The sequence below is a fragment of the Pristiophorus japonicus genome, chromosome 11 (genome assembly GCF_044704955.1).
Source record: "Pristiophorus japonicus isolate sPriJap1 chromosome 11, sPriJap1.hap1, whole genome shotgun sequence".
NCBI classification, from domain to species: Eukaryota; Metazoa; Chordata; class Chondrichthyes; family Pristiophoridae; genus Pristiophorus; species Pristiophorus japonicus.
This window is the reverse complement of record NC_091987.1, coordinates 62,441,701-62,730,058: the sequence shown is the minus strand read 5'-3', so window position 1 is coordinate 62,730,058 and position 288,358 is coordinate 62,441,701. Positions and strand designations below refer to the sequence as shown.

Sequence of the window (288,358 nt, the reverse complement as noted above, 5' to 3'; positions counted from 1 at the left end):
CCCTTGTCCACTCTACTAGTTACATCCTCAAAAAATTCCAGAAAATTTGTCAAGCATGATTTCCCTTTCATAAATCCATGCTGACTTGGACCAATCCTATCACTGCTTTCCAAATGCGCTGCTATTTCATCCTTAATGATTGATTCCAACATTTTCCCCACTACTGATGTCAGGCTAACCAGTCTATAATTACCCGTTTTCTCTCCCTCCTTTTTTAAAAAGTGGTGTTACATTAGCAACCCTCCAGTCCATAGGAACTGATCCAGAGTCGATAGACTGTTGGAAAATGATCACCAATGCATCCACTATTTCTAGGGCCACTTCCTTAAGTACTTTGGGATGTAGACTATCAGGCCCTGGGGATTTATTGGCCTTCAATCCTGTCAGTTTCCCGAACATAATTTCCACCTAATAAGGATATCCTTCAGTTCCTCCTTCTCACTAGACCCTCGGTCCCCTAGTATATCCGGAAGGTTATTTGTGTCTTCCTTTGTGAAGACAGAACCAAAGTACTTGTTCAATTGGTCTGCCATTTCTTTGTTCCCCATTATAAAGTCACCTGAATCCAACTGCAAGTGACCTACATTTGTCTTCACTAATCTTTTTCTCTTCACATATCTATGGAAGCTTTTGCAGTCAGTTTTTATGTTTCTGGCAAGCTTCCTCTCGTACTCTATTTTCCCCCTCTGAATTAAACCCTTTGTCCTCCTTTGCTCAATTCTAAATTTCTCCCAGTCCTCAGGTTTGCTGCTTTTTCTGGCTAATTTGTATGCCTCTTCCTTGGATTTAACACTATCCTTAATTTCCCGGTTGAGCCACCTTCCCTGTTTTATTTTTACTCCAGACAGGGATGTACAATTGTTGAAGTTCGTCCATATGATCTTTAAGGTTTGCCATTGCCTATCCACCGTCAATCCTTTAAATATAATTTGCCAGTCTAATCTAGCCAATTCGCGCCTCATACCGTCAAAGTTACCTTTCCTTAAGTTCAGGACCCTAGTTTCTGAATTAACTTTGTCACTCTCCGTCTTAATAAAGAATTCTGCCATATTATGGTCACTCTTCCCCAAGGGGCCTCGCACAACAAGTCCCTTCTCATTATACATCACCCAGTCTAGGATGGCCAGCTCTCTGGTTGGTTCCTCGACATATTGGTCGAGAAAACCATCCCTAATACACTCCAGGAAATCCTCCTCCACCGCATTGCTACCAGTTAGGTTAGCCCAATCAATATGTAGATTAAAGTCGCCCATGATTACTGCTGTACCCCTTATTTCTTGTTTGATGCTATCCCCAACCTCACTACTACTATTTGGTGGCCTGTACACAACCCCCACTAGCGTTTTCGGCCCTTTGGTATTCCGTAGCTTCATCCATACCGATTCCACATCATCCAAGCTAATGTCTTTCCTTATAATTGCATTAATTTCCTCTTTAACCAGCAACGCCAGCCTGCCTCCTTTTCCTTTCTGTCTACCCTTCCTAAATGCTGAATACCCTTGGATGTTGAGTTCCCAGCCTTGGTCACCCTGGAGCCATGTCTGCGTGATGCCAATCACATCGTATCCGTTAACTGCTATCTGCGCAGTTAATTCGTTCACCTTATTCTGAATACTCCTCGCATTGAGGCACAGAGCCTTCAGGCTTGTCTTTTTAACACACTTTGACCCTTTAGAATTTTGCTGTAAAGTGGCCCTTTTTGTTTTTTGCCTTGGGTTTCTCTGCCCTCCACTTTTACTGTTCTCCTTTCTATCTTTTGCTTCTGTCTCCATTTTGTTTCCCTCTGTCTCCCTGCATAGGTTCCCATCCTCCTGCCATATTAGTTTAACTCCTCCCAAACAGCACTAGCAAACACTCCCCCGAGGACATTGGTTCCGGTCCTGCCCAGGTGCAGACCGTCCAGTTTGTACTGGTCCCACCTCCCCCAGAACCGGTTCCAATGCCCCAGGAATTTGAATCCCTCCCTTCTGCACCACTGCTCAAGCCATGTATCCTGCGATTCCTACTCTGACTAGCACGTGGCACTGGTAGCAATCCTGAGATTACTACTTTTGAGGTCCTACCTTTTAATGAGCAGAAATTTTCTCCAATTATACATTGGGAAGACCAAAGTCATTATCTTTGGTCCCCGCCACAAACTGCGTTCCCTAAGCACTGATTCCATCCCTCTCCCTAGCATCAATCTGAGGGTGAACAAGACTGTTCACAACCTAGGTGTCATATTTGACCCTGAAATGAGTTTCCAGCCACATAGCCGCGACATAACTTAAAACCGCTTTTTTCCACCTCCGTAACATTTGCCCACGTCCACCCCTGCCTCAGCTCTTCTGCTGCTGAAACCCTCATTCATGCCTTTGTTACCTCTAGACTTGACTTACAACTGACTCCTGACTGGCCTCCCACATTCTACACTACGTAGACTTGAGTTCATCCAAAACTCAGCAGCCCGCGTCCCAACTCTCACCAAGCCATGATCACCCATCACTCCTGTGATTTCAGACCTACCTTGGGTCTCGGTTAAACAACGCCTCGATTTCAAAATTCTCATCCTTGTTTATAAATCATTCCATAGCCTTGCCCCTCCCTATTTCTGTAATCTTTTTCAGCCTCACAACCCCACAAGATGTCTGCGCTCCTCAAATTCTGCCCTCTTGAACATCCCTCATTATAACTGCTCAACCATCGGTGGCCGTGCCTTCAGCTGTTTGAGTCCTAAGCTCTGGAACTCCCTGTCTAAACCTCTCTTTCCTCCTTTAAGACGCTCCTTAAAACCTACCTCTTTAACCAAACTTTTGGTAATCTGCCTTGATTTCTTCTTTTGTGGCTCGGTGTCAAATTTATCTGTTTTGTCTTGCAACACTGCTGTGAAGCGCCTTGGGACGTTTTACTATGTTAAAGGTGCTATATAAATAAAAGTTATTATTAAAAGTACTTCATTGGCTGTGATATGCTTTGGGATATCCTGAGGATATCAAAAGCACTTTATATATGCAAGTCCTTAACTTTTTGGTAATATCTAGGTGACTTGGAATACCTCACTGGCAAATGTCCACTGACAGAGCAGGACTTATGGAATACATGGAAATGGCATAAACCATGATTTTTTTGAATGCTGTAAGGTAAATGATATAATATGTATGCTGTGGTTTTTAATTTTGTAATACATTTACTAAAGCAGACATGTGTTTATGTGTTCCAGAGACACAGAAAACGGTCTATATTTGCCTCTTTTTATCTTTTCCCCCTTCGTGCTACGCAACCCTGCTCTTCCCATCAACATCACATCTCATTTATATAGCGCCTTTAATGTAGTAAAACACCCAATGGAACTTCATAAGAGCATTATCAGACACGATTTGACACAGTTTGGGCACAAAATGGTTGGCGGCGCAAGGCGCTAGAGGACCAAGGATCGTCAGAAACTGAGCCTCGGACCTCATCAACAAAATTCCGGTGAGCTGCAAACAGCAATCGGGTATCCCAATGCAGCTTGCCATGATGATAATGACCAGATAATCTGTTTCAGCGATGTTGACTGAGGGATAAATATTGGCTCATCATCATAGGCAGTCCCTCGAAATCGAGGGAGATTTGCTTCCACTCTAAAAGTGAGTTCTCAGGTGACTGAACAGTCCAATACGGGGGTCACAGGTGGGACAGACAGTCGTTGGAGGAAAGGGTGGGCGGGGCGTCTGGTTTGCCACACACTCCTTCCGCTGCCTGCGCTTGTTTTCTGCATGCTCTTGGTGACGAGACTCGAGATGCTCAGTGCCCCCCCCCCCCACCCCCACCCCCACCCCCCCTTGGCTAGGACACCAGGGATAACTCCCCTGCTCTTTGAAATAATGCCATATGATCTTTTACATCCACCTGACAGAGCAGACGGGGCCTTAGTTTAATGTCTCACCCGAAAGATGGCACCTCCGACACTGCAGCGCTCCCTCAGTAGCGCACTAGAGTGTCAGCCTTGAATTTTATACTCAGGTCACTGGAGTGGAACTTCTGACTCAGACAAAGTGAGCCACGGCTGACCCTTACATTTGTTCTGGAGCCAGGAGGAGCAGTGGAACTCAGACCCCCCACCCCGCAAATTCCACTCCCCATTCTGTGCACGAAAAAAGGGCACAGCAGAGTCCAATATCACCTCCTCGGTCTTGACTCCCTACCTGCAATGCTACAGGAAATCAACTAATAATATTGTTAAATTCAGTACATAAATTTTTTTGTTTATGATTATGCTTTATTCTAGGTTTTCCTTTGCACATTGCTGGCTCTTGTTATCTATCAGCCTATTCTAGGCCAGTGTTGTTCCTTGCTTCCCTGGGCCTCAGCCCCTTCTCCACCACTTCTGTGTTGTGGCCTGCCTCCAAGTCCAATTCCATCCCCCCCCGCCCCCAAGCTCCTCAAGTGTGGTGCTGGCCCATTGTTAGTTGGCATTGCTCCCTGCTCCCATCAATCATTCTCTCTTGTCCACCTTACTCTGTCTAATAGTCAGTCTGACAATCAGGCTGCTTATGAAGCCTGCCTGCCTGTTCCTAAAGTGCACCGTTGACCCAGACTTCTATTCTCTACTGCTAACCGTCTTTTTAAACCCCTCTCCTCCACCCCCACTTCCGACAAATGTGAGGAGCTTTTGGACTTATTTGTCTTATTTCCCACCTGAAAGAAGAAAGAAAGAAAGACTTGCATTTATATCAAAATATTTATATGGCCTAGCCCTGAACCCGCATCTTTCTCCAGTTTCTCTCGGATCTCCCCCTCATGACCTCTCTGCTCATCTTGTCCATCAGACCCACTTCCAGCTCCCTCAACCCTATTCCCACCAAACTGCTAACCACCCACCTTCCTTTTCTGGCTCTCATGTTAGCTGACATTGTTAACGGTTATCAGTCCTCAGATACTATCCTCCTCTCCCTCAGATCTACCATCATCACCCATCTCCTCAAATAACCAACCTTTGATCCTACCGTACTGGAAATCTACCGCCCCATTCCAACCTGCCTTTCCTCTGCAAAATCCTTGACTGTGTTATCACTTCCCAAATCTGTGCCCATCTTTTGCAGAATTCCATGTTGGAATACCTCCAATCAGGTTTCTGCCCTGCCACAGTACCGAAGCAGCTCTCATCAGAGTCACAAATTACATCTTTTGTGACTGTGACAAAGATAAATTACCCCTCCTCGTCCTTCTTGGGGGGAGGGTTCAAGTAAGCGAAAATTTAAAAAGTCAAAGAGCAAGGAGAAGGTAATAGAGCAGGGTAGCACTGGGGGAAATAATAACGTGACAAGAAAGGACGAATGTATAAACATGAGTATCAGAAAGTGGGGTCAAAGCAGGGAAAAATGGTAAAAAAAAACAAAATTAAAAGCTCTTTATCTGAATTCAAGCAGCATTCATAACAAAATAGATGAGTTGACGGCACAAATAGATATAAATGGGTAAGATCTGATAGCCATCACAGAGACATGGTTGTAAGTTGACCAAGGCTGGGAACTGAATATTCAGGGGTAGACAGAAAGGAAAAGGAGGTGGGATAGCAATGTTAATAAAGGATGAGATCAATGCAGTAGTGAGAAATGATATTGGCTCAGAAAATCAAGATGTAGAATCAGTTTGGGTGGAGATAAGAAATAATAAGGGGCAGAAGTCACTGAGGGGCGTAGTCTTTAGGTCCCCTAACAGTGGCTACACTGTTGGACGGAGTATAAATCAAGAAATAATGGAAGCTTGTAAAAAAGGAACGGCAATAATCATGGGCAATTTTAAGCTTCATATTGATTGGACAAATCAAATTGGCCAAGGTAGCCTTGAGGAAGAGTTCATAGAGTGTATCCGGGATAGTTTCCTTGAACGATCTGTTGCGGAACCAACCAGGAAGCAGGATATCTTAGATCTGGTACTGTGTGATGAGACAGGATTAATAAATTATCTAGTAAAGGATCCTCTCGGAAAGAATGAAAATAGCATGGTTTAATTTCAAATTCAGTTGGAGGGTGAGAAAGTTGGATCTCAAACCAGTGTCCCAAGCTTAAATAAAGGAGACTACAAAGGTATGAGGGCAGAGTTGGCTAAAGTGGACTGGGAAAATAGATTAAAGTGTAAGACAGTTGATGAGCAGTGGCGCACATTTAAGGGGATATTTCATAACTCTCAACAAAAATATATTCCAGTGAGAAGACTTTAAGAGAAGGGAGAACCATCCGTGGCTAACTAAGGAAATAAAGGATGGTATCAAACTGAAAACAATAGCATACAAATATGGTCAAGATTAGTGGGAGGCCAGAGCATTGGGAAACTTAAAAAAAACAGTAAAGGACGACTAAAAAAATAATAGAGCGGGAAGATAGATTATGAAAGTAAACTAGCAAAAAATATAAAAACAGATAGTAAGAGTTTTTACAGATATATAAAAAGGAAGAGAGTGGCTAAAGTAAATGTTGGTCCCTTAGAGGATGAAACTGGGGAATTAAAACAGGGAAATGGCAGCAACTTTGAACAACTACTTTATATCGGTCTTCACAGGAGAAGACACTAAAAACATCCCAATAATGGATAATCAAGGGGCTATAGGGAGGGAGGAACTTGAAACAATCACTATCACTAAAGAAAAAGTACTCAGTAAAATAATGGGATTAAAGATGGACAAGTCTCCTGGACCTGATGGTCACATCCTAGGGTCTTAAAAGAAGTGGCTGCAGAGATAGTGGATGCATTGGTTGTAATCTACCAAAATTCCTGAGATTCTGGGGAAGTCTTAGCAGATTGGAAAACCGTAAATGTAACGCCCCTATTTTAAAAAAGGAGGCAGACAGAAAGCAGGAAACTATAGCCAAACATGGGCAGCGGAAACACTACAAGGACACACTCAAAGCCTCCCTGATAAAGTGCGACATCCCCACTGACACCTGGGAGTTCCTGGCCCAAGACCGCTCTAAGTGGAGGAAGTGCATCCGTGAGGGCGCTGAGCACCTCAAGTCTCAACGCCGAGAGCATGCAGAAATCAAGCGCAGGCAGTGGAAAGAGCGTGCGGAAAACCAATCCCACCCACCCCTTCCCTCAACGACTATCTGTCTCACCTGTGACAGAGTCTGTGGCTCTCGTATTGGACTGTTCAGCCATCAAAGAACTCACTTCAAGAGTGGAAGCAAGTCTTCCTCGATTCCGAGGGACTGCCTATGATGATGATGATGTTGTCTTACAATACTTCTGTGAAGCGCTTTGAGACGTTTTACTATTTAAAGATACTATATAAATACAAGTTGTTGTTTGGTGGTCCACTCTGAGCTAAGGCTTCCCAATTTTCATTGTCCAGAGCAGGAAAAAAAAACAGTACAATCAGTGCTCATACTCGGTAATCTATCTGTATATATTTTTAATTGATGTCCTATCAACATTGCTTATGGACTTTTTAATGTTAATTGTGTTCCCATCCCAGTTACATTTGTAATTGCCTGTGATGCCTGTAGGTAGCACACTACTTTTTCGAGAATAATACATAATTTAATAAAGTAAATCATGAAATGCAGTGTGAAAGTTGTATTTGGGTGTCGAGGGGATTGAAAACTACCAGAAATAGGCCTTGTGTGTACTCAGCACCAGGGTTTCACAGATGATCTTTTCGGGATCAATCTGCACTGCTGTCATTGGTGACTCTCAATAACAGCACAGCACACGCTCATTAGAGGTTCTAAAATTATGTTGATAATGGTGGAGCTTCCCTAATCTTTATTTTGTGTGGTTTGGACCAGAGAAGCAATGTCTTCGCTCTTGGCAAATAAGAACCTAACAGATTTGGAACCTCACTTTCTGGTCTTCAAGAGTGAGTGTTCTTAAAAGAATATTGTATTGTTTTGGCCTTTTAGGGTTTTTTTGTTACATTTAGGTTTTGCATCATTTTGTTTTTAAATTTTTTTGTTGCATCTTTGATTTTTGTTCCTTGTTTCATTTTTTACCTACCATTACAGTGAACTTAACTCTCTAAGCATTCATCTTCTCCTCGGGGAGCTTGAGGAAGAGTTGTAGAAGAATAATCAGAGGGCATATGAGGTGTTTTTCACAAACCTGTCCTTACCCAAGATTGTGAATTCATAGTCCCTGCCAGAGCTGCTTAGCATGGCAGAGATATGCCTTCACTATTCAATTGCAGATTGAGAGGTATGGTAATTTTTTAGCAATAAAGTCTGCATTCTGTAGATGGTTCCTGATATAAATTGCCAGGAAACATTAAAACGAATATGCAACAACTGGAGAGTAAGACTAATTCAGGCTCCTTTCTTCGACAATGAACTGCCTTCTTAACATCGCTCATGGAGATGGAAGATTCTGTTTAAATTCCAAGCAAAAGGATTCTACTCAATTGGCATAGTGCCTCTCTGTGTATTAGCATTATATAATGTTTTTGAGGATAACATTAAGTTCTCATTCTGGTCTTACTTGGCTATGGTCCTTTTTAGCCAACAGCCAGTATGAGACCTGCTCCCAAACCTCTGCTAATGTCACTTTTGAACCAAGAGCAGTCAAGCCATAACTATCCTGATTTTCCATCTCACCCCAATCTTTTGCTTGGGAGCTTTCCCACAAGATCATGGCTGAGATTAATTAATAAAATCGTATCTCCCATTACTGCGATGTCACTTATTGGTACTCCAAAATGCTGCACTACTATGGCTAAGCCAGACTAGATGGATTTAAAAGTATACTTAAAAGGTGTGCTAATCCAGATCTATGCTGGATTTCACTAATTTTGTTAAAATCTAAAATAGAATGAAAGACTTGCATTTATGCACCACCTTTCATGACCTCAAGATGTCACAAGGCACTTTACAACCAATGAAGTACTTCTGAAGTGTATTCACAGTTGTAATATAGGAAACATGGTAGCCAATTTGCACATAGCAAGCGCCCACAAACAGTAATGAAATAAAGATCAGATCATCTATTTTTTAGGTGTTGGTTGAAGGATAAATGTTGGCCAAGACACCGGAAGACCACCTCTGCTTTTAGGATCTTTTATGTCCATCTGAATGGGCAAACGGGACCTCGGTTTAATGCCTCATCCGAAAGGTGGCACCTCCAACAGTGCAGCACTCCCTCAGCACTGCACTGAATTGTCAGTTTAAATTATGTAGTCAAGTCTCTGGACTGGGATTCAGAGTGAGAGCGCTCAGAGATATATTATCTGAATTACAGCCACCTAACCTCTTAAATTTCCTTTAATCCATGTGTGAATTGGACTTTAAATTATTAAAACAGAAAATGCTAGGGACACTCAACAGGTTAGGCAGCAACTGTGGAGAGAAAAACAGGTCAGTGACCTTTCCATCACAATTGTAAAAGCGCTCTACTCAGAACTCCTACAAAGCAAGCGAGTCCCAGGTGGACAGAGGAAACATTTCAAGGACACCCTCAAAGCCTCCTTGATAAAGTGCAACATCTCCACCGGAACCTGGGAATCCCTGGCCCAGGACTGCCCAAAGTGGAGGAAGAGCATTCGGGGGGGGGGGGGGGGGGGGGGCGGGTGCTGAGCACCTCGAGTCTCGTCACCAAGAGCTTGCAGAAATCAAGCGCAGAAAGCGGAAGGAGCTTGCGGCAAGCCAGGCTCCCTATCTACCCTTTCTTTCAACCACTGTCTGCCCCACCTGTGATAGAGACTGTAATTCCCGCATTGGTCTGTACAACCACCTAAGAACTCACTTTGAATGGAAGCAAGTCTTCCTCGATTTCGAGGAACTGCCTATGTTGATGATAACAATTGTTATTAACAGCTAATTAATTAAAGGTATCCTTGGATCTGCAGGCACTGTAGTGTTAAACTAATTTAAACTCTAAACTATGAGTTTATCTTTTTCTTAGACATGATATTGTAATCTAATCTTAAAACAATTGAGCATCTGTGCCCATTGTTGTTGCTTTGATCACAACTGATTGCAGCCCTATTTTCAAAGAATTTAAGGGCTTAAAACCAGAAAATCTTTTGATGTTCTTCCATTGTATTCAATCAGGGTCAATTGTTAGAACATAAGAATTAGGAACAGGAGTAGGCCATCTAGCCTTTCGAGCCCGCTCCGCCATTCAACAAGATCATGGCTGATCTGGCCGTGGACTCAGCTCCACTTACCTGCCCGCTCCCCGTAACCCTTAATTCCCTTATTGGTTAAAAATCTATCTATCTGTGATTTGAATACATTCAATGAGCTAGCCTCAACTGCTTCCTTGGGCAGAGAATTCCACAGATTCACAACCCTCTGGGAGAAGAAATTCCTTCTCAACTCTGTTTTAAATTGGCTCCCCCGTATTTTGAGGCTGTGCCCCCTAGTTCTAGTCTCCCCGACCAGTGGAAACAACCTCTCTGCCTCTATCTTGTCTATCCCTTTCATTATTTTAAATGTTTCTATAAGATCACCCCTCATCCTTCTGAACTCCAACGAGTAAAGACCCAGTCTACTCAATCTATCATCATAAGGTAACCCCCTCATCTCCGAAATCAGCCTAGTGAATCGTCTCTATACCCCCTCCAAGGCTAGTATAACCTTCCTTAAGTAAGGTGACCAAAACTGCACGCAGTACTCCAGGTGCGGCCTCACCAGTACCCTGTACAGTTGCAGCAGGACCTCCATGCTTTTGTATTCCATCCCTCTTGCAATGAAGGCCAACATTCCATTCGCCTTCCTGATTACCTGCTGCACGTGCAAACTAACGTTTTGGGATTCATGCACAAGGATCCCCAGGTCCCTCTGCACCGCAGCATGTTGTAATTTCTCTCCATTCAAATAATATTCCCTTTTACTGTTTTTTTTTCCAAGGTGGATGACTTCACATTTTCCGACATTGATTAATTCTGTAAGGAAGAAAGCAAAAAATGCAGATTTCATTTCATAAGGCATGCAGACTGTCAACAGAAATTATCAATCCATTCGAGTGAGAAAACAGTTTTTGAAAAGACCAAATTAAAACAGCCAACTGGAATTTCCATGAAAGTTCGCTCAATCTCCCACCATAATTTAGGTGGAAGATTGTAGAGAAAGGAAAAAAAAACGTAAAAATTGAGTACTTGTTCTTAGAACAGGAGTTAAAACATTAACTGGAAAATTATGATTTTCAAAAATATATTTTTGAAGAGCATCTGTGGCAAAGATCGTTCCTTATGCAGCAAATGTGTGATCTTATTCATAAAAGTCTTTGGTGGCCCCCGCATATTGGTGTATCAATTGGCAATGTTATTAAGTAGTAGCAGAGAGTAAAAACTGCAGTGACGAAACATTTAATGTGCAAAATGCTCCCAAGCTGCTAGCAGCAGTGCTTAGAAGTTTCATGCCTCATTCCAGGAGACTCCCGGCCAATCTGGAAGGTTTGGCAACCCTATATATACACTAGAGTTAATGACTGAAGCCGAGATCACGTGAACATTTAAGAATACAATAGGTATTTCTTTTTGAGAATGAAGAAATGTGTCTCATTTCAGATGAATCAGGTTTTTTAAGTTCATCCATTTCTTGTCAACTTGTCCACGATTCCTGAGCAACTGCAGTTGCTGTTCTGCTGACAAGAAGGGCAAGACGCACCTCCCCGCCTGGGTACATAAGCTTCAGGGAAGGTCGTTATTCCTTTACATATAACAACTTGTATTTAAATAGCACCTTTAATGTAGTAAAACATCCCAAGGTGCTTCACAGGAGCATTAACAAGCAATATTTGACACCGAGCAACGCAAGGAGGTATTCGGATAGATGACCAAAAGCTTGGTCTCCGAAGGTAGGTTTAAGGGGCGTCTTCAAGGAGAAGAGAGGGGTTTGGGTTGGAAATTCTAGAGCTTAGGGCCTAGGCAGCTGAAGGCCCGGCTGCCAATGGTTGAGTGATTAACATCAGTGATTCACAAGAGGCCAGAATTGGATGAGTGCATAGATATCAAGGTAAAGGGCACTTGAAAAATGTTTGGAGTGCCCCCTTTAATGAGGGGGCACTTGATTTAATTGGTTAATTTGTTTGCAACCAAAAGAGTTGTAGGGCTGGATGAGGTAACCGAGACAGACCATGGAGGGATTTTTAAATTAAGGCTGTGCCGGACCGGGAACCAACGGCGTGCTATGGATGAACGGGTGGCAGAGTTTTAGATGAGCTTAAGTTTAAGTAGGGTGGGACTCCACCTGGCGTATCACATAAACTCTCCAGCACCAGGCCTAAAAGTAGCTCCATTGAAAACACGGAGTTCAATAATCACAATTTATAGGGATATTCCAGCAGAAATGTACATTTTTCACATTTCCGAGCAAACGCACCAGTGGCGCCTTGCCTGTACAGCACGTCTCAGGCCTCATCACCATGGCGCCCGGCCTGTCATTCTGACCCCACACAGGATGTGTTTCCGGGTTAAGAGCTGGCGATATTTATCAACGCTAAGACCAGCTGCAGTATGGCGGAGCGTGGAGGTAAGGTGACATGGAAGCGGCGAGCTGCTCAATTCGGTTTAATGATCTCTATTTATGCGTAAAGGTGCTTGTGCGGAGTCGCTGGGTACGGTCCGATTGAGTGTGGAGAAGGTGCGGAATCGCAACTGTATCCTACCGGACTCGTTTGTTGTGATGATTGGAGGAACATGTCTGCTTTCTATCTGATCCTTGCCATTAAAGTAGCTGCGTATTTTAATTTTAGTAACGCATTAAACATGCTTTTCAGTGCTTTCTAAAGACATTTCCATTGAGCTTATGGTACATCTCGGGTCCCTCACTCACATAATTGCCATGAAAAGAAGTTTAAAAACAAGTCATATCACTACTGGTAGACAAGGTGTCAAAACTACATCAGGTAGTTTCTGATGTAAAACAGGATTTAAGATGTATTACAGAAATGAGCAGCAATTTATTGATGTGCAATCTTCACAATTGAAGGTGTCCCAGTATAAAATCTCCAGTGGTTTGAGTCTCGCGATTGGATAGGTGGAGAATACTGCACAGAAAGTTGTCGATTGAATGTGGTGTTTGGAAAGGGAAGGAAGGAGGCCACATGATCAGCTTGTGTTCCCACTTGCCATCCCACTTGTTCTTTCTCCTCTTGGGGCTCAATTTTCCCGGGTCATTTGCACCGTTTTTTTGGCGTGTGCCGTTTTTTCTGGTGTATTTATTTTTTTCAAAGTTTCCCCCTGCAATCTGTGCCGGTGCATCTGAATTAGTTACGATTTTTCGAGGTGAGGTTGTTTTGACGTATGACTGCGCCGGTTTTCATAATTTTTCGCAGTTTGGCCAAAAATCTTTCCTCCTAGGCCACCCCCGAAAAACCTTCTGGTGAGTTAGCAGAAAGCAGCGCACATTGATAAATCGGCGCTGCAAGACGCCATTGTTTTTAATCGAAGATTTTGGAGGGAGTCAAGAACACACTTAAAAATCAATAATAAAGTTCAACTTTTTTTAACCTGTCAACGTAGTTAATGGAAGTTTTTTGGATTTTAGAAGTTTTCATTGTTTTTCTTACTCACACGCCACCACCGAATATTTTCAAGCAGGGCTGGAGGGTCGTAGCTCTAGCTGGCAGAATCGGCCCAGACACGGGCTTGGGGCTCGGCTGGAAAACAATCCCGGGGGAGGGAGAGAGGGAGGTGCCGACTGATCGGAAGACTTATGCACACTGAGCCCGGGGAGCAAGGTGCCGATCGGAAGGGTGGGGTGGGGGGAGAGAAGTCACGACTGCAATTAGTTGAGGGGGTGGGGGGGAGGAGAAGTTTTAATAATTGAACAAATAATGGAAATGATTCAGTTTTAATGTAAAATATATTTTATTCAAAAGTTTAACAAACAGTTTGTACTTGTTAACTTTAATAAAATTATTCTTGTACCAAACTTTAAAGTTTTCAGTTATGATTACTTACAAACTTTAAGATCGCTTACTAATAAATGTGGAAATTTACATAACTTACAAAAATTTTTTTATTTGAGAACAACAGTTACAACAGTAATAATAACAGCAGCAGCAAAGAAAGGCTGTATCTGTCTCTCCTCCAGCTCATTCTAAGACTGCTTGCCGCGCTTGGTCTTGGTGACTCCACCACCCCTGCCCGCAGGCGGTGGTGCAGTGTTTCTGGGGTTGGTACCAACCTTATTCTTTCTAAGATCTCGGGTGGTGCGCACCTGTGCGGGGGGGAGGAGGGGGCTGCAGGCGGCAATTTGGAGGGCCCAGCTTGGGGCTCTTCAGAGGCTGATGTGGGGATTGGAGTGGGAGTGGCAGTTGATTCTGTCAATGGGCGGGGGGGGGGTCTGGGCGTATTCCCTTATTGCAGCAACTAATTCCAACATGCTGTCCCTCATGTACCCTGACAGTATCTCAGCGACCTGCAACATTCCCTCCCTGATGTTCAGTGATAGTATTTGCACCATCTGACATTCCCTCCCTGGGTTCACTGACAGCGCATCACCTACCTGTGACATTCCCTCCCTCATGGTCACTGACATCATTCCCATTTCTCGTGATATTGCTGTTTCTTCTTCACTACCTCGTCACCCACCCCACTGATGGTGTCCAGGAGTGATCGCGTAAGGTCAGTGCTCTCTGCACTCATTGCCATCATCTGAAGCACATCTGTTAGATCCTGCACCTCAGGAAAGCATGCTCCAGCTCTCCTTCCCTTCCTGCCCACGGGTGTGGCTCGCACCCCACCACTGGGACACTCAGCCAGGGACGGTGGGGCCCTGGGTGTGCCTCGCTGCACCACACCACTGGGACCCACAACCTCAGAAGGTGGGGCCCTGGGTATGCCTCGTTGCACCCCCCCCCCCTACTGGGACTCGCAGCCTCAGAAGGTGGGGCCCTGGGTGTGCCCTGCTGCACCCTGCCACTGGAACCCGCAGCTTCAGACATTCAGAAACCATGGAATGTCCCACCACCACTCAAACCACTAGTCATAGAAAACATAGAAAATAGGTGAAGGAGTAGGCCATTCGGCTCCTCGAACCTGCACCACCATTCAATAAGATCATGGCTGATCATTCCTTCAGTACACCTTTCTTGCTTTCTCTCCCTTGATCCCTTTGGCCGTAAGGGCCGTATCAAACTCCCTTTTGAATATATCCAATGAACTGGCATCAACAACTCTCTGCGATAGGGAATTCCACAGATTAACAACTCTCTGAGTGAAGAAGTTTCTCCCTATCTCAGTCCTAAATGGCCTACCCCTTATTCTAAGACTGTGTCCCCTGGTTCTGGATTTCCCCATCATCGGGAACATTCTTCCCGCATCTAATCTGTCCAGTCCCGTCAGAATCTTGTAAGTTTCTATGAGATCCCCTCTCATCCTTCTAAACTCCAATGTATAAAGGCCCAGTTGATCCAGTATCTCCTCATATGTCAGTCCCGCCATCCCGGGAATCAGTCTGGTGAACCTTCGCTGCACTCCCTCAATAGCAAGAACATCCTTCCTCAGATTAGGAGATCAAAACTGAACAAAATATTCCAGGTGAGGCCTCACCAAGACCTTGTACAACTGCAGTAAGATCTCCCTGCTCCTATACTCAAAATCCCCTAGCTATGAAGGCCAACATGCTATTTGTCTTCTTCACCGCCTCCTGTATCTGCATGCCAACTTTCAATGACTGATGAAACCCAGGTCTTGTTGCACCTCCCCCTTTCCTAATCTGCCGCCATTCAGATAATATTCTGCCTTCGTGTTTTTACCCCCAAAGTGGATAACTTTGCATTTATCCATATTATATTGCATCTGCCATGCATTTGCCCACTCACCTAACCTGTCATGGAAGGGGCTGTCACTGCAATGAGTGGCACCTCCTCCAAAGTTAGCTGGTCCTCGTCTGAATTTTCTTATACATCGTTGAAGTCGGCCTCAAGTTCTGCAAAATATAACAGAACACGGATAAATCATTAGCAGCAGAGGAGGGGGCAGGGTGGGTGGCATGAGTAGGCTCACACAGCACAGGCCAGGCAGCAGGCTGATTTGAAGAACCACGATGAACGATTGCACATTGCATCAACCAAAGCGTAGCTGATGAAGACATCCCCAGGAACCGAAGCATAGCTAGCCCGCACAGTGCTTAACATTTAACAAAGCCAGACTATGGAATTTGCAGGACTTACCCTCTCCCTCGAGTGTGGGCCCAGCTTGTGCCGTGGTGATTGCTTTTCGCCAGGCAGGACCCGTCAAAGCAGCGACCCTCTCTTCCAAGGGTGTCAGTGGGTGCAGATTTGCCAGGCCTCCTCCTGTTCTGGTTCTTTCTCGTTTGTTGTGTGCCACTTTCCTCTGCAAAGATGAAAACATAACTTTTTAGAGACGGTGTCTTTCAGCTGGGTGGGACATATACAGCTGGTCACATTTACAATTGCAATTGCATTGAATAAATGAAAATATTACTTACACTAACTACTTGACCAAGGTCCTGCCACTTTTTACAATGGCCTTCAGGTTTCGTGGTGGTCACCATTGCGCAGTAATCTTCTGCAACTTGGTTCCAGTGTTTCTTCATTTCTTTGGGTGGTACTTTTATGTGACCTCTGCTGGTGTCCAGCTCCTGCCATCTGTTCTCAATCAGTAACTAGTGCCTCCACTTCATCCTGCAAGAAATGTTTGGTCCTTGCACCGCGTTGCATCTTGTACTACTGCAGCTCCGATTTTTCCAATGCCCTCACACAGCACTCCTCACACACACAACTGGCTCTTTAAAAATGGCCAATTGTCAACTTGGAGCTGTACTGCGCATGCGCGTCCATTGCAACGACGTCAAAAATGTAACTTTTTTTTGTTGCGCTTGCGCATAAGATGCAGCATTGCTTTTTAGGCGCAGACAACAGGCTCCACCCCCCAAGGCGACTGGACACGCTGCGCGACGCTAAATTTGAATTATACGGCAGGAAAATTTTGGCAATATATTTCCAGCCTAGAAAAACAGGTGTAACTCTGGCAATAGGCCAGAAAATAGGCTTGGACAAAATTGAGCTTTTTTCCGCGTTGAAATGAAGTCAATCCCACAGTCCCCTAAATTAATGCTCGCAATTTGCAGTCAGCGGCGAAGCGACGCCGATCGCCATTGACCTCAAAGAAAGCTGCCACAAAGATCTCCACGATCTCTGATGAAAACTTGCGCTTTCTCGACCTTAATTTGATTGTAGCGAATCTCCGGCATCCAGCAGCAGTGATGTCATCAACCTGTCTAAGCAGCCACAGCCAGCAAACCAGGAAATAGAAAGCACCTTTTATCATTCACTTAAAAAAAAATTTCGAGAGCAAAATAAAGATTGGGACATACACAAGGGGCTAAGGTAGAAGCTGAAATATGAACAGACTTTAAAAAAAGATAAAAATATTTTATTATTTTAAAATCTAGTAATTTTGATCAAACTGGAGCAATTTGACATTTCAGAAATATAAAATTAGTTTTTCATGGCCAGAACGGTTGTTCAGCAGACAATACGCTGCTAAAATTACAGTTACACCTCTTTCAACAGGTTTAACTTTTTATGAGATATTTAACTGCGATATTAGAGCAGAAAAGGGAAAGCTTTCGTCAGTTCAAGTGATTTCACTGATTGCTGGCTATCAGGAGTTCCACTGCGGAGCAGGGAATGACTGTCTGCAATTTCAGGATTTTTGCATTTATCTGCACGTGCGCTAACTCCTGAAGGTACGGCAGTTTCAGAGGGGTAATGACGGTGAACACTGACAGTTTTGCCGTCATTACCACTGCAAAATATGGGCCATTGTTTTTCCAAAACCTCAAAATATGGATCTCCTTAACTCACTTAGATGTTTCTTCTTTCCACAATATTCAGGTTTTTAAGCCCAAGCCTATTTACTACCTAATATATCTTGTCGTCTTTTCCTTTGTTTTGCATTATAGCTGTTCATCTTGGGTTGTCAAATTAAAAACAAAAGTTATATAGGTCTACCTGGTGTGGAACAAATGGCATATTCAGCAACTTTAGAAAGAGCAAGAAAACAAGTGACATGGTTTACAAATGCACTTAAACATTATAGAAGTGTATTTTAAGGCAGGTATGTATAGGTCACATTTTTAAGCCAAAATTTGAGATTGTTACCCAAATATGACAACAACTTACATTTAGATAGTGCCATCAGTGTAGTAAAATATCACAGCACAATAAAACAAAAATTGATGCTAAGTTGGTCATCTGTCCTAATATCCCCTTATGTGGCTTGGTGTCACATTGTGTTTGATAACGCTCCTGTGAAGTGCCTTCAGATGTTTTACTGCATTAAAGGTGCTATATAAATGCAAGTTGTTAAAATTCAAAGACCATCCTAATTTTTCAAGTCTTCCAACATAAATGACACAATTTGGGGCACTGAACCACAGACATGGTAGTTTCACACCAACAAAAGTCGTAACTAAAATTGCACTACAGAGTTTGTACTTGAGTATATGGAAGCATGGGGCAATGTTCTGTATCATTACATTCACCTGAATATGCAGATGGGGTCTTAATTTAATGTCTCATTTGAAAGACAACACCTCCAACAATACAGCACTCCCTCACTATTTCAGTGAAGTGTCCACCTAGTGGGGCTTGTACACACAACTTTAAGACTTAAGAGGCAGAGTGCTACCATTGAGTTAAGCTGAAACTGGAAAGAAAAATGGTTTGTTCAGTGCTTTCTCCTTCAAAATATTTAGAAATCTTGATTATTTTTGGATTGTAATAGTGACCTTCATCTTTACACAACAGGTGACATTCAAAGTACTTTCTGATCCTACTGTGCAGTATGCCATTTTGGGGAGAGGAAAAAAATAGCTCAAAGTTTGTTTGCTGTATTTCTCAGTTCATAATCACATATTGTAAACTATGATGCCACTATGATTTCTATTCGAAAGGAAAAGGTTTAATCTTTCTTATCTGACTGATTAAATTCACAAAACTTTAGGGACCTAAACCAGTAACATTTTTAAATGCTCTCGCCAATTCTTACCCCACCCTTTCAGATATAATTGACTCCATGGTACATTTGCCTGGGCCTTGGTAACCACTGGCACCTTGCCCACATGACCATTATTTATGTATTAGCCCTTTGATGGGGAATATCAGCAGGTTTTTTGACTATAGGGAACATTGCAGTTGAGCTCACTCCTCTTTTCATTAATCCTGTCTTTTTAACTTATTTTTATTAATAAAAAAATATTTTTAAGGAATCAAGAGATATGGAGATTGGGCAAGAAAGTGAAGTTGAAGTCGAAGATCAGCCATGACTTCATTGAATGACAGAGCAGGTTCAAGGGGCCGTATGGCCTACTCATGCTCCTAATTCTTATGTTCTTAATATATTTTCTACCTTCTCTTCTGAAGACGCCAACTCTTTGCTGGAGTATAGTCTCACAACTGCAGAGGGCATGACCATGCCTGATTCTGTGCTTGATCCAATTCCATGTGCACACATCAAGCAGTAGTTGTGGATAACTTTAGGAGCAGAAACCCTGGATAGGTTGTCCCTTCCCCAATCAAGGGCACTGAGACTAGCTGTAGAACTCCTATTGTTGCACTGGCTGAGATCAGTTACTGCAGTTAGGGGATCAAACAGGTAGTAAACTCACAAAGTCATCAGGGACCCGCAGAACGCAGAAAAAAAAGCTGATCCTTGACCCCAATAGTGGAGTGGATAAATGAAATGACACCGTATAGTGCATACCTGATATTAGCCAGAACAGTTAGTGTTATCTTTGTTCTCTGTTATTACAGTACCAGCATTGGGGATGAAACCTAGACTGATTTTCTCTTCTTAAACTTCTAACTGAAGCCAATACTGTATTCCTTCAGCTCTTTGTCGTACCTCCTGTTTCTCATAACAGCTTGTCTGTTGTGCAGTAGAAAAATAAGCCATTGTTTGTACTGTTCACTTTCTTTAGGTCAAAACAGTGATGACGAGTCCTATGAGGTAGTAGATCTGACAGAGTATTCAGGACGACGTGAGTGGTTGGGCCGTATTTTTGGACAGAATTCCGGACCAGTTTCAGAGAAATATTCTGTAACTACTCAATTAATGATGGGTGGTGTAACTGGCTGGTGAGTGTGTAGTCTATTGTATGTTGTCAAAGTTAACACTATTTAAACTACTCTTACAATTCTCTTTCCCTCCCCCAACGCACATGGACATTTAGAAGCAGCTGATAACAAAAACTTTGGAATACATAAATTGTTTGAGTCAAAATTAGTTTGAGAGTTTTTTAAAAAATGGTTAAAAACGACATGGGTTTTAAAATGGCATGCCCAGTACCACTGTGCTAATGTTTTATAAAAGAAAAGTTATATTTGAATGAAAGCATCCTGGGCTGCAAAGTGGATCAATGGCCTGTCCTTTCAGTTTTGTCATCTCAGTTTGAATTTAGTCCAGACTGATGGGATGAAAGTCTGCTGGCTCTTAGGTCCTACTTGAAATGAATTTGGTAGTCTGAACGCAATTCGTGGATACATAGCACAAAACTGTCACTAATTTGGCATCAATTTGCACTGAAGTGTCCCCTCAAATGAGATTATTATAGAATGTTGGTGTGAAAAACTAACAGTAGTGCATTAGGGGTGCTTTTTATTTTATATAGACTGTATCATGTAATTGTTCTGTAAAGTTTATACAGTAATTTCATTAATGTTAACAGGAGTGGTTACTTTTTTTAAAAAATTGTTCTAGTTCCTCTAGAAGATACTGGCTCTAGCTGGAGTACAGTTCCAAGGGTGTTGGCCCTGGTACCTTCTGATCTGTATGCTTTACTGCTAAAACAGATACTGCATATTTCCATTAGCCCGTTGCGGAATGCATACTATATTCTGACTTATGAATGAATAGTGCCAGATTTGTTCCATTGGTTTAGTTATGCATGCCACGCAGGTTACCTACTTTTAAACACAGAGCTTAGTATTAACTACTGTATAAATAAGTAGAATAAGGGTCTAATGGTCTAGGAGAACTTGACCTGTTTATTTTTTCACGAAACGTTCAAAATTTCCAAGATGTCAATACTGATGAATGAAATTTCTTCCTGTTTTTTTTGCACTGGCTATTAGTATCATACTCTCCCAGGTCTGGTATGCAGATTAAAGCTGCCTCTACATTGCACCAGAAATGTACCCCAACTCCAACCTCCTAAGAGAAAACCATACTGTGACATTTCTGATTACCATAACTGTCAATGAGCAAGACTACTAATTTAGTGCCATAATATAAACAGTTTTGTACTGTAAACTCATACCTACACAGTTTCCATACAGCTAACAAAGAGAGGAGATTCTCATTCCACCAGTCTGGCTAGTTTTGAATTGAAGTCCAAAAAAGAAAGGAAAATGCACCAACCAATTCTTTATAGTTTATCCTTCTGTACGTTTCTGAAGTGACTTAAGATAAATGCATAAAGTTTATACTTTTCCTGAACTAGTGGTTCATTGTTGGTGTTTTAAGCAGAATTTTGACAAAAAGTGTGCAGTCCTCAATAAGAATGCATTTAAAAAGGTGTGTGATTCCAATTTCAGCTGGCAATCTGGCCTAGCCACTGAATGGGTGTGTGGTGCTTCCTCTTGGCTAAGGAAAATTAGAATGGAAATCAACATTTAGCACAGCTGGCATTTAGCACAAAGCAGTATGGGCAGGATATGGAACAGATAGAATCATAGAATGGTTGCAACACAGAAGGAGGCCATTTGGCCTGTCGATCCTGTGCTAGCTCTCTGCAAGAGCACTTCAGCTAGTCCCACTCTCCCGCCCTTTCCCCGTAGCCCTGCATTTTTTTCCCTTCAGGTACTTATCTAATTCCCTTTTGAATCCTGGTTAGGATCTGGAATGCACTGCCTCCACCACCCCCTCAGGCAGTGCATTCCAGATCCTAACCACTCGCTCCGTTAAAAAGTTTTTCCTCATGTCGCATTTGGTTCTTCTGCTAATCACCTTAAATCTGTGTCCACTGGTTCACAACCCTTCCGCCAATGGGATCAGTTTATCTCTATCTACTCTGTCTAAACCCCTCATGATTTTGAAGACCTCTATCAAATTTCCTCTCAACCTTATCTGCTCTAAGCAGAACAACCCCAGCCTCTCCAGGTTATCCACGTAACTGAAGTCTCTCATCCCTGGAATCATTCTTGTAAATCTTTTCTACATCCTCTCTAAAGCCTTCATATTCTTCCTAAAGTGCAGTGCCCATAATTGGACACAATACTCCAGTTGAGGCTGGACCAGTGTTTTATAAAGGTTCATCATAACTTCTTTGCTTTTGTACTCTATGCCTCTATTTATGAAGCCCAGGACCTGTATGCTTTTTTAACCGCTTTCTCAACCTGCCCTGTCACCTTCAACGATTTGTGCACATATACCCCCAGGGCTCTCTGTTCATAATCTAACTTAACTCTTGGTTTGAGGATGTGAAAAGGGACCAGGAAACCCTAACCATAGGGAGAAAATAAACTTACAAACATTGAGATGTAATTACTTATCCAATTAAAGTGTTTTAGAAGAAGATCTTAAACTAAAATTAATATTTAGTGCTGTTGTATCTCCTAACTTTCAGGTGTGCAGGCTTTGTATTTCAGAAGATTGGCAAACTGGCAGCTACAGCTATTGGTGGTGGGTTCCTTTTGATGCAGGTAAATAACGGTTAATTTGAATAATTTCTGCAGTATTCAACATTTTAATTTTCATAAATGTTGGCAGACAGGTTTCACGGTAATAGGATGCGATGTTATTTAAATTAAGTCAACTGTGGGATAGCCTTAAAGGCAGTCGTACAGGGGTCCATTGCTCAAGAATACCACAGCAGCAAAACCAGAGTAGCTTATAAAGTAGTCAATATCCAGGATTTTGTTATAGTTTTAACATTCACCCAGGCAGCAGTTCTTTGCAGTAGGGGCAGTCATCCATTTACTGAGTTGCTATACAAGTTGGGTATTCAGTTGCTCCTAAGCTTTATTCCTGTTAGATAGGGATACGTGGTAGGTGGAGGGAAAGTGGCACCCAGAAAAAAGAGAATGTCAACTAGCATTAGTAAGATTGAAATTCTAAGTCTGATGCTAGTCTGCATTAGCAGAAATCTTTGAATCAGCAGGAGCCCTATCCTGATGTGAATTTAGTTCATGCCAGTGGTGAGTCAAACATTGTAGTTAACATTAATTATTGGGACAGATGGAGATTGAACTTCGAAATCAGCTTGGAAATATGCAGGATTGAAGTAAGGTTTATGGTACTTATAAGAACCTTATCAGAAGGCGGAACTTTAAAAAAAAATTGTTGGGTACATCACCACCATCCTATGAGATTATGCACCTCTCTCTATTTCTCTAGGTCCCATTGCAGTCTCCTGCACTACTCTTACTCAATTCAATCAGAAGCATAGACCTTCTATGGTCAGATTCTGTATTCATCTAACAGGACTCCTACTTAATGGCCTAGAAGTCCCAATCGGCTGCTTCCTGCGGGCGATCAGGTAAAAAAGTTAAAAAAGATACGCACTTACCTGAACCTGCTGCGCCCACCCGAGATCCCGGTCCTGAGGCCTCCACTGAATGTGCGTCGGAGCGCGTGTATGTCTGGACGTCCGCAGGGCTGGAGCTTCAGTCACATGGCTCTGGACAGCCAATCCGGGTAAAGTATATACTCATTCATAATGATGGGAACTCCGTAAGTTGGAGTTTCCACTATTGTGATTGAGAAACCCTCCCAAACACCCAAAGCACTAATAAAAAATACATCACATATTTTTATTAATTTAAATTATATTTATGTATAATAAAATATATTTTCCCGATATTTAAAAAAAGTTTTTAAAATTTTGGTTTAAAATTAGTAGTGGGGAGGGTTTTTAATAATAAAATTTGTTTTTAAAATTTAATTATGTTTTTGTGTATTTTAAAACTCTTCTGCCTGTAAAAGTAGGCTATGCACCTGCTTTTATCAGGCGCAAGAGTTTTCAGGATATCTGCTGGACAAGATATAGGTAAGTACAGCATTCTTTCCCATGCGAATGTCCTGGCTGTGGAGATACGGAAGATCTGTCAAGCTCCAGCCTGATCGGAAAAGCTGAAAAACGGCTTTTGCGATGCCTTCCCGGGTACATATACCCTCCGTACGGAACCGGGAGGCCGGAATTTCTGGGCCATTATTGGGTTTCTTCCATACTTGTATAGGTCAATATTATGTACTCACAAATTCCTGTTAAAATCAAATCACTTGAATCTTGAAGAACAAACTAATTCACTGTTTTAATAAGCGGTTTCCTGGATTTTTCATGTACTAAATCCTTTCTTACACAGAAGACTAAGGGGGAAAAATTGCCCCTTTTTTTTATAGCTGGAAAACAGTTTTCGCCCGGGGGAGGGGGCACTACTACCTCCCGGGAAATTGCCGAGGAGATTGCGGAGGCGCTGTCATGACAGCGCCGCGGTTAGCGCCCCAGGATGCCGCGCAACCGCCGATGACGTCATCGCCCTGCGCGCCAACCCCTTAATATCACATGGGGGAAATTGTCCCGCAGGCCGCGAGGCTGGCGTGGGCAGATGTCAACGCCAGCTTTGCAGGTCGCGAAGCTGGTGGACATTCGCTTTCGGGGCGGTGATTAAAGAGGAGGGCGCCGGCGCCCCAGGCCTCCATCTATTTTAGTCGGTCGGCTCGACGATGGCTCCCCTAGCTTGGTCTGGGCCGCCATCGTGCAACCCGGCACTACGTCTTAGATGCCGTGCTGCTAGCCCGGTCACACACTGCCCTGGTGGCCCAGTGGGGGGCATCATAGGCTGTGCAGAGTGCGCAGCGGCTCTCCCCTTTAATCAAAGGGAAGGTTGTTGGAGCGCGTCAGCTCCGCATAGCATACCGCATAGTTCACCCCAGTAGCGCCCCGAGACTCGCCCCCCAAAGGAAGTGGAGCGCCGGAGATTGCGCTCCGCTTCTTTTAAGGGGCAGTAAACCCTATTCAGCGGCGGGGGTGGTACTTCCGTGCCGTGCTCTAAAAGTCCCTGCCCCGGAAAGTTACCGCCCCCAATCGCGGCGTGGGGCAATTTCGCCCCCTAAGATTCTAGCTCATAGTCACAAATTGGTAAACAGTTATTTTAATACAAAAAATGAGGTAAAAATTCTCCAATACAAAATGTGACATTTTCACATAGTAAAAAATTATAGGTCATTTTCCATGTGTAGGTTTAAGTATAAAGTAGTTTTATTGTCCTGAAGGGAAGGTGATCACTTTTTGAGAATATACATTTTCTTTTTGTCCTAAATGCAAAAATGTAGTTGGTTCAGTCCCATTAATGAACAAGTGTGAAGGTAAATTGCAGGCTCACACCCACAATTCCTTGCACGTTGAGTTCCTGATTTCATTAGGTAGATGCCAAGAATGGGCCATAGGCGGAGGGCAAGTTACTTGGGCCACTTTTGTATCTCCTAGCAGAAACTTAAGCATTGATAGGATCTTAAAATAAGGAAAGACATTTTGACAGGAGTAGAATTAATTCTGCACCCTGTAACAGTATTGTGAAACCTGTTGGCTCTTACATTTATTTAAATGTTTTCAAATGCTACCGTTGACTTCAAAAGGAGCAAATAACTTAGTAGGTTTCTTTTATTCATATGATTTTCTTAAGCTAATGTATCAATTAAATGTTCAAGGAAGGTATTTTTAATAAACTGGTGGCGCTCTACAATATAAATGAGTTCAAGAGATAATTGGATGTCCTTTAGGTGAGAGAAGGGATTGAGGGATATGAGGAGCCATGATCTGATGCTCCCAGTGGGGATCGACTCATCACAGGAAACAAATCTTTAGAAATAACAGACCCGTGACTTTACTTCGATTTAAATTAAATTGCCCATATGGTGAGGAGATGGCTATTGGAGTTGAGTTGTATCAGAAAGAAACACACCTTTTAGACCTAAAGGCCGTTTCCTAATCCTACAGTTTTACATTCCTAAAAAATCTCATGTTTTTGCTCAATGCCTTGATAATGGTAACAATTGCTAAAATGTGGTAATAAAAGCATAATAAAAAAATGAAAAATGTATTTTCTAACAAAAACTTGAGAACCAAAACTTTAGATGTTCTTCATGTTTATTTGGATTAAAAGCTGTTTGTTGCATATTTACAATGTGCCATGATCCAGTACAATTTGAGTTGTAACAGCAAACAAAAAATATATTTTTTGGAATCCTATAAATAGAAACAAAATTGCATGATTCTATACACAATTCTTTAGATGCATTTGTTTTTAAAATCAGTCATAACTTGGGCAACTGTAAATTTGCAAATAGATCGATAAAAGCCATGGTAAATATTTGCCACCAGTGGAAAATCTGCAAGAATTTAATGTTCATATTTCAACTTATAAATCACATTTAATTTGAAGAAGGCACAAAATAAGTTCTGCATTTGGAATTTTTATTGAAGTAATTAAATTGACTTTTTTTTTTAATAGTGAATCACCCTGGGTCCATCTGTGATAATTTGAATCATGGAATTGTTGGACACCTAGATTTAACTATGGCATCCATGGAGACTGTAGTACAAATGGAACAACAAGGATGATTTTAGCAGATGTCAAAATGTTACCCTCAACTTTTGATTTTTGTTTACAAACTAAATGACAATTTTGAGTGCTGCAATAGTCATTTAATTGATATGTTTCTGTAAGTGGGGCCGATGGTCACGGGTTGGTGGCTGTTTTAAATTTGCAATTTTTTATCAATAAATCTTAAATTTAAAATCTACAATTGAATATGGCATTCAAATATTAAAAGTCTCATGATTCTGACGATTCTGATTTGAATTGAGAGTGTAATAATAAAAACAACAAATCCCAGCGATTTCCCCCAGATTCATCCCGGGGAAAACCCAGCAGCAGAAACAGATGATCGGGTAGGTGATGCTTAGTGTTTTGTGATCAGGTGATTGATTGGTGGATGGGACAATAGCCTCTGGTTCTGCAAACTACAGCACCACATCAGAGACACGTGACTTTTGATGCTATAGATACACGTTTCACAAATTCAATTTTTTTTGCTTTATTATTTAGAACTTGATTAGATTTCTAGAGAAGCATTTATGGACAAGTAAGATTAACTGAGTTATGCAAATGCAGCTGCAGCCATCTCATAATTCAAAGTTGCTTAATTCAAATTATCCATTGAAATTGTGCAAAAGAAATCTCCAATTTTCTACACTTGTCTCATGAAGCATGATTGGCCGCTTTAGTATCGCACTAGTTCTAGAGGAAATGTGAATGCCGATATCTGAATGGATCTGAATGCTGACTTACTGAAGCAAGCCAGTTGTAAAACCTATAGAACTTATTTAGAAATATATTAGGTACTCAAGGACTATCTCATACCTTTACTCATTAATACATATTTTTCCTCAGGTTGCAAATCACAGTGGCTATATTAAAGTGGATTGGAATAGAGTTGAAAAAGATGTAAATAAAGCCAAACGACAGTTGAGAAAGAAAGCAAATAAAGCTGCTCCAGAAATCAACACCTTTATTGAAGAGGTCAGAGAAGTGCATCTGAAATAATCTCTATTTCAAGTACAGTATTTTCCATACAGCTTTGGCAGTATTTTCCCCTAACATTTTCTTCCATTCTTCCCATAAGTTCCAGACTTATGCAGGATACAGTTCCACAGGTGTTGGCAGACCTCTAGTACCTCAACCAACTGTTCATTCTGCATGCATGGGACTAGTTAATAAATGTTGGTGGACTATTGAACTGGTATGGGAAAGATCACGGCTGGGTCCAAATCTAAATTCATCTGATGTTCGCACGTACACACTAATGGGCAGAAGCAGCAGCCCTGGCTGATGTATTTGTTCCTCCACCCACCTGCCCATATCATTGTCTCAAATGAGATTAGTCAACTTGCAAAGACCAGGGGGTGAACCCATAGCCTTCCTCCATTTGTAGTTCCCACACCACTTCCCCAACTGAAACCAGCAAACTCGGCACAGACCAAGAATCAAACCTGGTACTTCCTTGATCAGTAAGGTTGAGTACCACACCACAAAACCATTCAGAAGGAGGTCCTTAGTAATCATTTTTACAAGAAGTACTCCTAAAAGAAATTCTTGTTCAAAATTAAATCAACAATCAGAACAAAAAGTTAGTACAATTATGTATTAGAAATGTTCTATCCAAATATTGTAAATCCACTCTTAAAGGTATATGCTGTCACTCTCACACACCAAAGGACTTTGTCTCTCGTAGTTATGAACTGAGCTCCCCTTGGTTGAGGATGGTAATATTCATGGAACCTACTTCTAGTAATTGCCTTGTTGTCCACCACCATTCTTGACTGGAAGTGGTGGGTCTAGATTTCTTTGTTCTGATCATTGTTTGTGGGACCCCTTAGTTCTGTCTATAGCCTGTTGCTTTTGGTATTTAGCGTGCAATACCTTTATCATTTGGTACCTCATTCTATCTATGGTATGCCTGGTGTGCTCCTGGCTTGATAATGATTCAAGAGTGAGACATGAAGGGTCTTGAGGTTATAGATTGTGGATGCGCACAATTCTATTACTACTGATAACCCAAAGCACCTCATGGATGGTCAGTTTTGGACTGCTAGATCAGTTCTTTAGTCTGTCTCATTTAGCATGGTGGTGGTATCAACTACACAATGGAGAATGTCCTCACTTTGGAAAATTAGACTTTGTCTTCAAGCACAGGGGTGATTTAATAGAGGTGTTGAAAATTATGAAGTGATGATAGAAATGCACTGTTTCCAATGGTCAGGATCTAGAATGAGGGGATCATAGAAACATAGAAAATAGGTGCAGGAGCAGTCCATTCGAGCCTGCACCACCATTCAATAAGATCATGGCTGATCATTCACCTCAGTACCCCTTTCCTGCTTTCTCTCCATACCCCTTTAGCCGTAAGAGCCATATCTAACTCCCTTTTGAATATATCCAATGAACTGGCATCAACAACTCTCTGCGGTAGGGAATTCCACAGGTTAACAACTCTCTGAGTGAAGAAGTTTCTCCTCATCTCAGTCCTAAATGGCTTACCCCTTATCCTTAGACTGTGTCCCCTGGTTCTGGACTTCCCCAACATCAGGAACATTCTTCTAACCTGTCCAGTCCCATCAGAATCTTATATGTTTCTATGAGATCCCCTCTCATCCTTCTAAACTCCAGTGAATACAGGCCCAGTCGATCCAGTCTCTCCTCATATGTCAGTCCTGCCATCCCCGAGTGAACCTTCGCTGCACTCCCTCAATAGCAAGAACATCCTTCCTCAGATAAAGAGACCAAAACTGAACACAATATTCCAGGTGAAGCCTCACCAAGGCCCTGTACAACTGCAGTAAGACCTCCCTGCGTCTATACTCAAATCCCCTAGCTATGAAGGCCAACATACCATTTGCCTTATTCACCGCCTGCTGTACCTGCATGCCACCCTTTAATGACTGATGAACCATGACACCCAGGTCCCATTGAACCTCCCCTTTTCCTAATCTGACGCCATTCAGATAATATTCTGCCATCATGTTTTTGCCACCAAAGTGGATAACCTCACATTTATCCACATTATACTGCATCCGCCATGCATTTGCCCACTCACCTAACCTGTCTAAGTCACCCTGCAGCCTCTTAGCATCCTCCTCACAGCTCACACCGCCACCCAGCTTAGTGCCATCTGAAAACTTGGAGATATTACACTCAATTCCTTCATCTAAATCATGAATGTATATTGTAAATAGTTGGGGTCCCAGCACTGAGCCCTGTGGCACCCCACTAGTCACTGCCTGCCATTCTGAAAAGGACCCGTTTATCCCGACTCTGCTTCCTGTCTGCCAACCAGTACATTACCCCCAATACCATATGCTTTAATTTTGCACACCAATCTTTTGTGTGAGACCTTGTCCAAATACACCACATCCACTGGTTCTCCCTTGTCCACTCTACTAGTTACATTGTGAAAAAATTCTTGAAGATTTGTCAAGCATGATTTCCCTTTCATAAATCCATGCTGACTTGGACCGATCCTGTCACTGCTTTCCAAATGTGCTGCTATTTCATCTTTAATAATCTTTAATAATCATAGATAAAAGATCAAATGGGAAGATATTTAGGACAGAGAGCAGGAAATTATTTTTTAGTGAGCTGTAAGACTGGAATTAGTGATTGAGTCAGGGACCATGTCATCATTTAACAATACATTAGTTAGGTGGTTGAAGGAAAGAGGGGATTAAAGGGATATGGGAACAAGACGGGTACATGGGATTAGCATTACTACTCGTGGAGACTGGTTGTGCAAAACAGCTTGTTTCTGTGCTGTAATTTCTATGTAATATGTAATTCTATGTAGTATGTAATAAGTCTAACCAAACCAACTACTGCCTGTCAGCCTCGTCGCAAATAGTAAAGTGAAGGAAGGAGTATTTAATAGTGCCATTGAGTGCCACCTTCTCAGCAATAACCTTATGGACAGAGGCAGAGTACTCTGATGAGTGGTTTGTCTTTTTATAGCTATGTCCCTTCATCATCTACAAACTTAATTCAGAGGGTGATGGGACCCGCTGCAACAGCACTCAAGATGCCTCATAATATCCAAGACAGCTTGATGGCCTCTGCCACTGGACTAAATATTAATTCCAACATCATCAGTGCACTGTGGCTGCAGTATGTACAGGATGAATTGCAGCAACTCTTCAAGGTTACTTCAATAGCACCTCTCCTGCGACCTCTACCACTGAGAATGAGAAAAGCAATAATATAATGGGAGCACTATCATTTCCAAGTCACAGACCATCCTGATTTGGATGTACATTGCCATTCTTTCATTGTCACTGGGTCAATATCCTGTAATTCCTTGTCTAATACCATTGTGGAAGCAATATCAGCACAAGGATTGCAGCATTTCTTCAGTGTTACTTCATTGATGAGCTTTTATACAATCAAACTGTTTTCTATCAAGCAGTTTGCAAGTCATTTAACCCACCCTCTTTCTGTGTTTGTTGCCTTCCCCTCTCCTCCTTTTCTCCATTTTTCCAACCATACAAATATGCCTGCCTATCTTTTTAGTCTTCAGTTCTGATGAAGGGTAGGCAGCTAAAACACTTGTGTTTTCCCTTTACAGATGCTGACTGATTTATTGTGTATAAAGCATTTTCTGTTTTTATTTCAGATTTCCAGCATTTGTAGTGTTTCCTTTTTAATTTACAACCCTTGGTTTTACTTTGTTTTTTAAGTCTCCTGGCTTTTAATTCTTTTACTGTATATCCTTCTAAACTAAAGTGGAGATGGGGCAAGAAGGCCTCTCCCAATACTGCTCTTTAAATAACTGCTCGGAGATGGTTAAGAGAATTCTCAGTTGACTCATCTTGTGTTTTTTCCTCCCTCTCAGGAAAAGTTGTTATCCTCTGTTAGTGCCTCCTAATGTTGATTTCTGAGATCATGAATTCAGCGTATAGTTAATGACCTCCATACATACTTATTTCATTGTTCCATGGCATACCTGATTGGTAACATATGTGCTCTTGGCAGTTGCATGACTAGTTTTCTATAGGAATATAAAAAGGAAGAGATTAATGAAAGTAAATGTGGGCCCATTGGAGGCAGAGACAGGAGAAATTATAATGAGCAATAAGGAAATGGCAGAAATATTAAACAAAGAGATTGCTGTGCAAAATTAAAGCACATGGTATTGGGGGTAATGTATTGACGTGGATAGAGAACTGGTTGGCAGATAGGAAGCAAAGAGTAGGAATAAATGGGTCCTTTTCAGAATGGCAGGCAGTGACTAATGGGGTATCGCAAGGTTCAATGCTGGGCCCCCAGCTATTTACAATATACATTAATGATTTGGACGAAGGAATTGAATGTAATATCAAAGTTTGCAGATGACACTAAGCTGGGTGGCAGTGTGAGTTGTGAGGAGAATGCTAAGAGGCTGCAAGGTGACTTGGACAGGTTAGGTGAGTGGGCAAATGCATGGCAAATGCAGTATGCTGTGGATAAATGTGAGGTTATCCACTTTGGTGGCAAAAACAGGGAGGCAGAATATTATCTGAATGGTGACAGATTAGGAAAAGGAGAGGTGCAACGAGACCTGGGTGTCATGGTACATCAGTCATTGAAAGTTGGCATGCAGGTACAGCAGGTGGTGAAGAAGGCAAATGGCATGTTGGCCTTCATAGTGAGAGGATTTGAGTATAGGAGCAGGGAGGTCTTGCTGCAGTTGTACAGGGCCTTGGTAAGGCCACAACTTGAATATTGTGTACAGTTTTGGTCTCCTAATCTGAGGAAGGACATTCCTGCTATTGAGGGAGTGCAGCGAAGGTTCACCAGACTGATTCCTGGGATGGCAGGACTGACATATGAAGAAAGACTGGATCGATTTAGCTTATATTCACTGGAATTTAGAAGAATGCGAGGGGATCTCATAGAAACATATAAAATTCTGACGGGATTGGACAGGTTAGATGCAGGAAAAATGTTCCCGATGTTGGGGAAGACCAGAACTAGGGGTCACAGTCTAAGGATAAGGAGTAAGCCATTTAGGACCGAGATGAGGAGAAACTTGTTCACTCAGAGTTATGAACCTGTGGAATTCTCTACCACAGAAAATTGTTGAGGCCAGTTCATTAGATATATTCAAATGGGAGTTAGATGTGGCCCTTACGGCTAAAGGGATCAAGGGGTATGGAGAGAAAGCAGGAATGAGGTACTGAAGTTGTATGATCAGCCATGATCAAATTGAATGGCGGTGCAGGCTCGAAGGGCCGAATGGCCTACTTCTGCATCTATTTTCTATGTTTCTAAATACTTTGTATCTGTCTTCACGATAGAAGATACAAAAAACATTCCGGAAATAATGGGGAATCAAGGGTCTATAGAGAAAGAAGAACTTAAAGAAATCAGTATAAGTAAAGACATGTGGCTGGAAATTCCTTTATGGGTCATAGCGGTTATTTGCCGTCAAAAAAACCGCTATGACTCCGCTATGATTTAGAGGCTGTAAATTCAGGGGAAAATGGAAAAAAATCTTCCCGGCGGGAAAAATCGGCATTGCACAAAGATTTGCGGTGTAAATTGCGAATTTTCTGCAACTTTTCTCTGAGGCTGATAACGCTGCGAGTTAGGCCTAGGGAGGGGGGAAAAAACACAATATTTTCCCCAAAAAAAGGAGAAAAAAAAAATCGCAAAGCATTCACAAGACCCTTTTCTAGCGAATCGCTGCAAAAGAATGAAAAAAATAAACTTTAACTTACCTTTTTTGCAGGTTTTCATATCTACCACCGTTTCCAAGGGCTGCGCCGACAGGTTTTTCCTTGGCGATTTTTTTGACCCTATCTATGGGTGACCGCTGTTGCCAAAATCGGGCGAAAACGCTTTTTCCAGTCTTGCAGGCGGCGGTCCGCTCCTCAGCGGTATTTCAAAACCGCCAGAGGAAGACTTCAGGAAATTTCCCACTGCACCGTTTTCCGCCCAAAACAGCAAAATACCGCTGAAAAATGAGGAGGATGTTTGAGGAATTTCCAGCCCATAGTATTGGAGAAATTAATGGGACTAAGTGGTGAAAAATCCCCTGGACCCGACGACCTGCACCCTAGAGTTTTAGAAGAGGTAGCTGCAGAGATAGTGGGACCGTTGAGGTGGTCTCTTGATTGGTTTTTGGCACTTAGTAATTTTTTTAACGGACTGGAAGTCGGTCATAGTGGGGGCGGAAGTGTGGCGGTAATTCAGGATGAGGGGCGGAAGCTGGGACGTCAATCAGCGGCGGAGCGGTGGTGACGTCACAGCACGTGTGCGTCAGCCTGCTCTCTCCCCTCCGTTAAAGGGGAGAGACTCGTTGAGTATATTCAAGGCTGAGATTCTAGAGGAATCAAGGGACAGTGGAGTTGAGATCGAAGATCGACAATGATCTTATTAAATGGCAGAGCAGGCACGAGGGGCAATATGGCCTACTCCTAATTCTTATGTTCTAATTTGATTCAAATGTTGCAAAGTTTTGTTGTCACCAAGGTCACAGCTCAGAGGGAAAAGTCAAGCCATATTCAACCATCACATACTGTGTTATTTTCTCTTATTTTTATTCGATCCTGGGATATATGTGTCATTGGCAAGGCCAGCATTTATTGCCCATTCCTAATTGCCCTTGAGAAAGTGGCAGCGAGCCGCCTTCTTGAACCGCTGCAGTCCGTATGGTGAAGTTACTCCCACAGTGCTGTTAGGGAGGGAGTTCCAGGATTTTGACCCTGTGATGATGAAGGAACGGTGATATACTTCCAAGTCAGGATGATGTTCCCATGTGCCTGCTGCTCTTGTCCTTCTCGGTAGTGGAGGTCACAGGTTTTGGAGATGCTGTCGAAGAAGCCTTGGCAAGTTACTGCAGTGCATCTTATAGATGGTACACACTGCAGCCGCAGTGCGCCCATAGTGAAGGGAGTAAATGTTTAAGGTGGTGGTAATCAAGCTGGCTGCTTTGTCCTGGATGCTTTTGAGCTTCACGAGTGTTGTTGGAGCTGCACTCATCCAGGCAAGTGGATAATATTCCATCACACACCAGACCTGTGACATGTAGATGATGGAAAGGCTTTGGGGAGTCAAGAGGTGAGACACCGCAAAATACCCAGCCTCTGACCTATTCTTGTGGCCACATTATTTATGTGGTTGGTCCAGTTAAGTTTCTGGTCAATGCTGATCCCCGCCCCCCGGGATGTTGATGGTGAGTGATTCGGGATGGTAATGCCGTTGAATGTCAAGGAGCGGTGGTTAAACTCTCGCTTATTTGGACATAGTCATTGCCTGGCACTTGTGTGGTGTAAATTTTACTTGCCGCTTATCAGCCCAAGTCTGAATGTTATCCAGGACTTGCTACATGTGGGTGCAGACTGCTTCATTTTCTGAGGAGTTGTGAATGGAACTGGTTATGTATGCAACCCTATGTAACCAGTATTCTACCGCCACCAGAGGGCGTATCTGTTGGAGTCCCAATGGATCCCAGCATCCCTTGGGAACACTGTATATAATCAGGCCTCCCATGCTGTACCAGCACTCTGGAGTTAGAATAAAGAAACTACTAAGGTCACACTTACTCACGTCTACAGTACTCAGTTGCATTGCTTCATTCGAGACATAACAACTGGCGATGAGATAACGAACCACCACGCGAAAATGCAGCAAACTGTTGGCATCCTGTTGAAATTCTCAGAAGGGGACGATTGAGAGGCCTTCGTGGAGCGACTCGACCAATACTTTGTGGCCAACGAGCTGGAAGGGAGTGCGAACGCTGCCAAACGAAGGGCGATCCTCCTCACCGTCTGCAGGGCAACAACCTATGGCCTCATGAAGAACCTTCTTGCTCCGGTGAAACCAACAACCAAATCATATGAAGAACTGTGTACGCTGGTCCGGGAGCACCTGAATCCAAAGGTATCGATTTTACACATGTCAACGGTCTGAAGGCCAGGAAGTGGCGAGCTACGTCGCCGAACTAAGACGCCTTGCAGGACATTGCGAATTCGATGGATTCCTGGAGCAAATGCTAAGAGACTTTTTTGTGCTTGGCATTGGCCATGGGGTTATCCTTCGCAAACTATTGACTGTTGAAACACCGAACCTGAGCAAAGCTATAACGATAGCCCAGGCATTTACGTCCACCAGCGATAACACCAAACAAATTTCGCAGCATAATGGGGTTTCAGCAAGTACTGTACACAAAGTAACGCTGTTTTCAGGCAGGAATGCATATGGCAGAACATACACACCCTGCAGCTGCATGATCTCAGATGACCCAGAGTCCGCCATCAAGCGTGAAAGTGAGACAATTAACACCTTGTTGGCGCTGCGGAGGTGATCATCGAGTCCATCAATGCCGCTTCAAACACTGCGTGCAAAGGCTGTGGAACAACGGGACACCTCCAGCGAACGTGCAGATGAGCTGCAAACCCTGCAAACCACCACGTTGCAGAGGAAGACCGATCCATGGCGGATCAAACTGAACTAGAGACTCGAACCGAGGAGGCAGAAGCGTATGGGGTACACACCTTCACCACGAAATGTCCACCGATCATGTTAAAAGTCGAACTGAATGGAATTCCACTATCCAGGTGCGAGTCAGTCTATCATGAGCAAAAAGGCCTTCGACAAGCAGTGGTGCAACAAGGCGTTCAGGCCCAAGCTGAGAACTTACACTAAAGAGCTGATCCCTGTAATTGACAGCGCAACAGTATAAGTCTCCTATGATGGAGCAGTGCACGAACTCCCACTATGGATAGTACCAGGAGATGGCCCCACACTGATCGGCAGAAGCTGGCTGGGAAAAATCCACTGGAACTGGGACAACATCCGAGCGCTTTCGTCCGTCGACGATGCCTCGTGCCCAGGTTTTGAGCAAGTTTCTGTCGTTGTTTGAGCCAGGCATTGGAAGTTTCTCGGGGATGAAGGTGCAGATCCACTTGGTTCCCGGCACACGACCCATCCACCACAAGGCACGAGCGGTGCCATACATGATGCGAGAGAAAGTGGAGATCAAGCTGGACAGGCTGCAATAAGAGGGCATCCCGCGCTGGTGGAGTTCAACGAGTGGGCCAGTCCGATTGTTCAGGTTCTCAAGGGCGATGGCACGGTCAGACTTTGTGGGGACTATAAAGTAACGATTAACCGTTTTTCGCTGCAGGACCAGTACCCGCTCTCCATGGCAGACGACCTATTTGCGACCCTGGCAGGAGGAAAGACGTTCACCAAGCTGGACCTGACCTCGGCCTGCATGACACAGGAGCTGGCTGAATCTTCGAAAGGCCTCACCTGCATTAACACGCACAAAAGTCTGTTCATCTACAATAGATGCCCGTTTGGGATTTGATCGGCCGCGGCTATTTTTCATAGGAACATGGAGAGTCTGCTAAAGTCGGTTCCGCACACCGTGGTTTTCCAGGACGACATACTGATCACAAGTCAGGACACCATCGAATACTTGCAGAACCTGGAAGAGGTTCTAAGTCAGCTAGATCGTGTGGGACTCAGGTTGAAACGTTCGAAGTGTGTTTTCCTGACGCCAAAAGTCGAGTTCTTAGGGCGAAGAATCGCGGCAGACAGCATCAGACCCACAGACACCAAGACGGAGGCCATCAAGAACACGCCGAGACCACAAATCATGACGGAGCTGCGGTTGTTCCTGGGACTCCTCAGTTATTTTGGTAATTTCCTACCCAGGTTAAGCACCTTGCTAGAACCTCTACATGTGTTGCTACGCAAGGGAGATGACTGGGTATGGGGGAAATCACAAGAGGCTGCTTTTTAAAAAACAAAAAAACTGCTTGTTCTGTATGACCCATGTAAACGTTTAGTGTTAGCTTGCGATGCGTCTTTGTACGGGGTCGGGTGTGTGTTACAACAAGCAAACTAATCAGGAACATTGCAACCAGTCGCTTATGCGTCCAGGAGTTTGTCCAAGGCCGAAAGGGCCTACAGCATGATTGAAAGAGAAGCTCTGGCATGCGTTTACGGGGTAAAAAAATGCACCAGTATCGGTTTGGGCTTAAGTTCGAGTTAGAAACTGACCATAAGCCACTCGTATCGCTATTCTCAGAGAGCAAAGGTATTAATACCAATGCCTCTGCTCGCATCCAAAGATGGGCGCTCACGCTGTCTGCATATAACTATGTAATTTGCCACAAACCAGGCACAGAGAACTGCGCTGATGCTCTCAGTCAGCTACCATTGCCCACCACCGGGGTGGAAATGGCACAGCCTGCAGACTTGCTCTTGGTGATGGATGCATTTGAAAATGAAAAGTCACCCATTACGGCCCGCCAGATCAGGACCTGGACCAGCCAGGATCCTTTACTGTCCCTTGTAAAAAAAACTGTGTCCTCCATGAGAGCTGGTCCAGCGTCCCAGCGGAGATGCATGAAGAGATCAAGCCGTTTCAGCGACGCAAAGACGAAATGTGCATACAGGCAGATTGTCTTTTGTGGGGTAATCGTGTGGTTTTGCCGAATAAAGGCAGGGAAACGTTCAGACGTGACCTACACAGTACCCGCCCAGGCATAGTAATGATGAAAGCTATAGCCAGATCCCATGTGTGGTGGCCCGGCATTGACTCAGATTTGGAGTCTTGCGTGCGCCAATGCAACACTTGCTTTCAACTGAGCAATGCACCCAGAGAGGCACCGCTAAGTTTGTGGTCATGGCCCTCCAAACCATGGTCTAGGATCCACGTTGACTTTGCTGGCCCGTTTCTAGGCAAAATGTTTTTGGTTGTTGTGGATGCTTATTCAAAATGGATTGAGTGTGTAATAGTGTCTGTAAGCACATCCACGGCCACCATCGAAAACCTATGAGCCATGTTTGCCACGCAGGGCCTGTCTGATGTCCTTGTCAGCGACAATGGGCCGTGCTTCACCAGCGCTGAATTCAAGGAATTCATGACCCGCAATGGGATCAAGCACTTCACATCTGCCCCGTTCAAACCCGCATCCGACGAACGAGCAGTCCAAACCATCAAGCAAAGCTTGAAACGTGTGTCGGAAGGCTCCCTGCAGAGCCCTGTCCCGAGTCCTGCTCAGCTACCGCACCAGACCCCACTCGCTCACCGGGATTCCCCCAGCCGAGCTGCTCATGAAAAGGGCACTCAAAACAAGGCTCTCTCTCGTCCACCCTGATCTCCATGATCACGTCGAGGGCAGGCGGCATCAACAAAACATGTACCATGATCTCGCAAATTTGTCACGCAAGATTGAAGTCAATGACCCTGTATTTGTACTCAACTATGGACATGGTCCCAAATGGCTTGCTGGCATTGTCATAGCCAAAGAAGGGAGTAGGGTCAAACTCGCAAATGGACTAACTTGCAGAAAGCATTTGGACCAAACCAAACTGCGATTCACAGACTGCCATGAGCAACCTGAAGAGGACACCACCAACTTCGACCCTCCGACACACACACAAGTGGCAACCGACAACACAGTTGACCACGAAGCTGAACTCATCATCCCCAGCAGCCCAGCAAGGCCAGCTGTGCAGCAGCCCAGAGAAGAACCAACCAACTCACCTGCACCTGCATTTGTACCGAGACGATCGACTTAGGAGCGAAAGGCCCAGATCGTCTCATCCTGTAAATAAGTGTACTATTGACTTTGGGAGGGAGTGATGTTATGTATGCAACCCTATGTAACCAGTATTCTACCGCCACCAGAGGGTGTATCTGTTGGAGTCCCAAGGGATTCCAGCATCCCTTGGGAGCATTGTATATAAGCAGGCCTCTCATGCTGTACCAGCACTCTGGAGTTAGAATAAAGAGACTAAGGTCACACTTACTCACGTCTACAGTACTCAGTTGCATTGCTTCATTCGAGACATAACAGAACTGAACACTCCACTTCTGATCTTGTGATGGAGGGAAGGTCATTGATGAAGCAGCTGAAGATGGTTGGGCCTAGGACACTGCCCTGAGGAACTCCTGCAGCGATGTCCTGGGGCTGAGATGATTGACCACCAACAATCACAACCATCTTCCTTTGATTCCAACCAGTTTTACTAGGGCTCCTTGATGTCAGACTCGGTCAAATGCTGCCTTGACATCACAGGCAGTCACTCTCCCCTCACCTCTCGAATTGAACTCTTTTGTTCCTGTTTGGACCAAGGCTGTAATGAGGTCTGGAGTCGAGTGGTCCTGGTGGAACCCAAACTGGGCATCGGTGAGCAGGTTATTGGTGAGTACGTGCCACTTGTTAGCACTTTCGACGACACTTGCCATCACTTTGCTAATGATTGAGAATAGACTGGTGGGGCGGTAATTGATCGGATTAGATATGTCCTGCTTTTTATGGATAGGACATACCTGGGCAGTTTTCTACATTGTCAGGTAGATGCCAGTGTTGTAATTGTACTAGAACTTCTGGAGCACAAATCTTCAGCATGACAGCCGGGATGTTGTCTGGGCCTATAGCCTATGCTGTATCAAGTGCGGTCAGCCACTTCTTTGATATCACATGGAGTGAATCGAATTGGCAGAAGACTGGCTTCTGTGGGGATCTCAGGAGGAGGCCGATATGGATCATCTAATCGGCACTTCTGGCTGAAGATGGTTGCAAATGCTTCAGCCTGTCTTTTGCACTCGCAAGCTGGGCTCCGCCATCATTGAGGATGGGGATATTCATGGAGCCTCCTCCTTCTGTCAATTATTGAATTACTCACCACCATTCACAACTGGATGTAGCAGGACTGCAGAGCTTTGATCTGACCGTTGATTGTGGGATCGCGTAACTCTGTCAGTGGCATGGTATTTCTGCTATTTAGCATGCATGTAGTCCTGTGTTGTAGCTTCCCCAGGTTGGCACCTCATTTTTAGGTATACCTGGTGCTGCTCCTGGCATGCTCTTCGGCACTCCTCAGTGAACCAGGGGTGATCCCCTGGCTTGATGGTAAAGGATATGCTGGGCCATGAGGTTGCAGATTGTGGTGGAATACAATTCTGCTGCTGTTGATGGCCCACAGTGCCTCATGGATGCCCAGTTTTGAGCTGCTAGATCTGTTCTGAATTTGTTCCATTTAGCACGGTGGTAGTGCCACACAAGGGATGGATATTGGCTGAACGGTATGATTCTCTGAGTATGATTATGTCAGGCTGTTGCATGACTAATCTGTGGGACAGCTCTCCCAATTTTGGGACAAGTGCCCAGATGTTCATGAGAAGGACTTTGCAGGATTGGCTAACTAACAGAAAACAGAGAGTTGGGATAAATGGGTCATTTTCTGGTTGGCAAACGGTAACTAGTAGGGTGCCACAGGGATCGGAGCTGGGACCTCAACTATTTACAATCTATATTAATGACTTAGATGAAGGGACGGAGTGTAATGTAGCCAAGTTTGTTGTTGATACAAAGATGGATGGGAAAGCAAGTTTGTGACACAAATAATCTGCAAAGGGATACAGACAGGCTAAGTGAGTGGGTAAACATTTGGCAGATGGAGTATAATGTGGGAAAGTGTGAGGCTATCCACTTTGGCAGGAAAAATAAAAAAGCAAATTATTATTTAAATGGAGAGAGATTACAAAATGCTGCAGTACAGAGGGACCTGGGGTTCTTTAGTATGAAATACAAAAAGTTAGTATGCAGGTCCAGCAAGTAATCAGGAAGGCAAATGGAATGTTGGCCTTTATTGCAAGGGGGATGGAGTATAAAAGCAGGGAAGTCCTGCTACAACTGTACAGGATATTGGTGAGGCCACACCTAGAGTACTGCATACAGTTTGGGTCCAGAGGTTCCTGGAGAGCTGTGGAGGCTAGGTCATTGAATATATTTAAGGTGGAAATAGACAATTTTTTGAATGATAAAGGTGTGAAGGGTTATGGGGAGCGGGCAGGGAAATGGATCTGAGCCCAAGATCAGATCAGCCATGATATTAAATGGCGGAGCAGGTTCGAAGGGCCAAATGGCCTATTCCTGCTCCTATTTCTTATGTTCTTATGTAAAAGTCTCTGCCATTTCCCTGTTTCCCATTATTAATTCCCCAACCTCATCCTCTGAGCAACCAACTTTAGCTACTCTCTTCCTTTTTATGCACCTGTAGAAGCTCTTACTGTCTGTTTGTATATTTTTTGCTAATTTACTCTCATAATATATCTTCTCTCTCTTTATTATTTTTTTTAGTTCTTTACTGGTTTCTAAAAATGTCCCAATCCTCTGGCCTACCACTAATCTTTGCAACATTGTTTGCCTTTATTTTCAATTTGATACCATCCTTAACTTCCTTAGCCACAAATGATTCATCCTTCTCTTCGAGTCTTTCTTTCTCACTGTAATATATCTTTGCTGAAAGTTATGAAATACCTCCTTAAATGTCTGCCACTGCTTATCTACCGTCTTGCCCTTTAATCTATTTTCCCAGTCCACTTTAGCCAACTCTGTCTTCATTCCTTTGTAATTGCCTTTATTTAAGTTCAGGACACTAGAGTGAAACCCAAGTTTTTTGCCCTCAAACTGAATTTGAAATTCTAACATGCTATGATCGATCACTCTTCCCTAGAGGATTCTGTACTATGAGATCATTAATTAATCCTATCTCATTACACATTATCAGATCTAAAATAGCTTGTTCCCTGGTTGGTTCCACAATGTATCGTTCTAAGAAACCATCCCGAATACACTATGAACTCGTCCTCAACGCTACCTTTGCCAATTTGATTTGTCCAATCTATGTGAAGATTAAAATTGCCCATGATTATTGCAGTACCTTTCTTACAAGCCTCCATTATTTCTTGCTTTATACTCTGTCCTACAGTGTAGCTACTGTTAGGGGGCCTATTGACTATTCCACCAGTGACTTCTTTCCCTTATTTCTTATCTCCACCCAAACTGATTCTACATCTTGATCTTCTGAGCCAATATCATTTCTCACTGATCTCATCCTTTATTAACAGAGCTACCCCATCTCCTTTCCTTTCTGCTATGCTTCCAAAATGTCAAATACTCCTGAATATTCAGTTCCTAGCCTTGGTCACCTTGCAACCATGTCTCTGTAATGGCTATCAGATTATACCCATTTAGAAATAGAAAGATGGCAGGTTCAATGACTGATTTATGCTGAATTAGATGATTTCAATTATGGCAGTAGTAAGAGTGGTAAAACTGGCTTTACGTTTAGGGCTTTCTCCCTATAAATTCTATTTGTGTTTAACACAAAACCTACCTTCCACGGGAAAGCAGGTGTTTGAAGTAGCCGGGATAACAGACCTCTGGGTGCACAATTAATCCATTACTATTGTGATGTGTACTGAAAATAGTACAAGGCACCACCTTATATTCCTGATCTCTTTGATAGAAAACACCATGCTGGCAGGTCACTAGCTCAGACCCAAACCACTAATTTATGTCCATTAAGAGTGAGATTAAGCAAGAGCAGATCATTCAGTAGCTTACAGTATTTCACTTAACGTTTCACTCTTTGTTCCAATAGCATAAAAATTCAATTCTTTGTGGTCATCTTCAGTAACTTTGACCTATGCATCTATGATGAAAAGGTAAATTACGTGTCAGCTGAACCCAGGGAGTCCCTCATTTGCTGTCAGCTTTAATAGCAGAACAGCAAAACAGAAAAACTGGAGAACATGATACCTAATTAGACAGATCTCTCTTGCTTTTGGTGTCCAAACTTACATAAAGGAAGATTAAAAAGGCGATTTCACAATTAATTAAAACTGTCAATGAAGTAGATTTTAGAGACACATGAGCGGCCTTTCAAGCAATTTGTACCTTTCGGACAAGGTAAAGCTGCACACTGGGTCTTGCTCACAGGATCCCTGCTAGGAAGGCCATTACAGAGGCTTATCATTGCAAATGAAGTAAACTAAATACAAACAATTGATGGCTTTTGTTCTTTTAACATTTGTTAAAGAATCAGCATAAGCAGAGGTGGTGTAATCCTACTTTGAAGCAGACATTTACATACGATGCAAAGTTGTTTATTTTCTCCTAGAAAGCGGTCACAGAAGACATTGTAATGTTTGTACAATGCTGCTAGTAGCTACATAAACATATTCCTATATATAATCTAAAAACTCTTGTCACCTAAAACAGAATTGATCCTCTAGGTCTGTCACACCTGATTTAGAGAGGAAAACAGTGAGTTATGGTTCCCATTTCTGATCAGCAGTCAACAACCCTCTGGAAATTGTGTGTGGATGTACAGTGCGCACAGGATCAAGCTTGGCTATGATTTTCCCTAGGGTTGAATAGCCCACTATCAGTTAAAATGAGCCTAAACAATAGTATTCCTGTTGCCAAGAAAGAACATGGTCTGCTTAGCTGTAGCAGGCCTGGCTAATCCCACCTTCCCCACTGAGCTGCTCCAGTTTTCCATTTTTCCAAAGTAAATCTAACTTATGCTTGTCTCCCTCATTCCTAGTAGGTTTGAATTCCAGACAGGTCTCTCCCTTTTGAGTTTTCATTCAGCACCACTTACACTTCTACAGCACTCCTCACTTATCACTCCCAAACTTCACTTTTCTAATGCTCTCTCAGCTGGCCTCCTCCCTCCACAGATTCAAACAGTTGCACAAATCCCTGCACTTCCATCAGCAGTACAACATGGCATGGCCAGACAACAGAAGTGTAGGACATTATGCAAATGATCACATTTTTAAAATTATTCATTCTCAGGATATAACTGTCACTGACAAGGCCAGGATTTATTGCCCATCCTTGGTTGCCCTTAAAGTTGGTGGTGGTGGTGGTCGGGCCTTCTTGAATCACTGCAGTCGGCGTGGTGAAGGTACTCCCACAATGCTGTTAGGTGGGGAGTTCCAGGATTTTGACCCAGTGACAATTAACGAACAGCGATATATGTCCAAGTCAGCATGGTGTGTGACTTGGAGGGGAACTCCGAGGTGATGGTGTGCTTACTGCCCTTGTACGTCTAAGTAGTGGGGGGTCACTGGATTGAGGGGGTTGCTGTCGAAAATTCCTTGGCAACTTACAGCAGTGCATCCTGCAGATAGTACACACTGCAGCCAAGGTCCACTCATGTTGGAGGGAGTGGGTGTGCTTCACATGTGGCTGGAGGATATTACTCAGGTAGGGTGAGATGAGACTGAATTGATTTGAAAGTGAGGGCAAGAATCTTGAAATTAATTCACTTGGGCTCAATAGAGCTCAGCAAGAACAGGATAGAAATGTAGTGTAGTGTGCAGTTGAGCACATCAGCTGTGATGTTCTGAATGAGTTGTAATTTGTGGAGGATATGGGGCCAGATGGGCGAGCATCATAAAATTCAAGTCTGGGGTGATAAACACATGGATTAGAGTTTTGGCAATAGAAAATGGAGAGAAGGGCATTGTTAAGGAGGTGCCAACCAAGGACATTGATGGAGTCCAGGCCAGAATAATCACAGTAACAACAAATAAGCTTTTGCTGGGAGACACAGCTTTAACATACTTTCTTTGTAAATGTTATTCCCCAGCGATAGCTCATCTATTGTTACTATGATTTTACATTTTAAAATACAATCATATATTTATTAAAACAGAAAATGTTTGAAATGCAGGTCAGGCAGCATCTGTGTAGAGAGAAACAGAGTTAATCCCCTCCCCCTCCCCTCCCCTCAACTCCAATGAAGATAAATGAGGACAAAAGCTGGTCAAAGTCATGAAAGGTAGGGGTTCTGGGTACCCCTTCACTAGGTTTAAGGCTAATTAATGCCTCTTTTGAAGCGTTGCCACTCACTGTCCAGCCCTCATTTCCATAGGGCATGTGCTCATTGGTACTGTAACAGACTATGCCACTTAAATCATTTTTACATGTCTGAGAAATTTGATTAAGGCAATCATCATTGCTCTCCTATCTGGCTCCACATCCTCCACAAATTACAACTCATTCAGAACATCACAGCTGATGTCCTCAATGCATGTTACACTACATTTCTATCCTGTTCTATCCAGTTCTTGCTGAGCTCTATTGAACTCCAGTAAATTAATTTCAAGATTCTTGTCCTTGCTTTCAAATGAATCCACAGCCTCATCTCACCCTGCCCGAGTAATATCCTCCAACCACATGTGAGACACATCCACTCCCTCCATGATGAGTATACCTTGGCTGCAGTGAGTACTATCTCAGGATGCAATGCTGCAAGTTGCCAAAGACATTTGGGCGAGGTGCTGGAGAGGGACCAGCACCCATAGAACTGAAGCCAGCAAAGAGTCAATGGCAGGGAAGAAAAGCAGCACCGAGAAGGAAATTTCCCGGCCGCTAGACAGTTGATTCAAAAACAGAGTTGCCAATTATGGCAACCGCTATGTAATTTCCATGGGGCATGTGTTCGTTGGTGCTGTAACAAACTATGCCACTTAAATCATTTTTGTGTGTGGAGGAACTTTGATTAAAACAATCATCATTGGGGTAAGAAATTTCTCTTTTTGCCATACACAAATATTTTAGTAGTTAAAAACATATTCTGTAAAATTTTATTGTTTGGCTTGACCAGCTTTGCTTTCAATTTCTGACCAGTCATACCTTGGAAGATCACAATAGGGGAAATTTCTTGCAGTGTCTTTTAAAATACAAATCTACACTTCCTCTGAACTCTAAATATGATTTTATTTTTAATTAATACACTAATTGGTAGTATTTGTGTTTTACTTGTGCAAAACTCTCCCCACCCAACTCTTTCAGAACCAATGCGTATTTCAGAGCTTTATAGGAATTTTTCAACAAAGTATATGAACAGGTTATTTTAAAAAGAGTGTACTCTTTAGACCAGTAAGATTGGAACCTGTGAACATAATGTTTCTTTAAATCCCAAGCTCTGGATTGGCTACTTGAATTTACATTAACAAAACATGTAACAACTTTGGTTATCTTTGAATGCTAGATAATCAGTGTATGCTTTCTGTGAAAATTATTAATAATGCAACCATTACAAAAAACTGAAAAGTCACTATTTTCCTTTAACAAATAATCTTATGGTGTCATGAAATTATTTGTGTTAATGTTGCAATATTATGTATTTATAAGCAAATTTCCAGGTTTGAATTATATCACTTGACTGTTGAATATTTTTCCCCACAGTCAGCTGAATTTGTAAAGAAAAATATCGTGCTGGCCAGTGGTTTTGTTGGAGGCTTTTTATTGGGACTGGCTTCCTAAGAATTTCTGGCACTGTACAGACACAATGACAACAAAGAAGACAAAGCTACAGTTTGGTCCTGAAAATCCAAAGTGCTGTATGAGCAAAACTATCACACCAGTGTCAACAGCCCACAAAGAGACACAATTAGTTCAAGTGATCAGAGTTAAATATTAAAAGGACACAAGAAAAACATATTTATCCTGTACTTGTAATTTTAATTCATTGAATTGATTCATGATATAATTTATATTGTCAAGGAAGACTTAATTTTCTCAGTTGAGTTTAAAAAAGAGTTTTGTATAGTTTCTCCTCTTATATCGTACTTCTTATGCTGTAAACCAACTCTAGAACAAGCCAAGTAAATGCTGTATATTCTGTTGTATAGGCTTAATAAACATACTATTTAAAATTTATTGGAAACATGGATCTGATTAACATATAAAGAGCTTACTATCGTCTACAACAACAAAAACTTGTATTTATATAGCGCTTTTAACGTAGTAAAACGTCCCAAGCCGTTTCACTGGTGTGCTATAAGACAAAACAAATACATTTGACACCGAGCCACATAAGAAGATATTACGGCAGATGATCAAACTCTTGGTTAAAGAGGTAGATTTTAAGGAGCCTCTTAAAGGAGGAAAGAGAGGTGGAGAGATTTAGGGAGGAAGTTCCAGAGCTTGGGGCTTAGGCAGCTAAAAGCACAGCCATCAATGGTTGAGCAGTTATAATCAGAAATGCTCAAGGAGGCAGAATTCGAGGAGAGCAGACATCTCAGGGGGTGGTGAGGGGATTACAGAGATAGGGAGGGGCGAGGCCATAGAGGGATTTTCAAACAAGGATGAGAATTTTGAAATCGAGGCATTGCTTAACCAGGAGCTAATGTAGGTCAGCAAACACAGGGATGATGGGTGAGCGGGACTTGGTGCAAGTTAGGACATGGGCTCCCGAATTTTGGGTGACCCCAAGTTTACTTAGGGTCATAATCATCATAAGCAGTCTCTCGGAATCGAGGAGGACTTGCTTTCACTCCCAAAGTGAGTTCTTTGATGGCTGAATAGTCCGATACTAGAGCCACAGACCCTGTTACAGGTGGGACAGACATTCGTCGAGGGAAGGGATTGATGGGGCTGGTTTGCCGCATGCTCCTTCCGCTACCTGCGCTTGGCCTCTTCATGCTCTTTGCGTTGAGACTCTCAGAGCTCAATGCCCTCCCGGATGGACTTTCTCCACCTCGGGCAGTCTGCGGCCAGGGTCTCCCAGGTGTCAGTGGTGATGTCGCACTTTACCAGGGAGGCTTTAAGGATATCCTTATAACGTTTCCACTGTCCTCCTTTGGCTCGTTTACCGTGAAGGAGCTCCACATAAAGCATTTGCTTAGGGAGTCTTGTATCTGGCATGCGTACTATGTGGCCTGCCCAGCGAAGCTGATCGAGTGTGGTCAGTGCTTCAATACTGGGGATGTTAGCCTGGTCGAGGACACTGATGTTGGTGCACCTGTCCTCCCAGGGGATTTGCAGGATCTTGCGGAGACATCGTTGGTGATATATCTCCAGCGACTTGAGGTGCCTCTGTACATCGCCCATGCCTCAGACCCATTCAGGAGAGTGGGTAATACCACAGCCCTGTAGACCACGAGTTTGGTGGTAAATTTGAGGGCCTGGTCTTCAAACACTCTTTTCCGCAGGCAGCCAAAGGCTGCGCTGGCGCACTGGAGGCGATGCTGAATCTCCGCATCAATATCTGCCTTTGTTGATAAGGGGGTCCCGAGATATGGGAAATGGTCCACGTTGTCCATGGCCACGCCGTGGATCTTCATGATTGGAGGGCAGTGCTATGCGACGATGACAGGCTAGTGAAGGACGTTTGTCTTATGGATGTTAAGCGTAAGGCCCATTCTTTCATATGCCTCAGTGAATACATTGACTATATCCTGGAGTTCAGCCTCTGAATGTGCACAGACGCAGGCATCATCCGCATACTGCAGCTCAATGACAGAGGTTGGGGTGATCTTCGACCTGGCCTGGAGGCGGCGTAGGTTAAACAGCTTCCCACTGGTTCTGTAGTTTAATTCCACTCCAGCGGGGAGCTTGTTGATTGTGAGGTGGAGCATGGCAGCGAGGAAAATTGAGAAGACGGTTGGAGCGATAATGCAGCCCTTTTTGACCCCTGTCCGGACGTGGATTGGGTCTGTAATGGATCCGTTGTTAAGGATCACGGCCTGCATGTCATTGTGAAGGAGGCGAAGGATGTTGACAAACTTTTGAGGGCATCCGAAACGGAGGAGGATGCTCCATCGACCCTCACGGTTGACAGTGTCAAAGGCCTTTGTAAGATCGAAAAAGACCATGTATAAGGGCTGGCACTGCTCCCTGCATTTTTCCTGCAACTGGCATGCTGCAAAGATCATGTCTGTTGTGCCCCATAGGGGACGAAATCCGCATTGTGATTCCGGGTGGAGCTCCTCGGCCACAGGGAGATGACGATTGAGGAGAACTCGAGCAACAACTTTCCCAATAGCTGATAGCAGGGAGATTCCCCTGTAGTTGCTGCAGTCGGACTTGTCCTCCTTTTTAAAAATGGTCACAATCACTGCATCTCTGAGATCTCCCGGCATGCTCTCCTCCCTCCAGATGAGGTCATGTATCTGTGCCAACAGTGTCTCTCTGCCATATTTTAATGCCTCAGCAGGGATTCCATCTGCACCATAGCCTTGTTATTCTTAAGCTGTTTTATGGCTTTGCCTACCTCGTGCAACGTTGGAGTTTCACTGAGTTGGTGGCGGGTCGCATGCTGCGGGATGGAATCGAGAACACTCGAGTCAAAGGCAGAGTCTTGATTGAGGAGATCTTCAAAGTGCTCCTTCCATCGGGCCCTGACAGCCTCGGTGTCCTTGATGAGTGTTTCCTCGTTCTTGGCCAGGAGTGGGGTGGGGCCTTGGGAGTTTGGAATGAAGGTGGCCTTGACTGCAATGAAGAATCCTCGCATATCGTGGCTGTCGGCCAGTTGTTGTATCTCCTGTGCTTTCTCCATCCACCACCTATTCTTTAGGTCCCGAGTTTTTTGTTGGACCTGAGCCTTGAGCCGTCTGTAATGTTGTTTTGCAGCTCCCGACTTGAGCTGTTGCTTGATGCTCATGAATGTTTTGCGCTTGCGATCTATTAGTTCTTCGATCTGCTGATCATTTTCAATCACACCAGTCCTGATGTTTTCTGGTTGAGTGACCAAGTGTCTCTACACAGGCACTGGTTATAGAGGCCTGGAGGGCAGACCAAGCACTATGGGGATTCAGCATCTCAGGGTCATCAAGGCACACCAGTTTGGCTGTGAGGCGCTGGCTGTATAGGGCTCTCTTAGCTGGGTCTCTAAGTGCCCCGGCATTAACTTTTTTGCGGAACTGCTTCTGCTGTCCACTCTGCTTTGGGGCAATGTTAATGTTGATGATGGATCGGATTAGGCGGTGGTCTGTCCAGCAGTCGTCAGCTCCTGTCATAGCGCGTGTGATGCGCACATCCTTGCGATCCCTGGCTCGGACGATGACATAGTCAAGCCGGTGCCAGTGTTTGGAACGAGAGTGTTGCCACGATGCCTTGTATTTGTCCCTCTGGCGGAACAGAGTGTTGGTAATGAGGAATTCATGTTCTAGACATTTTGTCAGGAGTAGGGTACCGCTGGAATTGGCTTTCCCTATCCCCTCTCTGCCAATCACACCTCCCCAGAGGGCTGTGTCTTTGCCAACCCTGGCGTTAAAATCACCCAGGAGGATCAATTTGTCGACCGTGGGGACACGAGACAAGGATGTCTCGAGGTTGGAATAAAAACCTTCTTTAGCCTCATCCATTGCATCGAATGTGGGGACGTGCGCAATGATGACTGTGACACATTGGTTCCGAGATAGGGTGATACAGAGAGTCATGAGGCGTTCGTTGACCCCACAGGGGGAGTCTTTGAGGCGGTCGACCAGCTCATTCTTGACGGCAAAGCCGACTCCATGAAGGTGGCATTCTGTCTCTGGTTTCCCTTTCCAGAAGAAGGTGTAACCTCCACCATGTTCCTTCAACTGACCTTCCCCTGCCCGCCGGGTCTCGCTTAGGGTGGCGATGCCAATGTCAAAATGTCTGAATCCCGGGCAACTATGGCGGTGCGGCGTTCCGGCCTGCTGCTGTTGGGATTGTCCATGAAGGTCCTGACGTTCCAGGTCCCGAACTTCATACTGACTGAGTAGAAGATGCCTGTGACTGAGTTCTTTTAACGTGGGTTGGCCGCTGCACAGCGGCAACCACACGGGCTTAGCTGAACAAGTTCTTGGTCCAGTGGCAAGGGGGTCCAAGACAACTGGAGACCAGGCACAGCTCAATAAGCCGAATTGCCTACGGCAAAGTGTTGGCTGCAAGCTCGGCGCCGGGTAGCGCCATTGATGGTAGATGGCCTGAGGCTTGGTTGGGGGGCTAGGAAGGTGCCTTCCAAAGTTATTTTAAAATATTACATCTTTGACTTTTAACAACTTTTAGAAACTTTTTAAACTGGGGAAACGTTTATAATCTATTATTGATTTATATCTTAGATTTTTAACAACTCTTAGAAACTTCTTGAAAGGTTTTAACAACTCTTAGAAACTTTTGAAATAAATTGGGAACCTTTATCAAAGATGAAAATGAGAATGTTTACTAGAGGGTCCATCTGCTCTTGTGGCACACACAGATAGCCACCAAAGCATTTATACCATATTGTCTGAATGTAATACAGTCCTCTGTTTAATGGCCTTGGAAGTTGCACATGGTTCATCAGGAGGACATCGAAATGGGGAGCCATCTTATGAGATCTCAGAAAGCAATCTTAATAATGTGTAAAGATCATTCATGGCAAATAGGGTGCCAAACTAAACCTACATGCATTTTAGGAGGCAACCCATAGAGTGCTGAGAGTCAGCAACAGCATGAGAACACCCACAGACTGCTGACAGGCACCAAAAGCATATGGACAAATAATGTGTCAGATTTATAATTGAAGTAATGAAGGAGTGCATGAATAAAAATTGTACTCGCTCTAACAACTCTCGAAAGATCATTGAACTTTTTTCAGCACTGTTTGCCACTCCTGACCACTGTGTCTGTGGCAGAGACCTCCTCAGCCATTTCCCTCCATATGCGATTAAAAATGGATGGCACGGGTCTAGATCCACCCCTTCGATGTAACTCCTGCCATCGTCTCTCCACAGCTCCCACGAGAGCTTCGTTAGTCTCTTGGCTAAATTGCCTGGCATGCTGTCTTGACTCCTCGTCCTCCACGACAAAATCCAATTTTAAAATGGCTGATTCAGCCCCAGATGTACTGCGCATGTGCATGGCTGCGCCCTGCATTTGAGTTTGTGATCGGACAGCAGACCACAAGCGCAGGAAGAAAAAATAAACTGCGCATGCACAGAACGGCCAATTTTTTTAGCGCCAAAATATTCGATCTGGTGCATAAATTATGTGTTTCAACGCACGAACACTACTTATGAACATTCATTTGGCGAACGTTGCGCGCTCTAGCGCGAATCCTAACCCACGCTAAAGTTTTGATTTTGCCACGATTTGCACCCGGAAATGGGTGAAAACGCAAAAATCCAGCCCAGTGGCTTCGGTCTTCCCAACATTTAATTGGAGATAATTTCTGCTCATCCAGTACTGGATGTCGGATAAGCATTCTGACAATTTAGAGAGCATGGAGGGGTTGAGAGGAGTGAGATAAAGCTGGGTGTCATCAGCGTACATGTGGAAACTGACGCCGTGTTTTCGGATGATGTCGCGAAGGGGCAGCATATACATGAGAAATAGGAGAAGGCCAAGGATAGATCCTTGGGGGACACCAGAGGTAACCAAGGATGTACTTTGTGACTTTAATGTGAGCCGTTTCGGTACTGTGGCGGGGGCGGAAACCAGATTAAAAGGATTCAAACATGGAGTTCCGGGAAAGATGGGCACGGATTTGGAAGACCATAAGTATGTATGCAGTAACTGTTAGACTGAGTACTGTTTAACTCCAAGAGGTATGACCGTGGCTCTGCTTTATTAAGGACCAAAGTGACTAATATACAAAATGGCTGGCCTTTTATACTCGGGCTGCACACACGTGCATGCAGTCCAATGGCCTCCAACAGTGACGCCATCTAGTGGCTAGTGATCCCAAAAGTACATACATGACAATACCCCCCCTCTGAGATATTAACACAGTCTTTTACCAATTGAGACGGTCCGGTGTTTTACGCTCCCAGGTTGACCATCTCAGTTCAACTCCAACCTTGGGTGAGTGTTCAGAGTCTGTTGTGGCTGGTGGCTGGTTGGCTAACCTGGTGGGAGTGGCAATGGCCATGTCAGGGATTGAAAGTCCATTTTCATTGAACATGTCAATGATTGAAATTCCCGATTCACTGCTGACCACTGAGTCCTCTGATGACTGGGGGTAGGTTGGTTGGTCGTCGATTGTCTCTTCCTCCGACTGTTCCGTTTCGTCTGTGTGCTGCAACTTTGTCTGATCCATATGTTTCCTGTATGTTTGCCCATTTTTGAGCTTGACGATAAATACTCTGTTGCCCTCCTTGGCCATGACAGTACCAGCGATTTACTTGGGACCCTGACCATAATTCAGAACATACGCAGGATCATTTACAGAAATATCGCGTGACACAGCTGCGCGATCGTGATACCCTTGCTGACTTTGTCTTCTATATTCAACATGATTATTCAAGTCAGGGTGTACAAGAGACAGCTTGGTCTTAAGACCTCTCTTCATCATTAGTTCAACAGGCGAGACCCCGGTAAGCATGTGGGGTCTTGTCCTGTAACTCAGCAGTATGCATGACAGGCGGGTCTGCAGTGACCCTTGGGTTACTCGCTTCATACTTGCTTTATGGTTTGGACAGCACATTCTGCTTGCCCATTGGATGCAGGTTTGAACGGTGCTGACCTTACATGTTTGATACCATTGAGTTTCATGAAGTCTTGATACTCCTGACTGGTGAAGCACGATCTGTTGTCGCTAACAACGATGTCAGGCAGGCCATGTGTCGCGAACATGACACTGAGATTCTCAATGGTGGCTGTGGATGTGCTGGATGACATGATTATACACTCTATCCACTTTGAATATGCATCCACCACAACTAAAAACATCTTCCCCAGGAAGGGACCTGCAAAGTCTATGTGGATCCTGGACCATGGTTTGGATGGCCACGACCACAGACTCAGCGGCGATTCCGCTGGTGCTTTGCTGAGCTGCATGCAAGTGTTGCACTGATGCACACATGATTCCAGCTCAGAGTTAATTCCCGGACACCATACATGAGACCTGGCGATGGTTTTCATCATTACAATGCTGGGATGTATGCTATGTAGCTCACGTACAAATTTCTCTCTCCCTTTCTTGGGCATAACAACATGATTGCCCCACAGTATACAATCTGACTGAATAGTCAGTTCATCTTTGCGACGAATGTAAGGTTTGGTCTCCTCGCACGTTTGCTTGGGTATGGCAGAACAATCACCTTTGAGGATGCAACTCTTCACCACCAATAAAATCGGGTCCTGGCTGGTCCAGGTCTTAACTTGTTGAGCCATGACAGGGGTTCCTTTACTCTCAAAAGCATCCATAACTAACAATAGGTCCGCCGGTTGTGGCGTTTCCACCTCCGGTGTGGGCAACAGCAGACGGCTCAAAGCATCGGCACAATTCTCGGTGCCAGGTCTATGGCGAATGACAATCATAAGCGGATAATGTCAGCGCCCACCTCTGGATGCGGGATGAAGCATTGGCATTGATACCTTTGTTTTCAGAGAACAGTGAAATGAGCGGCTTGTGATCTGTCTTCAGTTCAAACCGAAGACCAAACAGGTACTGATGCAACTTTTTAACCCCATACACACAGGATAGTGGTTCTTTTTCTACCATGCTGTAGGCTCTTTCCGTTTTAGACAGACTTTTTGAAGCATACGCGACTGGTTGAAGTTTACCCGACTCATTAGCTTGTTGGAGTACGCAACCAATTCCATTTGACGAAGCATCACAGGCCAATACTAAACGTTTACATGGGTCATAATATACCAGCAGCTTGTTAGAGCAAAGCAGATTAGTGGCTTTCTCAAAAGCTCTGTCTTGAGATGCACCTCACATCCAGTTGTCGCCTTTTCTTAGCAGCATGCGCAGTGGTTCTAATAAGGTGCTCAATTTAGGTAGGAAGTTACCGAAGTAGTTGAGTAGACCCAGGAACGAACGCAGCTCTGTCACATTCTGCAGCTTGGGTGCATTCTTGATGGCCTTGTTTTTTGTATCCGTGGGCCTGATGCCGTCAGCAACAATTTTCCTCCCCAGGAATTCGACCTCTGGTGCCATGAAGATGCACTTCGAGCGTTTCAGTCTGAGTCCACTTTGTCCAGATGATGTAGAACCTCTCTAGGTTGTTCAGATGTTCCTCGGAGTCACGATGTCATCTTGGAACACGACGGTTCTGGGAACGGACTTAAGTAGACTCTCCATGTTCCTCTGAAATATTGCTGCAGCCGAGTGAATTCCAAAAGGGCACCTGTGATAAATAAACAGTCCTTTATGCGTGTTAATTATCGTAAGTCTCTTCGACGTCTTGACCAGCTCCTGTGTTATGTAGGCCGACGTCAAGTGCAGTTTGGTGAACGACTTCCCCCGGCTAGCATTGCAAACAAGTCATCAGTCTTCGATAACGGCTACATATCCTGTTTCGAAACCCTGTTGATCATAGCTTTGTAGTCTCCACAGATTCTGACTGTGCCATCACTTTTCAGCACAGGAACAATGGGGCTGGCCCATTCATTAAATTCAATCGGTGATATGATCCCTTCACACTGGAGTCTGTCCAGTTCGATTTCGACTTTCTCCTTCATCATATACGGAACTGCCTGAGCTTTATGGTGGATGGGTCTTGCATCTGAGTCCACATGGATCTGCACCTTGGCTCCCGTGAAGTTGCCAATGCCTGGTTCGAACAGCAAGGGGAACTTGCTCAGGACTTGGGTACATGTATCTTTCTCCGATGACAACACCTTGATGTCGTTCCAATCACATCTGATTTTTACAAGCCAGTTCCTGCCGAACAGCATTGGGCCATTGCCTGGAACAATCCATAGCGGTAACTCGTGAACCGCACCGTCATACGATACTTTAATTGTGGCACTGCCAATCACTGTTGTGTGTTCTTTGGTGTACGTGCACAACTTGGCATTGACTGGACTCAGCCTGGGCCTCACAGCCTTAGTATCCCACAGCTTGTCAAATGCCCTCTGGCTCATTATCGATTGACTCGCTCCCGTGTCCAGTTCCATCGATATCAGTATCCCGTTAAACTTCACATTAATCAAAATTGGTTTACTCTTGGTTATGAAGGAGTACAGTCCATACACTTCCTTGCACATCCGGATCCACGCTAGTCTGTCTCTCATCCTCCACGTGGTGCGTCGCAGCTCGCTTGATCATCTGCAGACACTTGCGCTGGAGATGCCCCACTCTCAGACAGCCGTTGCAACTATATTGCTTAAATCGGCACTGCTGCAGCCGGTGATTTCCCCCACAACGCCAACACAGAGAAATCGGATGCATTCCTGCTGGCGGACTTTGGGCAGTCACAGGTTTCACGTGTGCAGTCAGGTAGGCCCTGCCATGTGCCACTCTGCTGGGGTCCCAGCACTGAACCTTGCGGTACCCCACTAGTCACTGCCTGCCATTCCTAAAAGGACCCGTTTATTCCTACTCTTTTCTTCCTGTCTGCCAACCAGTTCTCTATCCACGTCAATACATTACCCCCAACACCATGTGCTTTAATTTTGCACATCAATCTCTTGTTTGGGACCTTGTCAAAAGCCTTTTGAAAGTCCAAATACACCACATCCACTGGTTCTCCCTTGTCCACTCTACTAGTTACATCCTCAAAAAATTCTAGAAGATTTGTCAAGCATGATTTCCCTTTCATAAATCCATGCTGACTTGGACCGATCCTGTCGCTGCTTTCCAATTGCGCTGCTATTACATCTTTAATAATTGACTCCAACATTTTCCCCACTACCGATGTCAGGCTAACTGGTCTATAATACCCTGTTTTCTCTCTCCCTCCTTTTTTTAAAATTGGGGTTACATTAGCTACCCTCCAATCCATAGGAACTGATCCAGAGTCTATAGAATGTTGGAAAATGACCACCAATGCATCCACTATTTCTAGGGCCACTTCCTTAAGTACTCTGGTATGCAGACTATCAGTCTCTGGGGATTTATCGGCCTTCAATCCCATCAATTTCCTGACTATAAGGATTTCCTTCAGTTCCTCCTTCTCACTAGACCCTCGGTCCCCTCGTATTTCCGGAAGGTTATTTGTGTCTTCCTTCGTGAAGACAGAACCAAAGTATTTGTTCAGTTGGTCTGCCATTTCCTTGTTCCCCATTATAAATTCACCTGATTCTGACTGCAAGGGACCTAGATTTGTCTTCACTAATTTTTTTCTCTTCACATATCTATAGAAGCTTTTGCAGTCAGTTTTTATGTTCCCTGCAAGCTTACTCTCATACTCTATTTTCCCCCTTCTAATTAAACCCTTTGTCCTCCTCTGCTGAATTCTAAATTTCTCCCAGTCCTCAGGTTTGCTTCTTTTTCTGGCAAATTTATATGCCTATTCCTTGGATTTAACACTATCCCTAATTTCCCTTGTTAGCCACGGTTGAGCCACCTTCCCTATTTTATTTTTACACAAGACAGGGATGTATAATTGTTGAAGTTCATCCATGTGATCTTTAAATGTCTGCCTTTGCCTATCCACCGTCAACCCTTTAAGTATCATTCGCCAGTCTATCCTAATCAATTCACGCCTCATACCATCGAAGTTACCTTTCTTTAAGTTCAGGATCCGAATCTCTGAATTAACTGTGTCACTCTCCATCTTAATCAAGTATGTGAAACCAGGAAGTAACATTATACCCAACAAGAAAACCGCTTGTGTTACAACAATAGCAACTCATCTATATCTTGATCCCAACCAGTTCTGTGGCTGAAAAGAGAAAACAATGCAATTTGTTCTGAAGATTATAATGGTAGGTACACAATAACAAGACATCAAATTTGTATAGTTATTTGCATTTGACTGAAGAAGGTTGTCCTTAGGGCTGCCAGTGACAGAAGCATGTAAACAGTAGCCCATCTGAGGGATGAGTGAAACTTGGTTGTGCTATTACGTCAGCAGGAAGGGATTTGTGTATGGAAAACGCACCACTTTTGCTACACTTAAAAAAACTCTGTTCAATGCTGCAGCACCACTAGAATTCATGGGTGTTAATATCATACCCTAGAAATCACGGGTGTTAATATCATAAACTAGAACACACAGGTGTTAATATCATAAACTAGAACACACGGGTGTTAATATATACTTGAAATCATGGATATTAGTATCATAGACTTAAATTTATGGTGTTAATATCATATACTAGAACTCACAGGTATTAATATATACTTGAATTCATGGATGTTAATATCATATACTAGAACTCAGGTGTTAATATAAACTCGAACTCACAGATGTTAATATATACTTTAATTCATGGGTGTTAATATCAAACTAGAACTCACAGGTGTTAATATCATAAACTAGAAGTCATAGATGTTAATATCATATACTAGAACTCACGGGTGTTAATATATACAAGAACTCTCAGGTGTAAATATCATATACTCCCTCTGACTGCAACCCACTTCCTGGCCAGCCTCTGAGGTTGAACCGCACCATTCATAGCTAGGAGATTTGAGTATAGGAGCAGGGAGGTCTTACTGCAGTTGTACGGAGCCTTAGTGAGGCCTCACCTGGAATACTGTGTTCAGTTTTGGTCTCCTAATCTGAGGAAGGACGTTCTTGTTATTGAGAGAGTGCAGCGAAGGTTCACCAGACTGATTCCCGGGATGGCAGAACTGACATATGAGGAGAGACTGGATCGACTGGGCCTGTATTCACTGGAGTTTAAAAGGATGAGAGGGGATCTCATAGAAACATATAAAATTCTGACGGGACGGGACTGGACAGGTTAGATGCAGGAAGAATGTTCCCGATGTTGGGAAGTCCAGAACCAGGGGACATAGTCTAAGGATAAGGGGTAAGCCATTTAGGACTGAGATGAGGAGAAACGTCTTCACTCAGAGTTGTTAACCTGTGGAATTCCCTACCGCAGAGAGTTGTTGATGCCAGTTCATTGGATATATTCAGGGGGGGGGGAGTTAGATATGGCCCTTAAGGCTAAAGGGATCAAGGGGTATGGAGAGAAAGCAGGAAGGGGGTACTGAGGTGAATGATCAGCCATTTTCTTATTGAATGGTGGTGCAGGCTCAAAGGGCTGAATGGCCTACTCCTGCACCTATTTTCTGTGTTCCTATATATAGATTAAAGTCACCCATGACAACTGCTGTACCTTTATTGCACGCATCCCTAATTTCCTGTTTGATGCCATCCCCAACCTCACTACTAATGTTTGGTAGTCTGTACACAACTCCCACGAGCGTTTTCTGCCCTTTGGTGTTCCGCAGCTTTACCCATACATTAATTGGGGATGTGTACTAATATATTGTGTATGTATGTATGTGTGCTCAGTATTAGTAGCTGTCAAATTAAGTTCACACATATTTTTTGTCAGCTTTGCAGAAAAAACTAGCCGGCAATAGGGCGGAGTTATGCAAAACGGGTGGTGGTCCGCCCAAGACTATTCCTCTCATGGACCTTGAGGAACATGCTGCAGCCTTGACAGGGGTGTATAATCGCACCGCCACATGTGTTGGTGCCGAACCAGTTGTCCCTGCATACATTACAGTTGTGACACCTGCTACAGTTGAATAGCCCCATGACCACACTGTCAAACCACATGAGGAATGGTTACTTGGATGTACATTTAGTGAGTGACTCCCTTCTCACAGCCCCCCACCTCAGGTCTCCTTGTACACCCAGTAACTGATTCTCTTCTCTCCACCTCCCCCTCAGGTCGTTATGTACACACAGTGACTTGGATGAGGCCCCATTGTGTGGACACACCCCTCCCCCTCTGTGTAAGACAGTGAGCCCCTTTCTCTCTGTAATCCTGTACTGGGAGTTAATTCAGTGCCAGGTGTGTGTCTGAGACAATGAGCCTCTTTGAATATGAGAACTTTTTTATTACAAAAATCAAATAATTTGCAAGACTTTTGGAGGTCACAATCCTTCATAGACTTCCTGATACAATGTTTGCACCTTGGTGAGGTGATGTTCCAGTCCACCACAGAGTCGAAGTGTCAATCAGCTAAAACAGAACCAAATTATAGCAGAATATCAGCATACATGCCAGCCCAAAGCCTACTGAACAAAAGGTTTTCCCAATCACATTCAAATGATACAAAAGTTCATTTTCTACACAGAATTCTTACTGTACGCTGGAGAAATATCACCATCAATGTCTTCGCAAGATGCTGCAAATCCCTTGGGAGGATAGATGCACCAACGTCAGTGATCTCGATCAGGCCAACATCCCCAGCATCGAAGCTGTTATGTCTGTAATGTATTTATGAATGACTCCACGAGGCAATGTGTTGTACTCAAACTGTAGTGACCTTGGTCCTTTATTCCAAACTCCAGAGTGAGGCACAAGCATGGTGTGCAGCTTTTTATACTGGGCCCTGCCACCAGGGCAGAAAACCCCGGTCTCCACCAGTTGCACCCTCTAGTGGTGCCAGCATGTATATACACAGTGTAAACCTTATTGGTAGTACATCAGGTAAACAAGTCTCCATCTTATGCAACCACACAGTGACTACACAAAGAGTACATCCATAGTCTACATATACAACAGAAGCACTGACCACACTTGACCAGCTCCGTTGAGCAGGCCACATTGTCCGCATGCCTGACACAAGACTCCCAAAGCAAGTGCTCTACTCGGAAGTCCTACATGGCAAGCGAGCCCCAGGTGGGCAGAGGAAATGTTTCAAGGACACCCTCAAAGACTCCTTGATAAAGTGCAATATCCCCACCGACAGCTGGGAATCCCTGGCCAAAGACCGCCCTAATTGGAGGAAGAGCGTCCGGGAGGGCGCTGAGCACCTCGAGTCTCATCGATGAGAGCATGCCGAAATCAAGTGCAGGCAGCGGAAGGAATGTGCGGCAAACAAGACTCCCCACCCACCCTTTCCTTCAATGACTGTATGTCCCACCTGTGACAGAGACTGTAATTCCCATATTGGACTGTACAGTCACCTAAGGACTCACTTTTTGAGAGGAAGCAAATTTCCTCGATTTCAAGGGACTGCCTATGATGACGATAGTAGTGATGGTCATGTTGTCGAAACCTCACGTATTTGTTAACATGTACAGCACATATAAGTTTTGTATCAAAAATTGCTTTTCTTGATTATCCACGATCTTCTGGGCCACTGTGAAGCTGCAAGCAAAATGGAGGGAGTCATAAGGCTGGGCCCAAGTCAGGTGAGTACTCCAGAAATGGGCGGTATCTAGCACAGTGTTAACGGGCGGTAGCGGGCCTTAAAAAAACAGATTTTAATAGAATTTAGTGCTGGGAGTGAAGTTTCCGACTTTTTTGGATCTCCAAAGTGGGCAGACGATTTGCAGCAACGCCGGTGGTAATGGTAGGCCCAAAACACCGCCGGCGCTAATCGGGAGCGGAAATGGACGGCAACGTGCAGTAATTTACATTTTTTATGAAAATGGGCGGTAACTAGGCGGTAACTGGGCGATTTGAGAGGAAATTCTAGCCCATTAATATTACCCCCAACCCCGTGAACTTTTATCTTGTGCAATAACCTTTTATGTGGCACCTTATCGAATGTCTTCTGGAAATCCAAATACACCACGTCCACTGGCTCCCCCTTATCCAAGCTGCTCGTTACATCCTCAAAGAACTCCAGCGAATTTGTCAAACATGATTTCCCTTTCATAAAATCATGCTGACTCTGCTTGATTGAATTATGCTTTTCCAAATGTCCCGCTGCTGCTTCCTTAATAATGGACCCCAGCATTTTCCCAACGACAGATGTTAGGCTAACTGGTCTATAGTTTCCTGCTTTTTGTCTGCCTCCTTTTTTAAATAGTGGCGTTACATTTGCGATTTTCCAATCCGTTGGGTCCTCCCCAGAATTCAGGGAATGTTGGTAGATTACAACCCATGCATCCACTATTTCTACAACCACCTCTCTCAAGACCCTAGGGTGTAAGCCATCATATTGGTGTCGATAAAAGCATACCGGTGATAATTCTCATAGTAGAATTCAGCTATTCAGCTGGACATCAACGGATTTGACAAGCGGACTTGATAGCCATGCCGAAGAGGAGTACTCCACTGCAGAGTACACCGGGGCAAGTACTGTCGTACAGAGGGCTTGGGTGTCTGCTCCCCATGGTGGATCCGGCGGGTTTTGGATCAAGTTGACTGCTACTCTTTAGTTTCTTCCCAAGGTTCTGGAGATGTTGTCTATATGACAGATCAAGCGTGACTCCTAACTAGGAGGATTTTTTTGGCATGGCTTACCATGGTTTTAAAGGAGACTTTGAAAGCTTGGTTTGCTTGATGGGTGTTGAGGTAGAATGTCAAGGTAACAGTCTTTTGCGGGTTTGGCCGAAGTCTGTAAATCATTGGTCAGGGTCTCTTCGGTGATGGACAGATTCATATTTTGCCTGGCCAAGGCAATGTCATCAATGTATATGAACTTGCGGGACTCTGTTTTGGGAAGGTCACTTGTGTGAACTTTGAATAACATGGGTGCTAAGACAGAACCCTGTGGGAGTCCGTTGTTAAATGTCCTATATCTGCTCTTCTGGGTGCCAGAGTACACACGGAAAGGTCAGTTGCTAAGCATGGAGTTGAGAAGATGGTTTGTTATTCTGCAGGGTAAAATGGTGGAGAACTTGAAAAGCAATCCGTGCTTCCATACTGTGTCATACGCCACTGACACAATATGAAAGCATGGACTGCTTTTTTTAACCTGCATTACACAAAGCTTAGTAAAAACAGAAAAATATGATGAAAGCAAACAGTCGGTTGGCAACATTGGTTCTCCAGTGCAATATAGCACAGAGTGAGGTTAGTTCAAAGTTTTAATTCCATACATTGAGCTCTTGATCTCGGCCTTGAAGACAAAGAAAGGAAAGAATAGAGGAAAATCAGGAGATGAGTTCCCTCAGGCTGCTGACATGTGATTTCAATGGATAGCTTTTGAACAGCACAGATATAGCCCTGTGAATAGGGAAATGGTGAGAAGCCTAGTACAGATTCCACTGTCAAGGCAGAAAATGGCCAGCACTCATGCGCACCCATGATGGGTGAGTGGAAGGCCAACTCTGTCAGATTCTTCGAGGCAGCTAATTTTTGTAGTTTCAATAATCCCTTCCTGTGCCGAGGGAACATTATTTCACCTGTGGGAGTGTGGACAAAGAAGTGCAGCACCCTTAAAGAGTTGGTGTACTCTTAAAAGGTGGGGTGGGCGGATGGTCGGGCAGAAGTTTGCTGGAGATTGTTAATAGACAAAATGCCTCATGGAAATCCCAAAACTGCTCCTTCAGTGAAGTTAAGTTTTATCGGAGGAGTTGGCCTTGAAGAAAGTATCAACTTTTACGATAGATGGAAATCCTCCAAATAGCAAGCATGGCAGGAGGTGGTCAATTATGTGAACCCTGTCTCCTCAGTGCATCGTTCCTGGGATCAAAAAAGAGATTGCAAAGGTAATTGCAATTGCAATGAGTGTCCTTTAAAAGCAAGGGGAGCCCTTTAGTATACATGCACCAAGCACTAGGCAGATAGAATGCTCCACTTCCTACTTCTTAAACTTCAACAACAACAAGTTGCATTTCTGTAGCGCCTTTAACGTAGTAAAACATCCCAAGGCACTTCACAGGAGTGTTATAAGATGAAAAAAATTTGACACCAAGCCAAATAAGGAGAAATTACGGCAGGTGAACAAAAGCTTAGTCAAAGAGATAGGTTTTAAGGAGCATCTAAAAGGAGGAGAGGGAGGTAGATAGACAGAAAGGTTTAGGGAGGGAATACCAGAGCTTAGGGCCGAGGCAACAGAAGGCACGGCCACAATGGTTGAGTGATTATACTCAGGGATGCTCAAGAGGGCAGAATTAGAGGAGCGTAGATATCTCGGGGGGTAGTGGGGCTGGAGGAGATTACAGAGATAGGGAGGACTGAGGCCATGGAGGGATTTGAAAAAAGGATGAGAATTTTGAAATCGAGGTGTTGCTTAACAGGAGCCAATGTAGATCAGTGCACACAGGGGTGATGGATGATTGGGACTTGGTCCGAGTTAGGACACGGGCAGGCGAGTTTTGGATCACCTGAACTTTATGTAGGGTAGAATGTGCGAGGCCAGCCAGAGGTGCGTTAGAATAGTCAAGTCTAGAGGTAACAAAGCCATGGATGAGGGTTTCAGCACCAGATGAGCTGAGGCAAGGACGGAGATGGGCGATATTACGGAGCTGGAAATAGGCGGTCTTAGATATGCAGCAGATTTGTGGCCGGAAGCTCATTTCAGGGTCATATATGACACCAAGGTTGTGAAGTGTGGTTCAGCCTCAGTCAGGTGTTAGTGAGAGGAATGGAGTCAGTGACTAGGGAACGGAGTTTGTGGCAGGGACCAAAAACAATGGTTTCTGTCAATATCTAATTGGAGAAAGTTTCTGCTCATCCAGAACTGGAAGACGGACAAGATGTCTCACAATTTAGAGACTGCGGAGGGGTCAAGAGAATAGGTGGTGAGGCAGAGCTGGGTATCATCAGCGTATACTGACTCTGTGTTTTCAGATGATGTCACCAAGGGGCAGCATGTAGATGAGAAATAGGATTGGGCCAAGGATAAATCCTTGGGGGACACCAGAGGTAATGATGCAGGAGTGGGAAGAGAAGCCATTGGAGATTATTTTCTGGCTACAATTAGATAGATAAGAATGGAACCAGGCGAGTGCAGTCCCACCCAGCTGGACGATGTGGAGTGGTGTTGGAGCAGGATAGAGTGGTCTACTGTGTCAAAGGCTGCAGACAAATCAAGAAGGATGAGGAGGGACAGTTTAACTTTGTCACAGTCATAAAATATGTCATTTGTGACTTTGATGAGAGCTATTTCAGTACTGTGATAGGTACATAAATCTGATTGGAAGGATTCAAACATGGAGTTCCATGAAAGATGGACATGGATTTTGGAGACATTCAAGGACTTTAGAGAAGAATGGGAGGTTGGAGAAGGGGCAGTAGTTTGCAAGGACGTAGGGGTCAATATTTTTTTTTTTGAGAGGGGTGATGACGGCAGATTTGAGGGAGAGGGGGCCAGTACCTGAGGAGAGAGAACAGTTAACAATGTCAGTTAACATGGGAGCCAGAAAAGAAAGTTGGGTGGTCAGCAGTTTGGTGGGAATAGGATTGAGGAAGCAGGAAGTGGGTCTCATGGACAAGATGAGCATGGAGAGATCATGAGGGGAGATCGGAGAAAAATTGGAGAAAAATGTGAGTTCAAGGCTAGGGCACAGGGCAACCTTAGAGGAAATTTGGCCTGGAGGGCTAGGGGAACATAACAACATAAAAAATAGGAGCAGGAGTAGGCCATTTAGCCCCTCGTGTCTGCTCCACCATTCAATAAGACCATGGCTGATCTGATCATGAGCTCAGCTCCACTTCCCTGCCCACTCCCCATAACCCTTTACTCCCTTATTGCTCAAAAATCTGTCTAACTCCACCTTAAATATATTCAATGACTCAGCCTCCACAGCTCTCTGGGGCAGAGAATTCCACAGATTTACAACCCTCTGAGAGAAGAAATTCCTCCTCATCTCAGTTTTAAATGGGCGACTCCTTATTCTAAAACTGTGCCCCCTAGTTCTATATTCCCCCATGAGTGGAAACATCCTCTCTGCATCTACCTTGTTGAGCCCCATCATTATCTTATATTCTCAATGAGATCACATCTCATTCTTCTGAACTCCAATGAGTACAGGCCCAACCTTCTCAGTCTTCCGTCATAAGTCAACCCCTTCATCTCAGGAATCAACCGAGTGAACCTTCTCTGAACTGCCTCCAATGCACTTATATCCCTCCTTAGATAAGGAGACCAAAATTGTACGCAGTACTCTAGGTGTGGCCTCACCAACACCCTGTACAGTTGTAGCAGGACTTCTCTGCTTTTATATTCCATCCCCCTTGCAATAAAGGCCAACATTCCATTTGCCTTCCTGATTACTTGCTGTACCTGCATACTAACTTTTTGTGTTTCATGCACAAGGACTCCCAGATAACTCTGTACTGGAGCACTTTGCAATTTGTCTGCATTTAAATAATAATTAATTTTTTTTATTTTTCTGCCAAAGTGGATAACCTCACATTTTGCCACATTATACTCCATCTGCCAAATTTTTGCCTACTCACTTAGCCTGTCTATATCCCTTTGTAGATTTTTTTTGTCCTCCTCACAACTTGCTTTCCCACCCATCTTTGTATCATCAGCAAACTTGGCTCCACTACACTTCTGCTGTTTAATATGCAGCTCAGTGTGCAGGCACTGTTAGGTACAATTCCATGGGTCCCACACCATCTTCTCATCTGACTCTAACCCTCCCTTCCTCCTGTTGCTCCCTTTCATTCATATTCAGTACTTCACCCGGTGTTCCATCCTGGCTCTTTCTATCTAATTACCATGAATGGGTATATCTGGGCTAGTGCTTGCAGTACTAGATAGGTCCTCATGAGATTGTGTTGCTTCCCGCATCTTCTTGGTGCCAGCTTTATCTTGGGAGACCCGTACACGAGGAGAAAGGAAATATGTTTTAGTATAGCATCATCATCATAGGCGGTCCCTCGAACGAGGGTGACTTGCTTCCACAAGAGTTCACAGATGTTTCAATAACAGTTCCAGTCCTGAACTCCAATTGAAGGGGTCGGAGATGCCTGTGCGTGGATTTTTTTAACGTGTGGTGACCGTTGCACATCAGCCACCACACGGGCTTGACAGAGCTAGGCCTTTATCCAGTGGTAAGGGTTGAACCAGGATGACTACAGACCTGCTCTGCTGCATGGACCTAGTGCGCACACATATCGCAGTGTGGGCTGGCCCATGCTGCCCCTGGGCCCTCGGTTCTTCTGGGCCCCGTACCTTCATTCAACGCACCTTCGCCCACAATGTATAGCATATGAAGTGAATGACTGTGCACACAGTAGCAAGGCTACGATGGTACTATGCATCAGAGTTGTAGATGTGACTGTTTTTTCGTCGCTGATTGACTCATAGGAACTAGCAAGAAGAGGAATTTGAAGTGATCCATTACTTTGTTGGGTTGGCATAAACCCGCTAAGCATGTGCCAGCCTAACTGTAAGGGTGCACTTCATATTTTGAGTAGGTGAGAAAACATGTTAGAATTGTGTAATTGAAAGAAATCTAAGCCTTTGACAGCATGAGTTGGAAGTGCAGTTTCAAATATTTTGGAACTGAGCCATTCATTTCCTTTTCCACTTTTTCTCCCCCTTTTCTTTTTCTCTCTATCCCTCCATGACCACGCTCTCCTGTCTTCATGCCTCCTTTCATCTTTCCTCTCTCAGATGCTCTGCCCTCCAAAATCCCTATCTCAATCCTTCATTAATCTTTGACCTTCCTACTCTCCTGCTGCTATCCCGGGCTTGACTCCCTCTTAGATAAGCTTGTAACTTCCCTCTGTATCTCTCTTGGCATACTATGAAGGGCCCATTAATGTCCATTCACTTGCGAACAAGGCCCTTGCCATCCATGAGCTTATCGTGGATAATTGCATTGACATCATGGCCCTGACAGAAATTTGGCTGAGGGGTGATGACACCTTACCCTTAAATGAAGCCTCCCCACCTGACTATATGGCTCTCATCACCAAATCACACTTTGATGTTCCCCTACTCCTCCGGCACTTTCTCCTCCTTTGAGCAACTCACCTTATTCCACCCGTTTCACCTCTTATTTAAAATTCTCGTTCTCGACCGCCCACCCAAGTACCACAAAATGTTATTACCAAGATATCTTCACTGCTTTCCTCCCTCAGCCTTTGCACCTAACAACTTCTTGTCCTCGGTGATTTTAACCTCCATCTCAATTCATCATGCTCTCTCTCCTCTGAGTTCTCTCCTCTGAGTTTACTATTCTGCTATCCTCACTTTATCTCTCACTGCATGTAAACTCCCCAACCCATATTAATGACCACTGCCTTGACCTTGCCATCTCTCGTGGCCTCGCTATTCCCATCATGTCAATCGCAGATAAGGCCATCTCTGAGCACTTCCTCGTATCACCCTCCACCCAGATCCCCCTTCCAGCACCCCCCACCCCCTCCCTCCCAACCCTACTTCCTTCGGTGTCAGCCCCTGGAAAAATATCTCTCCCAACTCTCTTACAACTGCACTATCCCAACTGTCCAGCCTTTGGCTCTCCATTCATCACGACATTTCTGCAGCCACCGATCTGCTCAACCACACCCTCACCACCACCTTTGAAGCCCTAGTCCCTATTAAAACAATCACTCTCTCTCACCCTGGCTGTTACCCCTGGTACGGCCCTCATCTTCGCTCCAAGGGACACAGACTTGAACGGATATGGTGGACAACTGGTTTAGCCATTCAACGCCAGATCTGGCTGGGCCACATAAAGCATTATTGGGTCCTGCTCTCATCTGCCAAAATTGCTCACTACTCCAAAATCATTCTTGAATACAAAGATAAACCCCGGCTTCTTTTCTCCACTGCTAACCATCTTCTTAAACCCTGCTCCCCTGACTCCTCCACCGTCACCTCCGCCAATAAGTGTGAGCAGCTCATGAATATCTTTGTCTCGAAGATTGAGACCGTCCATTCAGCTGCCTCTGCCACTTCCCTCTCTTCCCATTACAGAGACGTGGTTGCAAGGTGACCAAGGCTGGGAACTAAATATTCAGGGGCATTTGACAATTTGGAAGGATAGACAGAAAGGAAAAGGAGGTGGGGTAGATCTGTTAATAAATAATAAGATCAGTGCAGTAGTGAGAAATGATATTGGCTCAGAAGATCACTGGTGGGCATAGTCTATAGGCCCCCTAACAGTAGCTACACTGTTGGACGGAGTATAATTCAAGATATAATGGAAGGTTATAAATGAACAAGAGGGCGGGTATTTCTACAGCCCTGTGGACCATGAGCTTGGTGGTAGATTTGCGGGCCTGGTCTTCAAACACTCTTTTCCTCAGACGGCCGAAGGCTGCACTGGCGCATCGGAGGCGATGTTGAATCTCCGCATCAATGTCTGCCTTTGTTGATAAAAGATTTCCGAGATATGGGAAATGGTCCATGTTGTCGAGGGCCGCACCGTGAATCTTGATGATTGGTGGGTAGTGCTGTGCGGCGAGGACAGGCTGCTGGAGGACCTTTGTCTTACGGATGTTAAGCATAAGGCCCATGCTTTCATATGCCTCAGTGAATACACTGACTATATCCTGGAGTTCAGCCTCAGAATGTGCGCGGACGCAGGCATCGTCCGCATACTGCAGCTCAACGACAGAGGTTGGGGTGATCTTGGACCTGGCCTGGAGGCGGTGTAGGTTAAACAGCTTCCCACTGGTTCTGTAGTTTTTAGAAACCAGCAAAGGACGACTAAAAAAAAATAAAGAGAAGGAAATAGATTATGAGAGTAAACTAGCAAGAAATATAAAAACAGAGAGTAAGAGCTTCTACAGATATATAAAAAGGAAGAGAGTAGCTAAAGTAAACGTTGGTCCCTTAGAGGATGAGACTGGGGAATTAATAATGGGAAACAGGGAAATGACAGAGACTTTGAACAAATATTTTGTATCAGTCTTCACGGTAGGAGACACTAAAAGCATCCCAATAATAATGGATAATCAAGGGGCTCTATGGAGGGTGGCGAGTGAATTAAAACAATCATTATCATTAGAAAGTACTAGGCAAACTAATGGAACTAAAGGTGGAGAAGTTTCCTGGACCTGATGGCCTGCATACTAAGGTCTTAAAAGAAGTGGCTGCAGAGGTAGTGGATGCATGGGTTGTAATCTACCTGGATTCTGCAAAGGTCCCAGCGATTGGAAAACCGCAAATGTAATGCCCTTATTCAAGAAAGGAGTGAGACAGAAAGCAGGAAACTATAGACCAGTTAGCCTAACATCTGTCGTTGGGAAAATGATAGTGTCCATTATTAAGGAAATAGCAGCAGGACATTTAGCCAATGCTAATACAGCCAAGCAGAGTCAGCATGGTTTTATGAAAGGGAAATCATGTTCGACAAATTTGCTAGAGTTCTTTGAGGATGTAATGAGCAGGATAAAGGGGAACCAGTAGATGTAGTATATTTGGATTTCCAGAAGGCATTCGATAAGGTGCCACATAAAAGGTTACTGCACAAGATAAGAGCTCACGGAGTTGGGGGTAATATATTAGCATGAATAACTAACAGGAAACAGAGAGTTGGGATAAATGGATCATTTTCAGCTTGGTAAATTGTAACTTGTGTGGTGCCACAGGGATCAGTGCTGGGCCCTCAACTATTTACAATCTATATTAATGACTTGGATGAAGGGACCGAGTGTAAGGTAACCAAATTTGCTGATGATATAAAGATAGGTGGAAAAGCAAGTTGTGAAGAGGACACAAAGAATTTGCAAAGGGATCTAGATAGGTATGAGGTGGAAAAATGTGAAGTTATACACTTTGGTAGGAAAAATAAAAAATAAAAAAGCAAATTATTATTTAAATGGAGACTACAAAATGCTGTGGTATAGAGGGATCTGGCGGGTCCCTGTACATGAAATGCAAAAAGTTAGCTTGCAGGTACAGCAAGTAATTAGGAAGGCAAATGGAATGTTGGCCTTTATTGCAAGGGGGATGGAGTATAAAAGTAGGGAAGTCTTGCTACAACTGTACAGGATATTGGTGAGACCACACCTGGAGTACTGTGTACAGTTTTGATCTCCTTATTGAAGGAGGGATATACTTGCATTGGAGGCAGTTCAGAGAAGGTTCATCAGATTAATTCCTGAGATGAAGAGATTGTCTTCTGAAGAAAGGTTGAGTAGGGTGGGCACATACTCCTTAGAGTTTAGAAGAATGAGAGGTAATCTTAATGAAATGTGTAAGATTCAAGGCAGATGCAGAGAGGATGTTTCCCCTCGTGGGGGAATCTATAACTAGGGGGCATAGTTTCAGAATACGGGGTCGCCCATTTAAAACGGAGATGTGGAGCAATTGCTTCTCTCAGAGGGTTGTGAATCTTTGTAATTCTCTACCCCAGAGAGCTGTGGATGCTGGGTCATTGAATATATTTAATGTGGAGATAGGCAGATTTTTGAACAATATGGGAGCCAAGGGTTATGGGGAGCGGGTAGGGAAGTGAAGCTGAGTCCATGATCAGATCAGCTATGATCTTATTGAATGGTGGAGCAGGCTCGATGGCCAAATGGCCTACTCCTGCTCTTATGTTCTTATGTTCTTATATTCATATGTTAATGCCAGCCGAGAATCTGTCCTCACAGATGGATAAGGACTTAACCTCTCAAAGTGAGGAATCATTCACCCATCACAATCCGCTCCTGCTGGTTGTGCATGGACTTTCAGAAAGCCTTTGACAAAGTACCACACAGCAGATATTGTGTAGGATTAAGGAGTATGGAATTAGAGGGAGAGTAGCAAATTGGATTAAAAACTGATTAGAAGGGAGGAAACAGAGAGTAACAATTAAGGGCAGTTTCTCAGAGCAGTTGGAAATGGGAACTGGTGTCCCATAGTGTTCTGTTCTGTGCACATCAATGATTTGGATATTGGGCTAGAGGGAGCAGTATCCAAATATGCAGACAATGATAACATAGGAGGCATAGTAAATAATTCTGAGTTCCAAAAGAAGCTGCAATGGGAATATTGACAAGGTAGAGGAATGGAAAAAAAAGTGCTAACCCTGTGTTTCTGTTGCTCATGCCCGGAACAAAAACTTATTGATTCTTCATAATTTTAAAATGTCCCATAATGTATTAAGCATTATCTCTTCTGTGCATGTATGATATTTCAGCGCAGAACAGAAAGTACACAAGGCATTACTGGGCATGTTCATTGTTCCTGGATCCCTCGGGTCTCTGAATTGGTGCTATGCACATGGCACCCATCAGCTTGAAGTGTTTTAGAAAATATCCCTTAATATGGCCATTATAGGAACTTTGACAAGGGTATTGCAGCTCAGTTCAATGGTACATCATTCATTACCACATATAGTTCAGGGAGGGCAGACAAAAGATTTGTTCTTGAGTAATGGATGGCCTGCAATATAGCAGTGTGAGGAAAGCAGTGCTCAAGCTTTCAGGAGCCAACCAGGGAGGGAGTGAATTACTTAAAAGCTCTGATCATTACTTGTTTCTTTCTTTGTTTTCTTGTTGCACCTTTGTGTCCCATATGCTTAATTATGTGCTACTCACCTAGTTAGATGATTGTTAGGATGTTTACAACCTGGAAAAAGAAAACTGACAATTTATGGCAGATAGGGAAAAAGGGAGACAAAATAATGGACCTGAAATCGCGGCCTCTTTGGGTGAGTACGATGTGGGCACACGCCCCAAGAGGTCGTGGAAGTTCCGGGTTTAGGTGCGCAAAGCGCATGCTCCTAAACCCAGCACTTGCGATCTGACAGAATTAATTTTTGTCCAACTCCTGCCCAGTGAATGTCATTAAAACTCTTAGGCTTGCTTTTACCAGCGTAGGAGTTTTAAAAGATAGAAAAATAGAATTTTTATCAATAATTTTTATATTAAAAACCCTGTTCATTAAAGTAAGTTAATTTTTATCCCAATTAAAACATTTTTTTTAATTCAAAAAAATAAATTTTTGTCTAAAACATTTCAGATAGATAGATTTTTAACCAATAAGGGAATTAAAGGTTACGGGGAGAGGGCGGGTAAGTGGAGCTGAGTCCACGGCCAGATCAGCCATGATCTTGTTGAATGGCGGAGCAGGCTCGAGGGGCTAGATGGCCTACTCCTGTTCCTAATTCTTATGTTCTTATGTTCTTATTTAATTAAATTCAATTTCAATTAATTTTAAATACATGAAGTGTTTTTCTTATTTATTTAAAATGTGTGTGTTTTGGGGGGGTATCCCCATTCATAGAAATAGTGATCTCCGTACAAACGGAACTCACCATTACTGTGAATGGGGATACGGCATTTTCATTGGTTGGTCTGGCCCACATGATTCCAGGCTGCACATACGCTCCTGGAACAGGTGGGCTTCTGTGCTGGGCTGCGTATCAAGGCCTCGGAGCAGAAGTCTTCGTTCATCCGGGACCACCAGTTAAATTCGTAAATATTTTTGTGGTCGCAATTTCAAGGCCAATATGTCCTGGACATAAAGGCCCCAAGTTTCCACACGCGGCGAAAAAGGCGCACCTCAGAGCTGGGCGCCTGTTTTTCGCGCCGAAAACGGCGCCGGGAAAAAAGTGCGGTATTCTCGAGCTCCTTGGAGCTCGATGTCTGCTTGGCGCGGTGCACAGGGGGCGGAGCCTACCACTCGCGCCGATTTTGTAAGTAGGAGGGGGTGGGTACAATTGAAATGAGGCTTGTTGGTGCCGGCAACCCTGCGCGTGTGCATTGGAGCGTTCGCGCATGCGCAGTCTGAAGTAAACATTGGCACTCGGCCATTTTTAAAAGTACTGCAGAAAAAGTGAAGATTTGTTTCTTGGACCCCTGCAAAGGCTTGTATTTTAATTTTCTTGATGTTTCTGTGTGTGAGGGAGTGCTTTTAGCAGCACTGCTGAATAAATCACCTGCTGAAATCAGTGAGTTCAGCTTTTCACTGCTAAACTTGCAGAACCGGTGCCTGCAAATTAAGGACTGTTTGTTTGGAGAAATAAAAGTGCCAATTCAACTTTGCAATGGATTAACGTCCACCAAGAACAAGGAATTTCTTGCATGAGGAAGCAAACCATTGCATAATATGTGGTGTTGACAATGCAGCACCCATTCTGCAAATTTAAATATAAAGATGTCGATGTGGCTGCCTCTCCCTGTCCAAATGGCCTCAGTCAGTCCCCCTCACAGCTCGAAGGCTGCTGCTGTTCTTTCTTCGGCTCCCGGCCAGCCACTGACGCCGCTGCAATCCCATGGCCGAATGGCCTCAAGTCCGTCCGGGTGCTGCATCTTCGCGGGGAATGAAGGCCTGCCTCAAGCACCGCAGCTCAGCTTGAAGGCTGCTTGCTGCCGCTGCCGTCGACACACTGCCTGAAAGGCCTGCCTGAAGCACTTTCACACAGGTAGGAACATGGTTTATTTAATCTTTTCTTTGCTTATAAATTTTTATTCAGGTTGGATTTATTTGTATAATATTTGTATAAGTATAACTAAGGATTGATTGTAGAATTTAATGACTTCCCTTCACCGCCCCCCCCACCCCACCTCGTTCCCTACGCCTAATTTGTAACCTGCGCCTGATTTTTTAAAGTGTAGACAAGGTTTTTTCAAGCGTACAAAAATCTTCACTTACTCCATTCTAAGTTAGTTTGGAGTACGTTTTCACTGTGGAAACTTTGAAATCAGGCGTCAGTGGCCGGACACGCCCCCTTTTAAAAAAAATTTCTGTTCCAAAGTGAAACTGTTCTACCTGACTAGAACTGGAGGAAACTAAATGTGGAGAATTCCGATTTCTAAGATACTCCGTTCTACACCAGTTGCTCCTAAAAATCAGGAGCAAATCATGTGGAAACTTGGGGCCTATGAAACAAAACTCCAAGCACTGAGAATTTAAAAAAAAATTGTAATTTGTATTTTTCGGGAGCAGAGCTGTTTTGCGGTTCCCATTGTTTGGATAGATTTCAAAGAAACTGCTGTCACACTGGTACAAAAGCAAAAGCAGTGGATGCTCAAAATCTGAAATAAAAACAGAAAATGCTGGAAATACTCAGCATGTCAGGCAGCATCTGTGGAGAGAGAAACAGAGTTGACCTTTCATCCGAGCTGAAAAAAGTTAAAAATATAACAGGTTTTAAGCAAGTCCAAAGGCAGGGAAGGGGATGGAGTGAAGAACAAAAGTGAAAATTTGTGATAGGATGGAAGGCTGGAGATAGTAAAAGACAAAAGAGATGATGGTACGATGCAAATCGAAATGTTAATGGGACAAGTCACACTGATATGTTGCCTTCATGTTGGCCCTTGTAAGCAGCTGAGAATGTGCAGGAAAATATTGTTTCTATTATCATCTGCTTCTTTATTAATAAAGTTTACAGCAAAAATATTTCTTTTATATGCAATCTGATGTGATGCCTATAAACCTTGAACATGAAATTTTCCATCAGAAAAAAAAGTGTCAGAAATCCAAATTTCCTAGCGGTGAGGCTTGTCCCAAAACCCCCTTAGGAAATAAATGTTTCACTACCAGAACTCATTTCCCCTTTCAAATATTTCTAAATCAACCACTGCAAAAATGACACTTTTGTGAACTTTAGGTTGTTTTTACTCTATTAATACAATTAATTAAATATTGGGTTTAGCTCCAGCCTAAGTTATGACAAGGTCATGTTTCGGATGAGACATTAAACCAAGATCCCATCTGCACTCTCAAGGTGGATGGATAGCACTATTTCGAAGATGAGCAAGGGAGATAACCCTGGTGTCCTGGCCACTATTTATCCCTCATTCAACATCATTAAAACAGATTACCTGGTCATTATCATTGTGCTGTTTATGGGAGCTTGCTGTGTGCAAATTGGCTGCCGCATTTCCTACATTATAACAGTGACTTCAATTCAAAAGGACTTCATTGGCTGTAAAGCATTTTGGGACGTCCTGAGGTCGTGAAAGGTGCTATATAAATGCAAGTCTTTCTTTCTTGCAATATCATTGTAAGTACATGTAATTATTTTCATATATCATAGGTGAGCCATTGGGTTTCAGTTTTCACAGGTAAAATAAATGAAATGAGGGATGTGATCCCCAACACCAATAATAATCTTGAAATCCAATGTAATAAAAAAGAATTTAGCTTATTCAGTGGCCTTGGTCAGAGATCTTTATTCAGGTTGTTTTTCAGTTTTTGAGTTATCAGCCTTTGAAGGTGTTTTGTCAGTTACTCTTAATTTTGTAGATTGGCATTTGTGATTTTGTATCTTGTACACAGGTAGTAATTATTGTGTTCCTAACACAGATGAGACTGCACACAGGGAGGTTAAAGTAACAATGACCTCAGTCTTTATTAAGACACTCCAGAGTGAGGAACAGGCCTTAGGGGCCGGCTTATATACAGTGCTCCCAAGGGATGCTGGGATCCCTTGGGACTTCAAGGGATGCGCGCCCTGGTGGCGGAACATGGAAGTGCATGCTTTACAGATACACATCACTCCCCCGCAAAATCAAAGTGAAAACTATTTTCAAGGTGAGGCGGTCGGGAGCCTTTCTTTCCCTGGTGGACCACCTCGGTACAAATGTCAGTTCGGGTGTGTTGGCTGTGCCCTCACTGGGCTGGCGTGTTGTTGGCCCTGCAGGGCTGCTGGGTGAGCCTGGCCTTGCTGGGCTGTTGGCATGATGGGTTCGATTTCCTGGACCGGGGTGGTGTCGTTGATCCTTTGGGTGTGTGTTGTGGGCTCGAAAAAGGTGGTGTCTGCTGTGGGTTGTTCAGGGCAGTCTGTGAACCGCAGCCTCGTTTGGTTCAGGTGCTTTCTGCAAATTTGTCCATTGTCTAGTTTGCCTACAAACACCCAACTCCCTTCTTTAGCTATCACCATGCCCGCGATCCACTTGGGACCATGTCCATAGCTTAGTACATACACAGGGTAATTTAGATCAATTTCCCGTGACACAGTGGCGTGACCATCGTTTACATTTTGTTGCTGCTGCCTGCTCTCTACCTGATCATGCAGGTTGGGGTGAACCAGTGAGAGTCTGATTTTAAGTGTCCTTTTCGTGAGTAACTCAGCCAGGGGGCACCCCTGTCAGCGAGTGGGGTCTCGTGCGGTAGCTGAGCAGTACTCGGGACAGGCGGGTTTGGAGTGAGCCTTCTGTGACTCGTTTGAGGTTCTGTTTTATTGTTTGTACTGCCCACTCTGCCTGTCCATTGGAGGCTGGTTTAAACGGGGCCAAGGTGACATGTTTGATCCCATTGGGGGTCATGAATTCTTTAAATTCGGCACTGGTAAAACATGGCCCGTTGTCACTGACCAGTATGCCAGGCAGGCCGTGGGTGGCAAACATGACCCTCAGGCTTTCAATGCTGGTGATGGCGGTGCTTCCCGACATTATTTCACATTCAATCCATTTTGAAAAAGCATCCACCACCACCAGGAACATTTTACCGAGGAACGGGCCCGCATAGTCGACATGGATCCTCGACCATGGTCTAGAGGGCCAGGACCACAAACTTAGTGGTGCCTCTCTGGGCGCGTTGCTCAACTGAACACACACGCTGCATTGCCGTACACAGGACTCTAAATCAGAATCGATACCGGGCCACCACATGTGGGATCTGGCTATTGCTTTCATCATTACCATACCCGGGTGTGTGCTGTGGAGATCCGAGATGAACGTCTCCCTGCCCTTTTTGGGTAGCACTACGCGATTACCCCACAACAGGCAGTCTGCCTGAATGGACAGCTCGTCCTTTCGCCGCTGGAATGGCTTGATTTGCTCTTGCATTTCAATGGGGATGCTGGCCCAGCTCCCATGCAGTACACAGTTTTTTTTACTAGGGACAGCAAAGGATCTTGGCGGGTCCAAGTCCTAATCTATTGGGCCGTGACAGGTGATTTATCATTTTCAAATGCTTCCATGACCATCAACAAGTCTGCGGGCTGCACGACCATCAACAAGTTTGCAGACTGCGCCATTTCCACCCCCGTGGTGGGCAATGGTAGCCGACCGAGTGCATCCGCACAGTTCTTGGTGCCTGGCCTGTGGCGGACAGTATAGTTATATGCTGATAGCGCGAGTGCCCACCTTTGTGTGCGGGCTGAGGCATAAGTATTTATCCCCTTGTTTTCAGCGAACAGGGATATGAGGGGCTTGTGATCGGTTTCCAGCTCAAATTTGAGGCCAAACAGGTACTGATGCATTTTCTTTACCCCGAACACACACGCTAATGCCTCTTTCTCAATCATGCTGTAGGCCCTCTTGGCCTTAGACAAGCTCCTGGAGGCATAGGCGACAGGTTGCAACTTCCCCGCAACGTTAGCTTGTTCTTATACACACATGACTCCGTACGACGACGCATCACATGCCAGCACAAGTCTTTTACACGGGTTATACAATACAAGCAGCTTGTTGGAGCATAAAATGTTTCTGGCTTTCTCAAAAGCAATTATTTGGTTTTTTTTCCATACTCTGTTCTCACCTGAGTAGTAATCTCAGGATTGCTACCAGTGCCACGTGCTAGTCAGAGTAGGAATCGCAGGATAGCTCAGATGAATACGTGGCTTGAGCAGTGGTGCAGCAGGGAGGGATTCAAATTCCTGGGGCATTGGAACCGGTTCTGGGGAAGGTGGAACCAGTACAAACTGGACGGTCTGCACCTGGGCAGGACTGGAACCAATGTCCAAGGTGGAGTGTTTGCTAGTGCTGTTGGGGAGGAGTTAAACTAATATGGCAGGGGGATGGGAACCAATGCAGGGAGACAGAGGGAAACAAAAAGGAGACAAAAGCAAAAGACAGAAAGGAGATGAGTAAAAGTGGAGGGCAGAGAAACCCAAGACAAAAAACAAAAAGGGCCACTGAATATAAAGGGGCTGCAGGAGGGGTCAAAAGTAAAACTCATGGTTTAAAAACTAGTATTAAAACACTCTACCTAAACGCACGCAGCATTCGAAATAAAGTAAATGAGTTGACGGCACAAATCATTACAAATGGGTATGCTTTGGTGGCCGTTACAGAAACGTGGTTGCAGGGTGGCCAAGACTGGGAATTAAACATACAGGGGTATCTGACAATTTGGAAAGATAGACAAGAAGGGAAAGGAGGTGGGGTAGCTCTGTTAATAAAGGATGATATCAGGGCAGTTGTGAGAGACGATATTGGCTCTAATGAACAACATGTTGAATCATTGTGGGTGGAGATTAGAGATAGTAAGGGGAAAAAGTCACTGGTGGGAGTAGTTTATAGGCCCCCAAATAATAACTTCACGGTGGGGCGGACAATAATCAAGGGAATAATGGAGGCATGTGAAAAAGGAACGGCAGTAATCATGGGGGATTTTAACCTACATATGGATCGGTCAAATCAAATCGCACGGGATAGCCTGGAGGTGGAATTCATAGAATGCATACGGGATTGTTTCTTAGAACAGTATGTTACAGAACCTACAAGGGAGCAAGCTATCTTAGATCTGGTCCTGTGTAATGAGACAGGAATAATAAACGATCTCCAAGTAAAAGATCCTCTCGGAATGAGTGATCACAGTATGGTTGAATTTGTAATACAGATTGAGGGTGAGGAAGTAGTGTCTCAAACGAGTGTACTATGCTTAAACAAAGGGGACTACAGTGGGATGAGGGCAGAGTTGGCTAAAGTAGACTGGAAACACAGACTAAACGGTGGCACAATTGAGGAACAGTGGAGGACTTTTAAGGAGCTCTTTCATAGTGCTCAACAAAAATATATTCCAGTGAAAAAGAAGGACGGTAAGAAAAGGGATAACCAGCCGTGGATAACCAAGGAAATAACGGAGAGTATCAAATTAAAAACCAATGCGTATAAGGTGGCCAAGGTTAGTGGGAAAATAGAAGATTGGGAAAATTTTAAATGACAGCAAAGAATGACTAAGAAAGCAATAAAGAAAGGAAAGATAGATTACGAAGGTAAACTTGTGCAAAACATAAAAACGGATAGTAAAAGCTTTTACAGATATATAAAATGGAAAAGAGTGACTAAAGTAAATGTTGGTCCCTTAGAAGATGAAAAGGGGGATTTAATAATGGGAAATGTGGAAATGGCTGAGACCTTAAACAATTATTTTGCTTCAGTCTTCACAGTGGAAGACATAAAAACCATGCCAAAAATGGCTGGTCACAGGAATGTGGGAAGGGAGGACCTTGAGACAATCACTATCACTAGGGAGGTAGTGCTGGACAGGCTAATGGGACTCAAGGTAGACAACTCCCCTGGTCCTGATGAAATGCATCCCAGGGTATTAAAAGAGATGGCGGAAGTTATAGCAGATGCATTCGTTATAATCTACCAAAATTCTCTGGACTCTGGGGAGGTACCAGCGGATTGGAAAGCAGCTAATGTAACGCCTCTGTTTAAAAAAGGGGGCAGACAAAAGGCAGGTAACTATAGGCCAGTTAGTTTAACATCTGTAGTGGGGAAAATGCTTGAAACTATCATTAAGGAAGAAATAGCGGGAAATCTAGACAGGAATAATGCAATCAAGCAGACGCAGCATGGATTCATGAAGGGGAAATCATGTTTAACTAATTTACTGGAATTCTTTGAGGATATAATGAGCATGGTGGATAGAGCTGTACCGATGGATGTGGTGTATTTAGATTTCTAAAAGGCATTCGATAAGATGCCACACAAAAGGTTACTGCAGAAGATAAAGGTACGTGAAGTCAGAGGAAATGTATTAGCATGGATAGAGAATTGGCTGGCTAACAGAAAGTAGAGAGTCGGGATAAATGGGTCCTTTTCGGGTTGGAAATCGGTGGTTAGTGTTGTGCCACAGGGATCGGTGCTGGGACCACAACTGTTTACAATATACATAGATGACCTGGAAGAGGGGACAGAGTGTAGTGTAACAAAATTTGCAGATGACACAAAGATTAGTGGGAAAGCAGGTTGTGTAGAGGACACAGAGAGGCTGCAAAGAGATTTAGATAGGTTAAGCGAATGGGCTAAGGTTGGGCAGATGGAATACAATGTCGGAAAGTGTGAGGTCATCCACCTTGGGAAAAAAACAGTAAAAGGGAATATTATTTGAATGGGGAGAAATTACAACATGCTGCGGTGCAGAGGGACCTGGGGGTCCTTGTGCATGAGTCCCAAAAAGTTAGTTTGCAGGTGCAGCAGGTAATCAGGAAGGCGAATGGAATGTTGGCCTTCATTGTGAGAGGGATGGAGTACAAAAGCAGGGAGGTCCTTCTGCAACTGTATAGGGTATTGGTGAGGCCGCACCTGGAGTACTGCGTGCAGTTTTGGTCACCTTACTTAAGGAAGGATATACTAGCTTTGGAGGGGGTACAGAGACGATTCACTAGGCTGATTCCGGAGATGAGGGGGTTGCCTTATGATAATAGATTGAGTAGACTGGGTCTTTACTCGTTGGAGTTCAGAAGGATGAGGGGTGATCTTATCGAAACATTTAAAATAATGAAAGGGATAGACAAGATAGAGGCAGAGAGGTTGTTTCCACTGGTCGGGGAGACTAGAACTAGGGGGCACAGCCTCAAAATACGGGGGAGCCAATTTAAAACCGAGTTGAGAAGGAATTTCTTTTCCCAGAGGGTTGTGAATCTGTGGAATTCTCTGCCCAAGGAAGCAGTTGAGGCTAGCTCATTGAATGTATTCAAGTCACAGATAGATACATTTTTAACGAATAAGGGAATTAAGGGTTATGGGGAGCAGGCGGGTAAGTGGAGCTGAGTCCATGGCCAGATCAGCCATGATCTTGTTGAATGGCGGAGCAGGCTCGAAGGGCTAGATGGCCTACTCCTGTTCCTAATTCTTATGTTCTTATGTTCTTATGCTTACGCAATAACACATTTAGGGGCGCTAAGAGGGTGCTTAACCCCGGTAGGAACTTACCAAAATAGTTGAAGAGTCCCTGGAACGACCGCAGCTCCATGATGTTCTGTGGCCTGGGCGCGTTCCTGATAGCCTCCGTCTTGGTGTCTGTGGGCCGAATGCCATCCGCCGCAATCTTTCTCCCCAAAAACTCCACTTCTGTTGCCATGAAGACGCATTTTGACCTCTTCAGCCGCAGCCCTACGCGATCCAGTCGCTGGAGGACCTCCTCCAGGTTTTGTAGGTTCTCAACGCTGTACCGACCCGTGACCAATATGTCGTCCTGAAAAATCACCATACGTGGTACCAACTTGAGTAGGCTTTCCATGTTTCTCTGGAAGATCGCTGCAGCTGACCGAATTCCAATGGGCATCTGTTGTAGATGAACAGTCCCTTGTGCGTATTGATGCAGTTGAGGCCCTTCGAATACTCCTCCAGCTCCTGCGTTATGTAGGCCGAATTCAGGTCGAGCTTGGTGAACGTCATGCCTCCTGCCAGCGTCGCAAATAGGTCGTCTGCCTTAGGTAGCGGGTATTGGTCCTGTAGCGAGAAATGATTAATAGTTACTTTTTAATCGCCGCAAATCCTGACCGTGCCATCAGTTTTGAATACTGGAACAATCGGGCTGGGCCACTCGCTGAGTTCCACTGGGGAGATGATGCCCTCGCGTTGCAGCCTGTCCAGCTCGATTTCCACTCTCTCCCTCATCATGTGACGTACCGCTCGCGCCTTGTCGTGGATGGGTCGTGCCTCTGGGACCAAGTGGATCTGCACCTTCGCCCCGGAAAAATTTCCAATGCCTGGCTCAAAAAGGGAAGGAAATTTGTTAAGAACCTGGGTACATGAGGCCTCATCGACATGTGATAGCACTCGGATGTCATCCCAGTTCCAGCGGATTTTGCCCAGCCAGCTCCTTCCAAGCAGTGTGGGGCCATCGCCCGGGACAATCCAGAGTGGCAGTTCGTGCACCGTGCCCTCGTAGGTAATCTTGACCATGGCGCTGCCCAGGACAATGATAAGCTCTTTGGTGTATGTTCTTAGTTTCGTGTGGATGGAGCTCAGGGCTGGTCTGAGTGCCTTGTTGCACCACAGTCTCTCAAACATCTTGGATTGGCTAGCACCAGTTCCATGGCTACGGGTAAGCCATTCAATTTTGCATTTAGCATTATAGGTGGACATTTTATCGAAAATGTGTGCACCCGTATAGTTCAGCATCTGCCTCCTTTCTCTGAATCTCGAAATTGCTTTGATCCACCATGAACCGATCTTCCTCTGCCACGTGGTGGTTAGCAGGTTTTGCAGAGCTTGCAGCTCGTCTGCAAGCTCGTTGGAGGTGCCCCATTGTTCCACAGCTCTTGCAAACATACCCTTTGAGGCGGCATGAATAGACTGAATGGAAGCCTCCACAACGCCAACAAGGTGTGAATTGCCTTGCATTCATCCTTTGTTACGGACTCTGAGTCATCTGGGTCACCTGAGGCCTGCTGGCAGTTGCAGACTTGTGGTTTCTGCCCATTACATTTCTGCTCGCAAACACAGTTCCAGTTAATTTATGAACATTGCTCGCACTTGTGTGCTGAGAGATTTGTTTGGTGTTATCACTGATGGACATAAACGCCTGTGCTATCGCAATGGCCTTGCTGAGGGTCGGTGTCTCTACAGTCAAAAGTTTTCGTAGGATGGTCTCGTGGCCAGTGCCCAGTACAAAAAGGTCTCTGAGCATTTGCTCCAGGTAGCCATCAAACTCACATTGTCCTGCAAGTCGCCTTAGCTCGGCGACGTAGCTCGCCACTTCCTGTCCTTCAGATCACTGGCACGTGTAGAACCGATACTTCGCCATCAGCACGCTCTCCCTCTGGTTAAGATGCTCCCGAACCCGTGACAAAGCTCCTCATACAACTTATCTGTGGGTTTCACCGGAGCCAGAAGATTCTTCATGAGGCTGTAGGTTGGTGCCCCGCAGACCGTGAGTAGGACCGCTCTCCTTTATGCAGCGCTTCCTTCACCGTCCAGCTCATTGGCTACAAAGTACTGGTCTAGCCGTTCAACATAGGCTTCCCAGTCCTCACCCTCTGAGAACTTCTCCAGGATGCCCACAGCTTGCTGCATTTTGCGTTGGATTCGTATACTTGTCGCCAGTTATTGTGTTCCTAACACAGATGAGACTGCACACAGGGAGGTTAAAGTGACAGTGACCTCTGTCTTTAATAAGACACTCCAGAGTGAGGAACAGGCCTTAGGGGCCGGCTTATATACAGTGCTCCAAAGGGATGCTGGGATCCCTTGGGACTGCAGGGGATGCGCTCCCTGGTGGCGAAACATGGGAGTGCATGCTTTACAGAAACACAACAGTAACAATACATTACATTTGAAAATTGCTGCAACAAATGGATAGAGTTTTGTAAGGTAAGGGTAGGTAAGGGTATCAAAGGATATGGGGAAAAGGCAGGTAAATGGAGTTGAAGTACACATCAGCCATGATCTATCAGAAAGATGGAACAGGCTCGAGGAGCTCAATAGCCTACTATTCCTAAGTTATTAACCATCAGTTAAACATTGAAACTGTTGTCTTTGGCCCCCGCTAAAAATCCAAGGTAAATTACAAGCGCACTTGGCTGAACTGTCAGAGTCCAGATGGCCGCGCCTATGGGAATAATAGGCTGCTTGGGTGAGTTCCATTGTGACCATGAGACTTTTGGAGCGTATGTGGAGTGGCTAGATATATTTTTCACTGCAAATAGTATTATCAAAGTCCCCAATAATGAAAACCATAACCGGGTGGTGTTGTAAAGAAAATAGACTATTTTCTTGACTGAAGCAGGCCCTGAGGTGTATGAAACCCTGCAAAATGTGCTTCTTCCTGTCGAGCCAAAGGACATGTCACTGAAGGAGACAGCACTACAGTCCTGAGCCCCTTGAAATTGCTGAAAGTTATCGTTTTTGAACATAAAATCAGTTGAATGATGAATGTATCAATGAGTACAATGTAGCTTTAAAAAAGCTATCCATTCACTGTCATTTTGGAAACTTTGAGGACCGAGCATTGCGTGACCACTTCATTTGTGGGATGAAAAATGAAGGAATCAGAAGAAAATTGTTGACAACCCCTAACTTGACTTTTGATTTAGCTTGTCAGACTACTATGTCGATGGATATGACCGATCAATACTCCTGAGAATTTAGTGCCATTTCCAGCCATCAGACAACCAAGGTGAATCACCTACAGGTTAAAAGTAAAAGGCAGTTGGGCCCCAAGGCCTCATCAACTGGCCAAGGGAACAGCGCATTGAAGTCGTGCTGTCAGTGTCTTGGACAACACATTGCTCAAAGCTGTTCATATGTGAAGGCAGAGTGTTTCTTCTGCAAGAAAACTGGGCATCTTGCGAAGGCATGCTGACTGAAGAATAAACCGATATTCAATGACAGAAGTAGCAATCGTCAGAGACTACATAGCATTGAAGAGAAGCAACAGGACAAGGAGGTTTTGGAGATACATGTCATCAGGAGCACAAGGGTACCTAACAGCGATTCACAAAGTACTGTCATCCAAGTAGACTTTGCAGGACCAAGGATACCCATGGAATCAACACGGGTGCATCCGTGAGCGTAGTACCAGAATCACTATGTCTCAACAAGTTGAGTGATTTTTAGATGGAGAAGTTGAAGATAGGCTATTCAGCAGAACAAATCCCTGTGGTAGGGCTTATCACCGTACCGTTGAAATATAAAGATCAGTTTCAGAGCTTGCCTCTCTTAGTAGTGTGAGGAGACAAGCCGACCTTCATAGGTACAAATTGGCTGGGATCACTGAAGCTGGATTGGAATTAGATTTTTTGCGTTGAAACAAAATTTACATCAAAAGACGACATAGAAAATAGGTGCAGGAGTAGGCCATTTGGCCCTTCGAGCCTGCACCGCCATTCAACAAGATCATGGCTGATCATTCCTTCAGTACCCCTTTCCTGCTTTTTCTCCATATCCCTTGATCCCCTTAGCCGTAAGGGCCATATCTATCTCCCTCTTTAATATATCCAATGAACTGGCATCAAAAACTCTCTGCGGCAGGGAATTCCACAGGTTAGCAACTCTCTGAGTGAAGAAGTTTCTCCTCATCTCAGTTCTAAATGGCCTACCCCTTATCCTAAGACTGTGTCCCCTGGTTCTGGACTTCCCCAACATCGGGAACATTCTTCCAGCATCTAACTTATCAAGTCCCGTCAGAATCTTATACGTTTCTATGAGATCCCCTCTCATCCTTCTAAACTCCAGTGAATAAAGGCCCAGTTGATCCAGTCTCTCCTCATACGACAGTCCAGCCATCCCTGGAATCAGTCTGGTGAACATTCGCTGCACTCCCTCAATAGCAAGAACATCCTTCCTCAGATTAGGAGACCAAAACTGAACGCAATATTCCAAGTGAGGCCTCACTAATACCCTGTACAACTGCAGTAAGACCTCCCTGCTCCTATATTCAAATCCCCTAGCTATGAAGGCCAACATACCATTTGGCTTCTTCACTGCCTGCTGTACCTGCATGCCCACTTTCAGTGAGTGATGAACCATGACACCCAGGTCTCGTTGCACCTCCCCTATTCCTAATCTGCCGCCATTCAGATAAAAATCTGCCTTTGTGTTTTTGCCCCCAAAATGGATAACCTCACATTTATCCACATTATACTGCATCTGCCATGCATTTGCCCACTCACCTAACCTATCCAAGTCACCCTGCAGCCTCCGAGCATCCTCTTCACAGCCCACACTGCCAGCAAGTTTAGTGTCATCCGCAAACTTGGAGATATTACACTCAATTCCTTTATCTAAATCATTAATGTACATTGTAAAGAGCTGGGGTCCCAGCACTGAGCCCTGCGGCACTCCACTTGTCACTGCCTGCCATTCTGAAAAGGACCCGTTTATCCCGATTCTCTGCTTCCTCTCTGCCAACCAGTTCTTCATCCACGTCAGTACATTACCCCAATACCATGCGCTCTGATCTTGCACACCAATCTCTTGTGCGGGACCTTGTCATAAGCCTTTTGAAAGTCCAAATACACCACATCCACTGGTTCTCTCTTGTCCGCTCTGCTAGTTACATCCTCAAAAAATTCCAGAAGATTCGTCAAGCATGATTTCCTTTTCATAAATCCATGCTGACTTGGTCCGATCCTGTCATTGCTTTCCAAATGCGTTGCTATTTCATCCTTAATGATTGATTCCAACATTTTCCCCACCACTGATGTCAGGCTAACCGGTCTATAATTACCCGTTTTCTCTCTCCCTCGTTTTTTAAAAGTGGTGTTACATTAGCTACCCTCCAGTCCATAGGAACTGATCCAGAGCGGATAGACTGTTGGAAAATGATCACCAATGCATCCACTATTTCTAGGGCCACTTTCTTAAGTACTCTGGGATGCAGACTATCAGGCCCTGGGGATTTTTCGGTCTTCAATCCCATCAATTTCCCTAACACAATTTCCTGCCTAATACGGATATTCTTCAGTTCCTCCTTCTCACTAGACCCACTGTCCCCTAGTACATTCGGAAGGTTATTTGTGTCTTCCTTCGTGAAGACAGAACCAAAGTATTGGTTCAATTGGTCTGGCATTTCTTTGTTCCCCATTATAAATTCACTTGAACCCGACAGCAAGGGACCTACATTTGTCTTCACTAATCTTTTTCTCTTCACATAGAAACATAGAAAATAGGTGCAGGAGTAGGCCATTCGGCCCTTCGAGCCTGCACCGCCATTCAATGAGTTCATGGCTGAACATGCAACCTCAGTACCCCATTCCTGCTTTCTCGCCATACCCCTTGATCCCCCTAGTAGTAAGGACTACATCTAACTCCTTTTTGAATATATTTAGTGAATTGGCCTCAACAACTTTCTGTGGTAGAGAATTCCACAGGTTCACCACTCTCTGGGTGAAGAAGTTTCTCCTCATCTCGGTCCTAAATGGCTTACCCCTTATCCTTAGACTGTGACCTCTGGTTCTGAACTTCCCCAACATTGGGAACATTCTTCCTGCATCGAACCTGTCTAAACCCGTCAGAATTTTAAACGTTTCTATGAGATCCCCTCTCATTCTTCTGAACTCCAGTGACTACAAGCCCAGTTGATCCAGTCTTTCTTGATAGGTCAGTCCCGCCATCCCAGGAATCAGTCTGGTGAACCTTCGCTGCACTCCCTCAATAGCAAGAATGTCCTTCCTCAAGTTAGGAGACCAAAACTGTACACAATACTCCAGGTGTGGCCTCACCAAGGCCCTGTACAACTGTAGTAACACCTCCCTGTCCCTGTACTCAAATCCCCTCGCTATGAAGGCCAACATGCCATTGGCTTTCTTAACCGCCTACTGTACCTGCATGCCAACCTTCAATGACTGATGTACCATGACACCCAGGTCTCGTTGCACCTCCCCTTTTCCTAATCTATCACCATTCAGATAATAGTCTGTCTCTCTGTTTTTACCACCAAAGTGGATAACCTCACATTTATCCACATTATATTTCATCTGCCATGCATCTGCCCACTCACCTAACCTATCCAAGTCACTCTGCAGCCTAATAGCATCCTCCTCGCAGCTCACACTGCCACCCAACTTAGTGTCATCCGCAAATTTGGAGATACTACATTTAATCCCCTTGGCCAAATCATTAATGTACAATGTACATATTTATAGAAGCTTTTGCAGTCAGTTTTTATGTTCGCTGCTAGCTTCCTCCCGTACTCTATTTTCCCCTTCTTAATTAAACCCTTAGTCCTCCTGTATTAAATTCTAAATTTCTCCCAGTCCTCAGGTTTGTTGCTTTTTTTAGCCAATTTATATGCCTCTTCCTTGGCTTTAACACTATCCTTAATTTCCCTTGTTAGCCATGGCTGAGCCACCTTCCCCGTTTTATTTTTACTCCAGACAGGGATGTACAATTGCTGAAGTTCATCCACGTGATCTTTAAATGTTTGCCATTGCTTATCCACCGTCAACCCTTTAAGTATTCTTTGCCAGTCTATTCTAGCCAATTCACACCTCATACCGTCGAAGTTACCTTTCCTTAAGTTCAGGAACCTAGTTTCCAAATTAACTTTGTCACTCTCCATCTTAATGAATAATTCTACCATATTATGGTCACTCTTCTCCAAGGGGCCTCGCACAACAAGATTGCTAATTAGTCCCTTCTCATTGCAGATCACCCAGTCTAGGATGGCCAGCTCTCTGGTTGGTTCCTCGACATATTGGTCTTGAAATCCATCCCTAATACACTCCAGGAAATCCTCCTCCACCGCATTGCTACCAGTTAGGTTAGTCCAATCAATATGTAGATTAAAGTTGTCCATGATTACTGCTGTACCTTTATTGCACGCATCTCTTATTTCTTCTTTGATGCGGTCCCCAACCTCACTACTACTATTTGGTGGCCTGTACACAACTCCCACTAGCGTTTTCTACCCTTTGGTATTCCGTAGCTTCACCCACACCGATTCCACATCATCCAAGCTAATGTCCTTCCTTACAATTGCATTAATTTCCTCTTTAACCATCCCACTTCCTTTTCCTTTCTGTCTATCCTTCCTAAATGCTGAATACTCCTGGATGTTGAGTTCCCAGCCTTAGTTACCCTGGAGCCATGTCTCCGTGATGCCAATCACATCGTATCCGTTAACTGCTATCTGCGCAGTTGATTCATCCACCTTATTCCGAATACTCCTCGCATTGAGGCACAGAGCCTTCAGGCTTGTCTTTTTAACACACTTTTCCCCGTTAGAATTTTGCTGTAATGTGGCCCTTTTTGTTTTTTGCCTTAGGTTTCTCTGCCCACCACTTTTACTATTCTCCTTTCTATCTTTTGCTTCTGACTCCATTTATTTCCCTCTGTCTCCCTGCATAGGTTCCCATCCCCCTGATATATTAATTTAACTCCTCCCCAACAGCACTAGCAAACACCCCCGCTAGGACATTGTTTCCAGTCCTGCCCAGGTGCAGACCGTCCGGCTTGTACTGGTCCCACCTCCCCCAGAACCGGTTCCAATGCCCCAGGAATTTGAATCCCTCCCTTCTGCACCACTGCTCAAGCCACGTATTCATCTGAGCTATCCTGCGATTGCTACTCTGACTAGCACGTTGCACTGGTAGCAATCCTGAGATTACTACTTTTGAGGTCCTACTTTTTAATTTAACTCCTAGCTCCCTAAATTCGTCTCGTCGGACCTCATCCCATTTCTGACCTATATCGTTGGTACCTAAATGTACCACGACAACTGGCTGTTCACCCTCCCTTTTCAGATTGCGCTGCACCCGCTCCGAGACATCCTTGAACCTTGCACCAGGGAGGCAACATATCATCCTGGAGTCTCGGTTGCGGCTGCAGAAACACCTATCTATTCACCTTACAATTGAATCCCCTATCACTATCACTCTTTTTCCTGCCCTCCTGTGCAGCAGGGCCACCCACAGTGCCGTGAACTTGGCTGCTGCTGCTCTCCCCTGATGAGTCATCCCCCGCAACAGTACCCAAAGCGGTGTATCTGTTTTGCAGGGGGTTGACCACAGGGGACCCCTGCACTACCTTCCTTGCACTGCTCTTCCTGTTGGTTTTCCATTCACTATCTGGCTGTGTACCCTTTGCCTGCGGTAAGACCAACTTGCTAAACATGGTATTCACGTCATTCACAGCATCATGGATGCTCCAGAGTGAATCCACCCGCAGCTCCAGTGCCGCAATGCGGTCCATCAGGAGCTGCAGGTGGATACACTTCTCGCACACGTAGTCGTCAGGGACACCGGAAGCGTCCCTGACTTCCCACATAATACAGGAGGAGCATAACACGTGTCCGAGCTCTCCTGCCATGACTTATCCTTAGATTAACCTAATTGGGCAACAACAATGCTAAAGGTTACTTACTGATAAAGAAAAGCAAAAGAAAAACTACTTACCAATCAGCAGCCAATCACTTACCCCCTTGGCTGTGACATCACCTTTCGACTTCTCTCTACTTCTTTTTTGCCTTTCTGCTGCAGCTGCACAAGCTCGCCTCTCCTACGCTGCTGGTGGGCCTTTTGTAGGCCGCTCGCCTGGCGCTCCGCCTCCGACGTCATCAAGCAGTATCTGGAAGTGTTCCGCGAAACAGGCAGCCTGATCCAAGGCTTTAAGGCGAGTATCAGAGTACAGAAGGACACTAGACCAGTTTACTACAAGCCACAATTCGTAGCATACGCACTCAAGGAGAAAGTTGAGGAAGAACTCAAAAGACTAGAAACTGAGAACATTATCTCTAAGGTAGATCTAAGTAATGTTGATGAAAGTAATGCTGATGCTATGTCTGGGTTGCCATCCCCATCACAAGTTACACCCAATTGAGCAGTTTCATACATTGATGAACTGCCAGTCACAGCTGAAGAGATTGGTAGAGCAACCAAATGTGACCCAGTTATGTCGAAGATGTATGATTACATAGAAAATGGCTGGCCAAACCAGGTATCAGAGAAAGATATACATCCATACTTTGTTCGTAGGAATGAATTGTCTGTGGATAAAGATTGTATCATGTGGGGTGCAAGAGTAGTTATTCCAAATAAGTTCAGGTCCAAATTTTTACGAGATTTTCATGACCAGCACCTGGGAATGTGCTTGACCAAGAGTTTTGCACACATTTACTTATGGTGGCCAGGTTTAGATAAAGATAAGAGAACATTGTTAGTCAATGTACAACATGTCAATCGGTAAGCAAGAAACCACCATCAGTACCATTACAGCCATGAAAATGGCCTCCCAGGGTATGGTAAAGATTATGTGTCGATTTTACTGAGCTAGAAGGACAACAATTGTTCATTGTGATTGGTAGCCATTCGAAATGGGTAGAGGTGTTTCCAATGTGGAAAATAACCAGTAAAACACTAGACAATTTGCGAAGATTGTATTCTTCATATGGCCTCCCAAAAGAAATTGTGTCTGATAATGGGACACAATTTTGTTCAGAAATGGTGAAATGGTGTGAAACATACCAAAGTTCTACTGTACCACCCTGCTTCAAATGGTGCAGCAGAGCGCACTGTACAAATTATAAAACGTGCCCTCATCAAACAAATGTTGCATCCAAATCCAAAGAAACAACAGTTGTTATTGGACCATAAATTGCCAAATTTTCTAATTGCTTATCGTAATACTCCTCATACAACTACTGGTAGAACACTAGCTGAGCTGTTTCTTAAACAACAGTCATGAACCAGTTCTCATTGTTAAAGCCAAACCTGGCACAGTCAATAGAGGAGAAACAATTAAGACAGAAAGAGAATCATGATAGAGGTAAAGAGAGAGAAGTGTGAAATTGAATCAGAAGGTTAGAGTGAATAACCATCACCATAAATGGTTAAAGTGGTTACCAGGAAGAGTAGTGAAGATATGTGGTTCTCGCACATATTTGGTCAAGATGTTTGCTCATGGACAGGTTAGGTTTGTTCACATTATCATATTTTATCTACAGATGTGGAAGGAGTTGAAAGTTGGATGGTGTGATTATTTCTGATGAGTCAGATCGTCTTGTTACAAGTAGAGTACCAGTAGCAAATCCTACATCAGATGTACTAGAAACAAGTCCAAGAGAAAGTCAGAATTTAAGTCTGAGTCCGAGTCAGGCAGACAAACAGTCTGAAGTTGTAGAGTCCAAATGTAAATCAAGGGTTGCCCTTGGAGAAAGATTCTTCTCAAGATCAGCCTAGAATGAGTCAAAGTTTGACATCAAGTTTGGAAATTTCTGTTCAAGACTGAAGGTATCCTCTTCAAAACAGAAAACCAGTGGTTATGTTTGATTTGTAAATATGGCAAAATAAGTCCATATCTTTTGTTGTGCATAACCATGCAAGTTATGTATGATGATTATTTTGTTATGATTACTTCTTCATTAAGAGGGAGAAGTGTAATATAGAGCTCCACCTCATGGACTACTGTGGTAATGCAACTGCAACTGCAAATACAATAAAAGGGTTGACAAGTTCCTGTAGAACTATCTTGTAGCGTGTGTGTTTGTGATGTCGTAAAGAATATATCACACTCGCCATAAACTACGTTCTCTAGCCACCGACTCCATCCTTCTCTTTAACATCTGGGAACCACACTATTCACAATCTTAGTGTTATATTTGACCCCAAGGTGAGTTTCCAACCACAAATCCATGCCGTAACTAAGACCGCCTATTTCCACCTCCGTAACCTCGCCTGACCCGCCACTGCTGCTGGAATCATCATCCATGCCTTTGTTCCCTCTAGACTTGACTATTCCAATGCACTCCTGGGTGGCCTCCCATGTTCTACCCTCTGTAAACTTGAGGTCATCCAAAACTCAGCTGTGTCCTAATTTGCAGCAAGTCTCATTAACCCATCACCCCTGTGCTCACTGACCTACATTGGCTCCTCGATAAGCAATGCCTCGATTTTAAAATTTTCATCTTTGTTTTCAAATCCCTCCATGGCCTCGGTCTTCTCTATCTCTGTAATCTCCTCTAGCCCTGCAATCCTCCGTGATATCTGCACCCCTCCAATTCTGGCCTCTTGAGCATCCGCGCTTTAATCGCTCCACTAATGGCGGCAATGCCTTCAGTTGCCAAGACCTCAAGCCCTGGAATTCCCTCCCTAAACCTCTCTTTCCTCCTTAAAACCTACCTCTTTGACTAATGCCCTAATATCTCCTTATGTGGCTCGGTGTCAAATTTTGTTTTATAAGCTCCTGTGAAGCGTTGTGGGATGTCTTACTACGTTAAGGCCGCTATGTAAATACAAGTTGTTGTTGTCTAACTTTCCTTAAACACCACCTTTCACCTCTCCTATTATTCCCTTCACTGGCTCGCACGACATTTTGTCTGATCAGGCCGCGGGACATTTTTCTGACTTAAAGAAGCTATATAAATGCAGGTTGTTGCTCCAAACGTCTAATGCACTGGAGGGACGGGAGTAAAGAGACTGGCCCCATGGCACCGAATACCCTGACCTTCTCAAGATACAAAAACAAAATACTGCGGATGCTGGAATCTGAAATAAAAACAGAAAATGCTGGAACCACTCAGCAGGTCAGGCAGCATTTGTGGAGAGAAAACAGAGTTATCGTTTCAGGTCTGTGACCCCTTCGTCAAGATGGCGTGCATATCCAAGCGCCTTTTTTTGAACGAAACACATTCAAATAAATACTACAACAACAGATTGCGATTTAAACACGAGATTCGCGAAATTTCAAGCAAGAAGCTGAAACTGGGGTGGAGGGTACAAGAGTTTGAGAAAATGATTTTGCTAAAAGCCCTTTTTTCAATGGCGGAATGTTTGTTTGCCAGCGGCACGAACGTCCAGCGCTGGCGCTCTGGTGACGTCCCGTAACCCAGGCAACGGCGGAGCTAAACAAAGCTTTGTCCACATCCACAGCAGCTCCTGAGCGGCAGCATGACTTTACCACTCTTACCTGGAAACACATTCAACAGGAACGTGAGTAACAATCCCACCTCTTGAAATGCTGAGAATCCAGATATTTTAGAAATGATTTTCTCCTTTAAAATAGATTTTCAAACTGGGCTTCCCCAACCCGAACCCTCGAGGGGATCGCAGGAGTCCCCAAGGCCATTAGGCTTCTGTCAGTCTGGTAATTAGCTTTCTTATTTTTTCTGTATTGTTGACATCCTCGAGCATTGTTTCTGTGCATGTTTTCTGCAAGTATTGTTTGAAGTTATGATAGGCTGGTCACAGGAGTGTGTTAATATTTGTAGAGAACCACTGCACAGAAAGCGTTTAAAAGTATTGCTGTAAAAGGGCCTTGAATTTCCTCAGGGCCAGTGCTGAACCTGTGGTGGTTTCTCCGCCAGATGATAATAAAGCCTGGTCTCCGCCCCGAGGAGAAGTGTGTGGGAATTTCCTGTGGGGACAGGGGCGGCCAGACGTCCCGTTTGCCCCCTGGAAACCTGACGTTCAAAAGGTAGGCCGGTCCAGTGGGATGGTATCATCCACTAGAGTTCACACTGCTCCTGTCCGGTCTGCCCTGAACGCACTGCTTGCTGGAAAGATACCGATGGCCAGTGGATAGCAGTGTTTACGTGAGACACAGTGATATTTCACACTGGGGTGATGGCTGCCTCATAGCACTCTTATAATGGGGGTGATTTCCAATTTGGCAAGAACGCACTCTGTACTGGGCATCCAGGATAGAAACATAGAAAATAGGTGCAGGAGTAGGCCATTCAGCCCTTCGAGCCTGCGCCACCATTCAATATGATCATGGCTGATCATGCAATTTCAGTACCCCACTCCTGCTTTCTCTCCATACTCTTTGATCCCTTTAGCCATCAGGGCCACTTATAACTCCCTTCTGAATATATCTAACGAACTGGCCTCAACAACTTTCTGTGGTAGATAATTGCACAGGTTCACAATTCTCTGAGTGAAGAAGTTTCTCCTCATCTCGGTCCTAAATGGCTTACCCCTTATCCTTAGACTGTGACCCCTGGTTCTGTACTTCCCCAATAACGGGAATATTCTTCCTGCATCTAACCTGTCCAATCCCGTCAGAATTTTATATGTTTCTGTGAGATCCCCTCTCATCTTCTAAATTCCAGTGAATATAAGCCTAGTCGATCCAGTCTTTCTACATATGTCAGTCCTGCCATCCCGGGAATCAGTCTGGTGAACCTTTGCTGCAATCCCTCAACAGCAAAAATGTCCTTCCTCAGATTAGGAGACCAAAACTGCACACAGTACTCAAGGTGTGGCTTCACCAAGGCCCTGTACAACTGCAGCAAAACCTCCCTGCTCCTATACTCAAATCCTCTCGCTATGAAGGCCAACATGCCATTTGCCTTCTTCATTGCCTGCTGTACCTGCAGTACTTTCAAAAGTACTTGTACTTTCAATGACTGATGTACCATAACACCCAGGTCTCGTTGCACCTCTCCTTTTCCTAATCTGTCACCATTCAGATAATATTCTGCTTTCCTGTTTTTGCCACCAAAGTGGATAACCTCACATTTATCTACATTATACTGCATCTGCCATGCATTTGCCCACTCACCTAACCTGTCCAAGTCACCCTGCAGCCTCTTAGCATCCTTCTCACAGCTCACCCTGCCACCCAGCTTAGTGTCATCTGCAAACTTGGAGATATTACATTCAATCCGTTTGTCTAAACCATTAATCTATATTGTAAGTAGCTGGGATCCCAGCACTGAACATTGCGGTACCCCACTAGTCATTGCCTGCCATTCCTAAAAGGACCCATTTATTCCTACTCTTTGCTTCCTGTCTGCCAACCAGTTCTCTATCCACGTCAATACATTACCCCCAATACCATGTGCTTTAATTTTGCACATCAATCTCTTGTGTGGGACCTTGTCAAAAGCGTTTTGAAAGTCCAAATACACCACATCCACTGGTTCTCCCTTGTCCACTCTGCTAGTTACATTCTCAAAAAATCCTCTCTGCACCTACCTTGTCAAGCCCCCTCATAATCTTATACGTTTCGATAAGATCACCTCTCATTCTTCTGAATTCCAATGAGTAGAGGCCCAACCTACTCAACCTTTCCTCATAAATCAACCCCCTCATCCACGGAATCAATCTAGTGAACCTTCTCTGAGGTGCCTCCAAAGCAAGTATATCCTTTCGTAAATATGGAAACCAAAACTGCACGCAGTATTCCAGGTGTGGCCTCACCAATACCTTATATAGCTGTAGCAAGACTTCCCTTCTTTTATACTCCATCCTCTTTGCAATAATGGCCTTGCTGATCACTTGCTGTACCTGCATACTATCCTTTTGTGTTTCATGCACAAGTACCCCCAGGTCCCGCTGCACTGTGGCACTTTGCAATCTTTCTCCATTGAAATAATAACTTGCTCTTTGATTTTTTTTATGCCATAGTGCATGACCTCACACTTTCCAACATTACACTCCATCTGCCAAATTTTTGCTCATTCACTTAGCCTGTCTAAGTCTTTTTGCAGATTTTTTGTGTCCTTTAGATTTTAGATTTTGCAGATTTTAGTTAGCCATGGATGGCTATCTTTTCTCTTATACCCTTTTCTCCTCACTGGAATATATTTTTCTTGAGAGTTGTGAAATATCTCCTTAAATGTACACCACTGTTCATCAACCGTCCTACACTTTAATCTATTTTCCCAGTCCACTTTAGCCAACTCTGCCCTCATACCTTCATAGTCTCCTTTATTTAAGAGTACGGCTGGTTAGAGATCCAACTTTCTCACCCTCCATCTGAATTTGAAATTCAATCATGCTATGATCACTCATTCCAAGAAGATCCTTTACTAGGAGATTATTTATTAATCCTGTCTCATTACACCGAACCTATTCAATCATTGGTTAGGCCACAGTTAGAATACCATGTCCATTATTTTAGGAAGCATTTCAGGGCTATGGAGAGGATGCAGAAGAAATTCACTAAGATAATACCAGGCATGAGTGGCTTTAGTTATGAAAAGAGATTAGAAAAACTGAGTTAAAAACAGAATATGCTGGAAATACTCAGCAGGTCAGGCAGCATCTGTGGCAAGAGAAACAGAGTGAACGCTTCAGTGCGATGACCTTTCATCAGGTTCTGAGAATCTGGCTGGCTGTCGGGTGGGTAGCTCTTCAACACGAGGATGCAATCGGGGGCGGAAAAGAGGGAAGGAAGGATCTGATTGGTCGGTGGTGGAGGAGATCGGAGGCCTCGGGGGTAGAGGGCAGAGATCGGAAGCCTCAGGAGGTGGAGTGAGCCAGTACATGCGCGATAGGCTGAATGATTCTTCTGTGTTGTAAAGTTGTATCTGATTCAATAAATGTAAAAGTAATCATCATAGGCAGTCCATCGAAATCGAGGAAGACTTGCTTCCACTCTAAAAGTGAGTTCTCAGGTGACTGAGCAGTCCAATACGAGAATTACAGTCTCTGTCGCAGGTGGGGCAGACAGTCGTTGGAGGAAAGGGTGGGTGGGGAGTCTGGTTTGCCGCACGCTGTTATCGCTGCCTGCGCTTGTTTTCTGCATGCTCTCGGTGACGCGACTCGAGGTGCTCAGTGTTACGTATGTAACTGTGTAATACCTGCCACCAGAGGGCGTGACTGTTGGAGTCCTAATGGTCACCTGCAACCTCGTGCAGCGCCGGTATAAAAGGTTGGCCGCCATGTTGTTTAGGCACTCTGGAGTTGTAATAAAGAAGACTAAGGTCACGCTAGTTTTAGCTCACAGTACACAGCCTCGTGGAGTTCTTCTATACATAATAACTGGCGACGAGTAACAGAATACGAACCTTCATGCAACCATGGCTGCTGTCGGAATATTAGAGAGATTCGTAGAGGGTGAAGATTGGGAAGCCTTCGTCGAGCGTCTCGACCGGTACTTCGTGGCCAGCGAGCTGGACGGAGTCATTAACGCAGCCAAGCGCAGGACGATCCTCCTCACTGTTTGTGGATCTAAAATATACGGCCTCATCAAGAAACTGCTCGCACCGACAAAACCAACGGAGAAGGAATACACAGAGTTGTGTACGCTGGTCAGCATTATGTATGTAACTGTGTAATACTTGCCACCAGAGGGTGATCCGAAGGAGAGTATCTTCTTGGCCAGGTATCGTTTCTATACGCACCATCGCTCAGAGGGCCAGGACGTGGCAGACTATGTCGCCGACTTGAGACGTCTCGCTGGACCTTGCGATTTCAGAGCTGCATTGGGGGAAATGCTGCGGGACGTTTTTGTGCTTGGCATCAGCCACGAGGTCATTCTTCGAAAGCTGCTGGCTGCTGAAACCCTAGATCTGAGCAGGGCCATCACAATCACTCAGGCATGCATGTCCACGGACGATAACACCAAACAGATATCTTCTCAGCATAGAAGGTCAATGGCAAGTACTGTGCATAAAATAACGTCGCTAGCAGGCAGAACTGCATATGGCAGGGCCTATACATCTGCGACTGCAAGACCTGTGATGACTCAAAGTTCGCCATCGGGGGGTGAATGTGAATCCATTAGCACCTTGTTGGCGCTGCGGGGGTAATCATCGGGCCTATCAATGACGATTCAAGCACTACGTGTGCAAAGGCTGCGCAACGATAGGGCACCTCCAGCGAATGTGCAGACGTGCTGCAATACACCACGTGGCAGAGGATGATCGATCTGGCGCGGATCACGCAACACAGGCTAATCAACCCGAGGAAGAAGTGTATGGGGTACAAATCTTCACCACCAAAAGCCCTCCTATAATGCTGAAAGTCAAATTAAATGGAGTTCCAGTACCCATGGAGTTGGACACGAGTGCGAGTCAGTCAATAATGAGCCAGAAGGCTTTTGAGAAACTGTGGGGCAATAAGGCACAAAGGCCCAAACTGAGCCTGATTAATACAAAGCTGCGTACCTACACCAAAGAGCTCATATCAGTCATTGGAAGTACGGCAGTTAAGGTATCATATAATGGAGCTGTGCATGACTTATCATTGTGGATTGTTCCAGGCAATGGCCCAACCCTATTCGGCAGAAGCTGGCTAGAAAAGATTAGATGGAACTGGAACGACATCAGAGCACTATCTTCAGTGGTTGACGCCACGTTCAAGTGCTGAGCAAGTTTCTCTCGCTATTCGAACCAGGCATTGGCACCTGTGAAGTTGTCAAAGTGCAGATCCATCTAGGCCCTGATGCACAGCCCGTCCATCACAAGGCTCGGGTGGTTCTGCACACGATGAGGGAGAAAGTCGAAATCGAACTGGACAGACTCCAACGTGAGGGAATCATATCGCCAGTTGAGTTCAACGAATGGGCCAGTCCAATTGTTCCGGTTTTGAAAAGCGATGGCACGGTCAGAATCTGCGGAGACGATCAACGGAGTCTCGTTATAGGACCAGTACCCGCCACCCAAGGCAGATGACCTGTTCGCAATGCTAGTGGGGGGGGAAGTCGTTCACCAAGTTGGACCTAACCTCCACCTACATGACACAGGAGCTGGCTGAATCTTCGAAAAGACTGACGCGCATAAACACGCACATATACCACAGATGCCCTTTTGGGATTCGCTCGGTTGCAGCCATTTTCCACAGAAACATGGAGAATTTGTTAAAATCTGTTCCGCACACCATCGTGTTTCAAAATGACATCCTGATCACCGGTCGTGACACCATCGAACACCTGCACAACCTGGAAGAGGTTCTAAGTCGCTAGACAGAGTGGGACTCAGGCTGAAACATTCCAAGTGCGTTTTCCTGGCGCCAGAAGTCAAATTTTTGGGGAGAAAGATTGCAGCAGACAGCATAAGGCCTACGGACTCAAAGACAGAGGCCATCAAGAATGCGCCCAGACCCCAGAATGTGATGGAGCTGCACTTGTTCCTGGGACTCCTCGACTATTTCGGTAACTTTTTACCCAGGTTGAGCACTTTGCTAGAGCTTTTGCACATGTTGCTACGCAAGGATGATGACTGGGTTTGGGGAAAATCTCAAGACACAGCATTTGAGAAGGCCAGGAACCTACTTTGTTCAAATAAGTTGCTTGTACACTATGACCCATGTAAACGTTTAGTGCTAGCTTGTGACGCCTCAAAATATGGGGTCGGCAATGTGTTACAGCAAGCCAATGTATCGGGCAAACTCCATCTAGATATGCATCTAGAAGTCTGTCTAAGGCTGAAAGAGCCTATAGGTATGTTCGAGAAAGAGGCATTAGCATGTGTATATGGGATTAAGAAAATGCACCAATATCTATTTGGACTGCAGTTTGAGCTTGAAACTGACCACAAGCCGCTCATTTCACTGCTTTCAGAGAGGATGCTTCGTCCCACATCCAAAGATGGGCACTAACATTATCCTCTTATGACTATGTTATCCGCCACAGACCAGGCACTGAAAACTGTGCCGATGCTCTCAGCCGGCTATCATTACCCACTACCGGGGTTGAAATGGTGCAGCCCGCAGATTTGCTACTGGTCATGGATGCTTTTGAGAGCGAGGGGTCACCTGTCACGGCTCGCCAGATCAGGACCTGGACCAGCCAGGATCCTGGGCTATCACTCGCAAAATATTGAACTGGTCGGCCATTCCCAGGGAAGTGCAAGATGAAATTAGACTGTTTCACTGACGCAAAGATGAAATGTCCATCCAGTCAGATTGTCTCTTGTAGGGTAATTGCGTGGTTTTGCCAAAAAAAGGCAGGGAAACGTTTATACACGACCTACACAGAACCCATCCAGGCATCGTCATGATGAAGGCAATTGCCAGGTCGCATGTTTGGTGACCCGGCATTGACTCGGACTTGGAGTCATTGGTGCAGCAGTCCAACACTTGCTCGCAACTGAGCAATGCACCAAGGGAGGCTCCACTGAGTCTGTGGTCATGGCCCTCCAAACCGTGGTCCAGGATCCACGTAGACTTTGCCGGCCCCTTTCTCGGAAAGATGTTTTTTGCAGTAGTGGACGCTTATTCCAAATGGATTGCATGCGTAATCATGTCATCCAGCACATCCACAGTCACCATTGAAAGCCTCCGGGCCATGTTCGCCACCCATGGCCTGCCTGACGTCCTTGTCAGTGACAATGGACCGTGTTTCACCAGCTCGGAATTCAACGAATTTATGACCCACAATGGCATCAAGCATGTCAGGTCTGCTCCATTCAAGCCCGCGTCCAACGGTCAAGCGAAGCGGGCAGTCCAAACAATCAAGCAGAGCCTGAAACGAGCGATGGACGGCTCCCTGCAGACCCGCTTGTCTCGCATTCTGTTCAGTTACCGGACATGACCTCACTCGCTCACCGGGGTTCCCCCGGCAGAATTGTTGAAGAGAGCCCTCAAAACCTGGCTCTCCCTAGTCCACCTGGATCTAAATGATCATGTGGAAACCCTGCAACACCGGCAGAACATGTACCACGATCGCACGGTGGTATCACATGACATTGATAACGACCCTGTGTTTATCCTGAATTACAGTCATGGTCCTAAGTGGGTTGCTGGCACTGTTTTGGCCAAGGAGGGGAATAGGGTGTTTATAGTCAAACTGTTAAATGGCCAGAAGTGTAGAAAGCATATAGATCAGACTAAATTGTGATTTACTGACAACCAGGAACAATTTGAAGAGGACATCACCATCGACGATCCACCAGCACACACCCAACCAGCAATCGACCTCGCTGTCAATCACGAGGATGAACCCACCATTCCTGATAGTCCTGTCGGACCAGCCACGCTGCAGTGCAGCAACGGTCCGACCAACTCACCCATGCCAGGGTTTGAACTTAGACGATCAACCAGGGAGCGAAGGGCCCTGGATTGCCTCAACTTGTAAATAACTTGTACCGAAGACCTTGGGGGGGAAGTGATGTTATGTATGTAACTGTGTAATACTTGCCATCAGAGGGCGCGACTGTTGGAGTCCTAATGGTCACCTTCACCCTCATGCAGGGCTGATATAAAAAGTTGGCTGCCCTGTTGTTTAGGCACTTTGGAGTTGTAATAAAGAAGACTGAGGTCACACTAGTTTTAGCTCACAGTACACAGCCTCGTGGAATTCTTCTATAAATAATACTCAGCGCCCTCCCGGATGCTCTTCATCCACTTAGGGCAGTCTTTGGCCAGGGATTCCCAGATGTCGGTGGGGATGTTGCACTTTTATCAAGGAGGCTCTGAGGGTGTCCTTGAAACGTTTCCCCTGCCCACCTGGGGCTCGCTTGCCGTGTAGGAGTTCAGAGTAGAGCGCTTGCTTTGGGAGTCTTGTGTCCATCATGCAGACAATGTGGCATGACCAACAGAGCTGGTCAGTGCTTCGATGTTGGGGATGTTGGCCTGATCGAGAACACTGACATTGGCATGTCTATCCTCCCAGATTTGCAGGATCTTGCAGAGGCATCGTTGGTGTATTTCTCCAGCGATTTAAGGTGTCTACTGTATATGGTCCACGTCTCTGTAGTGATACCCGCCCTCCATACAGGAGGGCGGGTATCACTACAGCCCTGTAGACCATAAGCTTGGTGCCAGATTTGAGGGCCTGATCTTTGAACACTGTCTTCCTCAGGCAGCCGAAGGCTGCGCTGGCGCAATGGAGGCGGTGTTGAACCTCATCGTCGATGTCTGCCCTTGCTGATAATAGGATCCTGAGGTATGGAAAGTGGTCCATGCCTAATACATGTTTTACAGTTCATTGTGCAGGGGGTGGCACTGTAAAGCTTGAAAATAGCTAATACATTCAAGCCTTTAAGAATTCTGGGAATTAGCAAGACCCCTAGGGTTGGATTTTCCTTGATGAAACTGCCAGTTTTCAGCAGTATGGAGGTGGTCTGGCTGAGGCCTTCTGTCAAAACTCTGACCCCCATGAATTTCCTCTGCTGAAACCCTGGATCCTGTTTGAACCCTGATCCGTCTCCTCAGAGTTCATCCCAGTGCAAGCGGGATTTAATAGCCTTCAGGATTTCCTTGTCTTTCTGTCCATTTACCGCTCCAGAAAACACCACCACAATAATGGTAGTGTTGGGTCCAGTGCAGTGTCCTAGGTGCGCCTGTGCTATACAGGCATACTTTCCCTTGGCTACAAGTAAGGCAGAATGGGACTTGGTCCGATGCCAGCAAGTTTTCCTCTTGCTGTGGGTGGATAGAAATCGCATCCTGTCATTCCTCCGATGGGCCCAGGAAAATCCAGGCTTTAACAAATTTATTGATTTTCTTTGAAGATAATTTTTTAATGTTGTTTTAAATTTAAATCAGTGTTTGAAGCAAAATCCCTCTCAAGAAACTTCTGGTTAAAGTGAAAGCTTGCAGGAGAAAGAATTACATTGTAAATCAGGTAATAAATTGGCAGGAAACCGGATAGTTTTAAAAGTAGTAATTTTAATTGGACAATGTTGAAATTGCAAACAACCCAATGGCTGGTTTTAACATCCTGTTGATTATATGTAATCTTTATGTATGATCTTGAAGTGGAGCACTGCAAATAGTGATGTAACGTTGTAGATGATATAAAGTTTTATGAGGAAACAGGCAGTCCTGAGGAAAGTGATAAACTCATAGGTGCTGAACTTGGTGGACTCACCGCCCGCTGCCGCACCAGTGGGCGGTCCCCGCCGGCGGTCTTCCCTCCGAGTGAGTTTGGTGGAGGCCTCCCGCCGGCGGGGACCGCCCACTGGTGCGCAACTCAAGTAAGTGTTTTCCCGCCTGCTGAGCTGCCAGTTTGGTCCGGGCTGCAGCAGGGAAAAGGACCGCCACGTGGAGACAGGTCTAACCTCAACGGTAAGTATGAAGACCTGCAAAAAAAGGTTAGTAAATTTATTTTCTTTCCAGTGATTCAGGTGGATGGGGCCCCTGAAGGTTTTCCAGTGTTTTTTTTAAAAAAAGATTTGGGGCATTTTTATCTGTTTCCCCACCCCAGGCCTGACTCAATCCTTGGTGGTACTTTGCCGAGGATTGCATATGCCATCGAGATTGGGAGCTCCTGCCCGCTGCCGCCCAGATTCATGGCGTAAGTCCTTTTTTTGCTGCCGGACAGTCTTTCCAGGACTTTTCCATGGAAGTTCCACCCAAAATATCGTCAGGATCTCAGTGGTCCTTTGGGGCGGCACTTGGGCAGAACTTAGCTTCCACCAAGTTCGGGGCCAAGGAGATTTACAGAGACTTAGGGAATAGGTAGGTCAATGGTAAGTAATATTGAATCCTAACCTCTCTGTCCTGACATCACTCAGAGATGGAACTGCTGAGATGATGTCTCCCACCAGAAATTCCACCTGAAAAAGGATAAGCTTGGAAATTATAGACTAGTTACTAGTTTTACCTCTGTTATAGGTATATTTCTAAAAGTGATTTTCCTCCCCATCCAGACAGGTGCAGCATGCCAGAAATTCACTGCAACTATCAAGGCTTTCTGTACCTGATTTTGCTGTCCCTGGTCATTAGCATGGCCCAAGCACACCCTTGCAGGTCCTCTCACCAGGAATTGGGGATGGCAACAGGAAGACAACATGATTGGTCTGCAGCTGCAGTCTTGACTGCCAATTTCACGAGAGCACAAGCCACAGGACCCAATGATCCGGTTGGGGGAAGTAGAAAAGTAACTTACTCAGTGTGGTGCTCCTTGTTCTCAGCTCCCTTTGATCTGAGGAGGGTCCTGGAACAAGCCCCATCACCAGCTTTTTTGGCATCCCTTTATTTGGGCAGTAGGGCTGGGAATGCTGCCTCCTGCCTCATTAATCTAGCAGTGCTAGGCCTGTGCCTATTTTAAGCGCAGGCCCAGATGCACCAATTCAGAAACGACCAAAAAAGCCTAGAGCAATATGGAGGAAGTCCGTGACGCAGCAGGCCCTTTGCTTTTTCATAGCGCCAGGGATCTAAGTGTTTCCCAGGTGCTGCAGAAAGGAAAATCAGCCCTCTGGAGTCCCTAACACAGGATGGAATTAATGAACATGGATTAATCAGAGATAATCAACTCTATTTGTCAAGGCCAAGTTGTGCTTTCCTAATTGAATTGAAATGAATAGAATTTTTACAGGAAAGCACAGAACATGTGATAAAGGTAATGCAATGGATGTAGCATATATGAACTTTCAGAAGGCATTTGATCAGGTGTCATAAATTAAACTGGTTATAAAAATTAAGCCACATGGTATTAAAAGGAATGTAGCTGCATTGTTAGAGAGATTGGGAGAGAAAGCAAACAGGAGCAGTAAATGGATGATTTTCATTTTGGTGGGATGTGGAAGTAGTTTGTCCTAGAGATCTGTGATGGGACTTCTTTTGTTGCCATTTACATAATTTATTTGGTCTTTGCGGGGGGGTGGGGGTGGGGGCGGAGAGGAATGATACTGAAGTTTGCTGATGATACCAAATTTGGTAAATTGCAAATGAAATTCCTGTGAGGGAGCATACAGGAGAACATGGTAGAGTGAGCAGACAGGTGACAGATATAGTTCAATGTAGGGAAATGTGAAGTCATACATTTGGGGGGGGGGGGGGATTAGTGAAGGGAAGTTACCTTGAATGGTAACATTCCTAACTGAGTGGAGCAACAGAGGGATCTAGGAGTGCAGATCCATAGATATTTAAAAGGTGGGAGTGCAGGTACAAAAAGGCATTGAACAGAAAAGCAAGGAAGTCATGTTGAATGAGTACAAGGTATTGGTTAGGCTGCAGTTGGAATATTGCTTGTAGAACATTAGAAAGGTTGCAACAAAGATTCACCAGAATTATGTTGGCAGTAATAGGTTACAATTATGAAGAAAAGTTTAAAAAAATGAGCCTTATCTCATTGAAATAGAGAAAATTGAAGGAGATCTAATAAAAGTTTTCAAAATTATGTATTTTCATGAGGATAAGGAGTGAAAGATTGTTTCTGCTAGTTGGTGAATCAATAACAAGAGGCGTGGACATAGGATTAACACCAGAAGAATGAAGGGGGGAATTATATTGCTCATGAAACAAAATCTTGGTGATCTTAATGCTGGACAGATGAGGTGCAGATTAAAATAAATTCACTCTGAGGATCTGGGTGTTACTGGCAAGGTTGGCATTTTTTGCCCATCCTTAGTTGCCCTGAGAATGCTGCAGGTGGCAGTTTGATACAATTAAGTGGTTTGCTAGGCCACTTCAGAGACCGGTTAAGAGTCAGCCACATTGGTATGGGACTGGAGTCACGTATAGGGCATAGGTAAGGAAGCGGTGTTTCCTTCCCTAAAGGACCTTAATGAACCAGTTGAGTTTTTACGATAATCAAACTGATTCATGGTCACTTTTATTGGTACCTTGTACCAGTTTTTCTTTCCAGATTTTTAAAACTGAATTCAAATTCTCAAACTGCATGGTGGGATTTGAAATCACATTCTACGGTTCTGGATTACTTAGACCAGTAACATAACCACTATGGTGTGCTGTACCATTTTAGCACTTGAGTGGGGTGGGGGCGAGCATTTTATTGGGTCAACATACAGCAGCAGTTAAAATACACAAGCTTTGAGGATCACATACTTCTCTTCATCAGATAAGAACACAGAAGCATCAGGGATTAAAATTATATTTACAACAAAATCATTGCATGTAATAACTTTTCAAAATATACAATTTATTTTATATTAAAAATTATCAGAAAGTGAGTCTTATTATTGAATTGTTTACATTACTAATAGTTGTTTGTTTCCTTATTATAGTTAGGAAAGGAGAAATTTCATAAATCTCATCACTTTGACTTCCCAAATGAAATCCCTACGATGGTTGGAGAGGAAAAACCTGGCATTGGTGGCGAACCATTGCCTGGTCAGAAGCTGAAACCTAAGTACAGTGTATTCCCAAAGGGACAAGGCAGTGATGCACCAGCATGGGTTGTCTTTGACAAGCAGGTATGCTTTAGTCCATGTTTGTTCCACTTGAAACAACTATAACAAAGTGATGCTTGCTGGAAGTATGCAAGCATGGATGTTTGATAAGGATCAAACACAGCTCAATCTCGGAAATCTTTTCTGGTCTCTAATTTTCTCCAGCCCTATTTAACAGCATTCACCCTCTGTTCTTACTATAGTTGACGTTCGTTCTCACTTCACTCTGCTGCAGCATCAGTGGCAGAGCCTTCAGCTATTACACCACTACCATTTTACTCCCTAAACCTTATCAACTTGCTGTTTCGCTTCTCACCTTCAAAAACTTCTTTAAACCTTTTTGACCATGCCTTAAATTAATTCCCTTGATTTCCCTATTTCTTACTCCGTATCCACCATGCCTTTGATAGTAAGTTATGGGACTAGATTTTAAACTTTTGTGCAGATCGCCCAAAAATGGGTGTTATTTCCGGTGTGGGTGGTAAATATGGGTTTTCAGATCGCCGGCTTGACACCCACTTTCAAATCCTAGTTTCCATTTTATAAAATGGACATTACCGCGAGCGATCTGAAATGGGCGTTAGCATTAAATCTCTCTGACCTTCTGCCACAAAGTGTCGCCTTCCTTAGCAACGGCATGGCAATGCTCGATTCCCGCGATTCAGGAGGTCAAGGGTCATCATTACATGCGCATAAGAGGAAACAGAGAGGGAGCTGATAGGGAGTGAAGGCATGTGTGGCTGCTTTGGGAGGAAGGAGGGAGAGTTTTGAGCTTTATAGCAAATTGTGCCAAAAAACTTAGCTGTTACCAGCCAGATATTTTCCCGAATTTGGTGCCTATAATGCAGGGAGTGGAGGAGGCAACACAGCATGCTGTGGAGACTGACGCTGGCGAGAGCAGTGAGGTGGGAGAAGAGCACATTGGAGAACGCAAAAGAGCGAGGGAGGTTCTCGGACGATGCTGGAGGTCGAGTCACGCTGGGGTGATTTGACACGGAGGGCATGGGAAGCCCACCCCAAAGGCCTACCAGAGGTTATGGGCCAAGATAACAGAGGTGGTCTCCTCGGCGACCAACGAGGTGCGTGAGGGCAACCAATGCCGAAAGTGATGGAACGACCTTGTTGGATCCGTAAGAGTAAGTATTACATTTATTTACATGTACTTATGTATTTATATAATTTGATTTTAAGAGTCATGAGTGACTATCAGCAGATGTGAGGTCTTTCACTTTTACTGGGAATGTTTTACTCAAAGCCTGCGGTCACGGTGCATGTCTTTAGGTAAAGAATGATAATTATCATAACCGATAGATGTAATCATGATTGTTATGTGTTGTATCAGTCTTTGTGACAGTACCTAGCAATGATATCACACAATGATCTCATGCCATGTCGTCCTGCTACCTTTTACAGAAGAAGCTATCGACGATGAGGACCGAGCAGAGGCGAACAGGTGGGGGGCCACCAGTCATCAGCGACATCACTGACGTGGAGGATTGGGTGCTCGCACTCATGGGGCAGAACACCCGGACAGCCACACAGGCAGATCCTGAAGTGATGCCACGTGAGTAAAGTATACAACATTGTGTGATGTAAAGTCAATAGATGTTGCACCCACTCATATCCGAACAATAATATGATAGATGATTTCTAAAACTGTCCTATATATAATACTGGCTTCATAAGAATCATTGCAATGCAGAACGTGTTGATGGTCATGAAATGTGATGATTTTGATAGCGGTGGTGCTTTTGTCAAGCATATGCTGTGTGTAGCGCTGGACTCACCTTGTGACCCTAGCACCCCCTTCTCTAATAACCTCATTTGTGATTTGCAGCTCAGCCAGCAGCGGGTCCCAAGGCAAGACCACAGAGGCCGGAAGGTGGAGGCGCGGGGCCGGACTCGGCAGACGATCCTACATCTGGTGCTGAGGATCTCCGATTCTTGCCAGTCAATCCGCTGGGTCTGTTCTCCACGGATGAGAGCACCGACTTTGAGGAACCTGCATCGCCAGGCTCCAGAAGGCATTCCACCCAAAGGCCATCTGGTGGCCATTCCCACCTCCACTCTGGAGCTACTGGGCCCAAGCACCTCGCCACAGGGCACCCCAGGTGTCCCCAGGACGGTGCCGACCCCGCAGAGGTTTCGTGGACGCGGCAGGTCTGCTCCACGAGTGCCATATGAGAGCGGAGAGATGGTACAGTTGTACACAAGGAATGTTGACATATGTGACCAGATCATAGAGGCATTGGGAGGCATATCCCGACAGCTGGCCACCATCTCTGGAACTACGACCGAGTACGTACCATGGATGGTAGAGGCCCTGGAGGCGATAGCCAGGAACACTGGTGGCACAGGCCTCCCAGTGGTTCTGGAGTTCAGCACTCCACCCCTAGGCTCCGCACCCCCAGTGCCAATGACACGAGAGGCAGGAGTAAGATAATGTTGACACCTCGGTACCCCCCGCTCCCGGATCCGTGCGACCACCGGCTCTCCCTTCATTTCCCCCCCCGCCCCCCAATGAGGCACCGCCTGAGGAGCCCCTTAGTCAGGCGGCATGGATCGAGGAGGGGACAGGGTAGAGGTGAGGAGAAGAAGGGGAGGGGGGAAGGAAAGTGAGGTGCATGTCCGCAGGTGATGGCTTTGTTATATCTCCATTTCGGTGAATGCAATTTGTTGTAAGGTATGGGGGGGGGGGGGAGGCGGGAAAGGGGCCACCCTGTTGGTTTGCATTTGTGTTCTGTGTTGCTGGACATGTTGATCATTTGATTGATGTCAATGTTCGAAAAAGTGGGGTGGCGGTGGGGTGTTTTTGCCCATGATACTTATGATTTCAGATCAATGGTCGTATTAAATGTTTTTTATTCAACATAATCTTGTTGCGCATTCTCTCAGATAGCTGGACCGTTACACACTGGTGATTCTTAACATGAAAGATGAGGTTCAGATTACTTGAATCAAATTAAACTTTAACTGGCACCAAGGTGAGGCCCACCATTGATGTCTGAGCTGCACATACAGCAGTGTGTCAGCGTTGTCAATAACAGCAATGTTCTTTCAGGCAAATCGCTCATTTATGAGTTGCTGACGTAAGAGTCTTGCAGCTATGTAGCCATCACGGGCCCTTTCCTGCGGTCTCGAGGGGGGCGTAGGAACAGGAGTAGGCCATACGGCCCCTCGAGCCTGCTCAGCCATTCAATAAGATCATGGCTGATCTGATCATGGACTCAGCTCCACTTCCCGCCCGCTCCCCATAACCTCTTATCCCCTTATCGTTTAAGAAACTGTCTATTTCTGTCTTAAATTCATTCAATGTCCCAGCTTCCACAGCTCTGAGGCAGCGAATTCCACAGATTTACAACCCTGAGAGCAGAAATTTCTCCTCATCTCTGTTTTAAATGGCGACCCCTTATTCTAAGATCGTGCCCTCTCATTCTAGTTTCCCCCATCAGTGGAAACATCATCTCTGCATTGATCTTGTCAAGGCCCCTCATAATCTTATAAGTTTCGATAAGATCACCTCTCATTCTTCTGAATTCCAATGAGTAGAGGCCCAACCTACTCAACCTTTCCTCAGAAGTCAACCCCTTCATCCCTGGAATCAACCTAGTGAACCTTCACTGAACTGCCTCCAAAGCAAGTAGATCCTTTTGTAAATATGGAAACCAAAACTGCACGCAGTATTCCAGGTGTCCAGACATAGGGGAAAAGTCGACCGTGGAGGTCTGAAAGGAACCGGACGCGTAGAACGACAGTGCCGCAGTGACCTTGACCTCGACAGACAGTGATGTCCTGAAGGTGCTGGCAGGCTGCAGATCTGCCCTGATGAGCTGGCATATCTCACTGATAACCATTTTGTGGAAGTGCAGTCTCCAAAGGTAGGTGTTCTCGGATAAGTCGAGGGAAGACCAATTCTCCCTGTAAGTGCGGGGGGTGTATGGTCTGGACCTCCTCATCAGTCTGGCACGTCTTAGATTGGGCACATAATGCTGTGGATTAGACGTGCCATTTGCACTCTGCAGCATCTGCGTTGTAATCGATGCAGACTGAGAAATAGCTGGCCCCATTCCAATAAAAGTCGAATGCCGATTGTTCACAAGCAATAAATTTCCCCACTAAGACACCTACAGTAAAACCCAATCGTCCACAGTATGAAAAGATGTCTGTTCAGATGGTCACATCACCTGAGCAGAACTCCAAAGTAAATCCAAACTCCCCCGAAGTAGCCTTTTCAATGAATCAACCTGCGATTTACAAAATGGTGTCCATACCGCTGTGATTAGTTCAGAACAGTTCAACTTTTTCGGAGCGGTATTTGGTATTTTTGGCGAGCGATATTGTGGGCGAGGTGCTGGAAGTGACGCTGGCCGATATACTGGCCATTAGTTTTGGCAAATGTGATCTTTACGACAAAAAAAAGTGGGCGGGCGGTATTATTGAATCTCAGCGTTAATTACGTGCCGAAAGTAATGCTGGCCGATATTATGGCCATTGGGTTCACCCATTCTGATGATTCCGCCCTAAAATAGTGGGCGGGCGGTATTGTTTTTTTCTCGGCGTTACGTACATGGCGAAAGTAACGCTCGGCGATAATTGTCCGAGCAATGGGCGTCAGTTTCCATTTTGTTGCTAAATGGGCGATATCTGGGCGTTACACCTCATTTCAGAATTAAAATGGACGTTAAGTGGGCGTTATGCAGGCAAAAATAATGGAAAATCTAGCCCATGGAGTCTAACATTTCCGATCCCAGCTTATAATGAAGAATGACCATTCAGCGAGATACTGGTGGGTTTCCAGCATCAACTTTCCCACTACCCAACATGAGTCCTGTTTGAATCCCTTCAATCAGGTTTCTGCCCCTCCAATGGATTGAAATGGTCCTAACCAAAGTCATGAGGTGCATTTCCCTCCTTGTTTTCTTTGACTGCATTGAAAGCTGCAGGGAGGTGAAACATTTGCTCCCCTCCATTGTCCATCTGTATGGGACTGCACTCGCCTCATTCCACTCTTACCTAACCAATTGTAGCCAGAGCATCTCTAGCAATGGCTTCTCTTCCCATCCCCACACTGTCACCCAAGGATCCATCCTTGCCTCGCTTTTCTTCCTCATCTACCTGCAACCCCTTGGTGACATAATATAAAGTCACATGTATCCTGATAACACCCAGTTCTGCCCCTTCACACCTCTCTCAACCTCTCTGTTGCCCCTGAGTTGTTAGACTGCTTATCCAAAAGCCTGTTTTGGATCAGCCATAACTTCTTCCAAATAAACATTGGGAAGACTAAAGCCATTATCGTCAGTCCTTGACAGAAATTCCAATTATCCCTGTTCTCAGCCACTAGCTCAGGCTGGACGAGACTCTTTGTAACCATGCCGTTTGCATAAGATTTCAACCCCATATACTGTCCATCCACTAAGACGACCTACATCCATCTTAGAAACATAGAAAATAGATGCAGGAGTAGGCCATTCGGCCCCTCGAGCCTGCACCACCATTCAATAAGATCATGGCTGATCATTCCCTCAGTACCCCTTTCCTGCTTTCTCTCCATACCCCTTGATCCCTTTAGCCATAAGGGATATCTAACTCCCTCTTGAATATCTCCAATGAACTGGCATCAACAACTCTCTGCGGCAGGGAATTCCACAGGTTAACTACTCTCTGAGTGAAGAAGTTTCTTCTCAACTCAATCCTAAATGGCCTAACCCTTATCCTAAGACTGTGTCCCTGGTTATGGACTTCCCCATCATCGGGAACATTCTTCCCGCATCTAACCTGTCCAGTCCCGTCAGAATCTTAGATGTTTCTATGAGATCCCCTCTCCAGTGTATAAAGGCCCAGTTGATCCAGTCTCTGATATGTCAGTCCCGCTATCCCGGGAATCAGTCTGGTGAGCCTTCGCTGCACTCCCTCAATAGCAAGAACATCCTTCCTCAGATTAGGAGACCAAAACTAAAACACAATATTCCAGGTGAGGCCTCACCAAGGCTCTGTACAACCTCCCAGTAAGACCTCCCTGCTCCTATACTCAAATCCCCTAGCTATGAAGGCCAACATACCATTTGCCTTCTTCATCACCTGCTGTACCTGCATGCCAACTTTCATTGACTGATGAACCATGACACCCAGGTCTCGTTGCACTTCCTTTCCTAATCTGCCGCCATTTAGATAATATTCTGCCTTTGTGTTTTTGCTCCCAAAATGGATAACCTCACATTTATCCACATTATAGTGCATCTGCCATGCATTTGCCCACTCACCTAACCTGTCCAAGTCACCCTGCAGCCTTTTAGCGTCCTCCTCACAACTCATATCATCATCCACCTGTCTCTACCTCAGCTCATCTGCTGCTGAAACTCTCATTCATGCTTTTGACACCTCCAGACTTGATTACTCCAGTGCTGTCCTGGCGGTCCTCCCATCCTTTAACCTTTGTGAACTTTAGCTCAGATAAAATTCTGTTGCCCTTATCCTAACTCATACCAAGTTATGCTCGCCCATCACACCCATCTTTGCTGACCTGCATTTTCCCCTGGCCCTCAGTGTCAAATTCTCATCTTTGAATTTAAATTCCTCTATGGCCTCTGCTCTCCCCATGTCTGTAACCTCCTCCTGCTTTACAACACTTGCCATATTCTCTGTTCCTCCAACTCTAGCCTCTTATGCATTCCCTTTGTCCTACCATTGGCAGGTGTGCTTTTAGTCGCCTGTGTCTTGCACTCAGGAATTCTCTCCTTAAGTGAGCTTGCCTCTCCACCTCCCTCTCATTTTAAGATGCATCTTAAAACCCACCTATTTGAGCAACATAAGAGTAGACCATTCAGCCCTTCGATCCTGTTCCTCCATTTACATAGATCATGGCTGATTTGTACCTCAACTCCATTTACCAGCCTTTGAACTATATCCCTCAATTCCCTAACCTAATAAAAATCTGTCGATCTTAGTCTTGAAAATTTCAATTGACAGCATCCACAGCCTTTTGGGAGAGAGAGTTCCACATTTCCACTACCCTCTGGGTAACAACTTGCTTTCCTGATTTCAATCATGAATGGCCTAGCTCTAATTTTAAGATTGTGCCCCCTGCTTTTGGAATACCCCACCAGAGGAAATAGCTCCTCCATATCTATTCTATTGAATCCTTTTATCATTTTAAACACTTCAATTGTATCACCTCTCAACCTTCTAACTCACCCTGTCCTCATAATTAAAACTGGTTAGCCTTCCTGAGGTGTGGTGCTCCAAACTAAACTCAGTACTCCAGATAGGGTCTGACCAAGACACTGTACAACTAAAGTATAACTTCCTCCCCTTTGTATTCCAACCCTCTTGAGATAAAGGCCAACATATCATTGGCCGTTTTGATTACTTTTTGTACTTATGCACTAGCTTTTAGTGATTTATGTACCTCGACATCCAAATCCTATGGCTCCTCCACAATAGAAAAATATTCCATTATCTACCACTGATTTTCCTCATTTTGATGAACACCATCCCCTGCCCACCCATATAAAGTAAAACAGAATTTGGAGGCTTTAGATTCAGAAGAGTTCAGTAACCATATGCATTGTTTAACAGGTGCTTTGCTTTAAAGCCTATTTTCAAGAAAGTGTGCGTGAAAGAAGAGAAGAACAGTATCGAATACGAAAGTGCAAGATTTACTTTTACCTGGAAGATGACACAATACAGGTTGTTGAACCAGAAGTAAAAAACAGTGGCATCACTCAAGGTACTATAACATCTTTTAAGGAACAAATGAACTCAGTGGTTAAATCATTCCTTTCATTATGTACTTACCATTCTAATTATTCTCAGTCTCTTGTTTCATGCCCTATGTTAGCAAAACTAACATATTTTATTAGTGCAGAGATTATCGGACCGATTATATGTTTGCATTCTCCTGATGTGGAGTCATGGAATTGGGAAAGTACAAACAGAAAATCAACCCTTATGTATGTAATGTATTCCAATTGCCATAAATCTCCAATAGTGCTGCAGCAGACCCATTACTTGTGTTCAAAAGTGATACTTCTAGTGCTCAATCTACGGACGATTAATGCGCAGTCTCCTGTAACTTCTCTTTTGTAGCCGGGGCTCTTAGACTGATTGAAGCACTTGCTAATGTCCTGCACTTTAATCTACTCTCTGCTCTTTACTCCAGCATAGAACCTTCTGGAGACTTCCCTGAAACCGCAGTAATAAAGAAATAAAGGGGCCAAAATTGCCTCTTTCGTTAAGGCCTCAGTAGCCACATGGCGGCGGGGAATGGCTGCCGAGTTTCTGCGACATGGCCGTCATTCACGCAATTGCCCTCATGCGTTTTTCAGGCAGTGAGCATAACCGCCCCGCTCCCCCCCACTTCTGCCGTGCTGTAGGTGGTTTCAAATCAGCCCAGCCTATGGTTTTAGACATGGGAATTATTTGGGGAAACAGAAAACTGATCCAGAGACAGGTCTTTTGGCCTCAACCATACAATACTTTATTCGGTTCCACACACACACACCAGTAAAAGTAACACCTGGTGGCGTAAACAAAACAGTACAACAGTGCAAAAACCGTCCCGTCCTAACAGGCCCTTGTCGCGAATTAAGACGATTAAGAAAACAACACACTATGGTAATGCACAGGGTATAACTGGATTCATCCAACAAATCCCACCTTACACACACTATAATCACACGCAGCACCCCCACTAAACCCCCAAGGCTTGGTTTGGGACACACGACACCCCCTCGCACGCGATTCGGTGGTCTTAACAGTGCTTGGGCTTGGATAATGCTTACCCAGATTATCCGTTGGCTTACTCGCTGCTTATTCCTTGGGGAAAGCTTTCTCTTCTGATTCCATGCCGCTGTTGCAACATTCAGGTCCTGGTCTCGAGGATCCTTCCGCAGGTAGAGTAGCGAGGCTCTTGGTCCCTTGTTGGTGGGTTTCCTCTCCGTATCAGATGGAGTGCACAGTTCTTGGAAGCGAAGAGAGAAATGGCAGCAAACTGCCTTCTCTTATACGTTACAGTCCATGCTTCTTCCTGCAAAGATAGAATATTTCCTTTGTCTGGGGTGATTGTCTGAATGGCCCATCATCCCAGATCTTACGTTCGTGTATTCTGTTGATGGCTCCTGATGGCTTCTGCTTCCACTGGGGTCTGGGACTTAATGCCAGTTCTTTGTTCGGTTTCCCGCCTTTCAGGGTTATCTCATCCAGGTAATGGCGTAAATGGCCGTTGATGGGTTTCTATTTCGCACCCGATCTTGGGCTAAGTGGTTTCCCATTACTGAACAATCCTGCCAATCGCTTGGGATGAGTTTTCTCTCCTGGCCATTGTTGTCCAGAGACCTCGATCTGCTCCAGACATTAATACAAACAGGCTGTTGTCTTCTTTTCAGTAAGCAATGAAACACAATATGTCCAAAACTTCCAATCTTTGGGAAACAGTACAGTGTCCAGCATGTTCTTTAATAAAAACCTTCTGGCGTAAGCACTTTGTCCAATATCCTTTAATATCTTCCTGGGGCCTGCACCGATGCTTACAGTGCTGCTGCCGAAGCCTCCTTAAGTGCATCATCAGAGCTCACACCGCTGAAGACCTGCCCCAGAAGCGAAATTCAGCTGAAAAAGTCGTGACCGCTTGACGGTGCCTACGTTAGGTTTTTGTGTCATAGAAACATAGAAAATAGGTGCAGGAGCAGGCCATTCGGCCCTTCGAGCCTGCACCACCATTCAATATGATCATGGCTGATCATGCAATGTCAGTACCCCACTCCTGCCTTCTCTCCATATCCCCTGACCCCCTTAGCTGTAAGGGCCACATCTAACTCCCTTTTGAATATATCCAACGAACTGGATTCAACAACTTTCTGTGCTAGATAATTCCATAGGTTCACAATTCTCTGGGTGAAAAGGTTTCTCCTCATCTCGGTCCTATATGGCTTACCCCTTATCCTTAGACTGTGACCCCTGGTTCTGGACTTCCCCAACATCAGGAACATTCTTCCTGCATCTAACCTGTCCAATCCCATCAGAATTTTATATGCTTCTACGAGATCCCCTCTCATACTTCTAAATTCCAGTACATATAAGCCTAGTCAGTCTTTCTTCATATGTCAGTCCTGCCATCCCAGGAATCAGTCTGGTGAACCTTTGCTGCACTCCCTCAAAAGCAAGAATGTCCTTCCTCAGATTAGGAGTCCAAAACTGCACACAATATTCAAAGTATGGTCATCCAAGGCCCTGTACAACTACAGCAAGACCTCCCTGCTTCTATACTCAAATCCTCTCGCTATGAAGACCAACATGCCATTTGCTTTCTGTACTGCCTGCTGTACCTGCATGCCTACTTTCAATGACTGATGTACCATGACACCCAGGTCTCATTACACCTCCCCTTTTACTAACCTGTCACCATTCAGATAATAATCTGCCGCCTTGTTTTTGCCCCAAAGTGGATAACCTCACATTTATCTACATAATACTGCATCTGCCATGCATTTGCCCACTCACCTAACCTGTCCAAGTCACCCTGCAGCCTCTTAGCATCGTCCTCACAGCTCACCCTGCCACCCAGCTTAGTGTCATCTGCAAACTTGGAGATATTACATTCAATTCCTTTGTCTAAACCATTAATCTATATTGTAAATAGCTGGGGTCCCAGCACTGAACCTTGCGGTACCCCACTAGAAATGGCAGACCAACGCCTCCTGCACAGAAAGCGCCGCCGGGTCCAATGAGTGTCGAGGCAGCGAACAAGGGCCGCAGCAATCATGGCTGACCAGTATGCAGAGGCCAGGGAGATGGCGAGAGAGGTCAGCCCAGAGAGCTGCAACAGGAAGGGCCTCAGCAAGGGCATGCCGTCAGGAAGAGGGTGAGGCACGTGGATACCCCGCACCAGATACTAGGCCAGGAGGCAGTCTGCAAAGGAGGCAGATGCGGGCCAGCAGCAGCCTGCAGAGGCTGAGGACCAACCATACCAGGAGGTAGAAGGTAATGACTCAGCTGAGAGAGGAAGACGTCTGCACAGACGTGGTGGCAGAAGGCACTATTGGCAACGGTCTACCGCCAGCAATTATCGTACAGGAACCTAACTGATGACCAGTATCTCCGTAGACTGTGATTCTGCAAGGACGTCGTCACAGAGCTCTGCAGTCTCCTGCAGCCAGACTTGCAGCCACAAACAAGATTGAGGACAGCCTTGACCGTCACATCCAAGGTGACCATCGCTCTCAACTTTTATGCCACTGGATCATTTCAAGCTGCAACAGCAGAAATCTCGCAGTTTGCTGTGCAGACATCCATACGCGAGTACATAGATGCTCTCTATAAGAGGAGGAGCAACTACATCTCCTTCCCTATGAGCAGGGAGAAGCAGTTGGAGCGGCAGACTGTATTCCTGCGCATTGCGGGCTTCCCCAGGGTTCAGGGGGCCATTAACTGCACCCACGTCTCATTGAGGGCACCCCAAAACGCTCCCGAGAGGTTGCGAAACTGCAAGGGATACCACTCCCTCAATGTGTGACCACAGCCGCAAAATCATGGCTGTTGATGCCCAGTATGCCATGATTCTTTCATACTGTGGTAGACATTTTTACTGGGCCTAATCAAGATTGCGGCTGGCTCCTTGGATCAAGGGCTACCTACTGTGCACCTTACTGATGACTCCCCCTCGCAACCCCAGGACTGCTGTAGCATGTGTACAATGACAGTTATTCAGCCACCAGGGCCATCATAGAAACATAGAAACATAGAAAATAGGTGCAGGAGCAGGCCATTCAGCCCTTCTAGCCTGCACCGCCATTCAATGAGTTCATGGCTGAACATGAAACTTCAGTACCCCCTTCCTGCTTTCTCGCCATAACCCTTGATCCCCCGAGTAGTAAGGACTTCATCTAACTCCCTTTTGAATATATTTAGTGAATTGGCCTCAACTACTTTCTGTGGTAGAGAATTCCACAGGTTCACCACTCTCTGGGTGAAGAAGTTTCTCCTCATCTCGGTCCTAAATGGCTTACCCCTTATCCTCAGACTGTGACCCCTGGTTCTGGACTTCCCCAACATTGGGAACATTCTTTCTGCATCTAACCTGTCTAAACCCGTCAGAATTTTAAACGTTTCTATGAGGTCCCCTCTCATTCTTCTGAACTCCAGTGAATACAAGCCCAATTGATCCAATCTTTCTTGATAGGTCAGTCCCGCCATCCCGGGAATCAGTCTGGTGAACCTTCGCTGCACTCCCTCAATAGCAAGAATGTCCTTCCTCAAGTTAGGAGACCAAAACTGTACACAATACTCCAGGTGTGGCCTCACCAAGGCCCTGTACAACTGTAGCAACACCTCCCTGCCCCTGTATTCAAATCCCCTCGCTATGAAGGCCAACATGCCATTTGCTTTCTTAACCGCCTGCTGTACCTGCATGCCAACCTTCAATGACTGATGTACCATGACACCCAGGTCTCGTTGCACCTTCCCTTTTCCTAATCTGTCACCATTCAGATAATAGTCTGTCTCTCTGTTTTTACCACCAAAGTGGATAACCTCACATTTATCCACATTATACTTCATCTGCCATGCATTTGCCCACTCACCTAACCTATCCAAGTCACTCTGCAGCCTAATAGCATCCTCCTCGCAGCTCACACTGCCACCCAACTTAGTATCATCCGCAAATTTGGAGATACTGCATTTAATCCCCTCGTCTAAATCATTAATGTACAATGTACAATCATCGAACACACCATTGGAATCCTGAAAAAGGTTCCGTTACCTGGACCGCTTAGGAGGTGTGCTGCAGTATTCGCCTGAGCGGGTCTCCATATTCATGGTCATGTGCTGCATGCTTCACAACGTGGCAATCATGAGGGCACAACCATTGGAGGATGAGGCAGCAGTGATACCGGAGAAGGAGGAGGAGGACCAGGAACAGGTGGCGCAGGAGCACAAAGCGCACGAGGAGCAGCAGGAAGAGACACAGGAGGAGGACCAAGATGTGGGTTGCCAGTCACGCAGGAGGCGGTATCGCCATGTTGACCCTGCACGGTAAGCACAAAGCCATCTCATTGCTGTGCGTTTCCGATAAGCTAATGCACACTTGAGCCTTCAACTGTGCATCTCCATGGGCAAACCTATGAGCCCTTTCACACAGCACTCCCCACAGTTAAATGAGACCTATACAGAGATCGAAAACCAAAATAAAGATTTATTAGACCCCAAACAACGGATCTACAAAACATACACATTGTCAATTATCACTCTTGTGCATTTCCTTATAACCCCTCTTAGGCATACCTATTCTTACATTAGGCCACAATGTCTCCCCTTATGCTGGATCATGGCTCTGCGAAGGCTGATTTGTGTCAGGAGAGGAAGCTATAGACCAGATCTGGCCCTGGAAGGGCTGGCTGCAGTCTGGACCGCATCCTCCTCTGTGTATTCAGTCGGATTTGGCTGGGGCGATTCCATGCTTGGCAGCAATGGCGGAGTGGCAGGCCTCAGCTCAGAACTGCGGTGATCATGAGATATCACATCAGGATCCTGGTCTGAGGAGCCAGTGCCACTCCCCAGGGGCAGCACCTCATTATTCCCACCAATCTGCTGGAGTGGCACCGGAAGGCCCCCGGTGGACCCAGCCACGATGGCACCAGTCAGAACTCACATGGCATCCAGCTGAGACAGCATGAGAGCAGACACAGTTTCGATGCCACCAGAGACGACAGCACTAAGACGCTCCATGGCCTCGTGCCCAGAGTGCACGAGCACATTCTGAGCTTCCTGGCCTGCGGCCATCCTCTCCAAAGCAGCACTCAGACGCTTGTTCCTTTGCACCTGTGCTGCATGGCAGCTGTCGCCTCACCCACAACACACATCACCACAACTGGATCCGCACGGTCACTCGGGGAGTCCACCATTGTCTGCACACTGGCAATGATGGGCTCCATGGTGTGTGCAGAGCTGTCCACAATGCAGGAGGCAGACTCCTCCACGCTCCTGACCACTTGCGCCAGCCTCTCGGGCACTCTTTCCATTGCCACCAAGAGCTGGGATTGAATGGCCTCCACCCTTTTTTCATAAACCCCACCATTGATGGGCTCATCCGAGTCCTCTGCAGCAGAACCTACGTGCAAAATCACGCCCCGGAGAGATGGCACCGGAGGGTCTCTTGGCCCTTGACTATGCTGCAGCCCGCTAGGACCCGGTGGATCACCCAGTGCAAACCCCTCTCCTAAATCTACCTGACCCGACTGCACACTCCCATTATCTGAGCTGGCGCGTGCGAATGTAGGAAGCAGTGACGCAGTGTTGCCAGTATTGTCTCCCTCTTCCTTGGCCTCATCGGACATGCCGGCAATATCTGCCATGGCCTGAAAGGTATCCTCCTGACCTTGGCTGCCAGTCACCTTAAGGGTGTCTGTCTCACTGTGGCTCACATTTGGGGTCTCATCTGCAATCATAAATGGGACAAGAGGTGTCGTCAGGGTATGGTGGTGCATTGCACCATGCAGCAAGCAACTTGCACATGAGCATAAGCAATTGCCAGGTAGGCGATTGCATTTTCAGTGAGTGATCGCTTTGGACGAAGGCCTTTACGTACCCATGCTGCCCCCAGAGGGATCGTCGTGACCAGCGGTCACAGGGAAGCCAACATGGGTGCCCACTAGCCACTGCACCCTCTCCTCTAGATCAGTCAGCTGTTGTGTTTCGACCTCTTCCCCACCAGTCCTCAGTTGCTGGGAACAGTTGTGCACGACCTTGCCCTGCAAAGCAAAGAAGGATTGCTGAGTAGCTATGTCATGAGGCCTCGGCAGTTAATGCAAGTGTGGGTTCATACATGCAGCTATCAATCTCACATGAACGGGAGCCTCCATTGTGAGTATGCACACATAGATATAGATGCCTCAGCAATCAAATGGTGCTTCAGTGACTATATAGTGTTGGCGAGAAAGAAGAGAAGGTGAAGGCGAGTATCGCAGATGGAAGGTGAGGAGTTGGGGGAACATGTACTCACTTTCATCACACGAATTAGGTTGTTGAGCCTTTTCTGGCATTGGGTGGCGGTGTGTTGATGAATGGAGGCTCCCGATACCTCCTCAGCAATTTCTCTCCAGGCATTTGTAAATATGCTTTGAGTGGGTCGGTGAATATCAGGGTAGAGAATGGAACTCCTTCCCTCCACAGCTTCCAGCAGGGTTTCGAGCTCCACATCACTAAAGCGGCTGGACCTCCTCAAAGGTCTTGTATCAGCCGTCTCCTCTCAAACAACAGAAACCAAACTCAGTGCTCAGGGCCTAGCTGCAAAATCTGCTCTTTAAGAAGGCCAGGGAGCAACTGCCTCGTTGTGAGCAATTGGTCAGCAGCTGAATTTCATGGTCCAAAGGCCAATCCACACCCACACTGCTGCAAACAGCCCATTTCCACCTGCAATACTGCTCTGCTCCTTTTACCAATTTTGTTCTAATCACCACTGCATCTATTGCAGCGGAAATGAACGGCAGAAAGTGGTAGGTGCGCCCCGTTTCGGGCGGAGGGCAATTTCGGCCCCAAAAGCTCCAATCAGATTTACCAAGTTTCTCCATGAACAGTTTAAATTATTGGTAGTAAATGAGCAATTAGTGGGGGTATTTTTAACATGGGTGAGCGCGTGGGATTGGGTGCGGGTGGGGCGTTAAATCGTGAAAAATTCCGAGTGCATCAGGAAGCTGGCTCCAACTCGCCGACTTCCTCATTTCACTGCACAACGATAGGCTACTTACACACAACCCCCTTGAGAAAGGCGGGTTGTCGATTGAGATATTTTAATCGCTCAATTAGAGTGATATTGACATAGGTTTTACACTTTAATTTTGGGTCTATGGCTTTCCCGGGCTTCCTGGAACTCGCAAGTGAAAGCAAGGCGGGAACACAGTGGCAATTGAGGGGGCTGAAGCCATGACACGGAAATATGCCAATAAGGACTCCCTACTCACAGCTGCTTTCTTACCTGCTTGTGTAAAGGGGTTGTTCACAGTACTTGCGCTGAGAGGTTACTTTACACACTTTGGAGGCGTCATCTACACTTTGGAGGTTTGATCTGTACTTTGGAGATCTGATCTATCAGATTAGCATAGGTGTCGCTTACGCTGTGTTACCTTGGACCTCAGATGAGGACCAAGATGACCAGCGGAGCAGCAGCAGCACCAGCAGCAGGAGCAGCAACAGCAGAACCAGCAACAGCCTGCTGCTCAGATACCAGAAGCTCTACAGGAGAGAGGGGATCAGCAGAGAGGTGCAGCTTGCAGGAGGCCATACCGGGCGCACAGGTCTAGAGGCAATGGATAAGCTTCCTCGACATGTATCTGAAGAGGCTCAAGGTGTCATGTCAGGTAGTGGAAGGCATTTTCAGCCTGCTGTTACAAGATCTGCTGTAAACTGGACCTGGTGGCCATGCTTTACCGGTCGGTGGCTGTCAAAATCACCACCACCCTCAACTGTTTTGCTTCTGGATCCATTTGCAGGATCTCGCAGTCGGCAGCACACAATGCATAAGACAGGTAACTGATTGTTTCTTTGCCAGGGCTGGAAATTGTGTCAACATTTCCTGTGATAGCGCTGGTCAGAATGACAGGGTGCCGGGGGTTGCGGCTCTGGCTGGCTTCCCACAGGGTCAGGGCGTCATCACTGCACACGTGGCAATTAAGGAACCCATTGAACATTCAGGTGTGTTTGTCAACTGCAAGGGCTTCCAGTCCATCAATATAATTGCTGTGCAACCACAAAAAGATCTTTATGCAGGTGTGCGCTCGATTCCCGTGCAGAGTTCATAATGGATTCATCCTGCGGCAGTCCAACCTCACTGAGGTCTTCACACCTTAAGGCAGTGTTGCCGGCTGGCTGCTTGGAGACAAGGGCTACCACTTAAAATGTGGCTGATGACACCTCTCAGAAACCCAAGGAATGAGGCCCAGGAGCGATATAATGAATGCCATATCACTACCAGGTGTGAAATAGAATAAGCCATTGGCATGCTGAAGATGCACTTCAGGTTCCTGGACAGTTCTGGAAGTGCCCTTCAGTACGCACCAGCTAGGGTCTCTAGAATAGTCGTGGAGTGCTGCGCTTTGTACAATATTGCGCAGCAGCAAGGTTTGAACCTGCAGGAGGAACAAGATGCAGAGCACAGAGCCTGTTTGGACGATTCCAATGAGGAGGAGGAGGAGAGGAGGAGGAGGAGGAGGTGGAAGGTTTGGGCAATGCACCACCAGCGGCACACATTGCTGCCCTGGATGCCCTCATTATTGCGAGGTTCACTTAGGTTCCACCAGTGCACCCATCTGACAACCACATGCAAAAGCCACTTCCCCACCCCCCTGCGCCCCCCACCCCCAATGTCACTAACACAAAGCAATCCTGCAAACAACCATTCCCCCATTGCTTGGCATCAATTCATATCTTCCCATTCATCATCACACAACTGAAAAGGCCACTTACTAGCCAGCAACCAAGAATGGACACTCGAGAAAGTGATGCAAAAGAATAATATTTATGTGGCTCAAATGATAAAACAGAAACTTAACAATCTAACAATGTGTAACACAGCCATGTGCATAACCTTGTGCAACTACAAATCTTTACTTTCTTTTCCAGCACCTCTACGTGGTGCAACCCCTGTGGCATCAACAGATGCAGAGGTAGGCTATCCAGATCCCTGCTGTGACTGCTGAGATGCACTTGGGTGACATCCTCTGGGTTTTAGAATCCGAGAGGCGCTGCCAAAGACTACTCCATCTGCACCTGTGCAGGAACAGATTCAGCCATCGCGACACGAGGCAGCATGTCGGGCACTGACTGAGGGTAGGGGCAATGAGTGAGAAGTGGAAGCGCTTTGAGTCGAGTCCCCACTTCCATGTCCCCTTTCACTATTATCCCTCTCATGGCCCAACTGCATTTCCTTGGTGGCAATGAGCTGGAGAACACTTTGCTGCAGATTAGTGGGGCAATGAAAGGCCACGGTTCGGGTATCATTCATCCTATTTAAGGTGACATACATAGTGTGTAAACTATTGGTGAAGGTCTGCATGCACTCATGTTATTGCCAGGTTTGATGCTCCATGCAGGTGACCACTCTTTCCCTGGAAAAATATATCATTGCCAAGGCCTGTGACATCATGCTGCTTATGCTCGAGATTGACACCTCCAATCTCTCTGCAGTCGTGCACAGTGCAGCTGGAACACCTGCCAGTACAGCAGACATTGTCTACTGCTGCTCAAGAAGTATCCTGTTTGTCAACGACTCCCGAGGTACAGCATCTGCATCCAGCTAAGCAGAGCTTGGAGATTCCTGTGCTCTCCGGCACGGACTCTCCACTGCTGTGCCTGACGCCACCATTTGTTCTTGTCCATTTGTGAAGTGCAAGGTATCAGGTGAAAACCCAAACATCTCTCTTAAGTTCTCCCACCAAAGTGCGAGTATCTGAGCTGGTGCATGGTTTGCATAAGTCTTGTGACGGTGCACCTTAGAGGCAGCAAGCTCGTCATAGGTGACCTGGTCTACCTCCTGCTGGACGTGTGAAGGCCCTGTGGGAGATAAAAGACATGAATGAGTACTGTGAAGGTAAGAATGTTTGAAGTTATCATTATGCACATGATCATATTTCAGTGGCTGTTGACATCAAATCAACATGAGTGCATCTTGTATGCCATGTGGTTGGCTAATATTTAATTCTGTCACCAGGTAGCTGGCAGGACCCTATCTCCCCATCTCCGACGGCCAAGCACACTGTGACTCCGCTGATCTCCAGCGCATTCTCCTCTGCAGATGTCAGTTGAGATGGCTCGTGGGCCACCTCTGGTTGTTTGCCTCTCCATGGTGTTTTCTCTTCTCTTGCAAGGAGAGAAAGAAGAGACTTATGAGTGAGAGTAATAGCATATGTTTATCGAATGGATGGAGAGCATTTGTTGAAGGTGACTATGAGGGATAGTCATGACATTGCATAAGAATGACGGTGAGTGTTGTGGATGGACAGATGAGGATGTGAAGACGGGATGGGTATACCTGCAAGGTAAGTTGGTGTGAGGAGTGGTGTACTGGAGTAGGCTTGAGGAAGCAGAGTGCGGGGATTAGGGTGATACGCACATTAGGATGTAGGTGAATTTGGCACTGTACTCACCTTTCCTACCCTGTTAGGTCATTAAACTGCTTTCTGCATTGGATCTAGGAGCATGGCACCACGCTCCTGCCGATGACCTCCTGGCCAACCTTCAACCACACATTCTTTGTGTCATAGGAACATAGAACAGGAAGAGGACATTTAGCCCCTCGAGCCTGTTCCGCCATTCAGTGAGATCATGGCTGATCTACGACTTAACTCCATATCCCTTAATGCCTTTGGTTAATAAAACCTATCAATCTCAGATTTAAAATTAACATTGATCTAGCATCAATTGCCATTTGCAGAAGAACGTTCCTAACTTCTATCACTCTTTGCATGTAGAAATGTTTCCTAATTTCACTTCTGAAATGATTGTCTCTAATTTTTAGAATATGTCCCCTAGTCCTAGACTCCCCAACCAGTGGAGATAGTTTCTCTCTATCTACCCTATCTATTCCCTTTAATATCTTGAAAACTTTGATCAAATTACCCTTTAACCATCCAAATTCCAGGGAATACAACCACCTTCAGGCTTCTTCCTCCTGTCACTAAGGAAGAGTATCTCTCTCCCGGCACTTACAGCCCCCAACAGTGCATCCAGGTAGGCATTGTTGAAACGGGCTGCAACCTTTGTCTGTCTCAAGTCTCGACTCCATACCAATAGGTCTGTGACTCTCTGCCAACTCCAAACTCCTTCAACTTGCAAGTTTGGAGAGTTCCTCCAAATATTGGAATTGAAATCGTCATCATGCCTGCTGACACTAATTGACGAAACCCGGAAGTAAAATGCTAATGAGGAGGCTCAGTTTAAAAAGGCACTGACAGACACGCAGCGCTTACTTCTGGGTTTCCCTCGCGCTATCGCCCCCAGTGGCTCTCAGTGCAACTGTGCTTTAAAATCCAGCCAAGTGTTTCTGAGGTGGATACATAAGCTTACCACAGTCTGAACCTTGGTATATGGTGAAGTAGAGCTCTAAGCTGCACTTATTTGAGCAGTGCTGTTTTTGAAGTATTTAAACAGAGCAGATCCTGCTGAGAATCTTTCAGCTGAAAATTAAAAAGGGTCTTCAGAAGCACTTTAAAAAAAACTAAAAGCAAGTTAAGAATTCAGCTGGAGTTGCACTGTGTTGAGAAAAGAAATAAAGTTGGGCTCAGCATGCTTCAACTTCAGCAGAATCATCAACTTTATTTTTTGAAGGGGGTCTGGAATCACAATTTTTGATTTTCTGAAGGGGACATGGGTTTCCTCCCTCAGGTTCCTGCAATTTCTAAGTGTCTCAATGTCAATCATCACTGATGTATATAAGGGAAAGAAAACCCTTATAAAAGCATTCAGTATTCTGCCTTTACATTGTTGGGGGCAGGAGGTGGAGATGGAGACCAAGACAAGGTCCATATGGAAGAATGTAATTTTTTAAAAACATATTTTTTTCCTCAGAGTCACCACATCTTCTACCTCACATCCTGAGGCCCTTACTCTGTTATTCCTCACAAGACAGATCTCAGCCCCATTCACTCCTCTAACCAGAATTCTTCTGCATCTGAGATCAGACCTCTCCCAACAACAGCAGCTCCTGTAGAGCTTATGCTCATCTGTCATGGACCCCAGCCTCACTGTGCCAGATGCAGGTACCAATCTTAAACTTGGTGCAGTTTGTCTGTAATATTGTTGTGGGCCTGGCATTTAAAAAGATACATTCTGCTGAGGTTTTACTGGGCTCTGCTGTAACTTCAGTGGGAGACTAGCAGAGCCCCAAAGGAAACAGGAGAGATATGCTTTTGTTGGGTCTTTGTCAGTTTCTGATTTGACTTGTAAGGGTGGAGCTTCTGTCCACTCCTCGCAAGGCAAATGAAGCACTAGGAGGCTGGGTGAGATCCTATTCCTGGCCCTGGATGGAGACTCAGCATATCAGTGGTGGCTAATATGCTTGGATTGATGAGGCATACTAGTCTTCACAAGGGAACATACGGGTGAAACTGGTGGAGTCCAAGCCTGGCAAGTGGACTTGACCAAAAAGGACAAATTATTATTTTTAAAATTTTCATATATGATCCAAATCATCTGTGTAAGTGATCAGAGGCAGGAAGGGGGGCTAATATTCCTTCCCTCCCTAGCCCTATGACACTGAGTCAAATCTTACAGCACCAACCTTGCCCTGGCTCAGATCAGCTAACTCAACAAAGACCAGAGATGGAACTTGGGTCCTTCATATCGTATATGATTCATGCAGTGTATTTACTTAGTGACCTGTTGGAAGCATACAGTACCAATGACATTGTCATCCTAATCAAGTAACTTGCATTTATTTTACTAGATTTGTAAAATGAGAAAGATGAAATGAATGATTAGTGATGCATGTAATTGTACCATCAGCTGTATTTACAATGTATAATATCTACTTCATGTTAAATAAAGTTTATTTAACATCTAAAGTAAACTGAACCAATAAGATATGAGGTTAAAGAGGTATGCTGGAATTATCCTTGATTTACCTTTTGGAGAATAGTAAGAACCTTTACAGAACTTTCCTAGGGCTTTTAGGTTGAGTATAATCCACTCATAGTGTAGATCGTAGGTGGCTTATGGAAGGATGAAGCTTGAGGGCTCTTGATGGTCCTTTCTCATTTTACAAAAATGTGAAAAATGCATTACAACTGTCATGGATGTAACCTTCATGTAACAACACTGCAATACTGTATATACTTGAGAAATGCACACTTTGACCACAGGGGGTGAACTTGTGGGAGACACTCCTCACCTGGTCATCCAGGTATATAAAGGGAGGTCCCACGCAGGGTCATCACTTCTTGGTCCTGTGAATAAAGGTACAGGTCACAGAGTGACCTTGTCCATAGAATGTGCCTCATGTGGATTTGTGGTATTGTGTAAGGACTTTATAGTGGCGACGAGAAACGGGAATCAGCGACCCACGAGAATGGCCACCGGTAGCACAGAGGAACGGTACTGTGTTGATGAGGACTGGGACGATTTCATTGAGAGGCTTCAGCAGAGCTTTGTCACAAAGGACTGGCTGGGAGATGCAGCGACCGACAAGCGAAGGGCTCATCTACTGACCAGTTGTGGATCTAAGACTTACGCGCTCATGGAAGACCTGCTAGCACCTGAAAAGCCGGTGGACAAAACCTTTGAAGAGCTCAGCAAGCTAATCAGTGAGCACCTCAAACCGGCGAGCAGCATACACATGGCCCGACACAGATTTTATACACTCCGACGTCGGGAAGGACAGAGCATACCGGACTTCGTTGCGGACCTCTGGCGCTTGGCCAGCCTCTGTAAGTTCACAGACGCCTGCAGGGGGGAGATGCAAATGGATTTCTTTATTGAGGACATCGGTCATGCCGGGATTTTCAGAAAGTTAATCGAGACCAAGGACTTGACCTTGGAAGCGGCGGCGTTGCTGGCTCAGACTTTTATGGCGGGGAGGAGGAAACCAAGATAATATACGCGCGCAACTCTGACTCCAACGTGGTGATGGAGCAGGGGGTCAATATCATAAACACGACTCAGAGCCCAGCAGGCAGGCAAGGGCAGTTCGACACACCCAGGCAGCAATAGACCCCAGAACAGGTTTTCAACACAGACAATGGCAGGCTGAACGGACATTTATGCCATCCCAGTGGACAATGTGTTCTGGGATGGGGCCATTGACACTCACTAACAGGTGCTCAAGAGCAGTCAAAGGGACAATCGGCGAGGAATGCCTGGTAACAGCTCTTTTGTTCACAACAATGGGAATCTCAGTTCACGTTGGAGGTGTGGGGGCAGACATGCTGCTAGGACTTGCAGGTTTCAACAGTTCGCCTGCAGAAATTGTAATCTCACTGGCCATTTAGCCAGAATGTGCAGGAAGCCTGCGACCAGGCTAATTTACGAGGTGGATGGACCAGAAGAGGGGTCTGCGAGGCAGGGTGACGCGTGGGTCAAATCAATGGATGCTGAAGTTCAGCGGGTTCATGTGGCAAACATTCACAGCTCATATACCAAAACGCCACCCATGATGATGAAGGTCCTATTAAACGGCATCCCGGTACACATGGAGCTGGACACGGGGGCCAGCCAGTCACTCATGAGCGTTCAACAATTCGAAAAGCTATGGCCACTCAAAGCCAGCAGACCCAAACTAGAACGCATTGAGACTCAATTACAGACGTACACCAAATAAATCATTCCAGTGCTAGGCAGTGCAATGTTGGCTGTCACACACAATGGATCAGTGAATCGGCTGCTACTCTGGATTGTCCCGGGCAATAGTCCCACACTGTTGGGGAGGAGCTGGCTAGCTGAGATGAACTGGAAATGGGGGGGATGTGCACGCAGTGTCACCTGTGGAGCAAAGTTCATGCTCACAGATCCTACAGCAATTTGAGTCGCTATTCCAACCTGGCGTCGGGACGTTCAAAGGTACCAAAGTAGTGATTTGCATCACCCCGGACGCCAGACCAGTGCACCACAAAGCTAGAGCTGTGCCGTATGTGATGCGGGAGAAAATTGAAAGCGAATTGGACCGTTTGCTGAGAGAGGGCATCATCTCGCCCATTGAATTCAGCGACTGGACGAGCCGCATTGTTCCCGTCCGAAAAGCGGATGGCTTGGTCAGGATCTGTGGCGACTACAAGGCCACTATCAACCGGGTGTCACTACAAGACCAATATCCGCTTCCGAGAGCGGAGGATATTTTTGCCACACTGGCAGGCGGCAAGCTGTTCACCAAGTTGGACCTCACTTCAGCCTACATGACCCAGGAACTGGCCGACGAATCCAAACTACTGACCACAATCACCACGCACAAGGGGCTGTTTGTTTACAACAGGTGCCTGTTTGGCATTCGATCAGCGGCTGTGATATTTCAAAGAAACATGGAAAGCCTGCTCAAATCCATCCTGGAACGATTGTATTCCAGGACGATATCCTCATCATAGGTCAGGACACCGAGAAACACCTCCACAACCGGGTAGACCTGCGACTCAAGAAGCCTAAGTGTGTGTTTTTGGCTCCCGAAGTCGAGTTTCTGGGCAGGAGGGTTGCTACAGACGGGATTCGGCCCACCGAATCCAAAACAGAGGCGATTCGACAAGCGCCCAGGCCCGGCAACACATCGGAGTTGCGTTCATTTCTGGGACTCTTGAACTATTTCGAGAACTTTCTGCTGAACTTAAGCACATTGTTGGAGCCGCTACATGTGTTCCTGCGTAAGGGTTGCGATTGGTTTTGGGAGGACTGTCAAGAACGGGCTTTCAATCGGGCGTGTAACCTACTCTGTTCAAATAAGTTGTTGACCCTCTACGACCCCTGTAAGAAATTGGTTCTGATATGTGATGTATCGTCCTATGGGGTTGGGTGCGTTTTGCAGCAGTGCAATGCTGAGGGGCAACTCCAACCTGTGGCTTATGCCTCCAGGTCGCTCTCTTAAGCTGAACAGAGATATAGGATGGTTGAGAAGGAAGCACTCGCATGTGTCTATGGGGTGAAAAAGATGCACCAGTATCTTATTGGCAGGAGGTTCGAATTAGAAACGGACCGCAAGCCGTTAACATCCCTGTTGTCAGACAGCAAGGCTGTCAATGCCAATGCTTCAGCTCACATACAGCGATGGGCTCCCACGCTGGCTACGTATGATTACACCATCCAGCACCGGCCTGGCACTGAAAATTGCGCTAACGCGCTCAGCAGGCTTCCACTGGCCACCACTGAGGGGGCAGCGGAGCAAAGCGCTGAGATGGTCATGGCCGTTGATGCCTTTTGACAGCGCAGGCTCCCCCATCACAGCCCGCCAGATCAAAATCTGATCCAACAGAGATCCCCTCCTATCTTTGATTAAGAAATGTGTCCTGACTGGGGATTGGGCGCCCGCACACGGAGCATGCCCTGAGGAGGTCAGACCGTTTCACAGGCGGATGGATGAGCTCTCCATCCAAGCCGACTGCCTATTATGGGGCAGACGGGTAGTCATGCCCCAGAGGGGCAGGGAAGCTTTCATCGGGGAACTCCACAGCGAGCAGCCAGGCATCGTGCTGATGAAGGTCATTGCCTGGTCACATGTTTGGTGGCCGGGAATTGATTCAGACCTGGAACACTGTGTTCGCAGGTGCACGATGTGTGCCCAGCTGGGAAATGCCCCCAGGGAGGCCCCGCTCAGCCCGTGGCCCTGGCCCACTAGGCCATGGTCACGCATTCACGTAGACTATGTAGGCCCGTTCATGGGGAAAATGTTTCTCATTGTGGTTGATGCATACTCGAAATGGATCGAGTGCATCATTTTGAATTCGTGCACGACACCCACCACTGTGGAGAGTCTACGTGTTGTTTTTGTGACCCACGGTTTGCCAAACATCCTTGTTGGCGATAATAGGCCATGTTTCACTAGCTACGAATTCCAGGAGTTCATGTCGGGTAATGGCATTAACCATTTCAGGACAGCACTGTTCAAGCCGGCCTCCAATGGCCAGGCGGAATGTGCGGTCCAAATCATAAAACAAGGCATGCTCCCTTCAATGCTGCCTATCGCGCCTCCTACTAGCCTATAGGTCCCGACCGCACTCGCTCACGGGGGTCCCGCCTACGGAGCTCCTTATGAAACATACACTCAAAACTTGGCTGTCCCTCATTCATCCAGTCTTGTCCGACATTGTTGAAGGCAGGCGCCAGTCCCAAAATGAGTACCATGACCGTAATTCAAGGGAGAGATGAATAGAAATGGGTGACCCCGTATTTGTTCTCAACCACGCTTTGGGGCCCAAATGCCTTGAAGATACTGTAATAGACAAAGAGGGGAATAGGGTCATCGTAGATAAATTTAACAATGGGCAGATATGCCACAAGCATCTGGACCAAGTAAAAAAAAAGGTTCAGCATGGACTCTGAGGCATCTGAGGAAGATCATGAGATGGTATTCACACCACCGCCAGTGAACGAGCATCAAGAACAATCAGCAGCATGCACAGTCCCTGCGGTCAGCCCGGACAGGCCAGAATCACCACAGGGGACAGACATGCAGGCCAAGGCTCAACAGCCAGAGCCCCAACTGCGGCGCTCCACGAGGGAGTGCAAACCACCCGAAAGACTTAACCTGTGATCCCAATAAGACGTTGGAGGGGGAGGTGATGTCATGTATGTAACCTTCATGTAACAACACTGCAATACTGTATATACTTGAGAAATGCACACATTGACCACAGGGGTTGAACTTGTGGGAGACACTCCTCACCTGGACATCCAGGTATATAAAGGGAGGTCCCACGCAGGGTCATCACTTCTTGGTCCTGTGAACAAAGGTGCAGGTCACAGAGTGACCTTGTCCATAGAATGTGCCTCGTGTGGATTTGTGGTATTGTGTTAGGACTTTACAACAACATTTTTACTGACTAGATAACAGCAACCGGCGCTTTCTGAACTTAGCCAGGCGTTCAAGATAGTTGCACTGAAGCAGATTTTTCAGAGCACCATATTCCAAGGATTCGTCCTGCCCAAATATGCCCTACGTCACAGCTATTTTCCTCTAAGTCTGTTTAAAATAAAAACATGGGGCCAGAATTACTGTAGCTGGCGAATGAATGGCGCCTGCTGTTCATTAGACTTGACCTTGCCCGTTTAATTTCCAGATGACTTTGCACTGCTGTAAATCCGAGATTGAAATGGCGTGGCGCTCTCTACAGGGCATCTGGGAACTGTGTGAACAGGGAAAACAACTCTGTATCTCCTTAACCAATCAGATTGAAGAATTGAGTATTGACCAGCACAGAGTTTGAACCAGGAAGTCTCAATTAGAATAGTGAATTCAGTGTCAACTCAGGTACAGGAAAAATACCAAAGAGAGGGAAAGAAATATTCAATTAAGTGAAAACAAGAGACAAAAAGAAAAAGTAAAAAAAAGTAACAAATAAAAAAAAATCTCCAACAATAATTAAAAACTAAAGGAATGAAACTCCAGTTAATTTTCAGTCCCAGAGAGGTGGCTTAGCAATAATTAAGACTTATCACGCCATTTAAAAGGATACTTTGACTAAAATAGACCGGGTCGGGCATCAGGAGGGGGTCAGACATCGGGAGGGTGTTGGGCATCGGGAAAGGAGCGGACATCGTGAGAGGAGAGGACAATGAGAGGGAAGCGGACATCGGGGAGGTGGGGGGTGGGGGGGTCACGCATTGTGAGGAGGTCAGACATCAGGAGGGGGTCGGTCAACGGGAGGGGGTCGGTATTGAGAGGAGTGGACATAGGGAGGGGGTCGGGCATCAGAAGAGGACTGGACATCGAGAGGGAAGCAGGTATCGGGAGGGTGCTCGGACATCGCAAAGGGAGTGGACATCGGGAGGGGAGCAGGCATCAGGAGGGGGGTCGGACATAGGGAGTGGGATAGGCCTCATTCTTTGTCGTCGTTTTAATATGATTGACTGGCTGGCCACCCAATCACATTGGGAAATGGGCAGTCTGACCATTACATAGATTACATAGAATTTACAGTAAAGAAACAGGCCATTCAGTGCAACTGGTCTATGATGGTGTTTATGCTCCAGACGAGCCTCCTCCCACCCTACTTTATTTAACCCAATCAGCATATCCTTCTATTCCTTTCTCCCACGTACTTATCTAGTTTCTATGATATTTGCCGCAACTACTCCATGTGTAGTGTGTTCTTTATCCACAGATTGGTTAGAATGTAGAAGTTCCTCCTGAATTCCTTATTGAATTTTTTGATGACTGTCTTATATTAATAGCTCCTAGTTTTGGACTCCCACACAACTGGAAACATTTTCTCTACGTCTACCCTATCAAGCCCCTTCATAAATTTAAAGACCACAATTAGATCATCCCTCAGCCTTCTCTTTTCTAGAGAAAAAAGCTCCAGCCTGTTCAGTCTTTTCCTGATAGTTATAACCTCTCAGTACTGATATCATCCTTGTAAATCTTTTTTGCATCTTCTCCAGTGCCTTTGAGAAAAGAAGTGTGCACAGTATGGTAAGTGTGGTCCAGCCAAGGTTCTATGTAGGTTTAACATAACCTCTCTGCTTTTCAATTCTATTCCTCTAGAAATGAATCCAGTGCTTTGTTTGCATGTTATGGCCTTGTTAACCTGCATTGCTACTTCTAATAATTTGTGAATCCGTACCCTTTGCTCCTCTATCCCATTTAGACTCTTAAGCTGGAATTTTCCAGGTGGTCAGTAGGCGGGATCGGTGGTGGGTTGGGTGGGAAAATGTTTTTTTTTGCACAGCGGGTTGGGACCTTTCCCAATGTAGGGTCTGTCAGCGCTGAGCAGTCCCGACACGCAGTGGCGGGGGACCCAATTAAGCTGATTATTGATGGATCATTAATAATACATTTAACCTTACCCTTTCTCGTTAACTGCTCACCCACAGGGTCAACGCTGCTCGAAGATCACGTCTGTTAAGCTGAGGCGGGAGTTGAATGGCCATTGAATGAACTGAAATGTGCTATAAAAGCTCCCACCTTATAGCTGTTCACTTTCCAAGCTCAGAAGTTGTTGCTTACTCCATTTGGAACACAGATTGAGGTTGCAAGTGTTTCGAGCAAACTCTCTATCCAGTGTCACTTCATTGGAACAGCCTCTCTCACCATTGACAGGGCCCTCGAAGTTACGAGGAGTTAGATCTTGCCTAGGAGTGTGATCTAAGATATCAGATCTGAAATATTGTAAACTAAGCAGATAGAAAAGAGCCAAAACATAACATGGAAAACGAGATAGATGGAACAGAACAAAGCACATTTAAATCTAAGTCTTCTATTGTTGTTTTAGGAACCATAATCCATCGTCATCGTATTCCACTTCCGCCTCCAAATGATGATCAGTTTTACACAGTGGATCATTTCAATATCTGTCAAGAAATTGTTTTCTACTCAAAGACATTTATGATTGTAGACTGTGACCAGTTCACCAAAAATTTTCTGCGGAAAATGGGTGTCAAACTGAACCCACCTGGCTGCATCCCTGACGATCCTTATATTTCAAAACGCGAAGAAGTAAGACCAACTTTTTATACAATAGCAGAAAAGAAAATCTAGCAGATAAGTCAATGAAATTATGTCTTAATATGAACAATATGAATCAGAATGGAAATTGCCACTGGCTGCTATAATATGATATTTCAGATGTTGTATGTGTTTTGAGGTGATGAAGGTATCAGAAATTTTAGCATAAAAGCTGTGATTTATAAATAGTTTTTTATTTTAGATTTCCAGCATTTACATATTTATTTGCTTTTAATAAATTAAAAACAGTTTTGCCAACTGTGACAGCACAAATATTTCGCACAACTTGCTGCCACCAGGGTAATGCAACTTCAGGGTATTTTAATGAGCCTTTCCCTCACAGCACTATTTTCCTTTTCCTTCTAAGTGGATCTCATGTCTCCTACATACCAGAAACTGCATAGAAACATAGAAAATAGGTGCAGGAGTAGTCCATTCGGCCCTTTGAGCCTGCACTGCCATTCAATATGATCATGACTGATTATTCCCTCAGTACCCCACCCCTGCCTTCGCTCCATACCCCCTGATCCCTTTAGCCGTAAGGGCCACATCTAACTCCCTTTTGAATATGTCCAACGAACTGAACTCAACAACTTTCTGTGGCAGAGAATTCCACAGGTTCACAACTCTCTGGGTGAAAAAGTTTTTCCTCATCTTGGTCCTATATGGCTTACCCCTTATCTATAGACTGTGACCCCTGGTTCTGAACTTCCCCAACATTGGGAACATTCTTCTTGCATCTAACATGTCCAGTCCCGTCAGAATTTTATAAGTTTCTATGAGATCCCCTCTCATTCTTCTAAATTCCAGTGAGTATAAGCTTAGCCGATCCAGTCTTTCCTCATGTCAGTCCTGCCATCCCGGTAATCAGTCTGGTGAACCTTTGCTGCACTCCCTCAATAGCAAGCACGCCCTTCCTCAGATTAGACCAAAACTGCACACAATACTCAAGGTGTGGTCTCACCAAGGCCCTGTACAACTGCAGTAGGACCTCCCTGCTCCTATATTCAAATCCCCTCGGTATGAAGGCCAGCATGCCATTTGCTTTCTTTACTGCCTGCTGTACCTGCATGCCTACCTTCAATGACTGATGTACCTGCAACCCTGCGGTTTTCTGCTCTTGCAGAGACCTTTGTACTCTAGGACTCACTCACTCAATCCGAGATTGCTGGTTCCTCAGTGCATTTCATTTCATCCCAAGCCCCTTAAAAAATGGCGACGTTTTTAGTGGTATTTTTGCCGTAAAATAAATGGGGAAAAACCCCGATATTGCCAAAAACTGCATTTCTAGCCATAAATTAATAAAATAATAATGGTGAAAACTAATTATTCAGAGTGCTATGAAATTTGATGATGCCTAATGTAGACAAATTGATGCTACTGTACGATGCATTGTTAGTCTTCCTTGAATAGTTCAACACGTTATTTAATTATTCTAATTTCTTTTATATAGCATGAAAGAAAATCTTTAATAAAACGTATTTTTGTTCACCTAAATCAAAAACAGATGAAATATATTTGTGTGCAATTTTCATAGTATCATAGAATCATACGAGGTTTACAGCATGGAAGGAGGTCATTTCGGCCCATTGTGTCTGTGTCGGCCAACAATAGGCTTGCCAGCCTAATCCCACTTTCCAGCTGTAGGTCCATAACTCTGCAGGTTACAGAACTTCAAGTGCACATCCAAGTACTTTTTAAATGTGGTGAGGGTTTCTGCCTCTACCACCCTTTCAGGCAGTGAGTTCCAGAACCCCACAACCCTCTGCGTGAAGAAATTTCCCCTCAAATCCCCTCTAAATCTTCTACCAATTACTTAAAATTTATGCCCCCCTGGTTGTTGACCCCTCTGCTAAGGCAAATAGGCCCCTTCTAGCCACTGTATCCAGGCCCCTCATAATTTTATACATCTCAGCCTCCTCTGTTCCAAGGAAAACAAATCCAGCCTATCCAATCTTTCCTCATAGCTATGATTCTCCACTCCTGACAACATCCTCATAAATCTCTTCTGTACCCTCTCCAGTGCAATCACATCCTTCCTTCCTGTAATGCGGTAACCAGAACTGCACGCCGTACTCCAGCTGTGGCCTAACCAGTGTTTTATACAGTTCAAGCATAACGCCCCCCTGCTCTTGCCTTTATTAGCTGAGGCATAGAATACAAGCATTCCGTATAACTTCTTAACCACCTTATCTACCTGGCCTGCTACCTTCAGGGATCTGATGCTGAGAATGACGTGAATAGCACGTTTAGTGAGTTGGTCTTATCGCAGGTAAAGGGTACTCAGCCAGATAGGGAATGGATGACCAACAGGAAGAGCAGTGCAAGGAAGGTAGTGCAGGGGTCCCCTGCGGTCATCCCCCTGCAAAACAGATGCACCGCTTTGGGTACTGTTGAGGGGGATGACTCATCAGGGGAGGGCAGCAGCAGCCAAGTTTTTGGCACCGTGGGTGGCTCTGCTGCATAGGAAGGCAGGAAAAAGAGTGGGAGAGCTATAGTGATAGGGGATTAAATTGTAAGGGGAATAGATAGATATTTCTGTGGCCATAACCGAGACTCCAGGATGGTATGTTGCCTCCCTGGTGCAAGGGTCAAGGATGTCTCGGAGCGGGTGCAGGACATTCTGAAGAGGGAGTGTGAACAGCCAGTTGTCGTGGTGCATATAGTACCAATGATATAGGTAAAAAAACGGGATGAGGTCCTACAAGACGAATTTAGGGAGCTAGGAGCTAAATTAAAAAGTAGGACCTCAAAAGTAGTAATCTCAGGATTGCTACCAGTGCCACGTGCGAGTCAGAGTAGGAATCGCAGGATAGCTCAGATGAATACGTGGCTTGAGGAGTGGTGCAGAAGGGAGGGATTCAAATTCCTGGGACATTGGAACCGGTTCTGGGGGAGGTGGGACCAGTACAAAACGGACGGTCTGCACCTGGGCAGGACCGGAACCAATGTCCTAGGGGGAATGTTTGCTAGTGCTGTTGGGGAGGAGTTAAACTAATATGGCAGGGGGATGGGAACCTATGCAGGGAGCCAGAGGGAAGTAGAATAGGGGTAGAAGCAAAAGATAGAAAGAAGAAAAGTAAAAGTGGAGGGCAGAGAAACCTAAGGCAAAAATCAAAAAGGGCCACATTACAGCAAAATTCTAAAGGGGCTAAGTGTGTTAGAAAGACAAGCCTGAAGGCACTGTGCCTCAATGCGAGGAGTATTCGGAATAAGGTGGACGAATTAACTGCGCAGTTAGCAGTTAACGGGTATGATGTAATTGGCATCACGCAGACATGGCTCCAGGGTGACCAAGACTGGGAACTTAACATCCAGGTGTATTCAACATTTAAGAAGGATAGACAGAAAGGAAAAGGAGGCGGGGTGGCATTGCTGGTTAAAGTGGAAATTAATGCAATCGTAAGAAAGTACATTAGCTTGGATGATGTGGAATCGGTATGAGTGGAGCCATGGAATACTAAGGGGCAGAAAACGCTAATGGGAGTTGTGTACAGACCACCAAACAGTAGTAATAAGGTTGGGGACAGCATCAAACAAGAAATTAGGGATGCATGCAATAAAGGTACAGCAGTTACCATGGGTGACTTTAGTCTACATATAGATTGGGCTAACCAAACTGGTAGCAATGTGGTGGAGGAGGATTTCCTGGAGTGTATTAGGGATGGTTTTCCAGACCAATATGTCGAGGAACCAACTAGGGACCTGGCCATCCTAGACTGGGTGATGTGTAATGAGAAAGGACTAATTAGCAATCTTGTTGTGCGAGGCCCCTTGGGGAAGAGTGACCATAACATGGTAGAATTCTTTATTAAGATGGAGAGTGACACAGTTAATTCAGAAGCTAGGGTCCTGAACTTAAGGAAAGGTAACTTCGATGGTTTGAGGCATGAATTGGCTAGAATAGACTAGCAAATGATACTTTAGGGTTGACAGTGGATAGGCAATGGCAAACATTTAAAGATCACATGGATGAACTTCAGCAATTGTACATCCCTGTCTGGAGTAAAAATAAAACGGGGAAGATGGCTCAACCGTGGCTAACAAGGGAAATTAAAGATAGTGTTAAATCCAAGGAAGAGGCATATAAATTGGCCAGAAAAAGCAACACACCTGAGGACTGGGAGAAGTTTAGAATTCAGCAGAGGAGGACAAAGGGTTTAATTAAGAGGGGGAAAATAGAGTACGAGAAGAAGCTTGCAGGGAACATAAAAACTGACTGCAAAAGCTTCTATAGATATGTGAAGAGAAAAAGATTAGAGAAGACATACGTAGGTCCCTTGCAATCGGATTCAGGTGAATTTATAATGGGGAACAAAGAAATGGCAGACCAATTGCACAAATACTTTGGTCTGTCTTCACGAAGGAAGACACAAATAACCTTCCGGAAGTACTAGGGGACCGAGGGTCTAGTGAGAAGGAGGAACTGAAGGATATCCTTATTAGGTGGGAAATTGTGTTAGGGAAATTGATGGGATTGAAAGCCAATAAATCCCCGGGGCCTGATAGTCTGCATCCCAGAGTACTTAAGGAAGTGGCCCTAGAAATAGTGGATGCATTGGTGATCATTTTCCAACAGTCTATCGACTCTGGATCAGTTCCTATGGACTGGAGGGTAGCTAATGTAACACCACTTTTTAAAAGGGGAGGGAGAGAGAAAGCGGGTAATTATAGGCCAGTTAGCCTGACATTAGTAGTGGGGAAAATGTTGGAATCAATTATTAAGGATGAAATAGCAGCGCATTTGGAAAGCAGTGACAGGATCGGTCCAAGTCAGCATGGATTTATGAAGGGGAAATCATGCTTGACAAATCTTCTGGAATTTTTTGAGGATGTAACTAGTAGAGTGGACAAGGGAGAACCAGTGGATGTGGTGTATTTGGACTTTCAAAAGGCTTTTGACAAGGTCCCACACAAGAGATTGGTGTGCAAAATCAAAGCACATGGTATTGGGGGTAATATACTGACGTGGATAGAGAACTGGTTGGCAGACAGGAAGCAGAGAATCGCGATAAACGGATCCTTTTCCGAATGGCAGGCAGTGACTAGTGGAGTGCCGCAGGGCTCAGTGCTGGGAGCTCTTTCGAATATACATCAATGATTTGGATGAAGGAATTGAGTGTAATATCTCCAAGTTTGCAGATGACACTAAACTGGGTGGCGGTGTGAGCTATGAGGGGACGCTAGGAGGCTGCAGGGTGACTTGGACAGGTTAGGTGAGGTTATCCACTTTGGGGGCAAAAACGCGAAGACAGAATATTATCTGAATGGCGGCAGATTAGGAAAAGGGGAGGTGCAACGAGACCTGGGTGTCGTGGTTCATCAGTCCTTGAAAGTTGGCCTACAGGTACAGCAGGCGGTGAAGAAGGCAAATGGTATGTTGGCCTTCATAGCGAGGGGATTTGAGTATAGGAGCAGGGAGGTCTTACTGCAGTTGTACAGGGCCTTGGTGAGGCCTCACCTGGAATATTGTGTTCAGTTTTGGTCTCCTTATCTGAGGAAGGACATTCTTGCTATTGAGGGAGTCCAGCGAAGGTTCACCAGACTGATTCCCGGGATGGCAGGACTGACATATGAGGAGAGACTGGATCAACTGGGCCTTTATACATTGGAATTTAGAAGGATGAGAGGGGATCTCATCGAAACATATAAGTTTTTGACGGGACTGGACAGGTTAGATGCAGGTAGAATGTTCCCGATGTTGGGAAGTTCAGAACCAGGGGACACAGTCTTAGGATAAGGGGTAGGCCATTTAGGACTGAGATGAGGAGAAATTTCTTCACTCAGAGAGTTGTTAACCTGTGGAATTCCCTGCCGCAGTGAGTTGTTGATGCCAGTTCATTGGATATATTCAAGAGGGAGTTAGATATGGCCCTTACGGATAAGGGGATCAAGGGGTATGGAGAGAAAGCAGGAAAGGGGTACTGGAGGAATGATCAGCCATGATCTTATTGAATTGTGGTGCAGGCTTGAAGGGCCTAATGGCCTACTCTTGCACCTATTTTCGATGTTTCTATGATTCTATCTGTGGACATGCACTCCAAGGTCCCTTTGTTCCTCTACACATCTCAGTGTCCTACCATTTAACAAAAGAACATAAGAACATAAGAATTAGGAACAGGAGTAGGCCATCTAGCCCCTCGAGCCTGCTCCGCCATTCAACAAGATCATGGCTGATCTGGCTGTGGACTCAGCTCCACTTACCTGCGCGCTCCCCATAACCCTTAATTCCCTTATTGGTTAAAAATTTATCTATCTGTGATTTGAATACATTCAATGAGCTAGCCTCAACTACTTCCTTGGGCAGAGAATTCCACAGATTCACAACCCTCTGGGAGAAGAAATTCCTTCTCAACTCGGTTTTAAATTGGCTCTCCCGTATTTTGAGGCTGTGCCCCCTAGTTCTAGTCTCTCCGACCAGTGGAAACAACCTTTCTGCCTCTATCTTGTCTATCCCTTTCATTATTTTAAATGTTTCGATAAGATCACCACATATCCTTCTGAACTCCAACGAGTAAAGACCCAGTCTACTCAATCTATTATCATAAGGCAACCCCCTCATCTCCGGAATCAGCCTAGTGAATCGTCTCTGTACCCCCTCCAAAGCTAGTATATCCTTCCTTAAGTAAGGTGACCAAAACTGCATGCAGTACTCCAGGTGCGGCCTCACCAATACCCTGTACAGTTGCAGCAGGACCTCCCTGCTTTTGTACTCCATCCCTCTCGCAATGAAGGCCAACATTCCATTCGCCTTCCTGATTACCTGCTGCACCTGCAAACTAACTTTTTGGGATTCATGCACAAGGACCCCCAGGTCCCTCTGCACCGCAGCATGTTGTAATTTCTCCCCATTCAAATAATATTCCCTCTTACTGCTTTTTTTTCCAAGGTGGATGACCTCACATTTTCCGGCATTGTATTCCATCTGCCAAACCTTAGCCCATTTGCTTAACCTATCTAAATCTCTTTGCAGCCTCTCTGTGTCCTCTACACAACCCGCTTTCCCACTAATCTTTGTGTCATCTGCAAATTTTGTTACACTACACTCTGTCTCCTCTTCCAGGTCGTCTATGTATATTGTAAACAGTTGTGGTCCCAGCACTGATCTCTGTGGCACACCACTAACCAGCGATTTCCAACCCGAAAAGGACCCATTTATCCCGACTCTCTGCTTTCTGTTAGCCAGCCAATTCTCGATCCATTCTAATACATTTCCTCTGACTCCGCGTACCTTTATCTTCTGCAGTAACCTTTTGTGTGGCACCTTATCGAATGCTTTTGGAAATCTAAATACACCACATCCATCAGTACACCTCTATCCACCGTGCTCGTTATATCCTCAAAGAATTCCAGTAAATTAGTTAAACATGATTTCCCCTTCATGAATCCATGTTGCATCTGCTTGATTGCACTATTCCTATCTAGATGTCCTGCTATTTCTTCCTTAATGATAGTTTCAAGCATTTTCCCCACTACAGATGTTAAACTAACCGGCCTATAGTTACCTGCCTTTTGTCTGCCCCCTTTTTTAAACAGAGGCATTACATTAGCTGCTTTCCAATCAGCTGGTACCTCCCCAGAGTCCAGAGAATTTTGGTAGATTATAACGAATGCATCTGCTATAACTTCCGCCATCTCTTTTAATACCCTGGGATGCATTTCATCAGGACCAGGGGACTTGTCTACCTTGAGATCCATTAGCCTGTCCAGGATTGTACACCCATGAGGGAGCCCCCTCAAAATTCCATCCATTAATTTAAATGCGCAAAAAATTGGGTAGGTGCCACTACCAACATGCTATCTTCCCCAACTGATTCTCCTCTGTGTGCTGCACCCAGATGATCCAATACATCTAAGCACAGTACCTGTACAGGAAAATATGAGCCAGTTTTTGTATAACACAGTTTGGAATATATACAGCTAATATTTATGTGTTCTGCACAATGATCTTAAACTGTTTATCTACAATGACTACATTAGCATGGTTATCAAACTATTGCTTAATAGGATTGAATTTGAGGCAAGCTTATACTGTGCCCTTGTTTAGTTGGATTGATACTGCCCAATATCTATTTTACATAAAACCATTCTCAAGTCTTCCCACATAGCTTATACAGTGTAATTGAGCCATGCAGATAGAATCATAGAATGGTTACAGCACAGAAGAAAGCCATTCTGTCCGTTGAGCCCGTGCCAACTCTCAGCTACCCTTTCCCCATCGCCCTGCAATTCCTTTTCCTTCAGATATTATCCAACTCCCTTTTGAAAGATAAAATTTAGCCTGCCTCCACCACCCTTTCAGGCAGTGCATTCCAGATTTTAACCACTTGCTGTATAAATTTTTTTTTTCTTACGTCACTTTTGGTTCTTTTGCCAATCACCTTACATGTGTGTTCTTTGGTTCTCGCCCTTTCTGCCAATGGGAACAGTTTCTCTCTATCTACTCTGTCCAGACCCCCTCATGATTTTGAGCACCTCTATCAAATCGCCTCTCAATCATCTCTGCTCCAAGGAGAACAACACCAGCGTCTCCAGTCTATCAACATAACTGAAGTTCCTCATTCCTGGAATCATTCTCATAAATCTTTTCTGTACCTTCTCTAATGCCTTCACATCCTTCCTAAAGTGTGGTGCCCAGAATTGTACACAGTACTCCAGTTGGGGCCAAACCAGTGTTTCCACACTTTTATGCTCTATACCTCTATTTATGAAGTGTTTTTAATTGCTTTTTCAATCTGCCCTGCCATCTTCAACTATTTATGCACACACACACGCCCAGGTCTCTCTGTTCGTGCATCCCCTTTAGGATTGTACCTTTTAGTTTGTATGTCCTCTCCTCATTCTTTCCACCAAAATGCATCACTTCACACTTTTCTGCATTAAATTTCATCTGCTATGTGTCTGTCCATTTCACCAGCCTGTCTTTGTCTTCCTGAAGTCTATCACTCTCCTTCTCACTGTTCACTATACTTCCAAGTTTTGTGTCATCTGCAAATTTTGCAATTGTGCCCTGTACACCCAAGTCCAAGTCATTAATATATATCAAGAAAAGCAGTGGTCGTAGAACTGATCCCTGGAACACCACTGTATACTTTCCTCCAGTCCGAAAAACAACCGTTCACCACTGTTCTGTTTCCTGTCACTTAGCCAATTTCGTATCCATGTTACCCTTTTATTCCATGGGCTTCAATTTTGCTGGCAAGCCTATTATGTGGCACTTTGTCGATAGCCTTTTGGAAATCTATGTACACTACATCAACCGCAATACCCTCATCAACCCTCTCTGTTACCTCATCGTAGCGCAATCAAGTTGGTTAAACCCGATTTGCCTTTAACAAATCCATGCTGGATTTCCTTAATTAATCCATACCTATCCAAGTGACTGTTAATTTTGTCCCTGCTTACTATTTCTAAAAGCTTCCCCACTACCGAGGTTAAACTGACTGGCCTGTAGTTGCTGGGTTTATCTTTATATCCTTTTTTGAACAATGGTGTAACATTTGCAATTCTCCAGTCCTCTGGCACTACCCCCATATCTATGGAGGATTGGAATATTATGGCCAGTATCGCCGCGATTTCTGCCCTCAATTCCCTCAGCATCCTAGGATGCATCCCATCCGCTCCGGATGATTTATCTACTTTAAATACAGCCAGCCTTTCTAACACCTATTCTTTATCAAAGTTTATCCTATCAAGTGTCTCCACTACCTCCTCCTTCACTATGTCTATGGCAGGATCCTCTTCCTTGGTGAAGACAGATGCAAAGTACTCATCAGCAATCCCCTCTGCCTCCTTGCATAGGTCTCCTATTTGGTCCCTAATCGACCCCACCCTTCCTCGTACTACCCTTTGACTATTTATAGAAGACTTTTGGATTACCTTTTATGTTGGCTGCCATTCTATTCTCATACCCTCTCTTTGCCCCTCTTATTTTCTGTAAAGAAGATCCAAAGTTTAAACTACATTTTGTTTTGACGTAGATGGGCTCAGCTGGAATGGTGACACGGGTGCGACAGCTTGCCTCAGTGTCAGGGTTAAAAAGGGGAAAATTGGTCAAGGTACCTGTTCCTGTTCATGATTCCTATCCAGCAACTCGTGCGTGTGTAAGGAGTGGACACAACTGTAATGTCTCCTGCCGTTATATAGCCTGCTGTGACTTACTGTCGAGGCTCATGTTTGAATATATTATATCAAGATACCAAAAGATGTTCAACACCTTGCAACCATTTGGCTAGCACGTATCCCAGTAATAAGTCAATGCTTTTAGGAGAGGAAAATACCTTTCCCAGCTAAAATAGAAGTGTTCAGTAAATGAACAGCAATGCAGGTTGATATTTGATTTACTGAACAACTTATACCACAACAGTAATGTATTTAATTCTCAGTGCACTGTAAAAAAAAAGTTATGTAATAATGGTGTGGATTGAACACACCTTGAACAGTGAAGGATGTTTATTTGGAAGAATCTTCAGTACTGTGCTCCAGGTGCATTTTTCTTGTGGCTATTATTCCTTGTGCACCTTCTGTGTTTCTTATAGATGGACAAAAACATGCAGCCTCTCCGTCCGTATGAGAAGACTGACACACTTAAGCAGTTCCTGGACCATGACACGCATGTGCTGCGATTTTACTGTTACTGGGATGACTCAGACACTAAGTTTGGAGACTACAGGGTACTCATCTTGCACTATTACCTGGCAGATGACACTGTCGAGATCAGGGAGGTCCTACCCCCAAATTCAGGCAGAGATGCTGTTGGTGTATTTCTCCACCGAGGCAAACTACCAAAGGTATGAACATAAAATATTCTTCAATTCTTTCCAAACATAAAAGTGATTCCTTTTCTTGAGCATTCTGCTAGATTAATATTAAATATATTTCCACAGGAAGTAAGCGGAGCAGGAGATTGATCTTGAGGTTTTAATGGGCAGGTCACTAAAACCACCAGCACAATGTTCCCAACCTGTTAAAAAAGCAAATAGAATATTGGGATGCATGACAAGGTATATAACATATATATCCAGGAAGCAGAGAAAGTGATGTCTCTGACATCTTTATATGTAGGAATTTGTCAGCAGGCCTGTCAACCCAACTGACTATTCCTGTCCCGGGAGTACATCCTCCACGGGCACCTCATGCCGTACCCATATGAATAGAATCATCCTCATTATAATGGGAGTGAATATTTGCTGAACCACCTCAAACGAGATGATTAATTGCTTAATGTCCCTAGTCATCTTGTCTAATGGGCCTGGCTAAGACAGTAGCTCCTTGTTATATCAGTTTGAAATAGGCTGTTAGTTTACAATCCCCAAACAGATATGTTTGCCTTTAATCCATAGAATCATAGAAAAATTACGACACAGAAGGAGGCCATTCGGCTCGTCGTGCCTGTGCCGGTCAAAAAAGAGCTAACCAGCCTAATCCCACCTTCCAGCACTAGGTCCGTAGCCCTTTAGATTACGGCTTTTTAAGTGCACATCCAAGTACTTTTTAAATGTGATGAGGGTTTCTTCCTCTACCACCCTTTCAGGCAGTGCGTTCCAGACCCCCACCATCTGCTGGGTGAAGACATTTTTCTTCATCTCCCCTCTAATCCTTCTACCAACTACTTTAAATCTATGCCTCCTGGTTATTGACCCCTCTGCTAAGGGAAATAGGCCCTTCCTATCCAATATATCCAGATCCCTCATAATTTTATACACCTCAATAAGGTCTCCCCTTAGCCTCCTCTGTTCCAAGAAAACAACCCCAGCCTATCCAATCTTTCCTCATAGCTAAATTCAGAGACCATGGTCCAGAACTTAAAGAAGGGTAACTTTGAAGGTATGAGGTGTGAATTGGCTAGGATAGATTGGCGAATGATACTGAAGGGGTTGACTGTGGATGGGCAATGGCAGACATTTAGAGACCGCATGGATGAACTACAACAATTGTACATTCCTGTCTGTCGTAAAAATAAAAAAGGGAAGGTGGCTCAACCGTGGCTATCAAGGGAAACCAGGGATAGCATTAAAGCCAAGGAAGTGGCATACAAATTGGCCAGAAATAGCAGCGAACCCGGGGACTGGGAGAAATTTAGAACTCAGCAGAGGAGGACAAAGGGTTTGATTAGGGCAGGGAAAATGGAGTACGAGAAGAAGCTTGCAGGGAACATTAAGACGGATTGCAAAAGTTTCTATAGATATGTAAAGAGAAAAAGGTTAGTAAAGACAAACGTAGGTCCCCTGCAGTCAGAATCAGGGGAAGTCATAACGGGGAACAAAGAAATGGCGGACCAGTTGAACAAGTACTTTGGTTCGGTATTCACTGAGGAGGACACAAACAACCTTCCGGATATAAAAGGGGTCGGAGGGTCTAGTAAGGAGGAGGAACTGAGGGAAATCCTTATTAGTCGGGAAATTGTGTTGGGGAAATTGATGGGATTGAAGGCCGATAAATCCCCAGGGCCTGATGGACTGCATCCCAGAGTACTTAAGGAGGTGGCCTTGGAAATAGTGGATGCATTGACAGTCATTTTCCAACATTCCATTGACTCTGGATCAGTTCCTATGGAGTGGAGGGTAGCCAATGTAACCCCACTTTTAAAAAAAGGAGGGAGAGAGAAAACACGGAATTACAGACCGGTCAGCCTGACATCGGTAGTGGGTAAAATGATGGAATCAATTATTAAGGATGTCATAGCAGTGCATTTGGAAAGAGGTAATATGATAGGTCCAAGTCAGCATGGATTTGTGAAAGGGAAATCATGCTTGACAAATCTTCTGGAATTTTTTGAGGATGTTTCCAGTAGAGTGGACAAGGGAGAACCAGTTGATGTGGTATATTTGGACTTTCAGAAGGCTTTCGACAAGGTCCCACACAAGAGATTAATGTGCAAAGTTAAAGCACATGGGATTGGGGGTAGTGTGCTGACATGGATTGAGAACTGGTTGTCAGACAGGAAGCAAAGAGTAGGAGTAAATGGGGACTTTTCAGAATGGCAGGCAGTGACTAGTGGGGTACCGCCAGGTTCTGTGCTGGGGCCCCAGCTGTTTACACTGTACATTAATGATTTAGACGAGGGGATTAAATGTAGTATCTCCAAATTTGCGGATGACACTAAGTTGGGTGGCAGTATGAGCTGCAAGGAGGATTCTATGAGGCTGCAGAGCGACTTGGATCGGTTAGGTGAGTGGGCAAATGCATGGCAGATGAAGTATAATGTGGATAAATGTGAGGTTATCCACTTTGGTGGTAAAAACAGAGAGACAGACTATTATCTGAATGGTGACAGATTAGGAAAAGGGGAGGTGCAAAGAGACCTGGGTGTCATGGTACATCAGTCATTGAAGGTTGGCATGCAGGTACAGCAGGCGGTTAAGAAAGCAAATGGCATGTTGGCCTTCATAGCGAGGGGATTTGAGTACAAGGGCAGGGAGGTGTTGCTACAATTGTACAGGGCCTTGGTGAGGCCACACCTGGAGTATTGTGTACAGTTTTGGTCTCCTAACCTGAGGAAGGACATTCTTGCTATTGAGGGAGTGCAGCGAAGGTTCACCAGACTGATTCCCGGGATGGCGGGACTGACCTATCAAGAAAGACTGGATCAACTGGGCTTGTATTCACTGGAGTTCAGAAGAATGAGAGGGGACCTCATAGAAACGTTTAAAATTATGACGGGGTTAGACAGGTTAGATGCAGGAAGAATGTTCCCAATGTTGGGGAAGTCCAGAACCAGGGGACACAGTCTAAGGATAAGGGGGAAGCCATTTAGGACCGAGATGAGGAGGAATTTCTTCACCCAGAGAGTGGTGAACCTGTGGAATTCTCTACCACAGAAAGTTGTTGAGGCCAATTCACTAAATATATTCAAAAAGGAGTTAGATGAAGTCCTTACTACTAGGGGAATCAAGGGGTATGGTGAGAAAGCAGGAATGGGGTACAGAAGTTGCATGTTCAGCCATGAACTCATTGAATGGCGGTGCAGGCTAGAAGGGCCGAATGGCCTACTCCTGCACCTATTTTCTATGTTTCTATGTTTCTATGTTTCTATGTTTCCAATTCTGGCAACATCTTTGTAAATCTCCTCTGCACCCTTTCTAGTGCATTTACATCCTTCTTGTAATGTAGTGACCAGAAATGCACGCGGTACTCAAGCTGTAGCCTACCTAGTGTTGTATACAGATCTAGCATAACTTCCTTGCTTTTGCATTCTATACCTCGGCTCATAAAGTAAAGCATTCCATATGCCTTTTTAACGACCTTATCTACCTGGCCTGCTACCTTTAAGGATCTGTGGACATGTTCACCAAGGTCCCTCTGTTCCTCCGCACCTCTCAGTATCCTCCCATTTATTGTGTATTCTCTTGCCTTGTTGTCCCTCCTCAAATGCATTACCTCACACTTTTCCAGATTGAATTCCATTTGCCACTTTTCTGCCCAACTGACCAGTTCATCGATACCTTCCTGCAGTCTCGAGCTTTCCTCCTCACTGTCAACCCACGGTCAATTTTTGTATCAACTGCAAATTTCATTATCATGCCCCCTACATTTAAGTCTAAATCATGAATATATACTACAAAACCTAAGGGACTGAGTACTGAGCCCTGTGGAACCTCACTGGAAACAGCCTTACAGTCGCAAAAACTGCCCTCAACTATTATCCTTTGCTTCCTGCCACTGAGCCAATTTTGGATCCAATTTACCACTCTCCCTTGGATCCCATGGGCTTTTCCTTTTTTGATCAGCCTGCAGTGGGACCTTGTCAAAAGCCTTGCTAAAATCCATGTAAACTACATCTACAACGGCATCTCTCATCGACCCTCCTTGCTACCTCCTCAAAAAACTCAAATCAGGTTTGTCAGACATGACCTTCCCTTAACAAATCCATGTTGACTGTCCTTGATTAATCTGTGTCTTTCTAAATGAAGGTTTATACTGTCCCTCAGAATTGATTCCAGTAATTTGTTCACCACCGAGGTTAAAGTAACTGGCATGTAATTGCTTGGTTTATCCCTTCCTCCCTTTTTAAACAATGGTACAACGTTAGCAGTTCTCCAATCCTCTGGCACTCCTGTACCAGGGAGATTTGGAAAATGATGGTCAGAGCCGCCGCAATTTCCAACTTTGCTTCTTTTAATAGCCTCGGATATATCGCTCCTGGCGATGTATCTACTTTCAAGGATGCTAAATCCCTTAATACATGCTCTCTTGCTATGTTTATCTCGTCCAAAACTTCAACGTCGACATCGTCCCCCACTTTTGTGAAGTCAGCCGCAAAGTATTTATTAAGTACCTTACCCACGTCCTCTGCTCAACACATAGATCACCATTTTGGTCCCTGATAGGCCCTACGCTTTCCTTAGTTATCTTCTTGCTCTTTATGTAATTGTAAAACATCTTTGGGTTTTCTTTGATTCTACTTGCCATTATTTTTTTCATGCCCTCTTTTTTTGCATTCCTAATTTCATTCTTAATTTCACCCCTGCACTTTCTATACTTTTCTAGGCTTTCTACAGTATTGAGCTCACAATATCTGATACAGGCTTCCCTTTCTTGCCTTATCTTGGGGACTCCAAATTTGACAGTTCTACCCTTTTTCTTAATGGAAACATATTTACCCTGAATCCCCTCTTGAATGCCTCCCATTGCTCTGGCACTGATTTATCTTCAAGTAACTGTTTCCAGTCAACTTTTGCTAAACCACTTCTCAGCCAAGTAAAATTGGCCTTCCCCCAATTTAAAACCCTTACTCCTGTTTTTTCTTTGTCCTTATCCATAATTATGCTAAAACTAACTGAATTATGATCACGATCACAAAATGCTCTCCCACTGATATTCTTTTCACCTGCCCAGCTTCATTCCCGAACACTAAATCTAGAACTGCCCCCTCCCTTGTTGGGCTTGCTATGTATTGGCTAAATACACATTCTTCACCTGCAACCTGTGGCCTATTTAAACCTATGTGAATTCATTTTACTTTAAAACAAAACCTTTAAACATAAGTCAATTTCAAAATCCTTTCTGTGAAGGAAAAAATGATTAAAAATCCCCAAATGTGACAAGCAGGTTGATGAAGGCAGCAGTATCACAATGGATGGAGAGACAGAGGACAGGGAATTGGGAGATAGATAGTGTGTTGGTGAAGGAGTTGAGGCGACATTTTTTTTCAGGAGCAGAGAGTTATGATAGTGGTGTTGCAAGTGGGTAGGTAGATTGCATGGAGAGAGATGAAGATATTGTCAGAGATGGCCTTGTCACTGATCAAGACCTAGGAGCTGGTGAGGCCTCATGATAGTAAGGTCAAGGGGCTGGCCATGGATGTGGAAGGGAGAGTTTACAGCAGGATGAGGTTAAGTAGGGAAGATGAGGGGAATTTAAATGAAGGTTGAAGTTACAGAGAATGAGATATCACTCACTGCAAAGGTAAAGGCAGATGTCACCAAAATAATCATCGAGGAGCCTGGGAGCGCAGTAAGTAACCCAGGGGCTGAAATTGCTTGTGTTAAAATTGCAAGTCAGAGAGGTAGCCCAAGGGGAAACAGATTCACAGATGCCTAAATTGAGATGCTGCTGAAAGCTGTGGAGGGAAGAAGGCACCTCCTATTTCCAGAGACTGGCAGGCCCTCTTGGCAGGTCTTCTGAGATGCTTGGGCAGAGGTGGCTGCAGAGGTGTCAGCAATCTCTACTGGACCGGATGGCCATTCAGTGCCGGAAGAGGCTCAATGACATCACTTGAGTGGTGAAAGTGAGTACATGCTCTATTACTATTGACCTTCGGCGTCTGAGCCTCTCCTTCCCCAACTCTTATTTTCCTGCTTCTGTTTCTAGTCAGTAAAGCAGCATTTCGATGGTGCGTCATCCATATCTCATGTGTGCATACTCAGTTGAGGGCCCCTTTCATTTGTGCCTTACAGTTGCATCTTTTGAAGCTGTACATCCATTATTTCCAGATGCCTAACTGGACTGCTACTCACCAACCCTCCTTTGCTTTGTAGGCCAAGATAACACATAACTGTAGGGAGCAGCAGAGGACTGGAGGTGGAGAGGCCGAACTGCAGCAGCTGACCGATGTGGAGGAAAGGTTACTGCGGCTAATAGGGCCACATATTGCCTGCCCAGTGGCCACAGGCACCGTCGATCCCGCTGGGGGCAGCAGTGGTAAGTCAAGGCCTTCCTATAATGCCATCTGTCCGTAACTGCACAAATGCCTATCAGTCATGTAGTCAGCAAGGTGTGCACCTTGGTTGCTGCATAGTCCACCCCCTCCCTCACGCCACTTTTATCCCATTTATGCTTGCAGATGATGACCCGGAGGCAGACCAGCCTGAGTCTGAGCCCCATGTGTCAAGTGAGGACAGCGACCAAATGTGGGAAGAGGTGAATGCCGAGGAAGAGACAGCTCCAAGCACCACGTCATTGCTTCTTATGCTCCCATGCACCAGCTCAGATACTGGGAGTACGCATTCTTTGCAGTTTAGCTTAGGAGAATGGTCTGCACTGGGTGATGCACCGGGGCCTAGCAGGCTGCAGCATGGTCAAGGCCAAATGGAAGCTCGGGAGCCTACTCTCTGTAAGGCAACTTTGCACTTAGGTTCTGCTGGACAGGACTCAGATAAGCACCTCGATGTGGAAGCGTTCAAACAAAAGGTGCTGCCATGCACTCGGAGATGGTAGGGGCAATGGCAAGGGTGCCCGAGAGCCTGTCGCAAGTGGTCAGAAGCGTGGAGGAGTCTGACTCCCGCATTGCAGACAGCTCTGCACACATCATGGAGCCCATCATTGCAAATGTACAAACGATGTTGGACTCCCAGATCTCATGACGCGTGTCATAGGCGATGTGGCAGCTACCATTACAGCATAGGTGGAAGTAACCCAATGTCTTAGTGCTGTAATGGAGAGGATGGCTGCTGATGTGGAAGCTCAGAATGCTCTCACGCAGTCTCAGCAAGAGGCCACGCATCATCTTAGTGCTGTTATGCAGTCAATGTCTGGTGGAATCGAGTCTGTGTCTGCTCTCACGCAGTCTCAGTTCGATGCCACGCGAGCTCTGACTGATGCCATCGCTGCTGGGTCACTGCAGATCAGTGAGGCGATGAACGGCCAAGGCTAGGATTTCATTCATCCTATTTAAGCTGGCATTCATAGTGTGCAAGCCATTGGTGAAGACATGCATGCACTTGTGTGATTGCCGGGTTTGATGTTCCATGCAGCTGTCCGGTCTTTCCATGGATGAAGACATCATTGCAAAGGTCTGCGACATCATGATACGGACTCCTCCAATCTCTCTGTTCACGTGCACAGTGCAGCTGGTACACCTGCTGATACATCACACATTCCTTGCTGCTGCTCAAGAAGTATCTTGTTCGTTGACGGCCCCCAAGGTACAGCACCTATATCCAGCTGAGGAGAGCTTGTAGACCTCTGTGCTCTCCGACGTGGACTCTTCACTAATTCCACCATCTGCTCTTGCTCGCTTGTGATGTGTGAGCCACCAGGTGAAAACCCAACTATCTGCCTTACTTGTCCCACAGAAGTGTGAGTATCTGAACTGGTGAATAGTCTGCATGAGTCCTGTGACAGTGTGCTCTCAAAGGAACCTTCTCTGAGGAGTCTTTGTTGTCGTCGGCGACCTCGGCCACCTCTTGCTGGATGTGTGAATGCCCTGTGGAAGATAAAAGACATGAATGAGTACTGTGAAGATAAGAATGTTTGAAGTTATCATTATGCACATGATCATATTTCACTCGCCGTTGACATCAAGTAAACATGAGTGAGTGTTGTATGCCATGTAGCTTTCTGATATTTAATTCTGTCACTAGGTAGCTGGGAGGCCCCAGTCTCATCATCTCTGATGGCTGGGCACACCGAGACGCCAGTGATTTCCAGTGCCTGCTCCTCTCCACTTGTTAGCTGTGAGATGCTGGAGGGCCACCTCCAGTTCTCTGCCTCTCCCTCGTATTCTATGTTCTCTTCTCCTGCAAGAAGGTAAAAAAGAGACCTACAAGTGTGAGTAATGGCATGTGTTGAACAGATGGATGGAGAGCATTTGTGTAAGCCTTTTCTTTTAGCTTTATACTGTATCTTACCTCATTTGTTAACTGTGGTTGCCTAACTACACAAGTAGAGTTTTTGTCTTTTAGGAATATGTACCGGCATTGAATACTGTTTGTCTGTAGGTCTGTAGGTTTGCCCGCTAACATTGCAGCGCAGTTTACTGTGGTCAGTTTATGGGGCCGGAATTGGCCCTTTTGTAAATGGTTACTTCCCGAGGTTTACGAGGCCGCGCCGTAGGGTCCAAATACGAAAGGGTTTTTACTTGGCAGTGACCGGTGCCAAATCGACCCTGCCTTGCTTGCTGTGCTACGAGTTCGTTTTCCGCAGAGACCGGTGCCAATAGGTCTCTTGCAGTTATCCAATCTGCTGTTTATGATTTAACACCCGCTTATAGCAAGCACACTAACCCTGTCCTTGCGTTCGGGTGAAAAGAGTTATAACGGATTGTCTTATAGTGAGACACGGACCAACGTTTCGAGTTCAAAATCACACAAGGTTTATTACAACAGATCAACACCTCCACTCCACTCGCCAGATGCTTGTGAAGTAGAACTACACCGTGCAGTAATATCCAGTAAAACAGTGCACTTCCCTTATTAGCCTTACAACAGACCAACCCTTCCCGTGGGCTAATCCCTCCCGGGACCCACCTAACTCTAAATCCCCCTCTGGTTTGGTTAGGGCACACTGACATCCCCTCATGCACTTTCGTGAATTGGTTGGTGAGCGTGCAACTATTGAGTTCTTGACCTTCCTTGCGCGCTGGTCCTTCCTCAGCGATTCGACTCCATGGCCCCGTGCTTGGCTGAAGCATACGAGATCTAGGTTGAAGTTGAAGTCTATCAGGTTGGAGAAGCGAGGCTTCGCTCTCGGTCCTTATCCTCGAGGGGTGGGCAAACGTGCCTTCACGTAGGATGCTATAGAACGAAGATCGAGCTTCCAAAACGCTCGACAGTTATACTCCTGTAATCCACAATTCTGGCTGGGTTAGGATGGTTCTATTGCCTCCGGGGAACCTTTCTGGTTTCTTCAGGTCTTATTTTGCGCTAAGTGAGATGTGCTGGGATCTGAACAAAGCCAGCCGATCGATGTCTGAAGGCTTCCCGAGTGAGTGTTAAATGGGCCATCAGTCCTGATTGCTGGACCGTTATGGTTGAGGACAGCTCTGACAGTCGCATCAAAGGTTACCATCGCCCTCAATTTCTATGCAACTGGATCTTTTCAAGCTGCAACCGCAGATATTTTGAACATTTCACAGTTTGCCGCGCATAACTCCACCCGTCGGGTGACAGATGCTCTGTATAAGAGGAGGGAGCAGGGCGAAGCAGTTGGAGCGGCAGACCGGATTCGTCAGGATTGCAGGCTTCCCCAGGATTCAGGGCACCATAGACTGCAGCCACGTTGCATTGCGGGCACCACAGAACAATCCCGAGATTTCCATAACCGCAAGGGATTCCACTCCCTCACTGTCCAGCTGGTGTACGACCACAACCGCAAAATCATGGCAGTTGATGCTCGATATCTTGGCAGCAGCCACGATGCTTTTATCCTGCGGCAGACTAGGCAAATTTGCTGGCCCAAAACAAGATTGTGGCTGGCTCCTTGGAGACAAGTGCTACCCACTCTGCACTTGGCTGCTGACTCCCCTTCGTCATCCCAGGACTGCTGTGCAGCATGCGTACAATGACTCTCATTCAGCCACCAGGTGCATCATTGAGCAGACCATTGGAATCCTTAAACAGAGTTCTGATGCCTGGATCGCTCAGGAGGAGTGCTGCAGTACTCGCCTGAGTGGGTGTCCCTATTCGTCATCGTCTGCTGCATGCTTCACAACCTGGCAATCTTGAGGGCACAACAGTTGGAGGATGAGGCAGCAGTACCACCTGAGGAGGAGGACAAGGAGGGGAGGAGGTGCAGGAGCACGAGGAGGAAGAGGCACAGGAGGAGGAGCAGGATGCGGGCAGTGGCCACGCAGGAGATGGTGCCGCTACCTGGACCCCCAAGGGAAATCTAAACCGTCTCATAGCCTTCATTTGTGCATCTCCATGGCCAAACCAATGAGCCCTTTCACACATCATTCCCCACAGTGAAATGAGAAATGAGATCAGCACAGATATTCAAACCCAAAATAAAGATTTATTACACAAGAAATAATGGTGCAAAAAAAACTTACACATTATCAATTCTCACCCTTGTGCATTTCCTTATAACCCCTCTTATGCATACCTATTCTGGAACTATAAGCCGCAGTGTCTCCTGTGGCTGCATCATGGTTCTAGGAAGACTGCTGTGTTTCAGGTGTAGAAGCTATCAACGTCCTTCTAGGATTCCCTCGACCAGCTCTGGCCCTGGAAGGGCCAGCTACAGACTGGGCCGCATCCTTCTCGGCGCTATCAGTTTGAATTATCTGGGGCGATGCCATGTTTGGCAGCAATGGTAGAGTGGGACGTCTCAGCTCAGGACTGCTGTGATCCTGAGAGACCACATCAGGATTCTGGGCCGATGAGCCTGCGCTACACCCCCGGGGCAGTACCTCACCATCACCACCAATCTGCGAGTGCGACACCGGAAGGCCGCCGGTGGACCGTGGTGGACCTAGACGCGATGGCAGCAGTCAGAGCTCGCATGGCATCCAGCTGAGACAGCATGAGAGCAGACACAGTCTCGATGCCACCAGATACGACAGCAGTAAGACGCTCTGTGGCCTGTTGCTCAGAGTGCATGAGATCATTCTGAGCTTCCAGGCTGGTGGCCATCCTTTCCAATACAGCACTGGTTCCCTTTCGTCTGTACTGTAATGGCAGCTGCCATATCGCCCATGACATACCTCATCACATCTGGATCATCACGGTCACTCTGGGAGTCCACCATCGTCTGCAGACTGACAATGATGGGCTCCATGGTGTGCGCAGAACTGTCCACAATGCGGGAGGCAGACTCCTCCACACTCCTGACCACTTGCGACAGACTCCTGAGCACCCTTGCCATTGCTCCCAACATCTGCGCATACATAGTCTGCACCCTTGTTTCAAATGCTGCCACATTGAGGGGCTTATCTGAGTCCTCTGCGGCAGAACTCATGTGTGAACTCCGCCTCCCCCCCCGCCCCACTCCGGAGAGATGGCATCTGAGGTTCCCTTTGCCCTTCACCATGCTGCAGCCCGCTAGGCCCCAGTGCAGACCGTTCTCCTAAATCTAACTGCAACGACCATGTACTCCCAGTATCTGAGCTGGCGCGTGAGAGTGTAGGGAGCAGCGACATGGTGCTGGCAGCAGTGTCCCCCTCTTCATTGCCCTCATCGGACATGCCGCCAATGTCTGCATTCAGCTCTGGCTCACATTCGCCTCAAAGGTGTCGGACTGACTCTGGCTCACACTCGGCTCAAGGATCTCGTTGTCGCTCTGGCTCACACTCTGGGTATCAACTGCAATCATAAATGGCACAAGGGTTCCGTGATGGCGAGGTAGGGCATTACACCATCCAGCAAGCAACTTGCACACAATGATAACCAATTTACTGGTAGGCATTTGGACTTTCAGGGAGAGATGGCATTAAAGGAAGGCCATATTTACCGATGCTGCCCCCAGCGGGTGGCCACAGGGAAGGCAACATGTGGGCCTACTAGCCGCTGCACCATCTCTTCTATGTCACGGAGCTGCTGGATATCGGCCTAGCCCCCACCAGTCCTCTGTTGCTCCAAACGGTTGTGGGAGACCTTAGCCTGCAAAGCAAAGAAGGGTTGCTGAGTAGCAGTGTCATGAGGCCTCAGCAATTAATGCAAGTGTGGGTCCATTACATGCAGGTGTAACTCTCACATGAAAGGGATCCTCCATTGTGAGTATGCACACATAGATATAGATGCCTCAGCAATTAAATGGTGCTTCAGTGACTATATAGTGAAGGTGGGAAATAAGAATAGGTGAAAGAGAGGCTCAGAGATGGACGGTCAGGAGTTGGGGGAACATGTACTCACTTTCATCAGTCGAACGATGTCGTTCAGCCTTTTGCGGCATTGGCTGGCGGTGAGGTCATGAATGGAGGTCCCTGATACCTCCAAAGCTATCTCTCTCTCTGCATTCACAACGACGGCGCGACTGGGTCTTCCTGTGACCGGCTACAGTACTCGCCTCCTTCCCTCCACAGCTTGGACGAGGGTCTCCAGTTCAACATCCGAGAAGCGGCTGGCCCTCCTGAAAGCTCTTGCATTAGCCATTCCTTCAGAAGCACCAGAAACAAACTCAATGCTCAGGGCCTAGCTGCTAAACCTGCCCTTTATGAAGGCCAGGGAGCTGTTGTCTCGTCATCAGTCAATTGGCATCAGCTGCATTTCTCGGCATAATTGAACAGTCCGCCCCCACACTGTTGCAAAGAGCCCATTCCCACCATCAACACTGCTCCTTATTTTCCCACCAAATTGCTAAATTTTGCTCTAATGGCCGCCCCATCCATTGCGGTGGTAATGCACGCCAAAAAGCCATAGGTGCGCCCTATTTCAGGCAGAGGGAAATTTCGGCCCTATGTCACATTACTTCAAAATCAGCCTTACTACAGTTTAAAACCTTGGTTTGTGACTCTGCCTCCTCTCTCTCAAACTTAACATCAAATTCAATTATGTTACGGTTAATATTCCCCGTAATTTTTTGGGGTTGTGCAGCTTCTTTAACAGGCTGTGTGGTCCATTCAAAAGCCCGCTCTTGTGCGTTTTTTTCAATTTAAAAGCTGTTTCATCGGCTGCACGGGACCCCTGGAGTGCTGTGTGCCCGCGCAGCCTAAAGGGAACATTGGCTACAGTCACTGTTCGCAAGATATTCCCTTACTGTCAGATTATTCATTATTCATTACTAAATCTAGTATGGCCTGCTTTAATAAAAACAGAAAATGCTGGACATCTCAGCAGGTCAGGCAGCATCTGTGGAGAGAAAAACAGAGTTAACATTTCAGGTCGATGACCTTTCGTTAGAATTGGCGAATGTTCGAAAAGAACAGAGTCTTAAGGAGAACTGAAAGGGAGAGGGGAGGAAAGAACAAAAGGGAAGGTCTATGAAAGGGTAGAAGGCAGGAGAGATTAGAGAGACAAAAGAGATGATGAGCTGAATTGAAATGTTAATGGCAGAAGTTAGAAAAAGATTAGTCTAGATAGGGTGTGAATGACAGAATAATGACCAGTATGGCCACCTCCCTTGTCAGAACTGTGCCTGTGACTTTGAAGACAAGACTGTCTCCTTGATATCATTCTGAATATTCTATTTTTGTTGAAAGCATGTTCCAGATCGATTATATCATCCTGGTGAGATTACAGACCATACGCTACTGAACACTTTTGGACCAATGGGACGTGAAAGCCGCTTTATGCTGGATAGCCTTAATGTAGGTAACCAAAGTCAACACTTAAAGATTTTCCCACTATAATGTGTTTAAAAAGGCCCATCAAATTATTGATATACTCTTTACACAATTATAATTGTAATATTCTAGACTGGAAATGTGACTCAGGAGATCTACAAGGACTGCGACCTGATGATTGGGACAGTGATAAATGCATGGGGACGGAAGATTGTCCTCTGTGATTGTGATGAATTCACAAAAGAATATTACCGGAACAAATATGGCATTGGTAAGCCAATATATATATATTTTTTATGTTTGTTTTTGTTTGTCCTTTCTATTATTTGTATCTTGCATTACTTCCACTAAGAAGGCACTGGGCAGGCAACTTATGTTAAAATTATTTTTATTTTCTCAATCATAAGAACATAATAACATAAGAATTGGAGCAGGAGTAGGCCATACGGCCCCTCGAGCGTGCTCCGTCATTCAATAAGATCATGGCTGATTATCGACCTCAAATCCACTTTCCCGCCCGATCTCCATAATCCCTTGATTTCCCCATGACTCCAAAAATATATCTTTCTCACTCTTGAATATATTCAGAGACTCAGCATCCACAGCCCTCTGGGGCAGAGAAATCCAAAGATTCGCAACCCTCTGAGTGAAGAAATTCTTCCTCATCTCTGTCTTAAATAGCCAATCCTTTATCCTGAGACTGTGCCCCCTAGTTCTAGACACTCCAGCCAGCGGAAACAAACTCTCAGCATCTACCTTGTCAATCCCCTTCAGAATCTTGTATGTTTCAATGAGATCTCCTCTCATTCTTCTAAATTCCAGAAAGTATAGGCCCATTCTACACAATCTCTCATCATAAGGCAGCCCTCTCATCCCAGGAATCAATCTTATGAACCGCCTCCAAGGCAAGTATATCCTTCCTTAGATAAGGAACTATGCACAATACTCCAAGTGTGGTCTAACCAAGACCCTGTACAATTGTAGCAAGACTTCCTTACTCTTATACTCCAACCCCTTTGCAATAAAGTCCAATATACCAGTTGCCTTCCTTATTGCTTCCTGAAACTGCATGCTAGCTTTCTGTGTTTCTTGCACAAGAACATAAGAACATAAGAATTAGGAACAGGAGTAGTCCATCTAGCCCCTCGAGCCTGCTCTGCCATTCAACAAGATCATGGCTGATCTGGTCGTGGACTCAGCTCCACTTACCCGCCCGCTCCCCATAACCCTTAATTCCCTTATTGGTTAAAAATCTATCTATCTGTGATTTGAATACATTCAATGAGCTAGCCTCAACTGCTTCCTTGGAGCAGAGAATTCCACAGATTCACAACCCTCTGGGAGAAGAAATTCCTTCTCAACTCGGTTTTAAATTGGCTCCCCCGTATTTTGAGACTGTGCCCCCTAGTTCTAGTCTCCCTGACCAGTGGAACAACCTCTCTGCCTCTATCTTGTCTATCCCTTTCATTATTTTAAATGTTTCTATAAGATCACCCCTCATCCTTCTGAACTCCAACGAGTAAAGACCCAGTCTACTTGATCTATTATCATAAGGTAACCCCCTCATCTCCGGAATCAGCCTAGTGAATGGTCTCTGTACCCCCTCCAAAGCTAGTATATCCTTCCTTAAGTAAGGTGACCAAAACTGCACGCAGTACTCCAGGTGCGACCTCACCAATACCCTGTACAGTTGCAGCAGGACCTCCCTGCTTTTGTACTCCATCCCTCTCGCAATGAAGGCCAACATTCCAAGGACACCCAAATTTCTCTGAACACCAACATTAAAACATTTTTCACCATTTAAAAACTATTTTGTTTTTCTATTCTTCCTACCAAAGTGAATAACCTCACCTTTCCCTACATTATACTCCACCTGCCACCTTACTGCCCACTCACTTAGTCTATCTATATCCCTTTGCAGACTCTTTGTGTTCTCCTCACAGCTTACTGTCCCACCTAGCTTTGTATCGTCAGCAAATTTGGATACATTATACTCGGTCCCTTCATCTCGGTCATTAATATAGATTGTAAATAGCTGAGGCTCCAGCACTGATATTTGCGGCACCCCACTAGTTACAACCTGCCAACCTGAAAATGACCTGTTTGTCCCTACTCTCTGTTTTCTTTCTGTTAACGAATCCTCTATCCATGCTAATAAATTACCTCCCATTCCATGATCCCTTATCTTGAGTAATAACCTTTTATGTGGCACCTTATCGAATGCCTTTTGGAAATCCAAATATATTACATCCACTGGTTCTCCTTTATCTACCCTGCTAGTTACATCCTCAAAAAACTCTAATAAATTTGACAAACATGATTTCCCTTTCATAAAACCATGTTGACTCTGCCTAATCATGTTATGATTTTCTAAGTGCCCTGATACCACTTCCTAAGCAATGGATTGCAGTATTTTCCCGCTCCCCGTAACCCCTTATTCCCTTATTGGTTAAGAAACTGTCTATCTTTGTCTTAAATTTATTCAATGACCCAGCTTCCACAGCTCTCTGAGGCAGCGAATTCCACAGATTTACAACCCTCTGAAAGAAGAAATTCCTCCTCATCTCAGTTTTAAATGGGCGGCCCCTTATTCTAAGATTCTGTCCCCTAGTTCTAGTCTCCTCTATCAGTGGAAACATCCTCTCTGCATCCACCTTGTCAAGCCCTGTCATGTCAGGCTAACTGTTCCAAAGTTCCCTGTTTTCTATGTCAGGCTAACTGGTCTATAGTTCCCTGTTTTCTCTCTGCTTCCTTTCTTGAATAGCGGTGTTACATTTGCTACCTTCCAATCCACTAGGACTGTTCTAGAATCTAGGGAATTTTGAAAGATCAAAACCAATGCATCTACGATCTCTGCAGCCACCTCTTTTAGAACCCTAGGATGTAGGCCATAGGGTCCAGGAGATTTGTCAGCTTTTAGTCCCATTAGTGCTCTCGTACTTTTTCTCTACTTTTTAAAAATTAAATTAAGTTCCTCACTCTCATTAGATCATTTGTTCCACATGATTTTAGATATGCTTTTTGCATCTTCTACAGTGAAGACAGATACAAAATATTTGTTTAACATTTCTGCCATTTCCTTATTCCCCATAATAATTTCTCTTGCCTCATCTTCAAAGGGACCAATGTTTACTTTTGCTACTCTTTTCCTTTTTACATACTTGTCGAACTGTGATAATTATATAATTGACATATTTAACAAAAGTGTGCGCAACTACCTCAGAATATAGATAGATACATTACAGCTAAAGAAAAATGTGTTTAAATATGAAATTGCTTGTCTTATTGGGGGTTTAGTTTATCATGAAATGAACACCAGAAAATTGCTGCAGGATATGGCTTATCCTAAAGCAGCTTTCGCTCATATATGCTCTTTTATATAGATGTTTCAAGAGTTTTCTGACATTCAGATCTATATTTTATGAAGCCACTGTACATTTTGATTTCACAGTGCTTGAAGACAGACTCTATTGATACATTTAGAACATAAGAACATAAGAAATAGGAGCAGGAGTAGGCCATAAGGCCCCTCGAGCCTGCTCCATCATTTAATACGATCATGGCTGATCCGATCATGGACTCAGGTCCACCTCCCTGCCCGCTCCCCATAACCCCTTATTCCCTTATTGATTAAGAAACTGTCTATCTCTGTCTTAAATTTATTCAATGACCCAGCTTCCACAGCTCTCTAAGGCAGTGAATTCCACAGATTTACAACCCTCTGAGAGAAGAAATTCCTCCTCATCTCAGTTTTAAATGGGCGGCCCCTTATTTTAAGCTTCTGCCCCCTAGTCCTAGTCTCCCCTATCAGTGGAAACATCTTCTCTGCATCCACCTTGTCAAGCCCCCTCATAATCTTATACATTTCGATAAGATCACCTCTCATCCTTCTGAATTCCAATGAGTAGAGGCCCAACCTACTCGACCTTTCCAGATAAGTCACCCCTCATCTCCGGAATCAACCTAGTGAACCTTCTCTGAACTGCCTCCAAAGCAAGTATATCCTTTCTTAAATATGGAAACCAAAACTGTATGCAATATTCTAGGTGTGGCCTCACCAATACCCTGTATAACTGTAGCAAGGCTTCCCTGCTTTTGTACTCCATCCCTTTTGCAATAAAGGCCAAGATTCCATTGGCCTTCCTGATCACTTGCTGTACCTGCATACTATCCTTTTGTGTTTCATGCACCAGGACTCCCAAGTCCCGCTGTACAGCAGCACTTGCAATTTTTTTCCATTTAAATAATAACTTGCTCTTCGATTTTTTTTCTGCCAAAGTGCATAACCTCACACTTTCCAACATTATACTCCATCTGCCAAATTTTTGCCCATTCACCGAGCCTGTCTATGTCCTTTTGCAGGTTTTTTGTGTCCTCCTCACACATTGCTTTTCATCTCATCTTTGTATTGTCAGCAAACTTGGCTACATTACACTCGGTCCCTTCATCCAAGTTGTTAATATAGATTGTAAATAGTTGGGGTCCCAGCATTGATCCCTGCGGCATCCCACTAGTTACTGATTGCCAACCAGAGGATGAACCATTTATCCTGACTCTCTGTTTTCTGTTAGTTAGCCAATCCTTTATCCATGCTAATATATTACCCCAACCCCGTGAACTTTTATCTCGTGCAGTAACCTTTTATGTGGCACCTTGTCAAATGCCTTCTGGAAGTCCAAATACACCACATCCACTGGTTCCCCTTTATCTACCCTGTTCATTCCAGCAAATTTGTCAAACATGACTTCCCCTTCATAAATCCATGCTGACTGTGCCTGTTTCTCCAAATGTCCTGCTACTGCTTCTTTTATAATGGACTCCAACATTTTCCCAACCACAGATGTTAGGCTAATTGGTCTATCGTTTCCTGCTTTTTGTCTGCCTCCTTTTTTAAATAGGGGCGTTATATTTGCAGTTTTCCAATCTGCTGGAACCTCCTCAGAATCCAGGGAATTTTGGTAAATTACAACCAATGCATCCCACTATCCCTGTCGCTACTTCGCTTAAGATCCTAGGATGCAAGCCATCAGGTCCAGGGGATGTATTCGCCTTATTCCCATTATCTTACTGAGTACCATCTTATTAGTGATTGTGATTGTGTTAAATTCCTCCCCCTCCCCCCCTCCCCCCCGCCCATAGTCCCTTGACTATCCACTGTGGAATATTTTTAGTGTCCTCTACCGTAAAGATTGATACAAAATATTGGTAGAGTTTCTGCCATCCCCATTACTAATTCCCCGGTCTCGTCCTCTAAGGGACCAACATTTACTTTCGCCACTCTTTCTTTTTATATACGTGTAGAAACTTTGCTATCTGTTTTTATATTTCGTGCTAGTTTATTTTCATAGTGTTGCATATGCAATAACTGTTAGACTGAGTATTGTTTAACTCCAAGAGGTATGACCTTGACTCTGCTTTATTAAGGCCCAATGTGACTAATATACAAAATGGCTGGCCTTTTATACTTGGGTTGCACGCACATGTGTGCAACCCAATGGCCTCCAATAGTACCGCCATCCAGAGGCTAGTGATCCCAAAAGTACATACATGACAATACCCCCCTCTGAGATATTAACAGTCTTTTACAAATTAAGACGGTCCGGTGTTTTGCGCTCCCGGGTTGACCATCTCAGTTCAACTCCAGCCTTGGGTGAGTGTTCAGAGTCTGTTGTGACTGGTGGCTGGGTGGCTGACCTGGTGGGAGTGGCAATGGCCATGTCAGGGATTGAAAGTCCATTTTCATTGAACATGTCAGTGATTGAAAGTCTCGATTCACTGCTGACCACTGAGTCCTCTGATGACTGGGTGTAGGTTGGTTGGTTGTCCGTCGATTGTCTCTTCCTCCGACTGTTCTGGTTCGTCTGTGTGCTGCAACTTTGTCTGATCCATATGTTTTCTGCATGTTTGCCCATTTTTGAGCTTGACAATAAATACTCAGTTACCCTCCTTGGCCATGACAGTACCAGCGATCCACTTGGGACCCTGACCATAATTCAGAACATATACAGGATCATTTACAGAAATATTGCGTGACACAGCTGCGCGATCGTGATATCCTTGCTGACTTTGTCTTCTATATTCAACATGATTATTCAAGTCAGGGTGTACAAGAGATAGTTTGGTCTTAAGACCTCTCTTCATCATTAGTTCAGCAGACGAGACCCCGGTAAGCGTGTGTGGTCTTGCCCTGCAACTAAGTAGTATGCATGACAGGCGGGTCTGCAGTGACCCTGGGGTTACTCGCTTCATCCTCTGCTTTATGATTTGATCAGCACGTTCTGCTTGCCCATTGGATGCAGGTTTGAACGGTGCTGACCTTACATGTTTGATACCATTGAGTTTCATGAACTCTTGAAACTCCTGACTGGTGAAGCACGATCCGTTGTCGCTAACAACGATGTCAGGCAGGCCATGTGTCGCGAACATGACACTGAGATTCTCAATGGTAGCTGTGGATGTGCTGGATGACATGATTATACACTCTATCCACTTCGAATATGCATCCACCACAACTAAAAACATCTTCCCCAGGAAGGGACCTGCAAAGTCTATGTGGATCCTGGACCATGGTTTGGACGGCCACGACCACAGACTCAGCAGCGATTCCGCTGGTGCTTTACTGAGCTGCATGCAAGTGTTGCACTGATGCACACATGATTCCAGCTCAGAGTCAATTCCCGGCCACCATACATGAGACCTGGCGATAGCTTTCATCATTAGAATGCCGGGATGTGTGCTATGTAGCTCACGTACAAATTTCTCTCTCCCTTAACAACACGATTGCCCCACAGTATACAATTTGACTGAATAGACAGTTCGTCTTTGCGACGAATGTAAGGTTTGGTCTCCTCACACGTTTGCTTGGGTATGGCAGACCAATCACCTTTGAGGATGCAACTCTTCACCACCAATAAAATCGGGTCCTGGCTGGTCCAGGTCTTAACTTGTTGAGCTGTGACAGGGGTTCCTTTACTCTCAAAAGCATCCATAACTAACAATAGGTCCGCCGGTTGTGGCGTTTCCACCTCTGGTGTGGGCAACGGCAGACGGCTCAAAACATCGGCACAATTCTCAGTGTCAGGTCTATGGCGAATGAGATAATCATAAGCGGATAATGTCAGCGCCCACCTCTGGATGCGGGATGAAGCATTGGTATTGATACCTTTGTTTTCAGAGAACAGTGAAATGAGCGGCTTGTGATCTGTCTCCAGTTCAAACCGAAGACCAAACAGGTACTGATGCATCTTTTTAACCCCATACACACAGGATAGTGGTTCTTTTTCTACCATGCTGTAGGCTCTTTCCGTTTTAGACAAACTTTTTGAAGCATACGCGACTGGTTGAAGTTTACCCGACTCATTAGCTTGTTAGAGTACGCAACCAATTCCATTTGACGAAGCATCACAGGCCAATACTAAATGTTTATATGGGTCATAATATACCAGCAGCTTGTTAGAGCAAAGCAGATTAGTGGCTTTCTCAAAAGCTCTGTCTTGAGATGCACCCCAGTTGTCATCTTTTCTTAGCAGCATGTGCAGTGATTCTAATCAGGTGATCAATTTAGGTAGGAAGTTACCGAAGTAGTTGAGTAGACCCAGGAATGAACGCAACTCCATCACATTCTGCGGCTTGGGTGCATTCTTGATGGCCTTGGTTTTCGCGTCTGTGGACCTGATGCTGTCAGCAGTAATTTTCTTCCCCAGGAATTCGACCTCTGGTGCCATGAAGACGCACTTCGAGCGTTTCAGTCTGAGTCGCACTTTGCCCAGATGTTGTAGAACCTCTTCCAGGTTGTTCAGATGTTCCTCGGAGTCACGACCTGTGATCAGGATGTCATCTTGGAACACGATGGTTCTGGGAACGGACTTCAGTAGACTCTCCATGTTCTTCTGAAATATTGCTGCAGCCGAGTGAATTCCAAAATGGCACCTGTGATAAATAAACAGTCCTTTATGCGTGTTAATGCACGTAAGTCTCTTCGACGTCTTGACCAGCTCCTGTGTCATGTAGGCCGACATCAAGTCCAGTTTGATGAACGACTTCCCCCTGGCTAGCGTTGCAAACAACTCATCAGCCTTCAGTAATGGGTACTGATTCTGTTTCGAAACCCTGTTGATCGTAGCCTTGTAGTTTCCACAGATTTTGATTGTGCCATCACCTTTGAGCACAGGGACAATGGGGCTGGCCCATGCATTAAATTCAACCGGTGATATGATCCCTTCACGCTGAGTCTGTCCAGTTCGATTTCGACCTTCTCCCTCATCATATACGGAATTGCCCGAGCTTTATGATGGACGGGGCTTGCATCCGAGTCCACATGGATCTGCACCTTGGCTCCCGTGAAGTTGCCGATGCCTGATTTGAACAGCGAGGGGAACTTGCTCAGTACTTGGACACATGTATCTTTCACCGACGACAACCCCTTGATGTCATTCCAATCGCATCTGATTTTTTTTCAAGCCAGTTCCTGCCGAACAGCGTTGGGCTATTGCTTGAGACAATCCATGGCGGTAACTCGTGAACCGCACCATCATACGACACTTTAATTGTGGCACTGCCAATCACCGTTATGAGTTCTTTGGTGTACGTGCGCAACTTGGCATTGACTGGACTCAGCCTGGGCCTCACAGCCTTAGTATCCCAGACCTTGTCGAATGCCCTCTGGCTCATTATCGATTGACTCGCCCCCGTGTCCAGTTCCATCGATACCGGCACCCCATTAAATTTCACGTTGATCATTATCGGTTTGCTTTTAGTTAGGATTGAGTACAGTGCATACATTTCCTCTGATATCTCGGATTGTGTATCCGAATCCGTGCTAGTCTGACCATCATCCTCCACATGGTGTGTCGCAGTATGCTTGCTCATGTGTAGACACTTGCGCTGGAGATGCCCCACTCTCAGACAGCCTTTGCAACTATATTGCTTAAATCGGCACTGCTGGTGCCGGTGACTTCCCCCACGCCAACACAGAGAAATCGGATGCATTCTCGCTGGCGGACTTTGGGCAGCCACAGGTTTCGCGTACGCAGTCGGGTAGGCTCTGCCATGTGCCGCTCTGCCGAACCCCGAATCAATCATATTTACAATACTTGCTGAGTTTCGATTTTTCGCTGATATCTGCTTTAGATTTCTATCCGTCGTCATGCATGACTGAGCGATCGTGATTGCCTTGTTCAAATCCAACATCTCCACTGCCAGTAGTTTTTGCAAGATCACCTCGTGGTCGATGCTGATTACAAAGAAGTCCTGCAGCATGTCTGCCAACACAGCCCCGATCTTACACGTTCCCGCTAGACGTTTCAGGTCAGCAACGAATTCCGCCGCATTCTGGCCCTCTGAGTGAACGTGCATGTAAAATCTGTATCCCGAGATGATGATGCCTTCGTCTGGCTTAAGTTGGTCCTGTGCCAGTGTACACAATTCTTCATACGTCTTCTCTGTTGGACTCACAGGCAGGAGTAGATTCTTTATCAGAACATAAATTTTTGGACCGCAAACCGTGAGGAACACCGCCCGGCGCCGATCTGCGTCGTCAACTTCCTACATTTTGTTGGCCACGAAGAACCGGCTCAAACGGCTCACAAAATCTGCCCAATCTTCTCCTTCCACAAATCGCTCCAACAATCCAATTGTGCTCATTTTTGCATGCAAAGGTTCTTGTTGCCTCATCACCAAATGTTGCGTATGCAATAACTGTTAGACTGAGTAACTCGAAGAGTTATGACCTTGGCTCTGCTTTATTAAGGCCCAAAGTGCTTTATATACAAAATGGCTGGCCTTTTATACTTGGGCTGCACACACATGCCTCCAACAATGATGCCATCTAGTGGCTAGTGATCCCCAAAGTACATGACGCATAGTCTATCTTCCCTTTCTTAATCATTTTTTTAGTCATTCTTTGCTGGCTTTTAAAAGCTTCCCAACCTTCTGTCCTCCCACTAGTTTTGGCCACTTTGTATGCCCTTGTTTTTAATTGGCTACCATCCTTTATTTCTTTAGTTAGCCATGGATTCTTTTACACCCTTTCCTCCTCATTGGAATATATTTTTCTTGAGAGTTATGAAATATCTCCTTAAATGTATGCCACTGTTAATCAACCGTCCTACACTTTAATTTATTTTCTCAGTCCACTTTAGCCAACTCTTCCATCATACCTTTGTATTCTCCTTTATTTAAGCTCAGTACGTTGGTTTGAGATCCAACTTTCTCGCCCTCCATCTGAATTTGAAGTGCAACCATGCTATGGTCACTCATTCTAAGGGGATCCTTTACTAGAAGATTGTTTATTAATCCTGTCTCATTACACAGGCCCAGATCTAAGATAGCCTGCCCCCTGGTTGGTTCCTTTACATATTGCTCAAGGAACCCATCCCTTATGCACTCGATGAACTCTTCCTCAAGACTACCCTGACCAATTTGATTTGTCCAATCAATATGGAGGTTAAAATCACCATGATTATTGCTGTTCCCTTTTTACAAGTCCCCACTATTTCTTGGTTTATACTCCGACCAACAGAGTTGCTACGGTTAGGGGGCCTATAGACTACGCCCATCAGTGACGTTTTCCCTTTATTATTCCTTATCTCCACCTAAATTGTTTCAACATCCTGATCATTTGAGCCAATATGGTTTCTCACTATTGCAGTGATTCCATCCTTTAACAAAAGTGATACCACACCTCCTTTTCCTTTCTGTCTGTCCTTCCGAATTGTCAAGTACCCCTGAATGTTTAGTTCCCAGTCTTGGTCGCCTTGCAACCACGACTCTGTTATGGCTACCAGATCATACTCATTTGTAACCAATTGTGCCGATAGCTCATCTAATTTGTTACAAATGCTGCATGCATTCAAGATAAGGAGCTTTTAAATGTGTTTTCTTGCCATTTTCTCCTGCTATGGCCCCAGTTTCTGAAACACTCTTATGATTCTGTCCCTTCCTGTCATTCTCTGGTTTTCGTTTCCCCCAATGCTATCCTGCTATACTGCCTTCGCCTTGTTCTTTGAGCTTTTAGGTTTCTGCTCATCTGAACTCTCGCCCCCACTAATTAGCTCTCTCTGCAGCCCTAGTTATTCGGTTTGCCAGGACTCTAGCCCCAGCACGTTCCAAGTGGAGTCCGTCCTGATGGAACAGCTCCCTCTTAGTCCAGTACTGATGCCTTTGCCCCAGGAACCAAAAGCCATTTCTCCCACACCAGTTTTTGAGCCATGAGTTTAGCTCTCTGACCTACGTAAATTTGCTCGTGGCTCGGGTTGTAATCCAGAGCTTATTACCTTTGCGGTTCTGCTTTTTAATTTGGCTCATAGCTACTCATAATCCCTTAGCAGAAGCTTCTTGTCTGTCCTACCTATGTCGTTGGTAACCACGTGGACCACGGCAATTGGATCTACCCCCTCCCACTCCAAATTCCTCTCCAGATTTTTCAGCATCATTGTTGAAGCAATTTTTTTGTTCTTTGTGTCTGAGGTTCAATTTGTGTGGGATACAGGAATGTCCTGTCTGCTGGTGGTACTCTGTCGTCGAGCTACACGCTAGCGGACGACACTTGCGTCTGCGCACATTCAGAGGCTGAACACCAAGTCATAGTCAACATCTTCACTGAGGCATACGAAAGCATGCGCCTTACACTAAACAATCATAAGATAAAGGTCCTCCATCAACCTGACCGCACCACACAGCACTGCCCCCCTGTCATCCAGATCCATGGTGCAGTCCTGGACAACATGGACCACTTCCCATACCTGGGTAGCCTAATATCAGCAAGGACAGACATCGACGGCGAATTTCAACACTGCCTCCAGTGCGCCAGCGCAGTCTTCGGCCGCCTGAAGAAGAGAGTGTTCGAAGATCAGACCCTCAAATCTGGCACCAAGCTTATGGTCTATAGGTCTGTAGTGATACCCGGCCTCCTGTATGGCTGCGACGTAGACGTGGATGTGGTGTATGAAATGATACTGTGAGCCAGTGACTAGGTGTAACCTCGTCAGTCTTTAATGGCTTCCAGAAGTGAAGATACAAAGGTGAAGTTCAGGTTATATACCGGGCCCAGCACGAGTGTACCTATGACCCTAGGACCTCTGACTGTAGTGCCCCTGTTGGTGGGCAGACCTTATGTAAGCACATTACATCATCCCCTCCCCCAGTTCTTGACACAAGTCCATATTACAAGTTCAGACGGTCCGGAGCCCTTCGCTCCCTGGTTGACCGTCTCAGTACAATCCCAGTGCTTTCTGAGTTTCTCACGACTTGGGGATTGGCATTGACCACAGTGGGTTCTTCTGATGGCTGGATGTGAGTTGGATGGTCGTCTAAGCTCGCGGTGTCTTCTTCCAACTGTTCCGGTTCGTCAATGTGTCTTAGCTTGATTTGATCAATGTGTTTCCTGCACATCTGCCCATTCTTAAGCTTAACCATATACACCCGGTTACCCTCCTTATCGATAACATTGCCCGAGAGCCACTTGGGCCTTTGACCATGGTTAAGTACATACACTGGATCATTTACAGATATGTCGCATGACACTGTGGCACGGTCGTGATACCACTGCTGGTGTTGACGTTGGGTTTCGACATGATCATTAATGTCAGGATGGACTAGAGAGAGCCTGGTTTTGAGGCCTCTCTTGATCAATAGGTCCGCAGGTGGGACCCCGGTGAGCGTGTGCGATGGTGATGACCTTGCTGAGGTCCGGCGTCTCCACAGCCAGCAGCTTACTTAAGATCGCTTCGTGGTTGATTCCGATCACGAAAATGTCACGCAGCATGTCTTCCAACTTGGCCCAAATTTTCAAGGCCCTGCAAGACGTCTCAGGTTGGCAACAAATGCCGCAACGTCCAGGCCTTCTGGACGAACGTGCATATAGAAGTGATATCTGGATATGAGGATTCCTTCCGTAGGTTTAAGGTGTTCCCAAATTAGAGCACACAGTACTTTGTAATCCTTTTCTGTAGGAAGAGTGGGTATGAGCAGATTCTTGATGAATGCATAGATTGTGGGGCCACAGATGGTGAGAAGAACTGTCCTGCGCTTCTCTGCGTCCTTGTCTTTGTTTAGGTCGTTTGCCACGAAACACTGGTCAAGACGATCTGTGAAATCTCCCCAATCCTCTCCCTCATTGAATCTCTCGAGAATTTCAACAGTACTCGGTCGTGCTGTGCTCACCCTACTTTTGCATGGGTTCGTATTTGCCTCGTCGCCAGTTGTGGTGTATGAAATGATACAATGAACTGCGTACTGTGAGCCAGTGACTAGGTGTAACCTGGTCAGTCTTTAATGGCTTCCAGAAGTGAAGATATAAAGGTGAAGTTCAGGTTATATACCGGGCCCAGCATGAGTGTACCTATGACCCGAGGACCTCTGATGGTAGTGCCCCCTGTTGGTGGGCAGACCTTATGTACATACATTACAGTAGACATCTCAAATCACTGGAGAAATACCATCAGCATTGTCTCCGCAAGATCCTGCAAATCCCCTGGGAGGACAAACGCACCAACATTAGTGTGCTTGTTCAGGCCAACATCCCCAGCATCGAAGCACTGACCACACTCGACCAGCTCCGTTGGGCGGGCCACATTGTTCGCATTCGTGACACAAGATTCCCAAAGCCAGCGCTCTACTCGGAACTCCTACACGGCAAGTGAGCCCCAGGTGGGCTGAGGAAATGTTTCAAAGGCATCCTCAAAGCCTCCTTGATAAAGTGCAACATCCCCACCGACACCTGGGAGTCCCTGGCCAAAGACCACCCTAGTAGAGGAAGAGCATCTGGGAGGGCACCGAGCACCTCAAGTCTCGTTGCGGAGAGCATGCAGAAAACAAGCGCAGGCAGCGGAAGGAGTTTGCGGCAAACCAGACTCCCCACCCATCCTTTCCTTCAACGACTGTCTGTCCCACCTGTGACAGATACTGTAATTCCCGTATTGGACTGATCAGTCACCGAAGAACTCACTTTTAGAGTGGAAGCAAGTCTTCCTCGATTTCGAGGAACTGCCTATGATGATGATGAGGTTGTCATTCTTGATTTTGTCTGTTTGTGAGTGTGTCTCTGATTTGGCTCTTCTGATTCAGGTTTTGGTTGTGGATGAGGTCAGGTAGGGTCCAATTAACCTGAGAAGTATCCCAGTTTACGTTGTAATCCTGGTAACTAATGACTAATATTTATTGTGACTATTATATGAAGTATGTCATGAGCATTGCATGGTGACACTGCAATGTTTTTCAGACGGGGAGGTGGTTTGCAGTGGTATTCCCCAAGGATCAGTTTTCGATCCATTACTATTTTCAATTTTTATAAACAACTTGGATGAGAACAGTATTATAAAGTTTACAGATGATATGAAACTTGGCAATGTAGTAGATAGTGATGAGGTTAGTTGTAGACTTCAGGGGACTCAATTTTCCCCAATTATCTGTGCTGTTTTTTTGGCATGCACCGTTTTTTTTTTGAGTAAATTAAAATCTCCCAGTTTCCCCAAAGTTTCTGCGCTAGCGTAATTCACCTAGGTAGGATTTTTTTAGGCTACGATTTTTTTACCTCATTGGGGGCGTAACCTGCCACTCGCGCCAAATCTGGCCATTTAAGCAAGTTTGGCAAGCTCCGATTTACTCCAATTATTCTTAGGACAGCGTATGTGATCACTCTGGAAAAACCTTCTGGGCAGTTAACAAAATCGGCGCAGATAGGAGAATCAGCGCAGCAGATGCAGTTCCACGGCCCGGACAGCAGCAGCAGAGGGAGAGAGGGGGGTTGTGGGGGCGGTGGGGCGGGGGGAGAGAAGATAGGAGGGGAGGAGTGAAGAGAGGTGGGGGGAGAGAAAAGAGAGGGGGAGAGAAGAGAGGGGGCAAGGGTTAGGAGCGGCACCTGGCACCGGGAGGGGAAGAGAGAGAGAGAGAGAGAGAAGAGAGGGGAGAAAGAAGAGAGGGGGCCAGGGTTAGGAGCGGCCAGGGTTAGGAGCGGCACCTGGCACTGGGAGGGGAGGCAGACCTTTCAGCCAGAGTTAGGAGTGGCACCCGGCACCGGCAAGGGAGGTAAGCCTTTTGGCCTGGGCTAGCAGCGGCACCGGGCACCGGGAGGGGACGGAAGCCTTTCTACCGTGGTTAGGAGCGGCACACAGCACCGGGAGGGGAGTGAAGCCTTTCGACCAAGGGTAGGAGTGGCAACCGGCACTGGGAGAAGAGAGGCCTTTTGGCCAGGGCTTGCAGCAGCAACCGGCACCGGGAGGCCTTTCGGCTAGGGTTGGGAGTGGCATCGGGCACCGGGGGCGGGGTGGGGGTGGTTGGGGGGTAAGAGAGGGGGATAGACTTTTGGCATAAACTCTTTTTAATAATTTATGCTGGTAAGCTGCTGCAATGTGCAAGGTACTTGTGCAGGTTGCTGTGAGCTGGCCAGAAAGTGTTTCACTTTCCAGCCTCAGCTTGTAGTCTGTCCCTCGTTACCCTGGCAACCCGATCTTTTTGGCGCAGATCTTAGGCTGCTCCCCCAAAGCTACGTGGCGCCAAAATCAACAATTCAAACAGGAAAAGTTGGATGATTGTTTTTGGTGTAGTTGGGCCCCCCAAAAAAATGGGCGTAGCTTTTCAAGTATGCCAAAAAATGGCATTGGGAAAAATTGAGCCCAGGGTGATGATATGGGCAGAAGCATTGCAGATGGAGTTCAATGCTGAGAAGTGTAACGTGATACACTTTGGGGGGACTAATAGGGACAGGCAGTATATGATAAATGGCACGATTTTGAAAAGTGTAGAAGAGCAAAGAGATGTTGGTGTCCATATAACAAATCCTTAAAGGTGACAGGGCAAGTTGATAAGGTGTTTAGAAATGCATATGGGTTACTTGAGTTTATAAATAGAAGCATAGAATATCAAAGAGATCATGCTAGGACTTTAAAAATCACTGTTCGTCCTCAGCTGCAATATTGTGGACAATTCTAGGCACCACATTTCAGGAAAGGTCTTAGAACGGGTCCAGAGAAGGTTTACCAGGATATTACCAGGGATGAGGGACTTCAGTTATGAGGAGAGGTTGAAAAAGTTAGGACTGTTCACCTTGGAACAAAAAAGGTTAAGATGTGACCTAATTGAGGTTTTCAAGATGATGAAAGGTTTTGATATAGAGTAGGTAGAGAAAAACTATTCCCTCTGGCAGAGGTCATATAGACTTAAAATCATTGGCAAAAGATGAGGAGAATTTTTTTCAGAGAGTTGTCGGGACCTGGAACGCTCTACCTGAAAAGATGGTGGCAGCTGATTACATAAATAATTTTAAAAGGGAGTTGGATAGGTTCTGGAGGATGAGGAACTTGCAGGTTTACGGACTATACTTGGGGATATGGGACGAAGCACGATCGCTCTTTCAAAGAGCCAGCACAGGCATGGCAGGCTAAATGGCCTCCTTCTGTGCTGTAAGTTTCTATGATTCAAGGTGGTCCAGGATGCATGCTTGTAACCACTATTACCCCATACACTAGATTATTTAGCCTAGATTTGAACTTAACCTGCCCAGCAAGAATGGGACAGGCTCAGATTGGACACTTGTTTTATACCCCGTCCGATTTTCCTCTCCGTTAACTTCAATGGAGCATAAAATCGAGCGGGGTGTAGAGCGGGGTGTAAAACAGGTGCCTGAACCAAACAAAGGCTCCAAGGGGAGTTGTGGATATGAAGCCCAGCATTACGCCACAAGCAGGGAGAAAAAAATTATTAAGACTGCTTGCCATACCTCCGAGTAGCTGGAGCAAGGGTGGTACTGATAATCTAGGTGCAGGAAATCTACAGCTTCCAAGTGAGTAGTGCTTGGCATAAAGGAAATGGGAAGTAGTGGAATAAAAAGTATATTTTAGAAAAAAATAGTAACTGTAATCTCAGTAGCATAGCAGTAATGATGCTCCTTTCATATCCCTATGGTAATTTCTCTGACAAATGTGTCTGCAGATGTAATGGGCTTGGTGAGTTCAGTGGAACACCCCAAGGAAAGGAAATGAAATGTCTGTATGTATGTGTTTGCGTTTGCTTGCGTTTGGTGGTAAAAACAGAGAGACAGACTATTATCTGAATGGTGACAGATTAGGAAAAGGGGAGGTGCAAAGAGACCTGGGTGTCATGGTACATCAGTCATTGAAGGTTGGCATGCAGGTACAGCAGTCGGTTAAGAAAGCAAATGGCATGTTGGCCTTCATAGCGAGGGGATTTGAGTACAAGGGCAGGGAGGTGTTGCTACAATTGTACAGGGCCTTGGTGAGGCCACACCTGGAGTATTGTGTACAGTTTTGGTCTCCTAACCTGAGGAAGGACATTCTTGCTATTGAGGGAGTGCAGCGAAGGTTCACCAGACTGATTCCCGGGATGGCGGGACTGACCTATCAAGAAAGACTGGATCAACTGGGCTTGTATTCACTGGAGTTCAGAAGAATGAGAGGGGACCTCATAGAAACGTTTAAAATTCTGACGGGGTTAGACAGGTTAGATGCAGGAAGAATGTTCCCAATGTTGGGGAAGTCCAGAACCAGGGGACACAGTCTAAGGATAAGGGGGAAGCCATTTAGGACCGAGATGAGGAGGAATTTCTTCACCCAGAGAGTGGTGAACCTGTGGAATTCTCTACCACAGAAAGTTGTTGAGGCCAATTCACTAAATATATTCAAAAAGGAGTTAGATGAAGTCCTTACTACTAGGGGAATCAAGGGGTATGGTGAGAAAGCAGGAATGGGGTACTGAAGTTGCATGTTCAGCCATGAACTCATTGAATGGCGGTGCAGGCTAGAAGGGCCGAATGGACTACTCCTGCACCTATTTTCTATGTTTCTATGTTTCTAAGAGTAGCATAGCTTGACAATACATTACTTCCACATCAATACTGAATAGCAAGAATTTCCTTTACAGGTCATTTACATCAAGCAAAGGTTGTTTATAAAAAACAAAGTTACTACAAAAAAGATTTAAAAAAAGATTTGTTTAAATTTTAAAAAGCAGGATCTCCCTACCTCATTAGTTGATCTCCTGTGGTGTTACGCAAGTTAATTCGCAGATAATGTCTCTCTCTTACCTCTGTGTTATTGTTTCTCTCTCTATCCTCTTCTGCTTACAAGCTTCTAAATCTTCCCACTCCTTCTGCTTTTCTCTCTTCTTCTGCTTCCTTTCTTTGCTCTTCTGCTTTTGGTTTGCATTTCTCCCTGTCTTTTCTGATGGCAGGTGATGGGGACAACAGTTTCTGTGGTGGGGAGAGGAGGCACCACAGTAGTTGTAGGGGTGAGGCTGGTTGGCTGCTTGTCTATTTACAGACCTGCTTGTAAATTGCAACAGGCCTTGGACATCAAAGGAGTGCCGAGGTACGCCCGCCCCCTTGGATTTTCAATTGCATGCCGCCCATTTTTCAAACGAGAAATAGGCAGCTGGCAGTAGAAAATCGCTCTCATTATGTGCTCAATTTTGCCCAAAGCCCTTTTCTGGCACGTTGCTAGAGTTATGCCTGTTTTTCTAGGCCAGGACTACTCCAAAAATAAATGTGCCAAGTTTCCCCGCTCTGTTTTTCAGATTTGGCGCCGCGCAGCCTGTCCAGTCGCCTCGGGAGAGGGGTGGAGGGGTGGGGGGGCGGGGGGGGGGGGGGTGGGTGGAGTCTACTGACTGCGCCAAAAAAACGATGCTGCCCCTTCTGCGCGTGCGTGATAAAAAAGGACATTTTTGACATGATTCCTATGGGCGCACATGCGCAGTACAACCCCTGGTCTGCAATCGGCCATTTTTAAAGAGCCAATTGTGTGTGTGAGAGCGTTGAGTGCTGTGTGAGAACTATAGTTATCATTGGAAAAATCAGAGCTGCAATACAAGATGCAACACCGCCCCCCAACTCCCCGGGCTAAATTTGATGCCACAGCCCCTCCACCCCCCCGCCCCCCCGCCAACCCCCCCCCCGGGCTACATTTGAAGGATAGTGCAGGTTTTGATGCCTTCCGATCGCCTTCCACAGTGTCCCCCCAATCCACCCCCTCCCCAACTCCCTGGGCTACATTTGATGGATAGTGCAGGCTTCTGATGTCTTCCGATCGCCTTCCACAGCCCCCCCCCGCCATGCCCCCCCCTCCCCCGGGCTTCTTTTGCAACTGAGCCCTGAGCCCCTGTGTCCGGTCGCGGGACCGATTCTGTCGGCCGACGCTCCGACGCTCCAGCCCTGTTTGCAGACATTCGGTGGTGGCGTATCAGTTGAAAGAATATGAGAAGTTACAGAATTACATCAAATTTCCATTTACTGCATTATAAGGTAGAAAAAAATAATCTTTATTATGTATATTTAAGTCTAATTGACTCCCTCCAAAACTTTGCTGAAAAACAATGGCGTCTTTCTGCGCCGATTTTTCATAACTCACCAGAAGGTTTTTCAGGAGGGGCCAAATACGCCGACCTAGGAGAAATTTTGGGGGGCAAACTTCCATAATTAACAAAAACTGGCGCAGACATCAGGTTACGCCCCCATGACGAAAAAAAACGAACCTAAAAAAATTGTAACTAACTCAGTTACGCTGGTGCAGGTTCCTTGGGGAAACTTTAATTAAAAAACTTACACCAAAAAAAGCGGCACGAGCCAAAAAAACGGCGCAAATCACCGGGGAAAATTGAGCCCTATGTTCGTGCTGAATATGTTTTAACAGTAGCTGGAGAATTTTTTTGTTACAAGAGTGGACCAGAGGCAGGTATTGTGGGAGCGGGGTCAAAGTCAGGAATGGTTCTGAGTTGGGAACAGTGCCAAGAGAGTGGATGAGCCAGAGGTCGGCAGAATCTGGAGTGGGGCTAGAAGGCAAATTATTTTTTTTAGGCTGTAAACAGATCAGAGGTTGAGCCTCAAATTTTTTTTAATAGTGTTTTAATTTTTTTTATAGTGCCAGAAGGAGGCAGAGCCGGGAGTGGGTAATTCAGAGGCAAGCATAGTCAGGAAAGGGCCAGGATTGGCAATGGGGTCAGGAGAGTAGGTGAGCTGGAGGCAAGAAGAATTAGGAGCAAGGTTAGAGTCTGAACCTTTATTATTTAATAAAGTTTCTTGCAAAATTATTGAGGACAGGGGATGGGACACGAAACGGTGGGTGGGACTGGGAGCAGGGCTAGAGTCAAGAGCAGTCAGGCCCAAGGTAGGCAGATTTGAGACTGAAGCCAAAAGTTGAGTTTCTAGTATTTTATAAATGATCTAATAAAACTTGAATAGGACTGTAGAGGGGGCGGAGCCATTTGAGGATGGTTCTGAGACAATCCAAGCCAGGAGAGGGGCCAAGTTGGGAGTTGACCCAGAGACATAACTTATTTTTTATATTTAAATTCACGACCATTCTTTTCTAATTTTTTTTCAACAATAATATGTTTAGCAGTTGGCTATTTACATTTTTGGGCCTGAGTTAGACAGCAGAGCAGAAGCACAAAGCACTCTTGAGTTGTGTGGCTAGTCGGGACTGAGCAAGTGAAGGACAGGTAGGGCAAACACATCATTGCCACCTAGTGTTGACAAGCCTGCAATTATAGTGTGACAGACAAATGTTGACATAGGCCTTTCCCATGATAAATGTAGCATAGAAAGCTGAACTCAAAAAGTTGTGACATAGAAAGTAAGGGTGAATGCCATATCCAATATTTTTAATATATTATAGATACCTATATAGTGTCAGTTTAGAGCCAGCTGATTGATTCGCAAGCTCATTGGTTGAATTTCTGCTCCCATTTCCAGTTGTATGGCCTTGACAATGGTTGGGCTTGTGTCGAGTGCATTCTGTCTGACGTATGCCCAGGTGGGTGAGAAAAATCATTTGATTTCCTGTATCTATCTTTATAGTACCATTCCTGGGGTTCACTTTGTTGGGCCAGATTTGACTGAACGCAGGGACAACACACCTGTCTTTCACATAAAAATGAAGAACAAATGTGTCAGTATATTTGAAATCAGTTTTTCTCCTTGAGCAAAACTACAGGAGATCAACTATGTTGTAAAACGATTATAGATTTGGACCTTGTTATTTACGGGGCCTTATGCTTCATTGAAAGAGTAGATGCATGAGCACTTAAACAGACACTGGTGGTATTTACATTATGTTTGGAAATTGCTTTGTGAACCTAAAGGTCTTTTTCCAATTGGCTGGAACTAATAATAATTGATATAATATAAATATTACAGCGCCTTTAACAGGATCAGTTTTGAAAAGTTCCAGGGTTATTTTTGCTGTCAAGTTAATAGATGATTGTAGAGTATCAACAGTCAAGTGGACTAACACCTCCAATCAGTGCAGAGGTGCTACTGCTGATGAACTGCACTGTAGTGAAGAAAGGTTTCGAAAATCTAAGTCAAACTATATTGGATTTAGTACAAGATCAATAAATCAACCCAATTTCATTGAATAGAAGTGTTGTAAAATCCAGCACAAACCTACCATTACAGTAATTGCTTTGTGTAAAAATATTGGAAAAGTTTGCTAGTCCGTAATATTGGACTGCTGTCTTATTGATCCCAACCTTTCTGAGACTATAGTATGTGACTAAATTGTTGGAAAGGTGACTAAAGCCCTTAAGATTTAGTCTAAGGCATTAATCAGCTCAAAGCCTGCTGCTCAGTCATCCACTGAAGCTATTCGGAGATAGCTGGGATTAAATCATTTTTATAGCATTTATAGATACGTCAGACAGAATGCACTAGAAAATACCCCTTGACCCGATTGGGGACGATAACCTTCTGAGGTTGGGACGTCGCGGAATTGGGCCATACACCCCTCAAAGGAAGTGGAGTGCTGTCTCCGGCACTCCGCTTCCTTTGAGGGACGTATGGCCCAATTCCGCATCGAGGGCGGTAGCGTAGCGCTGAGTCCAGTGCCGCACAGAGCAGGCTGATGAGCTACAATGCCCCTCCTCTTGCATTAAAGAAGAGGGCCGCTACGCCCTTTTGTGGCCGCCACTGGGCCACCAGGGACGCGATCGACCGGGCCAGCAGACCGGCATCCAAAACAGAGTGCCGGGCTGCACGATGGTGGCCTGGTCAATGTGAGGACCGCCATTGTAGGGCCGACCCAAGAGTCGGCCGGCAAATAAAGATAGCAATCCGGGGCGCTAATGGCCTCCCCTTTGAGGGGCGCCCCGGCAGCGGATGTCAGCCAGCTTCGTGACCCGCAAAGCTGGCATTGACATCAGCCTGCGTCAACCTCGTGCCCGTGGGGCAATTTCCCCTGCAGGGCAGAAATGGATTGGCACAGGATGGTGAGGGGTCGGTGCGTAGGGCGATGACATCATTGTCGGTTGTGCGCTAGCCCGTGGTGCTAAGCAGTGCCCCTCAAACCTTTGTGGCAATTTCCCAGAAGGCGGTAGCGCCCCCCCCTTCCCGCTGGGCAAAAATGCCATTGCACCCCATTAGCGCCTCCAGGGGCACTAATGGGGCTATAAAATGGGGCAATTCTGCCCCCATATTCTGTTCTGCTTTCTTCCCATTGAACATACCAATTCCTAAAGTTAATTGGAGACTTAATGGCGTGGACTTTGCTTAGATAATAAAAGTGAGGCTAACAGCGTTCACTGTTATAACGGAGTAAATTGGACAGCAACTTCTGTCATCCGCACATGTGTAGTTAAACACAGAAATCCGGAAGTTGCTGTCAGAGACACCCTGCTGCTCCAAATGGTGCGCTATAACAGTACTCACTGATAGACTCGGCATTAAATGTAATGGTGTGATCTTGGGGTCCTTGCTCACTAGTTCCCCACTAAAGATGCCAAAAAAAAGTTAGGGTGCCTTCAGGAATACGTGAATTTTTAATGGTGTAAAGAGTGCTGATTACTACTAAACAACCTCTCTGGCACTGAAAATTAAATTTTACAAGTGTGGAGTCTCATACTTTAAGAAGTTAAGTAGTATAGGAGATTTAAAAATACTAAAAGTAGAATTTTTAAAATTATTTTATTTGTCTCTTTTATCTCTCTTTCTTAATCCCATTGGTCTTTCCCAATCTTTATTTGGATTTCTGTATATGATTTAAATCTAATTTATACTTCTTGCTTTGTCAGGATAGTGAGCTTCTCCATGGTACAAGGCGCCATTGGCTACATGCACGTGACTTTGCGGGCGCCGCATCAAAATGCTGACATATACCGCAACCGCAAAGGTTACCACTCGCTGAATGTGCAGTTGGTATGCAACCAAGCTCAGCACATCATGATTGTGAATGCCTGGTACCCTGGCAGCAGTCATTCTGCACCAGTCCGCAGTTTCCTCAGTCTTTGAGCCTGTACGACAAACCAGAGGGTGACTTTGACCATCTGGCTCATAACTCCGCTCCGCAACCCAACCCAACCACACATAGGCAGCATGTATACCATTGAAAGCCATGCTGCCACATGGAATCTGATCGCAAAGACCATTAGCTTAAACAACACTTCCGCAGCCTGGACCGCTCTGGAGGAGTCCTGCAGTATTCACCAGAGCGCGTCTCAAGATTTGTCATGGTCGGTTGCATGCTCCATAACCTTGTCACTAGGCAAACGCGATCAGTTGAGGAGGAAGAGGTAGAGGTGGAGGAACTAGAAGAAGAGGAGGAGGAAGCTGAATGGAGGAGGCAACAGGATTTTGAACCAGCGACGATGAAGGAACTGCGATATACTTCCAAATCAGGATGGTGTGTGACTTGGAGGGGTTCCCATGCAACTGCTGACCTTGCCCTTCTAGATGGTAGAGGTTGCGGGTTTGGGAGATGCTGCCGTAGAAGCCTTGGCGAGTTGCTGAAACGCATCTTGTACATGGGACACATTGCAGCCATGATACGCTGGTGATGGGGGGAGTGAATGTTTAAGGTGGTGGATGGGGTGCCAATCAAGCGGGCTGCTTTGTCCTGGATGTTGTCAAGCTTCTTAAGTGTTGTTGGAGCTGCACTCATCCAGGCAAGTGGAGAGTATGCCATCACACTCCTAACTTGCACATGTGGGGAGGTAGGAGGTGAGACACCCATGTCAGAATACCCAGCCTCTGACCTGTTCTTGTTGCCACAGTATTTATGTGGCTGGTCCAGTTAAGTTTCTGGTTAATGGTGACCCCCCAGGATGTTGATGTTGGGGGATTCAGCGATGGTAATGCCGTTGAATGTCAAGGGGAGGTGGTTAGCCTCTCGCTTGTTGGAGATAGTCATTGCCTGGCACTTGTGTGGTGCGAATGTTTCTTGCCACTTATCAGCCCAAGCCTGAATGTCATCCAGGTCTTGCTGCATGTGGGCATGGACTGCTTCATTATCTGAGGAGTTGTGAATGGAACTGAACACTGCAATCATCAGCAAACATCCCCACTTCTGACCTTATGATGGACTGATGGTCATTGATGAAGCAGCTGAAGATGGTTGGGCCGAGGACACTGCACTGAGGAATTCCTGCAGTGATGTCCTGGGGCTGTGATGATTGACCTCCTACCACCACAACCATTTTCTTCTGTACTAGGTATGACTCCAGCCAGTGGAGAGTTTCCCCCCTGATTCCCATTTACTAGGGTCCCTTGATGCCACACTTGGTCAAGTGCTGCCTTGATGGCCAGGTCAGTCACTTTCACGTCACATCTGGAATTCAGCTCTTTTGCCCATGTTTGGATCAAGGGTGTAATGAGTTCTGGAACCGAATGGTCCTGGTGGAACCCAGAGTGGGCAACGGTGAGCACGTTAATGGTGTGTAAGAGCCACTTGTAAGAGCCAGTGTGTAAGAGCACTGTTGACGACACCTCTCATCAATTTGCTGATGATTGAGATTGATGGGGCGGTAATTGGCTGTATTGGATTTGTCATGCTTTTTGTGGACAGGACATACCTGGGCAGTTTTCCACATTGTCGGATAATGCCAATGTTATAGCTGTACTGGAACAACTTGGCTAGAGGTGTGGCTAGTTCTGGAGTACAAGTCCTTCAGCACGACAGCCGAGATGTTGTCGGGGCCCATAGTCTTTGCTGTATCCAGTGCGCTCAGCTATTTCTTGATATCATGTGGAGTAAATCGAATTGGCTGAAGACTGGCTTCTGTGATGGTGGGAACCTCAGGATCAGGCCGATATGAATCGTCCACTCGGCACTTCTGGCTGAAGATAGTTGCAAATGCTTCAGCCTTGTCTTTTGCACTCACGTTCTGGGCTCTGCCATCATTGAGGATGGGGATATTCATGGAGCCTCCTCCTCCTGTTAGTTGTTTAATAGTCCACCACCATTCATGACTGGATGTGGCAGGACTGCAGAGCTTTGATCTGTTCCGTTGATTGTAGGATCGTTTAACCCTGTTTATAGCATGTTGCTTCCGCTTTTTAGCATATATGTAGTCCTGTGTTGCAGCTTCCTCAGTTTGACGCCTGATTTTTAGGTACGCCTGGTGCTGCTCTTGGCATGCTGTTCTACACTTCTCATTGAACCAGGGTTGGCTCCCTGTCTTGATGGTAATGGTAGAGTGAGGGGTATGCCGGGTCATGAGGTTATAGATTGTAGTGGAATATAATTTTGTTGCTGCTGATGGCCCACAATGCCTCATAGATGCTCAATTTTGAGCTGCTAGATCTGTCCTGAATCTATCCAATTGAGCATAGTGGTAGATCCACACAACACGATGCAGGATGTCTCCAGTGTGAAGACGGGACTTCGTCTCCACAATGACTGTGCAGTGGTCACTGATACTAATGCTGTCATGGACAGATGTATTTGCAGCAGGTAGATTGATGAGAATGAGGTCAAGTAGGGTTTTGCCTTGTGTTGGTTCTCTCACCATCTGTCACCAGTCCAGTCTGACAGCTGTGTCCTTCAGGACTCGGCCAGCTCGGTTAGTAGTCGTGCTACCAATCCACTCTTGGTAATGGACATTGAAGTCCCCCACCAAGAGTGCATTCTGTGCCCTTGCTACTCTCACTGCTTCTTCTAAGTGGTGTTCAACATGGAGGAGTACTGATTCATCAGCTGAGGGAGGCTGGTAACATAAGAACATAAGAACATAAGAAATGGGAGTAGGAGTAGGCCCTACAGCCCCTTGAGCCTGCTTCTCCATTTAATATAATCATGGCTGATCCGATCATGTACTCAGGTCCACTTCCCTGCCCGCTCCCCGTACTCCTTATTCCCTTATCAGTTAAGAAACTGTCTATCTCTGTCTTAGATGGTAATCTGCAGGAGGTTTCTGTTTTGTATGGAGAAAGAGTCAGACCGAACACTGTGAGCTCAAAGTGTGACCTTAATCTTTTATTGCAGGTCTCCAGAGTGCCTCTCCAACCTGTGAAGCCTCCTTAAATACCTGTGCTCCCAAGGGATTAGGAAATCCCTTGAGACTCCAGGGGATGAGCCCTCTGGTGGCTGTAGGGAGTAAATACAAGTTTACATATATAACAACACTCCCCCCAAAGTCAATAGTGTAACTATTTACAATGTGAGTCGATCTGGGGCTCTTCTTGCCCTGGTTGATCATCTTGGTGTGAAAGCTGATGTTGTTGAATCATTTGTTGGGCCCTCACTGGGCTACTGTGCAGCTGGCCTTGATGGGCTGCCTGGTGTGTTGGGCTCTGCTGGGCTGCTGTGGATGATAGGTTTTGCTTCGTGGTCAACCGTGGTGCCGGTTGCCGCTGGTGTGTATGTTGGGGGATCAAAAAAGGTAGGGTCCAAGGTGGGTTGCTCAGGATAGTCCGTGAATCTGAGTTTGATTTGGTCCAAGTGTTTCCGGTGAATGAGTCCATTTGAAAGTTTGACCCGAAACACCCTGCTCCCCTCTTTGGCCACGACAGTGCTGGGAAGCCACTTGGGACCTTGTCCATAATTTAATACAAATACAGGATCATTGATTTCAATCTCGTGCGACACATTTGCGCTATCATAGTATGCACTTTGTTGAAGCCGCCTGCTCTCTACCTGTTCATGTAGATCAGGGTGAATTGATGAGAGCCTTGTCTTAAATGCTCTTTTCATGAGCAGTTCAGCAGGTGGGATCCCAGTGAGTGAGTGGGATCTCGTGCAGTAGCTAAGCAGGACTCGGGACAGGCGAGTCTGCAGTGAGCCTTCAGTTACCCTTTTCAAGCCTTACTTGATGGTTTGCACTGCTCTCTCTGCCTGACCATTGGATGCTGGTTTAAAGGGGGCAGATGTGACATGTTTGATCCCGTTATGGGTCATGAACTCTTTGAACTCAGCACTGGTAAAACATGGCCCTTTGTCGCTCACCAGGACATCGGGTAGGCCGTGTGTGGCGAACATGGCCCGCAGACTTTCAGTAGTGGCAGCGGACATGCTAGTCGACATTATTTCACATTCAATCCACTTGGAGTACGCGTCTACAACCACGAGGAACATTTTACCCAAGAACGGGCCTGCAAAGTCGACATATACCCTAGACCACGGTTTGGAGGGCCAAGACCATAAACTTAGCGGCGCCTCCCTGGGTACATTGCTTAACTGCGAGCATATATTACATCTGTGAACGCAGGACTCGAAGTCCGCATCGATACTGGGCCACCACACATGGGATCTGGCTATCGCTTTCATCATTACGATGCCGGGGGGGATACTGTGGAGGTCATTGATGAAGGTGTCTCTGCCCTTCTTGGGGACCACTACATGATTGCCCCACAGAAGGCAGTCTGCCTGTATAGACATTTTATCTTTGCGCCGCTGGAAAGGCTTTATCTCTTCCTGTATTTCCACTGGGACACTGGATCAGCTCCCGTGAAGCACACAGCTTTTGACTAAAGATAATAAGGGGTCTTGGCTTGTCCAGGTTTTGATCTGCCAGGCAGTGACGGGTGATTGCTCACTCTCAAATGCTTCCATAGCCATGGCTAGATCTGCGGGCTGCGCCATTTCCATCCCCGTGGTGGGCAGTGGCAGCCTACTGAGAGCATCGGCGCAGTTTTCTGTGCCTGGCCTGTGGCGGATGGCGTAGTTGTATGTGGACAACGTGAGCGCCCATCTCTGGATGCGGGCCGATGCGTTGGTATTTATCCTTTTGCACTCGGAGAACAGGGATATAAGTGGCTTATGGTCAGTTTCCAATTTGAATTTTAGCCCAAACAGGTATTGATGCATTTTCTTTGCCCCATAGACACATGCTAACGCTTCTTTCTCAATCAAGCTGTAGGCTCTCTCAGCCTTAGACAGACTCCTGGGTGCATAAGCAACCAGTTGCAGTTTCCCAAAATCATTAGCTTGTTGCACTACACACCCGACACCATTTGACGACACATCACATGCTAGTACCAAACGCTTACATGGATCATACAACACAAGCAGTTTGTTTGAGCATAACAATTTTCTCGCTTTTACAAAGGCATTTTCTTGGCTTTTGCCCCAAACCCATTTGTCCCCTTTTCGTAGTAAGACATGCAGTGGTTCTAACAGTGTGCTGAGACCCGGTAAGAAGTTACAAAGTAGTTCAGGAGTCCCAGAAACGACCGCAGCTCCTTCACGTTCTGTGGTCTCGGTGCGTTCTCGTTTGCCTCCGTTTTCGCGTTGGTGGACCTGCTGCCGTCCTCTGCAATCCTCCTTCCCAGAAACTCCACTTCAGGTGCCAGGAAAACGAACTTTGAGCATTTTAACCTGAGCCCCACGCGGTTGAGTCGACTAAGAACCTCCTCCAGGTTTTGCAGATGCTCGACTGTGTTCCGACCTGTGACCAAGATGTCGTCCTGGAAGATCACGGTGTGCGGGACCGACTTCAGTAAGCTTTCCATGTTTCTCTGGAATATCGCCATCGCCGATTGGATTCCAAACGGGCATCTGTTATAAACAAAAAGACCTTTATGCGTATTGATGCTGGTGAGGGCCTTCGATGATTCCTCCAGTTCCTGCATCATGTAGGCTGAAGTCAGATCCAGCTTCATGAACGTCCTTCCTCCCACCATCATTGCAAAGAGGTCGTCGGCCTTTGATAGTGGGTATTGGTCCTGCAGAGAGAAACGATTGATAGTTACTTTGTAATCGCCACAGATTCTGACGGTGCCGTCTCCCTTGAGGACTGGGACGATAGGACTGGCCCACTCGTTGAACTCGATTGGGGTAATGATGCCCTCTCTTTGCAGATGTCCTAGCTCGATCCCTACCCTTTCTCTCATCATGTAAGGTACTGCTCTCGCCTTGTGATGGATGGGTCGCACCCCCAGAATTAGGTGGATCTGCACTTTTTCTCCTTGAAATTTCCCGATGCCTGGTTCGAACAGCGAAGGAAATTTGTTTAAGACCTGGGCACACGAAGTGTCGTCAGCGGGCGATAGCGCTCGGACGTCGTCCCAGTTCCAGCATATCTTTCACAGCCAGCTCTTGCCGAGCAGCGTGGGACCATCACCCGGTACCACCCAGAGTGGTAGCTTGTGCACCATTCCATCGTAGGAGATCTTTACGGTAGCACTGCTGATTACAGGAATCAGTTCTTTCGTGTAAGTTTTTAGTTTCATGCGAACTGGAGTTAAGACTGGCCTTGAGGCCTTGTTGCACCACAACCTTTCGAAAGTCTTTTTGCCCATGATGGACTGGCTTGCGCCCATGTTCAGCTCCATTGACACCGGGAGTCCATTTAGTTCAACATTCAGCATTATCGGGGGACAATTCATGGTGAATGTGTGCACCTCATGTACCTCTGCCTCCTCAATCTGAGACTCTGGTTCATCGTGATCCTCCGTGGATCTGTCCTCCTCTGCAATATGGTGGTTTGCAGATTTAACAGGCTTTGCAGCTCGCCTGCGCACTTGGAGATGTCCCATTGTTCCACAGCCCTTGCAAACGTATCCTTTGAATCGGCATGAATGGAAACGATGATCATCCCCGCAGCGCCAACAAGGTGTTAATGGCCTTGCATTCATCACCCTTGATGGTGGAATCTGAGACATCTGTGGACGTGTAGCTGCAGGTATGTGTGACCTGCCCTGTACGTTACGATTCAAAAACAACATCATTTTGTTCACAGTACTTGTAGCAGCACTTGTGTGCTGGGAGATTTGCTTCGTATTGTCACTGGTGGCAATGAATGCCTGGGCTATCGCTATGGACTTACTCAAGGTTGGGGACAGTCAAAAATTTGCGAAATATGGTTTTGTGGCCAATGCCAAGTACGAAAAAGTCTCTGAGCATGTGCTCTAAATCTCCTTCAAATTCGCAATGTCCTGCAAGGCGTCTTAGCTCGGCGACATAACTCATCACTTCCTGGCCTTCAGACCTTTTGTAGGTGTAGAACTGGTACCTCGCCATCAGAATGCTTTCCTTCGGGTTCAAATGCTCTCGGACCAGTGTGCACAAATCGTTGTACGATTTCTCCGTGGGTTTCGCTGGAGTGAGCAGATTCTTCATGAGGCCATATGTTGGTGCCCCACAGACGGTGAGGAAGATCGCCCTTCGTTTGGCAGCATTCTCTTCCCCATCTAGCTTATTGGCCACGAAGTATTGGTCGAGCCGCTCCACAAAAGTTTCCCAATCATTTCCCTCCGAGAATTTCTTCAGGATGTCCACTGTTCTCTGCATCTTTGGGTTCTCTATCTGTATCTCGTTGCCAGTTGCTGTGTATGGAAAAAGAGTCAGACTGAACACTGTGAGCTCAAAGTAAAGTGGGACAGTCTTTTATTGCAGGTCTCCAGAGTACCTCTCCAACCTGTGAAGCCTTCTTAAATACCTGTGCTCCCAAGGGTTTATGGGAATCCTTGGGATTCCAGGGGCTGAGTCCTCTGGTGGCTGTACAGAGTAAATACAAGTATACATATATCACAGTTTTGTTGCCCATGCTTGACCTGAAGTCATGATGGGGTCTGGAGTCAATGTTGAGGACTCCTGGTGCCACTCCCTCCAGACTGTATACCAGCTCTCTCAATTTTGGCACAAGTCCCCAGATGTAGGTGAGGAGGCCTTTGGAGGTTCGACTGGTCTGGGTGTGCTGTTGTCGTGTCAGTAGCTTGTGCCGAGGTTGATGCTGGGTGGTCCGTCGTTTTTAAAATTCTTATTATTGTTTTTCGTAGCAGATTTTTACAATTGAGTGGCTTGCTAGGCCATTTCAGAAGGCAGTTAAGAGTCAACCACGTTGTTGTAGGTCTGGTGTCTCATATAGGCCAGACCAAGAAAGGTTGGCAGATTTTCTTCCCTTGTGAACTAGATGGGTTTTTATAACAATCCGATAGTTTCATCGTCGACATTGCTGATATTAGCTTTTATTTCCAGATTCAATTAATTAACTGAACTTAAATTGCGTGGTGGGATTTGAACTCACTTCGCTGGATCATTAGTCCATACCTCTGGATTACTTGTTCAGTAACATAACCATGAGCATGATCAAAAAATGCTAAATATTCTGCCCCCCCCAGTCCGAAACATGACTTATGTTTATATTTTACAAAGAGGATTGTATGAGTCTGAGTTGATTTCAAGAAAACATGATTAACTTATAGAACAGTTATACTGTAGCCAAATGGTGTTAGGTTGGGTTGTAGACCACCTGGAGAGTGTCAGTTAATACTATTGAATTTTACACTGCCTACAGTTTAACTGCAAGTTTTTAAATTTAAATATTAGAAGTTCCGAGGTAGCCTTCAGGATAATCTGCTGTTTACTAATAATAACATTTTGCCAGCATTCTGATGCTGGTGAATGGAGATCTGCACATACATTAAAGTGCTGTACATTTTCCTAGTTTCCAGCAATGTGGAGCAAACTATATAACTGTGCTGTTTGCTCGCATCATTCTCAAACTAGTGTATTCCAATGCCGTGTAACAGCAGCAGTCATTCCTACTGGAAGCTGAATGAGATACTAATGCCCCAGTGGAAAAATAAACAAAATTTGCTGGGCCTGGAACAGCTAACGGTGGAGTGGCATTGACTTACATAGTGAGAGGGTGGATGGAATGTAAGCCAGATTTGTTTTTCTTTGGGGTTAATTCCCATTGTTCACTATTTCTAGGACCTATGAACACATTTTCACAAATTCCTATTTGCATTACTTCTCTTAAAAGAAATGGGTTAACATCTGCTTTAAAAAACCCAAAGACTATGCAAATGAATAATGGGTATTGTAAAATAGCATTGAGACAAAATTAAACCCATTTGTGCAATTTTATTTTTTTACTTCTTCCAGTTCATGTAGTCACTTGGTGGCGCTGTTGATCTTGGAGGGATTCTTCATAAACAGGAAAAAGACAAACCAACGTAATTAACTCTTGAATGACCTTTTCAGCTTTCAGAATAGATTGCAAATATTGAGGGAAAATTGCGGTCGGAGGCTTCCTGCGGTTGAATGCCTCCGACTGAAATTTTTTTAACAAAAATGCCTGGTGGTCTCCGAGGAACGTAGGATTGTGCTCTGAGGCTCAGATTTGCAGTCCAGTGTACGTGAACATGTCTTCCAGGATCGTAAGCATTATCCTGGGATCACGTGGGCCTGGACCATCCATCACAATGTAGTATTCTCATTCATCCGAGCTCCCATTACTATCAATATCCCTAAAATCAAATAAAACTCAAACATAAATAAAAAAACACTTCACTTTCTTTAAATTAATAGAAATTGCATTAAATTAAATGTTTTAGAGAAAAATTTATTTTTTTGAAATTTAAAAGAAAATATTTTTATAGTGTTAAAAATAAACTTACCTTCATAGACAGGGTTTGTAATATAAAAAATATGTAGTAACATTTAATTTTTCTATGTCTTAAAACAAGAGTTAGAAAGCAGTCACCAAGGAGGTGTGGCTGTACTAAATGGTATATACTTCAATGCAAGGAGTATAACGAATAAGGCAGATGAGCTGAGAGCACAGGCAGACACTTGGGAGTATGATATTATAGCTATTACAGAGACATAGCTAAAAGAGGGGCTGGTCTGGCGGCTCAACATTCCTGGTTACAGGATTTTCAGATGGGATAGAGAAGGGAGTAAAAAGGGAATCGCAGTACTGATTAAATAAATGATTACAGCTGTGAGGAGGGATGATATGTTAGAGGGATCATCAAACGAAGCCATATGGATCGAACTGAAAAACAAAAATGGAGCGATCACACTGCTGGGTGTGTACTATAGACCCCCAAATAGTGAGAGGGAGATAGAAAAGCAAATATGTAGGCAAATTTCTGAGAAGTGCAAAAACTATATGGCAATAATAGTAGGGGATTTCAATTATCCTAATATTAACCGGGATAAAATTAATGTGAAGGGTAAAGAGGGTGCGGAATTCCTAAAATGCATTCAAGAGAACTTTTTTAGCCGGTATGTAGCAAGCCCAACACGGGAGGGGGCGGTTCTGGATTTAGTTTTAGGGCATGAAGCTGGGCAGGTGGAAGGGGTATAGTGGGTGAGCATTTAGGTGCTAGTGACCATAATTCAGTTAGATTTAAGGTTGTTATGGAAAAGGACAAGGATAGACCAGGAATAAAAGTTCTAAATTGAGGAAAAGCCAACTTTGCTAAGCTGAGAGGTGATTTAGCCACAGTGGACTGGAAACAGCGACTTGAAGGTAAATCAGTGTCGGAGCAGTGGGAGGCATTCAAGGAGGAGATCCAGAAGGTTCAGGCTAAATATATTCCCTTAAAGAAAAAGGCTAGGACTAACAAATCTAGAGTCCCCTGGATGTCTCGGGACATACATGGTAGGATAAAGAAAAAAGGGAAACATGATAGATACCGAGGGCTAAATACTGCAGAATCTCCAGAGGAGTATAGAAGGTCCAGGGGTGAAATTAAAAAGGATATTAGGAAAGCAAAGAGAGAGCATGAAAAATTGTTGCCAAGTAAAATGAAGGAAAACCCAAAGATGTTTTATAAATATATTAAGAGCAAGAATTAAGAAAGGGTAGAGCTTATTAGAGACCGAGTATAATCTGTGTGTGGAGATGGAAGATGTGGGTATGGTTCTTAATGAATACTTTGCATTTGTTTTCACAAAAGAGAGGGACGATGCAGACACTGCTATCGAACAGAAGGAGTGTGACATATTAGATGAAATAAACATAGTGAGAGAGGAGGTATTAAGGAGTTTAGCAGCTTTGAAAGTGGATAAGTCCCCAGGCACGGATGAAATGTATCCCAGGCTGTTAAGCGAAGAAAAAGGGGAACTAGCAGAGGCTTTGACCATCATTTTCCAGTCCTCTCTGGCTTCAGGTGTGGTGCCAGAGGACTGCAGGACTGCTAATGTGGTACCTTTATTTAAAAAGGGAGAAAGGGATAGACCGAGTAATTACAGCCCAGTCAACCTAACCTCAGTGGTGGGAAAATTATTGGAAAAAAATCCTGAAGGACAGGATAAATTTTCATTCAGAAAGACACGGATTAATCAAGGACAGTCAGCACAGATTTGTTAAGGGAAGGTCGTGTCTAACTAAGTTGATTGACTTTTTCGAGGAGGTAACCAGGGAGGGTCGATGAGGGCAGTGTATATGATGTAGTGTATATGGATTTTAGCAAAGCTTTTGACAAGGTCCCACATGGCTGATTGGTCATGAAAGTAAAAGCCCATGGGATCCAGGGCAAAGTGGCAAGTTAGATCCAAAATTGTCTTAGAGGCAGGAAGCAAAGGGTAATGGTTGATGGATGTTTTTGTGACTGGGAGGATGTTTCCAGTGGGGTTCCGCAAGGCTCAGTATTAGGTCTCTTGCTTTTTGTAGTATACATCAATGATTTAGACTTAAATATAGGGGGTATAGAAACATAGAAAATAGGTGCAGGAGCAGGCCATTCGGCTCTTCGAGCCTGCACCACCATTCAATATGATCATGGCTGATCATGCAACTTCAATACCCCGCTCCTGCCTTCTCTCCATACCCCCTGATCCCTTTAGTCTTAAGGGCCACATCTAACTCCATTTTGAATATATCCAACGAACTGGACTCAACAACTTTCTGTGGTAGCGAATTTCATAGGTTCACAATTCTTTGGGTGAAAAAGTTTCTCCTCATCTCGGTCCTAGATGGCTTACTCCTTATCCTTAGGCTGTGACCCCTGGTTCTGGACTTCCCCAACATCGGGAACATTCTTCCTGCATCTAACCAGTCCAATCCCGTCAGAATTTTATAAGTTTCTATGAGATCCCCTCTCATTCTTCTCAATTCCAATGAATATAAGCCTAGTCGATCCAGTCTTTCTTCATATGTCAGTCCTGCCATCCCGGGAATCAGTCTGGTGAACCTTCGCTGCACTCCCTCATTAGCAAGAATGTCCTTCCTCAGATTAGGAGACCAAAACTGCACACAATACTCAAGGTGTTGATCTTACCAAAGCCCTGTACAACTGCAGCAAGACCTCCCTGTTCCTATACTCAAATCCTCTCGCTATGAAGGCCAACATGCCATTTTCTTTCTTAACTGCCTGCTGTACCTGCATGCCTACTTTCAATGACTGATGTACCATGACACCCAGATCTCGTTGCACCTCCCCTTTTACTAATCTGTCACCATTTGCATTCCTGTTTTTGCCACCAAAGTGGATAACCTCACACTTATCTACATTAAACTTAATCTGCAATGCATTTGCCCACTCACCTAACCTGTCCAAGTCACCCTGTAGCCTCTTAGCATCCTCCTCACAGCTCACACTGCCACCCAGCTTAGTGTCATCTACAAACTTGGAGATATTACATTCAATTCCTTCGTCTAAATCATTAATATATATTGTAAATAGCTGGAGTCCCAGCACTGAACCTTGCGGTACCCCACTAGTCACTGCCTGCCATTCTGAAAAGGACCTGTTTGCTTCCTGACTGCCAACCAGTTCTCTATCGATGTCAATACATTACCCCCAATCTCATGTGCATTAATTTTGCACACTAATCTTTTGTGTAGGGCCTTGTCAAAGGCCTTTTGAAAATCCAAATGCATCACATCCACTGGTTCTCCCTTATCCACTCTACTAGTTACAGCCTCAAAAAATTCTAGAAGATTTGACAAGCATGATTTCCCTTTCATAAATCCATGCTGACTTGGACTGATCCTGTTACTGCTTTCCAAATGCGCCACTATTACATCTTTAATAATTGATTCCAACATTTTCCCCACTACCGATATCAGGCTAACCGGTCTATAATTCCATTTTCTCTCTCCCTCCTTTTTAAAAAAAGTGATGTTACATTAGCTACCCTCCAATCCATAGGAACTGATCCAGAGTCCATGAAATGTTGCAAAATGACCACCAATGCATCTCCTATTTCTAGGGCCACTTCCTTAAGTACTCTGGGATGCAGACTATCAGGCCCTGGGGATTTATCAGCCTTCGATGCCATCAATTTCCCTAACACCATTTCCTGACTAATAAGGATTTCCCTCAGTTCCCTCAGTTCCTCCTTCTCGCTAGACCCTCGGTCCCCTAACATTTTCGGGAGGTTATTTGTGTTTTCCTTAGTGAAGACAGAACCAAAGTATTTGTTCAATTGGTCTGCCATTTCCTTGTTCTCCATTATGAATTCACCTGATTCTGACTGCAAGGGACTTACATTAGTCTTGACTAATCTTTTTCTCTTCACATATCTATAGAAGCTTTTGCAGTCAGTTTTTATGTTCCCTGCAAGCTTACTCTCATACTCTATTTTCCCCCTCCTAATTAAATCCTTAGTCCTCCTCTGCTGAATACTAAATTTCTCCCAGTCCTCAGGTTTGCTGCTTTTTCTGGCCAATTTATATGCCTCTTGGATTTAACATTATCCCTAATTTCTCTTGTTAGCCACGGTTGAGCTACCTTCCCCGTTTTAATTTTACGCCAGACAGTGATGTGCTGTTAAGAAGTTTGCAGATGATACTAAAATCGGCTGTGTGGTTGATAATGAAGAAGAAAGCTGCAGACTGCAGGAAAATATCAATCAACTGGTCAGGTGGGCAGGACAGTGGCAAATGGAATTTAATCTGGAGAAGTGTGAGGTAATGCATTTGTGGAGGGCTAACAAGGAAAGGGACTACACATTAAATGGTAGGACACTGAGAAGTATGGAGAAACAATGGGACCTTGGAATGCATGTCCACAGATCCCTGAAGGTAGCAGGCTAGATGGAGAAGGTGGTTAAGCAGGCATACGGAATGCTTGCCTTTATAAGCCGATGCATAGAATATAAGAGCTATAACTATAAAAATAATTATCTGTATATTAAATAACCACTGCACCATTTTTGTAGAATGCTAACAATTTTTTTTATATACAGAATACCTCTGCATTTTTTTTGCATTTCTTGCTTCTATTTCCAACTATTGATAATGCAAGAGCAACTGAACACGTTATGCTTGAACTATATAAAACACTAGTTCGGCCACAGCTAGAGTACTGCGTCATTACAGGAAGGATGTGATTGCACTGGAGCGGGTACAGAGGAGATTTACAAGGATGTTGCTGGGAGTGGAGAATCTTAGCTATGAGGACAAATTGGATAGGCTGGCTTTGTTTTCTTTGGAACAGAGGAGGCTGAGGGGTGACCTCATTGAGAAGTATAAAATTCTGAGGGGCCTAGATATAGTGGTTAGAAAGGGCCTATTTTCCTTAGCAGAGAGGTCGACAACCAGGAGGCATAAATTTAAAGTAATTGGTAGAAGGTTTAGAGGATCCTGCAAATCCCCTGGGAGGACAGATGCACCAACGTTAGCGTCCTCAGCCAGGCCAAAAACCCCAGCATTGAAGCACTGACCACACTCGATCAGCTCCACTGGGCAGGCCATATTGATCGCATGCCTGACACGAGACTCCCAAAGCAAGTGCTCTACTCGGAACTCCTTCACGGCAAACGAGCCAAAGGTGGGCAGAGGAAACGTTTCAAGGACACCCTCAAAGCCTCCCTGATAAGGTGCAACATCCACACCGACACCTGGGAGTCACTGCCGAAAGACCGCCCTAAGTGGAGGAAGTGCATCCTGGAGGGCGCTGAGCACCTCAAGTCTCGTCGCCGAGAGCATGCAGAAATCAAGCGCAGGCAGCGGAAAGAGCATGTGGCAAACCAGTCCCACCAACCCTTTCCCTCAATGACTATCTGTCCTACCTGTGACAGGGACTGTGGTTCTTGTATTGGACTGTTCCGTCATTTAAGAACTCATTTTTAGAGTGGAAGCAAGTCTTCTTCGATTCTAAGGGATTGCCTATGATGATGATGTGGGGGTCTGGAACTCACTACCTGAAAGGATGGTTGAGGCAGAAACACTCACCATATTTAAAAAGTACTTGGATGTGCACTTGAAGTGTCGGAACCTGCAGGGTTGGAGCTAGAAAGTGGATAGCCTCTTGTTGGCCAGCATGGACATGATGGGCCGAAATGGCCTCCTTCCGTGCTGTAAACTTCTATGATTCTATTCTATGATTATGCTGGTAAAAGTAGGCTATACACCTGTTTTTACCTGGCGAAAGAGTTTGAAGGACATTCCCTGGGCAAGAGTTGGGCAAATAGCCCAAATCTCTGCCCGCGAATATTCTTCTCTTAGGGATGCATGCGATCTGTCAAAAGAAATGTTCACAGATCGCAAAAGCTGGTTCTCGGTGCACCAAGAACCGGCTTTTGCGAGGCCTTTTCGGGGTGCATGCGTACATTGGAGAGGCCGTAATTTGCGGGCCATAATTTTCTGTACTAATGTGTAATGCCGGATGCAGTAAGGGAAAAGTGAAGAAATTCCACTGTATAAGTCATTTCATCACACACTTTAGCGAGCAGGGCATGAATGTCAATTTTTACCGTATATTTGTTGCCTCTTTTTTCTGCTCCTGTTAGATTGCTCTGCATCATGTATTTTTCTTTGACTGAGATTGCAACCAGACAGCCGATCTGCTCTCAGGGATCAGCCACCAGTGACCTAACCACTAGGTTTTCACACTTTCCCTTTAGAGGAAGTGCCCGAAAACCAATACCTCCCCCTGATTCGCATGATATCACAATCTAGTCACATAGAATATAGTAAGCCCAGACGCACATCCTGTCATTCTTGGTGACATCAGGCTGCTCCAGCATGGAATGTACCTTAATTTATCGTATTTTTTGAATAAATACTACAATAAATAGCATTGTATTTATTGAACAAAATAAATAAATAAAATAAACACCAAGATCACTTAAAATACCTGAGGAAAAACTTTTTGAGCCTTCAAATTCTTATGCTAATTATATCAACTCAGTTGGTTCAACAAAAGGCGATATACGATATACAGGGTATTATACTTATTTATTCAAAGCATGCAGCAAATTGATACATTCCAATGCATCAGATGTGTCCAAACCTTTGGGCCTAGTGAACATACTTAGTTGTATATTAAGAAGCTCCATGTGCCACCTTACATACAGAACATCCATTGGCAATTTAGCATTACTTTGGCGATTACAAAACCATTGCTACAGACTATATCCGATCAACTAATAACTCATTTTGCATACATGTTAGCCACTTTTCAGCTTTTTCAGCCCCCTTTAGTGCTGTATGATGCAAAACAGCTGATTTTGGGCTCCACAAAGTCACCCATAAGCCACCACAAGTCAATTTTCTGTGTCTGTTTGATATTTCAATGCACCCGCAGAAGAAGTGAGCCACAGTGACTTGGTGGGGGGGGGGAGGGAGGGGTGGGGTGGGGTGAGGGGGGTGATTTCAGGGAGCCTAAATCCAGTGCCAAACGGACAGTAATTAGTAATCGGGGTAGAAAAAAGAACAAGGAGCATATTTAGTTAAATCACTGTTCCTGAACCAATATGTTGAAACACATTTTCAGCCTATTAACCCAGCACCTCACTCTGGTATCTAGATAAGGCCATTACTATAGATCATCTGGCAAAATGGCTCAAGTTGATTCTTTACCTGACAGCACTGTAATAATAGAATCTATTGGCAATTATCAGTTAACCCTGATTGGGTTGAGGAAATCATTATTTACTGTGCAAATAGATCACAAAATTGTTTCACTTTATGTATCTCTTATGCAGTAAGACAAGATGGCTTGTTTGTGGTTTAAAAAAATCTTCAAAATCAATTGTGTGTGTGTGGTTCACCATGTCAAAAGCTGCAGAGAGGTCAAGAAGGATAAGAAGAGATAATGCACCAGGTTTACAGTCACATAGGATGTCATTTATAACTTTGATTAAGGCCATTTCAACGTTGTGACAGGGACGGAAACCTGATTGGAAAGATTGAAACGGGAAGTTGCAGAAAAGATGGGCACGGATTTGGGAAGCAATAACTTGTTCAAGGACTTTGGGGAGGAAATGGAGATTGAAAATGGGGCACTCGATTGCAAGGTCAGAGGGATCAAGAGTAGATTTTTTGAGGAGGGGATTGGGTTTGAAAGAGAGGGGGACAGTTGCGGATTAACGCAAGGACCTACAGGGCCTGTTCTCGGGCCCCAACGAAATATGGGACTTCGCCAAAATTCAACATAATGCAGAAAATCTACATACAACTGCTGGACCAAAATATTCTTGCATTTAAAGAACCTGTCAGAGGCGGTTGAGTTCTAGTTCTTCTTCAGAATAGAAGAAGTTGTAGCCTGAAACATTGACTTACCTGTACTCTTCACAAATGCTGACTGTGTTCTTCCAGTAGTTTCTGTTTTTGTTTCCAATTTTCAACATTGGCAGATTTTTTCCTTTTTATTTACCATACATCCATTAGGTCGAGATCATGATTTCAATCAGGCTTCTGTAGACCCCGGGAGCCAACAGATATCATGAGGCCCATGACACTATAAGAAGCGTGATAGAGAAGACAATAACCATTTTGAAGTCTTGTTTTAGATGCAAGTACAAGCGCTCACCTTTATGGTGATGGGAATCCATTTTGAACAAAAGCAGCAGTGTAGGGGCAAGCTGCAGCAGTCGGGTTGACAGGCAGGATTAATCCTACAGCTAGTGCTTTTGTTGACACCACAGCGAGCTCCTTAAATATTTTGGGTGACCAGATGCAGTACGAGAAAAAGATATACCAACAGTTACTGTGATTGCAGATCCTACTGACTGGTATGGAGTGCTAGTTGAAGAGGCTGAGGGAAGTTTTCCAAGGCATAGGAACCTTTATGTCATCTCCAAAATGCATTTGGTTGAGGTGGCAAGGTGGGGAGTGGTGTGCTTGGAAGTCACTACTTGGGTATTTAGATATTTACATGCTTCTTGGTGTTTTTAAAAATTCGTTCCTGGGATGTGAGTGTCACTGGCAAGGCCAGCATTTACTGCCCATCCCTAAGTGCCCTTGAGAAGGTGGTGGTGAGCTGCCTTTTTGAATTGCTGCAGTCCTTGTGGTGAAGGTACACCCACAGTGCTATTAGGGAGAGAGTTCCAGGATTTCCCCCAGTGATGATGAAGGAACAACAATATATTTCCAAGCCAGGATGGTGTATAACTTGGAGGGGAATATGGAGGTGATGGTATGTCCTTCTAGATGGTAGAGGTTGCGGCTTTGGCAGGTGTTCCGAAGAAGCCTTGGCGAGTTGCTGCAGTGCATCTTGTAGATGGTACACACTGCAGCCACGGTGCACTGGTGATGGAAGAAGTGAATGTTTAAGGTGGTGGATGGAGTACCAATCACGCAGGCTGCTTTGTCCTGGATGCTGTCAAGCCTCTTGAGTGTTGTTGAAGCTGCACTCATCCAGGCACTTGGAGAGTATTCCATCACACTCCTGACTTGTGCCTTGTAAATGGTGGAAAGGCTTTGGGGAGTCAGGAGCTGAGACACTCGACACAGAATACCCAGCCTCTGACCTACGCTTGTAGCCACAGTATTAATGTGGCTGGTCCAGTTAAGTTTCTGGTCAATGGTGACCTCCAGCATGTTGATGGTGGGGGATTCGGCTGTTGAATGTCAAGGGGCGGTGGGTAGACTCTTGCTTGTCGGAGATAGTCATTGCCTGGCACTTGTGTGGCATCCAGATTTTGCTGCATTCGGGCATGGACTGCTTCATTATCTGAGGAGTTGCGAACGGAACTGAACACTGTGCAATCATCAGCAAACATTCCCATTTCTGACTTTATGATGGAGGGAAGGTCATTGATGAAACAGCTGAAAATGGTTGCGTCTAGGACACTGCACTGAGGAACTCCTGTAGCGATGTCCTGGAGTTTTTGAAATGATTGACCTCCAACAAATACAACCATCTTCCTTTGTGCTAGGTATGACTCTAGCCAGTGGAGAGTTTCCCCCCTGATTCCCATTGACTTCAGTTTTACTAGGGTTCCTTGGTGCCACACTTGGTCAAATGCTGCCTTGATGTCAAGGGCAGTCACTCTCCCCTCACCTCTGGAATTCAGCTCTTTTGTCCATGTTTGGATCAAGGTAATGAGGTCTGGAGCCGAGTGGTCCTGGCGGAACCCAAACTGGGCATTAGTGAGCAGGTTATTGGTGAGCAAGTGCCACTTGATGACACTGTCGACGACATCTTCCATCACTTTGCTGATGATTGAGAGTAGACTGATGGGGTGGTAATTGGCCAGATTGGATTTGTCCTGCTTTTTGTGGATAGGACGTACCTGGGCAGTTTTCCACATTGTTGGATAGATGCCAGTGTTGTAGCTGTACTGGAACAGCTTGGCTAGAGGTGCAGCTAGTTCTGGAGCATAAGTCCTCAGCACAACAACCGGGAAGTTGTCGGGGCCCATTGCCTTTGCTGTATCCAGTGTGCTCAGCCATTTCTTGATATCACGTGGAGTGAGTCGAATTGGCTGAAGACTAGCTTCTGTGATGGTGGGAACCTCAGGAGGAGGCCGATAGGGATCATCCACTCGGCACTTCTGGCTGAATATGGTTGCAAATGCTTCAGCCTTGTCTTTGTACTCACGTTCTGGGCTCTGCCATCATTGAGGATGGGGATATTCATGGAGCCTCCTTCTCCTTTTAGTTGTTTAATGATCCACCACCATTCATGACTGGATGTGGCAGGACTGCAGAGCTTTGATCTGATCCGTTGATTGTGGGATTGCTTAGCCCTGTCTATAGCATGCTGCTTCCGCTTTTTAGCATGCATGTAGGTTAGCACCTCATTTTTAGCTATGCCTGGCGCTGCTCCAGGCATACTCTTCTACACTCCTCATTGAAGCAGGGTTGGTCCCCTGGCTTGATGGTAATGGGAGAGTGAGATATATGCCGGGCCATGAGGTTACAGATTGTGGTGGAATCCTGTTATGGCCACATTACAGCAAAAATTCCAAAGGGGCAACGTGTGTTAAAAAGACAAGCCTGAAGGCTCTGTGCCTCAATGTGAGAAGTATTCAGAATAAGGTGGATGAATTAATTCCACAGGCAGCTAGTAACAAATATGATATAATTGGCATCACTGAGACATGGCTCCAGGGTAACCAAGGCTGGGAACTCAACATCCAGGGGTATTCAACATTCAGGAAGGATAGACAGAAAGGAAAAGGAGGTGGGGTAACGTTGCTAGTTAAAGAGGAAATAAGGAAGAACATTAGCTTGGATGATGTGGAATCTGTATGGGTAGAGCTGCGGAATACCAAAGGGCAGAAAACGTTAGTGGGAGTTGTGTACAGACCACCAAACAGTGGTAGTGAGGTTGGGGACAGCATCAAACAAGAAATTATGGATGCATGCAATAAGGGTACAGCAGTTATCATGGGCGACTTTAATCTACAGAAAGATTGGGCTAACCAAACTGGTAGCAATACGGTGGAGGAGGATTTCCTGGAGTGTATTAGGGATGGTTTTCTAGACCAATATGTCGAGTAACCAACTAGAGAGCTGGCCATCCTAGACTGGGTCATGTGTAATGAGAAAGGACTAATTAGCAATCTTGTTGTGCGAGGCCCCTTGAGGAAGAGTGACCATAATATGGTAGAATTCTTTATTAAGATGGAGAGCGACACAGTTAATTCAGAGACTAGGGTCCTGAACTTAGGGAAAGGTAACTTCGATGGTATTAGATGTGAATTGGCTAGAATAGACTGGCGAATGATACTTAAAGAGTTGACGGTGGATAGGCAATGGCAAACATTTAAAGATCACGTGGATGAACTTCAACAATTGTACATCCCGGTCTGGAGTACAAATAAAACGGGGAAGGTGGCTCAATCGTGACGAACAAGGGAAATTAAGGATAGTGTTAAATCCAAGGAAGAGGCATATAAATTTGCCAGAAAAAGTAGCAAACCTGAGGACTGGGAGAATTTTATAATTCAGCAGAGGAGGACAAAGAGTTTAATTAGGAGGGGGAAAATAGAGTATGAGAGAAAGCTTGCTGGGAACATAAAAACTGACTGCAAAAGCTTCTATAGATATGTGAAGAGAAAAAGCTTAGTGAAGACAAATGTAGGTCCCTTGCAGACAGAATCAGGTGAATTTATAATGGGGAACAAAGAAATGGCAGACCAATTGAACAAATACTTTGGTTCTGTCTTCACGAAGGAAGACACAAATAACCTTCTGGAAATACTAGGGGGCCGAGGGTCTAGTGAGAAGGAGGAACTGAAGGAAATCCTTATTAGTCAGGAAATAGTATTAGGGAAATTGATGGAATTGAAGGCCGATAAATCCACAGGGCCTGATCGTCTGCACCCCAGAGTACTTAAGGAAGTGGCCCTGGAAATAGTGGATGCACATTGGTGATCATATTCCAGCAGTCTATCGACTCTGGATCAGTTCCTATGGACTGGAGGGTAGCTAATGTAACACCACTTTTTAAGAAAGGAGGGAGAGAGAAAACGGGGAATTATAGACTGGTTAGCCTGACATCAGTAGTGGGGAAAATGTTGTAATAAATTATTAAAGATGAAATAGCAGCACATTTGGAAAGCAGTGACAGGATCGGTCAAAGTCAGCATGGATTTATGAAAGGGAAATCATGCTTGACAAATCTTCTAGAATTTTTTGAGGATGTAACTAGTAGAGTGGATAAGGGAGAACCAGTGGATGTGGTGTATTTGGACTTTCAGAAGGCTTTTGACAAGGTCCCACACGAGAGATTGATGTGGAATATTAAAACACATGGTATTGGGGGTAATGTACTGACGTGGATAGAGAACTGGTTGGCAGACAGGAAGCAGAGAGTCGGGATAAACGGGTCCTTTTCAGAATGGTAGGCAGTGACTAGTGGGGTGCCGCAGGGCTCAGTGCTGGGACCCCAGCTATTTATAATCTACATTAATGATTTAGATGAAGGAATTGAGTGTAATATCTCCAAGTTTGCAGATGACACTAAGCTGGGTGGCAGTGTGAGCTGTGATGAGGATGCTAAGAGGCTGCAAGGTGACTTAGACAGGTTAGGTGAGTGGGCAAATGCATGGCAGATGCAGTATAATGTGGATAAATGTGAGGTCATCCACTTTGGTGGAAAAAACACGAAGGCAGAATATTATCTGAATGGCGGCAGATTAGGAAAAGGCAAAGTGCAACCAGACCTGGGTGTCATGATACATCAGTCATTGAAAATTGGCATGCAGGTACAGCAGGTGGTGAAGAAGGCAAATGGCATGTTGGCCTTCATAGCTAGGGGATTTGAATATAGGAGCAGGGAGATCTTACTACAGTTGTACAGGGCCTTGGTGAGGCCTCACCTGGAATATTGTGTTCAGTTTTGGTTTCCTAATCTGAGGAAAGACGTTCTTGCTATTGAGGGAGTGCAGCGAATGTTCACCAGACTGATTCCCGGGATGGCAGGACTGACATACGAGGAGAAACTGAATCGACTGGGCCTGTATTCACTGGAGTTTAGAAGGCTGAGAGGGGATCTCATAGAAACATATAAAATTCTGACGGGACTGGACATGTTACTTGCAGGAAGAATGTTCCCGATGTTGGGGAAGTCCAGAGCTGGGACATAGTCTAAGGATAGGAGTAAGCCATTTATGACCGAGATGACGAGAAACTTCTTTACTCAGAGAGTTGTTAACCTGTGGAATTCTCTACTGCAGAGAGTAGTTGATGCCAGTTCATTGGATATATTCAAGAGGGAGTTAGATATGGCCCTTACGGCTAAAGGGATCAAGGGGTACGGAGAGAAAGCAGCAAAAGGGTACTGAGATAATGATCAGCCATGATCTTATTGAATCGTGGTGCAGGCTCGAAGGGCTGAATGGCCTACTCCTGCACGTATTTTCTATGTTTCTATGTTTCTATGTAATAACTCGATAGACTGAATACTGTAAACTAACACAGCTGAAAACCTGGCACTGCTTTATTAGGGCCCAAAGTGATTACATTACATGATGGCTTGCCTTTTATACCTGGGCTGCACACACGTGCGTGCAGCCCAGTGACCTCCAACAGTCGCGCCATCTGGTGGCTAGTAACCCCAAACATACATACATGACAATGTCCCCCTTTAAGATATTAGTAACAGTCTTTTTGCAAATTGAGATGCTCTGGGGCTTTCCGCTCCCGAGTTGATCATCTCAGTTCAACTCCAGCCTTGGATGAGCGTTCTGAGTCTGTTATGACTGAGGGCTGGGTAGTCGATCTGATGGGAGTGGCAATGACCATGTCAGGGATTGAAAGTCCAGATTCATTGATGACAGTGGAGTCCTTTGATGACTGAGGGTAGGTTAGTTGGTCACTGATTGTGTCTTCCTCAGACTGTTCCGGTTTATCCGTGTGCCGTAGCTTTATCTGATCAATATGTTTCCTGCATGTTTGCCCATTCTTGAGCTTGACGATAAACATTCTGTTACCCTCCTGGGCCGTAACAGTACCGGCGATCCACTTGGGACCTTGACCATAATTTAGTACATACACAAGATCGTTGACAGAAATGGGCGATATCACTGCTGACTTTGACGTCTGTATTCAACATGATCATTCAAGTCAGGGTGGACAAGAGAGAACCTGGTCTTGAGACCTCTCTTCATCAATAGTTCAACAGGGGGAACTCCAGTAAGTGTTTGGGGTCTTGTCCTGTAACTAAGCAATATGCGTGACAAGCGAGTCTGCAGTGAACCTTGAGTTGCGCGTTTCATACTCTGCTTGATGGTTTGGACAGCATGCTCTGCTTGACCATTAGATGTGGGTTTGAATGGAGCTGACCTCATATGTTTGATACCATTGAGCTTCATGAACTCTTGAAACTCCAGACTAGTGAAGCAAGGTCAGGTGTCGCTTACAACCATGTCAGGCAGACCATGAGTGGCAAACATGACACGAAGGCTCTCAATGGTAGCTGTGGATGTATTGGATGACATGATTATACACTCTATCCACTTGGAATATGCATCCACCACAACTAAAAACATTTTTCCCAGGAAGGGACCTGCAAAGTCGATGTGGATCCTGGACCATGGTTTAGATGCCACGACCACAGACTCAGCAGCGATTCCGCTGGTGCTTTACTTAGCTGCATGCAAGTGTTGCACTGATGCACACATGATTCCAGATCAAATCAATTCCAGGCCACTATACATGAGACCTGGCAATGGCTTTCATCATGACAATACCGGGATGAGTGCTATGTAGGTCATGTACAAATTTCTCTCCGCCTTTCTTAGGCATAACAACACGATTACCCCACAGTAAACAATCTGACTAAATAGATAGTTCATCTTTGCGACGGTTGTAAGGTTTGATCTCATCACCCATTTGCTTGGGTATGGCAGACCAATCAGCACTAAGGTCACAATGTTTCACAACTGATAATATCGGGTCCTGGCTGGTCCAGGTCTTAACTTGTTGAGCCGTGACAAGGGTTCCTTCACTTTCAAAAGCATCCATGACAACAGTAGGTCTGCAGGTTGTGGTGTCTCCACCTCCGGTGTGGCAACGGCAGACGGCTCAGTGCATCGGCACAATTTTCGGTGCCAGGTCGATGGCGAATGACATAATCATAGGCATGCGGGACGATGCATTGGTATTTATACCTTTGTTTTCTGAAAACAATGAAATGAGTGGCTTGTGATCTGTTTCCAGTTCAAACCGAAGACCAAACAGGTACTGATGCATCTTTTTAACCCCATACACACAGGTTAATGCTTCTTTTTCTTCCATGCTGTTGGCTCTTTCCTTCTTTGAAAACTTTTAGAAGCATGCGCAACAGGTTATAGTTTACCCGACTCATTAGCTTGTTGGAGCATGCAACCAACTCCATATGACGAAGTATTACAGGCCAATACTAGACCCATACACATATAATGTACCAGCAGCTTGTTAGATCAAAGCAGATTAATAGCTTTCTCAAAAGCTCTGTCTTGAGACGCACCCCAAACCCAGTTGGCGCCTTTCCTTAGCAGCATGTGCAGTGGCTCTAATAAGGTGCTCAATCAAGGTAGGAAATTACCGAAGTAGTTGAGTAGACCAAGGGACGAACACAGCTCCGTCACATTCTGAGGCTTGGGTGCATTTTTGATGGCCTTGGTTTTCGAGTCTGTAGGCCTGATGCCGTCAGCAGCAATTTTCCTCCCCAGGAATTCGACTTCCGGTGCCATGATGACGTACTTCGAACGTTTCAGTCTGAGTCGCACTTTGTCCAGACAATGTAGAACCTCTTCCAGGTTGTTCAGATGTTCAGTGGTGTCACGACCTGTGACCAAGATGTCATCTTGGAACACGACGGTACTTGGGGCAGATTTCAGTAGACTCTCCATGTTCATCCGAAATATGGCTGCAGCCGAGCGAATTCTGAAAGGACGCCTGTTGTAGATAAACAGTCCTTTATGAGTGTTGATGCATGTAAGTTTCTTCGACGTCTCGACCAGCTCCTGTGTCATGTAGGCCGACGTCAGATCCAGTTTAGTGAACGACTTCCCCCCCCCCCCCCCCCCCCCCCTTCCTAGCATTGCAACAGGTAATCAGCCTTCGCTATTGATCCTGTTTTGAAACTCGGTTGATCGTAACCTTGTAGTCTCCACAAATCCTGACAGTGCCATCATTCTTCAACTCAGGAACAATGGGGCTGGCCCATTCGTTAAATTCGACCGGTGATATGACCCTTTCACACTAGAGTCTGTCCAGTTCAATTTCGACCTTCTCCCTCATCATGTACGGAACCGCCTGAGTTTTATGATGGATGGGTCTTGCATCCGAGTCCACGTGGATCTGCACCTTGGCTCCCATGAAATTGCCGATGCCTGATTCAAACAACGAGGGGAACTTGCTCAGCACTTGAGCACATGGAGTATCATCCTCCAATGACAATGTTTGATATCGTTCCAATTCCATTTGATTTTTCCTAGCCAATTCCTGCCGAACAGCGTTGGACCATTGCCTGGAACAATCCATAACGGTAAATCATGAACCGCACCATCATATGACACCCTGATTTCTGCACTGCCAATCACCATTATGAGTTCTTTAGTGTACGTACACAACTTGGCATTGACTGGACTCAGCTTAGGCCTCACAGCCTTAGTGTCTCACAGCTTGTCGAATGCGCTTTGGCTCATTATTGATTGACTCGCACCCATGTCCAATTCCATCAGTACCGGCACACTGTTAAGTTTCACATTAATCATTATCAGTTGGCTCTTTGTTAGGAACGAATACAGTCCATACACTTCCTCCTCTGGTATCTTGGATTGCATATCTGGATCCGCACTATACTGGTCATCACCCTCAACATGGTGTGTCGCTGCATGCTTGCTCAGTTGCGGACATATGTGCTGGAGGTGCCCCCGTCTCAAACAGCCTTTACAAATATACTGTTTAAACCGACACTGATGAGGCCATTGATTGCCCCCACAATGTCAACACGGTGAAATCGGATTCATTCCTGTTGGCGGACTTTGAGCAGCCACAGGTTTCACATATGCAGTCGAGTAGGCCCTGCCATATGCAGCTCTGCCAAACGACGATATAATCTTGTTTACAGTACTTGCCGAGTTCCGATTTTCCGATCATATCTGCTTTGTGTTTAGCCGTTGTCATGCATGCCTGGGCAATCGTGATGGTCTTGCTCAAGTCCAGCATTTCCGCCACCAGTAGCTTACGCAGAATCACCTCGTGGTTGATGCCGATTACAAAGAAATCCCGCAGCGTGTCTCCCAATGCTTTTTCGAACTTACACGGTCTAGCTAGATGTTTTAGGTTGGCAGCGAATTCCGACACATCCTGGCCCTCAGAACGAACGTGCTTGTAGAATCAATATTGTGAGATGATGATACCTTCTTCTGGTTTGAGATGGTCACCTACCAGAGCACACAATTCCTCATAGTCCTTGTGCATTGGACTTGCAGGCAAGAGAAGATTCTTTATAAGTCCATAGATTTTCGGACCGCAAACCGTGAGGAAGACCGCCCTGCGCCTAACTGCGTCAGTGGGTTTCTCCATTTTGTTTGCTACGAAGTACTGCTCCAGGCGAGCTACAAAATCTGTCCAGTCCTCTCCCTCCACGAATCTCTCCAGAATTCCAATTGTGCTTATTTTTGCATGTGAAGGTTCTTAAGTTACCTCGTCGCCAAATGTTATGTTTGTAATAACTCGATAGACTGAATACTGTAAACTAACACAGGTACAAACCTGGCTCTGCTTTATTCGGGCCCAAAGTGATTACATTACATGATGGCTTGCCTTTTATACCTGGGCTGCACACACATGCGTACAGCCCAATGACCTTAGACAGTCGCGCCATCTGGTAGCTAGTAACCCCAAGCATACATACATGACAAATACAATTCTGCTGCTGCTGATGGCCCACAGTCCCTCATGGATGCCCAGTTTTGAGCTGCTAGATCTGTTTTGAATCTATCCCATTTAGCATGGCGGTAGTGCCACACAACATGATGGAGTGTGTCCTCAGTGTGAAGAAGGGACTTCGTCTCCACAAGGACTATGTGGTGGTCACTGTTTTAGGACTTGGCCAGCTTGGTCAGTAGTGGTGCTACCGAGCCATTCCTGATGATGGACATTGAAGTCCCCCACCCAGAGTACATACAGTGCCCTTGCTACTCTCAGTGCTTCTTCCAAGTGGTGTTCAACATGGAGGAGTACTGGATTCATCAGATGAGGGAGGGCGGGAGGTAGTAATCAGCAGAAGGTTCCCTTGCCCATGCTTGACCTGAAGCTACAAGATTTCATGGGGTCTGGAGTCAATGTTGAGGACTCCCAGGGCCAACTGTATATCACTGTGCCACCTGATTGGCCTGTCCTGCCGTGAGACAGGACATGCCCAGGGATGGTGATAGAGTGTGCAATATATGAATTATCCACAAATTTTTAAGTAATTAAATTATGATTGGAAATAAAGGTGTTTCTTTCATCTCTTGTATTGAAAGAATCTGTAATATTGGTTGTAAAATGATTCATATGTTTAATATTCTAAGATGAACTGCACGATTGTTTTTCAAATTGGAATAACCAGGCAAAACATGGTTTATGTTTTATTAATTAACAGTGGACTTCACACCAGTCAAATACAAATCAACACCAACCACTCAAGTTGAAAGAAAAATCCCTCCATACACTGGTTTTGGATCAGAAGAGGACTCCCTCAACTCTACCCTAAGCCTGGAACCCAAAGCTCCACGACGTGATATAATGAAATTCATGGAGAAGGACAGGTAAGACAGAATGCCGTGGGAGTAAATACAAGACAGTTGTCCATTTGAGGGGTTCAGATGACATCATGAACACTAAGTGAACCTTCCGTCATTTGGCGTTCACAACTGAATTACTCCCTATTTCTGCTATCCATTCAATTCCTTTTATAATAGATATTGAACTTTTTTAGCTTCTGCTCATGCAAACATTTTTCTTTGCTATCACTGAACGATAATGCTAAATAATGGCAGACCTCAGAATATTGTGTATCTATGGATGGTGGATTATATAATGGCCTGGAATTTGCGGTCAGCAGCGAAGCAAAGACATTCGCTGCTGGCCCCGAAGTATGCTCCGCACAAGGATCTCGCAATCCCTGTGTTCTGAACTTTGGGTTTTCCAACCCACAATTCAATTCAACGAACTGTAGTGGGGATTCCCTTGTTCAAACTGCTGTGACATCAACAGGCTGTCTAAACAGCCAATCAAAAGGCAGAATTCTCACAAACAACAAACAAGGAAGTGAGTAAGCTCTTAAAATTCTAACTTTTTAAAATAGTTAGCGAGCACAAGAAAGATTGAGGCTTTCACATCGGGAAAAGGCAAACCTGAAGTAAAGACGGACAAACTTAAATAATATTACAATATTTTTTTAAGTTTCTTAAAAATTTGAATTTGTATTAAAATGGACAAATTTCAAACTGCACAAAATCAAAATTCGTTTTCCAGGTCCTTAACATTTAGTTAGCAGTCAAAACACTGTTAAAACCCCAGTTACATCTAATCCCTGTGGGTCTAACTTTTAGTAGGGAGTTTAACAGCGTACTTATTGTGGAAGAACCAAAGTTTTTGTCAGTTTAAATGAATTACGACCTTTCACTGATTGCAAGATCTGTGAGGGGCGGGGCACAGCCAGTTTTGGACCTATCATTGACAGACTGCAACTTCGTGATTTCTGCAGTTGCTGTCAGTTTCAAAGTCATCCCGACCGCAAATTCCAGGCCATTGTTGTTTATATAAATCTTAAGCATGTATTTTTTTTCTTTTTCTTTTCTACTTTTGAAGCTTATTTCTCACTTTAATGTTCCATTTATTTTTAAGAGTTGTCAGTAACCAGAATCATTCAAATAAAAATTGTATGCTGCAATAGCGGGACTTTAGACCCTTTCTAGATGAATGGAATAAGATTTGCCAAAAAGCCTTCCACATCTGCAATTAGTTTTTGGTCTTGTGAACTCACTACTGAGTAAAGTACATAAAAGAAAGTTAAGAATGAAAATGGCCATCCAAACCATCCAGCTCTTCTACTGAGAGCGAACACAATTTTAAGGGAGCAGAGGACTGGATTTTAATTGTGGGAACTAAGAACATGATGGTCTAGAAATTGGATTGTGTCCGAATTAGAGCATGTAACACATGTCCGGCGCATGCTGCGGTCATGCGCAATCAAAATTTATGAAGGGGACTTCAAATGGGCATTAGCCCCACTATTTGCAAATACAAAGGACCTAATTCCTGTTTCAGGTGTCAATGGAGAAGCCTTTACCAATATGGGGATGGTGGCTTCCAACGCTCATGTTGCACTTTATTCCAATATGACAGGCATCTAGACCTATCTGTTTACATTCATCTAGTCTGAAAAACATCAATTAGCCATGCCTCTTTGTTTTGTATCCTTTAGCCGACTTTCTAGCCTTGCTACCATATTTTTTTTGATGCCCTGTGCCTCAATTTTATCAAAAAGCCCTTTCAGCATCTTATCAAATGATTTTGTGAAAATTCAGATACACAGTATATGAATTTCTACATTTCCTTAATCAATATACTCTGTTATTTGCTCAAAGAACTCTATTAAAGTTATCACACATGACTTGCCTTTTACAAACTTGTACCTGAATTGGCTGTCATTAAATAGCGTACGTCTTTGTAGGTGATCCCGTATAATGGCCTCTAGAAGTATACTCACGACTGATATTATGTTGTCTGCAAGTACCTGGTTTATCCCTTTCTGAACAGAGGTGTTTACATTGATAACCTTTCATTCCCAGTACCATTTCTATATTTTAGAATGTTCGAAAGATTGTGGGCCTCTGCTATTTCTCTTTGAGCTCTCTCAGTTCTAGGGTGCATGCCATCAGGGCCTGCTGTCTTTTCCACTTTGAATTCCACCAATTTTTCAAAAATATTTCCTTATCTATAGTTATCCTATCAAATTGGTCCACCATCTCCTTTTGTAACTTTCATGACTATTCTGCTAAAACCTAGGCAAAGTGCTCATAAATTATCTCTTCCATTCCATCATACCCCCATGAGGAGATATCCCTTTTCATCACTAATTATTTCTATCCTTTCTTTAAATATTCATGTACTATTTTCCTTTATTATTTCTCTTTTTGCCAACTGCCAGTCTTTTTTTATGCCCTCATCTTAGCCTTTCTAATTATTTTGCTTTTCTTGCTATATATCTCTTTCATTTCTGTGTTCAACTTCTGTGTTCAACACCTGTGTAATTTATAATATATTCTGTGTAATTTTTAATATATATATAATATAAAATATAATAAATAATGATGACTTCAGTATCTGATTGGTAACATGAACCTTTTTTCAGACAGGGACTGGAAAGCAATGTGCTCCGGTTCAGTGCCAAACTACATACAGACAATCAAATCAACTGTGAACGGAAATTTGTACTTTCATATTTTTTGAGTGATGACACTATTAGTATTTTTGAACCTCCTCAGTTGAACTCAGGTAAAAATGCACTGTAGCTGTGTGCTTAGACTTGTGCTTTGAGGACTGTATAATCCGTACATGCTTATACAAATGGTGCCGCAGATGAGAGTAGTCGACCCCTCCAAGTAACCTATGATCTTCAGCACATTCTGGAACAGCATCTTCATTGACTGCACATATGTTTGATGCTCTTTAAGAATTATTTTAAAGGTCTGACCCCTAAGATTTGGGTTTTAAGGCCCCTGTTTATCTCTTTAAGGCCAATGTAACGTCTCTGTTTAAAAAAGGGGACAGACAAAAGGCAGGTAACTATAGGCCGGTTAGTTTAACATCTGTAGTGGGGAAAATGCTTGAAACTATCATTAAGGAAGAAATAGCGGGACATCTAGATAGGAATAGTGCAATCAAGCAGGCGCAGCATGGATTCATGAAGGGGAAATCATGTTTAACTAATTTACTGGAATTCTTTGAGGATATAATGAGCATGGTGGATAGAGGTGTACCGATGGATGTGGTGTATTTAGATTTCCAAAAGGCATTCGATAAGGTGCCACACAATAGGTTACTGCAGAAGATAAAGGTACGCGGGGTCAGTGGAAATGTATTAGCATGGATACAGAATTGGCTGGCCAACAGAAAGTAGAGAGTCGGGATAAATGGGTCCTTTTCGGGTTGGAAATCGGTGGTTAGTGGTGTGCCACAGGGATCGGTGCTGGGACCACAACTGTTTACAATATACATAGATGACCTGGAAGAGGGGACAGAGTGTAGTGTAACAAAATTTGCAGATGACACAAAGATTAGTGGGAAAGCGGGTTGTGTAGAGGACACAGAGAGGCTGCAAAGAGATTTAGATAGGTTAAGCAAATGGGCTAAGGTTTGGCAGATGGAATACAATGTTGGAAAGTGTGAGGTCATCCACCTTGGGAAAAAAAACAAAAAAAGGGAATACTATTTGAATGGGGAGAAATTACAACATGTTGCGGTGCAGAGGGACCTGGGGGTCCTTGTGCATGAATCCCAAAAAGTTAGTTTGCAGGTGCAGCAGGTAATCAGGAAGGCGAATGGAATGTTGGCCTTCATTGCGAGAGGGATGGAGTACAAAAGCAGGGAGGTCCTTCTGCAACTGTATAGGGTATTGGTGAGGCCGCACCTGGAGTACTGCGTGCAGTTTTGGTCGCCTTACTTAAGGAAGGATATACTGGCTTTGGAGGGGGTACAGAGACGATTCACTAGGTTGATTCCGGAGATGAGGGGGTTACCTTATGATGATAGATTGAGTAGATTGGGTCTTTACTCGTTGGAGTTCAGAAGGATGAGGGGTGATCTTATAGAAACATTTAAAATAATGAAAGGGATAGACAAGATAGAGGCAGAGAAGTTGTTTCCACTGGTCGGGGAGACTAGAACTAGGGGGCACAGCCTCAAAATACGGGGGAGCCAATTTAAAACAGAGTTGAGAAGGAATTTCTTCTCCCAGAGGGTTATGAATCTGTGGAATTCTCTGCCCAAGGAAGCAGTTGAGGCTAGCTCATTGAATGTATTCAAGTCACAGATAGATAGATTTTTAACTAATAAGGGAATTAAGGGTTATGGGGAGCGGGCGGGTAAGTGGAGCTGAGTCCACGGCCAGATCAGCCATGATCTTGTTGAATGGCGGAGCAGGCTCGAGGGGCTAGATGGCGTACTCCTGTTCCTAATTCTTATGTTCTTATGTTCTTATGGCCCTTATTTCCTGATTTTGGTGACCGCGTACAATAACATATGATATTTTTTTGCCTGATTATGGCAAAAAAAACTTGCAACTTTCCCCAAAGTAAAATTAAATTTGGTGCCCACTACCCGAAGTTAATTCTGGGGACGGAGCTTCAAGTGTGCGCAAAAACTCTGTGGGCATGCGCGAAAAGCTGAGGTTGCCAGGGCAACCAGAGACACACTGGCAGCTGAAGCAAGTAGAAGCCCGCTCTCCCGCTGTAACCCCGGCCAGAAAGGACTGCTTCCCCTGCTGTACCTGCTGCAATCCTGGCCAAATGGCCCTCCCGCTCCCAGTCCCGCTCCCCGTGCGAGTTGAAGTTCTACAGGCCAGGGTTGCAGCAGGACCAGGATCAGGGGGGGTCATTCGGCTCAGGGTTGCAGCGGGTATAGTGGGGTGGGGGGGGGGGGGGGCGAGGAGGGCGGGGAGCAACAGATGAAAATCCATGAAATAATTCCCTCTGAAAAATCTTCTTTCCTTGCTCCAATTTCAGGTGGGTGTTTCTGGGCTGCTGCTTGTGAGGTTAAGGTACAGTGATGTGGCTGGTGAAGTGGTGGTTCCACCATGGAAGAGAATCCAGCCCTGTTTCTCTTGAAGTTCCAAATCTCTATCAGCTTATACTCGAGTTTACAGTAATTTTCAGAATAAATCATTTGTATTATGTAACATTTGTGGCACTGTTTGAATACACATCAAATTGGATTCAATACCCAATACAGTGGAATTTTTAAATAATGAAATCTTGGGCTGAATTTTAATGGGGAAGACGAGCTGGGGCTCCGAGGCAGTCGGAAAACCTGGGAGAGAGGGTTTCCCACAGGCCCTGCCAACTTTAACGGCATGGCCATATTTGCACAGACAGCCTCTGTTTCCCACTTGCAGCCATTCAGATGGAGAGGCTGGCTGAGTGTGGGTGGATAGGCCTGTGGCACTAGGCTGCAGAGAGGAGGGAGAGAGGAATTGGTTGGGGGCCTGGGTCAGCTGGAGGAGGATTATGAGGGGGTGGGGGTAGGAAAGAGGATTGGGGCCGGAGCATCAGGGAGAGGGAGGGAAGAATGGATTGGGGCCAGACGTCTGAGCATTGGGTGGAGAGGGTGGAGGGTGAGACCATCGGGGCGGTAATGGGGGAAAACAACGGGGCCGCCGGAGAATCATCGGTGGGGGGGGGGGGGGGGCGGGTGTGAGCCTGGGTGGGGTGGGTCTCTGATTGCGGGGCTGTATTAGGCATGGAGCCTGGATCCAGGAGGTAGGTGTAAAGACACTTCGCTCCTGGATGCAGCAGTTCTCAGCTTGCTGTAGGTGCTGAGTTTTACGAAGTGTGCAAAACACGACCAGCTACAGTTAAATACCAAATGGAAGCTAAAGAAGAGACTTCCAGCCACATTATAATATTTAAATAGGCCGCTCACCACCTGGCAGCGGTTTGGCTGCCCGGCCCATCCTGCCTCTGTTAAAACTGGAAGTGACCGGGATGAAGAAGGGGTCAGGTCGGGATTCACATTTTTAACTATCCACATGCTCCCAATCCACCCGTTCTTTTAGGTTAAAATTTCCCCCCTTATTTTTCTTGGCAAAATTTCCCTTTAGCCAGTTGCTTCTCAATTTTAACTGCCGTTAGAGACACGAAGCTAATCAGTGCTCGCAAAACCATTTATTAACTTTATACTTTTATATGTATATTACTCCCCAGCCACACGATCCTGATCAAGTCAGAGGGGGATGGAGAAACCCAGAAATGCACTGATGGCTGCTGTCAGACCTGCTCCAGGACTGGGCTGGGCTGCCAGATCTTTAGCCTCAGTGGCACAGAAAAGGTCTGCCCTTTGTCTGATTTTCACTTCCTCTACTAGACTGCACCAACTGAGTCTGGCAAACCTGTCTGTTGGTTTGGACTACATTTTGTTTTCTAGCTTAGACTTCAATGTTGATTAAAAACTTTTATTCATTGACATTCTTTAAATATGTCACCTGGTTGTTTGTTAATACAAAATCTATATTAACAGTTTTTATAAATGACACATTATGTATCTTTAAAAATGTTGCCTTTTAAAATAAAATATTATACCTACAGGTATTCTTGGTGGTAAATTTCTGGAAAGAGCACGAATAAAAAAACCTGGCCAGGAACTGTACAAGAGTGAGCTATCTGAGTACTTTACTCAGCATGATCTGTTTGTTGGAGCTAAGCTCTGCCTCTATGGGAACTACTTTTTCTTGCTAGATGCTGATGAGTATACTTTCTGTTACATGGAAAAGAATGCAGATGAAGTAAGTTACGCATTATTTTGATTTATCTTTATTTTCTTATTGCTTCCTTTAAAGTGTGGGATTGCCTAGAATTAACTTTAAACAAAGTAGTTATTTAGTAATGTGCAACTGTTTGGACAGAACATTTAAAACTAATGAAGGTCTACATTGTAATATTGTAATTTAGAAACTTTTACTCTGAACAAGAACATATTTGCCTTCCAACTCTTTATCAGTGTCCTTAATCCCAAGAGGATGTAGCTCACCCATTCTTCCTCAAGACAGCATCACATGCTAGACCCCTAGTCCCATGCTCACTCTATACAGCATGAGGAGTCAACTATTTCCTTCAATCCTGGCCCTCAGGTGATATTTAGAAGGAGCACTAGAAAAGGGTGATAGAATGGCATATGTTGGCACCCAGGAGAAGCACATTGTTAGGAAAGAGTAGGGTGATTGCATGGAACTTGGCCAATACTTGTATTAAAGTACAATGCATACTTATGTTGTGCTTTTATATTCGTGGAGAGTACATTCATACAGGAAAGGGAGCAAAGGCTGCTGACTTATTTGCTCAGATGATGATTTGTGTCTTAATGCAAGGATTATCCGTAATAACGTGGATGAATTAACTGTGCAAATAGATGTTAACAGATATGATGTGATTGGGATTACAGAGACGTGGCTCCAGGATGATCAGGAACTCAACATCCATGGGTATTCAACATTCAGGAAGGATAGAATAAAAGGAAAAGGAGGTGGGGTAGCATTACTGGTTAAAGAGGAGATTAATGCAATAGTTAGGAAGGACATTAGCTTGGATGATGTAGAATCTATTTGGGTAGAGCTGAAGAACACCAAAGGGCAAAAAACGTTAGTGGGAGTTGTGCACAGACCTCCAAACAGTAGTAGTGATGTTGGGGAGGGCATCAAACAGGAAATTAGGGGTGCATGCAATAAAGGTGTAGCAGTTATCATGAGTGACTTTAATTTGCATATAGATTGGGCTAACCAAACTGGAAGCAATACGGTGGAGGAGGATTTTCTGGAGTGCATAAGGGATGGTTTTCTAGACCAATATGTCGAGGAACCAACTAGGGAGGAGGCCATCTTAGACTGGGTGTTGTGTAATGAGAAAGGATTAATTAGCAATCTCGTTGTGCAAGGCCCCTTGGGTAAGAGTGACCATAATATGGTGGAATTCTACATTAGGATGGAGAATGAAACAGTTAATTCAGAGACCATGGTCCAGAACTTAAAGAAGGGTAACTTTGAAGGTATGAGGCGTGAATTGGCTAGGATAGATTTGCGAATGATACTTAAGGAGTTGACTGTGGATGGGCAATGGCAGACATTTAGAGACCGCATGGATGAACTACAACAATTGTACATCCCTGTCTGGCGTAAATATAAAAAAGGGAAGGTGGCTCAACCATGGCTATCAAGGGAAATCAGGGGTAATATTAAAGCCAAGGAAGTGGCATACAAATTGGCCAGAAATAGCAGTGAACCCGGGGACTGGGAGAAATTTAGAACTCAGCAGAGGAGGACAAAGGGTTTGATTAGGGCAGGGAAAATAGAGTACGAGAGGAAGCTTGCAGGGAACATTAAGACGGACTGCAAAAGTTTCTATAGATATGTAAAGAGAAAAAGGTTAGTAAAGACAAACGTAGGTCCCCTGCAGTCAGAATCAGGGGAAGTCATAACGGGGAACAAAGAAATGGCAGACCAATTGAACAAGTACTTTGGTTCGGTATTCACTAAGGAGGACACAAACAACCTTCCGAATATAAAAGGGGTCAGAGGGTCTAGCAAGAAGGAGGAACTGAGGGAAATCCTTATTAGTCGGGAAATTGTGTTGGGGAAATTGATGGGATTGAAGGCCGATAAATCCCCAGGGCCTGAGTACTTAAGGTGGTGGCCTTGGAAATAGCGGATGCATTGACAGTCATTTTCCAACATTTCATAGACTCTGGATCAGTTCCTATGGAGTGGAAGGTAGCCAATGTAACCCCACTTTTTTAAAAAGGAGGGAGAGAGAAAACAGGGAATTATAGACCGGTCAGCCTGACATCGGTAGTGGGTAAAATGATGGAATCAATTATTAAGGATGTCATAGCAGCGCATTTGGAAAGAGGTGACATGATAGGTCCAAGTCAGCATGGATTTGTGAAAGGGAAATCGTGCTTGACAAATCTTCTGGAATTTTTTGAGGATGTTTCCAGTAGAGTGGACAAGGGAGAACCAGTTGATGTGATGTATTTGGACTTTCGGAAGGCTTTTGACAAGGTCCCACACAAGAGATTAATGTGCAAAGTTAAAGAACATGGGATTGGGGGTAGTGTGCTGACGTGGATTGAGAACTGGTTGTCAGACAGGAAGCAAAGAGTAGGAGTAAATGGGTACTTTTCAGAATGGCAGGCAGTGACTAGTGGGGTACCGCAAGGTTCTGTGCTGGGGCCCCAGCTGTTTACATTGTACATTAATGATTTAGACGAGGGGATTAAATGTAGTATCTCCAAATTTGCGGATGACACTAAGTTGGGTGGCAGTGTGAGCTGCGAGGAGGATGCTATGAGGCTGCAGAGTGACTTGGATAGGTTAGGTGAGTGGGCAAATGCATGGCAGATGAAGTATAATGTGGATAAATGTGAGATTATCCACTTTGGTGGTAAAAACAGAGAGACAGACTATTATCTGAATGGTGACAGATTAGGAAAAGGGGAGGTGCAACGAGACCTGGATGTCATGGTACATCAGTCATTGAAGGTTGGCATGCAGGTACAGCAGGCGGTTAAGAGAGCAAATGGCATGTTGGCATTCATAGCGAGGGGATTTGAGTACAGGGGCAGGGAGGTGTTACTACAGTTGTACAGGGCCTTGGTGAGGCCACACCTGGAGTATTGTGTACAGTTTTGGTCTCCTAACTTGAGGAAGGACATTCTTGCTATTGAGGGAGTGCAGCGAAGGTTCACCAGACTGATTCCCGGGATGGCGGGACTGACCTATCAAGAAAGACTGGATCAACTGGACTTGTATTCACTGGAGTTCAGAAGAATGAGAGGGGATCTCATCGAAACGTTTAAAATTCTGATGGGTTTAGACAGGTTAGATGCAGGAAGAATGTTCCCACTGTTGGGGAAGTCCATAACCAGGGGTCACAGTCTAAGAATAAGGGGTAAGCCATTTAGGACCGAGATGAGGAGAAACTTCTTCACCCAGAGACTGGTGAACCTGTGGAATTCTCTACCACAGGAAGTTATTGAGGCCAATTCACTAAATATATTCAAAAAGGAGTTAGATGTAGTCCTTACTACTAGGGGGATCAAGGAGTATAGCGAGAAAGCAGGAATGGGGTACTGAAGTTGCATGTTCAGCCATGAACTCATTGAATGGCGGTGCAGGCTCGAAGGGCCGAATGGCGTACTCCTGCACCTATTTTCTATGTTTCTATGTTATCGGCAATATCATTTTGGGACAAATAGGGATAATGATATGTTATCATGTGGTTGGATGGGTATTGGTTTGAGGGAATATTTCTTTATTTGGAAACAGGGGAGAAGGAAGTCAAGCAATAGTGTCCAGGGAAACTGGATCATGCAGAAAAGGTTTCTGAGGGTATCTGACCTCTGATGCCCCTTTCAGCTGTCAGCGATGACTTTTCTGAGTGGATGCTGGCGTGATGTTCTCCATGAAGCTCAAGATCCTCTAGAACTAGTGCCTCCTCTTCAGCCATCTCAAACTGCAGCCCTCCTGGAAGGCAAAGTTGTGAAAGACACATAATTCTGGAAACATATTGCCATATTGCAGAATTCCACCTGACCTATCTAGGCAGCAAAAATGCACTAACAGCTGCCAATGGTCCTTTCAATAACAAGCTTGGCAGCTGCATGTGCTTCATTGTTCCGCTTCTCTGCTTGTGTTCGGGTAGTCAGTGTAGGGTCATCAGCCATGGCAGCAAGGGGTACAAATTATCGGCAGTTGCCATCTGTTGATATGGTTTTCTTCCTTGAAGAGATCACGGAGTGCTGAATGCCAGAGGATGAAGGTGCCATGGCAGTTTTCTGTAAACCAGGTGTTGACATGAAGGACCCCCTTAGTAGTGTTACAAACTATTTGCACATTCTTAGAGTATAATTTATTCCTGTTAACATAAGTAAAGGGGAGCTCTGAGGGTGCCTTCAATGCAACGTGGGTGCCATTGATGGCACCATGTACCTTGGGGAACCCTAAAACCCCATAGAACTGATTAGCCCTTTCTCTTTGTTGCCTATCTGTAATTCCAAATTCTAAAGTGGAATGCTCTGCTATATAGGGCATCTGCGCCCATTACGTATGCATGCCCCCACTACTTCCTGGCTTATGTTGTCGAGATCTCTCATGGCTCCTTGAAAGGAGCCTGAGCTTTTAAAGTTGGTGCCAGTGGTGACCTTCATTGCCACATTCCTGGCAGACAAGCATGGCCTGAGATCTTCATGCACAGATGATAGAGATATCCAAATGCAGCTTTTGAGAAGCAAATCCTTCTGATGCAGAGCTTCTGAGAGCGGTCCTAAAGAAACTGTGCTGGCTGTAAATTCTTTAGGCTGCTAATATCTGGTGGGCTGCATTTATCTGGCATGCTGCCTCATTCTACTTCCCTCCACCCTGTACTATTCTTCCTCCATAATAATAATAGAATAAAGTGGAATGTCTAGGGCGAAGCCATACCTGTTCCTGAGTTCCTCTGCCTGTGCATGGAGGGGGAAAGATCAGGGTTTTGAAAATCTAAGGTGGTTTGCTCCAGTAGCAGGGAGTGAAAATCTAGTATAGATCTCAGTAGGAAAAAAAACAATATCAGAAAATGGAGTGAAAAAACATTTCCAAACAGCAGAAATCTGCAATCAGTTTCCAGATTCTTTAGGACTCAGAGTGGAACAAGGAAGTAAATACAGAAAACCCACATCTATAGTGCCACTGGCTGATAGGTACACATATGTAAATAAGCCCAACGTAATGTATTGCAAGCAGGCCAAAATGATCAAGGAAACTCGGGCAAAGCTATTTCAAGCTGCATTAGCGCTGGACATTGCTTGAACTAAAGTTTTCTTGCCAGAAGTTTTTCAGTATCACTAATGCACTGAAAACAATGAGAAAATTCACCACAGAACTTGTCACAGTAAGATGCAGTGTATGTATGTGAGCATGTGATTGAATAAGGGAATCAGGAATAATAGGCGACTAATGATATCAGCCATGAGTTTCTAGGCCTAAAAATTACTGTTAATGATATTAACAGACAAGCACAAGGGCTGTATATCATTACTTTAGTTCTTGCTTCAATAGAGGGATTAACCAGTGGAATAAGAACATAAGAAATAGGAGCAGGAGTAGACCATTTGGCCCCTTGAGCCTGCTCTGTTGGACAGAAAATAATGGACAGAAATACAAATGCATTGAATGTTTGTTTTCTAATATTGGCAACAGTTTATTCTAGCTTACTGTATTTTTATTTTTTTTGTTTTAATCCATGATTTAACCTCAAATTTATTTTTGTTTAACTTCTCTTGTACTAGTACCAAAAGGCTAATATTTGCACAATTCTGACCAAGCTCAAAACAACTGGTGATTTACATTCCCTTGAAATAAAAAGGATGCTTACAGCTCATGATCATCACAGGACTGGCATAATTAATTATGATGAGTTCAGGTGAGCTCCATGATGTGTATTTGGGATCAGTCAACAATGTTTTCTCATATTATTCATTTACCTATTTTACTTCAATCATTCACTTTTTATTCTGACAAGTAAGCAGACTGATGAGCATTTGGAGCTCAGCAATGCTGCCGGAATGCATTAGAGATTGATTCAATGAGTTTGATGCTGGCTCGGAGGAGAAAACGCCTTAGTAGTCATCAGAAAGGAAAGGTGGTATCAACTTGCAAATTTCTAGACAAACCATTTTTGATTTTAAATCACAATCCTCAGTGCCCTTTTTAAAAGGGACGATTTTATCATGAGCATTTTAGTGGGTCTCACTACCATAGTGCTCCCATATGTTTATGCAATTTTGCATCTGGGTGTCAGTAATTTCAAAGAAGGAGGCATTACGTGATTAGTGTTATAGCCACAAGGAATGGCCTGTACAGGTTGTACATCTCCAGTCCGGGGCTCTTTATTCCGGAAATATCCCAGGTCCGGCATCAGTCCCGATGCGGACTGCCCCTTTAAGCGGTGTTGCAGCGCGTGGGCTGGGCTGGCTGGGCTGGGCTGCTACTGCGGTGTGTGTGTGCAGCAATTGGCTGATGCGGCTGTCAGTCAGTGAGAGTTTGCGGCGATTGGCTGGAGCGGCTGTCAGTCAGTGCGGGTTCTGCTGATGCTGAGGATCACGCCCACAGGCTGCGAGCGGGAGCCATAGATACTGAGCGCACACATGTTGCATGATGGAGCTGTTTCTCTCTCTCTCTCTCTCTCTGTGCATTATGCAAAGCGCTCTGACCTGCCTGGGGGTGGGCTGGGGGGTTGGTGAGGGAGGCAGGCTCTGATTCTCCGTCTCAGGATCCATCGCAGACTCCACACTGCAAGAACCACAGTGTGTGTGTGAGTGTGTGTGCTGCCGTGGTCTGGGAGGTGGGGTGTGTCTCGGTACAAGGAGGCTGCCGTTTCCACCAGTCAGGCTCTGCTCGCGGCTTACACACGACATCGGGAGTACGATCGTGGGTAAGGGTCGGTGTCTCTCCTTGACTTTGTCCTCCACTTTATCTCTGATCTCTAGTTTCTTTTGTGTATGTATGTGGTTTTTTGAGGTATTGGTGTTGGTGTTCATTGAGGTCAGCAGGCCAGGCAAGGGAAGGGCAGGCTGCTGACTGAAGTGCTGAAGCTGGGCCTGAGGATTTAAAAAAACGGAGCGATTCTGGACGACTACATGCTGCGCAGTAGGTTTCTGCACAGTGAAAGCGCAGAACGCATCCGGGTCGTTGTCAGCAGCGTTGTCACCAGTTGACCTCCCGTGGTTCGGGAAATTCTCTGGTCTGACATCGGTCAGTACCCAAGGGTGCCAGACCAGAGAGGTCCAACCTGTACTTTTTCCTGGATATATCATGCATCAGGGAATCAAATGAGTCAAATGACTGGATATTCCTATCTATTCAATTTTAGACTTCAGGACAGTTTTCCAATATCATACATATTATAGCTTTCAGTAGTAATTGGAAATATTATTGTTTGTAATAGTATGAACTGTTCCTTCTTCTGTCGTCCCGAATCAAAATTATAACCATGCACGTGGAATGTAACAGAAAAATAGCCTTCTTGGAATGCATAGCCTTTAATTTTGAGTTAGACTCAGAGAAGGAGGAGACACTTTGAAAATCATCAAAAGAGGAAGAGATGGTATTGACTTGTTCCAATTCCAGACCAACCTACTTTTGAGTGTTATACCAATATTCTTAATCACAATCCCAAAGCCAGTCAGAATCAGAAGGCTGACCAGGAAAAGTTAAGCAAGCCCAGTAATATGGGTAATGTTGTGCATTTTTATTATTTTACATTTGTCACTCTGCACATTCTCTTTTTGTCAAATTTGGAAGCTTAATGATTTACATCTGTCCTTTTCTCACGAAAGTGTTTCAGTCTACCTTTGGAAAGTCTGGAGGAGTGCACTTGAGAGCTTGTGCAAAGACACGATGGACTGGATTTTCTTCCAATTGGCAGGTTAGCGGTGGTGTGGGCCTACCACTCAACCACATGAATCCATCACTAAAGTGGCATTAGTGTTCATTGGAGAGCAAGGGATGGGCGTGGCTAATATGACAGAGAGCAGCAACCATAGGGGTATCAGCAACTGCAAGACTCCTAAATATTCAGATGCATCCATGGAGGTCCTTTTGGCAGAAGTGAGGACTGTTAGGAGATGAGGACAGAAAGCCCCATAAGAGGATAATTCAGCTTATTTAAGAGAGGTGGCAGGGACAGAGTGAAACCTGCAGCACTGCAAGAACTGCCACACAGTGCAGGAAGGCAGCTAAGGTACGTCAAGATACTATTGCCAATCCATAGAAACATAGAAAATAGGAGAAGTAGGCCATTTGGCCCTTCAAGTCTGCGCCGCCATTCAATATGATCATGGCTGATCCTCTATCTCAACACCATATTCCCACTTTTTCCCCATACCCCTTGATGCCCTTTGTTTCTAGAAATCTATCTATCTCCCTCTTAAATCTTAAATATATTCAGTGACTTAGCCTCCACAGCCTTCTGTGGTAGAGAATTCCACAGGTTCACCACCCTTTGAGTGAAAAAATTTCTCCTCATCTCGGTCCTAAATTTCCTACCCCGTATCCTGAGACTGTGACCCCTTGTTCTAGACTTCCCAGCCAGGGGAAACATCCTCCCCGCATCCAGTCATCAGAATTTTATATGTTTCAATGAGATCCCCTTTCATTCTTCTAAACTCTAGTGAATACAGGCTTAGTTGACCCAATCTCTCCTCATACGACAGTCCTGCCACCCCAGGTATCAGTCTGGTGAACCTTTGCTGCACTCCCTCTATGGCAAGTATATCTTTTCTTCGGTAAGGAGACCAAAACTGCACACAATACTCTAGATGCGGTGTCACCAAGGCCCTGTATAACTGTAGTAAGACATCCTTGCTCCTGTTCTCAAATCCTCTTGCAATGAAGGCCAACATACCATTTACCTTCCTAACTGCTTGCTGCACCTACATGTTTGCCTTCAGTGACTGGTGTACAAGGACACCCAGGCCCCTCTGTACATCGACACTTCCCAAGCCATCGCCATTTAAATAATACTTTGTCCTTATGTTTTTCCTACCAAAGTGGAAAACTTCACATTTATCCACGCTATACTGCATCTGCCATGTGTCTGCCCATTCAACCTATCTAAATCGCCTTGTAGTGTCTTTGCATCCTCCTCACAACTCACAATCCCACCTAGTTTTGTGTCGTCAGCAAACTTAGAAATATTACATTTATTCCCTCATCCAAATCATTTATATATATTGTGAATAGCTGGGGCCCAAGCACTGATCCCTGTGGTACCCCACTAGTCATGCTCGCCATCCTGAAAAAGACCTGTTTATTCCTACTCTCTGTTTCCTGTCAGTTAACCAATTTTCAATCTATGCCAATACATTACCCCCAATCCTATGTGCTTTAATTTTGCACACTAACCTCTTATGTGGGACTTTATCAAAAGAATTCTGAAAATCCAAATACACTACATTCACTGGTTCTCCGTTATCCTATCTGTTACATCCTCAAAAAAACTCCAGTAGATTTGTCAAACATGATTTTCCTTTCATAAATCCATGTTGACTTTGTTTAATCCCGTTGATATTATCTAAATGTGCCGTTATCACATCCTTTATAGTAGACTAGCATTTTCCCTACTACTGATGTTAGACTAACCGGTCTGTAGTTCCCCGTTTTCTCTCTCCTTTTTTAAATAGTGGGGTTACATTTGCCACCCTCCAATCTGCAGGAACTGTTCCATAATCTATAGAATTTTGGAAGATGACAACCAATGCATCTACTATTTCCATGGTGTTATATAAGTGGAATTGTATTTACTCTGTACCGCCACCAGAGAGCTCATCCCCTGGAGTCCCAAGGGATCCCATAATCCCTTGGGAGCACAGGTATTTAAGGAGGATTCACAGGTTGGAGAAGCACTCTGGAGACCTGCAATAAAAGACTAAGGTCACACTTTACTTTGAGCTCACAGTGTTCAGTCTGATTCTTTCTCCATACACAACAACTGACGATGAGATACAGATAGCGAACCCAAAGATGCAGAGAACAGTGGGCATCCTGGAGAAATTTTCGGAGGGATGTGATTGGGAAACTTTTGTGGAGCGACTCGACCAATACTTCATGGCCAACGAGCTAGATGGGGAAGAGAGTGCTGCCAAACGATGTGCGACCCTCCTCACCGTCTGTGGGCACCAACGAATGGCCTCATGAAGAATCTGCTCACTCCAGCGAAACCCACGGAGAAATCGTACGTCGATTTGTGCACACTGGTCCGAGAGCATTTGAACCCGAAGGAAAGCGTTCTGATGGCGAGGTACCGGTTCTACACCTACAAAAGATCTGAAGGCCAGGAAGTGGCGAGTTATGTCGCCGAGCTCAGACGCCTTGCAGGACATTGCGAATTTGAAGGACATTTGGAGCACATGCTCGGAGACTTTTTTGTACTTGGCATTGGCCACGAAACCATACTTTGCAAACTTTTGACTGTAGAGTCCCCAACCTTGAGTAAGGCCACAGCGATAGCCCAGGCATTCATTGCCACCAGTGACAAAACAAAGCAAATCTCTCAGCACACAAGTGCTAATACAAGTACTGTGAACAAAGTGATGTTGTTTTCGAATCGTAACGTACAGGGCAGGTCACACATACCTGCAGCTACACGTCCGCAGAAGACTCAGTGTCCACCATCAAGGGTGATGAATGCAAGGCCATTAATACTGTGTTGGCGCTGCGGGGGTAATCTTAGTTTCGATTCATGCCGATTCAAAGAGTACGTTTGCAAGGGCTGTGGAATAATGGGACACCTCCAACGAGTGTGCAGGCGAGCTGCCAAGCCTGTTAACCCTGCAAACCACCATGTTGCAGAGGATGACAGATACATGGAGGATCACTACGAACTAGGGCCTCAGATAGAGGAGGCAGCGATACATGGGATGCACACATTCACCACGAATTGTCCCCCGATAATGCTGAATGTTGAACTAAATGGACTCCCGGTGTCAATGGAGCTGGACACAGGCGCGAGCCAGTCCACCATGGGCAAAAAGACTTTCGAAAGGTTGTGGTGCAACAAGGCCTCAAGGCCAGTCTTAACTCCAGTTCGCACGAAACTAAGAACTTACACAAAATAACTGATTCCTGTAATCGGCAGTGCTACCATAAAGGTCTCCTACGGTGGAGCGGTGCACAAGCTACCACTCTGGGTGGTACCGGGCGATGGTCCCAGCTGCTCGGCAGGAACTGGTTGGGAAAGATACGCTGGAACTGGGACGACGTCCTAGCGCTATCGCCCGCTGACAACACTTCGTGTGCCCAGGTCTTAAACAAATTTCCTTCGCTGTTCGAACCAGGCATCGGGAAATTCAAGGAGCAAAAGTGCAGATCCACCTAATTCCAGGGGCGCGACTCATCCATCACAAGGCGAGTGCAGTACCGTACATGATGAAAGAAAGGGTAGAGATCGAGCTAGACCGGCTTTAAAGAGAGGGCATCATTTCACCGATTGAGTTCAGTGAGTGGGCCAGTCCTATTATCCCAGTCCTCAAGGGAGACGGCACCGTCAGAATCTGTGGTGATTACAAAGTAACTATCAATCGTTTCTCCCTGCAGGACCGATACCCACTACCAAAGGCCGATGACCTCTTTGCAACGCTGGCGGGAGGAAAGATGGTCATGAAGCTGGATCTGACTTCAGCCTACATGACGCAGGAACTGGAGGAATCATCGAAGGCCCTCACCTGCATCAACACGCACAAGGGTCTTTTTGTTTATAACAGATGCCCGTTTGGAATCCGATCAGCGGCGGCGATATTCCAGAGAAACATGGAAAGTTCACTGAAGTCGGTCCCGCACACCATGGTCTTCCAGAATGACATCTTGATCACAGGTCGGAACACAGTCGAGCACCTGCAGAATCTGAAGGAGATTCTTAGTCGACTCAACCGCATGGGGCTCAGGTTAAAACACACGAAGTGCGTTTTCCTGGCACCTGAAGGAGAGTTCTTGGGAAGGAGGATTGCGGCGGACGGCATCAGGCCCACCAACGCGAAGACAGAGGCAATAGAGAACGCATCGAGGCCACAGAACTTGACGGAGCTGCGGTCATTTTTGGGACTCTTGAACTACTTTGGTAACTTCTTACCGGGTCTCAGCACACTGCTAGAACCACTACATGTCTTACTACGAAAAGGGGGCGAATGGGTTTGGGGCAAAAGCCAAGAAAATGCCTTTGTAAAAGCGAGGAAATTGTTATGCTCAAACAGATTGCTTGTGTTGTATGATTCATGTAAGCGTTTGGTACTAGCATGTGATGTGTCGTCATACGGCGTTGGGTGTGTATTGCAACAAGCTAATGATTTCAGGAAACTACAACCGGTTGCTTATGCATCCAGGAGTCTGTCTAAGGCTGAGAGAGCCTACAGCATGATTGAAAAAAAAGCGGTAGCGTGTGTCTATGGGGTAAAGAAAATGCATCAATACCTGTTTGGGCTAAAATTCGAATTGGAAACTGACCATAAGGCACTTATATCCTTGTTTTCCGAGAGTAAAGGGATAAATACCAACGCATCGGCCCGCATCCAGAGATGGGCACTCACGCTGTCCGCATACAACTACTCCATCCGCCACAGGCCAGGCACAGCAAACTGCGCCGATGCTCTCAGTAGGCTGCCATTGCCCACCACGGGGGTGGAAATGGTGCAGCCCGCAGATCTAGCCATGGTTATGGAAGCATTTGAGCGTGAGCAATCACCCGTCACTACCCGGCAGATCAAAACCTGGACAAGCCAGGACCCCTTATTATCTCTAGTCAAAAGCTGTGTGCTTCACGGGAACTGGTCCAGTGTCCCAGTGGAAATGCAGGAAGAGATAAAGTCATTCCAGCGGCGCAAAGATGAAATGTCTATACAGGCAGACTGCCTTCTGTGGGGCAATCGAGTGGTGGTCCCCAAGAAGGGCAGAGACACCTTCATCAATGACCTCCACAGTACCCCCCCCAGGCATCGTAATGATGAAAGCGATAGCCAGATCCCATGTGTGGTGGCCCGGTATCGATGCGGACTTAGAGTTCTGCATTCACAGATGTAATACATGCTCGCAGTTAAGCAATGCACCCAGGGAGGCGCCGCTAAGTTTATGATCTTGGCCCTCCAAACGGTGGTCTAGGTACACGTCGACTATGCAGGCCTGTTCTTGGGTAAAATGTGTCTGGTGGTTGTACAACGGGCCATGTTTTACCAGCACTGAGTTCAAAGAATTCATGACCCGTAACGGGATCAAACATGTCACATCTGCCCCGTTTAAACCAGCATCCAATGGTCAGGCAGAGAGAGCAGTGCAAACCATCAAGCAAGGCTTGAAGAAGGTAACTGAAGGCTCACTGCAGACTCGCCTATCCTGAGTTCTGCTTAGCTACCGCATGAGACCCCACTTGCTCACTGGGATCTCAACTGCTGAACTGCTCATGAAAAGAGCACTTAAGACAAGGCTCTCATTAGTTCACCCTGATCTACATGAACAGGTTGAGAGCAGGCGGCTTCAACAAAGTGCATACCATGATAGCGCAAATGTGTCACGCGAGATTGAAAGCAGTGATCCTGTATTTGTAATAAATTATGGACAAGGTCCCAAGTGGCTTCGCAGCACTGTCATGGCCAAAGAGGGAAGCAGGGTGTTTCGGGTCAAACTTTCAAATGGACTCATTCGCCGGAAACACTTGGACCAAATCAAACTCAGATTCACGGACTATCCTGAGCAACCCACCTTTGACCCTACCGTTTTTGATCCCCCAACATACGCACCAGTGGCAATCGGCACCACGGTTGACCATGAAGCAGAACCCATCATCCACAGCAGCCCAGCAGGGCCCAACACACCAGGCTGCCCAGCAAGGCCAGCAGCACAGCAGCCCAGCAAGAGCCCAACAAATGATTCAACAACACCAGCTTTCACATCGAGACGATCAACCAGGGCAAGAAGGGCCCCAGATCGACTCACATTGTAAATAGTTACACTATTGACGTTGGGGGTGGAGGGGAGTGTTGTTATATATGTGGACTTGTATTTACTTTGTACAGCCACCAGAGGGCTTATCCCCTGGAGTCCCAAGGGATCCCATAATCCCTTGGGAGCACAGGTATTTAAGAAGGCTTCACAGGTTGGAGAGGCACTCTGTCGACCTGTAATAAAAGACTAAGGTCACACTTTACTTTGGGCTCACAGTGTTCAGTCTGACTCTTTCTCCATACACAACACATGGCTACCTCTTTTAGTACTCTGGGATGCAGATCATCAGGCCCTGGGGATTTATCTGCCTTCATAATCCAGATTCTGTACTGCTGATAGGTAAGGAAATGAATTAAGGCTCTATCATCTTTCTTTAGGTTAGCAGACAGTCAGGGAAACTTACTTCTGCAAAGCACAACCTCTAAAGACATAAGCATCATCTTTACTCAAAATCGCTCTGTCAACTCTCATTGCCTTTCATAAGGTTTACTGCCGTTTATCACGGACACTTTGCTTTTAAAGGGACAATCCACCTGAACCTCTCATCATCAGGGGATGCCTGTGCTCATATGGGGCAAGTGTCTATACAGCTCATATAATTCCAATACTGCATTCGCTCCCTCCAAATGATAATCTGTCCCATAACCATTACCAGAGAAATGCAACCAGTGGAGGGGCCTGAGGCCACATGACAAGGAGATGTTAGACACCATAGGAAGATGGAAAGACAAGACTGTGGGTCATGGTGATGTTGGAGGCAAGCTAATAAGTGAAGGTCGGTAAACGCTCATTATAGGTAGTGTCAGCTTTATGTGCTTTCTCAAAGTTTTTCAATGCTCTTACACGGTCTCTATTTCTTCTAGGAGGAATGTCACTCGGCACAGATGACCAATCTCTTCTGTTTCCCACATGATAGGGGGTGCCTCGCAGGAAGAGGCTGGCCACTCAGTGCCATGCACTTCCAGAGATGACTCTGCATGTCCAGAGCAATAACTGCTGTCCCATCCTCACCAACTCTATCACTACATCTCACTTACTCGAGCAGCGGTCCATATTCACCCACTCGAAAGAAGCAGTAAGAGAATTGGCAGGGTTTTCACCAGCATATCATTAGTGAGCATGAGGACATGGAAGTGAAAGTTGGCAAGAGTGTTAATTTTGCATGGTGGGTGGAGAAATTACTGCATTTGGCTGAGAAGCCTTGGGGGCCAGCTCACAGGAGCCTAGTCTTCAAAAGAACTTTGTTTAGGGAGTATTGCGGAGGCAGTGGAGATGGCCTCTATGCGGAAACTTAACTGGACCAGCCATGTAAATACTGTGGCTATCAGAGCAGGTCATAAGAACATAAGAATTAGGAACAGGAGTAGGCCATCTAGCCCCTCGAGGCTGCTCCGCCATTCAATAAGATCATGGCTGATCTGGCCGTGGACTCAGCTCCACTTACCCGCCCTCTCCCCGTAACCCTTAATTCCCTTATTGGTTAAAAATCTATCTATCTGTGACTTGAATACCTTCAATGAGCTAGCCTCAACTGCTTCCTTGGGCAGAGAATTCCACAGATTCACAACCCTCTGGGAGAAGAAATTCCTTCTCAACTCGGTTTTAAATTGGCTCCCCCGTATTTTGAGAATGTGCCCCCTAGTTCTAGTCTCCCCTACCAGTGGAAACAACCTCTCTGCCTCTATCTTGTCTATCCCTTTCATGATTTTAAATGTTTCTATAAGGTCACCCCTCATCCTTCTGAACTCCAACGAGTAAAGACCCAGTCTACTCAATCTATCATCATAAGGTAACCCCCTCATCTCCGGAATCAACCTAGTGAATCATCTCTGTACCCCCTCCAAAGCCAGTATATCCTTCCTTAAGTAAGGTGACCAAAACTACACGCAGTACTCCAGGTGCGGCCTCACCAATACCCTATACAGTTGCAGCAGGACCTCCCTGCTTTTGTACTCCATCCTTCTCGCAATGAAGGCCAACATTTCATTTGCCTTCCTGATTACCTGCTGCACCTGCAAACTAACTTTTTGGGATTCATGCACAAGGACCCCCAGGTCCCTCTGCACCTCAGCATGTTGTAATTTCTCCCCATTCAAATAATATTCCCTTTTACTGTTTTTTTTTCCAAGGTGGATGACCTCACACTTTCCGACATTGTATTCCATCTGCCAAACCTTAGCCCATTCGCTTAACCTATCCAAATCTCTTTGCAGCCTCTCTATGTCCTCTACACAACCCGCTTTCCCACTAATCTTTGTGTCATCTGCAAATTTTGTTATACTACACTTTGTCCCCTCTTCCAGGTCATCTATGTATATTGTAAACAATTGTGGTCCCAGCACCGATCCCTGTGGCACGCCACTAACCACCGATTTCCAACCCAAAAAGGACCCATTTATCCCGACTCTCTCCTTTCTGTTCGCCAGCCAATTCTCTATCCATGCTAATACATTTCCTCTGACTCCGCGTACCTCTATCTTCTGCAGTAATCTTTTGTGTGGCACCTTATCGAATGCCTTTTGGAAATCTAAATACACCACATCCATCGGTACACCTCTATCCACCATGCTCGTTATATTCTCAAAGAATTCCAGTAAATTAGTTAAACATGATTTCCCCTTCATGAATCCATGCTGCGTCTGCTTGATTGCACTATTCCTACCTAGATGTCCCGCTATTTCTTCCTTAATGATAGTTTCAAGCATTTTCCCCACTACAGATGTTAAACTAACCGGCCTATAGTTACCTGCCTTTTGTCTGCCCCCTTTTTTAAACAGAGGCGTTATATTAGCTGCTTTCCAATCCGCTGGTACCTCCCCAGAGTCCAGAGAATTTTGGTAGATTATAACGAATGCATCTGCTATAACTTCCGCCATCTCTTTTAATACCCTGGGATGCATTTCATCAGGACCAGGGGACTTGTCTACCTTGAGTCCCATTAGCCTGTCCAGCACTACCCCCCTAGTGATAGTGATTGTCTTAAGGTCCTCCCTTCCCACATTCCTGTGACCAGCAATTTTTGGCATGGTTTTTGTGTCTTCCACTGTGAAGACCGAAGCAAAATACTTGTTTAAGGTCTCAGCCATTTCCACATTTCCCATTATTAAATCCCCCTTCTCATCTTCTAAGGGACCAACATTTACTATAGTCACTCTTTTCCGTTTTATATATCTGTAAAAGCTCTTACCATCTGTTTTTATGTTTTGCGCAAGTTTACCGTCGTAATCTATCTTTCCTTTCTTTATTGCTTTTTTAGTCATTCTTTGCTGTTGTTTAAAATTTGCCCAATCTTCTAGTTTCCCACTAACCTTGGCCACCTTATATGCATTGGTCTTTGATTTGATACTCTCCTTTATTTCCTTGGTTATCCACAGCTGGTTATCCCTTCTCTTACCGCCGTTCTTTGTCACTGGAATATATTTTTGTTGCGCACTATGAAAGAGCTCCTTTAAAGTCCTCCACTGTTCCTCAATTGTGCCACCGTTTAGTTTGTGTTTCCAGTCTACTTTAGCCAACTCTGCCCTCATCCCACTGTAGTCCCCTTTGTTTATGCATAGTACGCTCGTTTCTGACACAACTTCCTCACCCTCAATCTGTATTACAAATTCAACCATACTGTGATCACTCATTCCGAGAGGATCTTTTACTAGGAGATCGTTTATTTTTCCCGTCTCATTACACAGGACCAGATCTAAGATAGCTTGCTCCCTTGTAGGTTCTGTAACATACTGTTCTAAGAAACAATCCCGTATGCATTCTATGAATTCCTCCTCCAGGCTACCCCGTGCGATTTGAGTTGACCAATCGATAATCGATATGTAGGTTAAAATCCCCCATGACTACTGCCGTTCCTTTTTCACATGCCTCCATTATTCCCTTGATTATTGTCCGCCCCACTGTGAAGTTATTATTTGGGGGCATATAAACTACGCCCACCAGTGACTTTTTCCCCTTACTATCTTTAATCTCCACCCACAATGATTCAACATTTTGTTCATTCGAGCCAATATCGTCTATCACAACTGCCCTGATATCATCCTTTATTAACAGAGCTACCCCACCTCCTTTCCCTTCTTGTCTATCTTTCCGAATCGTCAGATACCCCTGTATGTTTAATTCCCAGTCTTGGCCACCCTCCACCCAGGTCAGAGGTTGAGTATTCTGCGGCAAGTGACTCACCCCCTGACTCCCCAAAGCATTTCAACCAGTGTCCTGGCTAATATTTATCCATTAATCAACATAACAAAAAAACAGATTATCTGGTCATTATCACATTGCTGTTTGTGGGAGCTTGCAGTGTGAAAATTGGCTGCCGCGTTTCCTACATTACAACAGTGACTACACTCCAAAAGTACTTAATTGACTGTAAAGCACTTTGAGATGTCCGGTGGACATGAAAGGCGCTATATAAATCCAAGGGCTGGATTTTGTTTTTTTTGGATTTTGGGGCGTTAATCGCGGCGAGGCATTAAAGCTAGCGCCTGAAAATAGTTTGCGCCTTTGACTGTGAGTTTCGGTGAAAATTGTAAGTTGGAGGAGCGTTGGCGTTAAGTCAGGTGTTACACAACGGACTTTGTGCGCCGGAGCCAAAACTTGCAGCTGTAAAGAAGTTTCATTGTTGTTTACTGCCCTGCAACATAACATTATATATTATTTGGTTTTATTTTGGTGGGGGGAGTTTTTGTGACTTTGTTGCAATAACATTTATGACTCATAATTTGCCATTTGTGTCTTGTGCATCATTCCAATGTTCACCGGAGATGTGCTTTTATGGGGGCACATTGCGTGCCAGTATTAGCTGCATCCCTCAGTTTCCTCCATTTAGGAGAGCCAGTAGCATCTCCACGCTGCCTCCCCTATGTATTGGGTGGCTATCCAATGGGGACCTCGCCAGGCTCCTCTTCGTCGTCCTTCTCCTCCTGAGGTGGGCATGCAATCCCCAGTGGCAATGCCTGGCCCCTCATGATGGCCAAGCTGTGCAACATGCAGTACTCCATAATGAATTTGGATACCTATTGAGGGGAGTATTGAAGGCTGCCTCCAGAGCGGTGCAGGTACGATCTGCCTGTAGGAGATGGCATATCTCTGTCAGCACCTCCTTTCAGAAGCGCAGCCTTTTCACACACTGCTCCTCAGAGAGCTGTCTGAGCGTTGGTGCCTGTAAACCTGGGGGTAAGCCCTCCTCCCCGGATGTCTTTGGGCTTTCCTCATCCGTGGGCTGACATGGCCAAGATCCCTTCCTCTAGCTTGACTCTAGCAATAGCATGGAGCATGATATGCTGATGAACTAGTAATGGTCCCATTAAATTTTCTCGCTGAAGTTGTAAGGGCACTATAATGGCAGATAAAAGTGAAGTTTGCAAGTTGGAGCTTCAGGCAGCGTTATGTGCGGAACCGTTGTAGTCAATATAATCTGCGATGTAGGATCCTCATCCCTCCATTTAAAAATGCTGCCAATACCGCCTGCCGCACCCTGGGACCGCCTGTTCTTTTCAGGCGTTTCCTGGGGCGGGCATTAAATGAGGCGTTAAGCCCGAATGTTCCATCGGGGCGCTAGCGCAGTGCTGCACGACAATTGATGTCATCATCACACTAAAAACAGAGGGCGGGACGGTAAGTTTTTGTGCCGGCGCTAACCAATAGCCAAATCTTCCGGCCGGGCGCTAAATCTTGAACGCCCGGCATAACAGCGTTTAACGCCCCGCTGGGGCACTAACCGAGGCGTAAATGAGCTGAAAATCCAGCCCCAAGTCTTTCAAGTCTTTTTACATGGCACTTGCCTGGATGAGTGCAGCTCCAGCAATACTCAAGAAGCTCAACACCATCCAGGACAAGGCAGCCCACTTGATTGGCACCCCATCCACCACCTTAAACATTCTCAGTCTCCACCACCGGTGCACTGTGGCTGCAGTGTGTACCATCTACAAGATGCACTGCAACAACTCATAAAGGCTTCTTTGACAGCACCTCCCAAACCTACGACCTCTACCACCTAGAAGAACAAGGAAACACCACCCCGCAAGTCACACACCATCCTGACTTGGAAATATATTGCCGTTCCTTCATCGTCGCTAGTTCAAAAACGTGGAACTCCCTCCCTAACAGCACTGTGGGTGTACCTTCACCTCACGAACAGTTCAAGAAGGCACCTCACCACCATCTTCTCAAGGGCAATTAGGGATGGGCACTAAATGTTGGTTTTGCCTACGATGCCCACATCCCATGAATAAATAAAAATAATATAATTGAGATGATGGACAAGTGGGATGTAGGGTGTTCGTTTTACACTCTACCTTGATTCGTAGACCTCAGGAATTGCAGGAAAACGGACTACACGTGGCGCAAAATTTAGGCTTAACCCAGCTGTCAGTTTTATTATGCAAAACTAACTAAAAACTACAGAACAAGACTTCTGAGAGAATTGACCGAAGACATACAATCACCCGTCCAGTTAGTTGCTGTAACCGTAGATTGTAGGTTCGTGGTCGGTGGTTCTGTGATCGGTTGTTCCTCTTCGAAGTTCCCTCTTCTGGTCATTCTCTTCCGTTTCTTCCGTTTTCATTCCATTTTCTTTTCGTTCGCTCCGAGCTGCTGAATAAAACGCCCACTGAGCTGAGGTTCGATTAATGTGTCTGGATCGAATCGTTGTTTGTGGTGATCCGTTTGACTGACTGTGATGATGGGCCTGGATGGCCCCAATTTGCACACGGAGTCTACAGGGCAAAAGATAACTCCTTATCTTAAGTACCCCGTTCTCCAAAAATGTACGCCTTGTAGGGTCTTTTGTTGCCCTGGTTTCTTGCAGATTTGTAGTCTCTAGAGGGAATTGTTTTTTCCGCCTCCAGCCACTCAATCCAGGGGCTCATCTGTGGGTTTTTATGAATTGTATCAATCCCTTTGTTTCTATGCATAAATAGGTCTGGCTCTCGACCGCAGAGGTTGTTTTTAATTGGTGATGAGTCACTACCTGCCTTAGGCTGGCGCTTTTTTCTCCTTTTGTCCAGTCAATCCCAAAAGCTTGTGTTAAATCATTTTAGTTTGTGGCCTCTTCCTGTGCCTTCTGTAAAAGTGTGCAATCCTTACAGGGAGGAGACCGTTACCTGCACCTGCAATCCATTGCAGGAAGTTTCTCGCAATCTACAGAGAGGGTGATAGTCCAGATTCTGCGGCTTCAATGCCAGGAAGAGTTTCTGGGGACACATCCTCTTCTTTCTGTGTACCTTCCACCCCTCTTTATCTGCATCACATTCAATTTCCGAAACAGTGATGCAGTGGATGCTTTCAACAGGACACTTTTCGGTGTCAGCTGTGGCTCAGTGGGTAGCACACTCACCCCTGAGTCAGAAAGTTGTGGGTTCAAGTCCCACTCCAGGGACTTGAGCACATAGATCTAGGCTGACACTCCAGGGTAGTGCTGCACTATCGGAAGTGCCATCTTTCGGATGAGACATTAAACCGAGGCCCCATTTGCTCTCAGGTGGATGTAAAAGATCTCATAGCACTATTTCGAAGAAGAGCAGGGGAGCTATTACCAGTGTCCTGGCCAATATTTATCCATCAATCAACATAACAAAAGACAGATTATCTGGTCATTATCACATTGTTGTTTGTGGGTGCTTGCCGTGCACAAATTGGATGCCGCGTTTCCCACATTACAACAGTGACTACACTCCAAAAGTACTTCATTGGCTGTAAAGCGCTTTGAGGTGGTCGTGAAAGGCACTATATAAATGCAAGTCTTCCTTTTTACAGGGCTTGCAAGACCTGATTATTCAGCATGTGATGCCACCAACAATTGACTGCTTATACCCAACACCAGTGGAGGAGTTGTCAGAGTGTCTCTGGAGAGTTGTAATGACCTTGCTTCCTTAAAGCTCCTCCAATCATGGAGCATCAGACATGGGCATGGCACCCATTGACACTGTTCCATCAGCTTTACTGAAATGAGTCAACTCAGAACTCTAAGGCTTCAGGAGAACATTCCCAGCCACCTAACACTCAACTTCATTTCACTCAGGGTACACCTTGTAGGAGTAGTAGATTAGGAACAAGTAAGTTAGTTGGTAGACTAAGGGGGTAGATATGATCATAAGAAATCGTTGCAGACCTTTTGACAAATGTCTCTGCAAAGTAATGTCTGTTTGACCATATAGACTTCAGAATTAATTTCTGTATTATTGCTTACATTCTGGACTAGATGATGGTCGGGTAAAGGTAGTTTCCATGGGGATTCTTCCACTTGTTTACCATAACTTCGGCAGAAGAGCCACAGAAATTCTGGATAAACAGCTGCGGTCATGTCACACAATAAGGAAAATTCCCCTCACCTGAAAGCTTCCTGTCAAGCTTTCACATTCATTTCCATCCGGTCCAGGGTGTCCTTGGAGATGGAGCACGCGGTGTCCACCGGTACGCTCGCGGCCTTCCGCGAGAGGTGGGCACCGGAGGGACTGGAGTGCATCATCACGCCCGGCAACCAAATTTTAATTTGATTTTACGTTTTAAAGTTTAATTTGTTTTAATTGCCGGTGTTTTTTAGTGTCCCCTTCCCTTTTATAGGGGGCACCGGAAAAATTGTGATTTTAGTGCCCAAAAAAAAAGAAAAACACAAAAAAAAACCAAAAAAAGGAAAAAAAAGGGCCTTGTAAATGTCTGGTGTGTCACCCAGGTCGGGTGGCACAGTTTAATGTTTATGTTTTGCAGGTAGACTCTAAAAGAGTTTCACATTCATTTCTTAGACTGATTGCTCCTCATTCACATTAACTGAATGTTTCTCAACTTTCAATGGTAGTGTGTGAATTTCTGAAATTTCATTTCCTATACACTTACATTTATTCTATTTGGTTGCACGTATCTTGTGGGTATATCTTGTGGTTTTTCCTGAAAGAGAATGCTTCTGCACTACTGACTGCTGAGTAAGGAGCTGTTATGTAATACTACTTGCTACCTCATTGCTGTCACTTAGTCACATAATGTTACATTTATAGTATCATCAACAATAGAAATCCCAATTTTTAATATATTATAGATTATTATTACTGTCTATAAGTATTTATTTTATATTAAAACAAAATGCTGTAAAATTTATTTAAAAAAATATATTTTATGTATTTATTTTATCCTTTATTTCTAAACAGGAATATTGTGATACAGATTGGAGAAGGACTCCTCACTGAACATGAAGTCATGACAATGGGCCGCTACTACAGCATCCGTGAACGGCAAGATACAGATATTTGTTTCATACTGCATGTGGTCCAAGAGGCACTGAGAAAGAACGCCTTTGAAGATTTTCCCAAAATAGCCGAGGCTTTTATGTATGAGGATCGACAAAGGTAACAAGCATAATAATAAGTATCAATGTCAGTGTTATGATTGGTTAACACAGTGAATCTCCATCATACTTCCAGAGATTTTGTAATATAATGTTTAATTATATTATCTACGTTCCACAATTTATATTCTGCCCACTGCTATTTTAAAGTACTGTGCTGTAAATATCTAATTTGTTTATGAAATCAATTCATGGAAATGAGTAATTATCTTTTTTAACTGGATCTTTTGGCAACAACATACAAGAAGGATTTTACCATTTGCTTTGCATTGATACCAAAGTAACATTTTAACTTTAGAAGATTTTACATGAAATCATCTGCAAGTTATATAAGCTATTTTCTCTTTCTCAACAATCTATGATTTTATAATAAAGCTTGTAAACATACATAACAAAAAAAGAGAATAACAACAGAATGTTATTATTTATCAGGGACAAAATACATTCTTTATGCATCAGCCTGTGAGTGTGGCAGGCTATTTGATCATAGAGAGCATCACAGCCAAGACTAATTAGGACAAATCCACATACACAGATTTTCCAGCAGTTATCACCAGGAGTAGAAACCCTATTTGATTTGCATGTCCCTAACCCAGGGGCACTGCGGCTAATTGCAGCCACTGGTTCACTAATGTCCTTCAGGAAACTGAACTTGCCAGCCCTACCTGATCTGGTCTACGTGTAACTCCAGTTCCACAATATGTGGTTGACTCTAAAAATGCTCCTTCTCAGGGAAGCTAGGGGTGGACAACAAATGTAGCTTTATCAGTGTCACCCACATCCTGAGAACATATAAATAAAAAAGGATATTATATTTTTTGATTTACAAACACAAAGGATTACAGAGTTTAGAAAATTTAGGACGGATAATATTACACACTTAAGACTTTATATAATTCCTGGAAGGTATTTCAAACATTGGCAAATAAGTATCAATGACCTACTCATCATTTGAATTAGGCCTTAATTGTGTATGTAAGAATGTGTTGATGAGAATATTCAACAGACAAAAACCCAGGTCCTCATATTGGCAATGGATGATTGCAGAGCCATTAGTAAGCTGTAGAAGTATGAAAGAAATGCACTCGGGAACGAAGTGGGTGAATGGGTTAAGGCAAAGGAAGCCAATTTCCGGCTTACGTGGAAAATTTTGATTGATAGCCCACAAGTCAGCTTAAGATGTAAATACAGATATTCTTCCTCTCTCCTTTTTCTAGATTTTTTCAAGTGGCACATCCACCATCAAAGCAATGCTTGGTACCCAGGATGAACTATCTGGGGTGACCAATATGCTCCACCCACACTTGGTTGCAGTGTGCACACAGCTGCTCCACTTCACATAACTGGATCATGCATTTGGCATGTCTTATCATTCACCTGATAAGCTTGCCCACCCTTATATCTTCAGTTTTCTGTGGTCTATCGTCCCATCATCAACTTAACAATCAATTAATATCAGATGAGCTGAAACTTTACTGGAAATCATGGATTAAAAAAATGACAAATTAACCAATGTTTTGTTTAAAATATATTTTAAAAACTACTGATCAGCTGTGGCATTACAATGAGTGGAGGAATATTAATTTGTTCATGTGCATTTTGATTAACATTGGCCCTGAATTCCCTTGCAGTCTTTAGTACTTATACCGTTGTTACGCCATTATTGCACTAAAAGGATTGAGGAAATTTACATTTTAGTGCATATCGATACATTTATGCTGTTATTGCTTGATCCACGTGGTGGTACAAAGCTTACACCTGTTCAAACCTCTAAGTATTTATTTGCATTTCTGCATTGTTCAAGTACACAGATGTTTCCTGGAGTTATGCTAGTCCTGTGAGTTACCCCCTAAAGAAATGTGCCAGCAGCACCCTCTTTCACTTCCTGACCCTGAAACACACACTCAGGTCAACTTCGGACAAGAGATGGATTTCTCCATGGGCATACCACTCTATGCCATTGATGGGGGATGTATTTATTTATGAGTAGATGGTCCTCATAATCAATAAGTTTTTTGAAACATTAAGATCAAGAGCTCATAGCGTTATTAAGCATATAGGATGTGAAACTCGTCACCTTAAAGCCGGCAGTTAAGGCCTGTTTCTGGAAAAAAATGTCGGCTGCTTCGTTTAGGCCCACTTCAGTCGCGGCCCGTGCTGCGCGCCATCTTGGTGAGGGCGATAGCGTGGGAAAGACATGCATGCGCAGGAAGTATGCGGAGTAGGCAGATTATGACATCAGTCAGTGTGTAATGCTGATTTGATGCACGATTTGCCATTTTGGATATCGCTGTTCCAAATAGTGCCCTCTCATAAACACGCACAGCTGAACGTAGGGACCCCCTACCAGCGAAATTTAAAGGGATACATCCAACTTACAGGTAAGTTGATTATTTATCTTCTACTGACTCTTGCAGAGTTTCTATCAATACTGGTTTGCTAGATTTATAGTGTTTGCTCGTGTTAAAGTGTGCAGGGAGTGCTGCTGAACATTGGAAAGGCATTGGCTGCAACTGGAAGGCCTCTGACTATATTACTTGCTCCCAGTCATGGGGCTCTAGTTGCAGTCCCCCTTGTGCTGTAACTTGAGAGAGAGATGGAACAGAAGCAGCAAAAACAAGCTGCTTGCAGAGGGAGGGGGAGGAGGGTTTTCAGCAGGAGGCCTTACCCACCTAGGGTCTTCAGGGAGCATTTCTCCTACCTGCATCTAAACTAGGAGCAGTGTATTCGGCAGCTCCGCTTCACCAAGGAGGTGGTCACAGTACTCTGCCATCTTGGAACCAGATCTTCAGCCTCAGAGCAGAGCAATGATGACTCTGAGTGACCCTCAAGGTGACATTGGCTCTGAATTTTTTTCACCAGCTGGATCCTTCCAGGCTAGAACAGGTGACATAGCAAATATCTCGCATCTGGGAGGTCACAGAGGCTCTGTACTCTAGGAGAAGGGACTTCTTTGTTTTCTCTCTAAAGAGAGAGCAGCAGGAGGAGCATGCATGTGGCTTTGCCAGGATATCTGGCTTCCCCATGGTGCAGGGTGCCATCGACTGCATACACGTGGCTTTGCTGGCACCACAGATCAATACTGAGATGTACTGTAACCGCAAAGGCTACCATTCACTTAATGTGCAGTTGGTGTGTAAGCACACCCAGCACATCATGATGGTGAATGCCCAGTAGCAATCCTGGCAGCAGTCTGTGCCAGAAATCTTGCAGCTACCACGTCAAATCCAAGGGTGGCTGCTCGGAGACAAGAGCTATCCACTCTACACCTGGCTGATGACTCTCCTCCATAACCCCACCAATCGTGGCCAGCAATATATGGCAGCCCTGCTGCCACGTGGAACCTCATCGATCAGACCATCGGGTTGCTCAAGCAAGGGTTCTGCTGCTTTGACCGCTCGGAAGGCGCTCTCCAGTATTACCGGAGCGGGTGTACCAATTTGTGGTGGTCTGCTGCATCCGCCACTACTTGGCTATCATGAGGGTGCAGTGTTTGCCACCACGGGTTTCACGACCACCTCAGGAGGGGGAGCAAGAGAAGATGCAACCTGCAAATCCCCGTTCTGGATGGGCTGCCCGTGAATGCATCATCAGACTCCGGTTCACCCTGTATGAAACTGCAGATTCCCATTGCTCAATACTTCCCCACCTTACCATCCCTTTGTCACAGAACATTACAATGTCCTCTTGGGCACAATGGTGAAATTAAAGCCATTACAAAACAAACATTCCAAACATAATTCAACAGCACTTCCCAAGCCCGCGACCTCTACCACCTAGAAGGACAAAGGCAGCAGATGCATGGGAATGCCATCACCTTCAAGTTCCCCTCCAAGTCACACACCATCCTGACTTGGAATTATATCGCTGTTCCTTCATCGTCACTGGGTCAAAATCCTGAAACTCCCTCCTGAACAGCACTGTGTGACTACCTTCACTACACGGATTGCAGCAGTTCAAGAAGGCATCATCAGATCATCACTTTCTGAAGGGGGCAAGTAGGGATGGGCAATAAATGCTGGCCTTGCCAGCGACATCCACATGAACGAATAAAAAAAAATCCAATACTAAATAACAAAGTCAACTAATCACAATTGTGCATTCCCTTAGTGTCTATCTTTTGTGTGCCTTTGCCTATTTTAGTGCTCCCCCATGAAGTACTACCTCAGTGGCTGTAGTATGGCTGGTGGAAGACTGCTGACTTTCTGTGGGGGACACTGCAGAAGACCTTGCAGGACGACCTCGAGCAGTTCTGAGCCTAGAAGGCCTGGTTGCAGACTGCACCACCTCGGCATGGGCGGCAGCAGTCTGGGCTGGCTGGCTGACAACAACTGCAATGGCACTGGAGGAGTGGCAGTGGTGGAAGTATGAATGCTGTCATCCTGAGAGAGGACAGCAGGTTCAAGCTCCACAGATCCACTGCCACTCCCACATGGCGAAGCCTAAGCATTCCTAGCCATCTGTTGGAGGACAGATTGCTGGACTACTGTGAGACATTGCAAGCCCCTTTTCACACTCGTAAACGCAGCCATGATGACAGTAGTCACATCTTGTGTGGCAGAAAGTCGAGCCTGCATGAGAGCAGTCTGAGCTTGCTTGGCAGCAGTCTGAGCTTCTACTGCAGCACTCAGATGTTGGGTTGCTTCCGTTTGTGCTGCAATGGAAGCTACAACATCGTCCAATACATCCAGCATCATGGTTGGGTCCACAAGTGCACTAATGGAGCTGCCCATCACTTCCATCCTGGAAATCATGGGCTCCAAGCCCCGCACAAAGCCCCATGTAATGTTGGGACTAGTCTCCTCCATGCTCTTTGACAGTGACAAGCGGCTCTCTGGCAGGCCTGCCTTGCACCAAGCATTTCTGTGTGCATGCTCATCACCCTTTTCTGAAGACCACCCCATCGAATCCTCATCTGCAGCAGAACTCATGTGTGACCTTGCTCTCTGGGGAGCTGGCACCTGCGCTACCCTTTCCCCCCGGCCTGGCTGCAGTCCACTCGTGCCCCATGACTCATCACGTACAGGTCCCACCTCTAAAGTTTACGCAGTGCCATTTTCTGAGCTGGCTCCTGGAAGTGTCAAATCGACTGACAGTATCTCTTCTCCATTATTCTCCTCCTCTACTTCTTCCCACACAGGCTGGACTGGTAACAGTTACTGAATATCTGAAAGGAGAAAGGCACAGGGTTGGGTTGTGGTGAGGGGAGGGGAGAAAGCAAGATCTGCATGCTTACACCTTCAGCAGCTTGTAAGTGCGAAGAGATTGTGGGATGAGGGGGACGTGGGATGTGAGAAGAAGGAATTAGGTGTGAGCATACCATCACCATCATCATCAATGCTTTCAGCTTTGCTGATCGCCACAGTCTCAGTGACGGTCCCTCCAATTATCTCCAGAACTGTTTCCTCCAGCTAGGTCAGGTTCTGCAGCCGTGCTTGCCCTCAGCCTGTTTGCTCCTGCTTGTGCCGATTGCGAGCCGCCTTGGCCTGCAAGAGAAAGGGAAGTGTGTCAGTGAGTGTGGTGCAATGTGTTTGGGTGATGTGCCTGTCATGGTTGAATATCTGGCACTGTGTGCAAGGTGTGAGATGTGGGTGTGAGGCTTGCAACAGTGGTAATTATGTAAGGTGAGGTGAAGCTATGATTCTGAAGTATGAGTTACGATTGCTAGAGATTATTCGTAGCTGAGTGATTGGGGTGTGGTGCATTGAGCAGTGTGTGAAGCTAGAGGTGCAGTTGATGGGATATGGCATTTAAAGATGCATTCTCTCACCTTGACTACTCGTGTGAGGTCAGTAAACATCTTCCAGCACTGGACCAATATCCTGGGGGAAGGACTGGTGGTACTGACCGTTTCAGTTATATCCTCCCACTGCCTCCGAACAATGAGTCTGGAAGGCCTCCTGGTCCTCTGCGAGTAGAGGACCTGTCTCCTCCTATAGACCCCTGCACCAAGGCCGCCAGTGTTTCATCGGAGAACCGAGGTGCCCTTTCCCTGGCCTGTTGAGGTGTTGCTAACTTCCAGCTCCAGTCAGAATGATGTACTTCTCTCACAAAGCACTTCCCCTTTAAGAAGTGCAGACAGCCTTTCACTCTGCAGACGACCTTTAAATATAGAGCAGACCTCCCATGATATTGGGCCCCCTGTTGAACACTGAGCCAACCAGCAGCACATTTAGTGCTGGGCTGCATGCTGCAATCATGTTAATGAGCAAACAACACGAATTTTGTGTACTGCTTGCCCTACTTTCAATGGGTGCAGGCAGATCGTGCATCAAAATCCCTGTACCTATTTTCAGGCCTTATCCAATTTAGCCCCCTATATAGTACTTAAAATCACATTTCCGCCTGCCAAATTCGTACCTCACAGCATTTCTTAACCTCCCCGCAGGACATTGGTCTCAACCCTGTTGAGGTGCAACCTGACCATCTTGTAGAGGTACCTCCTGCCCCAGAACTGATCGCAATGCCCCAGGAGTCTGAAACTCTAATTTAAAAGCTAATATTATGTTTTATACAAATATTCTCTGCCACAGGACGATCTCTGGCATCCTTGTACACATTCACACAAGCATATTTGTCATGTATGTAACCACAATGTAACACCACTGTATTATTGTATGCACTCAACCTTGATGCATACCTTGACCACAAGGGGTGAACTTGTGGGAGACACTCCTTACCTGATCTCAGGGGTATAAAAAGGGAGATCCCACGCAGGGTCAGCACTTGGAGTCCTGTGAATAAAGAGTTAAGGTCACAGAGTGATCTAGTTCCCAGAATGTGCCTCATGTGGTTTCATACAGTAGAGTAAGGATACTACATTGGCGACGAGAAACGGGAATTCACGATCCACGAGCATGGCCACCGGTAGCACAGAGGAATGGTACTGTGTTGGGGAAGACTGGGACGATTTTGTCGAGAGGCTTCAGCAACGCTTCGTTACGAAAGAATGGCTGGGGGATGCAGCGGCCGACAAGCGAAGGGCTCATCTTTTGACCAGCTGCGGACCAAAGACTTACGCGCTCATGAAGGAATTATTAGCACCCGAAAAGCCGGCGGACAAAACCTTTGAAGAACTTAGCAAATTGATCGGGGAGCACCTCAAACTGGCGAGAGGCATACATATGGCCCGACACAGATTCTACACCCACCGACGTCAGGAAGGACAGAGCATACCGGACTTCGTAGCGGACCTCCGGCGTTTGGCCAGCCTCAGTAAGTTCACAGATGCCTGCAGGGGGGAGATGCTAAGGGACTTCTTTATCGAGGGCATCGGTCATGCGGGGATTTTTCGCAAATTAATTGAGACCAAGGATTTGACCTTGGAAGTGGCGGCGTTGCTAGCTCAAACTTTCATGGCGGGGGAGGAAGGGACGAAAATAATATACGCGCGCAATTCTGCCTCTAACACGGCGAGGGATCAGGGAGTCAACATCATCAATGCGGCTCAGAGCCCAGCAGGCAGGCAGGGGCAGTTCAACACCCCCCAGGCAGTAATAGACCCCAGAGTAGGACTTCAACAGAGACAATGGCAGGCTGAACGGACATTCACGCCATCACAGCGGACAATGCGGCCCGGGATGGGGCTATTGACATCCACTAATAGGGTACTTAAGAGCAGTCCAAGGGACAGTCAACGCGGAATGCCTAGCCATAGTCGCTTTGTCCCCAACAATGGAAACTTTAACTCATGCTGGAGGTGTGGGGGAAAACACTCAGCTAGATCTTGCAGATTTCAACAGTTTGTCTGCAGGAACTGCAATCTCAGTGGTCACTTAGCTCGAATGTGCAGGAAGTCTGCAACCAGACTAATATATGAGGCGGATGGACCAGAAGAGGGTTCTTTGAGGCAGGATGACTTTTGGGGCGAATCGATGGACGCCGAGGTTCAGCGGGTCCATGTGGCGAATATTCACAGTTCATACACCAAAACGCCACCCATGATGATGAGGGTTTTGTTAAATGGTATCCCTGTATGCATGGAGCTGGACATTGGGGCCAGCCAGTCACTCATGGACGTTCAGCAGTTTGAGAAGCTATGGCCATTTAAAGCCAGTAGACCAAAATTAGCACGTGCTGAGACACAATCACGGACTTACACTAAAGAAATCATTCCAGTGCTAGGCAGTGCAATGTTGGCTGCCACACACAACGGGTTAGTGAATCGGCTGCCGCTCTGGATTATCCCGGGCAATGGTCCCGCACTGTTGGGGAGGAGCTGGTTAGCCGAGATGAACTGGAAATGGGGGGATGTTCATGCAATATCATCTGTGGAGTGAAGTTCGTGCTCACAAGTTCTGCAACAATTTGATTCACTATTCCAACCTGGCGTCGGGACTTTTAAAGGCACTAAAGTAGTGATACACATCACCCCAGACGCCAGACCAGTGCACCACAAAGCCAGAACGGTGCCGTATGTGATGCGGGAAAAGATCGAGAGCGAACAGTTTGTCTGCAGGAACTGCAATCTCAGTGGCCACTTAGCTCGAATGTGCAGGAAGTCTGCAACCAGACTAATATATGAGGCGGATGGACCAGAAGAGGGTTCTTTGAGGCAGGATGACTTTTGGGGCTGTTGAGAGAGGGCATCATCTCACCTGTTGAATTCAGCAACTGGGCGAGCCCCATCATTCCCGTCCTTAAAGCGGATGGCTCTGTCAGGATCTGTGGCGGCTACAAGGCCACCATCAATCGGGTGTCCCTAGAAGCCCAATACCCGCTCCCGAGAGCGGAGGACCTTTTCACCACGCTGGCAGGCGGCAAGCTGTTCACCAAGTTGGACTTCACTTCAGCCTATATGACCCAGGAACCGGCCGACGAATCTAAACTACTGACCACCATCACCACGCACAAGGGATTGTTCGTCTATAACAGGTGTCTGTTTGGCATTCCATCAGCGGCCGCGATTTTTCAACGAAACAGGGAAAACCTACTTAAATCCATTCCTGGAACGATCGTATTCGAGGACGACATCCTCATCACGGGTCGAAACACCGAGGAACACCTCCACAACCTGGAGGAGGTGCTACGCCGACTGGACCAGGTAGGCCTGCGATTCATGAAGTCTAAATGTGTGTTCTTAGCTTGTGGGGTTGAGTTTCTGGGCAGGAGGGTTGCTGCAGATGGGATTCGACCCACCAAATCCAAAACAGAGGCAATTCAACGAGCACCCAGGCCCTGCAACATATCGGAGTTGCGTTCATTCCTGGAACTGTTGAACTATTTTGGGAACTTTCTGCCGAACTTGAGCATGTTGTTGGAGCCGCTACATGTGGTCCTGCGTAAGGGTTGCGATTGGTTTTGGGGGGACTGTCAGGAACGGGCTTTTGATCGGGCGCGAAACCTACTTTGTTCAAACAAGTTGTTGACCTTACCCGACCCCTATAAAAAATTGGTTCTTACATGTGATGCATCGTCCTATGAGGTTGGGTGCGTGTTGCAGCAGGGCAATGCTGAGGGTCAACTACAACCTGTGGCTTATGCCTCCAGGTTGCTCTCTCAAGCAGAACAGGGATATGGCATGGTCGAGAAGGAAGCGCTTGCATGTGTCTATGGTGTAAAAAAAATGCATCAGTATCTCTTTAGTAGAAAGTTTGAATTAGAGACGGACCACAAGCCATTAACATCCCTGTTGTCAGACAGCAAAGCTATCAATGCCAGCGCATCAGCTCGCATGCAGCGATGGGCTCTCACGCTGGCTCCGGCCCGGCCCTGAAAATTGCGCTGATGCGCTCAGCAGGCTTCCACTGGCCACCACTGAGGGGGTAGTGGAGCAAAGTGCCGAGATGGTCATGGCTGTCAATGCCTCCGACAGCGCAGGCTTCCCCATCACTGCCCGCCAGATCAAAATCTGGACAAACAGAGACCCCCTCCTATCCCTGATTAAGAAATGTGTCCTGACTGGAGATTGGGCGCCCGCACATGGAGCATGCCCTGAGGAGGTCAGACCATTCCACAGACTGATGGATGAGCTCTCCATCCAAGCCGACTGCCTACTATGGGGCAGCTGGGTAGTTATGTCCCACAAGGGCAGGGAGGCATTCATCAGGGAACTCCACAGCGAGCACCCAGACATTGTGCTGATGAAAGCCATTGCCCGGTCACACGTTTGGTGGCCTGGAATTGATTCAGACCTGGAATACTGTGTTCGCAGGTGCATGATGTGTGCCCAGCTGCGTAATGCTCCCAGGGTGGCCCCACTCAGCCCGTGGCCCTGGCCCATCAGGCCATGGTCACATATTCATGTTGACTACGCGGGGCCGTTCATGGGTAAGATGTTCCTTATTGTGGTAGATGCGTACTCGAAATGGATCGAGTGCATCATTCTGAATTCATGCACGTCATCCACCACCTTGGAAAGCCTCCGTGCGATCCTTGCAACCCATGGCTTGCCAGACATCCTGGTTAGTGATAATGGCCCATGTTTCACAAGCTACGAATTCCGAGAGTTTATGTCGGATAATGGCATCAACCACATCAGGACTGCGCCGTTCAAGCCGGCCTCCAATGGCCAAGCGGAACGTGCGGTCCAAATCATTAAGCAAGGTATGCTCAGGATTCAAGGACCCTCCCTACAATGCCACCTATCGCGCCTCCTGCTGGCCTGTAGATCCCGACCGCACTCGCTCACAGGGGTCCCGCCCGCAGAGCTACTAATGAAACGGACACTCAAAACTCAGTTGTCCCTCATTCACCCAGTCCTGACCGACATAGTTGAGGGCAAGCGCAAGTCACAAAACGAGTACCATGACCGGAATGCAAGGGGGAGATGTATAGAAGTAAATGATCCTGTATTCGTCTTCAATTACGCCATGGGGCCCAAATGGCTTGAGGGCACTGTAATTGACAAAGAGGGGAATAAGGTCATCATGGTAAAACTCAACAATGGTCAGATATGCCGTCACCATCTGGACCAAGTATCGACATGGAGGAACCTGAAGAAGACCATGAGATGGAGCTCACAACACCGCCAGTGAACGAGCAACAAGAGCATTCAGAAGAATGCACAGTCCCTGCGGTCAGCCCGGACAGGCCGGAATCGCCACAGGTGACAGACACTCACGTCAGTGTCCAACAACCAGAGCCCCAACTGCGGCGCTCCACGAGGGAGCGTAGACCACCTGAAAGACTAAACCTATGATCCCAATAAGACTTTGGGGGGGAAGGTGATGTCATGTATGTAACCACAATGTAACACCACTGTATTACTGTATACACTCAACCTAGATGCACACCTTGACCACAAGGGGTGAACATGTGGGAGACACTCCTTACCTGATGTCAGAGGTATAAAAAGGGAGGTCCCACGCAGAGTCAGCACTTGGAGTGCTGTGAATAAAGAGTTAAGGTCACAGAGTGACCTAGTTCCCAGAATGTGCCTCGTGTGGTTTCATACAGTAGAGTAAGGATACTACAATATTAAAACTGCTATTGCTGTAAGGGTCAGCCTTAGTTCAATAGTTCAGTGACCACCATCTTAGAATTGCTATGCATCTATTCAATTGTAGCATCAATTTGTTATTTTAAGACATTACAATTTAAGAATAATTCATCCTACTTAACAAACAAAGGTTAAAAGATAACATACTGCAATATCAAATCACTTCAAGTCAGCAGCAGTATTCTGCTGCTACTCTAATTAACCCTTTCCATACACCATCATAATGAACGAAGAGTTGCAGCAACAGCAACAACAACTTGTATTTATATAGTGCCTTTAATGTAGTAAAATGTCCTAAGGTGCTTCACTGGAATGTTATAAGACAAAAGATTTGATACCGAGCCACATAAGGAAATATTAGGGCAGGTGACCAAAAGTTTGGTGAAAGAGATAGGTTTTAAGGAACCCCTTAAAGGAGGAAAGAATGATAGAGAGGTGGACAAGGTAGGTAGGGAATTCCAGAGCTTAGGGCCTAGGCAACAGAAGGCTCAACCAATGGTTGAGCGAATGCAATCAGGGATGCTAAAGAGGGCAGAATTACAGGAGTGCAGATATCTCGGGAGGTTGTGGGGCTGGAGGAGATTACAGAGAAAGGGAGGGGCGAGGTGAAAACAAGGATGACAATTTTGAAATCGAGGCATTGCTTAACCAGGAGCCAATGTAGGTCAGTGAGCACAGGGGTGATGAGTGAACGGGACTTGATGCGAATTCGGGCACTACAACCGAGTTCTGGATGACCTCAAGTTTATGTCGGGAAAAATGTGGGAGGCCAGCCAGGAGTGCATTGGAATAGTCCAGTCTAGAGGTTACAAAGGCATGGATGAGGGCTTCAGAAGCAGATGAGCTGATACAGGGACGGAGACGAGCAATGTTACGGAGGTGGAAATAGGCAGTCTTAGTTATGCTGCCGATGTGTGGTCGGAAGCTCATTTCGGGATCAAATCTGACACCAAGATTACGAACAGTGTGATTCAGCCTCATACAAATGTTAGGGAGAGGGATAGAGTCAGTGGCTAGCGAACGGAGTTTGTGGCAGGGACCGAAAACAATGGCTTCGGTCTTCTCAATACTTAATTGAAGAACATTTCTATTCATCCAGAATTGGATGTCGGACAAGCAGTCTGACAATTTAGAGACCCTGGGTAGGTCGAGGGAAGTGGTGGTGAGGTGGAGCTGGGTGTCTTCAGCGTACATGTGGAAACTGACGTGGCATTTTTGGATGATGTCGCCAAGGGGCAGCATATAGATGAGAAATAGGATGGGACCAAGGATAGATCCTTGGGGGACATAGAGGTAACGATGCGGGAGTGGGAAGAGAAGCCATTGCAGATTATTCTCTGGCTATGGTTAGATAGCTAAGAATGGAACCAGGTGAGTGCAGTCCCACCCAGGCGGACGCCGGTGGAGAGATATTAGAGGAGGATGGAATAGTCAAAGGTGCAGAAAGGTTGAGAAGGACGAGGAGGTATAGTTTCTTTTTATCATAGTCACAAAGGATATAATTTGTGACTTTGATGAGAGCCATTTCTGTACTATGGCAGGGCGGAAACCTGATTGGAGGGATTCAAACATGGAGTTCCGGGAAAGATGGGCATGGATTTGGAAGGCGACAACATGTTCAAGGAGAGGAAAGGGAGGCTAGAGATGGTGCGGTAGTTTGCAAGGAAAGAGGAGTCAAGGGATTTTTTTTGAGGAGAGGAGTGATGACGGCAGATTTGACGGAGAGGAGGACAGTACCTGAGGAAAGAGAACCGTTAACAACGTGAGCTAACATGGGAGCCAGAAAAGCACATTGGGTGGTCAGCAGTTTAGTGGGAATAGGGTCGAGGGAGCAGGAAGTGTGTCTCATGGGCAAGATGAGCGCAGAGAAGTCATGAGAGGAGATCAGAGAGAAACTAGAGAATGATGCGAGTTCAAGGCTAGGGCAGGGGGCAACTTTAGAGGAAGTTTGGCACGAAGGGCTAGGGAAGGAAGGGAAGAGGCAGAAACAGCTGATCGGATGGTCTCAATCTTAGAAATAGAGAAGTCCATGAGCTCCTCGCACTTGTTGGAGGTGAGGGTGGAGGATACAGGGTAGAGAGGTTTAAGAAGATGGTTAGCAGTAGAGAATAGAACCGGTGGTTCTCTTTGCATTGCAGAATGATTCTGGAAAAGTGAACAGTTTTGGCAGACAAGAGCAGGACCCGATAATGCTTTATGTGGTCCAGCCAGATCTACGGTGACTGGCTAAACCAGTTGTCTGCCATATCCCTTGGATTTAAGGGAGCGAAGAAGAGGATCGTACCAGGGGAACAGCCATGATAAGAGAGAGTCAATGTTTCAATTGGGACTAGGATGTCAAAGATGGTGGTGAGGGTGTGGTTGTGCAGATTGGTGGCTGCAGAACTGTCATGGTGAATGGAGGGCCAAAGGCCGGACAGTTGGAATTTTGTAAGTGCAGTTGTAAGAGAGCTGGGAGAGAGTTTTTCTAGGGGTGGATACAGAAGGAAGTAGGGTTGGGAATGGGGGTTGGGGATGTGAGTCTAGAGCGATACGAGGAAGTGGTCAAAGATGGCCTTATCTGCGATTGACATGATGGGACTAGCGAGGCCATGAGAGATGGCAAGGTCGAGGGGTTGGCTGTGAAGATAGGTTGGAACATTTACATGGAGGGAGAGATTAAGGGAGGATAGGAGGCTAGTGAACTCAGAGGGGAGAGAGCATGATGAATTTAGATGGAGGTTGAAATCACCAAGGATGAGAAGTTGCTTAGTGCAGAGGCTGAGGGAGGAAAGCAGTGAAGATATATTGGTAATAAAAATTTTATGGTGGCCGGTAGATATCGAGAATTTTAAATTAGAGGTGAGAGGTGTGAAATAAGGTGAGATGCTCATAGGAGGAGAAAGTGCCAGAGGAGGAGGGGGACAGACCAAGGTGTGATTTGCTAATGAGAGCCACACCGTCGCCACAATGGTCTGCGCGGGGCAAGTGTTGGAAGATATAACCAGGTGGTGAGGCTTAATTTAAGGGTGAGGTGTCATCACCCCTCAGCCAAGTTTCCGTCAGGGCCATGATGTTGATGCAGTCATCCACGATAAACTCATGGATTGCAAGGGCCATATCTGCAAGTGAATGGACATTATGGAGGGAGATGCAGAGAGGGTCGGTGACCCACGTCCAGCATCCACGGGGTCAGCACTGGGGAAAGGGTGAATTGGATGGGGAAGAGATTGGCAAGATTAGTCCCCAGCGGGCAGGAAGGTCGGCGAGAGTATAGTATGGGACAATTGGGGTTGCTGCTCATGAGGAGACAGTGATGAGGGCCACAGTGGGCCTTTCCAAGGATGCCAAGAAAGACACAGAGGGAACCTGTAGGCTTATCTAAGAGGGAGTCAAGCCTGAGACAGCGGCAAGAGAGTAGGAAGATCAAAGAATAATGAAGGATTGGGGTAGGTATTTGTGTGGGCAGAATCAGAGACACAGCAGATGAGTCTGACTGTATAATCCAGTGTAGTCCAGTGCAGAAGTGTAGTCTTGATGTCCAGAGAAATCCTGGAAATCGGAAACTAAATTTCAGAGGAGTTTTAGCAGCTTAGTTAAAAAAGCAGAGGTACTTTAAACAAAAATTTTAGTAGCAGAATCAAAGACACAGCAGATGAGTCTTGTGATATTAGGACAGATGGGTCATAGAGGTAGGTTTTAAGGAGCATCTTAATGGAGTAAAGAGAGTTAGAGAGGCAGAGAGATTTAGGGAGGGAATTTCAGAGCTAAGGGCCATGGCAGTTGAAGGCATGACTTCCATTGGTGGAGCGATTAAAATCGGAGATGCTCAAGAGGCCAGAATTGGAGGAGTGCAGATATCTTGGAGGTTTGTAGGGCTGGAGGAGATTACAGAGATAGGGAGGGACGAGGCCATGGAGGGATTTGAAAACAAGGATGAGAATTTTAAAATTGAGGTATTGCTTAACCGGGAAATCTTAACAAAGTAAATCTTTGTGATGAAAATGGCAGAGGTGCCCAATACCATCCTTGGAGAGGTGTAGCTGTCTCATGCACAGCACTTCGGAGAGGTCCTTGAGAGACTGGTGTGGGCAGTTCTCCTGACCTGGACTTGCTACTGCTGTAACTCCTCCTCCATTACGATGGCAATGAATTGTATGACCATCTCTTATCCAAAGTTGATCTAAGTGTGGATTTGAGGTTTGGAGAGGTCAGCAATCCCAAAACAAAATTCTGGGAAGAGACAAAAGCCCTACGGTAAAATGAAGTGCAGGTGTCAGTGATTAAAAATTGTGAATGAACATGTTAAAAAAAAAAATTTGGTTCTCTCTTCTGCTCAGCAACTCCTCACTTACACTTGTCTGAAGTGATAGAGGGTGCTGTTGGACCATTTTGTTTAAGGTTTACAAGGGCAACATAAACCTGGGATGCTCCTGTGTACTTGAACAGTGCAGCTATGCACTAAGGGGCCTTGGCGAGGGTGAAGTTTGCAGTTAAAAATATCAAGGAAAATTACATTTAACACTAAGAGCTCAATTTTACCCAATTATCTGTGTTGTTTTTTGGCGTGCACCATTTTTTTTGACTAAATAAAAATCTCCAAGTTTCCCCAAAGTTTCTGTGTCAGAGTAATTCACATGGGTACGATTTTTTTTTAGGCTACGATTTTTTTGCATCATGGAGGGCATAACCTGATGTCTGCGCCAGTTTTTGACATTTAAGCAAGTTCGGCCAACTTACATTGTTTCTACGATGGTGTATGTGACCACTCCCAAAAAACCTTCTGGGCACTTAACAAAAATCAGCACACATTACAAAATTAGCGCAGAAAGTGCCATTGTTTTTAACCGAAGTTTTGGAGGGAGAGAAGAAAACAGAGAATATGCATCATAAATCTTCATTTTTTGCAAGTCAAAAGGGAGAAATTGGAAGTGTAATGCAATTCTTGAATTTTTGATTTTTTTTTAAAGTACCACCCCACCACCGAACCTCTCCTCACCGGGCTTGAGGGTCGGAGCGTCAGCCGGTAGAATCGCTCCCTTGCCTGGAAACAGGACCTCGGGGCTCGGCTTCAAAAGAAGCCTGGGGGGGGGGGGGGCTGTTTCATCCTACGCGAGAGCGCTATATCAGCCATGTTTCAACAGCAGCCAGATGGGCAGAGCTGGTTGCTTGGAGACAAAGGGTATGGCCTCGCCACCTGGCTCATGCTGCCCCTATGCGTAACCCCGACGGAAGCTGAGCGGGAATACAATATGTCGTACATAGCGACGCGCAGCATAATAGAGAGGACCATTGGCATCTTGAAGCAGCGTTTCCGATGCCTGGACCATTCCGGAGGCTACTTGCAATACTCCCCTGAGATTGTCGGTCAGTTCACTGTTTTCTGCTGCATGCTGCACAACTTAGCCATCATGAGGTAACAGCAGCTGGTAGTAGAAGACCCACCTGAGGTGAGAGTGACTGATGATGAGGAGGAAGATGCAAATGAGGAGGACGAGGAAGCCATCGTGCCCCTTTAACGATTGCTTGAGCATTGTGCCAGCAGCTTTTCCGTGAACGCTTTGCTGCCTAAAGGCTCAGCGGCAACTAATCAAAATGGACCATGTTTACTGTTTGGACCTGTTCCGTAATGTTGTGTCGTGTTAATAATGGAACAAATAATGTAAATGATTCAGTTATAATTTAAAATATATATTTTATTCAAAATGTTAGCACTTGTTTGTACTTAACTTTAATAAAAAATATTCTTGTATCAAACTAAACTATTCACTTAAGACCACTTACAAACTTTAAGATCACTTACAAACTTTTAAACTTGTAGATTTACATCACTTACAAAAAACTTTTAATTTGAGAACATTTAAATAACAATAACATAAGAACAACAATAATAATAACAACAACAGCAGCAAACAAAGGCTGCACCTATCTCTCCTCCAGCTTATTCTAAGACCGCCCGCTGTGCTTGGTCTTGGTGACTCCACTCCTGCCTGCTGGCAGTGGCGCAGTATTTCTCGGGTTGGTACCAAGCTTATTCTTTTGAGCATCTTGGGTAATGCGTACTTCCCTTTGGGGGGCGTGGGCAGACCGTAATGTGGAAGGCCCAGCTTGAGCCTCTTCAGAGGCTGGTCTGAGGATTGGAGTGGGAGTGGCAATTGATTCTGTCAATGGGCGTGGGCTCTGGGCGTGTTCCCTTCTTGCAGCAGTTACTTCTGACATTCCCTCCTTCATGTGCCCCGACAGCGTCTCAACTACCTGTGACATTCCCTCCCTCATGTTCACCGACAGTGTATCAGCTATCTGCGACATTCCATCCCTAATGTGCCCGGACAGTGTTTCCATTTTTCGCAAGAGTGTTGTTACTTCTCCCGACAATCCCGATACCTCATCACCTACCCCACCGATGGTGTCTAGGAGTGATCGCGTAAGGTTAATGCTCTCTCCACTCATTGCCATCATCTGAACCGCATCTGTTACTTCCTGCATCTCAGTAGAGTGCTGTCGAGTTCTCCTTCCTCTCCTCACCCTGGGTGTGGCTCGCTGCACCCCACTGGGACCCGCAGCCTCGGACAGTGGGGCCCTGTTTGCAGCTCGCTGCACCCCACTGGAACCTGCAGCCTCGGACGGTGGGGCCCTGGGTGTGCCTCGCTGCACCCCACTGGGACGCGCAGCCTCGGACGGTGTGGCCCTGTGTGAGCCTCGCTACACCCCACTGGGACTCGCAGCCTCAGACGGTGGGGCCCTGGGTGTGCCTCGCTGCACCCCATAGCCTTGGACTGTGTGAAACCAGGAAATATCCCACCTGTGTGAAACTAGGAAATATCCCACCATTCGCACCACTCAGGAAAGGGGCTGGCAACTCAATGGGTGGCACCAGCACCTCCTCCAGAGTGAGTACAACAGTGGGGGCTTCATCCTCCACCTCCCCCTCATCCCCAAGCTCTAAGTCTGGAAGGTGGGATTGGAAGGTGTTCTCTTCAGGCTCGTCTGTATCTGAATCTTCTTCTGCTTCGGCTTCAGCTTCGTCAGGGTTGGCCTCAAGTTCTGCAAAATATAACAGAACAGACAAATGGTGAACGGCAGAGGAGGGGCAGGGTGGCATGAGTAGGTTCACACAGTGCAGGCAACAGGCTGATTTGAAGGACCACGATGAATGATAGCACATTACATCAACCGAAGTGTAGCTGACAGAGACATCCCCTTGAACCGAAGCATGGCTAGCTTGCGCAGTTCTTAACATTTAGCAAAGCCAGACTTTGGAATTTGCAGGACTTACCTTCTCCCTCGAGTGTGGGCCCAGCTTGTGCCGTGGTGGTTGCTTTTCTCCAGGCAGGACCCATCAAAGCAGCGACCTTCTCTTCCATGAGTGTCAGTGGGTGCAGGTTTGCCGGGCCTCCTCCTGCTGGAGTTCTCTCTCTTTTGTTGTGGGCCACCTTCCTCTGCAAAGATGAAAATATAACTTTTTAGAGAGGGTGTCTTTCTGCTGGTTGGCACATACAGATGGTCACATTTACAACTGCAATTCCAGTGAATAAATGAAAATATTACCGACACCAACTGCTTGACCAAGGTCCTGCCACTTCTTTTTGCACTGGCCTCCGGACCTCGGGGTGGTCACCATTGCACAGTAATCTTGTAAATGTTGGTTCCAGCGTTTCTTCATTTCTTTTGGTGTAACTTTTATTTGACCCCTGCTGGTGTCCAGCTCGTGTCATCTGACCTCAATTACAGTAACCAGGACCTCCTCTTAGTCCTGTGAGAAATTCTTGGTCCTTGAGCCGCGTTGCATATTGCAGCTCCGATTTGTTCCACTCAGAATTAAAGTTCTCATACACAACTGGCTCTTTAAAAATGGCTGAATGCAGATCAGGAGGTTGTATTGGGCATGCGCGCCCAAAGCAGTCACGTAGAAAACTTCATTTTTTTTGTGCACGGGCTCCTTTTTTTAACGGGGAAACTTTCAAGTTTTTTTTTGGTGTAGTCAGGCCCCTCCCAAAATATGCCAAAAAACAGCATTGGGGAAAATTGAGCCCTAAAGTGCAAATTTCCTCCATCTTTTTAGCCCAACAACAATGTAACAACAACATAAATGCTGAAGACAATGAGGAAATTCAGCACCAAGGTTTTTTATCTCTACGTGTACCTTTAATAGCCAAGTCTTGCCAGTGTGCCATTTAAGTATCAACGTTTTGACCCATTTAGTGTAATGCTATATTTATCATTTTTTAACAGAACTGGATTCTTGCCACTCCATGAAAGTAGAAATATTTTGAAAGGTTTCCAGCTGCCTATACCGAATGATATTCTTGATGAAATGATTTCAAAGTAAGTTTATATAGTACATAGAAATCTTGTTATGTGTGATCCATTGGGATAGATAAACTGTTTACTTATTACAGCAGTGTGATAACAACAATTACTCTGCAAGGAGAAAAGTTGGGATGGTAATGGTTTGCATTAGGACATTGCCAGGATTATACTAAGATTACATATGCATGGGAGTCAATTTTCATGCTCGTGTGTTAGAATGGGGCGTTAACGGCTCCAGAAGTTGAGAAAAAAAAACATATAAGGCCCATCCGATGTGATTTTTGAGTAGACCTCAATCCGAAACAGGCAGGAGCCTAAAATCCATATGCAAATTGGGGTCCAACTAATTTCAGGACTTGAATTTTGATTGCTACCCATATTGCTACTGACAGTTCTTCAACCTGCCTGCAAACCAAATAAGTTGCGATCATGCTATTTAACGATATTTAAAAGGACCATCAACATCATCATCATCGGCAGTCCCTCGGAATTGAGGAAAACTTGCTAACAGTGAGTTCTCAGGTGGCTGTATCGTCTAATGCGGGAATTACAGTCTCTGTCGCAGGTGGGGCAGACAGTGGTTGAAAGAAAGGGTTTGCCGCATGCTCTCGGCGACGAGACTCAGAGTGCTCAGTGCCCTCCTGGATCAGCTTCGTTGGGCGGGCTACATTGTCCGCATGCCCAACATGAGACTCCATAAGCAAGCGCTCTATTCGGAACTCTTACACAGCAAGCGAGCCCTAGGTGGGCAGAGGAAACGTTTCAAGGATACCCTCAAAGCAATATCCCCACTGATTCCCTGGCTCAAGACCGCCCAAAATTTAAAAGGATATTCAGTTGCTCTCAGGTAAAATACCAGAAAGTTTTTACAGACTTTTGGCTTTTATTAAATAGTGGATTTTGACTACTTAGATCATTTACAACTGTTAGTAGTGCCTGTACAACGTTGTCAAGGGGCTTCTGGCAACGCACTTTTGCAATCATGTGGGTGTTTCTGGAAATTAAACCATGACTAGTGGAAGAGGAGGAGGATCAGGAGGAAGGAGCACATGGAGCTGTAGCTGCAGGGAGAGTAAATAGCAGTTTAACTTCCATTATTTCAAATCTGTGTGCTCTGCACTTTAGAATAAACAGCTGGGAATGATTGTTTGCAAGTACTGCTCGTGCGATAATTAAATTACTGGAATAGTAAATGAGACAATCACATTCTAATGAATGGGAACATTTTGCATGAGAATGTGTAGATTATAAAACCCTCTTCAGAGAAAATATCTTTTCACTTTCCCCCCAATTTCCTTTGGCCACTCCTTTGTGGAGGAGCAGATGACCTGCTCCCAAACCTCCATTAATGGTGCCCTGAACTGGCCACTAGGAGGCAAAGGAGTGAAGGAGTGTTACCTCAGGATGTCTGCTTCAGATTTTCTCTTTACGGGTAAGTATCTGGCCTCCACTTGGAGCTTTCCAAAAGTAACATGGATTAACGGTGTGTGGGATAGAGAGCCCAAAGTCCACTGCCTTGGCACTATGTTGCTGCTCCAACAGATTGCAACATCATGTACTGGAAAAATGTAACCTTATATATGTTATGTTGTTTTTATTGTTCATGTATGTGCTATTTCAATCCTTCAGTCATAATTTTGCGAATAATAGCTGAGATGAAATCTCTTCAACTTAAGACAATGTGCTAACTGGATTAATGCTCCCCGTCTGAATTACTTGAATTTTATCTTAAAAATTAGAACTCAGCTTTACAAATAATACATAATCAGCATTGCAGATTTGGGATAATATTTTACAATGTTACTTGAGTCTGCGAACTGCAGAGTACACTTCAGATCATTATAAGAACATAAGAAATAGGAACAGGAGTAGGCCATACGGCCCCTCGAGCCTGCTCCGTCATTCAATAAGATCATGGCTGATCTGATCATAGACTCAGCTCCACTTCCCTGCCCACGTCCCATAACCCCTTACCGTTTAAGAAACTGTCTATTTCTGTTTTAAATTTATTTGATGTCCCAGCTTCCACAGCTCTCTGAGGCAGCGAATTCCACAGATTTACAACTCTCTGAGCGAAGAAATTTCTCCTCATCTCAGCTTTAAATGGGCGGCCCCTTATTCTAAGATCTTGCCCTCTAATTCTAGTCTTCTCCATCAGTGGAAACATCCTCTCTGCATCCACCTTGTCAAGCCCCCTCATAATCTTACACATTTCGATAAGATCACCTCTCATTCTTCTGAATTCCAATGAGTAGAGGCCCAACCTATTCAACCTTTACTCATAAGTCAAAGCCCTCATCTCCGGAATCAACCTAGTGAACCTTCTCTGAACTGCCTCCAAAGCAAGTATGATTGAATTTCAAATTCAGATCGTGAGTGAGAAAGTTGGATCTCTAACCAGTGTACTAAGCTTAAATAAAGGAGACTATGAAGGTATGAGGGCGGAGTTGGCTAAAGCGGACTGGGAAAATAAACTAATGTGTAGGACGGTTGATGAACAGTGGTGTACATTTAAGGAGATATTTCACAACTCTCAAGAAAAATATATTCCAGTGAGGAGGAAAGAGTGTAAAAGAAAAGATAGCCATCTGTGGCTAACTAAAGAAATAAAGGATGGTATCCAATTAAAAACAAGGGCAGACAGAGTGGCCAAAACTAGTGGGAGGACAGAAGATTGGGAAGCTTTTAAAAGCCAGCAAAGAATGACTAAAAAAATGATTACGAAAGGGAAGATATACTATGAAAGTAAACTAGCACAAAATATAAAAACAGATAGCAAGAGTTTCTATAGGTATATAAAAAGGAAAAGAGTGGCTAAAGTAAATGTTGGTCCCGTAGAGGACGAGGCCGGGGAATTAGTAATGGGGAACATGGAGATGGCAGAAACTCTGAACAAATATTTTGTATCAGTCTTTACGGTAGAGGACACTAACAATATTCCAACAGTGGATAGTCAAGGGGTTATAGGAGGAATTTAACACAATCACAATCACTGAGGAGGTGGTACTCAGTAAGATAATGGGACTAAAGGCAGATAAATCCCCTGGACCTGATGGCTTGCATCCTCGGGTCTTAAGAGAAGTAGGGATTGTGGATGCATTGGTTGTAATTTACCAAAATTCCCTGGATTCTGGGGAGGTCCTAGCAGATTGGAAAACTGCAAATGTAATACCCCTATTTAAAAAAGGAGGCAGACAAAAAGAAGGAAACTATAGACCAGTTAGACTGACATCTGTGGTTGGGAAAATGTTGCCGTCCATTATTAAAGAAGCAGTAGCAGGGTATTTGGAAAAGCAAAATTCGGTCAGGCAGAGTCAGCATGGATTTATGAAGGGGAAGTCATGTTTGACAAATTTGCTGGAATTCTTTGACGATGTAACGAACAAGGTGGATAAAGGGGATGTGGTGTATTTGGACTTCCAGAAGGCACTTGACAAGGTGCCAGATAAAAGGTTACTGTACAAGATAAAAGTTCACGGGGTTGGGGATAATATATTAGCGTGGATAGAGGATTGGCTAACTAACAGAAAACAGAGAGTCGGGATATTCTCTGGTTAGCAACCAGTAACTAGTGGGGTGCCGCAGGGATCAGTGCTGCGACCTCAACTATTTACAATCTATATTAACAACTTGGAAAAAGGGACTGAGTGTAACATAGCCAAGCTTGCTGATGATACAAAGATGGGAGGAAAAGCATAGATAGGCTCAGTGAGTGGGCAAAAATTTGGCAGATAGAGTATAATGTTGGAAAGTGTGAGGTCATGCACTTTGGCAGAAAAAAATCGAAGAGCAAGTTATTACTTAAATGGAGAAAGATTGCAAAGTGCTGCAGTACAGCGGGACCTGGGGGTTCTTGTGCATGAAACACAAAAGATGCAGGTACAGCAAGTGATCAGAAAAGCCAATGGAATCTTGGCCTTATTGCAAAGGGGAATAAAGTATAAAAGCAGGGAAATCTTGCTACAGCTATAACAGGGTATTAGTGAGGCCGCACCTGGAATACTGCATGCAGTTTTGGTATTTAATGGAATGATTTCTTTGTTGGGATTAGATGCAAGGCTAGGAAGTGTACTTCACAACAACACAATTATATTCTTACCATCTCACTACATTTATTTCAAAACAATTTAAGGTTTCAAGGTGTTGATGGACAAGTGGTTTACAGGAACCTTATCTTAGGCTTGAACTGGAGAGAAAACCCTGTACCATCCGTCGATGTAAAAACGCTTGTCAAGGTAGGATACAGAATGTAACATATACTGTATCTAGCTGCAATTATTATTAGATTGTTGGTCTAGACCGCTTTATTTGAAACAAATGTTTTTTTCATTATCTGCAAAGTTTCATAATGTTGTAAAGGATTCATATTTTACCAAAGCAAGACCTATACATTCTAGAGCCATGCTAGACCAGTTCCAACAGTCACAATTGTTTTAAATGTAACTTCTTTGGGTCTTTGGATTTAAAACAATATATACAACAATTTCTATTTATTTCTAGTTATTTAATTATTTATTTACTTAATTTTTATTCTTTTCTGAATGTTGCAGCTATAAAGAGGGCACACAAATAAGCCTCATACTTACAGCATTCACATTGTGAATTATGTCAGTTTCATTGAACACCTCTTCAAAGCTGCAGAATAACATGAACAGAGGCAGAACTATTTTGATTAGTGCTAATTTGGTAGTGTTACATTATTTATAGCGATTTTGTTTGAAGAGGTGAGATAGTTGCCGGAAGTGCAGTGGAATCCCGGTTTATACACGTAAAAGGGATTTCCATCATACTTCCACCGAAGTTATGGCGGCGGACGCAGAAGCTCTGAGGAAATTCGCCCCAATTCTCTTTACTCAATTGTTCCCATTAAGCCAGTGCTGAAGAAGGCGTGAGGAGATATCTTGGTGTCAGAGTATAAATCAATATTCCTATTAATGAACATAATAGTATTTGATAAATGAGTGCTTCATTTCATCAGTTACTGCAAATATATAGAAAATATGCCTTAGATCTTCAAAGATTGAACTGATCAGCCGGCAAAGAGAAGTCACAGATTCTATAAAATATTCGAATAAGCCTCTTGGATTGCCTTAAGCCACAAGACATTTCATTTTTTCCAGGCTGGGAGGCATTTGGATTTACTACTTGTATCACCATCAGAAAATCCACGACTGCACAATACCCATATCAGCATTAAAATATTTTGGTGATGTTTCTGGTGTTTTTTCACTAATATTTTATTTTAATAGTTGGACAATCCAGCCATTATGGATTGAAATGGATTTCTGTCCTGTCAAGTTTAAGGCTTCCTTCTTGTCATCCTTACATGGAGATTAATATTAATATTGAAGCAAAGCTTCCTGGTTGGTGCAATGTATTGATAAATTATCCCTTGTATTGAAAGTGCGCTCATCTTATCTTTTCTTTGAACTTGTACAATAAAGTGTTGATATTACAGTGAAGGACCTTCAGATCAAATTGTCTTGCCCACAAGCTTGTAAAAGGACCAGTTTGCAGCTACAAAACTAAAAAGTCAATCTGGTTTATTTTGCCAATGCATCAGTGTCATCTGTTTCCAAGAAAACAATATATGAATGAGTGGATCAAATGTGTGTCTAGTGGTAGCTCCACTGGAAAACTGCTGGACTACTGATCTGAGGTCATACCTTCAAACTTGCTGCTTTCTGGAGGAGGAAATTTCGGTCATAAGCCCATCGCCCCTGCCCTCCCCCTCCCGTCCCCCACACACACACACCCTCCCCTTCACTGGCTGATGCAGGTTGGCAGTACCAAAAGCCTTGGAGAACACAGCAGCCCAAGCTATTCCACTCTTCAATATAAAAGAAAATCAGGATGGAATAAAAGGAAATTTAAACTATGAGCAAGGCGGAGATAATTCAGGTACAAACAACAACAATTTGTATTTATATAGCGCCTTTAACATAGTAAAACAGTTCAAGGCGCTTTAATGGAATGTTATAAGAGAAAAAAATTGACAGCAATCCTCATAAGGAGAAATTAGGGCAGGTGACCAAAAGCTTGGTCAGAGAGGTAGGGTTTAAAGAGTGTCTTAAAGGAAGAAAGAGAGGCGGAGAGGATTAGGCAGGGAATTCCAGAACTTAGAGCTGAGGCAACAGAAGGCACCAATGGTTGAGCGATTATAATCAGGGATGCTCAAGAGCGCAGAATTAGAGGAGCACAGATATCTCGGGGGTTGTGGGGCTGAAGGAAATTACAGAGATGGGATGAGGCCATGGAGGGATTTGAAAACAGGGATGAGAATTTAAAATCAAGGCGTTGCTTAACCGGGAGCTAATGGAGGTCAGCGAGCACAGGGGTGATGGGTGAACGGGACTTGGTGTGAGTTAGGACATGGGCAGCTGACTTTTGGATGACCTCAAGCTTACATAGGGTAGAACGTGGCAGGCCAGCTACGAGTGCATAGGAATAGTCAAGTCTAGAGGTAACAAAGGCATGGATGAGGGTTTCAGCAGCAGAGGCGGAGACAGGCGATGTTACGGAGGTGGAAATATACGATCTTAGTTATGCCGTGGATATAGAAGCTCAGTTCAGGGTCAAGTATGACACCAAGGTTGCGAACAGTGTGGTTTTTGTGGTGTATGTAGCACACAAATCACTGACTCCACACGGTCTGGTGTAAGTCTAACTGCTGTGACCTTCGTCCTTTATTGTTCAGCTCCAGAGTGCCTCCCAGGTGTGATGGTCAGCCTTATATAGCCTTTGTTACAGGTACTACCAGAGTTTCCCACCGCAGCGCCCTCTGTGGTGTGGCATAGTACTTACAATACATTTAAGGTACTGGGACGATACACACATCATTACATAACATCACCTTCCCCCCCCCCCCCCCCACCTGGACGCAGGACAACGATACACACATCATTACATAACATCACACTTGTCCAACGGAAGGCAGGTGGGCATAGACAGTGCGTTAGTATGGTACATTTTATCTGGTACATTAACTGGTTATTGACTGGTAGCGGAACCTTGATTTCCTTGTTAGCCGTTATCATTAATTGTGCTTCATCCATTATTTTACACAAATACAGTAGCCATTCAGCATAAAAAAAGAGTAATTCTTATTATAAATTCACTATCTCACATTAACATAGCTCATTTTAGACTCGCTCTGCCAAACAGAAGTCCTTTGTGGGGACCACCTCTTTGTAAGGCCTTTTTAAGACTCCCGGGTGCATTTCCTTTTTAAGGCGCCATATTTGATGCAGGAGGATTCCACGAGGCTTCTCCTTGGGCGCCGCCATCTTTGATGCTCTGCAGCTCCGACACGATGCCGCCGCCATCTTCTTCTCAACTGCTCCGGATGCCCTCCGCCGTCGCAGCCTCTGCTCCCCTCCGCTGCCACCTGACTTGCTGCCTCTCCTGCGGCCGTCGTGGCCTCTCCAGCGGCTGCACTTGCCGCGTCTCCCGCGGCCTCCGTAGCCCCCGACCTCCAGCTGCTGCCGCCGCCCGACGCTAACAGCTCCTCGGCGGGGCTCTTGTGATCCGCCAGCCCCTGGATCCCTCAGCACCCCGCCCGCAGCGCCCCGCCGGCTCAATCCCCACCCCCCCTTGGGCCCCTCTGTGCAGGGCTGCTTGCCTGTGGGGGCTGAGGCTGCAGGATCTCTGTGTGAGGTCCGGGCCTGGGACTTGCCTGTGGGGGCTGGGGCTGCAGGGTCTCTGTGTGAGGTCCGGACCTGGGACTTGCCTGTGGGTGGATTGAGGCTGCAGCTCCAGCTCGGTCGGCGCTGCTCTCTGGGGACCCGGGGCACGGCAGCACCCCGGGGAGCAGCAGCCTGTGGAGGAATGAAGTCTTCCCAGCTCCCACGGACCTTCCCCATCCACCTCCGGCCGAGGAGTGTCGGCCCATCGCCTGCAACGACCCACAAAGGTAAAGCGTGCGTCTCGTCTCCGTGGGATACCTGCACCATCGCTCTGCCGAGAACAGGTATCAGTTCCCTGGTGTAGGTACGCAGCTTCGCCGTGATCGGGACCAACTTGGGTCGTGCAGCTGGGTTAATCCACAGTTTATCAAAAGTTCTCCGACTCATCAACGACGGACCCGAGCCCGTGTTCACTTCCATACTCACTGGGACTCCGTTGATTTTTACTTCTCTTATCACTGGGGGCGAATCGTCGGTACACATATACAGTCCAAGCACCTCATCTTCTTCTACCTGCTCCTCGCTGAACAGTGGATCATCCCCCATCTCCCCAGCCACAAGGTGAGTCCGATTTTTTTTACACATACGCTGAAGGTGGCCTTTAACATGGCAGGTATTGCACGTATACTCCGCAAACCTGCACCGGTGAGCCCCATGGCGTCCTCCACAGCGCCAGCATGGTGCTGCTTGATTGGCCCCCCTCGGCGGACTCTGAGCTCCAGGATCCCGAGGTCTGTGCTCTCTGCCCCGGGCAAAGCCATGTTCTGCAGTTTTGTCCGTGGTGGGTGCTACCCTGTGGACAGTGCCTGCCGGGTTCGAGACTGTGTGGATTATTTGCTTGGTGCTGCAAGTCGAGGTCATATATGCCCGGCTGATGGCGATGGCCTTTGTCAGAGTGACTGTGGGTTCCGTGGCCAGCAGCTTGTGAAGGAGGCCCTCGTGGCCAATCCCCATAATGAAAACGTCCCGCAAAGCCTCGTCAAGGTGTGCCCCAAAATCACACGGCGCCGCGAGTCTCCTGAGGTCCGCAGCATATTTGGTGACATCCTGGCCCTCAGGTCTGCAGTGATGGTAAAATTTGTATCTGGCCGTGAGGATGCTCTCCTTTGGTTTCAACTGGTCACGAATGAGTTCAGTCAGCTCCTCGTATGACTTGTCCCTGGCGCTCCCAGGTGCCAGCAAATCCCTGACGACACAGTAAACCTCATCTCCACAACTGGAGAGCAATATCGCCTTACGCTTCTCTCTCATTGCGTATGTGTCCTCCGTCAGGTCATTTGCTGTGAAGTAGTACTCAAGCCTTTCCGTAAAGGCCTCCCAATCATTGCCCACGGTAAAATCCTTTAGCGAGCCCAGAGTAGCCATGGTTGCGTGGAGTTCGTCCGCTTCCTTGTTGCCAATGTGGTGTATCTAGCACACAAATCACTGACTCCACACGGTCTGGTGTAAATCTAACTGCTGTGACCTTCGTCCTTTATTGTTCAGCTCCAGAGTGCCTCCCAGGTGTGGTGGTCAGCCTTATATAGCCCTTGTTACAGGTACTACCAGGGTTTCCCACCGCAGCGCCCTCTGTGGTGTGGCATAGTACTTACAATACATTTAAGGTACTGGGACGATACACACATCATTACATAACAGTTTTGCCTCAGACAGATGTTAGGGAGAGGGATGGAGTCAGTAGTTAGGAAATAGAGTTTGTGGCGGGGACTGAAAACAATGGCTTCGGTCTTCCCAATATTTAATTGGAGAAAATTTCTGCTCACCCAGAACTGAATGTTGGACAAGCAGTCTAACAATTTAGAGACCCTGGAGGGGCCAAGAGAAGTGGTGGTAAGGTAGAGCTGGGTGTCATCAGCGTACATGTGGAAACTGGCGCGACGTTTTCGGATGATGTCGCCAAGGGGCAGCGTGTAGATAAGAAATAGGAGGGGGCCAAGGATAGATCCTTGGGGGACACCAGAGATAACAATGCGGGAGTGGGAAGAGAAGCCATTGCAGGTGATTCTCTAGCTATGATTAGATAGATAAGAATGGAACCAGGCGAGTGCAGTCCCACCCAGCTGGACGACGGTGGAGAGGTGTTGGAAGAGGATGGAGTGGTCAAACGTATCAAAGTCTGCAGACAGGTCGAGAAGGACAAAGAGGGATAGATCCCTTTGTTGCAGTCACAAAGGATATCATTTGTGACTTTGATGAGAGCCATTTCGATACTTTGGCGGAGTGGAAACCTGATTGGAAGGATTCAAACATGGAGTTCCGGGATAGATGGGCAGGGATTTGGGAGGCGACAACGCGTTCAAGAACTTTGGCGAGGAAAAAGAGATTGGAGTTGGGGCGGGTAGTTCACTAGGACAGAGGGGTCAAAGGTTGTTTTTTTGAGGAGAGGGGTGATGACGGTAGATTTGAGGGAGAGGGCGATAGTACATGAGGAGATAGAACTGTTAACATGGGAGCTAGAAAAGGAAGTTCGGTGCTCATTTGGTGGGAATAGGGTTGAGGGATTGGTGGTGGGTCTCATGGACAAGATGAGCGCGGAGAGGTCATGAGGAGAGATCAGAGAGAAACTGGAGAAAGATGTGAGTTCAGGGATAGGGCAGGGGGAAACCTCAGAGAAAGTTTGGCCCAGTGGGCTAGGTCAAGGGAGGGAAGTGAATTGACAGGCAGCTGAACGGATGGTCTCAATCTTTGAGACAAAAACAAAGTCTTACATTTATATGGCACCTTTCACGACCACTGGAAATCTCAAAACGTTTTACAGTCAATGAAGTACTTTTGGAGTGTAGTCATTGTTATAATGTAGGAAACAAAGAAGTTCATGAGATGAGGGTGGAGGAGACAAGGGAGCGGGGTTTAAGAAGACAGTTAGCAATGGAGAATAGAAGCCAGGGTTTATATTTGCATCCCAGAATGATTTTGGTGTAGTGAGCAATTTTGCCAGATGAGAGCAGGACCCGATAATGCTTTATGTGTTGCAGCCAGATCTGGCAGTGAATGGCTAAACCAGTTGTTCGCCGTATCCATTCAAGTCTGCATCCCTTGGATTTAAGGGCGTGAAGATGAGGGCTGTACTGGGGGAACGGCCAGGGTGAGAGAGAGTAATTGTTTTAATAGGGATTAGAGTCAGGGTGTGGTTGATCTGATGGGTAGCTGCAGAAATGTTGTGGTGAATGGAGGGCCAAAGGCTGGACACAGAAGGAAGTAGGGTTAGAGGTGTGGGTAAAGGGGGATGTGGGTGGAGAACGATATGAGGAAGTGGTCAGAGATGGCTGCATCTGCAATTGACACGATGGGAGTAGCAAGGCCACGAGAGATGGCAAGGTCGAGGGATGGCCGTGATGATGGGTTGGAGAGTTTACATGGAGAGAGAGATAAAGGGACGATAGGAGGATAGTGAACTTAGAGAAGAGAGAGGATGATGAATTGAGATGGAGATCACCGAGGATGAGAAGTCGCTCGGTGCAGAGGCTGAGGGAGGAAAGCAGTGAAGATTTCTCGGTTATAAAATTTTTATTGGGTGGGCGGTAGAGAACGAGAATTTTAAATGAGAGTTAAGAGGGGTGGAATAGAGTGAGATGCTCAAAGGAGAAGAAAGTTTCGGAGGAGTAGGGGTACACACCAAGGTGTGATTTAATGATGAGAGCCACACCGCCACCACGGCGGTCTGAGCCGTGGTGGAAGGTATAGCCAGATGGGCAGGCTGCATTTAAGGATAAGGTGTGATCACCCCTCAACTGACCTTGCTATCTCTCGTGGCCTCGCTACTTCAATCGTGCCAGTTGCAGAAACGGCCAGCTCTGACCATTTCCTTGTATCGCTGTCCACCCACATGATGTTAATGCAATCATTGATGACAAGTTCATGGATGGCAAGGGCTTTGTTCGCAATTGAATGAACATTCTAAAACCAAGCATATTCCCATAAGGAGGAAAGTTGGGATATCCAAAGCTAGAGCTCCCTGCATGACAAAGGAAATAAAGGTTAAAATAAAATAGAAAAAGGTTTATGACAAATGTCAGGTACAGAATACAATCAAATACCTGACAGAATACAGAACTGACAAAAGGTCATTGACCTGAAATATAACTCTGTTTGGGCTCTGTTTTACACTTTGCCGATTTTTGGCGCCCAGGAGGATATACGGCCAATTTGCGACGGAAAAAAACCAAACAACTTTTGCCAAAGTAAAATTTAATTTTCGCGCTGCGGTACCTGAAGTTAAATCTGAGGGTGGAGCTTCAAGTGTGCGCTGAAAGGTCAGTGAGCACATGTCGGAAAAAAAAACCTTTTTCCACGTGACGGGTATGTCCGCACATCTACAGTGAACTTCTTGGTCTGGATCAAGAGCTTGTGAGAACACATTGGGATCGGAGTTGGATCTGGACATTTAAATTTTAGCTGCAAAAGATGGATCCAAGGGAAGGGGAATGGGGAAGGGCCAAGAGATTTCTAGCAGAAGAAATTGAGCTCTGGTAGACATCATTGAGAGGACATGGGATGTGCTTGAGAACAAAGGGAGAACGGGACAAAAGAAACTTAAACCCTCTCTATTAGCAAAACTTTGGGACCAAGTTGCAGAAGAGTTTAATGCAGTGGCCATGGCCCTGAGAAATGGCACGAAGATCAAAAAGAAGTGGCAGGACCTTGGCCAAGCAGTTACTGTAAGTAATATTTTTATTTATGCACTGCAATTACATTTGTAAATGTGACTAATATGTGTGTGTGTGTGTGGCCACCACAGCAGAAGGACCCTCTCTTTAAAAAGTTCTATTTTCAACTTTGCAGAGGAAGGTGTCACAGATCAACCGAGAAAGGTAAAAAAAACGGAGGAGGTGCGCCAAGTAGGCTGCAACTAACAGCCGTGGAACAGAGGATTCCTGATATGATTAAATCTTGCAAGAGAAAATCAACCACCAATGTGAACGCTGGGCCCAGGTTACTGAGAGAAGGTAAGCCCTGCACATTGCACAGTTTGGGTTGGCATCGTGGTCTTTGAAAAGAGCCTGCGTTGTGTGACCCACAAACTCATGTCAATCTGCCCCCTCCCTTGCTGCTAACCAAACATCTGCTTTGTTATGCTTTGCAGATGTTGCGCATCAGGAAGAGACAGATGCTGAAGCAGCAGATCAGGAAGCCGCTAGTCCAGATATTCTTCATCAACTTCAGGACGAGGATGAGCTGGACAATGAAGGGCAGTAGGAAGACCCCAATAATGAGATGGTTACATTGCAATTGGAGCCGGTGAACCCCCTGAGGACACCAAGCCCTTTGCTGAGCGATACAACCAATGCGACATTTCATGGGGTACACTCTGAGGCTGCAGGTCCCAGTGGGTTGCAGCAAGCCACACCTGGGAGACGGCCAAGGAGGGTGGGAAGGAGAGCTGAAATGCAGGATGCAGGGGACATAGGACAGATCATGGGAATGAGTAGGGAGAGCATTGAGCTAACGAGATCTCTCCTGGACATCATGGTGGGGTGAGGGTAGAATTAGTGGGGACTGTCAGTAGAAGTAGCAACACTAGAGGAATGGGAGCAGGTTCAGGACAGATGTGGGAGGGGATGTCGGAGATTAGGGAGAGAATGTCGGAGATTAGGGAAGGAATGTCGGAGATGAGGGAGGGAATGTCGGAGGCGGCTGATGCAGTGTTGGGACAGATTAGGGAGGGAATGTCGGAGATAGCTGCTGCAATAAGTGGACACACCCAGGCTGTCATTGTCCAACAGCAATTGGCAGTATCAACTGCTGACACTCACTTTCCAATCCCCAAACCAACCTTAGTAGTGTACCGCGGGTTCATCCATAGGCTGAAGAAGAGTCCGAAGAGGAACCCGGACCTCCACAATGCTGTCTGCTAGGTCTATTCCTATCCAACCTCACCAACAATAAATACACCTTCATGCAGAAAGCAGAAAAAACCTTGAGGTCAGGGTGAGGAAGCAGAAGTCTGAGACAACGGGCACGGGTAGGGGTAGAGGCAACAACAGGGGCAGCGCTAAGGTCTTTGAATAAGGGGGAGGAGAGATGGCTGCAGCTAGAGTTTGTTAGTTTGTTGCTGCTACTTGTTGTTTTCATTGAAAAGTTTAGTTTGATACAATTTTTTAAAATTAAAGTTAAGTAAAACTGTACAAATGCTTAATAAACCTAATTATTTTAAAATTTAAGCAGAATCCTGCACATTATTTTTTGAATTAAAGCAACATAAACCAACACAACATTACGAACATTATTATGAACATTATTTTTTCACACTAACAGGTGCAAAGAGTCAACACTGTTGGGCCGTTTAGCCTTCAGGCAGCAAAGTGATCACGGATTAACCGCCGATGCCAGTCTCTAGCTATGGCTATAGGTGCACGAGGCTGCCTCCTCCGTTGTCGTCCTGCGGGTTGAGGTGGTGGCATGGGTTCATCTTCCTCCTCCTGCTGGTCCTCCTCGTCCTCCTGCTGCTCCTCTTCCTCAACCTCGTTGTCAGCGTCTTCGTCCTACTCGTTCCCCCCCCCCCCCGCAGGAGGATCTTCAATGTCCAATGCCTGGCCCCTCACAACGGCCAAGTTGTGCACCATGCAGCACACAACAGTGAACTGACCGACGTGGTGAGGGGTGTATTGCAGGTAGCCTCCAGAATGGTCCAGGCATCGGAAACGCTGCTTCAGTATGCAAATTGTCCGCTCTATGATGCTTCGTGTCGTTATGTGCGACATGTTGTACAGACGCTCTGGCTCAGTGCGGGGATTACGTAGGGGGGTCATAAGCCAGGTGGCTAGCCTGTACCCTTTGTCCCCGAGCAACCAGCTCTGCCCTTCTAGCAGATATAACGCTCTCACGTAGGATGAAAGCATCATGGATGCTACCTGGGTATTTGGCATCAACTGCCATGATCCGATGCAGATCGTCGCAGACGAGCTGGACATTTAGGGAATGGAACCCTTTCCTGTTGCGATAAACCTCGGAGTCATCCAAAGGTGCTTTCAAGACGATGTGGGTACAGTCGATCACACCTGTACCTTTGGGAAACCAGCAATTCTGGAGAACCCCACAGCCCTGTCTCGCATTGCCTGCGTGGTCATAGGGAAATTGATGAACTGATCCCTTTTGGCATACAGTGCAGCAGTCACCTGTCGAATACAGCAATGTGTGGCGGGCTGCGAGATGCAGCATATGTCCCCAGTTGCTGCTTGAAATGAGCCAGAAGCATAGAAGGCAAGTGCTGCAGTGACCTTCACTTCCACAGGTAGGGCAGACCTCCTGCCACTTCTTGGCTGTATGTCTGCCCTGACTAGCTGGCAGATCTCGGTGATGACCTCCTTTCTAAATCGCAGCCTGTGAATGCAGTCTGCCTCACTCAGGTGTAGGTATGAGCGCTTGTCCCTGTAGATTCGATCAAGGTATGGCCTCCTCCCCATTAATGCCCAAGCGATCTGGTTTCTGCGATAGTGGCGTATTATCCATCGCCTCTGCATGGCATGCATGTAAACCAACCTTACTACATGAGGCAAAGTAATATTTGCACCCATAATTATTATTATTAATTTTGTTATTCTTGTTATTGTGAGACAGTACTTACTGGGTGGGTGATGCCCTAGAAGAATGGACCTCACCCTGGTCTGCGCGCATGCGCAACACTAAGCTCTGTCTCTATGGAGATGCGACGCACAGTGATTTATGGCACTAAGATTTTGCCGTAATGCGTATGTTTGCTGCTGCGTTGTGCCATCTCCGATGCACAGTTTGGAATGCATGCCGGCAGGATCGCTCCCTTGTCCGGACAGAACCACGTGAGCTCGGCGCTTGTATGCCACCCGCACCTCACCCCAGGCTTTTTTACAAGCTGAGCCCGGGGCGGGGTGGTGGAATCCAAGCGTCGAACCCCTGTGCTTGTGTCCGGCCAAGGGGGCGATCCTCGGACCCACGGCCCAAGCCCCGCGAGCAGAGATTCAGTGGTGGGGGGGGGGGGGGCGGAGAATCCAAACGCCGAGCTCCTGTGCTTGTGTCCGGCCAAGGGGGCGATCCTCGGACCCATGGCCCGAGCCCCGCGAGCAGAGATTCAGTGGTGGGGGGTGCGTAGAATCCAAGCGCCGAGCTCCTGTGCTTGTGTCCGGCCAAGGGAGTGATTCTACTGCCGGCCGGCATTCCTCAGACCCGTGCCTGGAGCCCCGTGAGCAGAGATTCTGTGGTGGGGTGGAGCCGCAATTTGCCTTCTCACATAACATGGAAAAAATTAAATTTCTAACATTCTGTGGGAAAAATTAACTTTCCGAGTTATTTTCCAAGTTCCCTCTGCAAAAATCATCATGAATTTATGTTTTAAATTATCTTCTTCCCTCGCTCCAAAAACTCAAAAATATACTCAGCGCTGATTTCCTTAAGTTAACGTAGGGTTTTTCTGATCAGTACTTAAGACCACTATGCGCCATCCTGAAAAAAATCTGTGTTGGCGAAAATCGGTTAAATGGCCAAAAATGGCGCAGAAATCAGTTTTCAACCAGACCTGCGGCAAAAAATCTGGCACTGATAGTCACCGCCGGCGTACAAACTTTGAGGAAAGTTGTGAAATCATGATTGCTCAAAAAAAATCAGCGGACACCAAAAAACGACGCCGAATGGTGGCGAAAATAAAGCCCTTTCTCTCTCCATAGATGCTGCCTGACCTGCTGAGTATTTTCAGTATTTTCTGTTTTTTTTCTGCTTTGTTAAGCTGTCCTGCCACCTTCAAAGATTTGTGGACCAACACCCCCAGATCACTCTCTTCTTGCATCCTCTGTAAAATAGTAAAATTTAGCATGTATTGTCTCTCTTCATTCCTCCTACCAAAATGTATCACCTCACTTTTCTGTATTGAATTTCACCTGTCATGTGTATGCCCATTCCACCAACCTGTCTATGTCCTCTTGAAGTTTATTACTATCTTCCTCACTGTTTACAACACTTTCAAGTTTTGTGTCAATTGCAAGTTTCAAAATTGTGCCTTGTACATTAATTGTGCCAAGTCATTAATGTATATCAAAAACAGCAGTGGTCCTAATACTGAACCCTGGGCAACTCCATTGTATACTTCACTCCAGTCTGAAAAACAACCATTCACCACAACTCTCTGTTTTCTATCCTTTAGCCAATTTTGTATCCATGCTGCTATTACCCCTTATATCCCATGAGCTTCAATTTTGCTTCAAGCCTAACATGTGGTACTTTATCAGATGCCTTTTGAAAAACCACATACACAACATCAATTGCACTGCCCTTATCCACCCTCTCTGTTACTTATCAAAAGTAAGATAACAGAGTACTTTTCATCTGTCTTCACAAAAGAGTATTAAGTTAATGTCTGAATAGAGGAAGGGGAAGTAGAGATATTGGACAGGATAAAAATTGATAAAAAGGAGGTGCTAAATAGTTTGGCATCACTGAAAATTAACAAGTCGCCCAGTCCAGATTGAATGCATCCGAGGTTACTGAGGGAAGCTGGGATGGAGATTACAGAAGCTCTAACCACAATCTTTCAATCCTCTTTGGATATTGGAGTGATGCCTGAGGACTGGAGGATTACAAATATTACATCCCTGTTCAAAAATGGAGAGGGATAAACCTGGTAACCACAGGCCAATCAGTGTAATGTCAGTGGTGGGAAAACTACTAGAGACCATTGTCAAGGACACATTAATTTTCACTTGGAGAAGATACGTTAATAAGGGACAGCCATCATGGATTTGTTAAAGGCAAATCGTGTCTGACTAACCTGATTGAGATCTTTGATGAAGTAACAGAGAGGGTTGATGCAGATAGTGCACGGGATGGGCTTTCAAAAGGCATTTGATAAAGTAACAGACCTATTCGGAAAATAGATGCTTAACGCCCACTTAACGCCTATTTTACCACTGAAATGACGTATAATGCCCATATATCGTCCATTTTGGCACAAAATGGAAACTGACGGTCAATTTTAGGAAACTTATCGCCGAGCGTTACTTTTCCCATGTGCTTAACGCCGGGAAAAAATATTACCGCCCGCCCACTATCTTTGGACGGAATCATCAGAATGGGTGAAATCAACGCCCATAATATCGCCCAGCGTTACTTTCTGCACGGAATTAACGCCGAGATTCAATAATACCGCCCCTTTTTTTTGTCGTAAAGAGCACATCTGGCGAAACTGATGCCCAGGAGATCGCCCACTGTCACTTTCACCACCTTGCACACAATATCGCTCGCCCAAAAGACCGCCCAGAAAAAGTGGAACTATTCTGAACGAACGCCAGCGGTGTGGCTGGCATTTTTAAAATTGCACTCTTACGTGAGGAGCTGATATCTGAACGATTTGCCTGAAAGAGCGTTGATGTGAGTGACAAAGCTGACACACTGCTGTGTGTGTGCAGTTCAGACATCAGTGGTGCCAGTTAAAGTTTACGTTGATTGATGTTAAGTTATATTTAATCCTTTCATTTAGGAATCACCAGTGTGTAACGGTGCAGCTATCTGAGACAATGTACAACAAGATTATGTTCAATAACAAAAATTTTATACCAACATTGGTCTGAAATCCTAAGTATCACAGCCAATAACACCCAACCCCTGCCCACACCCCACGTTTTCCGCCATTGACATCAATCAAATGTTCAACATGTCCAACAACACAGAATACAAAGGCAAAGCAGGAGGGTGATCCCCAGCCCCCATACATTACAACAAATTGCATACACCCAGATGGAGATATAACACAGCTATCACCTGCGGACATGCACCTCACTTTCCTTCCCCCCTCCCCTTCTCCCCACCTCTATCCCTTCCCCTCCTCGCTCCATGGCGCCTGGCCGAGGAGCTCCTCAGGCGGTGCCTCATTGGGGGTGATGAAGGCAGATGCGATCGTTGCACGGGTACGGGAGCGGGGCGGGGTGCCGAGGGGGCAACATTCTCTGATGCAGATGCAGGATTTTGGTCCTTGTTCTCATCTGTCGTTTGCAGTGGTGGTGTGGAACCTAGGCGTGGAGTGCCGCACTCGGGGACCACTGGGACACCTGTGGCAGCAGTGTTCCTGGCTATCGTATCCAGGGCCTCCGCCATCTGCGGAATGTACTCGGTCATGGTGGCCAGCTGTTGGGATATGCCCCTCAATGCTTCAGTGAGCTGGTCACCAATGTCTACAGTCCTCCTGGACAACTGTATCATCTCTCCACTGTCATGAGGCGCTCGTGGAATAGACCTGCCGCGTCCACGAGACCTCCGCAGGGTTGGCGCTGTCCTGGGGACAAATGGGGTGTCCTGTGGCGAAGGGCTTGGGGCCGGTACCTCCAGAGTGGAGACGGGAATGACCGGAGGACCACTTGATGGCCTTGGGGTGGAATGGCTTCTGGAGCGTGGCGATGCAAGTTCCTCGAAGTCCGCGCTCTCATCTGTGGAGAACAGACCCAGCGGATTAACGGGTGAGAATCGGAGCTCCTCAGCACCAAATGTCGGATCGTCTGGAGAGTCGGGCCCCACGCCTCGACCTCCTGGCCTCTGTGGTCTTGCCTTAGGACGCGCTGCTGGCTGAGCTGCAAAACACAAATGAGGTTATTAGAGGAGAAGTGGGCGCTAGGGTTACAAGGTGAGTCCAGCGCTACACACAGCATAAGCACGACAAAAGCACCATCACAAAATCATCGCAGACATCACATTTCATGACCATCAACACATTTGCATTCCAATGATTTTCATTCGGCCATCATTATTTCTATGACAATTTTAGAAATCATCCATCATATATGATTGTTTGGATATGAGTGGGTGTGGCATCTATTGACTTTACATCACACAATGGTGTAAGCTTTACTCACATGGCATCACTTCAGATGTGTCCGTGCTTCTCCACGAGTATGACCACCCGCTCCTCCATCTCAGCGATGTTGCTGGGGAGTGATGGCCCTCCACCCATTCGTCTCTGCATGGACCTTGTCGTCGATAGCTTCTTCTGTAAAAGGTGACATGATGACATGGCATGAGAGCATTGCGTGATATCATTGCTAGCTACTGTCACAGAGACTGATATAACACATAACCGACAGATGTAATCATGATTATCATGATAATTATCATTCTTTACCTAAAGACGTACACCGTGACCGCAGGCTTTGAGTAAAACATTCCCGGTAAAAGTAAAAGACCTCACAACTGCTGACAGTCATTCATGACTGTTACAAATCAAATTATATAAGTACATAAGTACATGTAAATCAATGTAATACTTACCCTTGCGGATCCCACAAGGTCGTTCCATCGTTTGCGGCATTGGTTGCCCTCACGAACCTCGTTGGTCGCCGACGAGACCACCTCACCTATCTTGGTCCATATCCTCTGGTAGGCCTTTGGGGTGGGCTTCCCACGCCCTCCCTGGGTCAAATCACCCCAGCGTAACTCGACCTCCTGCAGGAGGGAGGTATTTGCCTCATCCGAGAACCTCCTGGCTCTTTTGCGCCCTCCAATGTGCTCCTCTCCCACCTCACTGCTCTCTCCAGCGTCAGTCTCCACAGCATGCTGTGATGCCTCCTCCTCTCATTGTAGGCCAAATTCGGGCAAATATGTGGCTGGTAACAGCAACTTTTTGTTTGCCTACTTGCTGTGCAGCTCTAAAGTCTCCCTCCTTCCCCCCAAAGCAGCCACACCACACCTAGACACGCCTTCAGTCCCTCTGAGCTCCCTCTCTCTCTGTCTCCTCTTCTGCGCATGTCATGATGACCCTTGACCTCCTGAATCACGGGAATCGAGCGTTGCCATGCCGTTGCTAAGGATGGCCACACTTTGCAGCAGAAGATTAAAATTTTTTAACGCTACCATTTTATATCGCTTGCAGTAACGCCCATTTTCAAAAATGGAGACCAGGTGCTTCGAGAATGGGTGAGAAGCCAGCGATCTGAAAACCCATTTTTAATGCCCATGCCGGAAATATCGCCCCACAAAAGTGGAAGTTCTAGCCCATGGTATTAAAGGGACTGTGATAACTTGGTATGAACTTGGCTAAGGGATAGGAAGAAGAGAGTAGTGGTGAATGGATGTTTTTCTGACTGGAGCGAAGTATGCAGTGGGGTCCCCCAGGGTTTGGTATTGGACCATTGCTCTTTTTGTTATATATAAATGACCTGGACGTGGATATAGGGAGAACAATTTTGTAGTTTGTGGACAATATAATACTTGGCAATGTAATAAATAGCAAGGAATACAGCAGACTTCAGGAGGACATAGACAGAGTGGTGAAATGGACAGATACATGACGATGCAATTTAATGCAGATAACTGAAGTCATCCACTTTGGGAGAAACAACATGCAGATGCAGTATATTCTAAATGGTACTATTCTAAGGGTAGTGCAAGAGCCAAGTTGGGAAGGCAGTTAAGAACGTGTAAGGGATACATGGCTTTGTAAATAGGGGCATTGAATACAAAAAGAAGGCAGTCAAGCTAAACTTTTGCAAATCACTAGTTAGGCCTCAGCTGGAGTATTGTGTACAACTCTGGGCACCACACTTTAAGAAGGATGCCAAGGCCCTGGAGAGGGTACAGAGGAGGCTTACCAGGATGGCACCAGGGATGAGGAATTCAGTTATGTGGAAATATTGGAGAAGTTGGGTTTATTCTCCTTACAGCTGAGAAGGTTAAGGGGAGAGCCAATAGAGATATTCAAATTTATGAGGGGTTTTAATAGAGCATGTAGGGCGAAACTACTTCCTCTGGCAACTGTAAGTATTTAAAATAATTAGCAAAAGAATTAGAAAGAAAATTAGGAGAAATTTCTTCACTCAGTGGGTTGCTAAGATCTGGAACACACTACCTGAAAGGGTGGTAAAATCAGATTCCATAGGAACTTTTAAAAGGCAATTAGACATGTACTTGAAGAAGACTAATTTTCAGAGTTATGGGGAAAAAGCTGGGTTGTGGGACTAAATTGGACCCGGCAGAGCCTGCACAGGCGTGGTGGGCCAAATGGCCTCCTTCTGTGCTGTAAGATTCTATGGGGGGCGAAATTGCTCCTTTATTGCGCCCCGTTAGTGCCTCCTGGTCACCATCGTGCAGCCCAGCACTCTTATCTTGGGTGCCGGGCTGCTGGCCCAGTCTTATGCTGCCCTGGTCGCTCTGTGGCAGCCACCAAAGGGCCGTGCAGAGTGCGCAGCAGTCCTCCGCTTTACTCTGCCCCCGGGAGCGCTCCTCAAAGGAAGCGGAGCGCCGGAGACAGTGCTCCACTTCCTTTGATGGGCGCTAGGCCCAATTCCGTGTCGGGGTGGGACTTTCGGGCCAGGCTATAAAAGTCCCGGCCCCGGAAGGTTATCACCCTCAATCGGGCAATTTCGCCCCCTATGATTCTTCTTATAACACTTTTCTGTCTTGTGATTTTATACAGGAGAAACCAGTTCCCAAAATTCATATTAAGCGCTAGGGTGAAGATTGTGTAGATTGCCTGATGGATATTGGAATTTGCCCCGTGTAACATACACAGTAAATTTCACTGGGGGAGCAGGAGATGGCAAGTCCTTCACCTGCTTCTCCTATGTCAAGAAGGTATATCTGGGTAAGTTTCTAGGCTACCAAGAGCCCATTACACCCTTATAAAGCTTTGATCACCATCTGAGATCAGCCGTGCTTTCCATTGAGACACTTGGGATGGTGCCAGACAAAGGACACTACGGGCTAGAAATTGACCACACTTGCCCCTGGAACCAATGTCGTAGGGGGAGTGTTTGCTATTGCTGTTGGGGAGGAGTTAAACTAATATGGCAGGGGGATGAGAACCTATGCAGGGAGACAGGGGAAAACAAAATGGAGTCAGAAGCAAAATATAGAAAGGAGAATAGTAAAAGTGGAGGGCAGAGAAACCCAAGGCAAAAAACAAAAAGGGCCACATTACAGCAAAATTCTAAAGGGGCAAAGTATGTTAAAAAAAACAACCCTGAAGGCTCTGTGCCTCAATGCGAGGAGTATTTGGAATAAGGTGGATGAATTAACTGCGCAGATAGCAGTTAACGGATACGATGTGATTGGCATCACGGAGACATGGCTCCAGGGTGACCAAGGCTGGGAACTCAACATCCAAGGGTATTCAGCATTTAGAAAGGATAGACGGAAAGGAAAAGGAGGCGGGGTGGCGTTGCTGGTTAAAGAAGAAATCAATGCAATTGTAAGGAAGGACATTAGCTTGGATGATGTGGAATCGGTATGGGTGGAGCTGCGGAATTCCAAAGGGCAGAAAACGCTAGTGGGAATTGTGTATAGACTACCAAATAGTAGTAGTGAGGTTGGGGACAGCATCAAACAAGAAATAAGGGATGTGTGCAATAAAGGTACAGCAGTAATCATGGGCGACTTTAATCTACATATTGATTGGGCTAACCTAACTGGTAGCAATGCGGTGGAGGAGGATTTCCTGAAGTGTATTAGGGATGGTTTTCTAGACCAATATGTCGAGGAACCAACCAGGGAGCTGGCCATCCTAGACTGGGTGATGTGTAATAAGAAGGGACTAATTAGCAATCTTGTTGTGTGAGGCCTCTTGGGGAAAAGTGACCATAATATGTTAGAATTCCTCATTAAGATGGAGAGTGACAAAGTTAATTCGGAAACTAGGGTCCTGAACTTAAGGAAAGGTAACTTCGACGGTATGAGGCGTGAATTGGCTAGAATAGGCTGGCAAATGATATTCAAAGGGTTGACAGTGGATAAGCAGTGGCAAACATTTAAAGATCACATGGATGAACTTCAGTAATTGTTCATCCCTGTCTGGAGTAAAAATTAAACTGGGAAGGTGGCTCAACCATGGCTAACAAAGGAAATTAAGGATAGTGTTAAAGCCAAGGAAGAGGCATATAAATTGGCTAGAAAAAGCAACAAACCTGAGGACTGGGAGAAATTTAGAATTCAACAGAGGAGGACAAAGGGTTTAATTAGGAGGGGGAAAATAGAATATGAGAATATAAAAACTGCAGGGAATATAAAAACTGACTGCAAAAGCTTCTATAAATATATGAAGAGAAAAAGATTAGTAAAGACAAATGTAGGTCCCTTGCAGTTGGATTCAGGTGAATTTATAATGGGGAACAAAGAAATGGCAGACCAATTGAACCAATACTTCGGTTCTGTCTTCACGAAGGAAGATACAAATAACCTTCCGAAGGTACTAGGGGACAGTGCGTCTAGTGAGAAGGAGGAACTGAAGGATATCCTTATTAAGCGGGAAATTATGTTCAGGAAATTGATGGGATTGAAGTCCGATAAATCCCCAGGGCCTGATAGTCTGCATCCCAGAGTACTCAAGGAAGTGGCCCTAGAAATAATGGATGCATTGATCATTTTCCAACCGTCTATCGACTCTGGATCAGTTCCTATGGACTGAAGGGTAGCTAATGTAACACCACTTTTTAAAAAAGGAGGGAGAGAGAAAACAGGTAATTATAGACCGGTTAGCCTGACATCAGTAGTGGGGAAAATGTTGGAATCAATCATTAAGGATGAAATAGTAACGCATTTGGAAAGCAGTGACAGGATCGGACCAGGTCAACATGGATTTATGAAAGGGAAATCATGCTTGACGAATCTTCTGGAATTTTTTGAGGATGTAACTAGCAGAGCGGACAAGGGAGAACCAGTGGATGTGGTGTATTTGGACTTTCAAAAGGCTTTTGACAAGGTCCCGCACAAGAGATTGGTGTGCAAAATCAAAGCACATGGTATTTGGGGTAATGTACTGACGTGGATAGGGAACTGGTTGGCAGACAGGAAGCAGAGAGTGGGGATAAACGGGTCCTTTTCAGAATGGCAGGCAGTGACTAATGGAGTGGAACAGGGCTCAGTGCAGGGACCCCAGCTCTTTACAATGTACATTAACGATTTAGATGAAGGAATAGAGTGTAATATCTCCAAGTTTGCGGATGACACTAAACTGGGTGGCGGTGTGAGCTGTGAGGAGGACGTTAAGAGGCTGCAGGGTTACTTGGACAGGTTAGGTGAGTGGGCAAATACATGGCAGATGCAGTATAATATGGATAAATGTGAGGTTATCCATTTTGGGGGCAAAAACACGAAAGCAGAATATTATCTGAATGGCGGCAGACTAGGAAAAGGAGAGGTGCAACGAGACCGGGGTGTCATGGTTCATCAGTCACTGAAAGTGGGCACGCAGGTACATCAGGCGGTAAAGAAGGCAAATGGTATGTTGGCCTTCATAGCTAGGGGATTTGAATATAGAAGCAGGGAGATCTTAATGCAGCTGTACAGGGCCTTAGTGAGGCCTCACATGGAATATTGTGTTCAGTTTTGGTCTCCTAGTCTGAGGAAAGATGTTCTTGCTATTGAGGGAGTGCAGCGAAGGTTTACCAGACTGATTCCAGGGGTGGCTGGGCTGTCATATGAGGAGAGACTGGATCAACTGGGCCTTTATTCACTGGAGTTTAGAAGGATGAGAGGGGATCTCATAGAAACGTATAAGATTCTGACGGGACTGGACAGGATAGATGCGGGAAGAATGTTCCCGATGTTGGGGAAGTCCAGAATCAGGGGACACAGTCTTAGGATAAGGGGTAGGCCATTTAGGACTGAGATGAGGAGAAACTTCTTCACAGAGAGTTGTTAACCTGTGGAATTCCCTGCTGCAGAGAGTTGTTGATGCCAGCTCACTGGATATATTCAAGAGGGAGTTAGATATGGCCCTTACGGTTAAGGGGATCAAGAGGTATGGAGAGAAAGCAGGAAAGGGGTACTGAAGGAACAATCAGCCATGATCTTATTGAATGGTGGTGCATGCTCGAAGGGCCGAATGGCCTACTCCTGCACCTATTTTCTATGTTTTCGGCGATATTTTGTCTTATTTGACTGAAAAGGGTGTTCATCTAAATTGGCCAAAGTTGTGCACCAGCGGTTTTGAAATGCCGCTGAAAAGCGGACCGCTGTCATGCGAAACAAAAAAAAGCGCTATCACTTTAAATTGGCCATTCGGTGCGCCCATATTCTGGGTGAAAAAAAAACGCCCGAGAAAAGCCCGCGTTGCAATCCTTGAAACAACGGTAAGTATGAAGACCTGCAAAAAAGGTAAGTTAAAGTTTTTATTTTTTAATTCTTTTCAGCAATTTGCTAGATAAGTGTCTTGTGACTGTTTTGTGATTTATTTTTTAAATTTTTTGCAATTTTATTGGTGTTTCCTCCTCCCCCCCAGGGCCTGTCTTTTTAGCGGTAATCGGCCTCAGACTAAAGTTGGCGAGGACCGCGGTTTCCACCGCGAATCCTTATGCAACGTCGATTTTTACCGTCGGGCGCATTTTTTTTGCCAATTTTAGGCCTTAAAAAACAGCGGTATTTTTAACGGTATTTTTGACGAAAAATGGTGATAAAATACCACTATCACCAAAAGACCAATTTCTAGCCCTAAAGGTGTGAACAGGTCGTCCCAGGTATTGAAATGAACCTATCCTGGGGATTTCTGCTGGGATCTACAGTCTTCATGCTGGCCGAAGAGAAGTTCCGCTCCACTGCACTTGCACTGGTGGGGTGGATCCATTCAAATTTAACCCCTAAAATTAAAAGAAAATTGGTGTGATTTATAGTAAAGGTCTGATCAGGATATGGGAGCATGGATTATATACCTTTCTGCTAAATTTCTGGATTCCCATGTAGAACCTGTACTAAATTTTCTTCCTGCTGTTTGTTGTTTCAGTTTGACAATGGCAAGAATGGAGCATTTCCAATTAAGCAAGTGAAGAACATCAATTATATAGCCTTCATCGAAGATATGTTTGGCAAGCAGGAGTAAAGTGACACAACATGCGTCCTACTTAAAAAACCTTACAGAACTAACTTTTTGATGTGTTGTTTCATTATAGAATTTTAGCATGTGTGAAAAACCATCAATGCCTTTCAGCAACTCAAATCATTACCATAGTTGTAGTTAGAAATCAGCCCAAAACAATGAAAGGACAAGAACTTTGCCGTATGGCTTCTCTATGTAAGTGTTTAGCTTGGGTCTAGTAGAATAACTAACTGAGAATAAATATCTATTTTAAAACTTCATACAGCTTTGTGAGTGACATTTATTCACACCAAAATAACTTTCTGGAGCAATGACTGAAGTCTCAAGGTGGATTTCCGTCTCCGTTCTTCCCTATTTTTCTGCATAAATAGGGTGGTTGCAGAATGAAAATTGCAACAAACATTGCCGACTTACTGCTGGAAGCCTGCCCCATGCCATTTTCAAGAGGGCCTCAAATTAGACAACCGGTGATCCTGCCAAAAACAGGTAGAAGCTTAATAACTATGTTTAAATTAGAGTCCAGAGATATAATTAGGACCTAGATGCCATTTTGGCAGGAAATTACCAGTTCCAGTGATATTTAAAGGGACACTCACCTGCTCTAATTTAAGTCACTGTAATGTTTGGAAGAATAGAATCATAGAATGGTTACAGCACAGAAGGAGGCCAGTCAGCCCATTGAGCCTGTGCCGGCTCTCTGCAAGAGCACTTCAGCTGGTCCCACTCCCCCGCACCTTCCCCCAGCCATGCAATTTTTTTTCCTTCATGTACTTATCCAATTCCCTTTTGAAAGCCATAATTGAATCTGCCTCCACCATCCTTTCAGGTGGTACATTCCAGATCCTAACCACTCGCAGTGTAACAAAGTTATGTTGCTTTTCGTTCTTCTGCCAGTCACCTTAATTCTGTGTCCTCTGGTTCTTGGCCCTTCCACCAATGGGAACGATTTCTCTCTGTCTACTCTGCTTAGACCCCTCATGATTTTGAACACCTCTATC

General features: G+C 45.4%; 3 protein-coding genes and 1 long non-coding RNA gene across 5 annotated transcripts in view; 3 read left to right on the top strand and 1 right to left on the bottom strand.

Annotated features, from left to right (window-relative positions):
* The window catches only part of kdm6a (lysine (K)-specific demethylase 6A), a 424,338-nt gene extending 412,025 nt beyond the window's left edge, over positions 1-12,313 (bottom strand). Inside the window, exons 1-2 of the mRNA XM_070893443.1 lie at positions 12,276-12,313; positions 10,677-10,837 (exon numbers count right to left, since the gene is read on the bottom strand). The gene's annotated coding sequence lies outside the window, so the exon portion shown is untranslated. The remainder of the gene's footprint in view (positions 1-10,676; positions 10,838-12,275) is intronic.
* A 43-nt stretch (positions 12,314-12,356) lies between these two features.
* fundc1 (FUN14 domain containing 1) lies at positions 12,357-46,926 on the top strand. 2 transcript variants are annotated; one of them, XM_070893442.1, is made up of 5 exons: positions 12,357-12,425; positions 19,851-20,007; positions 22,497-22,572; positions 27,325-27,453; positions 46,479-46,926. In XM_070893442.1, exons 1-5 carry the CDS (start codon positions 12,410-12,412, stop codon positions 46,554-46,556), a joined length of 456 nt encoding a protein of 151 aa, XP_070749543.1. In that variant the 5' UTR covers positions 12,357-12,409; the 3' UTR covers positions 46,557-46,926. The 2 variants fall into 2 exon arrangements, with proteins under 2 accessions (XP_070749543.1, XP_070749542.1); XM_070893441.1 differs by lacking the exon at positions 12,357-12,425 and adding an exon at positions 17,889-17,986.
* Positions 46,927-93,655: 46,729 nt separating this feature from the next.
* On the top strand, positions 93,656-287,618 carry efhc2 (EF-hand domain (C-terminal) containing 2). The gene is made up of 15 exons (XM_070892930.1): positions 93,656-93,745; positions 106,399-106,587; positions 114,142-114,292; positions 135,453-135,676; positions 146,224-146,475; positions 159,984-160,091; positions 160,200-160,338; positions 211,222-211,387; positions 213,979-214,121; positions 217,928-218,124; positions 223,659-223,792; positions 240,996-241,193; positions 260,844-260,936; positions 265,054-265,156; positions 287,268-287,618. Exons 1-15 carry the CDS (start codon positions 93,704-93,706, stop codon positions 287,361-287,363), a joined length of 2,235 nt encoding a protein of 744 aa, XP_070749031.1. The 5' UTR covers positions 93,656-93,703; the 3' UTR covers positions 287,364-287,618.
* LOC139275738 (uncharacterized) lies at positions 107,483-109,008 on the top strand. Its single transcript, XR_011595742.1, has 3 exons — positions 107,483-107,699; positions 107,977-108,127; positions 108,401-109,008. It is a non-coding gene; the product is annotated as an uncharacterized lncRNA (long non-coding RNA).
* Positions 287,619-288,358: the final 740 nt, after the last annotated feature.

What these genes read in the sequence shown, in the direction of transcription:
- fundc1 (XM_070893441.1), top strand. Translation starts at nt 17,950, where the DNA reads ATGCACTTAAACATTATAGAAGTGTATTTTAAGGCAG. An exon ending in AGAAGTGTATTTTAAGGCAG is followed by an intron (nt 17,987 to 19,850) that starts GTATGTATAGGT and finishes CACTTTCTTTAG; the next exon opens with GTCAAAACAGTGATGACGAG. An exon ending in TCAACACCTTTATTGAAGAG is followed by an intron (nt 27,454 to 46,478) that starts GTCAGAGAAGTG and finishes TTTTCCCCACAG; the next exon opens with TCAGCTGAATTTGTAAAGAA.
- efhc2 (XM_070892930.1), top strand. Translation starts at nt 93,704, where the DNA reads ATGACTTTACCACTCTTACCTGGAAACACATTCAACAGGAAC. An exon ending in ACCGAGGCAAACTACCAAAG is followed by an intron (nt 146,476 to 159,983) that starts GTATGAACATAA and finishes TTTTGTTGAAAG; the next exon opens with CATGTTCCAGATCGATTATA. An exon ending in AAATTCATGGAGAAGGACAG is followed by an intron (nt 211,388 to 213,978) that starts GTAAGACAGAAT and finishes ACCTTTTTTCAG; the next exon opens with ACAGGGACTGGAAAGCAATG.